Here is a 288,358-nt window from a genome sequence, read left to right as displayed (position 1 = left end):
TTTACATTCCCACCAACAGTGCAAGAGGGTTCCCTTTTCTCCGCACCCTCTCCAGCATTTGCTGTTTGTAGATTTTCTCATGATGCCCATTCTAACTGGTGTGAGGTGATACCTCATTGTAGTTTTGATTTGCATTTTCTCTAATAATTAGTGATGTTGAGCAGCTTTTCATGTGCTTTTCTTGGCCATCTGTATGTCTTCTTTGGACAAATGTCTGTTTAGGTCTTCTGCCCATCTTTGGATTGGGTTGTTTGTTTTTTTAATATTGAGCTGCATGAGCTGTTTATATATTTTGGAGATTAATCGTTTGTCTGATGATTCATTTGCAAATATTTTCTCCCATTCTGAGTGTTGTCTTTTCGTCTTGTTTATGGTTTCCTTTGCTGTGCAAAAGCTTTTAAGCTTCATTAGGTCCCACTTGTTTATTTTTGTTTTTATTTCTATTACTCTAGGAGGTGGATTTAAAAAGATCTTGCTGTGATTTACATCAAAGAGTGTTCTTCCTATGTTTTCCTCTAAGAGTTTTATAGTGTCCAGTCTTACATTTAAGTCTCTAATCCATTTTGAGTTTATTTTTGTGTATGGTGTTAGGGAGTGGTCTAATTTCTTTCTTTTACATGTGGCTGTCCAGTTTTTCCAGCACCACTTACTGAAGAGACTGTCTTTTCTCCATTGTATATCCTTGCCTCCTTTCTCATAGATTAGTTGACCATAGGTGTGTGGGTTTATCTCTGGGCTTTCCATCCTGTTCCATTGATCTATATTTCTGTTTTTGTGCCAGTACCACATTGTCTTGATTACTGTAGCTTTACAGTATAGTCTGAAGTCAGGGAGTCTGATTCCTCCAGCTCCATTTTTTTCCCCAAGACTGCTTTGGCTATTCGGGGTCTTTTGTGTCTCCATACAAATTTTAAGATTTTTTGTTCTAGTTCTGTAAAAGGTGCCACTGGTAATTTGATAGGGATTGAATTGAATCTATAGATTGTTTTGGGTAATAGAGTAATTTTTACAGTATTGTTTCTTCCAATCCAAGAACATGGTATATCTCTCCATCTGTTTCTATTATCTTTAATTTCTTTTATCAGTGTTGTATTGTTTTCTGCATACAGGTCTTTTGTCTCCTTAGGTAGGTTTATTCCTTGGTATTTTATTCTTTTTGTTGCAGTGGTAAATGGGAGTGTTTCTTTAATTTCTCTTTCACATTTTTCATCATTAGCATATAGGAATGGAAGAGATTTCTGTGCATTAATTTTGTATCCTGCAACTTTGCCAAATTCATTGATTAGCTCTAGTAGTTTTCTGGTGGCATCTTTCGGATTCTCTATGTATAGTATCATATCATCTGCAAACAGTGACAGTTTTACTTCTTCTTTTCCAATTTGTATTCATTTTATTTCTTTTTCTCCCCTGATTGCCGTGACTAGGACTTCCAAGACTATGTAGAATAATAGTGGTGAGAGTGGATATCCTTGTCTTTTTCCTGATCTTAGAGGAAATGCTTTCAGTTTTTCACCATTGAGAATGATGTTTGCTGTGGGTTTGTCATATATGGCCTTTATTATGTTGAAGTAGGTTCCCTCTATGCCCACTTTCTGGAGAGTTTTTATCATAAATGGGTGTTGAATTTTGTCAAAAGCTTTTCCTGCATCTATTGAGATGATCATATGGTTTTTCTTCTCCAATTTGTTAATATGGTGTATCACATTGATTGATTTGCGTATATTGAAGAATCCTTGCATCCCTGGGGTAAATCCCACTTGATCATGGTGTATGATCCTTTTAATGTGTTGTTGGATTCTGTTTGCTAGTATTTTGTTGAGGATTTTTGCATCTACATTCATCAGTGATATTGGTCTGTAATTTTCTTTTTTTGTCGTATCTTTGTCTGGTTTTAGTATCAGGGTGATTGTGGCCTCATAGAATGAGTTTGGGAGTGTTCCTTCCTCTAAAATTTTTTGGAAGAGTTTGAGAAGCATGGGTGTTAGCTCTTCTCTAAATGTTTGATCGAATTCACCTGTGAAGCCATCTGGTCCTGGACTTTTGTTTGTTGGAAGATTTTTAATCACAGTTTCAATTTCAGTGCTTGTGATTTGTCTGTTCATATTTTCTATTTCTTCCTGGTTCAGTCTTGGAAGGTTGTACCTTTCTAAGAATTTGTCCATTTCTTCCAGGTTGTCCATTTCATTGGCATAGAGTTGCTTGTAGTAGTCTCTTAGGATGCTTTGTATTTCTGCGGTGTCTGTTGTAACTTCTTCTTTTTCATTTCTAATTTTATTGATTTGAGTCCTCTCCCTCTTTTTCTTGATGAGTCTGGCGAATGGTTTATCAATTTTGTTTATCTTCTCAAAGAACCAGCTTTTAGTTTTATTGATATTTGCTATAGTTTTCTTTGTTTCTATTTCATTTATTTCTGCTCTGATCTTTATGATTTCTTTTCTTCTGCTAACTTTGGGTTTTGTTTGTTCTTCTTTCTCTAGTTCCTTTAGGTGTAACGTTAGATTGTTTATTTAAGATTTTTCTTGTTTCCTGAGTTAGGCTTGTATAGCTCTAAACTTCCCTCTTAGAACTGCTTTTGCTGCATCCCATAGGTTTTGGATTGTTGTGTTTTCATTGTCAATTCTCTCCAGGTATTTTTTTATTTCCTCTTTGATTTCTTCAGTGATCTCTTGATTATTTAATAATGTATTGTTTAGCCTCCATGTGTTTGTGTTTTTTATGTTTCTTTACCTGTAATTGATTTCCAATCTTATAGCGTTGTGGTCAGAAAAGATGCTTGATATGAGTTCAATTTTCTTAAATTTACTGAGGCTTGATTTGTGACCCAAGGTGTGATCTATCCTGGAGAATGTTCCGTGCACACTTCAGAAGAAAGTGTAATCTGCTGTTTTTGGATGGAATGTCCTATAAATACCAATTAAATCTCTGTGCTCTGTTGTGTCATTTAAAGCTTGTGTTTCCTTATTAATTTTCTGTCTGGATGATCTGTCCATTGGTGTCAGTGAGGTATTAAAGTCCCCCACTATTAATGTGTTACTGTCGATTTCCTCTTTTAGAGCTGTTAGCAGTTGCTTTATGTATTGAGGTGCTCCTATGTTGGGTGCATATATATTTATAATTGTTATGTCTTCTTCTTGGATTGATCCCTTGATCATTACGTAGTGTCCTTCCTTGTCTCTTGTAACATTCTTTATTTTAAAGTCTATTTTATCTGATATGAGTATTGCTCCTCTAGCTTTCTTTTGATTTCCATTTGCATGGAATATCTTTTTCCATCCCCTCACTTTCAGTCTGTATGTGTCCCTAGGTCTGGAGTGGGTCTCTTGTAGACAGCATATATATGGGTCTTGTTTTTGTATCCATTCAGTGAGCCTGTGTCTTTTGGTTGGAGCATTAATCCTTTCATGTTTAAGGTAATAATTGATATGTATGTTCCTATTACCATTTCCTTAATTGTTTTGGGTTTGGTTTTGTAGGTTCTTTTCTTCTCTTGTGTTTCCTACTTAGTGAAGTTCCTTTAGTATTTGTTGTAGAGCTGGTTTGGTGGTGGTGAATTCTCTTAGCTTTTGCTTGTCTGTAAAGGTTTTAATTTCTCTGTCAAATCTGAATGAGATTCTTGCTGGGTAGAGTAATCTTGGTTGTAGGTTCTTCTCTTTCATCACTTTAAGTATATCATGCCACTCCCTTATGGCTAGTAGAGTTTCTGCTGAGAAATCAGCTGTTAACCTTATGGTAGTTCCCTTGTATGTTATTTGTCATTTTTCTCTTGCTGCTTTCAATAATTTTTCTTTGTCTTTAAGTTTCATCAGTTTGATTACTATGTGTCTCCGTGTGTTTCTCCTTGGGTTTATCCTGTATTGGCCTCTCTGCACTTCCTGGACTTGGGTGGCTATTTCCTTTCCCATGTTAGGGAAGTTTTCGACTATAATCTCTTCAAATATTTTCTCGGGTCCTTTCTCTCTCTCTTTTCCTTCTGGGACCCCTATAATGCAAATGTTGTTGCACTTAATGTTGTCCCAGAGGTCTCTTACACTGTCTTCATTTATTTTCATTCTTTTTTCTTTATTCTCTTCTGCAGCAGTGAATTCCACCATTCTGTCTTCTGGGTCACTTATCTGTTCTTCTGCCTCAGTTATTCTGCTATTGATTCCTTCTAGTGTAGTTTTCATTTCAGTTATTGTATTGTTCATCTCTGTTTGTTTGTTCTTTAATTCTTCTAGATCTTTGTTGAACATTTCTTGCATCTTCTCGATGTTTGCCTCCATTCTTGTTCCGAGGTCCTGGATCATCTTCACTATTATTATTATGAATTCTTTTTCTGGAAGATTGCCTATCTCCATTTCATTTAGTTGTTTTTCTGGGGTTTTATGTTGTTCCTTCATCTGGTACATAGCCCTCTGCCTTTTCATCTTGTCTGTCTTTCTGTGAATGTCGTTCTGTCAGTTTTTGTAGTCTCAAGAGCCTGGCTTAGGGCTTCACACACATAACAGGTGCTCCCTAATATTTACTGATTGAATGAGTTCATGGGTTCATGCACTGAATGTGCTTACCTAGATATTAGTTGTGGATAAGACCCAGCCATTATTAGTCTTGAAACACCTTAAGGATACTGGATACAGATACCATTAGCGCTCATTTTGGACTCCATTTTATACTTCTATTAGTCCTTATGTAGATGCAAGAACAGTGGTAAGCAAACAGCAAATTCTTGACACAGAGGATCTTGAGCTTCTCATTTCCTGCATAGATACACTCCAATGGCCTCATGGCATCAGGAAGCCTAGATTTTAGACCCTGCTCTGCTGCTTACCAGCCTCTGTGTAACTACAAGCAAAGCACTTAATTTAAAAACTGAAATTAACATTTTTAGGGACACCTTCACATACCTTTCTCATTTAATTCCCCACAACACCCTTGGAGGTACTCATTTATCTATTCACTTTGTTTAGGATGATGAAACTGGGATTGGAGAAGTTAAGTAACTTGCCCAAGATCCCATTCACAGCACACAAAAAAGCCAGAGTACGCGTGCAGCTCTGGTTTCCAAACCTGTGTGTCTTGCGCTTGACAGCTTTATCCTCTTTGAGTCTCAGTTTCCCCATCTGCAACCTCCCAGGACTGTTGGGTGAGCGAGGAAGAAAGGAGGCTGTACAGTGCTCTGCAGGTCGTCCCGGGTCTCCTGATGTGGGGAAAGTTGTTGCTCTGGCCTTTCATCTGGATGATGCTCCCCCTGAACCAGGGCTGGCTGCAGTGGTTGGGCAATGCTCAGCCACTGCTCTTCAGTCCAGGCCATGACCTTGATGTCTCTCTTTATGAGTGTTTACTCTATTTCCAGGCAGCCTCCTAAAGTGCTTCATAGTCATTATCTCAGTTTATGCTTCATAAAAATCCTTTAGGTAAATCTCTCATGGTAAATACCATAATTAGCCCCATTTTATAGGTAAGTAAAACTGAGGCACACAGGATGTAACAGTCATCCCTAAGGTCTTACAGGGAATTAAACCCACGAAGTCTCGGGCCAAACCTCCCTCACCCTGCCCTCCAGCGCTCTTAACCCCCAGGCAGAACTGCCTTCTGTTCCTTCAACCCTCAGAAGCTTCAGGCTTCTGCAAGAACCCAGGTTTTCTCCCTGTGACCCTGGTAGGCTGGTAAGTGGTCTCTGCCACCTCTGCCTGACACTGTGGGAACTTTAGCCCTGAGCCTTCCCAGGACATGGGGACTAGGTTGAACAAAACAGCCCCCGAAGAACCAGGGAGGGAAATAATCCAGTTGAAAGACCAGAGTTCCAATAGTGGCTCCACCAGTTAACCAGGTTGTGCTGGTCCCTCCACCTCTAAGTCAGTTTCCTTTACCTGTAAAATGAGGTAGCAACATCCCTGAGTTGTTCTGGGAAATGACACAGGTAATCAATAAACCCTTGTCTCAGTGAGCTTGGGCTGCCAAAACAAAATACCGTAGCCTGAGCGGCTTAAACAACAGACTTTTATTTTTCACAGTTCTGGAGGCTGAGAGTCCAAGATCAGGGTGCCAGCATGGGTCAGGTTCTGCCGAGAGCCCTCTTCCTGGCTTGCAGACCGCTGCCTTCTCGCTCTGTGTTCCCATGGCCTTTCCTGGGAGCATGCTTCTGTGGAGAGAGAAAACTCTGCCCTCATGATCTCATCTTAACCTAATTACCTCCCAAAGGTTCCACCCCCAAATACCGTCATACTGGAGGTTAGAGCTTCAATATATGAATTCGGGAGGGACACAAACATTCAGTCCTTTGACAGCCCGCAACCTGCAGTAGTCGTCATCATGATGTTAATGAGGAAGTGGAAGATGATTGTAGGACCAGCTGCTGGGACCTCTGAGTTTGGGGGACATATTAAGGTCACCTGCAAAACCCTCACGCCTCAAGTCCATGGGCAGTTCCTAATTTTCTAACAGTGCCTGGGGACATCCAGAGTGGAGCAAAGATAGAATCTCACCTCTCAACAATTGCCACGGAGAATCTGTCCAAATTAATTTTTATTGTTCCTTATCATCCATCACAGTTTCAGTGTGTCCTAAGGGAGCGAGCAACAGATAGTGTTTAAAAAAACTTGCCGAAAAGTTTCCCAGAAACATGACGATGGACAAATCAGCTGCTATCTATGCCCCATTTTTTTCAAGAACAACAACAATAACAACAACAACAACAAAAACCAAATAAAAAACCACACAGAACCCAGAACCACTTTCCAGCCCATAAACGTGATCTCCTCTCTTTCTTGAGCTTTCACTCACAGTAGACAATGCCTCGGATATGGGACTAAAATGCTCCTAGTCACCCTTTATCGTCTGGATAATTGTCTTTTGGAGACATGACTATTTATTTCAGATCCAAAGCCACGGCTCTGCCGAGAGACAGGTAAGCACAGGATCTGACTGTGAGTTGAGAAAACTGGTAAGTCTGCACTCCCAGAGGTCATGCTGCCAATTAACTGACACGATGGTTGTCATCAGGCTCGTGGCTGCCCAGGCTGCTGGGGGTTAAGAGTAGTGAGAAGCCAGCCCTGGCACTGGTGCAGGTGACTCACATGTAGAGGCATGTGCCCTAGGCTCTGGCCCCCATATTCCTTGGTTCATTTGGGGGATTTACATCAGGGCCTCCACCTCTGACTGACAGGTAGAGACTCCCTTGACCCTCCTCTCTCTGATCCTCCACGTGTCTCCTCCCTAACTCCTCCTGCTTTTCTTTTCCTTCCCTTCTTCATGCCCAGGATGGTTGTGTGTTGGCGTGGAAGGAGAGGGGTGGGTGTATTTTGGATGGGATTTGGAGACTGAATTAGTGGAACATATCAGTCAAAGGAGAATAGGTGAAAGAGGGAAATTCTGGTCCCTTTTGGTTCTTCTCTTCTGGACTCCAAAGGCAACATGATGGCAGAGTTAACTGCTCCCATCTCAGCTCTGTCACTGTGGGTGGCCAGTCATGTAACTGCTTTGAGTCCCAGTTCCCCATCTGGATGGGGAGATGTAACCTCACAGCATCACTGTGATAAGCCGGTGAGATAGCCAATGTGAATATGGCTTGAAAGTGCTATTTATGATAACACTTACATTAATTATAACATCAAGAGTCATAGCACTTGCTGTGTGCCAAGTACTGATCAAAGCTTTTTACATATACTGACTCTTTTATATCTCATAATAACTTTTGGAGGTAGGTACTATTATTAACCCCATTTTACAGAATTTGAAACTGAGGCACAGAATTAAGTAATTTGCTCAAGATCACACAGCTAATGGATGGTGGAGCTGGGATTCAAATCAGAGCTCTCTAGCTCCAGGGTCTATGCTCTTAATCACTCTTCTATAAACATTAGCCACAGTCTTACAAGGAGGAAGATGCACGGGTCCTGGTAGAGTAGACAATGCCCCACTCCTGTCTGCACTGTCCCTTGGCTTCCCTTTGGGCAGTGGCCTCATTCCTCTCTATGGGGAGCCACCCATCCTCCGTGCAGCCCGTCTTGTCTGCCGCATTGCTGGGATCTGCTCCATCTCCAGGGTTCTAGACTGTGTCAAGTGAAAATTCACCTCCTTCCTGCTCTGCCAGAAACTCAGCGTAGGCGCCTCTGCGCTGTTGATTTCTTCCATCTCTACCCTCTAACCCTCCGCCCGCTGCCACACATACAAATGTTTCCTGTCCTGAAGTCCTGTTGATTCTTCCTTTCCAGTGTGTCTCTCACTTTGGATTCCTGGTGCCACTGTCCCTGTTCAGGTCTCATTGTGTGCTGCCGTCTGTCATGGTGCCGTCCTGTCTGCTTGCTTCTGTCGGCTACACACCCTGCACCAAGACAGCTTCCGAAGGCTTTGCTCTGTCGTGCGCTGTCCTATTTGGAAAGATTCAGCCACCCATTGCCTGACAACTCAACCTCCTCAGCCTGTCGTTTAAGGTCTCCTGTGATCAGACCTCTCCAGCCTGGCTCCCCCCACTACTTCCCTTCACACATGCTATGACCCAGGAAAACACAACTCCCCACTCTTCCTGAAAGTGCCATGGCATTCCTGCCTCTTTGCCTTTGCTCAAGCTGTCCCGCCTCCTGAAAGGACCTCTCTGCACCAGCCTCCATCTTCATTTGTGCCTAGGAAACCCTGAGGCCTGTGGCAGATGCTTCTTCCTGAGAAACCTTTCGTGATGCATCTGATGGACATGCTGTCTTCCTCCTCTGGGCCCCTCTAGCACTGTTCTCTGTTGCCCTAGGGAAGAGCATGCACTTGGTTTCAGATCAACCTGGATCTGTGTCCCAGATACCTGTGCAGATAGCTTCCTCTCCCTCATGTCCACCTCTCCCAGAGCGATGGAGTCTCAGTGCCCTGTCTGGTCCCCTTTTATTTCTCTTATTACATTTCTCCTTCGTGCCCTTATTTTCTAGTTATTTTAATGTAGAAAGTGGAATGTGCCATTTACCAATAGGAGCTTTAGAACTAGCATTATGTGGGTTTAAATTCTGGCTTTGCCTCCCCTGACTATGTGACTTTGGGCAGATTGTCTAAGCATGTTGTGCTCAGTTTCCTAATCGATAAAATAGGGTTGAGCACCCCTCCTGTGGTTGTTATGAGAACAAAATTCATCAGTACCGTGAAGCTCTCGGAACAGTGCCTGGCGCACAGTAAGTGACTAAATGTCAAGTTGTCCTGGGTCACATCTGTCCTGTGTGTCAACAAGCTGACTGGCACCGTGAAGCCACCTCCTACTTTGCAGAGGCGAGTTTCTCTGGCCAAAGAATAAGAAACCAAACCCTCAGCCAGACCACACAACACTCAGTGGTTACTCAGTGGTCATCGCTGGAATGCGTAGCTGAGACCCACAGCGTTCTTCTGTGGGAACCCTCGACATCCCGACTCCGCGTCCCTGGGCACTGGGCTCGTGTGGTGCTTGGGAGGAGAGTGACTAAGTGTTGCTGTTCAGCTGTGGTGACTGACTCACGAATGAGAGGGTTCAAGGATGGGGACTTGGAAAACCCACACCTCCTTGTGGGTTTCCTGTCAGTCCAGCCCTGCTCTGGGGTCCGGGGCTTCCATGGAGGAGCGATGCCTAAGGGGGCTTCCTGTGACTGCCGAGCACCTGGGTGCCCTGAAGGAAACCACCTGCCTCCACCATCACTCATACTTCCTGTGCCGGCCCGAGGCCCCGGAGAGCAGCTCTCCCCCCCCGATCTCCTCTGTACCCCTTTCGCAGTGGGACAGCTGTTTGTCACAGGGAATTGATGCCAGAAAGAACCTTGGGGACCGGGAGCGCCTCTGATGTGCAGATATGGACACTGATATGGACACTGATGTCGCAGGAGAGTTAGCAGTACAGTCAGGGCTGGAACGCTAAGGACTGATTCCCAAGTCTGTGTTCTTTTCAGGAAACCTTGTTCAAGTGGAAGGATGCATCTGCTTGGCCTTGGTGAGAGGAGTGGGCAGAATCAGGTGCAGGCGGGCGAGTCCCAGGAGCACAGCTGAGCAGAGGCTGCTCTGCCAGGCTCCAGCCAGCTGTCTGCTTTCACTTCCCAGCTCCTCTGTTTACTCAGCGAGCTGTGAGGTTGGTGCAGCAGCCCTCCTGGGAAAGAGGCTCTGCCCAGGCTGCCCACTCATGGTCCCAGCGTCTCTCAAACGTGTCCCTGTTGCAGGTACCCCCATTCACACCGTGACTTCGGCCTCAGGCAGGCCCCTGGGGAGTCCATGGACAAGGTGCTTAGCCCCTTGGAGCCTCTGTTTCTCCTTCTGAAATCTTCTGCACTAAATTAAATGAATTCATGAGAGCCAGCCCTCAGAACAGCATCTGGCATAGCGTAGGCAGGTAACGTGCAGAGCCTATGATTTGTTATTGCCTTTTATCTGTAAGATCTTCTGTCAGATTGTCTTTATTGTGCCAGTGGTTCCAGATGCCTCAGAATCACCTAAGGAGCTCTGTAGATGATACAGCCTGGTTTAGTAGGTTTGGGATGGGGCTGGGGACCTTTTTAAAGTTTACGGAGATGATTCTGATGTGCGCTTGGATGTGGGACCATAGCCCCCTCATTGCCCCCAGTTTTCCTATCCTGAGTCTTGCTCTAGTTCTTTCACATTTTTTCATTCCCTGCAAATTAAAGCCAGTTTTGTATGTGGGCTGCCCCTCGTTTTGGAAAGTTCTGACTCAGTCTCTGATTCGTCTGTCCTTCTTAATGAGCTACATCCCACCAAGACATTGACGTGCAGAGAACAGGGTCTGTTCTCTCCGGAGGCAGGAAGGAGAGCACAGGGATTGAAAACACTGGGCTTCGGAATGGGAAATCCCAGTGTTCAAATCCCAGGTCTGTCTTTTACAGACTGTGAGACCTTTGGCAAGTTGCTTTACCCGCCCCCCCGAAACCAAGCCCCAGGACCACCATTATGCGAACTGGCTGTTAAGCGTTTTGGGCTGCCCAGCACCTGTAACTCAGTACGTAGTATCTTTCCCCCAAACCATCAGTTCTTGGGCATCCTGTTTCCCAGGGCCACAGTGACCTGGGCTCATCCGTGACTCGGCCGGTCCGTCCTCTCCTGCGTCTTGTCCATCCTCCTTTGGAGTGGGGGCGCCCACCAGCACCCTCTAACTGCCTGCAGTCCGTCGCCCCGCCCCGCCCCCTTCCAGGTTCTGGGTGGCCCCAGACCATTGCCCCTCGGGGGCTCCGGATCAACTGTCACTTCCTCCCAAACCCTTTGCCTGCAAACTTGTGCAGCGCTGGACAGGCAGCAACCTGGGCCTGAACAATCCTTCGAAAATCCTGACAGGTCTCCAACAGACTACTCATACGTATTAACAAGGTTATTCACGAAATAACAACAGTTTCTGAGGAGAAATGCTGGAGGTTGGTATTCCGAGAAGATGCCAGCAAGTGTGTTTAATGCAGGCCAAAGGTCTTATTTGATGAAATCTGTTGCATCCTGTTGAGTTTTCTTCACATTTGGACTTGTCTGAGGTAAATACTGCAGGAGGTTTGGTTTTTTACCTAAAATTGTAGTGTTGCTTTTGACTTGGTGCTTAGAATCTTGTGTGTAAAGCACCAAGTCACTGTGTAAACTCTGTAACAAAGAAAAGGCCAGAAACACAGTCCCAGTGGCCTGCTTCCCAGAAACCCAAGGAGAGCACAATCCATGGCATTATGGGGGACACAGGGGAGTCAGTGGGGACAAACCCACTCAGGTGTCCGGCTCAGGCCCCTGGGGTGGGAGGCATTTACAAATGCAAAGTCTGGCTGCATTTGTAAAACACTTCAACCAAGGGCCTTGTGACAGACATCCATACTTACGCTGCTGTGTTCTTTTTCCTTTATTAATAACAGAGGTGAATCCATGCGGCTCAAACCTTTTGTTCATATGCTATTTGCATGGCCTTGAACTCTCTTCGTCAAAGAACTCTTTGGGGAAACCCTGTACAGAAAACAGATCAAAGCAATGAAAGGTTCATCAGGGGATTTAGATCTTTATTGCAAGCCATTGTTTGTGGACCCCGTGAAGTTCCCCGGGTTCTGCAGCTCTGAGGCAAGCACCTGTGTGGATGTTGTTCAGACGCAGTTGCCTCTTCTGCATGCTTCATACTGTCTCATTGTCGTGCTGCAGGTTTAGCAGAATTAAACCTCAGCAGTTCCAATTTAGATTGTTATTCACATCCAGGTTCAATCACAATCCCTCACGCATCAAAGCTGGCTAGGGAGCCTCCTGACAGTGGTGGGTGGGTGGGTGAGAAGCCCAACCAGCAGGGTTATTTATTTATTTATTTATCTATCTATCTATCTATCTATCTATCTATTTATTTATTTATTAGTTTCTGCTTTATAACAAAGTGAATCAGTCATACATGTACGTCTGTTTCCACATCCCTTCCCTCATGCATCTCCCTCCCTCCCACCCTCCCCATCCCACCCCTCCAGGCGGTCACAAAGCACCGAGCTGATCTCCCTGTCCAGCAGGGTAATTTCTGTAAGCTGCCTTCTTAGGTAAGAATGATTGCTTTGCTCAGAACCTCAGACACCCCTGCCCTGTGTCTGACAGGTCCGACAACCCAGGGCACGGCAGATACTCAGGACAGTAAGAATTGACTTTAGGATTGGAGGACAGTGTAGATTGTAGCCAATAGTTTTTTCTAACAGAGAGGAAAACAAAAGCTTTATTTATTTATTTTAACATCTTTGTTGGAGTATAATTGCTTTACAATGGTGTGTCAGTCTCCGCTTTATAACAAAGTGAATCAACTATACGCATACATACATCCCCATATCTCCTCCCTCTTGTGTCTCCCTCCCACCCTCCCTATCCCACCCCCCTAGGTGGTCACAAAGCACCGAGCTGATCACCCTGTACTATGCAGCTGCGTCGCACTAGCTATCTGTTTTACACTTGGTGGTATATATAACTCCATGCCACTCTCTCACTTCGTCCCAGCTTACCTTGCCCCCTCCCCGTGTCCTCAAGTCCATTCTCTATGTCTGCGTCTTTATTCCTGTCCTGCCCCTAGGTTCTTCAGAGCCATTTTTTATTTTTTAGATTCCATATATATGTGTTAGCATACGGTATTTGTTTTTCTATTTCTGATTTACTTCACTCTGTATGACAGACTCTAGGTCCATCCACCTCACTACAAATAACTCAATTTTGTTTCTTTTTATGGCTGATTAATATTCCATTGTATATATGTGCCACATCGTCTTTATCCATTCATCTGTCGATGGACACTTAGGTTGCTTCCATGTCCTGGCTATTGTAAATAAGGCTGCAATGAACATTGTGGTACATGACCCTTTTTCAATTATGGTTTTCTCAGGGTATATGCCCAGTAGTGGGATTGCTGGGTCATATGGTAGTTCTATTTTTAGTTTTTTAAGGAACCTCCATACTGATCTCCATAGTAGCTGTATCAATTTACATTCCCACCAAGAGGGTTCCCTTTTCTCCACACTCACTCCAGCATTCATTGTTTGTAGACTTTTTAATGATGACCATTCTGACTGGTGTGAGGTGATACTTCATTGTAGTTTTGATTTGAATTTCTCTAATGATTAGTGATGTTGAACATTCTTTCATGTGTTGTTGGCCATCTGTATATCTTCTATGGAGAAAAGTCTGTTTATGTCCTCTGCCCACTTTTGGATTGGGTTGTTTGTTTTTTCATTGAGTTGCATGAGCTGTGTGTAAATTTTGGAGGTTAATCCTTTGTCAGTTGCTTCATTTGCAAATATTTTCTCCCATTCTGAGGGTTGTCTTTTCATCTTGTTTATGTTTTCCTTTTCTCTGCAAAAGCTTTTAAGTTTCATTAGGTCCCATTTGTTTATTTTTGCTTTTATTTCCACTTCTCTAGGAGGTGGGTCAAAAAAGATCTTGCTGTGATTTATGTTATAGAGTGTTCTGCCTATGTTTTCCTCCAAGACTTTTATAGTGTCTGGCCTTACATTTAGGTCTTTAATCCATTTTGAGTTTTTTTTTGTGTATGGTGTTAGGGAGTGTTCTAACTTCATTCTTTTATATGTAGCTGTCCAATTTTCCTAGCACCACTTATTGAAGAGGCTGTCTATTCTCCATTGTATATTCTTGCCTCCTTTATCAAAAATAAGGTGACCGTATGTGCGTGGGATGATCTCTGGGATTTCTATCCTGTTCCATTGATCTATATTTCTGTGTTTGTGCCAGTACCATACTGTCTTGATTACTGTAGCTTTGTAGTATAGTCTGAAGTCAGAGAGCCTGATTCCTCCAGCTCCAGCAATCTCAAGATTGCTTTGGCTATTCGAGGTCTTTTGTGTTTCCGTACAAATTGCGAAATTTTTTGTTCTAGTTCTGTGAAAAATGCCATTGGTAGTTTGATAGGGATTGCATTGACTCTGTAGATTGCTTTGGGTAGTAGAGTCATTTTCACAGTGTTGATTCTTCCAATCCAAGAACATGGTATATCTCTCCATCTGTTTCTATCATCTTTAATTTCTTTCATCAGTGTCTTATAGTTTTCTGCATACACGTCTTTTGTCTCCTTAGGTAGGTTTATTCCGAGGTAGTTTATTCTTTTTGTTGCAATGGTAAATGGGAGTGTTTCCTTAATTTCTCTTTCAGATTTTTCATCATTAGTGTATAGGAATGCAAGAGATTTCTGTGCATTAATTTTGTATCCTGCAACTTTACCAAATTCATTGATTAGCTCTAGTAGTTTTCTGGTATAGTCTTTAGGATTCTCTCTGTATAGTATCATGTCATCTGCAAACAGTGACCGCTTTACCTCTTCTCTTCCTATTTGGATTCCTTTTATTTCTTTTTCTTCTCTGATTGCTGTGGCTAAAACTTCCAAAACTATGTTGAATAATAGTGGTGAGAGTGGACAGCCTTGTCTTGCTCCTGATCTTAGAGGAAATGGTTTCAGTTTTTCACCACTGAGAACAATGTTGGCTGTGGGTTTGTCATATATAGCCCTTATTAAGTTGAGGTAAGTTCCCTCTATGCCTACTCTCTGGAGGGCTTTTTATCATAAATGGGTGTTGAATTTTGTCAAAAGTTTTTTCTGCATCTATTGAGATGATCATGGTTTTTATCCTTCAATTTGTTAATATCGTGTATCACATTGATTGATTTGCGTATATTGAAGAATACTTGCCTTCCTGAGATAAGCCCCACTTGATCATGGTGTATGATCCTTTTAATGTACTGTTGGATTCTGTTTGCTTGTATTTTGTTGAGGATTTTGCATGTATGTTTGTCAGTGACATTGGTCTGTTGTTTCCTTTCTTTGTGACACCTTTGTCTGGTTTTGGTATCAGGGTGATGGTGGCCTCATAGAATGAGTTTGGGAGTGTTCCTCCCTCTGCTATATTTTGGAAGAGTTTGAGAAGGATAGGTGTTAGCTCTTGTCTAAATGTTTGATAGAATTCGCCTGTGAAGCCAGCTGGCCCTGGGCTTCTGTTTGTTGGAAGATGTTTAATCACAGTCTCAATTTCAATGCTTGTGATTGGTCTGTTCATATTTTCTATTTCTTCCCGGTTCAGTCTCAGAAAGTTGTGCTTTTGTAAGAATTTGTCCATTTCTTCCAGGTTGTCCATTTTATTGGCATATAGTTGCTTTTAGTAATCTCTCATGATCCTTTGTATTTCTGCAGTTTCAGTTGTTACCTCTCCTTTTTCATTTCTAATTCTATTGATTTGAGTCTTCTCCCTTTCTTTCTTGATGAGTCTGGCTAATGGTTTATCAATTGTTTATTTGAGATGTTTCTTGTTTCTTGAGGTAGGATTGTATTGCTGTAAACTTCCCTCTTAGAACTGCTTTTGCTGCAGCCCATAGGTTTTGGGTCGTTGTGTTTTCATTGTCATTTGTTTCTAGGTATTTTTGATTTCCTCTTTGATTTCTTCATTGATCTCTTGGTTACTGAGTAGTGTATTGTTTAGCCTCCATGTGTTTGTATTTTTTACATATTTTTTCCTGTAATTGATATCTAGTCCCATAGTGTTGTGGTCTGAAAAGATACTTGATACGATTTCAGTTTTCTTAAATTTGCCAAGGCTTGATTTGTGACCGAAGATATGATCTATCCTGAAGAATGTTCCATGAGCACTTGAGAATAAAATGTATTCTGTTGTTTTTGGATAGAATGTTCTATAAATATCAATTAAGTCCATCTTGTTTAATGTAACATTTAAAGCTTGTGTTTCCTTATTTATTTTCATTTTGGATGTTCTGTCCATTGGTGAAAGTGGGATGTTAAAGTCCCCTGCTATGATTGTGTTACTGTCAATTTCCCCTTTTATGGCTGTTAGCATTTGCCTTATGTACTGAGGTGCTCCTATGTTGGGTGCAGAAATATTTACAATTGCTATATCTTCTTCTTGGATTGATCCCTTGATCATTATGTAGTGTCGTTCTTTGTCTCTTGTAATAGTCTTTATTTTAAAGTCTATATTGTCTGATATGAGAATTACTACTCCAGCTTTCTTTTTTTTTTTCTCCTTGTGGTACGAGGGCCTCTCACTGTTGCGGCCTCTCCTGCTGCGGAGCACAGGCTCCGGACGCACAGGCTCCCCGGCCATGGCTCACGGGCCCAGCTGCTCTGCAGCACGTGGGATCCTCGAGGCCGGGGCACGAACCCGTGTCCCCTGCATTGGCAGGCGGACTCTCAACCACTGCGACACCAGGGAAGCCCCTCCAGCTTTCTTTTGATTTCCATTTGCATGGAATATCTTTTTCCATCCCCTCACTTTCAGTCTGTATGTGTCCCTAGATCTGCAGTGGGTCACTTGTAGACAGCATATATATGGGTCTTGTTTTTGTATCCATTCAGCTAGTCTATGTCTTTTGGTTGGAGCATTTAATCCATTTACATGTAAGGTAATTATCGATATGTATGTTCCTATTACCATTTTCTTAATTATTTAGAGTTTGTTATTATAGTTCTTTTCATTCTCTTGTGTTTCCTGCCTAGAGAAGTTCCTTTGGCATTTGTTGTAAAGCTGGTTTGGTGGTGCTGAATTCTCTTAATTTTTGCTTGTCTGTAAAGGTTTTCATTTCTCTGTCGAATCTGAATGAGATCCTTGCTGGGTAGAGTAATCTTGGTTGTAGGTTTTTCCCTTTCATCACTTTAAATGTGTCCTGCCACTCCCTTCTGGCTTGCAGAGTTTCTGCTGAAAGATCAGCTGTTAACCTTATGGGGATTCCCTTGTATGTTATTTTTTCCTTGCTGCTTTTAACATTTTTTCATTGTATTTAATTTTTGATAGCTTGATTAATATGTGTCTTGGTGTGTTTTTCCTTGGATTTATACTCTGTGGGACTCTCTGTGCTTCCTGGACTTGATTAACTATTTCTTTTCCCATATTAGGGAAGTTTTCAACTATAATCTCTTCAAATATTTTCTCAGTCCCTTTCTTTTTTTCTTCTTCTTCTGGGACCCCTATAATTCGAAAGTTGGTGCGTTTAATGTTGTCCCAGAGGTCTCTGAGACTGTCCTCAAGTCTTTTCATTCTTTTTTCTTTATTCTGTTCTGTGGTAGTTATTTCCACTATTTTATCTTCCAGGTCACTTATCAGTTCTTCTGCCTCAGTTATTCTGCTATTGATTCCTTCTAGGGAATTTTTAATTTCATTTATGGTGTTGTTCATCATTGTCTGTTTGCTCTTCAGTTCTTCTAGGTCCTTGTTAAACGTTTCTTGTATTTTCTCCATTGTATTTCCAAGATTTTGGATCATCTTTACTATCATACTCTGAATTCTTTTTCAGGTAGACTGCTTATTTCCTCTTCATTTGTTTGGTATGGTGGGTTTTTACCTTGCTCCTTCATCTGCTCTGTGTTTCTCCGTCTTCTCATTTTGCTTAACATACTGTGTTTGGGGTGTCCTTTTCGCAGGCTGCAGGTTCGTAGTTCCTGTTGTTTTTGGTGTCTGCTCCCAGTAGCTATGGTTGGTTCAGTGGGTTGTGTAGGCTTCCTGGTGGCATGGACTGGTGCCTGTGTTCTGGTGGATGAGGCTGGATCTTGTCTTTCTGGTGGGCGGGACCGTGTCCGGTAGTGCGTTTTGGGGTGTCTGTGACCTTATTATGATTTTAGGCAGCTTCTCTGCTAATGGGTGGTGGTGTGTTCCTGTCTCACCTGCTGTTTGGCATAGGGTGTCCAGCACTGTAGCTTGCTGGTCATTGAGTGGAGCTGTGTCTTAGCATTGAGATGGAGATCTCTGGGAGGGCTTTCGCCGTTTGATATTATGTGGAGCCAGGAGATCTCTGGTGGCCCGATGTTCTGAACTCAGCTCTCCCACCTCAGAGGCACAGGCCTGACACCCGGCTGGAGCACGAAGACCTTGTCAGCCACACGGCTTTTGGGAAGTCGGAGGTCTTCTACCAACATTCAGTAGGTGTTCTGTAGGAGCTGTTCCTAATGTAGATGTATTTCTGATGTATTTGTGGGGAGGAAGGTGATCTCCACGTCTTACTCCTCTGCCATCTTGAAGGTCTCCCAAGAAAAGCTTTAAATGGTTTATCTTCATACAGTGCCTAGGGCTCCAGTTGATGAAGGAAGTTGCAACCAGTCTAAGAATACCAGTTCCACTAGGCTACAGGAAATCAGGAAATCGCGTGTCCTTTATCTATAGGGCGGGGGGTGGGGGTGGGAGGAGGGGAGGAGTCTTATCCAAAGCTTGACATTTGGTCAACCTTCTTTCTTTTTCAGCTTTAGAGAATCTCCCACAGTTTTAAAAAACTATTTTCTAGAGTGAAAGCCTTCTTTAAGAAAACAAATAAATGAGTACAAGCCCTGCATTAAACAAAGCCATGCCTCTGGGAATAGTCCAGCTTCTCTAAATGTTATGACAAAGGAATACAAGTTCAGGGACATGAACTCATGATTCTAGACCTTCTCATGACCCCTGTGAGAAAGATAGTAGGGCTGCGCTTTCCAGGCTTGGGTTTTCTTTCCCCAAAAGACAGATCATCATTCAGGCCCATTGAATTCTCCATATCACCAGTTAGCTCTTGCAGGAGCAAGGGGTATGCATGAGGCTTACTGGTTTCTCTCTACAGAGACTTTTTACTTGGGTGTGTTCATGCAGAACATCAAGGTAGGAAAGTGGACTGGCTCCATGCTTGGGCTAATCAGATGACAACCAGTCACCTGCTTTGTTTGATATTTTTCATCCCATACTTGCCAATGACAAATACTAGATCTAGAAGTTTCTCTCAGGTGAAGTTTCTCCTCTGTCATCATAGAGAGCTTTCTATAAGTAAGACTGTGAAACTGAAGCTCAGGAGCCCATAATTTAGTCTAAGTCCACACAATGGAGGGGTTGGAACACTGTTCTACATAAATACAAAGTCTGTTTTTCCAGCTCCTGTCTTGGTTACCTAACACATTACCTGAAAAGGAGTTGGGATCCTAGGCAGTCAACCAGAACAGAAACATTATTAAAACTTCCAGGCAGGACTGGTCTCTGGATCAAGGAATAAGCACTATTTTCAAATAGTCTACAAGGGCAGGGGCAGACCCACTATAGGACACTGGTTCTCAACCTTGCCTGCATTTTATAATTATTTGGAGAATTTTTTAAAAATACTAATGACAGGTCCCAGAGATTCTGAAAATATTTCTCTGAGGGTATGGCCTAGGCATCAGAATTGTTTAAACCTCCCCAGGTGATTGTAATGTGCAACCAAAATTGAGAACCACTGCTTAGGAAAGACAGAAATGGTATCTTAGAAAGTGAGGCTGGAGCTGCTTGAATGTCTGCTGCACCAGGGGCAGGACCCAGAAGGCATTCTAGTGACCCCAGCAGTACCAGGAAGAGAGATGGACATGGGGAAGGGCAGTAGTGCTCAGCCAAGGCTGGGAGCCAAACCGTCAAGCTGAGCGCCCATGGTAATCATTGTGGGAGCCAAGGGGTTGACTCTTGTGTACTGGCTGGTAATTACTTTATGTACTTAAATCTGAACTCTCCAAATGGATTGTAAGCTCCCTTAGAGCTTCAGATGCCAGTACCCAAAAGAGGTCTACCATCTTCCCCATTAAATGCTATGCTCTGGAGGGCAGGACCTATAGTTATTCTTCTTGACAGTCTCCCAGGCTGCAGAGCACAGCACGTGGTGACTGGACACAGAGGATGGTGTGGCGGGGGACTTTAGTTGGAGGCATGGTCATCCCTGGAAACGGTAATATTTTCACATTGATTCACTGCAGAAGCCGTTCTGCTTTCATGTCTGAAATTGGGGATGTGCTTATGCAGCATGTAACTGAAGCTGCCCTTGCCTGGCAAGTGCGTCGACCTCTTGCCACAAGGTTGGCCTCCTGTGCTTTCCCTTTGGTGCAGGTAAACAGGATTTGCTGCCAGTGAGAGTGGCCTTGGCCAAAAAGCGTGAAGGAGATTCACTGGGTCCTGAGGGTTGTGATTTTGAGGGTGGTAACTAAATCCTTCAGAGTGAGGAGAGGAGGGCAGATTTCACAAGTCAGCAGAAAAGCTGCCAAGAATATGCTTGCCGAATGGCTGTGTACATGATTCTCAGAACCTTGGTAATTTCACTGTGTCTGATTGAAAATTCGTATTTGTGGTCTTGGGCAAGACAAGAATAAAGAAATAATACACTTAATATTTGTATGCATATGGGCAGAGAAACTTTCTTTTTGTTTGTTTTTCAAATATTTATGTATGTATGTATGTATGTATGTATTTATTTAGGCTGCGCCAGGTCTTTAGTTGTGGCATGCGGGCTCTCAGTTGCTGCCTGCATGTGGGATCTAGTTCCCTGACCAGGGATCAAACCCGGGTCCCCTGCATTGGGAGCCCAGAGTCTTACCCACTGGGCGACCAGGAAGGTCCCCAGAGAAACTTTCACAGTTTGAAAAAGTTGTCCTTTCAAAGTTGAAGATCACAAAGGGCAAGCAGATCTGCTCACAGTTTGGTCAGAAAACCAGCAACAGGCCTTGTAACCATGATACAGAAAGGGGATAGAAGTTAGAAATTGAAATTTGCTGAGCATCTATTTGATTTGTACAAGTTGTTTTGTAAAGGGTAGATCATTTGATACTTGCCACACTCTGTGTTACCCAAGAAGATATTTTCAAAATACAAATATGAGACTGTAACCCATCTGCTTAAAGCCATTCAGTGGCTTTCCAGAGCTTTTTGGAATAGAAAACTGGAACCTTGACATGGCCCATAAGGCCTTGCATAGGCTGGTCCCACGCTACCTGTGGTCTGTCTGCTCTGACCATGGCAGCTCTTGAGTGAGTCCAGGCAGGAGACTGAAACCGTACTAGTTATTTGAACCAAGGGGATATAATATAATATATTATAAAATAAGTGCCGAGTTATTAACTAGTTAACAGAAAGGGTGAACTAGATAACAGAAGACGGGTTGGAAACTACAGCGCATGGACCAAATCCAGCTCAGGGTCTATTTTTGTGTGACCAGTGAGCTAAGAATGGTTTTTACATTTGTAAAAGGTTGTTAAAAGAAAAAAAAAAAAGCATGTGGCCCACAAAGTTTGAAATATTTACTATCTGGCCTTTACAGAAGAAGTTTGACAGCCCCTGCTCTTTGGCAGCACAGAGGCAGCAACTGTGGGACGCAGCTACCACCTCTGGGACTGTGGGAACACAAGTTGGAATGATTAAAACTTAGAAGGTTAAAGAAGGGACACAAGGGCCTGCAACCCAGACCTCTGAGGAGGGGGCACCAGCAGCTGGAGCTGCTGTCTCTGAGGTGCCTTGTGATGAAGCCGGTTCCACGAGTGGTAGCAAAACTGCACACAGGAAGGAACCACTGCTGCCCAGGTGAAGAAGCCTTGGCCTTGCACGGGTGCCACCCACGGGTACAGAAAGCCCACAGAAATCACTCAGGAGTAGACAGGAAGGGGCAGGTTCTGTCTCTCCCCTCCAGGCTTTCAGTCCCCTCCATTGGACCCTCTTGGTAGAGCCCAACATAAAGGCAAGTTGCAAAGCAAAAATGCGGTTTGCAGATGCCAGTCCTCCAAATCACAGCACACGCTGTAGAGGAGGAGGTTTGGAGGATGATAATTTTTTCAAAAATTTTATTGGAGTCTAGTTGATTTATAATGTTGTGTTAGTTTCAGGTGTACAGCAAATTGATTCAGTTATACATATACGTATATACATTCTTTTTAATAATTTAATAACTGGCACAGGAAGACTTCCCTGAACTCCATGACGTGCTCAGTGACCTTCATCATATCGTTATTGTGCTATGTGTCTTTTCTCTGTAGCACTTAACACAGCTAATGATGATAATAGCAAGCACTTAGCACTTACTATGTGCCAGCACAGTTCTAAGATTTAACCACAGTTTCAAGATTTAATCCTCACAACAACCTTGTATAGATAGATACTCATATTATTCCCCCTTTACAGATAATGAAACTGAGGCATAGAGAAGTGCACTAACTTACTCAAGGTTACACTTAGCCAGTAGGTAGAAGAACCAGACTTTGAATTTCGACAGTTTTGTTCCAGGGTCTGGGTTCTAAACTACACGGTACTTCTCTGCGGTTTCAGCTTTGTTTGTGAATCTTGATTCAATGTGTGTCTTCCAAATTAGACTGGCTTCATGAGGGCAGGCGTTGGGTCTCTTCCTGATGACCATTGCATCTGCTGTGCCTGTCACGAGAACCGGCACGCAGGAGGCTCTCAATAAATATTTCTTGAATGGATGAATAAATGGATGTGGAACTGGAGTCACAGAAAAGTTAAGCCAACTGGTAACTGTCAGAGCTGGGATTCAAACCCAGGTCTGTTTGACTCTGCAGACCATATTCTTCCCAGTCATGAGCTAGTGGATGAGTGCTTGCCAGCGGGTTGATACACGATGATGGCCTAGAGGCACTATAAATTCATGACTGTTCTCTGTGTTTTGAACAAATGATAGTGTTCCTTGCGGTCTTTGGGTTATCCAGAATGTGTGAATTATGTGTGTGTAATACACCATTCCCTGGTCATGCTGCATGAGAGAAATCACTGTGCTCTGTAAATACAGTCCCCAAACCCAGAGAGCTGGGTCCTCTAGTAAAGCTTTTTCAGATACATACCACATTAACTAACTATAGTTATGTCTGGTGACACATTTAGCAGTGAGGGTAGGGGATTCTTGTACTTTTTATTCCATATACTGTTCAAGGATTTGGATTTTTTTTTTTTTACAACGAGCATATAAAGAAAATATTTTTATTTAAAATACTCAAAAAACAGTGGTTCTTTCAGGAAATTTGAACAAAATTGAATGGTGTTCATGACTTCAGGACAACATTCTTGCCCCTTAGCATGTCATCTTCTTTTTTTTTTTTTTTTTTTTGCGGCACGCGGGCCTCTCACCGTTGTGGCCTCTCCCGTTGTGGAGCACAGGCTCCGGACGCGCAGGCTCAGCGGCCATGGCTCACGGGCCCAGCTGCTCCACGGCATGTGGGATCTTCCCGGACCGGGGCACGAACCCGTGTCCCCTGCATCGGCAGGCGGACTCTCAACCACTGTGCCACCAGGGAAGCCCCCTTTTTTTTTTTTTTAATCTCCTGACCAGGAATTGAACCCACATCCTTGGCAGTGAAAGCGCAGAGAATCCTAACCACTGGACCACCAGGGAACTTCCTCTTTTAGTGGGGGGCGGGGACGTGTCATCTTCTAACTCTTTCTACCCCACCTAGCTCACATACTTACCAGGCTCCACAGGCTGCATTTTCTCTTTTCTCTGTACCTTTGCAATACCGTCCACTCGGAGTAACCCAACATCCCTACAGTAGTATGTGAAGCGCTCTGTGGTGTGCCCTCAGAGCAGCCCATGTGCCCTTTCTCTGGTGCCAGCATGGAAGCTCAGAGGAATTGGAGGGAAATAACAGAGAAAGGCAGAAGGGCAGTAGATTTCACAAACATTCATTTATCCAATTCACCTTTTAACCAATCAATAAAATGTAATCACTCAACATAATCAGCTTAGTTTCCTACGTGGGCGATCTTAGTTTCCTGTACTGGTTGTTTCTCATATTCCCATGAACAGTAGCAGCTCCATATTAAATGTGATCCAGGGCAGTAATCTGGTTAGATGGGGCACTGGGAGGGGGGAAATAGAGGAGTGGTCTCAAAGCTATTTGTATGGTAAGCATATTATTTTTATTCAATACTGGAGTCTATGTTTATTGGGTTGGAGGGATTCATCTGAGAATCTAAAGATTTTACAGCCACTGCTAGTGAAAGTGATGCTAGATCTCTGCTAGTTAAGACAAGCAGAGAAACAAACTTGGTCTAGATGAAGAAAAATAGAGAATCGAAGGTTATGGGAGTGTCAGACAGAGCCAGTCGGTGGAATTCAGGCAGGCCCGAGGGAATACTGGAACCAGAGGCTGGGAGGTCCTCAGAATCCTCTAGCTTCTCTGTTCTCTTATTGCTAATAAGCCAACTTCTTCTACTTCACAGTTTCTCATTGTGGGAAACATGACTGCTCCACAGCTCCCACGTTTATATTAAACTTCCAGCCTCAAAGACATAAAGCCATCTCTTAGTCTCAATACTAAGTTATGAGAGAAAGAATGGATCGGTCCAGCTTGAGTCAGGTGGCCAGTAAGTGACTGGAGGAAAGTATCACACTGTGCATCAGGGCTGCTGGGGAGTGAACAGGCATGTGTTGGTCGGGGGGTAATTTTGAGCTGGGCAAGCATTTCAAAGATATCTACTGTATTAAGAAAAAGGTATGTATAACCCCCAGAGGGAAACATATGTCCATGATACATCTGGATACACAGAATGCTTGATAACTGCCTGCTGTTGAACTTGAAGAGCCCTCAGAGGTACCTGTGAATGATCTATTGATTGAGCTGCGGATTAAGTTGTTATTTCTATAATAATGTCTTGGTTATTTGACCCTTGACTGTCTGGTAGCCTCAAACAGTATGACATTAATAATAATAATAATAGCAAAGACTTACATAGCACTTTAATATATCAGACCCTGTTCTAAGCATTACTTTTTGTTAATTCATTTAAATTAATCCTCACTACAATACCATGAAGTAGATACTATTATTAGTTCCATTTTATAGATCTGGTAACTGAGGCACAGAGAGGTGAAGTCATTTACCCAAAGTCACACTGTCAATAAGAGGTAGAGTCAGGATTTGAATCCCAGGAGTCTACTTCAGTCTGTGCTTCCAGGGAGTAGGGTTGGGAGTCGCTGAAAGGCTCCACAGACAAAGCTGGGAAGACATCCTGGGATGGATCAATTTACCAAGTAAAAAAGAGGCTGATGATGGCAGCTGGAGCCAGGAGCAAGAGTAGCTGCACCAAAAAGTGAGGAGACAAGAAAACATCAAATAATATGGATGGAAGGAGAAATAGACTAGACCAAAGAGGTGGTGGGAAGGACTGTGAAATGGAAAACCATAGAACAGAATTGGCAGAAGGAAAACACCATCTCATTGCTTTTCGGATTGTGGTGTATAGACCTTCTGAGCTCTTGATAAAAATGCAGTTGCCTAGACCCCACTCTGGACTGAATCAGAAATCTACCAGGTCTACCAGAAAGCCACTTGTTTTAACAAACACTGTTAGGCATTCTCAGCTCAGGGGAGCACCAAGTGAGTGGCACACAGCCTTGTGTACCCCTACCACCCTGTAGGCATCACTGGATATGGCATTGTCTTCCTTGAATCTATTATTGACTAAGGCAGGAAAATGTGTAATACATTTTTAATGACTTCCATTGACAGGAGATCTCAAATGAGAACCCAAACTGCTAAGCTTTAATTCTGGCTCTGTCACAAACTAGCAGTTGTGACCATTGGCAGACACTTAATTTCTCTGCAGTCTCAGATTTCTCTTTTGTCAAGGTTGTAGGTTAGACTGGGTCAATGAAAGATATCTGGAATATGTCCTTCCACACATGTCCTTTCATATGTCCTGCAACCTTCCACATCCTCCCCTGGCCGTGGCAGACATTGTTAATCAATCATGACACTCCTGGCTGAACTCAGATGGGACTTCCCAATATTTATCTCAGCACCCCAGGCACCCACTAACCATTGCTTGAAGTTGGCGTCCCGTTAAAACTTACTTGTTATCTCTAGACTAGATGATCTGCAAAGCCCTTGTAAATTCTTAAAATCCATAGCTTTCTTAAAGGAAAAAAGTAATTTCTTTTTTTTTTTGCTTTAAAGTATTCATTGTCATTTGTATAAAAATTCATTCAACAAATATTTTGATTTTTTTTAAGTTTCTTGCAGATCTTCCCTCTCCCAGTTATTCCAATTCTAGATTGTAATTATGATTTGAATGTTGCTTGTCCTGAAACCCTCTAAATCTTCATTATTAAATTATGCTAAGAGGTTGGACTAACTTGACCTTACATGTTTTAGGTCAACTTGAATTTGAATACATCCCTATTCGCAAATACAAGTTTAAAGTTTGGGAATTTGCTATTTTATTTTTTAAAAAATGAATAAATAAGGAAAGAAAGCCCTGAATTTTAAAGTAATTTAGGGAAAAAAACAAGTAAAAACTATCAGAAGTGATAAAACCACACCTGGCCTATTGATTACCCAAGAGAAATTCTCAGGCCAATTGTAAATAATTCAAAGTTCTGCATTTTTGTTTAAGAAATCTGAGAATCTTACAAATTAGCCAAGACTGAGGAGAAATAAAGTTTGAAAATATGATGCAGTTGACCTTTATTGTTCTTAAGTCCCATGAATTCTGTGCCAATAAAACCATTGTTTTTCTTTCCATTGGCACTGGGTTGAAATGATTGAAAATGGTGTTTTCGCTCCTTTTATTAACCTCAGAGAACATTGTGTCAGGATGGGAAATGAATATTTCAAGTAGGCAGACAGTCTTCCCAAAGCGATTATGGAGAAGTTGGGAGTTGGCACAAATAGGTGGGTTTTGATATCCTGAGCTGGACTCAAAACAGAAACATGTTGGTTCTGGACACTTCTCTGTGAGGTCTGGAAGAGTTCCCTTGGCATCCACTGTGCCCTGGATCCTAACCCAGACCTTACTTCCGAGGAGGCCTAGTCAGGAGCTTGGACTGTGTTGCATTATTTAACCAATCACAAGGCCTGAGAAACCTCACACTCTGACGGGAAAATGTACTCAGACAAGTGGCCTTCGGTCAGATGGAGCCCATTATGTAAAACCTCAAGAAATTGGACGAAGGCCCTGGAGAGCAGAGATTGGCTGAATTAGCAAAATGTCTGAATTATAAAATACTTAACCAGGAGAAAGATGTATTATATTAAGGTACACAAGTAGCTGAATCTAACTCCTCAAAGGGCAGTACCTGGTGGAGGTGCCTATAAGGTGACCCCTTCCTTTGTAATCAGCAGCATTAATGTACAAATGAATCATGTGTCAATTTCCTTAAATGATTGTTCACTTACATGTGACCGACATTCTTCCTGCAGCTGTATGGCATGATGGGAAGAGGAGTGTATTTCTAATCCAAAGCTTTGACTTCAGACACTAGCTCTGAAGTCCCTTGCATAAAGCCTGACATATTAGGAAAGAGAAGACCTGTATTCTAACATATTAGAAAAGAGAAGACCCCCAAAGGGAAGCAGTGTGACAACGGCTAACAGTGATCATCGATGCCTTAAATTGATGCTTAAATACCCTGATCTTGTGTTGGTTCATTGTAAAATGGAGCGATGGCCTCTGCCTCATCTGCCTCACCAGGAAAATCCAATGGCCTACAAGACCCTACTTTCTGTCCCTCCACAGGCCAGTCTCTTCTCTTCCTGGTCTTCTTCTTGTCCATGCCACTCTGGTCACACTGACCTCCTTGCTATTCTCTGGCTTTATGGGCTTTTCTCTGCTTTACCCCCTGCCTGGACCCTGGTTCCTCCCAGTAGCTGCTCAGCAAACTCTCTTACCTCTTTCAAGTCTCACCTTCTCAGAGGCCAACCTTGACCAACCTTTTTAATACTGTGACCTGCTCTCCCTGCCATGTCTCTCTCCACATCTTACATATCCCATTTGACTTTTTTTTCTTAGCATTTATTGCTAAGATATCTCTTTGCGAACTTACAATGTTTATTACTTTTTATCTGTCTCCCAAACGGAATATCCTTCAGAGTAAAGACCTTTGTGCCAGTTTTTTAATTTAATGCTGCCCCTAGAACAGTGACTGGCACATAAATAGGCACTTGATACATATTTTTTGATGATTAAATGAAAGCTGAGCCTCCAAGCAACCAGAAGGGCCCATGGAACACAACTTGTGTGGTTTATTCTGAAGGCAGCCCTGGAGTCGCTTGCAGAGAGCTTGTCGACTCTTATTTTTAGATGTCATTCCTATCAAATAGACTATCATTTCCCAGCTCACAACAGATTGGAAAAGAGAAGACCCTGAAAGGTGACAATATGATAACAGCTAGAGTACACCTTGATGAGACAGGAGATGGAAGACTTTAAAACAAGCTGGAAAAATTAAAGATCACATGTCTGCAACCATTTTATGAAGGCAGATAGCCTCAGAGGTCTTGACTCACATGAGATGATGTACAGTTACTGTGTTTAGAATAATGATGGTAGCCATTAAGATAAGGTTGGATCATGTTCATTAAACATACTTAAGAAGGTAGGAATACATGTCATACACTGCAGTTTAGCAATACGTTTCTTGAACCTCTAGAAAATGCCAGGCACTGTGCTTAGTGCTAGAGATTTAAGGGAAGATAGGTGTTTGTAGTCTTGAGTGTGAAGCAGAAAACGTAAATAATTTTATTTTTAATTTTTGTCCAAAAATATTGAATTTTTTAGCACTTAAGGTAGAATTAATTACACTGGAAAATCTACTTACATGGAAGAGCTCATTCCCTGGAGAAATGATTTGTTGCTATGAATTACTGTGAATCTCAAAGTTAGAAGAGGGTTAGTCAGCTAACTAGGCTTCCACCAAAGGGATAAATATGCTGCCCTAATTAATGTATGATATTTAATTCAAACTCTTCCTTCTCTCCACTTCCAAAAGGTATCATGTTGACAAGTAAGGTTGAATTCAGCAGCGAAAAGGAAGCTGATGTTAGTACCATATATATATATTTTTATGGTGCATACTATTTTTTTTAATATATACATTTATTTATTTTTATTTATTTATTTTTGGCTGCGTTGGGTCTTCGTTGCTGCGCGTGGGCTTTCTCTAGTTGCTGTGAGCAGGGGCTGCTCTTCGTTGCCGTGTGCGGGCTTCTCATTGCGGTGGCTTCTCTTGTTGTGCAGCACAGGCTCTATGCGCGTGAGCTTCAGTAGCTGTGGCATGCGGGCTCAGTAGTTGTGGCTCACGGGCTCTAGAGTGCAGGCTCAGTAGTTGTGGTGCATAGGCTTAGTTGCTCTGTGGCATGTGGGATCTTCCGGACCAGGGATTGAACCCATGTCCTCTTCATTGGCAGGCGGATTCTTAACTGCTGCGCCACCAGGGAAGTCCAGTACCATATTTTTAACAATCAGATTAACACTCTGTTAATGCAGTTTCAGTATTATTCTACACTTTTTTGTATGAACAGTTTTTTCACCAACCAGATTGCAGATTCCTTGACATTAGAAACAAGGTCATAAAGGTGTGACCAGGTTAGTACTATGCATGTTAGTTCTATGCATGCCTGATTTAGCTGATATTTATTCATTGTCTCCTATATGTGAGCTCTATGCAAGGCATTTTTCACATGTTAGCTCATTTAATTCTTATATTGTCTCTTAAAGAATCTTGTGATATAGATATTCTTCTCACACTTTTGGGAGTAAGGAAACTGAAGGTAGGTGATTTTTGTTAGGAAATTGATGATTCCACATCTTGTCAGTGGATTTGAATTCAGGTCCTGGACATTAGGTCCAGTTGTGTTGAGTCTTGACTTTTAGCCATGCCCATCCTTAGTCTTCTCCTGAAGTCTAATATCATCTCAGAATATTTTTTATATCTTGGATTATTTATTTTCCTTTTTTCATTTGGACCCTAACTTGTAGATCAAGTTTCACATCTGTTCTGCAGTTTAGCACCCAAAAAAGAAGTTTTATATATGATAGAGCCAGAGTGCATTTTTCTTTATCCTTTGGTTATTTTTCCTTTCTTACTCACATAGCTTGTGGTTAAATTATTTTCCTTAGACTTTCGTACTAAAATAATTTGCCTTTGGGTAGAGGCCAAGCATGGACAATTTTCAATTCTCTACAACACTGTTTTCTTAAGCAGTTCAAGTGAAAGAATTCCTGTGTCTTACAATGGGCATTTGTAAGTTGGTTATTTTGGACAGTCAGTGCTAGAATGTAGTCTCTTTTCATAACCTTGCATCTTCTCACTTCACCTACCCTTAGGAAGCGACCCAATAACTACACAGAAAACAAAAACAATGACCCAAAAGCCCACACCAGTTACCATTTCCAGATTCATGTAACAGTTTGTCTCCTTTGTGTTGAGTTTGCAATTTTAATGAGGCTATTTAATTTTCCACTTTTAACATAACTGTGCATAAAAATTCCTTCTTACCTTAGAGGAAACAAAGAATTGTACAAAGAAGCCCTCAAACTAAATAAAATAATCATATGGCTTACATTTGTCAAGCACTCACCTTGTGTCAGGAATAGCTAAGTGCCTTATCTGCGTTATTTTAGTTAAGACCTATAACCCGCTGTGGTAAATAATTTTCTTCATACAAAATAGATGAACCTCGCTCAAAGAAGTCATTTGTCTAAGGTCACTCAGCTGTAACAAATACCAGATCCAGGACTCAAAAACAAATCAGACTGACTCCAGAACCCTTGCTCTTCATCTTTTTTAAAAAAATAAACTTTTATTTTGAAATATTTTAGATTTACAGAAAAGTACAAAGCTATTACAGAGAGTTCATGTACGCCTTTCACCCAGTCTTTCCTCATGTTGACATCTTACATTTCCATGGTACATTTGTCAAAGCTAAGAAACTGATGATAGTACGTTACTATTAACTAAAGACTCCAGATTTTATTTGGATTTCACCAGGTTTTCCACTAAGGCCCATTTTCTGTTCAGGATCCAATCCAAGGTACCACACTGCATTTGGTTACCATATCCCCGTATTATGTCTGGTCTGTGACAGTTTCTTAGTCGTTCCCTATTTTTCATGACCTTGACATGACCTTGACATGGTCTTGAGAAGTCCTGGTCAGGTATTCTGTAGACTGCCCCCCCAACTGGGTTTCTCTGATGTTTTCTCATGATTAGACTGGGGTTTGAGTTTTTTCTGAAAGAATATCACAGATGTAGAACCCTTTTTCTTAACCACTTTCTGTGTCATTTTCATACGTGCATATATTATAGGTGGGCAGAGTATTTCTATTTGCCATTCTACCAAAGAATGAATTGTAGCTGTAGTGTGCTATTGGGAGAAAAAAGGGGGTGTTCATGTAAGAATATGATATAATTAAAAGTCTCATGATGACTTGCTTATTTCCATATTGACAGTTGACAGCTTGATAATTAATGTTAACACTGAGAAATTCCTAATGAAGTGATGTTTCAGATGAAGAGAAGTTCCAATATTTTCATGTTGGAAATCTTTCCAAGAGAGGTAACACTAAATATGGTAAAAGCTCTATTCAGAAAAATTTCCTTTAGTGCTATTTATGATAAAACATTTAAAAAGAGCCTACATGCCTAACAACAGAGGAATGTTCACATAAATTGTGGCATATCCCCATAATGGTATATTATACAACCTTTTAAAATGATGTTTATAAAAGGTGGTAATAGTATAGACAGTATTTAGTGGGAAAAGCAAGATACAGCACAGCATATTTGTAATAGTCACAGCTAACAATATATGAATTGTCCAAAAATGCCTAGAAGAAAATATACTAATTCACACGGGTTAGAATGGGCATCATCAGAAAATCTACAAACAGCAAATGCTGGAGAGGGTGTGGAGAAAAGGGAACCCTCTTGCACTGTTGGTGGGAATGTAAATTGATACAGCCACTATGGAGAAGAGTATGGAGGTTCCTTAAGAAACTAAAAATAGAATTACCATATGACCCAGCAATCCCACTACTGGGCATATACCCAGAGAAAACCATAATTCAAAAAGACACACGCACCCCAATGTTCATTGCAGCACTATTTACAATAGCCAGGTCAGGGAAGCAACCTAAATGCCCATTGACAGACAAATGGATAAAGAAGATGTGGTACATATATACAATGGAATATTACTCAGCCATAAGAAGGAATGAAATTGGGTCATTTGTAGAGACATGGATGGACCTAGAGACTGTCATACAGAGTGAAGTAAGTCAGAAAGAGAAAAATAAATATCGTATATTAACGCATATGTGTGGAACCTAGAAAAATGGTACAGATGAACTGGTTTGCAGGGCAGAAATTGAGACACAGGTGTAGAGAACAAATGTATGGACACCAAGGGGGGAAAGCAGCAGGGGGTGGTGGTGGTGGTGTGATGAATTGGGAGATTGGAATTGACATGTGTACACTGATGTGTATAAAATGGATGACTAATAAGAACCTGCTGTATAAAAATATATATAAAATAAAATTCAAAAAAAAATAGAGACACAGATGTAGAGAACAAACGTATGGACACCAAGGGGGGAAAGCAGGGGTGGGGTGTGGTGGTGGTGAGATGAATTGGAGATTGGGATTGACATATATACACCAATATGTATAAAATAGAAAACTAATAAGAACCTGCTATGTAAAAAAAGTACATTTAATTTAAAAAATATACTAAAATGTCAACAGTGATTGTCTTTGGGTGGTGGGATTATAAGTTTTACTTTCTTCTACTTCTCTATACATTCCATGCAATTAGGATGTTTACATTTTTTCTGTTTAAAAAATATGTTTTTTCAAAGGAATATACTCTTATACTACTAAAAGAATATTTTGTGACCTCAGAGAGGTGATTACACAGAAGAATCCTTGAGAGCAAGGCATACGAATTAGGCTTCATTCTATCTCTACCCCCCAAGCTATAGCACCCCTGCAGGTCGGAATGCTAACAGTCTCTGAGTATGGGGAGTTGAGAATAGAAAGGAGGTATTCCACCACTACCTACCTGACACTACCAACACCCAACACCCCCATGTACACACTCCCAATTCCTCAACATCCCTCCAAAGGCAAAAGGCATACCTGTAGCAACTTGACCATAGACTGAGACAGAGGTGGACCCTTGCTAGCTCTGTGATCTTGAATCAAGAGATAGTGTAAAGAGGTGGTTAAGGGTAGTCCCATTGTAAAGAGGTGGTTAAGGGTAGTCCCGCTGCCTGGATTTGAACCTTGGACAGGTTATTTAACTATCGTGCCTCTGTTTCCTCATCTATAAAATGAGAATAATAACAGTATCTACTTTATGAGACTTGGGAGAGGACAAAATAAGTTAATACCTGTAAAGTGCTTGGAACAGTGCATGGCTCATAGTAGGTACTCAGTGAATGGTATTTAATATGATGGCTTGTGATTGAACAGTTAATTTTTTTTTCACCATGAATTTGAGAATCCTCTACTAGATGATTTCTCAGGTAACCTCCAGCTCTAAAATGCCATGATTCCAGTTATCCAGAGGCTATATAGCTTCTCAAATTGTGACTCTGAAAAATATGTACGGTCTAAATGTGGCTAAAAGCTCACTAACATCTATTCATGTGGAAGAATAGTGTATAAACTCCTGCTTTGACTTCTAAAAGTCGTAAAAGCACGTCCCAAAAGGACCTCCAGCTGAAGGCCATAGCTCTTGGTTTTTCATGCTGGATCATATAAAAAAAAAAGAATTTGGTTCTGCCAGCGTGGATGAGTTCTTACAGCCAAAAACTCTAAAAGTTCTCCTGTGGCCACAAGTGACATGATTTAACATTTTGGACATTTTATAGAGAAGTAGTTCATTAATTTATTTGAAGTGGTAAGTGCTGTGGAACTAGGAATGCCAAGCTCTCAATATTTAATACAGTATTAAGAATAATATCAGTATAAGGGAAGTGGCTTGACCTGTTCATAGGTTAGTGGATACAGAGAAGCTATCGAAAAGCTTAATCTCCAGAACACTTGATTCAGGGAAGGGTTTGGCAAGTGAAGTGAATATTTGGGTTTGAGGACTTAGCTTTGGGACACTACCAAAAAACATCCTTAGGCACCTGGTTGGTGACCGTTGCCAAGAAGCTGTGAAGACAGAGAGCTGAGGTCCAAGGTGAAAGCCCCACCCTGGAGATTGGGAGATTTGGGTCCCCCAGGGATGGTTGTTCTTGCTTTGGGGAGCCCTTAGTGTCTGACCTGGCCCACTGAGGGCCGAGACAGAAAGGAAAAAGTTCCCCAGTCTGCTCATATGGAACAAAGCGGGTCTTGGACTCACAGCAAGAATGTAATCCAGCCTATGTGTTTTGGATTTAAATTAATCCCAAGTCATTTCAAGAGAGAATGTTTTAACCCAGTTGAGATGAGTTTATAACTTCTACATGAGCAGTGGAAACACATTTGCAAAGCATTTTGCAGCTTCTAGTGCTGTAATAGTCTTTGGAGCCAGGCAGACCTGGGTTTGAATCCCAGATCCACAATTTATGAATTTAACACTGGTGCAGATTACATAAGCTTTCTTCTTAGAGATGCTGGGAAGCTAATGTGAGATTCTGTTTCAAAGCTCTAAGCACAGAGCCGGGCACATGGTGAACATCAATAAATGGTGGCCAGTGGTGTATTGTCTTTGTTCCTCTTTAGGGAATTGTTGCTGTGGCCCCTGTTTTACAGATGAGAAAAGTGCAGCTTAGAGAAGCTGAGTACTTGTCCAAGATCAGACATACAGAAGCAGAGGAAGTGCCAACATCCAAGGCCCATCTTCAGACTTAACTTCTAGGTCTTCCCATTGCAGGACAAGGTGCTTCCTTCCTTTGAATGCAATATCAACCAGATACTCATTTCTGTCAGTCAAACAACAAGTGTCTTTTGAGCAGCTACTTCTTTTTTAAAAAAATAAATTTATTTATTTATTTATTTATTTATTATTTATTCATTTATTTATGGCTGTGTTGGATCTTTGTTGCTGTGTGCGGGCTCTCTCAAGTTGCGGTGAGCGGGGGCTACTCTTCGCTGCGGTGCGCAGGCTTCTCATTGCGGTGGCTTCTCTTGATGTGGAGCACAGGCTCTAGGCGCGCGGTCTTCTGTAGTTGTGGCACATGGGCTCAGTAGTTGTGGCTCGCAGGCTCTAGAGCGCAGACTCAGTAGCTGTGGCGCACAGACTTAGTTGCTCTGCGGCATGTGGGAACTTCCTGGACCAGGGCTCAAACTGGTGTCCCCTGCATTGGCAGGCGGATTCTTAAACACTGGGCCACCAGGGAAGCCCTTGAGCAGCTACTTGTTTTTGAGTGTGTACTTGGGAAACCAGCTATTGCCCCCAGAGGCTCTGGCAAAATGGTCTAAGGCTCTGAGTTATGCCGTCCCAGATTTTCTGATCCAGACCACAAGCAGTTAAAGAGCAGGTGAGAACCAGTCAGCAGTGTGGCCAGTCCCCATAGGCACAGGTGGTAGGGTGAGCAAGAGGCCGAGGCCTAGGTTCAGGATAGTGTCTAGCAAGTCCGCTTGGAGTTTGGGGCTGTCCAGACCCAGTGCCACAGCTGCCTGAAAACTGGACTGTCTGGGGTATTCCAAAGTGCTCTGGTCTTTCTGGCCAACAGTTGGTTCAGTTTTGTTCAGCAAAACACTTTTCCCTTATTGTCAGCCAGTCACTGTCTGGATTTTGAGTTGCAACAAGTTCCCATCATTCCTCCCCAAACTCCAAAGCAGACACTCTGTCGGTCATTATTCATGCTTGTGAACAGACTTCCGCATCCAGCCAATCTGCCTTTGAGAAGCAGGCAAGCATGCCCCCTCCCACGCCATCCAAGAGAGAGCCACAGGATGCCAGCAGATTCAAGCATTTCCAGCCAGCCGGGTCACCCCTGGCAGAGAGGCTGGGGCCTCCCGGTTCCCCAGTTCTACAGCCACAGAAAAAGGCCAAGTAAATTTTGGAACCACCAAATCTGGAGTCTGACTCCCTCAGGCTGGGCCTCCTGGGGGCCTCGGGATGGAAAGTGGAATGTCTTTCTAACAATCTGAATTCTCCTGCACCTCCCACCTTTGTGCTCAGAGTCCTGCACTCTGCACGCGTTCTGATTTCCGCATTTGCTAGTGGTACCCATAATGTTTAGGTCTCATTTAAATGCCCCCTTCTCCAGGAAGTATCAGGAATCATGTTTCTTTCCTTTGAGCCCTCAAGGTATTTAGTTTCTTTTTGTTGATCTCTTTCTTTATTATGAAATAGTTCAGACATTTAAAAAAAGTATAAATATAAAGAGTATCTGTGTAACAATCATCCAGCTTGAGAAATAAAAACATAAATACATTTGATGCTTGCTCTATTCCCCTCCCTGATCGTGGTCCCCTCCCTTTTGCTACCCCTAATGTAATCACTATCATAATCTTGGGATTCCTATGCATGTTTTAATACCTTTATTACATATGGATATATTCTTAGAGTCTTTTGCATATGTTTAAACATCTTAGTGTTATATCAAATGTAGGTATCCTTCAACTTCCTCATTTCTAAGATGGGTTTGGTGATAGTATCTAACGTTAAAGAGTTTTTGTGAGGACTAAATTGAGTTAATACATGCAAAATGTTAAATAAATGTTAGCTATTATTATCATTATTTTTTCATTTATTGTATTTCATGAGTTATCTATATAATACATTTAGCTTTAGCCCATTCATTTTAATTACTATATATAATATTTCATTATATCTGTAAAGTGAAAGTTACTTCTCCATGCCTCTGTTGATGAAAGTTTAGTTCCTCATTTTTACTATCAGAAATAATTTTGCAATCAACGTTCTTATATGTCTCCTTGTACATGGGCAAGTTTTTTTCTGGCTTCTTATAAATGAAGAGTGTGGAATTGCTGGTTTATATCTTTTATATATCTTAACTCACCTCTGGCTAGTATTATAATTATACTGGTGTGTGTGTGTGTTTGTGTGTGTGTGTGCACAGGTTTTATTTCTAGCAGATCATAAGCTCTTAGAAGACAGGCAATGGCATTCCATCATTCATTGATTCATTTAACAAATGTGTACTCAGCACCCATTATAGGCAGCATACAGGTCTAGGTGACAGGATGCAAAGACTAACTGTCATGGACTATCTCCCAGGGGTCTCTGTGCTCTGGGAGACACCGGACACATGAAATCAGATTGGTGATCATTTCAGAAGGGAAGGTTTTCCTGAATATTCACAATGGACCAGACATTGTATGTACAGTCTCTCAATCAAGCCCCTCATTAATGGCACCACTGCTTGTTGGGTGCCTGAGGCTAGTCATTAATCTTGATGAGTTCAGTTTCCTCCAATGAGAAAGCATTATTTTATTGTGTCTAAGAGCACAGACCAGAGTTCCAATCCCAGCATCACCACATATGAACTGCATGAACTTGTACAAAAGATTTAATTCCCATAAGTCCCTGCTTCCTGATCTGTAAATGGTGCCAATAATAGTATCTGTCCAAAGGGGGGCTTGTGAAAATTACATGAGAAAATTCAGGGAAAGTATTTAGCACAGTGCAGTGACACATAAGTTGGTGGCTGTAATGATGATCATCTTGATTACATCACCTGTGAACCAAAAGATACATGTCATTTTAGACATCAGCGTATCTAGGAAATCATTAAAAACTTTTACATTTTTCATTGTTCTGTGAACCATCAGCCTATTACCTAATTTGAACTTTTAGAATATTACCAGTTACTGCCTCTTCTGTATGGATGTATATTCACAATGTATTTGATCTCAGCCTTACTTTTTTTGGAGAATGGAATTTTGTTTTGTTTTCTAATTTGTTTCAATCAATAGATTTGGCTCTAATTAAGAGAAAGGTTCAGTAACTCCTTTTGTCTCTCTTTTTTTTTTTTTTTTTTTTTTTTTTTTTGCGGTACGCGGGCCTCTCACTGTTGCGGCCTCTCCCGTTGCGGAGCACAAGCTCCGGACATGCAGGCTCCGGACGTGCAGGCTCCGGACATGCAGGCTCAGCGGCCATGGCTCACGGGCCATGGCTCACGGGCCCAGCTGCTCCGCGGCATGTGGGATCCTCCCAGACCGGGGCACGAACCCGTGTCCCCTGCATCGACAGGCAGACTCTCAACCACTGTGCCACCAGGGAAGCCCCTTGTGTCTCTCTTGATGCTGCTCTGGGCACTGGGACAGGCTTCCAAACCCAGGAGCTCTGCTGGCAGCTGCACACGTGAACCTCTAGAGGGAGCTTAGAGGGTATTTGAGTCCATTGCTTTGCCTCTGGGCAAAACTGCGTTTAAACCATGCCTGAAAACATCACTCTTGTGAGTGGCTTCTCAGAGAAAAGTTCCAGGATCACTTCCCAAAATAGATTCAGACACTGCCCAGATTGTTTCCATCCCATGCATATTTAATTTTACTAGAATTAGCTTTCATTTCAGAGTGGTCTCCAGCTCCCCGCAGCGGCCCTGCCTAGGAATTTTTTCCAAAGTGAAGCCAGCGTGCGTGGACTCCGAGAGACACATAGCCTTATCTTTTGGCTGCCTCTTTGTTCCTCTGCAAGAAACAGGCATAACTTTTCACAAATAATGAGCTGCAGCTGAACTTCAATCTGCTAGCTCCATTGCAGAATGTTTGGAACTTTTTCTCTCTCTCTAAGAAATACCTTCTGTTATTTTAAATATTTTCTTCATCTGCAACCTTATATTTAAGGGGTGTATTGCTTATGCTTAATCAATTCTGAATACAATGTGTGCAATATTTACATCCGCCCCGGAAAACAAGCTGGTGCCAAGCATTTGGGAAATAACCTGACAGGTACAGTTGACAGGTACAGGGACAGTCAGGGCACGATCCTCATTCTAACATGCAGGGAAAAATGATTTTGGGACCCCAGTCTCTTTCTGAAGGACAGAAGGCAGATGAGAGCCCTCCTCAAATATCTGAAGGGCCATCAAGTACAGTGAGAAGTAGACTTGCTCTGCATCTCCAGAAAGCAGAAGGGCATATGAGCAGGGTTTACTGCGAGATCAACTTTTGCTCAGTGTAAAGAAAAACTTGCCAAAACACACTGACTTCTCCATTTCTGGAAGCACTTGATTGGAAGCTAAAAAAACATCTATCAAGGATACTTCAGAAGGGTTTAGGAAAGACCCTCTTAGGTCCCTTCCAAATCTAAGATTCTGTAAATCTCTATGGGAACAACGGACTTTCCTACTTTGTTTTTTTCTGATGATATTGACTTCACTTTGGGGGAATATTTTTCCCTGTAGTGAGAAAACTATGTCTTATATAACTCTTTGGTGTTAGACAGTGCTATGGAATCAGAGAGGAAGGAATGACTAACAATGTGCATGGTGGGAAAAGGGAGAGGGGAAGGGGTTGGGGAAGGTTTCACAACCTGAGAACATTGAAGGATAAGAAGAATAAGGGAAGGTTGGAGGAGTCAAGGCAAAGCTATGTGAAAATAAGAGATCTTGGTTTATTTAAAGCATGATGTGTTTTCTTTTTCTTTTTTTTTAACATCTTTATTGGAGTATAATTGCTTTACAATGGTGTGTTAGTTTCTGCTTTATAACAAAGTGAATCAGCTATACACATACGTATATCCCCATATCCCCTCCTTCTTGTGTCTCCCTCCCACCCTCCCTATCCCACCCTCCAGGTGGTCACAAAGCACTGAGCTGATCTCCCTGTGCTATGCAGCTGCTTCCCACTGGCTATTTTACATTTGATAGTGTATGCATGATGTGTTTTCTATAATGGCTTGACTTAGTGCTGTAAAGGTAGAAGTAGAGGTTAATAAATAGAAGTAATATTCAAAATATTTAATGACCTGTATGGCATGGATCTAAAAGAGTCAAAACAGAGGCCAGCCATTTCACAGTGCTGCTGGTATACCAGGCAAATATCAGCCTGATCAATAAATCTGAAAAGTAATTTCTGACCAGAATATGCCCCAAAAGGAGTAGCACTGTCATATTTCTAACTTAGAAAGATCACTCTGAGAGGGGGGCGGATTGCTAAAATTCTTAAGGGCTGGGAATGTACATTGAATAGAATTTATTCAGCAAGTTTCAAGAAGCAATGCTATACTAAACTGTAAACCCAGCTATGAAAAATAAGCCTGTCCCTTGGTCCAGAATAACAACAACAAAATCCACAGTGTGCAAAAATGAAAATCAAGCTGCTGGTTTACAAGAAGTGTAACCCTAGCTCCTTCTCTTGTTGTCAGCGCCAGACTGGTTTTCAGGCAAACCCTGGTTTGGCATTGATTACTGAGTGAATTTGCTGAAAACAGCCACCTCGCATGTTTACACTTCTTCCTCCTGGTGACTGACACTTGGGTTAGAAAAAGAAATAGGGATGATTAAAACAGGAAGGGTAAACACCAGATAGTCTAAAGCCAGACAAATGACCTCCAACTCAAAACCAGTCAGCCAACAAAAGTCACTACACCACTCTACCGACATCGCTCCATTTTTCCTTGAGGGAATAGTCATCAGCATCAAGGACTGTCAGTTCCCATTGGGTAATGGTGGATTTTTCCATCATCCCCATGCGAGGATGTGAGGCCTGAGCAGCTTCTGGTGAACATCAGTCACTGGGGTTGTCAGGGATATGTTGGGGGACTGTCAAGCTCATGGAACACAAGGGAAGCCTGTGAGGTGGAATGTGAGAGCACTGAAAGGGCCCTGAAAATAGCCTTACCAAAGACTGCCACTGACTGATTCTTTAGGATCAAAGCCAGGGCTCCATCTGAATGGCACTTGGGTGTGTAGCTATAAGTGGGCAGAGACACCCTCTCCCCTTTTCTGTCCACAAAGAGAACCTGAGGAAGGCATGTCCCTGAGATATTTCCCCAAACTCCAGCTTAGCCCAGGAGGGAAATGGTGTACTGGGAGCTAGGTATGTTACCACGGGCAGATGAACTCTGTGACCCTCAGTCTCCTCATCTGTCAAATCAGTCCTCACTTAACTTATGGAATTGCTGTGGCAGTCTCATAAGATAATCGATAGCAAGGGATAAATTGATCTTTGTTAGGTAAGGGTCACATGATATTGCCATTATTCTTCTTCTCAAATGAGCTCAGATAGCTTTGAGGGGCAGATCTCTGATGCATGGAGTGGACTCCCAGATCCTTCTCTGGGAGGGATGCCTGTGGGCTTTGGAAGCCCTTAGAAAATTGGTAGAGTGGAGAAATAGTCAAATGTTACTGGGCAGTTGTGGGAGGCCCATGAGGTGGGGCAGGGAGGCAAACTCAGAGAAGAGAAAATCATTGAAAGAGTCCTGGAGGAAGGGACTTGACCTGAAAAGACTATGGGCTTTGGAGTCATACTGTCTGGGTTTGAACCCTAGCTAGCTCCTCCCTTTCTGGCTGTATGATTCAGGCAAGTTACTTGTCCATTCCATCTGTAAAACAGGCATGATTTTTTTGTTGTTGTTGTTTTTTGTTTTTGCGGTACGCGGGCCTCTCACTGTTGTGGCCTCTCCCGTTGCGGAGCACAGGCTCCGGACGCGCAGGCTCAGCGGCCATGGCTCACGGGCCCAGCCGCTCCGCGGCATGTGGGATCTTCCCGGACCAGGGCATGAACCCATGTCGCCTGCATCAGCAGGCGGACTCTCAACCACTGCGCCACCAGGGAAGCCCAGGCATGATTTTTATATATCTATTTTTAAAAGGTTGTTACAAAGATATTAAATAATGTAGTTAAATAGGGCCTAAATAGTAAATAGAGCCTAAATAGTAAGTCAGTGAATAATGACTATTATTAAGGCTCACCGACTTCAGTATAATGCAACAGAAAATACTTGTTCATACAAGTACTGCATGGGATCGCTTACACGTGGAATCTTTAAAAAAGTTGAATACATAGAGACAAAGAGTAGAATGGTGGTTGCCAGGGGCTGGGGATGGAGCAAATATGGAGAGGTTGGTAAAGGGTATAAACTTTCAGTTATAAGGATCTGATCTAATGTATAACATGGTGACTGTAGTTGATAATACTGTATTGTATAATTGAAATTTACTAAGAGAATAGTACTAAGTGTTCTCACACATACAAAAGGGTAAATATGTGAGGTGATGGATATATTAATTAATTCAATGCAGAGAATCCTTTCATGATGTGTATGTATATCAAATCATCATATTGTACACTTTAAATATATTATAGTTTTATTTGTCAATTATACCTCAATTAAGCTAAAAAAATTAGTGGTCGTAGAGGAAATGCCAGGTCATAGACTGAAAGGGACTCTGAGCTCACCTAAATTAATGGATATGGAAGCTGAGGCCCCCAGAGGCTGGCCCAGAGTCAAACAGCTATTGGTGGCAGAATTGGGCTCCCAACAAAAGTCTTCAAAGGGTAGAGTCATGTCTTCTCCGTCACACTTCTAAGACACTTCCCAGGACCGACACCTGGTTACAGGTCTCAGATTCCATGACCCAGAGGCATATCCAGCCTTCAAACTGTGTGTTTGTGGAACAGTATGTGCAGATGCTCCAACGGTGGCAGAGGGTGGTGCAGACTGGAAGCCAGGTTGGCACTGCCAGACTTAGGGGCCTGTGTCTCAGAGCCAGAGAAGAGGCCAAAGGGTCAGATCACCAAGTCTTTCTTAGAAGAGGGGGAGACTGTAGGGTTTTAGAAGACAGAACAAGCAACTCGGTCAGAATTGTGTTTTAGAAAACTCACTCCAACAGTACTGTGAGGACACCACCTGGCTTGGCCTGCCCAGGACAACACCCATGCATGGATAACAGTTTATGAAGTACTTTTGTGTGTATGTGTTGGGGGTAGGCAAGGCTGTTCCACTGGAGTCTGATTCCTTGGTTCAGGTTCTCATTCTTCTCATTTGATTCTCACAACGGCCCTCAGAGGGAGGCAAAGAGGATATTATCACCCCCATCCTACAGATAAGGAAAACAGAGGGGCAGAGGTAAAGCAGCTTGTCTGAACTTGACTGGGCATGAAACTGGGTGCTAATTCCAGTACTTTCTTTGTACATTGCACTGGATTATGTATGGTGTAACCGTGTCAGTAGTAAAAGTCTTCCACTCCAAATTAAATCAAAATACGTTGAGGACAAGAGACACAGTAGATGCTTAAATACTTGTTATTTTTTTCTACTACAAACCACAAAGTTTAATAATGAATTTCTATAACCAATTTTAACAAATGTAGTTTCCCATAACAAATATTTATAGTTTCAAGGGTATAAGACAGCTGTACTTAGAAATATGGAAACAAACTTTTTAGTATCATAAGAAGTCTCTGAATAAGCAACAGACACTGAACTTTAAGATAAGAAGATAAGCTACAGAATGGGAGAAAATGTTTACAAGTCATGTACCTGATAATGATTTAGTGTCCAGAATATATAAAGAACTCTTACAAGTCAACAACAAAAAGACAAAAATAAAACAAAACAACAAAAAACATAAACCAAAAAGCTAACTAAAAAAATGAGCAAAGTACTTGAATAGACCTTTCTCCAAAGAAGGTATACAGATGGCCAACAATGCAGGAAAAGATGCTCAACATCATTAATCATTAAGGAAATGAATACCAAAATCGCAATGAGATACCACTTCATACCCATTAAGGATGGTTTGACCCATCCCATCATCATCCAAGACCTAGTTCTGATGGGGGAAATAGAAGACATAAAGAAAAAGGAGAGAAAGTACAGAAAATGAAAGCAGAAGAGAGAGGCAAAATGATATAATAAATAAACATTGCACTCAGAATGAAGTTCAAGTCTAAACTCTGCCACTTCCTACACACATGATCTTGGCCACATCATGGAACCTTTCTGAAACTTCAGTTTCCTCAGCTGTAATGTGAAAGAGGTAGACCAGATGAACGTTGAGGTCCCTTCCATCCCTGGCATCTTACGATTCTACATGTAGGTAAGAAACTTTCTTAAAGTCTCTCAGGCTCTTCTGAGAGTAAGAAAGAAGGGGGTCAGAGCATAAGCATGACTTGGAGGTATTATGGGATGAATTTTGAGTGGGAACTAGTAGGAGTAGCCAGTCCTTCTGGTTAAACGTTTTCCTGGGCTTTACTGAATAAAGTCCGAAACCTGTACTTTCAAAATGGAGAAAAGGGAGACTTGGCTTCAAATATATTTCATTTGACTATGATGAAAGTGTTAAAATTGCACAAGTAGGAAATTTATAGGGCACTTTACATTCTGCTCATTTTTGCACTAGTCAGAAGAGACTGAAATTCAGTATGTTCTCAAATTAGCTGAAGAAACCCCTTGTCAGAGAGCCCTCAATCCATCTGGTTATCATTATTAAAGTATTATAGGGTGTGTATGCTTTTCATAGGAAAAAAATGAATAATCCCTTCAAATATGTAATTTCATAGGTTTTAAAATGTGAAGGCAACCGTTAAGGGAGCTATCAAAGCAGTCTGGGGCACAGAGTGAGTTGTCAGGGGAAACATATAAGAGAGTTTTCAATAACTGAAGGTCCAACCATTTCTAATGCCAAGGCCCAGGATTTTATGAACACTTCTTGGAATTCTAAAGACTGCCGTTTTCATTGCATGGAGGGATCTGAACCAAAAAGATAAATTCTAAACCATCTGGACCATATTAGAATATCTGGGGCCTCAAAGGTATAGAGAGGGGCTCACCCAGATCTGCCTTCGAACATGACTGCCCTCCCAAAGCACAGCACAGCTGAGCTTCTGTTCCTGTAGCTGTGGCATTTTGTTCCAAGAGCACCGTGCCCTGTGCCAGCCTCACTTCTTAGACATCAACCCAAACAAGAAAACATTTTCCCTTAAGCAAGGTGTAGTAGAAACAATGAGGGCCTGGAGTCAGACAGACCTTGAGCCAGATGCAAGCTCCCAGCCCTCAACCAATGCTCGTGAGCTTTGTGACCTTGGGCCAGCACAGTGCGTGGTTCATAGAAGGCATTCAGTAAATCCCTCTTGACCTGAACTGTTGAACCATGCTGATTACTTACTTGATTTGATCATCAGTTTCCTTCTTATAAGATACTGTTTCAGAGCACAAGCTTTAAAGGCAGAACAACTGGGATCTGATCCTTGCTTTACAAGTACTTAATCTCTCTATGCCTCAGTTTCTTCATCTGTCAAATGGAGATGATAGTATCTACATCATAAGCTGATTATGATGACCACAGGAGTCAAAAGTTCTTAAAACAGTGTCTGATACAGAGTAAGCACTATGTATGGATGTATTGTAAAAAGAGAATTCTGAAAATTTCTAACACATGATAAACGCTCCGAAAATATTACGTAGATAATATTTTCACTTTCTTTCTTGATATTTTATTGACTTATTTTTATATATTTCCATACATTTTATAAGACCCTGCCAAAGTCTTCAACATCCTCCAAAGGCCTCCATGAAAAAGAATAAAACTCCTTTCTACTGCTCAGTGCTTTGTAGCTTACCAAGTGCTTTGGTGACAGACTCCCATTTGATCCTGACCCTAACCCCTACCTGTAGGGATCCCACCTGGCTTGTTCTGGCTGATCCCCCAAAGAAGTCTGGCCTTTGGCTGGAGAAACTCACTGCTGACTTTTCTCCCAGACACATCAAGCCCTAACAGAACATGGATTTGTCATCATTATTTCTGGCTACCTTGCAGAGTATAGGAGGTGATTCCACTGTTGTCATCCCTGACTTGGGGCTGGGATTGTTCTCTCACTGGAGGGAAAAAAAACAACTTTGAAACTTACCATTTGGATGGGAATTTAAATGTCTCTTCAGTTTACTTGTGTTTTGTGAGGTGGTGAATAAATGGGGGAGAGAGTGAAGGGGAAATGTCCTTAAGGAATGCGACATAGCCATGAACTGTTATGAAATTGTCAAAAATTTTTGAACCAGAATACTCAGTGCTGGTGATCATGCAGTAAGACAGATACTGATGTACTGCTAGTGGGATTGTAAGTTGCTCCAGCCTTTCAGAAGGTGATTTGGCAATATGCCTAAGGAGACTTAAAAATGTTTAGATTTCTCTAGAACATAAGATTCTTTTTTTTTTTTTTTTTTTTTTAGCGGTACGCAGGCCTCTCACTGTTGTGGCCTCTCCCGTTGCAGAGCACAGGCTCCGGACGCGCAGGCTCAGCGGCCATGGCTCACGGGCCCAGCCGCTCCGCGGCATGTGGGATCTTCCCGGACCAGGGCACGAACCCGTGTCCCCTGCATCAGCAGGCGGGCTCTCAACCACTGCGCCACCAAGGAAGCCCTAGGTGTGACTTTTATTTAATTTTTCTTAACTCCGCAGTGTACAATAAGCATATATTACTTTTAAACTTAAAAAAAAAAAAAGATATGTTACAAAATCCCTATTGAGGTTAGAGTTAGATGGAGACCAGGCTTGTGACCCAGCTCTTCAACCTGCTGGTTGTGTGCTGATGTTCCAAAGACTTTATGTGGTTCATGTGATATATGTAAAAGTGTTATTTTACAAAATGCTAAGCATAAAATTAATGTATGAAATGATAGCTGTTGTTGTTACAACCGTTGTAGCAAAGTAGCATCTTTTGAGAAGGGTGTCCAGAGCGTTGTAATATCCTTTTGTGACCGGTGTTAAAATTCCCAGCAGGTTGGGAAAGGCATCGTCAGTTCCTACAGTGGGGGAGACACCATCTGTTTTGTATATTACGGTGCCTGGCAATTCACGTGCCTGCTGACTTCTACTACGTGAGTAAAGAAAGGTTGAGGGGGCTTCCCTGGCGACACAGTGGTTGAGAGTCCACCTGCCGATGCAGGGGACACGGATTCGTGTCCCGGTCCGGGAAGATCCCACATGCCGCGGAGCGGCTGGGCCCGTGAGCCATGGCCGCTGAGCCTGCGCGTCCGGAGCCTGTGCTCCACAACGGGAGAGGCCACAACAGTGAGAGGCCCATGTACTACAAAAAAAAAAAAAAAGAAAGAAAGGTTGAGGAATTGCTGACCTGCCACGTTAACTTGTCAGGGTAACAGTGACCTGTACTCTTGTGTACACAAGTGAGTCATTTTCCTGGATGTGAGCCTAGCCCACCATCATCACCTCCATGCAGCTTCTTTGTTCTCTTTTCACACACAGTCGTGCTGAATCCTCGTAATAACCGTGTGCAGAGGGGTCTGTATTATGCCAGGTTTATAGATGAGAAAGCTGAGGCCAATGGAAGGGCAAACAGGCTGCCCAAGGTCACAGACTTAGCCACCCATGGAACCAGGATTCAAATGCAGGTCTCTTTGGGTCATAAGTTCTGTAGTCTTCCCCTTCCTGGATTTCCTTCCAGAGGAGTGACTAGAAAGTGTATTCTCCAGGTCGTACTGAACTGGGGAGACTTCCTTGGACATTCCAGACAGCACTGCTCTAACCTTCTCTGTTTTGTTGCTAGCCAGAAATGGAGAGAACCCGACATCTCCAAATCTGGAGAGGAACTGCATAAAATGCTCCTTTGTTACCGGTTTCAGGAGCAACCCTTAGATACATGGCTTACATCAGATGTCGGGGCTGAGCTAGCCACATCCAGCAATTGTCTAGCAAAACCATGTCGCCCCATCAGTCACAATAAAACGCCCTGTGTTTGCCTGCTGAAGGCCACAGGCCTCCCACTTCTCTCTCCTCGGATGTAGTGAGGAAGTCACCACAGTTGGGGAAGTGCTCCTTGACCTTTACCATAGCCTTTACCTCTCGAAGATGGAGTCCGTTTACGTTGTTCTTCCAAGTGGTATTTGTTCGACAAAGCTCAATAGTCATCCTGGTGTAAGTGAAATATTCTCCCTCCTAACGCCTGAGGAGCCAGGTCTGAGAGTATGCTGAGAGCTGGGTTATTGTGAGCTTTGTGATCCAATGGACTGGCTCTTTAGAGAAAAGCAGCAGTCCCCTGCGGGTAATAACCCAGTGCCATTCTTGCTCGAGTGACCGAATTCCCTGGACTCACCTGCCCACCCATTGTCATGGTGACTGTAATAAAGGGATGGGCCAGTGAAGAAGCTGGACTGGCTGGAGAAATAAAAAGAGGGAACGTGGTCGTAGGTCCTGCCCAGGTGGGTTCAGGCAGGCTTGGACCCTGGGTGAGATTTTGTTCACAGGAGGTGTATTAGTTTGCTGGAGCTGCCATAACAAAGTAGCACAGACTGGATGCCTTAAACAACAGAAATTTATTTTCTCACAGTTCTGAAGAGTAGAAGTCCAAGGTCGAGGTGTTGGCAGATTTGATTTCTTCTGAGGTCTCTCTTTTTGGCTTGCATGGGGCCGTCTTCTCCCTGTGTCTGCATATGGACTCTCTCTTCTGAGTCTGTGTCCTAATTGCCTCTTCTTTAAGGACACCAGTCAGAGTGGCTTAAGGTGCACCCAAACTACCCCATTTTAACTTAATTACCTCTTTGAAAACCCTACCTCCAAATACAGCCATATTCTGAAGTACAGGGGTTAGGACTTCAACATATGAATTTTGGAGGACACAACATAACAGGGAGCCTGCAGAAAATCGGAATAGAACAACCAGAACTGAGCAATCACTTAGCACATTCCGAACCACAAGGGCTGATGTCAACAACTCTGATGCTGGAGTGGCTCATCACACCCCAGGAACAGAGCAGCATCGTAAAGACTGTGAGGACCCTGGCCTCATGGATGCCCACGTGACGCTGAGCAACAGCCATGGGCGCTGGCCCCAGTCTCCCAGGCCTGGGGAAGGTCTTCTACCTTTCCCCACATGGCTCCGTACACTGGGAGGCCCCCGTCTTGCGTCCTCTCCTTCTGAAATGTACCTTGAAGCCATCTCTTCTCTTCCACTTCGTTTCCTCCGCTCTGCTTGGTATAGAGCATCTTCCTTCTTCACATGGACCACGGCCACAGCCTATCACTGCCTCGAGCCTCCAGCCTCTGCCCCTCCCCATCCATCCACTCACCTGCCAGAGGGCTCTTCACTGTGAAGGTTGGGTCGGTACGTGCGGGCTTGCCTTCCCCATCGCCTACAGGATCATTAGCGTTCCTTAACAGGGCACATGAGACCGTGCCTGAAAGCCCTCAGTGGCTTCTCACCGCCCGCAGAGTAATACAATTAGCAAAGCCTGCAAACCCCGTTTCAATCTGGTCAACTCTATCCCTCCAGCCTGACTGCCCCTCAGTCCCACCCCCCATGTGGTCCAGCACCCCACATCTGCTCCTCTTCCCTCAGGTGCTCCGTGCCTGCCCTGCTTCCGTCTCCTGCCTCCAGGCTTGAAGAACTGTCCAAAGTCAAGGTCTAATTCAAATGTTGCTTTTCAGTGACGCCTTCCCCACCGCTCCCACAGCCCTCAAGGAGCATTGTTCTCTCCCCACTCTGTACTCCCTTAGCACTTGATACATTTCTGTGTCTGTGCTTGACATCTTGAATTGATTCATTTTCTTTACTTTATCTCCATTATTAGGATGGGAGCTCCTTAACAAAAGGACTTTCTCCTATCCATCCCTATATCCCCACAGCCCCGCACATAGTAGGTGCTCTGTAGACCCTTGCTAGTGAGTAAATAGACGAAGTTGTAGGGTGTGTGTGTGGGGTGTCTCTCTATGACCTTATGATGGGCCGGGCTTGTCAGGTTCTCTGATGATGTCCTTTTCAAACTGGAGTGATGAGCTCTTCCAAGACAGTGTCCATGACCATCCCGTCTGCAGCAGCACTTCTGTCCTCTGGGGGCTGGGTTCCCTCCCCATTTGGGACAGTCAGCAGGAGTGCTATGAAGTGCAGTGTAAGTTATGTTAAAATTAGGCATGAGAAAATGGAGCCGGAGATAGAGATTGCAAACACCACTCACCTCAAGAGCCCCATCACTGCGATGTCATGTGTAAGGAGAACCAGGACGTGTGGGGACCAGGCGGCGGCAGCTTAGCTGTTGGAGCTCTGGCCCAAGTAGAACACAGTGTGAGTACTTGGCAAGTGAATGCCCTCATCCGTGTCGTTCCTCCTGCCTTCCAAGAATAAGATGCAGGAGAATGTTCTACCAGTGGTCAGAAGCAGAAGAGATACAAGTACTTGCCTTGTCACGGAAAAGAGCAAAGCAGGAAGAGATGTAAGGGAGAAAAATTTAGCCCAGTATTCTTTTCAAACAATTTTCTTAGCCACAGAACCTTTTATTCACACAAAATTTCAAATAAGGAAGCTCAATGAATATCATAAAAGCTGAGTTAAGCTGCATGGGAGAAGCAAGACAGACACCTATTCTCACGACACTCCCCACCCAACACCTCTGTGGAACCTCTGAGGACCCACTAGGGTCTTCAAAGTCCAGACTGGCATCTCCTAATCTAGTTGTCCAACCTTGGAGACTAATATTTATTCTTTCATCCATTTGTGTGCTCTCTCTCTCTCTCTCTCTCCCCTTTCTCTCTTTCTCCAAACATTTATTCAGCTCCTACTACAAGCCAAGCACTAAGGTAAAAATAAGTAGGGCACAGTACCTGCCATAAGGAAACCTCGGCATCTAAATGGGGAGACAGACTTGTAAACAAACACTTGCAGCAAATTGACACGTATTTTTAGAGCTCCAGGACGGTGCAGGGGACAGTGAGGTTACCAAGAAAGGAGAGAGCAATTGATCTCCAGTCAGTGCCCAAAATAAGGTTGCCTGAATTACCAAGCCAGTGAGATTTATTCCCTACCCCAGCTGCCACTAACGGAATAAAAGAGGAAGCTTTTCTGTTAAGAGCCTGTGCACTGCCCGGGGCCGCCCAGCTCAGCACCAGCGGTGCAGAGAGCACAGGGCAGGCGCTGGGAGGGGAGGGAGGGCAGGAGGAGGAAATCTCTCTCCAGCCTCAGGACCCACAGCTGCTGCTTCACAATGAGCAGGGCCAGTGCTTGGGCCCTGGTTCTTTTGTCCCAGGCCACTGGGGAGTTAGGAAAGCCATTGTGCCCAGAGATCTATAAATAACATTGTCACTCACGAGTAAACCTTAGGGAAGCCCAGCCTTTCTTTCACCAGAAATGAATTGAGCCCCTTAGTAGAGAAAAGGGCCCTGCCCTCCCCTTCGTATTTTAGTACCTGGACGGGCTGTGGAGAGGGCCAGGCCTTCACACTCAGAGCTGCCATTTTTGCCTGCACACAGCCCGAGTCCCAGGACGATGCTCACCCTGGAGCTTGATGTCTTTGCACTTTCTGTTCTGCTGAGCCACAGGTTTTGAGGATGAGATATGTGACTTCACGCGATCATTTTCTACTGGTCTCCTTTGATTTAGGAGCCTGGAGAGGACACGAACTTAGTCACCTTGGGTTTCCTCGGCAACCCAGCTGTGTTTATGGGGGACTGAGATAGTAACTACTTACAGTGGGAGCCCCTGAAAATTTCGGAAATAATTAGTATACACTAGCAAACAGCACTTGTTATATTATTTTGAGAGAAGTTAAGAAAGGGAGGGAGTTAACGTAATGTGTATGAAGGGTGCATTCTGAGCCAGGCACCGAGCGGCGTGCCAGGCTCCCTAGATTATTATACTAGCAATTATTGAGATATTATTTATGCAATGTTTCTCTCTCACCCTGTGATCTGCAAGCTCCAGGAGGGCAAGGACTGTGCCCCTCTTGTGCACTGCTACAGTCCAGCTCCTAGCACAGTGCCTGGAACACAGTAAGGCACGCAATACATAGGTTGAATGAATATACGAATGATCTTATATGATCTTCTGATCATCTTGTGGAATTGGTATTATTAACCCCTTTTACAGATTAATAAATTGAGAGTCTAAGAAGTTGAGTAACTTGCTTAAGGTCACACAGTCACTAACTCTGAGGGTATTAACCCAGGGCTTTCAAACTGAGCCCTTGTCTATACTTGAACCTGAAAGTACTCACTCTTTTTTTTTTTTTTTTTTGCATAGAAAAACAGAAAAGAGAAGGAATCCTTTTTTCCAGTGCTCTAGGAACGACTCTTGTTCTGCCTTCTTTCTAGAAGAGAGAGACAGGTTACTCTCTCATAATTATAATTTTATGTCTTACCAGGTCTTTCTCTAAATGGGTGAGGAGGACACTTGGTAACACAAATGGTGAATGGTGGCCTTTTCCACTGCCTTTCTTTTGGGGTATGATTCTGACTGTAACAATGAAAACATTTGTGGAAAAGGAGGAAGGTATGGACTGGAGTAGTCATGAAAGGCTTTATTCCAGGGCTAAGACTTGGTTTAGTTCTCAGGGATGAGTAGGATATACCCAGAGGGTTGAGGCTGGACTCTCCATGAATAGTATGAGCCAAAGCATGGAGGGGGCAATGAGGAGAGCAAAGAGACGCACTTGTCTGGAACAGACGTAACCAGGGATCATGCCTTGTCCCCACTTAAAAGCCTGCAGGAGCTCCCTAAGTCACAGGGCCCTCAGCTGGACCCCAAAGCCCTCCATGACCTGGGCCTGCCTGCCCTGTGCCTGCCCAGGTCTCTGGCCTGATCTCCACCACTGCTCTGCCCAGCAGCCCCACTGAAGCAAGCTGCACTGGCCCTGTGCAGCACACCTCCCAGGCCTCTGCGTCTTTGCGCATGCTGATTCTCTTACCTGGAGTACCTCCCCTCCCCTTGCCCATCGGCAGAACTTCTACGTGACCTCAACTAGACATGACCTCCTTTGCAAAGCCCTCCTGTCTACCTCCTTTGTAACCCCAAGCGATTAGCCCCCTTCTCCTCACATTCCCAGCTGCTCCTTTATTTGCGTCTCTTTCTCTGTCAAACTATCATGTCTGTACATCCTTGCCCCTGACCCAGCTTTCCATTCTCCACCCTTCCACTTGGATTTCAGGAATAATGACCTTCTCTTACATCTTCAGTCCCTTCCAGGACGTTATCTCCACCTCCATCTATTAACTTAAACCTACCCCCAACCTGAGTTGACTGTTTCTCCCAAACCCTTCTCATGCTGCTTTCACAGTCCTCAGCCTTCCAAGTCAGCACAAAGGTAGATAGATAGCCTTTTATTCCTCAAGAATAAAAACTTGTAGAACTGCCCTTTCCCATCCTCTTATTTAAACAAATAACTTCCACAGCAACAAAAACCGCTTCTCTGTGCCTTTTCTAAGAGTTGCGCTATTTAGAGAGACTGACCTTTTCTTCTTTTCATCACTGTCGTTTACCACCTTCCATTCATCGAGGACCTTGGCACCAGCTTATAGACTTCTTCCACCCCAATCCTGCCATCATCTTGGATGACTTCAGCATCAAAGGGCTGGTTCCTCCAAAACCCAGGCCTCTCCCAACTGGAATACCTTCCCTCTGCATTTCCCCTCAGCCATTCCCACAGTCATACCCTGGACCTTGGCATCATGTGAAACTCCTCTCTGTGAATCACTGAAATCATAGAATCATAGGTATCAGTGATTCTAACAACACTCTCTGACCAGAGATGTTGCCTGGTCAGCCATGCCCTCTGAACTCACCACAGTCTCCAGGCCACTCAGCCCTCTGCCTATGCCAGTCATCGCTCCTGCCCACGGACCTAGTCCAGTCCTGCTTCAGGTCCATGGTCCATCATTCCTGCTCTTCCTGACAGTACCCTCAGCGTTGTGCCTCTATGTCTTTTCATTGAACTCTTTTGAGAAAAATCACAACCCTCGATAACATAGCATGATGTGGAGAAAGCAAACAATTCAGTTTTGCTTTCTCCATGCCATGCTAGAGGAAAACACGCAGCAGGAAATAGTATACAACTGTATATTTATTGTCACCAACCTCAACTGAGTCCTTTTCAGTGCTCAGAAGTCTCCTGTTTCTCTGACCACCTTGCTCTCACCCTCTCACAACTTTTCTTTCAAAACTTCCCTACTCCGAAATCTCCAACCCTCAATCCCGGCAGATAATTTCCCCATTGAGCCTGTAAGCACACAGCACCTTCACTTGTGCATCCCTCCTTCCCTTCTGCTACAGCTGCTGAGGTGGCCTCCTCTATGGCCAGTCCCCGCCGGCCAGGCTGTGGCTCCCATTCTCTCCCTTCTTGAGGAATCCACCCCCTCAGCATCTAAACATGCTCACGTCTCTCCACCGTAAACCACTCTTCATTAGTAGCTGACCTTCTTGTAAGAATCGTGTGCATTTGCTGATTCCCTTTCCTACCGTCCTGCTCTCTCTTCCAACCACAGAAGTCCAACTGCAGCCGACCTTCACTGGCTTACAGGGAACCTCCACTTGGCTAAATCCAGCAGACAGTTTTCAGCCCTCGTATTACTTGACCTCTCAGAGAAATTCAGCAGAGTTGACCACTCCTGCCTTCCTGAAACACTGTTCTCTTGGGCCATCTTGTGACAGCCCATCTTCTGGTTCTCCTTCTATCTTTCGGCTGCTTCGTCTCAGTCTGCTCCCCTGGCTTATACTCTTTTATCCAGCCTTCAAATGCTGGAGTTTCTTAAAGCTTAGACCTAGGATTCTTTCTCACTCTGAACTCTCTCCGTAGAGGAATATATCCCCGCTGTGGTTTCAGATACCACTGATTCGCTAACAGTTTTCAAATTCATTATCTAGCCCTATATCCAGATTTCCAGACACCCAGCTGACTGCCTGACATTTCCAGGTGGATGTTTCAAAGGTTGTCAAACTCACTGTGTACCAAGTTCAATTTGAGATGCGTTCCTTTCCTTCCAGCCCCTCCTCCACCGCAAAATCCTCATTGCTTAGCGTCTCATCTCCCAGCCACCACAGTCATCCACCCGGTTACCATGGCAGTGATATCGCCCCAGTTCTCTTCGCTGTAGCCATAGTGATCTTCCCCCGACACACACACACACACACACACAGAGCAAATTATGTCTCTTCTGTTTAAAACCTTTCTGTTCTTGAGGCTGAAAACCTAAGTCCTTAGCAAAGTTGCCCACACACTGTACCATCTTGGTCCTGCCGCCCCTTCCTGAGCCTTGAACATGCTGTTTCTTCTCCATTTAGGATGTTTCTCTGCTCAACTCTGTCCTGGCACTTGGCCTAATTAACTCTTTGTTTGTCTTTCATATCACATCTCAAAGGTTGCTTCCTTAGGGAAGGCTCTCCTAGTCACCCTTCCCCCAAAGGAAACTACATCAGGGCTCCCAGTTCCTTCCATGCTTTCATACCATCCTCTGCATCTGCTCTGTAGTGTTTCTTATCATGAAATAATTACGTGGTAGTTATTTATTGACTACTTGTCTTCCCTATGGGGATGGGAACTTCTCTTTCACACAGCTGCATCCCCATGCCTAGCACATTACCTTGCACAAAGTAGCTACTTAACAAATTTTTGTCAAATGAATGGCACCCCCTTGTTTTGTTACTTTGAATGAATGATGAATCACTTTGTCTTGTGTCATCTGTGTTAATTTTCCTTACTGGAAGGTGAGCTGGGCTTTGCCATCTCTCACCTGTGCCTAGAATTATGTACGTCACACAGTACCTGCTAGTTGAATGCGTGAATGAGTGGATGATGGTTCGGTTGAGTAAGAAGGGTGGACCAGGTGGCGGACAGCTCAGCAGAGGCAGCAGTGAGAAAAGCTTCCTAAGGTCCTTATCTGCAAGCCTCAGGTTATCTGGTTTGCATTAACTTTCATCCATAAAAATGCTTCAGAGAGATTTGTTCCCTATAAAAGCCAGTCACTGGTTTTGATTTCTCACCAATGTTTAATGATCTTGATTTCTCACCAATGTTTAACTACCCAGAATGCCCAGATACTTAACTTGAAGCTTCTGTTCTCTCTCTCTCCCTTTCTTTCTTTCTCTTTTTTTTTTTCTGGCAAAATAACAGAGAAATCCCTTTGATTCAGACCCAGTGGAAAGAACTCGGCTCCTGTCTTCTGCATAGGGGTGGCAGCCGATTTTCTCTCTGTTATAAACTTACCCAGTGCCAGGACTCTCGTCGGGGTTTTCCACTAGGGACAAAGAGAGACCTTGCTAGACAACGGTGTGTGAGGATTAGTGCCATCGTTGTGCTTTGGCCGTATGCAATCTTCGTATTTTCAGGCAATAGCATTAACAGATAATTATATTAAAGAGCAGCATTTTCCTTCTTGTCATTCCTGCTCATCCCGAAAGAGAAATCTTTACTAATAAGTCAGCTTCCACCCACCTCACCCCCACCTCCTTCAGAAATTCTCCTGATTGCGTGTCTATTGAGATATTTCCCCAGGACAATATACTCACCTATACTCCTGAATTTGTGTGCAGTGGAGAGAATGAGAATGAGAATTTGGGCAAAACTTTTGTCTCCTCTTCTGGGGCAGTTCCTCATTATCACCGGGGGTGCAGGTGAAAAGCCCCGACTCTGCAGGAATCAGCATTCACAGGTACAGGCCTAGGACTTGAATTTTAAACCAGCAACCCAGGTGCTCCCCAGGTACACTGAATTTTGAGAATTTTAAGTTTAGATCAATAACCTTTCATCCTTCTATGCACTAGAGTGATTAGTGGACAGGCATAGAAGAGCATGCTCAGCAGAGGCACCAGCACGCGTACACACACACAGGCATGAAAATGCCCACTTCCTCTGGGAATGGTAAAGGAGTTTGCTATGTTGAGGGCTTCTCATGGAGGTTGGCAGGAGATGAAGCCAAGAATGATGCACAGCTTATGAAAAGCGCTGCAGGCTTTGATAAAGATTTTTTATTGAATTATAGTTATTTACAGTATTTCAGGTGTGCAGCAAAGTGATTCAGTTACACACACACACACATAACAGACACATATATTCTTTCTCAGATTCTTTTCCCTTATAGGTTATTTTCTTTTATATATAATTTTTATTTATTTATTTATTTTTTTTTTTTTCTGTGTTGGGTCTTTGTTGCTGCAAGCGGGCTTTCTCTAGTTGTGGTGAGTGGGAGCTACTGTTTGTTGCAGTGTGTGGGCTTCTCATTGTGGTGGCTTCCCTTATTGTAGAGCACTGGCTCTAGGCGCGCGGGCTTCAGTAGTTGTGGCACGCGGGGTCAGTAGTTGTGGCTCACGGGTTCTAGAGCACAGGCTCAGTAGTTGTGGCGCACGGGCTTTGTTGCTCCACAACATGTGGGATCTTCCCGGACCAGGGCTCGAATCCTCATTGGCAGGCGGATTCTTAACCACTGCATCACCAGGGAAGTCCCTCCCTTATAGGTTATTATGATATATTGAATATAGTTCCCTATGCTATGCAGTAGGTTCTTGTTGTTTATCTATTTTATATATAGTATTGTGTTACCTGTTAATCCCAGATTCCTAATTTATCCCACCCCCCTTTCCCTTTTGGTAACCATAAGTTTGTTTTCTATGTCTGTGAGTCTATTTCTGTTTTTTAAATAAGTTCACATCATTTTTTTAGATTCCACATATAAATCATATCATATATTTGTCTTTGTTTTACTTATGTCACTTAGTATTGAATATGATAATCTCTAGGTCAGATAAAGATGTTTTAAGTTAGAGAGTGAAATTATCAAATTTGGTTTTTGGAAAATGTCAGTCTGGCAAGTTCTGAAAGGTGTATTCCAGGGGTGGGACGATGAGAGCGAGGAATGGGAGGGGTTGAGACTGGAGGCCAGGACTTGCAGAACCATTCGTTTATGAGCAGATCGGGGATGATGTCGATCTTAAATAAAGGAGGATGAGAATGAGGAAGGTGGATAAAAGAGGAATCTCAAACTCTGTCTCAAACTATTCAGAAGATAGAACATCACCTAGATTTGGTAATGACTGCAAATTTGGGCTGAGTTGTGAGGAATCCAGGATGATTCAAAGTTCTAATGAGCTACCGGGTGATACCATTGGTGAGTAGAGAGTGTGGGAGGGAGGTTTGGCCTGGAAGATGAGTTTGATTTGCAACATGTGGTGTTTGACAGGCCTATGAGACATGTAGGTCGGGATGCCCAGGAAGCAGATGGATGTCTGTGTCTGGAATTGAAATGATTCTGGAGACATAATACAAAGCATTGCTTTTGCCAACAAATTATCACCCAACCTGCTTTGTTTGAAATAACGATAGCTGACATTTACTTAGTGAGTCCTTACTAAGCATCAGATGCACTGCTACATGTGACACACATTATGAAGTGCATACCGTTATCAGCTCGGTTTTACAGAGGAGGAACCTGAAACCTGAAAAGTTCGGTAATGTACCCAGGTGCATCTAGTAAGGGTCAGAGCTGGCATTCAGTCTTTTGCAGTCAGACTCCATCACTCGTAATCATTATCCTGTGCTACGGTGTTTCTCAAACCGTTTAAACCACAACCTTCAGTTAAAAATACACTTTACGGGCTTCCCTAGTGGCGCAGTGGTTGAGAGTCCGCCTGCCAATGCAGGGGACACGGGTTCGTGCCCTGGTCCGGGAAGATCCCATATGCCGAGCGGCTGGGCCCGTGAGCCATGGCCGCTGAGCCTGCGCATCCGGAACCTGTGCTCCGCAACGGGAGAGGCAAAAAAAATATACACTTCACATCACAAGCCAGTACACAGATACACAATATACACGCACACATACGTGCACACACATACACTTGAAATTAAGCAAAACGACACTTGTCCATGCTAAGTGTGATACAACCTGGTATTTTCTGCTCAAGTCTACATCATTTTTTAAATATTGGTTGCTCCCTATTAAATTGATTTCAGAGCTGGTTTGATAAACTTAGCCATATTTATTTCTCCTGGGGTGAATATTTCCCTTCTATTCCCAGCCCTTGTCATTCTCCCACCTTTGGGGAACGAACACTAAATGTTGCTGAATGCTTTTCCCCTTTCCCTCTAGAGAAGGTGTTAAATGTAATAGGCTGGGGTCTAGTGGCATAAGGCGAGCCAAGAAAGTCTCACTTTAGTAGACTGATCAAACTGTCTTTAATGTGGCTGACAAACGTTATTGCAAAATGTTCAAATCACAACAAAGGATGCAAAATGATGTGTGCAAAATAGTGATTACAAATATGGACTTCAGTGGCACACAGACCTGAGTCTGTATTCCAGCTCCACAGCTTATTAACTATACAACCTTGGGCAGATATTTTACTTCATATGGATATTGTAGAAGGATAAAATTCAAAGAGTGCCTTGGTTCATTCAGTATCTACACAGCCTGTCCTTTAGTAGGTACCAAAAAATGGTACTAAAATCTTGATTAATTTAATAGAAGTTATAAAATATAAACCAACCCACAAACTGAATATTCATCTATAAAAGCAAATTAAATTTCCAGACTATTCAACAATGACCCAATCAGTCATTCAGTGGTGTATTTAGTCAATCAGAATAAATTTAGAATAAGCTGTTCGTTTGTCCTTTAAAGGAGCCTTTAAATATTGACTGTACTTATCACAGGATAGAGGTTTTACAAGAGCTTAGTAGCTAATGACACTATATATAGTCTTGGGCATAGAGCTGTTTATTTTGAGACATTTGGAGGAGAGATCACCCTGCAGTTCTCTGTGAATGTCAACATCGCTTCCTTCAGAGGACATAATGTCACTCTAGAATAGCCGAGCCACAATTGTAGGAATTCTAGTGACCTTTTAGGAAATCACCAATAGAAAAGAACGATTTGATTAACTAAGTACCTGTGGACCCTAACCACAGAGGTCCCAGAGCTGATCATGTTTCTGAGCTGAGAAATTTTTTAAGAGATTCTCAAATTCATTAAGTGCAAGGATTAGACTCTATCTCAGGAGGAAATAATGAAACCATTTAATGTTGATGATGTAAACTAAGCACTGGTAAGAAAAACTCACGTGGTTTGAGGTTCTACATTTCTCCTTTCCCTTTCTTTTAATATAAATCTAATTTAAAAGTGGAAATACAGTTCCGAAAGCATTCCCAGTACTTCAGCTTTTAACTTTCAGCCCCGCCTCCTGCTGTCACCACAGAGAAGGAGACTGGTTACCCTGATCCCCTGTATGCACATCGGTCATCTGTCTCCTGGGCAGAATGACCTCCTCCCTAGTTCACCTGATGGGGGGGCGGAGTTGAGGTCAAGGCCCAGGAGGAGGAGGATTTGGTTAACATCAGGGCTGGAACAGGTTAACAACAACCTGCTGGATAGTTGCCCTGTAAGATGAACTTGTCCTTGGTCGGCCTCACGTCCAGCGCTGGCACCCCTACCCACTTGACGGCACGCACCAGGCATGCACGCACAATGCCTGTTCAGTGTCTGTTTGCTTTATTCCTCCTGGTCATAGTTCACTTTTTGACCCAGTCCTCCCAGGCTGGGCCCGTCAAGGAGCCGTGTAGCTGTTGGAGGAAGGAAGCGGTACTCCCCTGTCCTCAGCGGCTCCCCTGCCCATCGCCTTCCTGTGCCATTACCCTGTGGAGGTTCAGCTGAGTTAGAGGGCCATCAGGGTGCCAAGAATAATATTATTTAAGTTTTAAATCATAGCCTCTTGGGAAGAGAGGGTCATGAAGCATTCAAACCGCCGCAGGGAGTTTTGCCAACAGAATGATTCATAAGCCTTCCAACTAGCCACCTCTGTTCCCTTGTTCAGTTAGGACAAAATCCTAGAGTCACCAAGGATTTCAGAAGTAGACTCCTCCATTTCTCTTCCACGTTGGTCCTTATCCAACAACTTCGTGTAAACTAGTCTTCCAATGGCAAGACAATTGAAAGAGCCATTATTGTCACATGCTTTTGACTGGCTTGTACTAGCCACACGCCCTCAGCATGACATTGACCCACCTGGGCCTCAATTGCCTCTTCTATAAATGGGGATAATAACACCTGCCCTGTTTGGGGTCAAATGACATAAACCACATGAGACCATTTTAGAAACAATAAAGCAGTAAAAATATGCAAGACGTGCTCGGCAGAGGGGCACACAATTCATTAGACATCGTCACTGCCCGCAAAAATCTTATTGTCTTGCAGGGAAAACAGACAAGAAAGGAAATAAATACCATAAAGTGCAATTGCTAAATTGCTTAGTCGCAGCCTTTTTAAAATCTTTTTGCCACATCTTTGAATTTACAAAGAGATGCCGGCATCTCAGTGTTCTTATTCGACTGACACAACCACCCAGTGAATGCAGCAAACTCAGAGAGGTGCAGCCACTTTCTCCAGAATCACACAGCCAGAAAGTAGAGGGACTGAATGTAGAGCTTTTTTCTTATGGTTCCCTTCCCCCATACGGGCTGTGTGAGGGCAGCACCTCTGCATCCTGCTTGTTATCCCATGGAAGGAAAATGGAAGTGTAATCCCACTAGAACAAGAACTGTGCACATCATAGGTGGAACGGTTACAGGCAGCCTCCATACATTTGCAGCACCAAAGCCCAGTCTCTGAGCCCAAAACTTGTTTCGGGTTGGTTCTGGGCAGTAAGGAGTAGCGTATCGTCCACTCTCCTTTCGGGAATTTACACTGTGTTTCTGGATCTGTAATTTTGCACCTGATCACAGAAGTATGTCTGGGAGGAAGGCCATTCTCCGGGCTGTGTCTGCTAAGACTTCCCGATGCCTGTGTTTCTAAGACCCCCCCTATATCCATCCCAGACGTGTGCTCAGGGGCCCTCATAAACCTGGGGTTCAGTCAGAGAACAGCAGCCTCAGTAATCCCACTTCCTGTCTCCAACTGGAGTCCACGTCCCCCTAACTCATAAAAGTCCCAAACATTGAGTCCTGAATTACTAGGGCAGAAGGAGGAGGAGATGCCTTCCGGTCCCCTAACAGCTGGTCAGCTTCCACTGTACAGTTTCGGAGCTGACTGCCCCCAGCTCTGTCCCGGCAGCGGCTCCTCTCTGCCGTTGACTGATGGAGGAAGCTGGCCAGCTGTAGCATAAGCAGTCAGCCCAGAGCATGACGTAATGCTGCTGGAACAGAAACCCTTACTGGTACACGTGTGCCTGCTAATCCTTCCTTCCAGTAACGACGCTGCTCTGAGGAAACGTGGCTACATGTATGTCATGAGCCAAGTACATAATCGCACATGTACAAACACTCCTGTTTGCAGATAGGCTGACCAGCCTGGTGCTAATACAGAGGAGCACTTAGCAGTGGCGGAACCATTAAGGTAACTGGCTCCATTTGCAGAAGCAGAATTATTCTATCTCCAGTCAAATCAAAGCCAACTCAGTCAACAACCTGTTTAATCTGTCCAGTCTCAGGAGCAGCTGATAAGCACAGAGGAATGAGTGTGAACTTTGGAAGCGTATGGATCTGGGTTCTACTCCTGGTTTTTCCATCGACCTACTGTGTGGCCTTGGGCAAGTTACCCCTCTGGCCTCAGTTTCCTAGTCCATAAAATGGGGATAATAATCCTCGGATTGTTAACTCAGGGTTGCCATGAGGGTTAAATGAGATGGCCAGTATCAAGTGCCTGTCTCAGTGCCTGACCCAACCCAGTGGATGTTCAGTGAAAGCTAACGGTTGCTCTTGTTATTGGTGATGATATTTTTGTGCTACAGCCTGTTGTTAGCTGCTTCAGAGTGTCTGCTTCCCATTACCTCAAGTTTATTATCTGGTCATTAACGGTCAAGAAATCAAACAGGAAATGCCCTTCATGTGCTAAATTGTATGACACTGACTCTGAGAGAAGATGGAGAGCTGCATGAGATGGGGCATCAGGGAAGGCCTCCTGGAGGGACAGCCTCTACTGGGGATTGGAAGATGGATGGATGGGGGGAAGCGGTCAGAGCAAGGTGGACAGGGGTCCTGACGTGAGTCAGAGCATGGCAGCCAGAGTGAGTGTGCCTGTTGGGTGGGGTGGAGGACGGGGCAAGTGCATGGAGCCTTGCCTGGGCCATCAGACAAGCGGTTACGCTGGATGTGGTGACGGCACTTCAGCCCCTGTTCCTCCATCTGCCTTCTGCAGGATGAGCCCCTGACCACCCTTCAGGGCTTATCTCATGCATTGCTAATGAGCTCTCTCGTGTCACCCCGCCCCATGAACAAATAGTAATGGTAATAAGGAGAACAGTTGGCGTTCACTGAGCACCTCCTGTGTGCCAGTACCCGTGCTGAGCATTTCACTCACGTCATTTCATTTAATCCCACAGATACGAAACAGGCAGCATTCCTTTTCATAGGTTGGAAAAGTGGCCTGCCCGAGGCGGAGGCCCAGGATCACCAGTACGTGTTAATCCGGTAGATTAATCCAGTAGACAGTTAATCTACTGTCTTTGCCAGTAGACTCAGGAGCATAGTCACCGGCTCTTATTCCTTTCAGGACTCCCTAGTGCCTAACAGGGTACACCTAGCACAAAGTAGGAACTCATAAATGTTTGAAGAATGAATGAGAAGAGATTGTCAAGCGTCCAGCAAGGCTCTGGATCCAGAGGCAATAGGCAGATCACCAAGAGGGGCTTGGGAGACCTCAGGTTGGGAAAGGTCAGTTTTTGAGGAGCACTGGGAAGCCTGGGTCTCTGGACAGCAGGAGGCTGATGGGCTCACTGCCTTTGATGGTGGGATCTATTCAAATATCTTCTCTCTGATGCCAGTAAGTTTGTCCTGGGTTGAGCCCACGGGTGGAATTTACTGGCTGAGCCAGAGATGCTCATTCAGGGAAGATGATAAAATAGGTTGATGGTTAAAAGATTAACACTGGTACAGCGTAGGCACTGACCAATCAAAACAGCAGGATCTTGAAGCCACCTGCTTTGCCAAACATTAACCCATTGGTTGCTGGATCTTGGGGAGGTTCCAAAGGTTCCCTGGGAGAAGCCAGAGCAGGTTGGGAGGGGCACCTGACTGGGGGAAGTAGTCAGAGCAGTGGCTCTGTAGCGATTCAAATATTTCAAAAGAGTCATAAATAGTAGGTCCTTACTGGTGTGTCCTGGCTGAACACCACAAGGTTGCTCTCTGCTAAGAAAGTCAGCCATTTTTTAAAAGCCATTTGTCCTATTTTGAGGACTTTGTTAAAACTAGATAATATGACCCCAAGCTCTATTTAACTAGGCATACAGAAACTGTAGATTCTCAATGTAGTAAGAATGAATAAGGACCCCCACTATCAACTCCTCCAAGTTGTACAAACCCTACTCTTACCTTAGGACTTCTGGTATACCTTATGGGAATTGTGACTTTTTGACGTAGAGACCAAGAGCCTGAGTGCCAATTAGTAAAGTTTATTTCTTTTGTAGAGAAATGTAAGTTCTAATACTTTTCCCTTACACCCTAGTGAATCGTCTTGTGCCTATCCTATTTTGGAAGCCATGGTAAAGCTAAAGTGCCTGCATTTCTGCTTTGCAAACTTGTAAATCTGAAGTTGCCTTAACATTAGCTTCAGGATGAAAAGCTTCTAGAAGTATTTTTTTTAATCCCTGAGATTACCAGTTGCTAAACAGTCATACTTTTTCCTGAAATACAAAAGAAGTTGGTGACAGTCAGACAAGAGAAACACTTAGCCTTGTAGAAAGAAGCTGACTCTTATTAAAAGCCACAGTGGTCATTAACAAAGGTGATGTCATAATTACATGACCGGGCCTGCCTGGGATCCTACAGCCAAGGAGAGACAAACCCAGTCTTTAGTAAGCCAGTGAAGACTCACCTGCTTGATGGTGTTTAGTGAGAGTGCCCAGTCTCCAGGGCAAGCTGCTTCCTGCAAAAGGATCAAGGACCTAGGTGTCATACCATGCTTGCAAAGCTGGTAGCCAGCACAGGGAATTTATGAACTGGTGACTTTGGGCTTTGGTGAAGAAAACGTTGGGAATTTTATGTGCAGAGATACTTTGCAGAGGCTCCATGAGTCATACTTTCAAACAGAGTCGAGCGTAACCTGATAGGTCTTTCTAGCAGTTCCAGCAGTTCTTCTGAGAGGAGGAACAATTCCTCAGGATTTTCATAAGCTGAGTAATCGTTATTAGTTTATAAAAGCATAATAGGAGCCAGAATTCATAGTTTTGGGTATTCCGAGGTTACAAAACAAAAACGAAGAGGAAATAGGGAATAGCCAATATTTGCTTTTTTCACTCTATTTCTCTTTTTTTCCACTCCTCTTTCACCCCTCACCATCCCAACTCACATTTTCTGAGGTCCATCTCACCAAGGTCCTCTCAGGGTGTACACTATGTAAGTGGCAAAAATAGAGCCTGTGATCAAATGTTGACTGTCACTTACCTCTAGTCAAAGAAATCATGAGGAAAAAGATTATCACACCGAACGGACTTACTGATTATAAGATGCATCCTGGTTTAGCAGGCAATAAAATATGGGGTAATAACTATGCAACTTCAGGAGCATCATATAACCTCTCATGCTCAGCCATCTTATCTGTACAGTAGAGGCTGCAAAACTTCCTTACAAGGTGATTGTTAGGGATGGGGTGAGATTGGGTATTTATTAGTCCTTTTCTTAGAGCTGATGATAGCAACAGCTAGGTGGGGATGATCAATATATGGGCTTGAATCGCCCTGTCATTATTAAACTCCCTGTAAAAGCACTTGTAATAACTGTAGATGAGGTATTTTTCAGCTGGTGGAGGAATGAGTGGAGCTGATGCTCCCTACCTTTTCAAGCTTCCCCTCCCCATAGGAGTCTGGGGAAGCTAGACAGCCATCAGCGTCATTTAGTTCTCACTTATCTCCCACACAGCCTTCACGTCTAGGAGGAACCTTGCGTTACTTGGGGCTTATTATGAATGGGGAGCTTAAACAGGGTTGCCCCAGGTATCATCAGCCTTGACTACAATGAGGGTCATAATAACAGTATTAATGAATGAATTAGTTAATTAAAAACTGTTCTCGGGCTTCCCTGGTGGCGCAGTGGTTGAGAATCTGCCTGCTAATGCAGGGGACACAGGTTCGAGCCCTGGTCTGGGAGGATCCCACATGCCGCAGAGCAACTAGGCCCATGAGCCACAACTACTGAGCCTGCGCGTCTGGAGCCTGTGCTCCGCAACAAGAGAGGCCGCCATAGTGAGAGGCCCGTGCACTGTGATGAAGAGTGGCCCCCGCTTGCCACAACTAGAGAAAGCCCTCGCACAGAAACAAAGACCCAACACAGCAAAAATAAATTAATTAATTAATAAACTCCTACCCCCAACATCTTCTTTAAAAATAAAAAATAAAAAAATAAAAACTGTTCTCAGCCCCCTACACAATCCCTCCATGGGGATTCTGGTCCCTTCCTTGTTGATGTGTGCCACCCATGGAGCCACTCTGGGGCTTGCCACTGTGGCCATTGCCACAGTGAGAAGGTTGGGGAAGCTGAGGAAGCCTCGACCAGGAGCTTCTAGGCAGGGCTAGGGCAGCCCTCATTCAGCAGAGCCACCCAGAGTTCTACGCGGAAAAGGTGTCTCTTTTTCACGGTGTGTTGCACATTGTCATTTCAGGATAAAGGCAGGGCAGCTGGGGTCCCCATGTCCCTCAGTATCCCTTATGAGAACAGGTCCTGCAACTTCTGGCAACAGACACTGTCTCCAGAGGGCTTAACTGGGCCAGGGAGCAGATTCCATGGCGTCCTACTTGTCCCCCATCTCTCCCTGCCAGTGCCCAAACCAGAAAATGCTGTTCAGTGAAAGACACCAGTCAAGAGAATGAAAAGACAAGCCACGTACTGGAAGAAATATTTACAAAACACATGTCTGATATAGGACTTGTATCCAAAATATGCAAAGAATTCTTTTAAAACAGCTTTATAGAGTTATAATTCACATACCACACAATTCACTCATTTAAAGTATACAATTCAGTGGTTTTGGAGATAATCCATTATTAGCTTAAGTTGTGATAAAGTATATGTATATATTTACAGCAAAATTTGGTTAAACCATTTGTACAATTAAGTGTCATTAAGTACATTCATAATGTTGTGCAACCATCACTACTGTCCATTTCTGAAACTTTTTCATTGCCCTAAATAGAAACTCTGTAACCATTAAGTAATAACTCACCCACCACTTCCCCACCGCCCAGCCTTTAGTAATCCTAATCTACTTTCTGCCTCCATGAATTTGCCTATTCTAGATATTTCATGTAAGTGGAATCATACAATATTTTGCCTTTTGTATCTGTCCTTCTGTATCATAATATTTTCAGTGTTCATCCATGAAGTAGCATGTATCAGAATTCATTCTCTTTTATGTTTGAATAAATTTTATTGTACGTATATACATTTTGTTTATCCGTTCACATGGTGGTCACCTGGGTTGATTCCACCTTTTGGCTATAGTGAATAATACTGCAATGAACGTTGGGGTACAAGTAACTGTTCAAGTCCTTGCTTTCAGTTCCTTTGGGCATATACTAGGAGTAGAATTGCTGGGGTCATATGGTAATTCTGTGTTTAGCTTTTTGAGGAAATGCTAAACCATTTTTCCATAGGGGCTGCCACACTTTACATTCCTACCAGCAATGTACAAAGGTTTCAGTTTCTCCACATCTTCACCAGCACTTGTTATTTACTGGGGTTTTTTTTTTTGGGTTTTGGGGGGGTTTTTTGTTGTTGTTTTTTGGGTTTTTTTGGTTTTTGGGTTTATAGTTACAGCCATCCTAGTGGGTGTGGAATGGTATCTCACTGTAGTTTTGATTTGACTTTCCCTAATGACTAATGATGCTGAATATTTTTTCATATGCTATTGGCCATTTGTATATCTTCTTTGGAGAAATGTCTGTTCAGGTTATTTGCCCATTTTTTACTTGGGTTGTTTTTGTTGTGTCCTAGCAGTTACTTAGAGACTGGATATTAAACTGTTATCAGACCTACGATTACCAAATATTTTCTCTCATTTTGTATGTTGGCTTTTTTATATATAAATTTAATTAATTAATTAATTGATTGATTTTATTTTTGCCTGCGTTGGGTCTTCGTTGCTGCGTGTGGGCTTTCTCTAGTTGCGGCGAGCGGGGGCTACTCTTCGTTGCAGAGAACGAAGCCATCTCATTGTGGTGGCTTCTCTTGTTGTGGAGCATGGGCTCTAGGTGCACAGGCTTCAGTAGTTGTGACTCGCTCTGTGGCATGTGGGATTTTCCCGAACCGGGGCTCGAACCCGTGTCCCCTGCATTGACAGGAGGATTCTTAACCACTGAGCCCCCAGGGAAGCCCCTGTACATTGTCTTTTCACTTTCTTGACAGTGTCCCTTTATGCACAGAAGTTTTTAGATGAAGTTGATTTATCTAATTTTTTCTTTGCTGCTGGTGCTGTTGGTGTCATATCTAAGAATCCATAGTCATACCCAGGGTCATGAAGACTTACCCCTATGTTTTCTTCTAAGAGTTTTATGATTTTAGCTCTTATATTTAGGCTATTGATCTGTTTTGAGTTAATTAGGAGTCCAGCTTCATTCTTTTGCATGTGGAAATCCAGTTGGCCCAGCTGCATCTCTTGAAGAAACTATCCTTTCCCCACTGAATGGAATTGGCATCCTTGTCAAGAATCAACTTGCCACAGATGTATGGGCTTATTTCTGCACTCTTATTTCTGATTCTATTCAGTTGATCTATAAGTACTTATGCCAGTACCACACTTTTTTTTTCCTTTTTTTAAAGCACCACACTATTTTGATTGCCACAGTTTAATGTTAAGCTTTGAAATCTTTTTTTTAAAAAAATGGTTTAGGTTGTTCAAAGCCCCTTGCTATTCCGTATGAATTTGAGGATTGGCTTTCCTATTTCTGCAAAAGAGGGCATTCAAATTTTGATAGGGATTGCATTAAAACTGTAGATCAAAGGACTATTAAAACTCAACAATAAGAAAAAAACAATTAAAAAATAGGTGAAAGATCTGAACAGTACCTTACCAAGAAGATATACAGGTGAAAAATAAGCATATAAAAAATGCTCAACATAATATGTCAATAGAGAGTTACAAATTAAAACAATAATAACATGCCACTACATATCTGTTACAATGACTGAAATTTTTTAAACTGATAATACCAATTACTAGAGAGAATGTGGAGCAAGAGAAACTCATTCACTGCTGGTGGGAATGCAAAGTGATACAGCCACTTTGGAAAACAGTTTGGTAGTTTCTTAAAAAGCTAAATGTAATCTTACCATATGATCCAGCAGTTGCACTTCTGTGTATTTACTCAACTGTTTTGAAAATTTATGTTCACATGAAAACCTGCACATGAATGTTTATAGTAACTTTATGTATATTCACCAAAAACTGAAAGCAACCAAGGTGTCCTTTAGGTAAATGGAGAAACAAGCTGTGGTACAACCAAACAATGGAACGCCATTCAATGATTTAAGAAAATGAGTGATCAAGCCGCAAAAATACATGGATGAAACTTATGTGCTTATTGCCAAGTGAAAGGAAGCCAGTTTGAAAAGGCTACATAATGTATGATTCCAATTGTATGATGTTCTGGAAAAGGCAAAACTGTAGAGACAGTAAAAGAAAAAATCAGTACTTGCCAAAATTCAGGGAGTGGAAGGAGGGATGAATAGGTAAAACATGGGATTTTAGAGCACTGAAACTGTATAGTATTGTACTATAGTACAGTACTGTCGTGATGGATACATGATATGCCTTTGTCAAAACTCATGGAACTTTACAGTACAAACAATGGACCTTAATGTATTCAGATTTTTAAAAAAATATTTAATAGGTTGGAGGATCCCAGGAAGGAATGCAGATTGTGATAAGAGATCTAACTGTATTACAAATATGTGATACCTCAGTGAAGGGGGTTCAAGGAAAAGTGCTGATTTAAGTGACTTTGGAAATGAGCGGAGTTTATAAGAGTAAAGGCAAAAACAATGGCACATAAGCAATATACTCTGGCTCATAAAGTTGTTTCCCACTGTAGTACAGGTTAACAGTGTTGATACTACTATATGTCAATAGGGATTTGCAAATTAAAACAATAATAACATACCCGGGCCTCCCTGGTGGCGCAGTGGTTGAGAGTCCGCCTGCCGATGCAGGGGATACGGGTTCGTGCCCCGGTCCGGGAGGATCCCATATGCCGCGGAGCGGCTGGGCCCATGAGCCATGGCCGCTGAGCCTGCGCGTCCGGAGCCTGTGCTCCGCAATGGGAGAGGCCACAACAGTGAGAGGCCCGTGTACCGCAAAAAAAAAAAAAAAATAATAATAATAATAATAACATACCACTACATATATATTACAGTACTGAGTAATTAAGCATATAGATGGCAGATGATGGGAGCTAAGTCTCTCACTGTTGGAATCAGAGTTCGCAGACCAGCAAGGTGATGAGGCTAGAAAGATCCATGTGGTAATGGGTTAGAGTTAGAGACATTAGTATGAACTGATATTTAGCTTAGTATAGATTCATTTCCTTACTCTGTCAGCTGAGAGGGACTGAAAACAAAGAAACTCCAGTAGCAAGGAGCACAAGGAATAAGTAGAACCCAGATTGTGGTTTCTAATACCATGCCCCAGAAAGGAATCCAGCCTCTTTGAAAAAAATGGCTGATTCTAGGACTTGGGCAGGCACCGTGCAAGATGAGCCTGGAGCATCTTGTAGTGCCAGAAAATAAGAAGTACTAATGAAAAAGAGAAAGGAAAGGAAAGGAAAGGGAAGGGGAGGGGAGGGGAGGGAAGGGAAGGAAAGGAAAAAGCAAAATTATAGGAGTTAAAGGGACACAGAGCCAACTGAAAGAGTTTCCAATGGCCAAAACTAGAACAATTTGAGCAAAAAAAATACATAAGACAGTATTGGATTATAACCCAGAGTATAAATCAAATACCCATGAGTTCATTCTAATATAAATTAATGATTGAACAAACAAATGAGACAAATATCCCATGCAGAATTCCAAGTAACTTTACAGTGGAGAGACCTGACAAGCACTACTTCAGCCAAGTGATCATGGTCAACATCGACAGTGGTGAATCATGTTGCTAGTATGTGCCTTGATCTGATGTGGTGAAAATGGCACTTCACCTCTGTGGTCTTCCTCCTCAAAACCCATTACCACACTGCAGTCATGAGAGAAACATCAGACAAATTCCAGTAGAGGCATAGTGTACAAAATACCTGACCAGTCCTCTTCAAAATGCTCCCTGGTCATCAAAACCAAGGAAAGTCAGAGCCAAGAGGAGCCTAAGGAGACATGATGACTCCATGTATTGTGGGATCCTGGATGGGATCCTGGAATAAAAGAAAGGGCATTAGGTGAAAACTAAGGAAATCTGAATAAACTGTGGACTTTATTTAATAATAATGTATCACTGTTGATTCATTAACTCTAACGAATGTACCATACTGATGGACGATATTAATAATAGGGGAAACTGGGTGAGGAGATATGTGGGAGCTCTCTGTACTATCTTCTCAATTCTTCTGTAAATCTAAAACTGCTCCAAAAATAAAATACATTTTAAAAAAATAAACAAAAATAAACCAAAAGAACCCCTGACGATATAGCTATTTTCCATGTTTTTCTAAGAGGAAGCTGGAACCCAGAAGAGTCAAGATAACTGGCACAGATTGCCCAGCTACTTAAATGGCAGAGTTGGGATTTGAGTCCAGGGTCCTTGCTGTTGAGTCACAGTGACTTTGGCCTGTCTGTGAATGGAACTCTTCTGTTCCTTGGTTTCCTGCTTATCCATTTATGTGTGTGTGTTTCTTTCTTGTTCTCCCCAGGGCATGGCCTTTACCCTTGAGGAAAGGCTGCAGCTTGGGATCCATGGCCTAATACCCCCCTGCTTCCTGAGTCAGGACGTCCAGCTCCTCCGGATTATGAGATACTACGAGCGGCAGCAGAGTGACCTGGACAAGTTAGTACCTAAAGTCTCTTCTCTCTCCCCAGAGCCCCAGGCTTAGCTGTCTGTTTGCTGTGGTCCACAGAGGGTTTTCTGGATACTCTCTAGCCAGGAAAGGCTGAGAGCCCTGAGAGATCCCAGATCCAGCCCTGCCTTCCATAGGGTGATGGTCTCCTTGAGGACCAGGGCTTGTTATGATCAAGGCACAGTCAATGTGTCCTGGGAAGACTGGGAAGGGAGCCTGAATTCCAACCAATGGAATCTGGTTGGGCCCCCAGGAAGTGGTGGAATCAGAGTCAGCCCAGGAAGCACCAATAGGACTTCAGCATTCAGCAGTGGGGTTCATGGAAGGCATTTTACTCAGCGGGAAGAAGTGGGGCAAAAATGTAGGGAGAGGTATGTTAAGGAAGTGGTACGTGGCCCAGGTTCCTGGAATAGAGGGAACGTGGTGGAGAGGAGGGGAAATGGACAGGGGCACCTTGGGAAGGACCTGCGATGTCGTAGGTTGGAGGTTTAGGGGGAGTAGTTAACAGCCCTACTGCCCCTCTGGTCCCTCCCCAGTGGGGATGTAGACCTGAAGAGCCAATGGGGGATCACAGGGTCAGCTTTATCAGTCTTACTAAAGAAGGTAGTGACCTCACAGGTCACATGGCTATGAATTGGCACAGCCAGGATTTGAACACAGATAATTAGCTCCAGAGTCCGTGCTTTCAACCTCTCTGCTACAGCGTAGCTAAGAGGCGTTGAAGCTTAGTGGCTACAGGACTAGACTAGTACTAGACTGAGTTCAAATCCTCATTTTACCACTTAACAGCAAAAGTTCTTTAGCTTCTCTGGGTCATTCCCCATCTGTACATTGAGTATATCAGTGGTGTCTAACTCATAGGGTTATGATGAGGATTAAATACATTAGTATTTGTGAAGTGCTTAGAACAGTGCCTGGCCCATAGGCGGCACTATGTGAGAGCTTGTTAAATAAATGTGTCATCTTGCCATGGGCTCCAGCAGAAATGTAGGGAGAAGATAAGTGTTCCTCTTACATATCCATAGAGCTTAATGGCCAAGACTTTGGGTCCTTGAGGGTGTGGCTGTCCCCCTAGGGGCTGAGTGCAGCAGCTTGTCAGGATCTTCCCATGTCTCCCCAATACCATCCTTCACTTCTGAGCGGTAGTGGGTAAGGAAGCCTCTGCCCCCTCCCCCCTCCCCCTCCCCTGCAGCACTAACCTCTATGGTCATTACTCACATTAACTCCAAGGCCATACTGCAGCCCAAGCCAAACATTCTCTCCCTCTTGTTTATTCCACTCAGATTGGGTCTAGCCTCGTCACCCTGAAGAGCAAACCAGAAAGTACACATTGATTCCAGCTAACAATATTAGACGTGCCCTAACTTTGAACAATCCGAACTTCTCTCGTTTGTTAAATTTGCAAAGAAGAATTAAAGTCCAAGGTGAAATCCTCTTTCTTAAAGATATTAAGCCCTAAAAATCAGAATCCAAAATCTTTCCCTTTCCAGTTCTTTCCAGCTAGATGGGCCTCACTCATATGCCTGGAAAGATGTGCCAGGCTCAGGGGGCAGAGGCCTGATGCTGGGAGCGCTAGGGGGTTTGCTACTGACACTTGCCCTGTTGACTACTCTGACCCACTCATTCCTGGAGTCCCTCATTTCAGCAGGTGCTTAGGGGGAAATGCTAAGGACGCTCCCCAGCTTCTTACGGGTAAGGACAGTGGAGTGCTGGTAAATGTTTAAGAACTGGCTTTGGGGCCGTTGGGTGGGGATTTAGAGCACTTGCCAGTTTCCATGGTGTAAATACTCCCACCATGGCCAGTTTCAACTTACCAACTTGACATCACTGAATGCAGAATTGAGAAGTGATGTGTACAAATAGCTACTGAGTAAGGGAATCCTTACAGTAGTGCTGAGCTGAGATCCTGGCTATTCTAAGCATAAATCCTCCCTTCCGAAAAGTGCCTCCTAAAACACGTTTTTTAGTTCTGAACCAGTGTCTTTGGTGAAGAAGAAGAGGCTGACGCCCCAAGAAGTCACAAGACTTCCTCACAGTGACACAGCTAGTGAAGAGCAGAGCTGCAATTCACACCCAGGACCCTGACACAACACCCAGGGATCATTCCCCTGTCAGAGCATCTCTGTCACCCCACTCCATGCCAGGACCTCACGTGCCTTCGTTATCTCTCCCAAACTGTTGTCCCAAAAGGTTGCAATATCAGCAGTCACTTACACCTCATTGGGAATTTCAATCCCTTGCTTTTTTCTCCCAGACTTTTTTTGCATTTTTAGGAGTGTGAATGAAAGGCTCTTTTCCTGGCTTAGTGATTTCAGGCTTCAGGAACTAAGTAAGAGAGAGATTTTTTTGGGAACATGCTTCCTGAGATCACTTGGTACTCAACCACTGGTGAACACTGCTTGTGACAGGAGCCAGCCCTGTGTGGTAGAAAAGGCCAGTTCATATATCACTGGTCCGTCCAGTATTTTCCTTGACCCTCCCCCATCCCCAGAATGCCGTTATTCTGTTGTCATTCATTAATGTCCACATAATAATAGTATAACTAACCACCTTGCATCATGGTTGAGAGTGCAGATTCTGGAGATTGCTTAGGTTCAGATCCCTTGGGTGAATTATTTCATTTCTCTGTGTCCTGATCTCCTTGTCTCTAAAATAGTCAGAATTATAGTACCCACCTTCCAAGTCATTGGGAGGCGTGTTCCCCATGTTAAATGAGTTAATGAAGAATATTTAGAATAGCACCACGTGTAGTAATAGCACCATAAGGCAGGTACTATTCTCCACATTTCATAGATGGTGAGACACATGCTTAGAGGAGATGGTGACTTGCCCATGAAGGTGCCATTGAAAGTATCTGAGTGGGAGCCCTGGGTCTTTGCATCAGGGGCCTTCCGTGCTGCCACAGATGGTGCTCATGTGATCAGCTTGGTTCTTGCCTCACCTCCCCAGGTACATCATCCTCATGACACTCCAAGACCGGAATGAGAAGCTCTTCTACCGAGTGCTGACGTCAGACGTGGAGAAATTCATGCCCATCGTGTACACGCCCACCGTGGGGCTGGCCTGTCAGCAGTACGGCCTGACCTTCCGCAGGCCCCGGTGAGTGGTCCTGGGACAAGGGCTCAGGGAGGGGCTGTCTCATGGAGGGGAATCAATCTTCCTGCTGGCCCTGCTTGTTGGGACTCCGGAGGCGCTTTCTGATTGGGGCAGCGGCCCAATGTTTTTAAGCAGTTGCTCAGTGAAATGACCCCATGTGCAGAGAAATGAGCTGAGAGAGTATCTAGCAAGGGGATAGTGGAACTTCTTCACCTTGGAATAATAAGTGCCCGACATGTTGTTCAGAGTTGGCCTGAGAGGAAGATTTGTTTTTCTCTCCTTATCTTCCTCCAACTTCCTCCCTCCCTCTCTCCCTCCAAACCCTGCTTTCCTGGTCATCTCCAATGTGCCAACAGCTCTCCTGCCAATTCAGGCCCATGAATAATGGAGTGTTGGATGCCAGAGACTGAATTCTTTTGCTGATTCAAAGAACCAGTATTCCTTCATTTGGGTTTGACTCAGATTCCACTCAAATCATCATTTTATTAGGCAAAAATTTGGCACTGCATTTTCTTTCAGAGCCAAAGAGTTTGGGAGCAGTTTTCTAAAGAGATCACCTGGTTTTTTCACAGTGAGTTCAGCATATACATTTTTTAAAAATTAAAAAGGAAAAAATGGGAGGATTTTCAAGTCTTCAGTGCAAGGTAATTGTCAACACATAGTTCTATCACTGATGATTAAAGAGCTCCTGGGTTTATTATATGTCATGGAACGTTGTTTCAGTCTGTGTTAAAATACGTAAATTTACAACATACTGTGCACAGATGTGTAATTTATGTTTACATAGAATTTATGAATCTGTGTTTATAAATCATGCGCTATGTGGGGAACATGTAATCATGGATCCAGAACATCTTTTGTTAATTTGGAAAAACAGTCTTCCGGTTCTGAAGGCAGCATTTGGGATGAGCATTGCAGGCTGAGCCCAGGGAGTCCCCAGTGTTACCCTTGGCAGAGGGCAGCGTGTCACACCTCGTCTGGGGGAGGGTGTCCGGCTGTTGTAGCAGACTCGCCCTCATCACTCAGAGCAGCCACGCTTCTGCCATTCTGGGGCACGGGGTAGGGGTGATGTGTGGGGAGCGAGGCAGTGCACCAAGGCCCCATAGCAGTTCTGGTCTTTGACCTGCGTCTTTCAACAGGAAAGAGACTCCTGTTCCCTTATTCTCATCCCTAAAACCAACACTGGCAGAGACCTTGGAAGCTGATGGTACATATCTGAAGGATGCAGGACCCTATTTACCTCCCAGTTCCTACTCAGAGATGGTCCTTGCAGGTCCTTCCTCTTGCACAGTGCAGCTCAGCTCATGTCATTTCCCTCCTCTGAGGCTGTCAGCAGCCACCTGGGGCTTAAAGAAACAAGTCGAACACTTTGACAAAACTAAGCCTGGCACAGCCCAGATCGTCCTCAAAAATCCCATGTTCTGGCTCCCCTGATCTAGTCTTCTTGTCCAAGTATGCCTGGCATTCTCTGCATGCCTTTGCACATGTAGTCCCCTCTGCCTCAGACTCCTGCATTCTCTCCTTTCCTCATTCTCCACCCGTCAAGATTCAAGTTATCCTGCACACACACCCCTTCCAAGAGTCTCTGTGGAGCCCTCCCTGATCCACGCAGGCCTGAACTGATCACTCTGCTCTCAGCCTCCCACACAATCCATTACACATATTTCTATTCCATAGTTTTATTGTTGGTGCTTTATGTTTTTAATTATTTGTGTATCAGCCTCCTCTACTCGAATACAAATTTCTGGAGGGGGCAGGAAATGCATCAGATCCATTTCTCGAGTAATCGACCCTCAGATGGGAAGGTAGCATTGTGTACTGAGTGAGAAGAAAGAGCTAGGTGTTCGCAGTTAGCCCCATGGTTTAGTCTCCTTGACCTTGGGCAAGTTTCTTAACCTCTCTCAGCCTTAATATACACATTTATCAAATGGAGGTAATAGCGCTACCTACCTTAAATAATCATTGTGAGGGTACAGTGTGATAGTGTAGTCAGGTACCTGGCATAAATGTTAGGGTCTGTTTCCTTCAGTAACTACTGGGAGGAAGGAAGGACTGATAAATATAGAGTTCTACTATATATCTGCATTTTAAAATTTTTGCAAAGAAAATTGAGTCATTGAACATGTAATGAACAAACGTGTAACTACAGATGTGATTTGCCTCTTCCAGACTCATTGTTTCCTGAAGAGGTCCTTTAATCCTAAAGGCATGGCTCACTGCTGTCACTGGCTTGCAGCTGAGATCACATGGAAATACACGGCCATCCCACTCCCCTCTCCCACTCCCAGGCTGTGTGGGAGCCCTTCTCCACAGGCGCTATGGACTAGATTGTTAATTAAGCTGTTGGCTTCAGATAAACTAGTATCAGGCTGGTGATGGTAGAGTTTGCCTCCAGGGTCCACTCCAGAATCCAGGAAATATGCAAGACTGAATTTGAGTTAATGAGCAATTCTGGAGCTGTTACTAGGTGCTGAGCATCATGTTACACACTGTGAAGTTACCCCCAAAGAACAAAATACAGTTCTTGACCTCAAGCAATAATAATGTAAGTTGAATACAATAAAAGTTAAAAGGAAATAAGAGATTTAATAGGGACAAAGGATTACAGGAGCACAAGGGAGAGGAATATTTCTTTTCCCTGAGGGCAGCAGGAATGCTTCACCTGGAAGGCTGAATAGGAATTCCATGGGTGGAGAAGGAGGGAAAGGCCATTCCAGGAAAGGGCTTGGTTTTATCGGCTTTGTAGACAGCCTGGCAGTCAGCTACCTTGGGTATCTCCCCACCTCCTCTGCCTGGCAAGGAGGGCAATGTGAGGGGACCTAAGCCTTTACATCCATTGGCTTATAATGGATCTTCCCAAAGCCCTGGAAGGTTAGTTTGTAAACAGTGTCATTCATTTCACAAATGAGGAAACTGGGGTGGCCAAAGGAAAGGAGCTGGTCTGAGATCACATTTGGCAAGCAATTTATAAAGTGAAAATTCTGACAGTGGGAATCAGGGGAAAGCCACACCAAGAAAATGACATTTGATCTGGGCCATGAAAGATGAGTGCAAAGAATTGAGACAAAAAGTCTTTGTTGCTCTTAGATAGCCTCATCCACTAGAGGGCAGACAGCAGAAGCAAGAACTACAATTCTGCAGCCTGTGGAGGAAGACCACATTCACAGAAAGACAAACAAAATGAAAAGGCAGAGGACTTTGAACCAGATGGAGGAACAAGATAAAACCCCAGAAAAACAACTAAGTGAAGTGGAGATAGGCAACCTTCCAGAAAAAGAATTCAGAATAATGATAGTGAAGATGATCCAGGGCCTCGGAAAAAGAATAGAGGCAAAGATCAAGAAGATACAAGAAATGTTTAACAAAGACCTAGAAGAATTAAAGAACAAACAAAGAGATAAACAGTACAATAACTGAAATGTAAAATACACTAGAAGGAATCAATAGCAGAATAACTGAGGCAGAAGAACAGATAAGTGACCTGGAAGACAGAATGGTGGAATTCACTGCTGTGGAAGAGAGTAAAGCAAAAAGAATGAAAAGAAATGAAGACAGCCTAAGAGACCCCTGAAACAACCTTAAACAAAACAACATTCGCATTATAGGGGTCCCAGAAGGGGAAGAGAGAGAGAAAGGACCCGAGAAAATATGTGAAGACATTATAGTCGAAAACTTCCCTAACATGGGAGAGGAAATAGCCACCCAAGTCCAGGAAGCACAGAGAGTCCCAGGCAGGATAAACCCAAGGAGAAAGACGCCAAGACACATAGTAATCAAATTGACAAAAGTTAAAGACAAAGAAAATTATTGAAATCAACAAGGAAAAAATGACAAATAACATACAAGGGAACTCCCATAAGGTTAACAGCTGATTTCTCAGCAGAAACTTTACAAGCCAGAAGGGAGTGGCACAATATATTTAAAGTGATGAAAGGGAAGAACCTACAACCAAGATTACTCTACCCAGCAAGATTCTCATTCAGATTCAACGAGAAATCAAAAGCTTTACAGACAAGCAAAAGCTAAAGAGAATTCAGCACCACCAAACCAGCTCTACGACAAATGCTAAAGGAACTTCTCTAAGTGGGAAACATGACAGAAGAAAAGGACTTACAAAAACAAACCCAAAACAATTAAGAAAATGATAATAGGAACATACATATTGATAATTACCTTAAACCTGATTGGATTAACTGCTCCAACCAAAAGACACAGGCTGCCTGAATGGATACAAAAACAAGATCCATATATATGCTGTCTACAAGAGACCCACTGCAGACCTAGGGACACATACAGACTGAAAGTGAGGGGATGGAAAAAGATATTCCATGCAAATGGAAATCAAAAGAAAGCTGGAGTAGCAATACTCATATCAGATAAAATACACTTTAAAATAAAGAATGTTACAAGAGACAAGGAAGGACACTATGTAATGATCAAGGGATCAATCCAAGAAGAAGACATAACAATTATGAATATATATGCACCCAACATAGGAGCACCTCAATACATAAGGCAAATGCTAACAGCTATAAAAGAGGAAATCGACAGTAACACAAAAATAGTGGGGGACTTTAACACCTCACTTACACCAATGGACAGATCATCCAGACAGAAAATTAATAAGGAAACACAAGCTTTAAATGACACAATAGACCAGATAGATTTAATTGATATTTATAGGACATTCCATCCAAAAACAGCAGACTACACTTTCTTGTCAAGTGCACACAGAACATTCTCCAGGACTGATCACTTGAGTCACAAATCAAGCCTTGGTAAATTTAAGAAAATTGAAATCATATCAAGCATCTTTTCCGACCACAATGCTACGAGATTAGAAACTAATTACAGGGAAAAAAACCATAAAAAACACAAACACATGGAGGCTAAACAATACATTACTAAATAACCAAGAGGCCACTGAAGAAATCAAAGAGGAAATCAAAAAATACCTTGAGATAAATTACAATGAAAACATGACAATCCAAAACCTATGGGATGCAGCAAAAGCAGTTCTAAGAGGGAAGTTTATAGCAATACAAGCCTACCTCAAGAAACAAGAAAAAATCTCAAATAAACAATCTAACCTTACACCTAAAGGAACTAGAGAAAGAAGAATAAACAAACCCAAAGTTAGTAGAAGGAAAGAAATCGTAAAGATCAGAGCAGAAATAAACGAAATAGAAACAAAGAAAACAATAGCAAAGATCAGTAAAACTAAAATCTGGTTCTTTGAGAAGATAAACAAAATTGATAAATCTTTAGCCAGACTCATCAAGAAAAAGAGGGAGAGGACTCAATCAATAAAATTAGAAATGAAAAAAGAGAAGTTAAAACGGACACCACAGAAATACAGAGCATCATAAGAGACTACTATAAGCAACTCTATGCCAATAAAATGGACAACCTGGAAGAAACAGACAAATTAGAAAGGTATAACCTTCCAAGACTGAACCAGGAAGAAATACAAAATATGAACAGACCAATCACAAGCACTGAAATTGAAACTGTGATTAAAAATCTTCCAACAAACAAAAGTCCAGGACCAGATGGCTTCACAGGTGAATTCTATCAAACATTTAGAGAAGAGCTAACACCCATGCTTCTCAAACTCTTCCAAAAAATTTGAGAGGAAGGAACACTGCCAAACTCATTCTATGAGGCCACCATCACTCTGATACCAAAACCAGACAAAGATACTACAAAAAAAGAAAATTACAGACCAGTATCACTGATGAATATAGATGCAAAAATCCTCAACAAAATACTAGCAAACAGAATCCAACAGCACATTAAAAGGATCATACACCATGGGGCTTCCCTGGTGGCGCAGTGGTTGAGAGTCCGCCTGCCAAGGCAGGGGACACGGGTTCATGCCCCGGTCTGGGAGGATCCCACATGCCGCGGAGTGGCTGGGCCCGTGAGCCATGGCCGCTGAGCCTGCGCGTCCGGAGCCTGTGCTCCGCAATGGGAGAGGGCACAACAGTGAGAGGCCCGCATACCACCAAAAAAAAAAAAAAAAAAAAGGATCATACACCATGATCAAGTGGGATTTATCCCAGGGATGCAAGGATTCTTCAATATACACACATCAATCAATGTGATACACCATATTAACAAATTGGAGAAGAAAAACCATATGATTATCTCAATAGATGCAGAAAAAGCTTTTGACAAAATTCAACACCCACTTATGATAAAAACCTCCCCAGAAAGTGGGCATAGAGGGAACCTACCTCAACATAATAAAGGCCATATACAACAAACCCACAGCAAACATCATTCTCAATGGTGAAAAACTGAAAACATTTCCTCTAAGATCAGGAACAAGACAAGGATGTCCACTCTCACCACTATTATTCAACATAGTTTTGGAAGTCCTTGCCATGGCAATCAGAGAAGAAAAAGAAATACAATTTTGAAAAGAAGAAGTAAAACTGTCACTGTTTGCAGATGCCATGATGACTGTACATAGAGAATCCTCAAGATGCCACCAGAGAACAACTAGAGCTAATCACTGAATCTGATAAAGTTGCAGGATACAAAATTAATGCACAGAAATCTCTTGCATTCCTATACACTAACAATGAAAGATCAGAAAGAGAAATTAAGGAAACAGTCCTATTCACCATTGCAACAACAAGAATAAAATACCTAGGAATAAACCTACCTAAGGAGGTAAAACACCTGTACTCAGAAAACTGTAAGACACTGATGAAATAAATCAAAGATGACACAAAGAGATGGAGAGATACACCATGTTCTTGGATTGGAAGAATCAATATTGTGAAAATGACTATACTACCCAAAGCAATCTACAGATTCAATGCAATCCCTATCAAATTACCAGTGGCATTTTTTACAGAACTAGAACAAAAAAACCTTAAAATTTGTATGGAGACACAAAAGACCCCGAATAGCCAAAGGAGTCTTGAGGGAAAAAGTGGAGCTGGAGGAATCAGACTCCCTGACTTCAGACTATACTACAAAGCTACAGTAATCAAGACAATATGGTACTGGCACAAAAACAGAAATATAGATCCATGGAATAGGATGGAAAACCCAGAGATAAACCCACACACCTCTGGTCAACTAATCTATGACAAAGGAGTCAAGGATATACAATGGAGAAAAGACAGTCTCTTCGGTAAGTGGTGCTGGGAAAACTGGACAGCTACATGTAAAAGAATGAAATTAGAACACTCCCTAACACCATACAGAAAAGATAAACTCAAAATGGATTAGAGACCTAAATGTAAGACCAGACACTATAAAACTCTTAGAGGAAAACATAAGAAGAACACTTTTTGACATAAATCACAGCAAGATCTTTTTAGATCCACCTCCTAGAGTAATGGAAATAAAAACAAAAATCATCAAGTGGGACCTAATGAAACTTAAAAGCTTTTGCACAGCAAAGGAAACTACAAACAAGACAAAAAGAGAACCCTCAGAATGGGAGAAAATATTTGCCAACGAATCAACGGACAAAGGATTAATCTCCAAAATATATAAACAGCTCATACAGCTCAATATTAAAAAAACAACCCAATCAAAAAATGGGCCGAAGACCTATATAAACATTTCTCCAAAAAAGACATAAAGATGGCCAAGAAGTACATGAAAAGCTGCTGAACATCACTAATTATTAGAGAAATGCAAATCAAAACCACAATGAGGTATCACCTCACACCAGTTAGAATGGGCGTTGTCAGAAAATCTACAAACAACAAATGCTGGAGAGGGTGTGGAGAAAAGGGAACCCTCTTGCACTGTTGGTGGGAATGTAAATTGATACAGCCACTATGGAGAACAGTATGGAGGTTCCTTAAAAAACTAAAAATAGAATTACCATATGACCCAGCAATCCCACTACTGCGTATATACCCAGAGAAAACCATAATTCAAAAAGACACATGCACCCCAATGTTCATTGCAGCACTATTTACAATAGCCAGGTCAGGGAAGCAACCTAAATGTCCATCGACAGACAAATGGATAAAGAAGATGTGGTACATATATACAATGGAATATTACTCAGCCATAAAAGGGAACGAAATTGGGCCATTTGTAGAGACATGGATGGAGCTAGAGACTGTCATGCAGAGTGAAGTAAGTCAGAAAAAGAAAAATAAATATCGTATATTAACGCATGTATGTGGAACCTGGAAATATGGTACAGATGAACTGGTTTGCAGGGTAGAAATAGAGACACAGGTGTAGAGAACAAACATATGGACACCAAGGGGGGACAGTGGCGGTGGGGGGAAGGGGGATGAATTGTGAGATTGGGATTGACATATATACACTAAAATGCATAAAATAGATAACTAATAAGAACCTGCTGTATAAAGAAATAAATAAAATTCAAAAAAAAAGTCTTTGTCTACAGTGACCCAAGCACACCCACCTCCCCCTTGCTAGAATGCAAGGCCTCTGGGACCTTATGGAGGGTGGAACAGCAGACTAGAGGGGCTGGGTAGGAGAACTGACCAGTGGTTCTGCCCAATACTTGGTCTCCTCCCCACTGCCCAAGGGGGCTGGATTAATGGGGAGCTGTTTCACACTCCCATCCTGGACTCACTGGTGGTTCTCCAGTGGGTCAGCAACGGAGAGGGTCTTGACAGCAGAGTGGAGGTCCATGTGGGTGGAAACAGGGCCCTGCCAACCACCTGATCCCAGAGAGCCAGGTCGACCCTGAGTGGGTGTAGAGAGGGTGCTGCAGAAGCTGGACACGTAGCATGGAAAACAGATGTGTGATGGTCCCGGCAGGAGACCTGCAGTTGTACTAGAACCAGGAGAAAAGCATCATCATAATAACTGCTTGCTAAAGGCCAGGTGCTATCCTAAAATCTTTATATAAATTACCCCTTTAATTATCACAGACCCCCTAAGAAATAGGTACTATGATCATCGTATTTGTAGATGGGAAAACTGAGGCACAAAGAAAACTTGCCCAGAGTCACACAGCTCATAACCAGCAAAGCCAGGACCTAAACCCACGCAGTCTGAACCAGAGTGTGGACAGATAACCTCCACACCATGCTGCTTGCTAGAGTTTGGGGCTGTGCACATTTGGTGGGTATTCAGGATGGGGTGCCCTTGCAGCTCCTGGAATTTGATTGCCCAGGGGTCTGAGGTGAGGGTTGCTATCTATATACTGTTTCCAGAGCCTCTCCTGGGAGGGAATGAACCCCACTATCAGGACCACTGGGTGGGGCTGAGGCAGGCACTGGCAGACTGAACCGTCCTCTTGGATTCATCCCTCATGCTCTTGGTACAGACTTCAGTTCTTCAGATGATTACCCAATTAAATTATCTGACACGTGACATTCTGAGCTGTTGCTCCAGGTGTCCACTTGGCTGCTTTCCTGGTATTGACTGCATACCTGCATTGCTCCTTAGGGAAAGGAGAGTTTGGGATCCACCCCAGCCCTGAGCTTCATCTGAGGCCTGGCTGGGAATGGATTTGTGGATTAAGATCCGAAGGGAGGGCAGCCCCAGGGCCAAGAGGGAGAGGGCCAGGTACTTCTCAGTTTCTGAAATGATAAACATTCCTGCCAGGTTCTTGGGAACAATGGAGTCCTCTGTGAAAGGGCTTGGCCCCCAACCTAAGCTAATTAGATCTAGCTGAGGCTAAAATTGACCCTTCAACACCCCTGGGGCTCTGCATCGCCTCACAACCCTGAGGGAGATGCCAGAGTGTCTCAAGGACACCTGAATACCCCTGGGCAGACACAGCAGAAGGTTCTGGGCTCTGGAGCCCTCCTCTGCCCCTTCCTGCGCCTGCCCTGACACACCCCCTGCGTGTGCCTCCATGGGCCATGGGTCCTGGCTAGCCTAGCTTAAAGGAATGCACCCAAGGTCATTAGTGTATGACTCAGAAGAGGTGGAAGCCAGAGGAGAGGCCAGGCGAGAGGAATACAGTTCAACCACAGAGCAGGTGTGGAGAGGAAGCCAGTATGGTGTAGTTTGCTGTCCAGTGTGAGCGAATGTTCTCCCTTCAGGAGGCCACCTCCCGTGGACCAGCCCGGTCCTCACCCTCCGCGTCCTCTCGAGCTCCAAGCGCTCTGCACACACATACCTGTACGCCTAACACTTCCCGGCCCCCCTTTTTGAACTGCCACACGTAAAGGGCGCTTGTCAGTGCTCGGCAGCTGTGATCCGCCTGACCCATCTCCGCTAGGATCTGTCATCTGACACAGTCACCCCACCCAAGAGTCTCAACTGCAGGCCTCGAAATGCCAGCCACTCTGTTGTTTGATTCAGACCTGCGTGATCTGTACTTGTGCTTAACTGGCACATCCACCAGCAAGTACTTGTGCAGAATTACGGGGCCATGATGAGTTAGAAAGGTGAGGGTAGGACGTGGGACTTGGTTTCCCCAGTCGAGGTTCTGTGGCAGATACCTGAGGACAAATTCGCATTTGGACAAAGCCAGCAGCCCCTGGCCCTACGCCAGGCTCTTGTCTCTCTTATCTGCAGGTAGATGGGCTTCTGTACACAGGCCAGTACCAGGTACACAGGATATTAACAGCTACTGTTGATTGAATTTTACCAGGCTCCTTGAGAGCCCAAGTTAGGTTCTTTGTGTACTTGATCTCTGAGCCCTACCACAACCCTGCAAGGTGCTTGTTACTTTACCCAGATGAAAACTAAGTTGTCTAAGACATCACAGTGGACCCAGAGCCAATTCCCTGTATTTATCCTGTGTTCATAGTCCAGCTTCTTGTGGCCCTGGTAAACATGACGCCTCACAGACAAACACTTGCATTCTTTTCTTTTTTTTTTTTAAAGGGCTTCAAATGCTTGGCTTTTTATTTATTTGTTTGTTTATTTATTTATGGCTGTGTTGGGTCTTCGTTTCTGTGCGAGGGCTCTCTCGAGTTGTGGCAAGCGGGGGCCACTCTTCATCGCGGTGCACGGGCCTCTCACTATCGCAGCCACTCTTGTTGCGGAGCACAGGCTCCAGACGCGCAGGCTCAGTAGTTGTGGCTCACGGGCCTAGTTGCTCCGCGGCATGTGGGATCTTCCCAGACCAGGGCTCGAACCCGTGTCCCCTGCATTGGCAGGCAGATTCTCAACCACTGCGCCACCAGTGAAGCCCAACACTTGCATTCTTGAGGGACACACGTGAGGTACAGACACACACACCCAGAGGGCAGGATACCATGGTGGTCAGAGCACCGGAGCTGGAGTCTAGAAAGAGGGGGTCAGCTCCCCCAGTAACAACCATGTGGCCTTGAAGCCTGGCTGCTCCCGGCCCTTGAGCCTGGATCACAGGCACTGTGCACCTCGTGGGGACGTTGTGCAGGTCCGATGAGCTAAATGTGTATGAATGTGCTTTATCAATTGTAAAGGTCCTCAAAAGCTTGAAGGGGGTTTACTTTTTCATCTCTTCCTCTCCCTCCCCAATCCCCATAAAAGGATGTGATTAAAGCTCACACTCACCCCCTTGGGGTTTCCTGCCTGCCACTGTCAATGTCTGGCGAGCCCTTGCCTCATTTTTTACACTGGGACCCTTTTATCTTCAACCACCTCTACCATCTCCACACACACACACACACACACACCCCTCTCTGCTTCTTAAATGCCTACTAAAGCCATTTTCTAGCCACGTACAAGACTGATGTTGCCAACACCTTGACCAAAGCTACTCTGGAAAACAAAGACAACTTTATCTCAGCAAAAGTCAGAAGACCGCTGACACCCAGGACACCGTCTTTGATCACACTGCAATCTGGACTGCAGCCCATCTGTCAGTTCATCAGGAACACACACACACACACACTCCCAGCGTAAATGGGAGGCAGGCAGAAAGCAAGGATTAGCCTCATCAGACCAGCTGTCTCCTCCCCGTCCTTAGGGCCCCCAGTGCTGATTCCTTTGCCAGAGCCTGCTCCACGTCCAGTTATGCCCAGGTTCCTCTGCCAGACTCTTCCAGCTGTGATGCTGGAAAGGCTCCCTGGAGCAGAGCGAGCACAGGGCTGCAGCTGGGTCTGCTTCACTTCCTGTCTTCACTTCCACGTCTGGCCCTTTTAGTCCCCCAGCCTTGGTGTTCTGAGCAGAGCACGGGGTTAGGAGTCAGGACACCTGGGTTCTAGCCCTTGCTACTCTCTTTCTGGCCATGACTCCTTAGGCAAGCCACGTAGCTCCTTAGGCTCAAGCAAAGGTGGTGGCGTTGGGTGGTATGGCTTCTGTGATCTCTTCCAATTCTAACCATGTAGGATCTAGTAACTCAAGCTCTATAACCAAGTTACAAGTAGGATCTTCAAGTGAGCCATGGTCGCCTTATGGAGCTGAGCTGAAGTTTCTCCACCTGTAAAATTAAAAGGTCAAGTTAGGGCTTCCCTGGTGGCGCAGTGGTTGAGAGTCCGCCTACCGAGGCAGGGGACATGGGTTCATGCCCCGGTCCGGGAGGATCCCACATGCTGTGGAGCGGCTGGGCCCGTGAGCCATGGCCGCTGAGCCTGTGCATCCAGAGCCTGTGCTCCGCAACAGGAGAGGCCACAACAGTGAGAGGCCCGCGTACTGCAAAAAAAAAAAAAGGTCAAGTTAGAGCAGGAGTTCTCAGTGGCAGCTGTGACAAAAAGCATCTGCAGTAGTTTAAATCTGAATCCCAGAGGTGGGGCCCTGGCAGCTTTAGTTTTCAGGAGCACCCCAGGGATTCTCTTGGGCAGTTGCTGAGTAGGGTAACCTCCAGCTTGGATCTTCTCTGACTTGTCAGGAGTTGGTAACCTGCAGCCCATATCTTCCAGGCCACCCCAGGCTGGCAGTGTACTGACAGTTAGGGTCATGATAATGTAACAGAAACTTTATCTCCAGCTCAACCGTCAGCAACCAAACTGTTGAACCTCACTGCCAAGTTCCCTCATGTCTCATTCACGTGGTTAGTGGAGGGGCGGGTAGTCTCATATGTGTTTCCCCCGCCCCCCAATTTCCTCCTGAAGCCTCTGTCACTGCACAGAAGTCACCTGTCTCCCAAGCTGCAATTCATCCTATGTCAATAGTTCATTAGACGGGAAAAAGCATCAGACCAAAGGTGACTGATTATTTGGAAGAGGGCGTGATTCAGGGTACCCTGGCTCAAAAGAGGAAATGGGCCAATTGGAGTCCTTTCCAGGAATTTGAACTGACAAAAGGGAAAAATTATATGGAGAGAATTTTCCAGTTAGGAAGGGAAATTAGGGCAAAAAGGTTGCTATGGTTTAGATTTTAGAGTTGGATCATGGTAGGCCAAAGGCAAATGCCAGCTATGATGGGGCAGAAAAAAAAAGAATAGGGAATAAAGGATCGGATCTGTGGAGAGAGAACAGGGCAGATGGGAAAGAAAGAGGGGAAAACAAGCAGAGCGAGTGACGGTCCCCAGAACTGCCTCAGTTCATGATCATTTTCCACTCCAGTTCCTGTTCACAGATTTACAGTGAACTCTGTTCCTCCAGAGGGAACTTAAGTGAGCCTCTGCTTTAGGTCCCTGGAAGAGCCAGACAGAAGAAGAGCTGTGAAATTAGATGGTTCTGATTAGTGCCCCAATCCCCTTGTTAATTGGGTGGATGGAGCTAACAGATTAAAGTAGGGTGTCTCAAACTTTAGGGTGCACTAAAATAACCTGGAGGGCTTGTGAAAACAGACTCAGAGAGTTGACTGAGCCACCAAGTTCCAGGCGCTACTAGTGCTGCTGGTGCAGGGACCACACTTTGAAAACCACTTAATTAAAGGCTGGTGAAAAGTCACTCACGCACTGTGGCTGTAAATTTGCCTCTAAAATTCCTGGCATTTAAGGCAGATAAATGCAAAAGGAGATGAAAACACATGGCTTTCATTTTCTGACAAGAAAAAGCTTGCAGGCTTATCTGCAGAAGTGTCATTTTGCTGAGAGTTCTGACTCACATGTGGGCATCTTCCCAGACAGACCAGCTGGGCAGTCCAGGGTCTGTCATGGATCGTTTGGCGCCAGTGATTGGGAATTGATGCTGGAATGGATCTGAGGAAGGTGGCACGGGAGTCCTTCCAGAGCGTGAGGTTGTTCAGCTGTCATTTGACATGAATGTCATGTGGTGTAAGTTAAATTGTATCTGGATCCCACATTGCAGAAACACTTTGAGACAGAGAGATGGAGGAGAGAAGGACCTTTTTTTTTTAATTTTTTTTTTTTTTTTTTTAGTAAAGACTTTGTGGGGTTTTGGGGGTTTTTTTGTTTTTTTTTTTTTTTTCGGTACGCGGGCCTCTCACTGTTGTGGCCTCTCCTGTTGCGGAGCACGGGCTCCGGACGCACAGGCTCAGCGGCCATGGCTCACGGGCCCAGCCGCTCCGCGGCATGTGGGATCTTCCCAGACCGGAGCACTAACCCATGTCCCCTGCATCGGCAGGTGGACTCTCAACCACTGCGCCACCAAGGAAGCCCAACTTTGTTTTTTTAGGAGCAGTTTTAGGTTCACAGCAAAATTGAAGGGAAGGTACAGAGACTTCTCATAGACCCCCTGCTCCCACACATGCACAGCCTCCCCATAAACAACATCCCTCACCAGAGTGCTACATCTGTCGCAACTGATGAACCTACAGTGACACATCATTATCACCCAGAGTCCATAGTTTACATGAGACTTCATTCTTGGTGCTGTACATTCTATGGGTTTGGACAAATGTATAATATAGTATCATACAGAGTGTATTCACTGCCCTAAAAACCCTGTGCTCTGCCTGTTCATCTCTCCCTCCCCTACTCCACTCCTGGAAACCACTGAGGGTCGTTTATTTTTGTGTCTGAATTACATGGGTTTCAATCACTGAGGGAAATGGCTTCTTTTTTAGAGGAAGTTTAAAGATTTACAGACGAAAAAGTGAGTTTGTACTTCATTGCATGTGACCTGCCTTCATTCAGGAGCAGCTTGCTGTGTGCGGAGGATACAGAACCCTCACCCGCAACCGGCACCCATGAGTCTGGGTGTAGGGGGCTCAGAGTGAAGGTAGAAAAGGTTGAGTGGCCTCACACAGATGCAAAGATTTTATTTTTCTGTTCAAGCTGGAAGCAGATGAGCTTTATTAACTAGAACAGGATGTTCTGAGTTTGACTTCCTTTAGCCGAAGGCAGATTTCCCTGGCAATTTAAACAAACTGATTTTTGTTTCTTTTTTATCTGACTCTGTACTTTTCCTCCTTTGTCTCTGGCAATCCCAACCATGGTGATCAAAAGAATAGGTGTGGGAGAATTTCCTTACTGAGAAGGAAATCCGTACATACAGTCAGGAGTTGAGTAGACCTTTCCGTAAATAACCTTGATCTCTCATTAACCTGTAAAATGCACTAAAGCTTGTGTTTGCTCACAGAAACAGACTCACAGATACAGAGAACAAACTAGTGGTTACCAGTAGGGAGAAGGAAGGGGGAAGGGATGAGATAGGGGTGTAGGATTAAGAGATATGAACTACTATGTATAAAATAGATAAGCAACAGGGATATCTTGTACAGCACAGGTAAATGTAGCCATTATTTTTAATAACTTTAAACGGAATATAATCTATAAAAATATTGTATCACTATGCTGTACACCTGAAACTAATGTAATATTGTAAATCAACTATATACTTCAATAAAAATAAAAGCTTGTGCCTGCTCAAGCTATGTTTAGTCCCCAAAGAGCAGTTTCTTAAGAGATGCTGCAAATAGTGCAAATATTTTGAAAGGTTCCAGACTAGAGGAAGAGTAAAAGATCATTGCTGTAGAATTTCTTGAAGAAAAGTGAAGGCTGTCTTGCCGGAAAAGAACCCACCACCAGCTGGCCAACCCCCAAAATCCAGTATTATATGCCCCTGCACCCACAGGAATCCCCCAAATTCCTCACGTAACCTGGATAGGTAACATTGAGAATTTGAAAACTTGATCTATAAACTAGTTTTTTAGAGACTAATATCAAACCAACATTCCCCTAGATCATAGGGACTGGGACTTAGGAAGGAGAGGTTTTGTGTGAATGGGACGAGAAGGAACAGATCAGGAAGAGTGTGTCTGGGGTGCTGGAGATGGGAACAAGGCTCAGGCAGGGTGCCCCGGTGTGGCATCAGCAGTGTCCAGAAGGTTACTGGAGGGGCGCAAGTGAAAAAGCTAAAAGGACAAAAAGTAAAGTGAATGGTAGAAGATGGACCTCTCCAACTTCACACAATTTCTCATATGAGTTCCTCTCCTGTACCACAAGCTTCAGGGGGGAGATTAACTGTGTTTTGTTCTGCCCTGTGTCTCCCAGGGTGCCAAGCATGGTACCTTTGGGCACCTACCAGAGAGAGGACTTAAAGACCATCTTTTGATTTGGTTCCATTCAACAAGCATTGATTAAGTGCCATCTTTATGGTTGGCCACCATAAGTACCTGGGAGATCCAAATGGAATAAGACAGTTTACTCATGGTCCCTAACCTTGAGGAGTTTACAGCCCACGTGAGGTGAGGTGCAGCCCTAAGGTGATACAAGCCAGTTACTAAAGTGTGATCTGGATTGTCTAGTTTATTTTGAAAGTATGGAGGTAATTCATTATGGTAAGAAATCGCTCCGCTGAGTTGTTGGCTCTTGATCTAAACCTTGAGAACAGGATTTTGATTCATGGTGGGAAGGTGGCCCAGCACAGTCGCTGACATACAAAGATTTATTGCGTGAGTTCCAAGCAGGAGGAATTGCATAAGCAAGAGGTGTGGCTAGAACAAGCAAGAATCACAGACTCTCAGGACTGGGAATGTAGGAGACACTTCTTGCTTCTTAACAAGAACCCCAGGTTTCTTTCCAGTTCTTTCTTCCCCCAGAGGGCCATGTGCTTTGACAAGCCTTGGCCCTTCCCAACACCAAGCAGTGGGTCCTAATTAATCCCAGCCAGTCACAGAGAAGTTCCCTTACCAGTGACAATTCTGGTTGAAGAGCTGTGAGGGCTCTGCCCAAGGATTCCAGGAAAGGTTTTCTCATCACAGGAGAGCACCTTGTTTCCCGGATGTTCTCATGTCTGCCTGGGAACTGTGACGATCATCCTACAGTTGTGAGGAAGACAGTGCAGGGACACAGCTGTAACACCAAGGATGGTCATGGAGGGAGCCTGCATCCTTGGTGACGTTTTGAGCCAGTAAATAAACAAATCCCAAGTTGCCTTCCCCTGGATTTCTTGTTATGTGAAATAAATTTCCTCTTTCCAGCCAGTTGAGTCAGACTTTTCTATTACCTACAGCTGCCAGCAGTGCCCCTTCCTGATGGGATGTTTGAATCACTTCTGTCATATAACAGTGGCTCCTATTTATTTATTCAGAGCTTTCAATGCACGAGGCACTCTCCTAGGTGCTTGACTCAGGCCCACAACATCTCTTTCAGTTTTGTGATGTTAGGCCCATTTTCATGAAGAGGAAACTGAGGCCCTGAGATTTAAATAACCTGAAAACAGTTACATATCTAGTACACAGTCAAGCTGCGATTTGAACCCAGGCTCCAAAGCACACACCCTTGGCTACTGCCCATCATGTCCTTCTGAGCCTCTTCTCCCTGGTGATGGAGCTTCTCCAGGACAGAGGACTCACCACCACCGTGTGCACAGCATGTGTGAGGAGATCACTCCATCAAGTGGGTGGGGAAGGAAAGGCCAATGTGAGGCCAAGTGAGGACTTTGGATTTGCTCATCAGGGATCACAGTACACTTCTGAGAGGGGGGCTACACCGAAAGCATTTTCCAAGGAGGATAGTTCTCGGAGGACTAAAGAGGAGCGTCCACAGAGCACTGCTGTGTCAGCTGAGGGACAATGAGACAAGAGCCTGACAGAGCCTGAGATGCAGAAATGAAGGGTGAAAATGCAGGACATTGAGAAAGAGAAGCCTGCAGGATGTGAAGACTAGTTGGATGTGAAGGTGAAAGAGAGAAGAAGAAACGTCAGATGTGAACTGCATCGCAGTGCAGTGACAGGCATGGAAAGTTGAGCTTGGGCTCCAGAACTGGAACAGTGAGCTGGATCAGAACAACGGCTGCCACTGCCTTCTGTTGAGGGGTCAGGACCACGATAGTCGCGTGACCTTTATTCTTTGAGTCTCACAACAGCCCTGAGAAATCAGAATATGTTACTGTCCCCATGTCACAGAGGAGAGGTTCAGAGGTGATGGGACACTTGCCTGGAGCCAAAGGGCTAGTAAGTGGCAGGATTCAAACCCGAGTCTGTTCTGTTCCAGGGCCTTTCCCTCCTTCCACACTGGAACTCCCTCTAGTCCTGCATTGCTCAGCATTTCTTAGTCATGTGTCCCACACATATGTCCTCCTCAAACTGACAGCTACAGGGCTTCCCTGGTGGCGCAGTGGTTAAGCATCTACCTGCCAATGCAGGGGACACGGGTTCAAGCCCTGGTCCAGGAAGATCCCACATGCAGCGGAGCAGCTAAGCCCATGCGCCACAACTACTGAGCCCGTGAGCCACAACTACTGAGCCCACGTGCCACAACTACTGAAGCCCGTGGGCCTAGAGCCCACTCTCCACAACAAGAGAAGCCACTGCAGTGAGAAGCCCGCACACCACAATGAAGAGTAGCCCCGGCTCGCCGCAACTAGAGAAAGCCCGCGCTCAGCAACGAAGACCCAACGCAGCCAAAAATAAATAAGTAAATTTATAAAAGAAAAAGAATGACAGCTAAGCAAACACATTCCTTAGACTGAATGAAATTAGCCACAGGGATCTGCAGGAGCCCGCGTGCATCAGTCTCGGCTGGAGTCCCCTGCGGGGAGACGGGGGCCGTGTCAGGGTGCCCGGTTAGGGAGCCACGGGGAGAGAGCCAGGGTTTGCACCTTGGCAGGATCTTCACACCCGCACAGGCAGAGCCCTTCAGGCACATAGCAAGGACACACCAAGCACTTCATGGATCCTGCTCCCATGATACGTCCTTGAGTTGGTATCAGGTTATTCAATGGCTCCACATTTAAGCGCACCCCCTGCACAGCCAACACAGATGCTACCTGTGTGCCCCCGACAGCTCCCTCCCCACAGCTCCCAGACAACTCCCCGCTCCATGTTCCAAGACAGGCTGAGACGTTTGCCTCCTAAGAGGACTTTGAGAAGAGTCACATCTTTCCAGGAAGTCTTAGGTGAGGCCTTGTCTGTAAGGAGATGGAATAGATTCCCTCTTAAGAGACCCTTGAACTCAGCATTTCTGTCAGTTTGCCTCTCTTTGCATCCTACAGTGACAGGATCACGGAGCTCAAACCGAGGCCAAGAGGGGACATGACACCCTCCCCACCGGGGGTACAAATCAGTGGAAACAGTAGGACTAGAACTCAGGTCTCCTGACTCTTTATTCCCTTACTGCCGTGCAGAGAGATAGGTAGGTGTTCCCCCGCCATTTGAATCAAACTTAATTCGTAATTATTATTTACATTTATATAACACTTTGAAGTTTGAAGGTGAATTTAAATACAATCCTGCCAACTGCTCTGTGAAACACAGGGCAGCCCCTTTCGCGTGACGAAATGGGGGATCCAGAGGTTGACTCCCCCAGGCTCTCTACAAATAGTAAGAGAGAGAACTGCACCTGGAGTTGGCAGCTTTCTATTTGTCATTCAGGACTCTTTCCACGACTGGACTGACTGTAAGCTTCCGACTGGCAGGAACCATATTTGTTTAGCTCATCGTTGGATACCCAGCACCCAGCACCCAGCACAGAGCCTGGGTACACTCCTTGTTAGATGGAAGGAAGGATGGATGGAAGGACCAATGGATAGAAGCATAGGATCAATGGATAGAAGAAAGAGTCTTATTTTCCTGATGACTTCTAATAGATCTTTGGGGAGTGAGCTTCTATTATTAATGGCTCCTTAAAAACAAAGAGCTTTACCTCTGTAATTTGGTTTAAAATTCATTATGTCCTAATTTTTTAAAATGTTAATGTAAATTACATTTGGTTCCTTTAAGAATCTTCAGCAGGAAGACTTGCCCAGGACTTGGGACATAGTAGCCATTCGATAACTGTTTCTGGAATTTAACTGAATTTAAAAGCAAGGCTGGAGAGGTAAAAGTAATTGCAAAAAGTCTCTATGTTACTGGTATAATTAAAGAACAGACTATCTATTACTTGCAAAATAACTTTATCTCCAAATCCAGGCCTATCCATTGGGAAGAAATCAACAGCGAGAATGGAATGAGATCATGACCTGCATTTCCAGAATCTTTGGTTCCAAAAGATTAATAACGATGTCCAATCCTCACCACAAATAGGTGCAATAGATTGCCCTTGCCTGCAGGTGCAGGATGGACCCTGCGTGAGCCAGCTGTGCTTCTTGTGTGCAACCAAGTGGAGGGACGTGGATGTGAGGTTGTCATGGTAACTTTTTCACTGATTGGAAGAATAGATGTAGCTGGAGTGAACCTCCTTGGCTCATATGGGGGTGGGAGTGGGGTAACGAGTAGTAAGGGGCAGAGAGACTTTTGTCTCTCTCTCTCTAGACAAAGACGGTGCAGGAAATTTGAATTCAAGTAATAGAGCAAAATCAGGTAAAGTGCTGGCTAGAATTAGGGTAGATAGGTAATTAAATGATTTTGATGATCAAACCAGAAATGGGGGGGTGGTGTTTGAGAGTAAACCTCTACCCAGGCCAGTGGTTTTAAACTTTTGTAAGAGTCCACTTTAAAAAATTACAGACTGTAGCTCCCTTTCCCAAGATTCTGTTTCATTGTGTCAGGAGTGGGGCACAAGAATCTCCATTTTAAAACTACTACTACAAACTTGGGGCTTCCCTCGTGGCGCAGTGGTTGAGAATCCGCCTGCCGATGCAGGGGACACGGGTTCGTGCCCCGGTCTGGGAAGATCCCACATGCCGCGGAGCAGCTGGGCCCGTGAGCCATGGCCGCTGAGCCTGCGCGTCCGGAGCCTGTGCTCCGCAACGGGAGAGGCCACAACAGTGAGAGGCCCGCGTACCACAAAAAATAAACTAAACTAAACTACCCAAACTCATTATCCTACAGGAAATGTATGGACTATATTGGTAGCACGTGGACCATAATTTCATAAACTCTCCTCTGGGTAAGCAGAGCATCAGAAATCAAACTCAAGCTGGAGCTGACAGCTGTTCTCATCTGATGGGAAAACTTAGGGGAAAATAACAGCTGTTTTCTACTTAGTCCTAGTTTTAAAACAAAACAAAAACCAGAGTTTAATTATTCCATGATTGATAACAGTTGAGTTTCTGAAATAAGCTACTTTAGTTTATACATTATACTTTCTTTTAAACTTACATTCTACCAAATGCTTCCCTCACTGACAGAAACCAGCAGATGTTCACTTTGCCCGATGGCCTTTCCCCATCTTACCCAATGACAAATTCCCACGTACCCTTTAAAATCATCCCAAATGTCTTCATCTCTTGCCACCTCCTTAGTCTCTGTACCCACACTCTTGCTTGCAGAATATTTTGATCCTTCTTCTATGTCTGTCCACAGTGGCCTCTGCTAATACTCTACTAGTGAACTTACTACATTGTTATCCAGTAGTTATTTACAGACCTGCTCCATCACTCTCTCCTCTATCTGACGGAGCTTAGCAGACAGTGTGTCTCATTCATCTTTGTAACTTTGCCCTTCCCTTTCTTTAACTCCTAGCATGGCAGTTCCCATATACTAGAATGAATGAATGAATGAATATATGTTCCATAAGGGCAGAGACCTTTGTCTGTTTTGTTAACTGACGTGAATATTCCAAATGCCTAGAACAGGTCTTGTCACAAAGAGGGGTCTAATAAGTAATTGTTGAAATAATTCATGAATGAGTGCTTAGCTTACACAGCCAATAGAAAAGAAAGACCGGACCTGCTGTGTTTCTCAGCATAACAGTAAACATTTTTCATAGTGGCACAGTCTCATGAACAGGTCATGATTGAGCTTCCCATTTTATATTTCTGGCATCTAATAGTTTGGGGTTTAGCTATATAGACCCAAGGTATTCTAATAGAGAAACAGAAGTAATATTGCAAGCATATAGTTCATACCTACCTAATCGGATCAAGTCGACTTTTTTCAGCCTTCCTCATCACATTCTGCTACTAATGGTAAGCCTCGGATACCAATGATTCTCTAGGAGAGTTTACATGGAGTAATAGTAAAAATAGCTTCTATTTATTGAGCACTTACTAAATGTACCAGGCATTGTACTAACTGCTTTCCATATATTATCTCTTTTCATCGTTTTCAGGCAACTTGATTAGAAATGTTTTATTATCCTTATTTAACAGATGAAGAAACTGAGGCTTAGATGTAATCATTTGCCAAGGTCACTCAGCTACTAACCAGAATACATGAGATTTGAGCCTAAGTCTGAGCTTCTGCTCTTGAGCTTCACAATAACTCTATAGTGTTTTGAATTCAGTGGGTCCAATTGGAACACACGTCGTTTCCCAGTCATCTCAGAGTAAATACTTTCTTGGCCTTCACCTTCCTGATCTTGAGTTTTCTGAGACTTCTTCCTTTAAAAAGATTTATAGTTTGGAGGCTAAACTCAGTCAAAATGACAAATTACATCAAATGCCCCGCACCCACCTCACCCCAGCTTAATTATACCTGATGAGTAGCCCTTTCATACATTTGGTTCCAGGCACTTAGCTGTCTCTTGCATTCGCTTCCAGTGATCAGGGTCCCTGAGGTTTGCACATATGTTTTCCCAGTGAACTTTTGTCCTCTCTGAAAACTGCATTCTGTTCTCTTTTATTAAATTCCAGCTTTCATGACTAATATACGGTGATAGCTCCAGAAATGTTTATACGATAAATTAAAGTGGGCAGAATCTTCCGCTTACAAGTTGCTTCAAGATAGGGCTCAGATGTCTACCAATAGAATTGTCTCATAAATGCTAGCATAAAATTGATCCGAGCTTTTACAACTTCAGCTTGCCCTTGGCTTAGGGGCCTATTGTTTCAGTGGGTTTCGACAGGGTCCTGTGCTCGTAGCCTGTTTCTCAAGCTGAGGCTACAGAGATTTATGACTCAGTTGGAAAAAGTATGTGGGACTACTTCTCAAACCTGCTTCAGAAAAACAGGATGTTTCTCTCTCCCAATCTTGCACATACCTGTAAACAAATGACTCATTGGCAGGGCCTCTGAGTCAGAGGTAGGGAATTTTCAGTCTCTCAGGTTTATTTGCTTGGATAAATCAGAAGTTCATGTTAGAACAGAGCCACGTTCCAAAAACTTATTGCCCAGAGACCCAGATTAACTAGAGACCTTCTAGACGGTAGGAAGGTGTGTGTTTGTTTTATAAAGTGGAGGCATGTGTGGGTCTGTGCCATGTTCACAGCCATAAAAGAAAGTGAAGAGTGTTAAGTGTGGCTTCTCAGAGAAAACGGGGCCTGAAACCTCTGTGATTATTATTGTTGGAAGAGTAAATATTTCAGTAGAACAAGAAACTCCTTTGTACCATCTCTGCCTGAGTTTTCTTGGCCTGTTTTAATATTTTCAAGTAGCAGCTGAAACCACACTCACCTTCCTTGTTCTAATTGGAAGCATCTGTGAGTTGCAAAATTAGAATTTTCAGATTCTTAAGTGATTTGCTATTTGGACAGGGGTGTCAGTTTCAGCGGAAATTTTCATCTATGCAGCCTTTTTTTTCCCTCCCAATTATAAATTGTCCAGTCAGCTAATGATGTGATGGTAACCAGGGCACTCTTCACCAGCTTTCCACGTGCGGACGCTTTCTTAGAAATGAAAACCACACTTTCTTCTACAGCTGCTTGTACACCTTCTCAGGCTCCTTCTTATTCGAGGAGAACAGAGGGAAAAATTCCCCCAACCCTTGGAATTCGACTCGAACAATTTTCTCCTGCCAAAAGGCATCTGATAATCAAAAACACTAGAGCAACAAGTGATAGTTGCCAATTCCAGGCAGAAAAAAAATTGTTGAAACCATTAGAAACCTCTTCCAGGGTTTCTCTATGTTAGTAGGAGCCTGTCTTCTGAAGGACTTTAGTGTTTCACAAGTATCTCCCGAAACTTCAACAAGAGAGACATGAAGGTTCGGTGGCTTCTTACCTGCTTGCCTGTACTTGCTACTTACACTACTTCCTGTCTCAGCACTGCGACCTCATGGAGCCTCAGTTCTCCCGGGTGTAAATGAGAATTTCCTAGCTTCCTAGACTCATGGTGATGAGTAAATGGTGTAGCATTTGTAACATGCTCCCGGTGGGAGCTGTCTTAGTCCATTCTGGCTGCTATAACAAAATACCACAGACTGGGTGGCTTATAAACAACAGAAATTTATTTCTCCAGTTCTGGAAGCTGGAAGTCCGAGATCAGGGCAGTGGCATGGTGGGATGAGGGCTCAGTTTTGGTGGCAGACTTGTCCTCATACCCTCACATGGCAGAAGGGATTAGGGAACTCTCCAGGGCCTCTTTTATAAGGGCAGTAATCCCATTCATGAGGGCTCCACCCAAATGCCCCTCCCAGAGACCCCACCTCCTAATACCATCACATTGGACATTAGGATTTCAACATAAGAATTTTGGAGGGGCACATTCAGACCATAGCAGGAGCTAAACAAACGCTGTCTTCTCTTTCTCTCTTTCCTACATTTTACTTGTCGCAACTGAGGTAAAAATGACATGACTTACTTGAGGCCAAAGATCAGGCAGGCCCTCCAGGAGCCAAGACAAGCCTGAAATTTACAGGTCTAGAAACTTCAAGTCTCCATCCGCTGTCTGCGTTCAACACCAGCTCTACAGAATTTGGCACAGGGTACGTTGTAGACTGTTCCATAAAGTCATAGAGAGCAAAAGACTGTGGGTGCTACAAGCCACTTCACAGATACTTTATGTGGCGAGTAGGATTAAAATTAATGACTGCACAGGGGAAGGGTTCAAAATGACGCCACCAAAAAGCTGACCCTGACTTTCCATACTAGGCTCCCAATAAGCGTTTGCAGTATTAAATTTAATAGGCTGGACCTGCAGATCAGTAAGTTTTTGAGAGTGAAAAAGAAAAACAAATAATAGTTGTCTCAAGACACAGGCAAACCAGAATATGTAGTCGCCCTACCTGGGAACCACAGCATGAATTTCTGTGTCTCTTGGAGGGAAACCGCCATTCATTCCTTTGAGAAATACATCGTATGTTCCAACTTAAGATTTTTCAAAAGGCTACTTGTGACCAACATCGTGTTGTTTTACTTAACGCTCGCACCAGCTTAGTGAGATGGATTTAATTATTAAATCAGCTATTAATTAGCGCCCCATTTTAGTAATGAGCAACTGACACTCAGTGAGGTTAGTAATTTGTTAAGGTTGCACAGCAAATAAGGGTAAGATTTGGGATTTGAGCCCAGGTCTGTCTAACTGTAAATTCATGCTCTTGCAACTGTTCTAGGTCTAGTCTGCAGGTCTTGCTAGGTTATGTCATAGGATCATAGATTTTTAGAGGTTATCCGATCTACCTTCTACATTTTTCAGATGGGGAAACAAGCTCAGAGAGGTCTGATAGCTTTTTCAAACTCACATAGCTGGCTATAGTAGCAGAAATTTTCTAGTGCCCTTTTCCCAGCCACTCCATTCCCACACAGGGAAGGAGAGAAAGGAATCTATTCAAAGATTCCCTTCTGAAGTGGACACAATGTTTATAGGGCTGTACTAGGGACCCATGGAACTCATTGGAGGTGGAGCTGCTCTTAAGATGCTTCAGGTCTTCTTGGGGAAAACTGTCCAACAGCAGCAAGAGGAGGGAGGGTGAGAGGGAAGGGCCAAAGTGCCCTAGCGTGGAGGCTCCAGGCCCAGCTCTGCTGCTCTTTCACTGTGATTTAGCCATCCTTGTTAACTCCTTGTTCCATGGTTCTCCCCATCCTCCAATCATGTCTCCATTATACCGTTTTTTTTTTTTTCTAGTCTGCCTAGAACAAAAAACTCCACTGGATCAGAGGTAAAGCCCTACGATTCCTTGTTTCCCATGTGCCCGGCACAGTGCTGGATGCCTAAAGCAGGATGCAAGAAGCCTGAGCAGGGGACAAGGCAGTCAGTACTCTCAAGGAAGTCCCGCCCACTCCGAGGCCCCGCTGCGGGAGTCACGTGGGCGGAACCACCGTCCTCACCTTTACATCTCACTCCAAAGACAGGCACGCTCCACCTCAGTGTCATCTGGGAGGGTCGGAAGGAAAGGGGGCCTCCTCGGGGTGGGAGGGGCCACGTGCCCACCTAAGAGGAGACAGAATGGGAAACAGGAGGGGCCGTCCGAGGTCCAGGAAATTAGCTATGGTTCAGTGGGTTAAAAATAATCAAAATGTCCCTCAAGATAGAAACTAAAACCAAAGAAGGATGGTGAGTGACCTACCACTAACAGGTGCCCGCCCCGCTTTATTCACATGCCCCCAGGGACATTTCACAGAACCAGGGGAGAACGTGATTCCTAATTTCTCCCAGGCACGATGGCTACCTCACTGTATCCTCAGGCTCTGCCTTACCAGGTGCTGGGCAGCCAGGCACTGGGACTTCTCAGACCTACTTTCTCCTGCTGTGCTGTTGAGTCCGGGAGGCTGTTGCTGGGTTTTAAAAATAGCCTCTTGCCTGTTTTCAGAGGACAGGTTCCCTGGCTGCCAAAAATGTGCAGAATGGTGGTTCCGTGGCAACAGCGAGCCTTTGTTCCAAAGTTGAAAGTTCACGTCCCTCCTCCTGAGCCCGGCCTCGGTGGTTTGCCTGATGTCGCTGACCCTGTTTTAATTAAGTCCTCCTTTTTTGTTCGACTTGGTGCCAAGAAGCTTGAATGAATCTTGTGTTGTTGAGTGGGTTTTGTTGGGGGTTTTTTCTCACTTCTATTCTGGAAACTTCTAAGGGTCCCTCCTCAGCAGGCGGAGATAAGGGTTAAGAGTCTTTTTCTCAAGAAATAACATTCTCCTAAGTGAACATTATCTTTGTTTTTCTTTCTCTCTCGTGTAACTGAATTCTAAAATTCAAGGGGGTTTTCTGGCTCCTGATGGAAACTGGAGATAGTATGTAATTTACAGGCCTCTGTGGGAGGGAGGACACTTCACCAGGGCTTGCCCTTCTGAAATTCCAACAGACTGAGTTTTAAGACAGGTTCAGGGAAGGAATCGTGATCACCACTGCTCATGGCCACTGCACACAAATTGGATGTTGGTGTACTAGCTTCCTAGTGTTGCTGTAACAAAATACCGCAAACAGGGTGGCTTAGAACAGCAGAAGTTTATTGTCTTACAGTTCTGGAGGCTGCAAGTCTGAAATCCAGGTGTCGACAGAGTTGAGGTCTCTCCGAGATCTGTAGGGGAGAACCCTTCCTCGCCTCTTGTAGCTCCTGTTGTTTGGCAGTGGTCCTTGACATTCCTTGCCGTATAGATGCCTCACTCCAGTCTCTGCCTCCATCACCTCGTGGCCATCTTCTCACTGTGTCTCCCTCTGTCTTCACCTCTTCTCATAAAGACACCAGTCATTTTGGATGAAAGTCCTCCCTGATGACCTCACCTTAATGACATCTGCAAAGACCCATTTCCAAAGAAGGTCACAGGTAGCAGGGGTTAAGATTTCGGTGTATCTTTTGAGGGGGACACAATTCAATTCACAGTTGTTTCATTTTCTTGGCTTGGAATTTTCTGTCACCCAGAAAATATTTGGATATGTTATTGCTCTCTAGCATAAGTAACCAATATCAGCTACCACTTATGGAGCATTTACCACACGCCAAGCACTATGCCAGGTACCTGATCTATTATTTCATTGAATCCTCACAGAAGCACGTTGAGGTAGGTGTTATTATATGCCCAGTTTATAACTGAAAACATAAAGGCTCAGCTGTGTCTCATTTCAGCACCCACTTCTGCACCACTCAGCATACCCAACATGCATGTTGCTTCTAGAGCACCTGTTGTGTGCTTGGTGCTATGCTGGGCCCCAAGGTTACAGCAGTGAACAAGACAGATGTCGTCCTGCCCTCATAGGACATATAGTCTAGTAGGAGGACCTATGCATTAAAGATATACTTTTCTAAGTAACAGTCACTAACCTGCAGTGCTGTAGCACCGTCTCCAATCGGGAATTCTTTTCCTCTGCTGTCATTGCCTGAGGTCCGTTGTAGGAACAGTGACTACTGAGATGAAGAGTAGTGAGAAGACCTTCCAAGAAGGAAGGCTCTCACCTCTGCTTTAACCAGAATGCCAATATCTCGTTTAACAAAATGGGCATCTCTGAAAGGTTTTGTGGAACAGAGTTTACCATGGCTACATGATGCTATGGAACAAACATCCCTTAAAGCTTATTCTGTGCTTCTGCATCATGTCCCGTGGGTCAGCTGGGGGCTGTGCTCAGCGTCTTCCTCACTTCAGAGCCAGGTCCTGAGGTAGCCTCGTCTGGAACAGTACAGATGGTGGCAACAAAGGAAAAAGAGAAGATGGTGAATCATATACTGGCCTTTAAACGCTTCCAGCCCAATGTGTCAGGTCAGCCCTGTTGCAGGATGAACAGCCTGTAACAAATATGTCTTTTAGGCCAAATGAGTTACGTATGTGAAAGAATAAGTAGGTGTTTACTTTTTGTTAAGCATGAATCCATTCCCTTCCCTGGTCACACATTTACCCCAAAACTCCATGTGAGAGGGGGCTGCCCCCTTCTCTGGTCCCTCCTTCTCAGGCCCTGATGTCCAAGCATCAGCTGAGAAAGAACCTGGGTTCTGTTTCTAGAAACCAAAATAGGAAAGTCCAAATTTGTGAAAGCCATAAATCAGGGGACAGTAATTTATGTTCCTGAACAATTTTCTGCAGCTTCCCTTTAAACAGCAACCTCCCGAGTACACATACGGTATTATTTTAGGTATATTTTATTAACTCACAACTTTTCAGGAATGTTCTGTAAAGCAGGGAATACATTCATTTAAGCCCTGATTCCATAGGTTGGCAGCTTGTCATATTTACTATATATATTTTTTCTTCCCTCAAGTTCCAAAATTGCTTCCCTGAAGTAAACTGGAAAAGCTTGGGGGAAGGTATCAGTAGCTACAGTTATTTCTGGTTTTTTGTTTTTTGTTTTTTCCTGTTCCAGTTAACGGCTATTAACAATGAGAGATTCCCACGACAGCCTCTCACCCAGAGGCCCATCTTCACAGCAGCAGGAGCGCCAAGGGCGTTCCGTTCTAATTACTCAGAGGATCCATTAGCCTGGATGAGTGCTCAGGTTATGTTAGCTCACCGCAGGATGCTCAGTGCCTCGGGATCCCCGGGGCAGCGTATAATTCAGTGGGAAGCTGGAAATGCTTCCACCTCGGTGCAAAGCCAGGCCCAGCACTTCCTGGAGCTTCCCACCTTCCTGCCTTCTTTTGTGCCTCAGGACGGGGTGGTAGAACATGACACCAGCTGTCAGAGCCAATGTCTCACAGAGCAGCCTTCATTTTGGGGGTGGGGGGAAGGGTCTGACTCCTTCTCATGGAGAAAAGATTAAAACAGATCCAACTGTGGAATACAGAGAGCTCCTCAGCACCCAAATTACTACCCCATTCACCCAGAAAGGGCCGTCAGGAAACCAGAGAGATTGGCACACTTAACAGCCCCTCTCAGACTTACCATATTGGTCAAGGTCAGATAGATATGAAGAGTCACATGTCTACAGGGCTTTACAGTGTGCAGAGTGTGTGTGAACTTGCCTTGCTTCATCCTCACAGCCACTCCGTAATGGAGAAGCCATTGTGCCCATTTTACTGAAGAGAAGACTAAGACACCGAGAATTGAAGAGACTTGTCCCAAATCCCACACCTAAAGGAGCCACATTTCCATGCTCCAAGAGATGTGTGTTTAAATCTCACCTCTACCTTCACACCTCTTCCATCTTAATCTCATCTATAGAATGGGGATGATGCCTGTCTGAGAGTGTTGCATGAGAATTAAGATAATGTGCATAAAGGGACAGACAGGGTTCCTGAGATATTCAAAAGCCCAATGGATGGATGGATGGATGGATGAGTGAGTGAGCGAGTGAATATTGCCCTTTTGCGACTTGTATTCCCTTTCAGGCTGCCCTTGATCTCACCCTATTGAATACGAGCTCTTGCAGGGAACGTGGGAAACTGCTAGCTCCAACTGTGCATCACCAAAGAACTCTATTTTGCCCTCACTCAGTGACCCTCATACTGCAAGATTTTCTACCAAACTTTGACTGCCTTCCCGTTTCACCAAAAGCACATATAACTGTAAATCCTAGTTCCTGGCAAACATGCATATTAACTTGGTATAAGTCTTGATATAAAATACAAATTAATAATTAGCTACTAGTGTTTACTGAGCACTTACTATAAGCCAGGTTCCTCCCTGGACATTTTGCTAGCATTTGGACCCAGGCGGTCTGACTGCCGGGCCTGCACTCCTAACCATGAACTACACTAACTCAGCAACGCTACGAGCTGCCATTTTTTGGGAACTAACTACATGCCAGCAGGCACCACAGTGAACTCTTTAAATATGCATTGTCTTAGTTGATCCTTAGAGCGAAGGCATGAAGCAACTGGTGTCAAGTTCTCCATTTTACAGATGAGGAACTGAAGCTTGAAGAAGGGGTAACCTATCCACAGCCACACAGCCAGCAAGGAGCTAAGGCAGGATTTGAACCCAGTGCTGTGGCTGCAAAGCACGTACATTTAACCCCCCGTCTATGCTACCTTCCCTCTGCCACTTCTCTAAAACTTCACTTGAGTCACTTGCAGCTTTATCACTTTCAGTGATCTGTTTTATTGGAAGTAGTCCCTGAAAATCCCCACGCCAGCCTCAGGGACTCCTGTGGGCCTGAGGTCTCTGGTGAGACTAAGCAGGTGTGGGTAGCTGCGCCTCCCATGGCACCTAGATATGCTTCCTGAAGCCGCTAAGAAGGAATGCCGAGGAGTGAGTGTCTGCATTTCTCACTTGAGAAATGAGAAAGTGAGATAAGAACCAACCATAGCAGCAGAACCAACCCCATCACCATGTGTTGCTGGAGAAAATAGTGCCCCACTCTTCGAGTGGAAGTGGTTAAACCTGAAAGTAGATTGCTGAGGACATCTAAGAAGTTTTCTTCCCCGGAAGTATCTTCTTCTTGAGCTGGTCTAGATACAGTTCCACCAGGAAATTTGGCAAGCAACCCCCTAGGATCCTACTGGAACCTGCAGTCCATTTGTTTATCATCATAATCCCTCACTCTGCACATTTTACTTCCTCACCAACATGCATCAGAGAAAAATATTTCATTAGTGGCCCCAGTGTGCATCTCTGGTACATTTCAGTCCATATCCCTGGCTGTCTGTTGGGAACTAGATCCATGGAGAGAACAGGCAATCTGGGTCAGTAGAGAGAGCCCTGGACTCAGGACCTTGGTTCAAGCAGGTTCTGCTGCTTATGAGCTGTGTGACCTCAAACAAGTCACTTCACCTCTCTGGACTTCAATGTCCTCGTTTATAAAGTGAGGTCTTTGGACTAGATATCTCAGAATCCTCATCCAGGGTGATCCTTTGGGGATGATTTGTAGCTGCAAGTTATGTGATAGACGGAAGTGCACTTTGAGAAGTGATTAAAATCTGTTAATACATTTCAAAAGGTTTTATTTTTGCAGTATGATCTCTTCTGAGAATAAAATTATATATGCAAAAAGAAAGGAGTCTTTTGAAATTTTAATAGCTCAAATTTAACTGTAAAAGTATTCATTTGAAGTGTCCCTCTGCCCTCTTCTTATCTTCAACAAAGAGAGCCTATTTTAATGTACCAGATTATTTCCACAATCACACTTTTCCTGTGTTTAGAATTAACTGCATCAGAGCTTTGCTAAGGTCTAAAATGGCGCCTGTGTCTTACCCCTTAAACATGTGAGCTTTTTGCTGGATGTAATTACTAAGCCTCTATCTGGTAAAGGCAAAGTTGAGAACAGGAGTTGTTCGGCTGAGTTACTTTTCCAAAACAGATCAGGGTCAAGAGCTGCTAAAGGCCAGGAATGCGTCATTGGGATTAATTAATGTGGGTAAATGACTTCCCCAAGGTCACTCGATGAGTCATCATTGAGCCTTGGGCTGAGACCTGGTTTTTCCAGCGGGAAAGAATTGGCCTCTTTGTTAGCATTGTTGTTCCATGTGACTAGCTCTGGATGACCTGAGGAGAAGCTGCTTATGAATATGAGAGCAGCAGCTGTGGAAAAACAGAAGCTGGTGAAGAGTAACAGCCCTAACAAGACCTCCTCAGGCCACACCTTAGAGCAGCAGCTGGTTTGGAGGTACAGGGGGTGGTTCTTTGAAAGCGTCCAGATGTATAGGCTCACCTTGGCCCACTTACCCTTCTACCGACACCAAGACAGGTACCACTATTTAAACTTCAGGATGGCTTGAAGCATCCTGAACTTCAGTCCTTGGAGTTCATTATTATCAACACAGTGTGATTTTTCCAAACTCAAACTGCCTGGAGATGATCCTTAGCGACAAGTTCCAAAAGGCCAATCCGATACTTGGTTTTGTCTTGACTGATACAACTGAGTGCCCCATGATCATTTCAGAATGGCACAACAAACTCCTGGAACTTTTTCTCAAACCTAATGAATAAGTTAATTCAAAGACCCACATCGCCCCCAGTCAACATGCTGGAAAGAGCCCTGCAACTCCCAAGTCTTAGGCTCTGGGGTTTTCCTCCCCACTGGCCTGTCCACTGCCTTCCTACATGCATTTCCCCACTCTAAACCACAGGCACAGCCCAGCACCACCCAGCCCAGCACACTGATCCCTGGAGCATGATACAACATAACACACATTAAAGTTTCCTTCACTCCAACTTTATTCAGCACCTTTCATCTTCAGCCCTCAACCTTCAACCATCCTCATAGTTCACTTACTCCTCCACTTATTCAGAAACTATGTATGAGCATCCATTATGGACTAAGTCTGGGCATACGGTGGTCAACAACAACAGAATAAATGTTCATCTTACCCTGATGAAGCTTACAGACTAACGGGGGAAAGATATTAACCAAATAGCCACACAAATAACTGTAATAGGTTTGTGTATGTAGGTATGGGGTACTTTGAGAATATATAACGAGGAGCCCCAGCTTTGACTTGGAAGTCATCAGAAGAATAAGTAGAAATTAACTAAACATAGAGTGAAGAGAGGCAGGGGGTACCAGGCAGAGGGAACAGTATGTGAACTTGCCCTAGAGTAAGAAAATCATGGCACATGGAGGAATGGAAAGAAGGCCAGTGCAGCCGATGACTGGAGAATGAAATAAGGATGAAGAGGTTGACAAATGCCAGGCCACGCTGGGCTTTGCCGGTAGACCATGCTAAGGACTTGGGTCTTCATTCCAAGAACCATGGAAAGACATGAAGGATATTTATCACAAGGGGTAACACAGTAAGGTTTTGGAGTTCCCTGGTGGTCCAGTGGTTGCGACTCAGCGCTTTCACTGCTGTAGCGCGGGTTCAATCCCTGGTCAGGGAACTAAGATCCCACAAGCCACGGCCAAAAAAATCACACGGTAAGGCTTTGATTTCAAGAACATCACTCTTTCTACTGTGTAGAAAATAGGTTAGATAGAGACAAGAGAGGACGTTACAAAGTTATTTTGGTGCTTTAAGGAAGAGCTATTGGGAGCCTGGACCAGGTAGGTGGTGTCATGGATGAAATAAAATGTATGAACCAGGAGCTAATTACAGAGTAGAAAGGAAGGACTTGGCAAGGGCTTGTATAAAAGGGGAGAGGACAGTGTCAAGGATGCTTCCAGGGGTCTGGGGTTGTTAAACTAGATGTATGGGGGTAATAGTCACTGAGAAAGGGAGCAAGAGAAAAGAATCAGGTTTGTCTTGGATTTTCATTTTGTCTTGTCTTTGAGTCATAGTGATGCAAGTTTAGATCATAAATTTGGTTTTGGACAGGTTAAGTTTGAGGTGCCTTTGAGACATACAAATGGAGATGTCAAGCAAGCAGTTAAAGATAAGGATCTAGAACAATGGCTCTAAAGCCAGGGTCACATTTGCTCCCCAGGAGACATTTACCAATGTCTGGAGACATTTTTGGTTGTCACAACAGGGCGTGGGGTGCAACTGGCATCGAGTGGGTAGAGACCAGGATGCTGCCAAACATTCTGCAGCACACAGGACATCCCCACCCCTTGCAGCAAAGGGTTATCCAACCCAAAATACCAACAGTGCCCAAGGTGAGAATCTCTGGTCTACAGATATTTGAGAGTCACTGGCCAAAAGCCTTGGGCACCGATGAGATTATACAGAGAAAGAATAAGAGTGAGGAGGAGAATGGGATAGTGCAAGTTTTTGAGGAACTGTAACACCTGATAGGAGGATGACCCAGCATAAGGGACTAAGAAGAAACGGCCTGAGAGGCAGAAGAAAACTCACAGAGAGGGGAGTCGCAGAAGCCAAAGGTTGGGTGGGGAGTGGTTTACAAAGTGTCCGATGCTGCTGAGAAGCCAAAGGACATGGGGACTAGAAAGCTGCTGCCATTTAGGGATGTGGACGTCATCGGTGGCCTTGGCAAGAGCAGTGCTGGCAGCACAATATTAACAAAAGACATGTTTCAGGGGAAGACGAAAAATGGAGGCGGCTAGTGTAGACAATACTTTCAAGAAGTTTGGCTATGGAAGGAAGGAGAGAGAAAGAACAGTCTCAACAAGGAGCGTGAAAGTCAAGAGTAGTTTGGGCTTTGGTGGTATTTTTCTTGTTTTGTTTAAACTTTTTATTATGGAAAATGTCTAACATGTATAAAGTAAGCAGACTGTTATAATGGACCTCTGTGTACCCTACATTCTGTGAACTCTGGATTATTTTGTTCCTCAGGAGGGTAAGTTTTGTTCTAGGAAGGACTTAACTTAGCCAGACTCAAATTCCAAACTCTGTCCCTACTGGTCTGCAGACATGGAAATCTCTGCTGGGTTCTTTCAGCGTTCAGCTGCAGCTCTTTTTTTCTGTTTTTTTTTTTTTTTTTTTTGCCAGGCCCTTGGGTATGCATACCTGAGTGGTCAGCCAGTGATTTGGGCAGGTTTTACACACAGACTTGGAAGTTCATCCTCTCTGCATCTCCTTCCCTTGCAGAACTTTCCCCTTCACTTCCTGACTGCTCTTCCAGCTCCAACTCACTTCTCTGACACCTCATGCTAGTAAGACTCTGGCTTTCTGCTGCCCCAAGTTGCTTGCAGATTAGACCGCTCTCAGGCCAAAGCTGCAAATTTGCAGATCTCAAAGGATATAATTCCTGCTTTCGAAGGTAGATTCCTGTCCAGTGTCTGCCTGTTTTTGGCCAACTTCCATTGCCTTAACTTAAAATAATTTTGTAACATAACAATAACATAAATTGTTTAACAATTAACCATCTCATCATTGTTATCTGCAGAAATGTTATTCTGTCCAAGTGACTCTGTCACTACCAGGAGCCAGAAGTTTTTAAGATGATGGACTTGGGCATATTTTAGAGCTAATGGAAAATCTAGTAGAGTGAGAGATTGAGAGAGACAGAGAGAGGGAGGAGGGATAATCAACAGTGTGAGGCTCTGTCATTTTCACTGGAACAAGAGGAATGAAGAGGTTGGCTGTGGATGCAGAAGTTTGTAGATTCACTGGTAGGAAACTGACAGAGATGCTTCCTGTGACATCAGAGACAAGGTCACTAGGGCAGTGGGGTGGGGGGAAGATGAGGCAGTTGGAGGTTTGAGGACAGAGGATTTTGAAACAGTCTTTGCAAAGAGTGGAAAGAGTGAATTTTGACCAGAGAAACTCTGTAGGCACAGAGGCTGGTCAGTACTGAGAGTCTATGCGGGTTGACAAGGATGAGTGAGTGGATGGTGGCACCGATCAGTCTGCCCTGTAGTAGGATTGTTTCCATCTGCCTTCGGCTGCCTGGCTGGAGATGCCCAGGGAGCAGAAAGTGGGTTTCCTCAAGGGGTGAGAGTTTTATAAGACTGGTGAGACCAAAGAGCAGGGCCATGGGTGTTTACAGTATTGACGAGGGCATGACTTAAATAATGGGTCACAAAATTCAGTAACTGTTAATAACTGTTAACTGCTAATAAACTGTTGAGTAAAATATGTCTCATCCTCCTACCCTTACAAATATACCTTCATGATTGTCTGGAAGGCCAAGTTTGAATTTAGAACTCTCAGACTCTAAAACTGGCTCAAGGCTGGCAGCCCACCCCTCTTCCTATCCCCAGCTCCATCCCCCACTGCAAGAGGCCATGTGTATGAGTGTCTGGACATCACAACCCACACTCCCAAGTACCAGTCATAGCCCCAGGCTTAGGGATCCACCCACTGCAGTGTAGTCTGTACTTGGAAGGAGGGACCCAGAGAAAAGACTCACAGAGTCCCTAAAAGCAGCCTTGAGACCACTCAATCAGAGAATTCTGGGGTCCTGTGTGCCTGATCTAGAGAGAGGAAGGAAGGTACAGGCTCTGTGAACACAGGCTCCAGGTGGGTACATCCCTCGGCCCCATGGACCTCTTTGCCCTCTGGAGGGGAAGAGTTGGAGGAAAACCAGAGCAGGGCTCTCTACATTGCTGGGGCTTTGGGCAGGGACCCCTTTTGCCCAGGTCTATGGTGAAAATTAACTGATGCAATGATACACAGTACTTGTAGTCTTTGCTCTGTTCCTAGTCTGACTGGTTTCTCTGTGTGTATGTGTTTTTCTTTTCCCAGTGGGCTGTTTATCACCATTCATGACAAGGGCCATCTTGCAACAATGCTGAACTCTTGGCCAGAAGATAATATTAAGGTATGGCCCTGTTTTCTTTGATATTGCTCTATTGTTGGATGAATCCTTTCAGCCTGGACTAGAGTCGTTCTCAGCTATGAAATGGGCCATTACAACACTGAAGGCAAGACACTGCATCCCTTCCCCAGGCCCAGACCATAGACCAGTTACAGCCAAGCACAAATGCACCACGGAGTAAAGGCTTGCATTAACCAGGCATCCGTGTGAAAATGTCTATTAGTAGTAGTAGTAGTAGTAGTGCATGTATTGAGTACCTGCTGAATATACACTGCCAGTTTCCATGGTGGATTCAGGGAAAAATCCAACATAGACCCTCTTCTCAAGTGGCTGACTTTTCATGAGGAAAATAAGACAGAGACACAAAAGATTAACAGGTGGAAGCTGATCAGAGATAAACAAGGCACCTGAAGAGCTGGGGGTGTTCAAGGAGGCCGAGATTACTTTCAGCCTGAAGGGGATCTGGGAAGACTTCCTGGAAGAGGTGACATTGGAGCAAGGCCTTGAGTTGAGGGGTAGAGTTTGGATGGTCAGGCGTTGGAAGGACTAAGATGGAGGGCAGGGACATTCTGCACCAAGAGAAAAGGTTTATGATGAGAGACGTCTTCACACCTGGCTGTACACTGCAGTGTATGTGTTGGGCGGGGGCGGGGGGAAGGGACGCATATGCAGAGTGACAAAATGAACCTGGCACTGTTTCCTGGAGCATCAATTTTACTTGAAACATTTAAGGAAACTTTTTTATATGTAACAAACAGGATATAATATAGAATGCAAAATTGGTGAAGCTTTGTAGAAACATGTTAGCCTCTGGCTGTGTCCCCACATCTCCTCCTGTCATGGGGACTTCTGTGGAAGAGTTTCAGGGACTCTGGATTCTAAGATCATTATCACTTCTGCAAACAAACGGGTGAAGCAAAATTACAGAACATCTGCTGGCTGCTTGGTGAGGGCATTTCTGGCACTCGAGCAGGGGAGGGGTTGGACCTGACCAAGCCCAATATATGTACCTCTCGGGGCAATGCTGGAAGGCTGAGAGTTGTTTGCTCTCAGGCCCTCCTTCCCTCCATCCCTGCCAGTTCCCTGGGCCACCTCTATCCACCAGGCACTGAGTACAGCTTCTCTCTACCTACCTCTCCTTGTGTCCCACCCACTTCTGGCCCTCTCGGGGGTGTGGCAACATTCAGAACCAGAGCCAGTAGGGCAAGACCTTGGCTCTCAGCAGCCAGGCCTGAGCCACAGCTGAGGCCCTTGGACTCCAGTCCTGGCCTCGGTGAAGAACTCAATTCGTACATCTCTGTCTGGGTGTGATGTGCCCTGTGCTCTTCTTTCCTGCCTATCTGCTTAGACTCTGGTTACATGCAGGCCTTGGCCCTGCACGTTTTGGTCCCAGTCCCAGAAGAAGCAAGTTTCCAAGGTATGTCTAGGATGAATCTATAATAAAATCTTGAGCACATTAAGGGAAACCAGCTCACTCGATGGGAAGTTAACTCCGGCCTTCCCTGCGGGGACATGCTCTGAGGTCCTACAGACTAATCTTTCCTCCTTCCTGGACGGTTCAGCCGTGGTGAAACTTGTCCACAGTACGCACTCAGTAGATGCTTGCTGAGTTGAATGAACTCAGTAGATGGAGACGATGAACATCTTCCAGGTGCCAGGCCCTGTGCCAGGAGCAGGGAGATGGGGTCTGCACTAACATCTATGGTGCCTCTGTGCAAGCTATGAGGAGTTAAAAAATAAGATGAAAAGACACCCCATTTTCACCAGTAAGAGAAAAGCACTGCTTCCTCTAGGCTGGCACAGGGCCTTGGTGAGGGGCTCATGGGCTGGGTTTCAGGTCCCCATCACTCCTCTTGTCAGGGCGTAACTTTATAAAACTGCACCCAGGGCTCTGCTTTGAGGAGTGTAGAATGAGAAGAACACAGACCCCGACCCCACATTGCTTCACTCTGACTGAAATCAAGATATGAATTCAAAATAGAACCTCGGCTGCTAAGTATCCATGGACTTCAACCAACATATTCTGAGAACCTTCTGAGTGTCTCCAGAGAGATGGAGATGCACCTGTTGTGATTTTAGAGAAAGAGAAATGAGGGCTTTCGGGTCACCCTGGGAGAGGTGGAACTCGGCAGGCCTCAAACAAGGAGAAGCATCCAGAGCCTCTAGGAAAAGCATAAGTTACATGAGTAGATATCTGGGCCAGTGCATCTAATTCAGTTGCATTCAACAGCCATTTAGTAACATCTGTGTGTAAGAGTTCCCTGGGGGTTCAGGGATAAAGAAGGTGCACAGGCCCCACCTCAAGGAGCTTGCAGGCTAGTTAGAGGGACTGACCTGGAAACAATTACAGTAGACTGTCTGTGCTGCCGAAGACAGGAGCCCGAGGATGAGGAGCAAACAGGGTGACTTGTTGGCCACTCACCCTGCAGTACCCCGGAGTAGACAGGTGAATGCCTGAGGCCACCTCTCCCCCTCCACCCTATACTTGGGTTTCACTTTGGAGGAGGCCAGAGGTCAGTCTCAGAAACTACGTAGAAGAGTCAGCTCTGGCTTTGCAACCAGGCAGGCCTGAGTTCTAGTCTTGAATCTTCCATTTACCTGCTGTGTGTGCGGATAACCTCTCTGATCTCACAACAGGAGATTGTGAGGATTAACTATGATAAAGTCTGTACAACACTGAAGGTCACTTGAATGGCCACTGTCATTGCTGGAGGTGGACAAGGCGGCTGTAGCACACACAGCAGTGCAGGGAAGAGACTGCAGATGCCTAAGGGTGGCCGAGGCGGGGGTCCCCTTACCAGGGAACCACAGACCACAAAAGGGCAGCCAGCCGATTTGGTCCCTAGAGATGTTTGATTTAAAGTGACTTTTGAAAATTTTGAATTCGTGGACAACATTTTAAAATTAAGAGACTTCATTTGAAAAAAAAACTTTTTTTTAAACCCTGGATTTCTGACTTCTCTAGAAAAACCAGGAGCTCTGAATATTGGCGCATAGTTTGGCATGTGTACAAGTCAAAGAGGACTGATCAGGTCGCCCCTAGTCCCTACCCTGCCCCATCACCGGCCTTTTTCTGGACAGACCTTCTCTCTCACTCCAGGACTGCCCTTTCAAAGGTTCAGAATGTTCTAAGCCACAGTTTTTCTTGTTTATTGGTGTGTTTTCTCCAGTTACCTTTAAAAGAGGAGATGAAGAACTCCTTCCCTAAGTAGGGAATCTCTGCTCATTATCCCTTTCATGGTACTTTGGTGCTAATGGAGTCTCCCTTTCAGTATTTCATTTGATTTTCACACTGTGATCAGAGTGGAGTAAAGATACACTACCAAACGTAAAATAGATAGATAGTGGGAAGCAGCCACATAGCACAGGGAGATCAGCTCGGTGCTTTGTGACCACCTAGAGGGGTGGGATGGGGAGGGTGGGAGGGAGGGAGATGCAAGAGGGAATAGACATGGGGACATATGTATATGTATAACTGATTCACTTTGTTATAAAGCAGAAACTAACACACCATTGTGTGTTAAAGATGTAAAAAAAAAAAAAAAAAAAAGAGTGCTTCTGAAACCCCCCAGGTGGGTCTTGGAGAAGCGGTAGGGTAGGGGCGTGACTTTTCTCAGATGAGCAAGCTGGTGTTAAGTGGTACCCACAGTCATCCACAAGTAACTGATGATGCCACCCAGAGCCCTGCTGCTGAGCCATCGCTTCCCCAGCTTCTGAATAGGGCAGGCAGGCAGAGTTTTTCAAGGCACAGGTATCTCTGGACTCTGATGTTGTTGGCTGGAGGGGAGGGGTAGTTCAGAGAAGCTTCTGAAACAACTCAGAAGATAAAAGCTGAGTTTCTGTGGCTTCCCAGCCAGAAAGCGGAACTGCAAACTGAGATGTAATAGGAGTAGGCTGTGAGGGAAGTGAGGCCAAAGCTCAGGTCTTGGGGACCATGAAGTTTTGTGGTCCCCTCTTGCTCCGGGAGGACGGGCCAGCCTGACCCACCCAGAGCTTTCCAGCATAAATCACAAAGGGGAGTGAGAACTGCTTTTCTGACTCTTTCCCACAGAGACCATTTCCCGGAGCCAGGAGGAATGATCAGCTCAGAAAAGCCCTCCCAAGCTTTCCCAAGTTCCTAAATCTCTTCTTCATCCCAGTCCCAGCAGCTTTGGGGAGGAGGTGCTGGGAGGTGGCCGAGTACTGGAGCCAAAGGAGCATCCCCTGCCTCTGGGCACCAGCCACTTAGGCCTTTAAACTTGGACCAGATGTTAGTGCTAATTGCCTGCCTGTCATGCACACACCCACCATGGGTTAAACCCCACTCGGTGTTAGCAGTTGGATTTCCTGGGAAACATTCTCTGAGATGGAGGTTTGCATATTAGGCAGTGCTCTTGGGATCAACACCTCTAGAAGGAAAGGAAGCAGGACAGGGAAAAGGGAGAGAGGGTGGGCTAAGTGGGAGCCATCGGAAGAACCAGCTGAGTGCACTAGGAGGCTCCTGAGCAGGGATGGTCCTTCAGAGCCATCCTGAGTTGGGCCAAGGGATCTGGGCCTTGGTACCCCTGCGTCCATCATTCATTGGTTGTGGGCTGCTGCCCTGGGAACGGGGTGTGACTTTGGTCAAGGTGGATCTCTTCAGTTGAGGAAAGTCCCAGAATAGGCTCATAGCTGAGGGTACCACTGGGGGAATAACCCCTTCGTTCCTAAAAGGGGAATCTGGGCGGCACAGCACCCTGTCCACCTCACCAGCATTCTGCTAAGTGCTCAACACAGACTAACTCACTGACTTCTCCCAGTGACCCTCCAAGAGGCAGGGGTTGTTATCATCCCCATTTTATAGACAAGGAAGCTGAGAGGTTAGCTCAGCTTTGCTCATGAGGGATGGAACCAAGATGTGAGACCACGGACTGTGCATTACTTATGTTGTGGAGAGAGAGACAAAAGGAGGAGGCAAGGGATGGATAAGCAGGAAGGAAGGAACAGCAGGAGGAAGGAGAGGGCCTCAATCCAAGGAAACCAGAGCCAGAGCAAGCAAGGAAGCGTGATCCTCCGATCAGTCCTGGGTCAGCCCCGTTGGGTCCACCTAGGCTGAGGGAGGTGGCAGTAAGTCAGAAGCTAGGCAGACAGAGAAGGAATGGGCCGCACCATCCCTCAGTCGTCTGAATCTCCTCCTCGCCATCTGAAGTACTACAGAGGGGTTATGAGTTGTAAAAGCCATCCTAACAAGGCAACTGTGATCCAGTCCACTGGTAGCTATTGCTGGGCTCTAAAACCCCAGGATGCTGCTCAAGTTTGCCCTCAGCCTCTTGACCCCGACTTCTCCAGTGACCCACAGCTCTAGCTCCACTGACGTCACAAAACAGGAGGCAGCGTCTTCTCTCTGAACTTGCCCATCTGCTCCAGTTCTGAATTCAGTCCCATGGAGAAGAGCCTTTGCTCTCTGTGTTGGATCTACGACATTGTCCATCGTTTCCTGAGTTCATATCACATTGCAGGCCCCAGGCTAAGTGCTAACGAATCAAAGAGGACGAGACCCTTTACTTGCCCTTAAAGAGTTGCTACGAAAGACAAGGAAATATATATAACTATAATACAAGGAAGAAAGGGATAGGTGCTGTGGGAGAGGAAAATGCTATAGGAATGCAGAGTTGGGAGTGATAACTTCCAGAAGGGAAGCTTCATGGACGGAAGTGCCTTTTGAATTGTTCCTTGAAACATGCAAGGATGGTAGGGTTTGGATCAAGGAGGTATAGGGACTGAGGTGTAAAATGGCGTGTAGTCAAGAAAACACACACTTTATAAAGATTAACAGCATTTCAGTTTGGATGCAGCATGGAGTGGATAAAGGGGAAATTCAAAGAGCAGATTGGGCGTAGACCACGGAAGGCCTCAAATGTCAGTCGGGGTTGTTTGAGCTTTATTTTATAGGCATCAGGAGCCATTGGAGGTTTGGAAGCAAGAACGTGACAAATCTGGGTGTGCTTTGGAAAAATGAAATGGAGTAGGGAGACTCCAAGAATAGAAAGACCAAGCAGGGGACCACTAAAGTGGTCAAGTGAGACGCAGATGGGCTGGTCTAAGGTTAGCAATAGAGATGAAGATCATGAAACAAGTGAGAAAAATTGAAGCAGGTCAAATCAGCAGAACTTGGTGACCAGTTGACTGTGGTTGACTGATGACAGAAGAAGTCAAAGTAGATTGGACAGTTTTGAGCCTGGGAGATAGGAGGTAACAGAGCGAGGGAGGACAGCAGAAGTGGAAAGTTGAAAAGGAGAAAAAGGGAAAAGCAGATTCATTTGGTAAAGGACTTGGAGGATTGGAGAGGGCTATTGGACATCCAAGTGGCGATCTCTGGCAGATGGTGAGCTGTAAGTGTTTGCTTAGAGATGACAGTATTTGCCATTGGAATGAATGACAATGTCAAGGTTAGAATGCTGTTGAGTTTCTCATGGCCAGACTTTCTTAAAAGCTGCCAAGGTCTCCCCTTGGTTTCCTTTTCATTCACTCATTTAACAGATATAATTGTTCCATGGCCTTTCTATGGTGAGGCTGAACTAAAGAGAGATGAAACAATGAAAAATTCTACTATGTAATCTTTGCCCCAAATAATAACCATCAATATAATCATACAAGCAGTGACCATTTGCCAATCACTTACAAGGCACAAGGCACCTGGTTAAAATGAGACACTTATTATTTCATTTCATCTTTACAACAAGCTGAGGAGTTGAACATTATTATTGTTCCCATTTTATGGAAAATTAAAACTCAGAAAAGTTATCTGATGACCCAAGATAACATATTGGTGGGTTATCAAGGAACCTAGATCCAAATACTGGTTATCAGACGCCAAAACCCCTGCCATTAACCTTTAGGCTATTTGGTGAGATTAAATGGACATTTTTTTAAATGTTAAATAAAGGGCTTCCCTAGTGGCGCAGTGGTTGAGAGTCTGCCTGCCGATGCAGGGGACACGGGTTCGTGCCCCGGTCCGGGAAGATCCCACATGCTGCGGAACGGCTGGGCTCGTGAGCCATGGCCGCTGAGCCTGCACGTCCAGAGCCTGTGCTCCACAACGGGAGAGGCCACAACAGTGAGAGGCCCACGTACCACAAAAAAAAAAAAAAGTTAAATAAGAACCCAAATGCTATCACCATCAGATTTTTAAATTGCACCTATGCAGGGCTTGGCAAGCAGTAGGTACTTAATAAATGTTTGCAGAAGGCAGGCAGGCAGACAGGAAGGTTGAGCAGGCCAGGTGTGTGGTAGATACAGCAAGTGCCAGGAGAAATCACATTGGGTTGTAACGGGCAGGATTTGCACTGCTGGAGAAAGAGCAGAAAGAGACAGGAATATAGAGGCTGAGAGGCTAGAGACTACTGGTGAATTCAGAGTGTGTCTGATGGGAGTGAGGCGAGTTCTGCTAGAGGGGGCAATTGTGTGTAGAGTTTCAGAAGGTATGTTGGGTTCCTGTCATTAAAGAGATAAGCCTTTTGGACTCTATTTTATGGAGTTAGAAGTAACTAAAGGCCTTTGAGCCTGGTTGTGAAGCTGTTGCAATAATCCAGCCATTAGCACTACAGGATGGAGAGTGGATGACAGATGGAGGTGAGACATGCCCTCAGAGGAGTCAGGCATGTAGTCAGGCACCTTTGGACATCCCCAGGCTGGGAGGGTGGCCCTGCAGAGCCCCGCTACCATCTTTTTTTTTGGCCACACTGCGCGGCATGCGGGATCTTAGTTCCCCAGCCAGGGGTCGAACCCATGCCCCCTGCGTTGGGAGCGTGGAGTCTTAACCACCAAACTGCCAGGGAAGTCCCCCTGCTACCATCTTGAAAGGCCTCAGAGTTATAAGGAGAACACCCTGGAGTCGTAGCTGATTTCCTCTGTTGAACTCTGTGTCACGCACTGCCCCTCAGCAGAGAGAAATCTAAGAGAATGGGAACCAGAATAAGGAGGCTTTGATTAGGAGAGATGGTAGAGAAATGCCCAGAGTTTGGGCACTGAGGGGTAGCATGAAGGCACAGGCTTCACTAGGGAGAGCTGCCAGCAGGGGGTCAGAGGCTGCGGAGAGGGTGGCACCAAGGTGGGACAGGACTTTGCCAAGAGCACAGGTGCTTTTTCCCAGCCCAGTGGGGTTGTAGAAAGAGCCCTGAACCAGGTACCCGAAGCCTGATTAGAATCTCGATTTGCCACATACACAAGCAAGGTGCCCTTGGTAAGTCATCTAATATTTCTAAGATAACCGATGTGGAAACATCCAGCGCAGTACCTGGCGGTTGGCTGATACTTAACAAATATGTACAGAGCGTGAAGGTCCAGGAGCTTCAGTTTGCTCACCTGTGAAACACAGATAACTATCCCAGACGGGCTTCCCTGCCAGGGCGGGGGAGGAGCAAGTGAGATGCAGGACGGGGACACTCGCCCTAGAGGCAGGAGACCAATCTAAGGGGGACAGCACGACCTTCCTGGGTCCGCTGCACTCTCCAGAGCCCCCTTTCCAGCAGTGGAGGTGTGGTTTTACGAGCCTCTACACCTGTTTCTACCAAAAGGCAGCACAGCCCTGTGTGCTCTCACCCTGGGAGAGAGAAGATTCCATGGAGCCTGTGGGTGCTGGATCATAAACCCTCCCCAGTAGGAGTGGGTCTTCGTCTCTTTATCGCCGGTGCCCACCACTGCACCTGCGTGGAGTAAACTGACCTCTACGGTGCCCATGGCACCACGCTTGGGGCCAACCAGGACAGCCACAGCTCAGAGCTGATCCTAAGTCCTGACCCAAAGCTGGTTCCAGTGGAGGGCTGGGTGACCCCATAAACTCCACTCATTTAGAGATGGAGGGAACCAGTGCTGGAGAGCCAGTTGAGGTGACCTATAAACAACTTCACCATCACCCTGGTGGGTTCTTCTTAGACTGACATTCAGGGCCCCTTGCAATCTGACTTTCCATTCTCTCCTTTCGTGGGGCCTGAACCCACACACACAGCCTACCTTCCCCCCACTTCTACCCTGAACCTTTTTCCTTTTGCATCAAGTACCTTTCTCCCCAGCTGTACCCCTAATGGATAATCTCCACCTGTCCAAGATGTGGCACATGTGTCCCCTCATCTAAGAAAGGTTGTCCTACAGGAGGTACCTCTCCCTTCTCTCAATCTCTGCTGCCCTTGAGCTGTTCCGCTGCCCTCACACTTTCCCCCCAGAGTCAGTATAACTATACATGTTCCATCTCTCTTTTGCCCGCTAGTCCTTTAGAGGGCTGGGTCCACGCATTCTTGTTTTTATAGATGAGCAAACTGATCCTCCTTCCCCCAGGATTTGGCACACTGTCTTTTGCAAAGTAGGTGTTTCATAAAGATGTATTAAATGAACGAATGAGGGAATGAATAGCTGTCATTATCATATGATTATTTCTGTCATCACTATCAGCTCCATCAGCATCTGTTAATTCACAGTAGGTAAGCCTGGAACTAGTACTATGTCTAGTACCTACTATGCCTTCGGTGAGTTTTTGCCAAAACACAAAGATAATCCCAGGACAGCTTGAGAACCCTCCTGGTTTCACGTGGAATAGTGACCCTAGCAGATGTCACAAGGAGCTCTGTTTTTTGCAGATTGGATTTATTACACATAAATTGGATTTATTACCCTGTTCCTGCTCCTCCGGAACAGGGCGGAGAGCACATATATGGGTCTCTAAACCCTGGGGCTGTAGTAGCAGCATAAACACTTGTTTTATTATCTCCTTTCATTCTGCCTTCCCACCCTGTCCCCAGCCCCAGATCTCAAGCTGAGAGAGTCTGCTTAATTTCTTTGAGGGAGAATGACTCGGTGTGGGTTCCCTCCGGCTGTTCCTGCAGGAACAGAACCTCGGAATGCAGGCCGGTGTCTTTCCATCCTCTCACCTCGGCGGGGTTTCTCTCCAGCCCTGCCAGAAAGGGAAGGGGATGGGGGAAGGGCTCACCGCCTGCAGTTGAAAGAATCCTTTGGCCTTATCCCAGACAAGCTGTTTCATCCCGCAGCAGAGGCGGTGGGCGTCCAGTCGGCAGGCCTGACATGCTGTACAAACGAGCACTTTGTCACAGGAGGTGCTGTCCCTGATTGATGGCGTCCTGCTTTGTCTTTCAGGCTGTGGTGGTGACTGATGGGGAGCGCATCCTGGGCCTGGGAGACCTGGGCTGCTACGGCATGGGTATCCCCGTGGGCAAGCTGGCCCTGTACACGGCGTGTGGAGGCGTCAACCCGCAGCAGTGCCTCCCTGTCCTGCTGGATGTGGGCACCAACAACGAGGTAATGCGCTGCCTGGGCCGGGAGCCAGAGGGTGGCAGCTGGGATGGCGTGGGGAGCACCTCTGTGTGGTGGTTCTGTTTACAAAGCATCGGGCCATTTCATTCTGGGGTCCCCGCTGCCAAGACACTTCCCCTACATGCCTGTGATGCCAGGACCTCTCTCCTCCCTGGTTGCCCATCGCACTCTCCCAGTCCCATCCTCTCCCCCCAGCCACTGCTGGGTCTTCTTGCTCCCCTACCTCCTGCCAAGGTACCCCCTGCACGGGCTTTCTGTGCTTCCTTGTCCCGTGTCCCTAGGCAGCTTCCATTGCCCTCATGGCCTCTGTCTGATCCACGAGTGAAGAAAGCCGCTGAGGCGAGAGTGGCTGCTGGGCTGTGTTTTTCAGCATTTTAGAGGCCAGCTACCCCTGTAAAAGGATTAAAACTCAAAGCACCAGGACCAAGGGCTGAAATGTCTGGATCAGGCAGATGAGCATCCTGCAAACCCAGGGAGAGAAACTGACCCGAGCTGTGGCTGAGAGCCACCTGCAGGCTTCCAGGAGGTTTAGGATTTAAGTAGCTCAAACCCCAGCCAAGAGTTTGTCTGCTCTGGGTACCACCACGCTGGGTCACAGTGTTTGTGCATGTCTGCAGTTCTCAGCTCTGTGTCTCTGTATCATGAACATAAAAGAATTTCTTCTTGGTGATATTTATCTCTGGGTTTAAAATCAGTGCATGTCCATCTGACAAAAACGTTTTCTCATGTTCATTGAGAAAACTCCAGAGAAGCATTAAAAATAAAATATTAGTCACACAGCCAGTAATAATCATTGTTTACAATTTGGGATATTTCTTTCCAGCCTTATCCCTCTGAAACGTTTATAAAAACAAAATTAAGTTTATATTGCATATACAGTTTTGTATCCTGCTTTTTTAAGTGTAATGTATGTCATGAGTTTTCTCCCAGGTCACTAGCCATTATTCCACAATGTCATTTTCATAGCTGCCTGGCGTATCACAATTCACGTAAGAAACCCTCCACTCTTGGACATTTAGGTTGTTTCTAGTCTTCTTGCAAATATAATTGTGCTCTGATACCCGTTTTTGCAGATCAGTCTTTCCATCTCTGATGATTTCCCAAGGATAAATTCCTAGAAAAGGAAATATTGAAGCAAAGGGAATGGTCGTTTTTTAGATTCTCGATTCATATTGTCAAAAAGCTTACACTTATTTGCATTCTGAGTTGATCCTTCTCTAGAAAACTTGTTGTGACTCTGCACGGCCTCCTTCCTCCCTGGATGCCACACAACATCCTCATTGCTAAACAAGAACAAGCACTGTAGCCTCTAATGAGAAGCGATGCTTATTCAGGCTTCATCCACAGATACGGTCAAATGAAGGAGCAGCAGACAGACCTGGCTTCAGAGCTGAGAACTCACGGGGGTGGGAGGGGGATGAGGGAGGACAAGAAGAGCACGAGAAGTGCTGGCCCAGGAAGCAGGGACCCTGGTCCCGGTACCCCTGACAGCCGGGTGAGTCCCTGTACCTGTCTAGATACCATCCCCTCTGGTACAATTAGGGCCTGGACCAGAAAGTTACTAGGTATTCTCCCAGCGCTAAATCTCTTCTCCATATGCCTCCCCACCAGCCTAGGAGAAGGGAGGCTGCATGGTGGCACAGCCTTATAGCTGCTCATTAAGACCCATCTTCAAGGTCTGCTCTGCACTGTGGTTCCCCTCCTCAGCCACACGCCTGGGTTTTGCTGAAATTGTCCCTCAGCCACAAAGGACATGTGTGGAACCGCACAAACGTGGATGAGTATAGCAAACTTTAGGTTAAGTTATTATTTCCATCCATCACTTCCTGCCATGTTCCAACTGGATTTGTTTGAGACCGTCTCTCTCTCTCTCTCTCTCTCTCTCTCTCTCTCTCCCTCTCTCTCTCTCTCTCCCCCCAGAAAGCTGGCTCTAGGCAAGAAGTGGAACGGCTTGAGACTGATTCTTAGGCCATTGCATCCCTTGGAAGGGTGTTGGTTGCCTCTAGCAGATGCCTTAGATCCTTTATCACTGAAGGTCCAGCACTCGGCAATGATGTGCTAAAGTTTAGAGTTAGTGCCAACTTGTAGCAAACCCACCAGAGAAGATGGTGAGAAACTATGAGTAATCAGGGCCGGGCCCTTTTCACAGACCACCCTGTTTCAGCCTGACAATAACCCTGTGAGTGGAGCTCAGTTATTACCCTCTTTTTACAGCTGAGGAAACTGAGGCCCAGAGAGATTAATTGGCCCAAGAAGATCTGCTGAAGTGGCAGGAGTGGGTCCTAATCCACATGAGCGCTCCTCTCCCCACACCATACCACACTGCCTGCCCGGGTTTTTGTTGCTTTATGAGTAAAGATTATGTCTTGACTTTTAGAATTCTTATTACTAAAGTAACTTTAAAACATTATTCAAAATTTTAAAAGGAGAAGGAAATGGTATTTCTCCCACTATGCTACGTTTGTGCTCCTGTCCGATGTTTCTCTGTGCGTATACATAGATGTAGTTACAATATTACCTAATTAATCCTACTGTGCCCCTAATTTTGTTCTGATTTCTTCAATGAGGATTATTTTGTGGGCACTTTTCTCTTTACTTATTTTTTTTAAGTTTATGAAGTGTTTAGTAGGTGGCAGGCATTCTGCTAGGCTGAGGGAGATAAATGAGAGCCAGGCGTGGGTGGAATCTTTCAGTTGTCAGTGTTTCAACACTGTCACCTAATTGATCATTTTAATGGCTCATGTGTTACGTCTCCTCAAAGCGTCTGCTTCTCCCCCCCGAGGCTTTCCGCCTCTGCCTCAGTTCTCCCTCCTGGGTGTGGAAGGGAGAGAGTTTTGGAAGGACCAGAGGATTCCCCAGCTGAGGGGACAGGGCACAGCCTGACCCGCCATGCAACACCACAGGCGCGAGAGAAAGCAGTGTTCTGCACGCCCAGTAAGACCTATGCCAGCACCTGCAGTGGCCAGGCATAGTTCTGGGCCCTTGTACATTTCAATCTCATTTCATTCTTTCTTTTTTTAAAAAATATTTATTTATTTAATTTATTTATTTAATTTATTTTTTTGGCTGCGTCAGATCTTAGTTGGGGCACGCAGGATCTTCGTTAAGGCATGCAGGATCTTTATTGTTGAGGTGCATGGGCTCTTTGTTGCGGTGCTCAGGCTTCTCTCCAGTTGTGGCGTGCGTGTTTTCTTTCTCTAGTTGTGGCACGTGGGCTTAGTTGCCCCGTGGCATGTGGGATCTTAGTTCCCCGACCAGGGATCGTACCCGCCTCCCCTGCATTGGAAGATGGATTCTTTACCACTGGACCACTGGGGAAGTCCCTCAATCTCATTTTGTTCTCACACCAGCTGTATGAGATATTGTTCTCCCCTTTTTACAGATGAGGGAACTGAGATTGACACACATTAACTACTTACTTCAGGTCACATAGCTCGAGATTGACACACGTTAACTACTTACTTCAGGTCACACAGCTCGAAGTGTTGGAGCTGGGATTTGAACACAGGTCTCTCTGGCACCAGAGTGGCCTTGTCTACTGTGGCACACCGCTCCAAGATGTCAAGTATTTGTGTCACAGACTGGGTAATGAAGACTGAGAAAGTACGTGTTTCACACAGTCTGTGTTCCATGGACACTCAGGATCAAACTAGGGCACACTGATGCCATTTTCACAGCCCTCCCCCACAAAGAAAGGTGAACTCCCGCCAGACCTTCTTCAAGAAAGTTACAAAGAGGCCAACATTGGGAAGACGGAAGACAATGATTTCTCTCTTTTCAAATGCATTGACTGGTGCTCTTCCACATTTTTTTTTTTTTTTTTTTTTTTTTTATGGTACGCCGGCCTCTCACTGTTGTGGCCTCTCCCGTTGTGGAGCACGGGCTCTGGATGCACAGGCTCCGCGGCCATGGCCCACGGGCCCAGCCACTCTGCAGCATGTGGGATCTTCCCGGACCGGGGCATGAACCCATGTCCCCTGCATCGGCAGGCGGACTCTCAACCACTGAGCCAGCAGGGAAGCCCTAGAGTTCTTTTTTAAAAATAATCAGTTTGCAAGATTTTTCCCTTAGAAGTCTGGGGGGGCACATCTCTCACCCAGAGCAAGCCACAGCAGCAGGAGAGGGAGGCTCTGCCTTGCATCTTCCGTCTTATGTGGCAGTGCAGGGAGGGTGCTGCTGTGAAGGCTTTAGTTTCAGAACAACTAGACCATCTGTGTGTATGTCTCTATAAAAAAACTCCTGAGGCAAAAGGAGCTTTAATCAGAGTCAAAGAAAACACCCCTCCAGGTTTCCTGTTGAAGGAAAACATCTGCTATCTACAGCCCTGAAACTCTGAGTCACTTTTACCTGCTGACACCAAAGAGGTTTGGAAAAATAAATATGTGAGACGTGATCCCAGGAAGGAGGGACATCCCGTGATGAAGTTCCAAAGGGCCAGGGGAGGGAGCCCCGCCCAGTTAGACAGGGCACCTGCTCTGGCCCTCCCTCCCTTGTGTCTGTGTGTGGATTGGTTTGTACATCTTGTTTCATACACACACAGCAGAGTCACAGACTGTTCACATTAGATATCATACTTACTAGATATTACATACAAATACTTCTCACTCAACCCCCTTGTTTCACATGGGAAAAGGGGCCCCAGGGCAGAAACGGCTTCCGCCAGGTTTGAGTCCAAGCCCGGTGCTTGTCCCATTCTGTGCTAAAGGTTCTGTGGGACAACCCAGGGCTTGGCTTCTCCTGCGGAAGTCTTGAGCCTCAGTGGATTTTCCTCTCAAGGAGATGCTGTGAAAGTCTCTGTGGACATGAGTAAAGAGGGGGATGGAGGGGACAGATTATCAGCAGAGCCTGGTAGACTGTGCCTTGGGTGTTACTGGTTGCTGAGGCAGCGTGGGATCGCCCACAGAGCTGGGTATGGAAGGGTTCCTTCCACCTGGCCAGATTGTCTTTATTGCAGCTCATAAATAGTCAGCATTCACCCGGGTTACCATCGGGTGCAGGCTCTCTGTGCACATGCGACCAGTGAAGGGGCCCTTCCTGGGATCTTTGTAGCTTACCCTTGGGCTTAACTGAGCTTCCAGAGAAATACATGGTGGGCTTAACTGTCACCCAGAGGGGGAAAGTGCACCGTGTCCACACCATGAACCCAATCCCATGACCTCCCCAGACCCCCAGATGCTCTCTGAGTAACATCTTCATGTGCCCGTTGCTCTGCAAGATAAATATTTTTCCAGACCAAGAGGTTCGTCTCTCTTCCAGCTTAAACCCAGTGCTCAATGATATGGCAAGTGAAGACGAGCCAGCCATTTTGCTTTCCATGACGTTTAGTCTGCAAGATTTTTCACCTTAGAAAGAGCCAGGCACACAGCCATGGAGGGTCTATTCAACTCCCACAGCAGAGGAGGAAGCTCTGGTTCATCTGCTTTGGATAGAGCCTTAACCTGAAGGCTTACTTAGTGCCAACGGGAACTTGGCAACTACCTAGCAGAGGGGAAGCAGCAGGCTCAGAGGTGAGGAAGCTGATCCCACCTGGGAAGACCCCTGCTCTAGAAGCTGTCATTTCCACCCTGTGGCTTCCACCAAATTCGTTTTGTGACCTTAGGCAGTTCATTTAACCTTTCTGGGTCTCGAAAACTCATTTGGAGGAAGCCGAACCAAGTGATTTCTAAGACTTTCCTAGTTCTTAATTCAGCATCTCCTTAGCCCAGTCCTAGAATAAATGCAACTCACATCAGTAAACACTTTTTGATGGCCTGCAATGCGCCAGTACTGTAAACATCACTAGGGAGATGCACATGAATAAGGACCCTTTCCTCAAAGAGCTTGCATTATGCAGTAGAGATCATTACTATCCCTATCGGACAGAGAAGTGAAATGAAGCAGGGACAAGCACCCAAAGTCGCAGAGCCAGTTAAGTGGCAGAGCCTGAATTCAAACCCAGGTGTGTCCAATTCCAAAGCCCAGAGCCCCTTCTGATTCTAAAACCACACTGTCCTGAGGGTGCTCCGGGAGAGCATCTGACCAGGGCCACTGGGCCTGGCAGTGCCCTCTCCTCTGTGGCACACTGCCTCCCAGCCTCAAGATTCCTTCTGCCTCTCTTGATGGGGTTACCAGATTTAGCAAAGAAAAATACAGGATGCAAGTTACATTTAAATTTCGGATAAATAGCTAATCATTTTTTAACGTAAGTATGTTCCATGCAAAACTTGGGACATACTTATACTAATATATATATATATATATATATATATATATATATATATATATATATATATATATATATATATATATATATCTCCTATCTGAAATTCACATTTAACTGGGTGTCCTGTATTTTATCTGGCAATACTGCCTTCTGAAAACTTCTCTTTTTAACATTTATGTGAGGAAGTCCAGGATAGAGGAGAATGCCAGGGGAGGGTCCAGGCCAGTTCATAGTCCCACGTCTTGGTGGCAGTCATTCTTATAATCAATCACTCGGTGGGACACAGGGCAGAATGTGGACTTCTTGTTCCATGTGGTACCAAGACAGTGTGGAAGCTCCACCCTCTGCTGTTTTTGAGAAGTCATTTTCCCTCCTGACTAAGGAAAGCCAGCTGGCTGGAGATGTGGACACGGTCTTTCCCCAGACCCCATTCAGGCTGTCACTGCTCCCCAGCCTGGTTTACAGGACCAGCTGCACCTTCCAGCCACGATCGGACTCTTCCAGGAGGACCAGGGAGGGAGGGGGTCAGGAGCTGAACCCACATTCCCTGGTCCCCACAATGTCAAATGATGGCGTGGAAAGGGCGCGGTCATGAGACCCAGTGAAAGCAAGGCTCAGTTTCAGCTTAGATATTTTCTGGCTGTGTGAGTTTGGGCAATTTATTTAAACCCTTGAACTCTACCTTCCTCATCTGTAAAATGGGCATGAGAGTATGTAAGACAGAAGGATCAAACTACTTTTGATTCAGAAGGAGTGAATTACCTGAAAGTTCTGTACAAGTATAAGAAGCTATATTTTCGTGTCATCTCCATATAGAAACTTTCTTCCCAATTTTTTGGAGTGCTTAGTTTTGAAGTATTTCAGACATAAAACATTTTTTATAAATAAAATAAATATTATAAAATATCAGGACTTTTTTTTAAAGCTTCTTATGGTCACCTTTATATTTCAGTAGTACCTCATTAGTGTTGACCTTTCATCTTAAGTGCAGATATACTGAGACATTTTTGGAAAATCCTAAAATTCTTCAGTACCACTGGAGAATTGGACCTGCCCCAGAAACCGTGTATGCAGCACTGAGAAATCCACTCTTGGCAGCCTAATGCACTACTGAACCAATCTGTAACTTGGAAACATTACAGATTATAATTTACCGTGGACCCTTTCACCTCTATAAGAACTAAAAAGTGAATATTTTCTGCAAATGCCAAGAGTTAGACTATTTTTATCATTTGTGTGTATGCCCTTTGCAGGCTGTTCGTATGTTTCAGACAGTTGAAATTGTGATATCTGTGCAATTTTGTATCCTGCTTTTTTCATTTTGAATAATCTCATACACATTTGTCCAGGTGGCTGCATAGTCTTAAAAGCCACCAATTTCAATGACTGCCTAGTTGTCCATCTAGTTGTTACATCATCATTTACTTCCTTGATCCCCCTTGGCTGGATGTTTGCTGCCTCTAAGTGACTTTTAGATGATCACTTTGAAAGTGGCCTGTGGAAGGGTAGGCACCATATATGTCCCACTCTCATCCTTTGGTCACACACACACGCTCACACGCACACACCCAACTGGCAGGGCAGGGTCGTAAACAATCTCAAGGATGCATAACCCAGGAGGCAAAGAGATTGAGAAAAGAAGTTTAGACCTTACTGTCTTTCTGATGTAGCCGTGTGGTTCCTTGGAGAAAGCGCTAAGCCCACCTCAGATGCTGTGGACCCATAACTGGGGGTGAGGGGTTGAGAAGGCAGGTATTTCCTGGTCTTTTCTGTCCACTGTACCTTTGCCCTGTCACCTCCTACAAGACAATATGGAGCTAGAATGGTGTCCTAAGCAAGACTAAGCCACCTAAGCAGCCTGGCTCGGTGGTTAAGACCATGGGCTCTGGAGCTGGCAGCTGTGAGCTTGAATCCGGATTCTTCCACTTACTAGCCCAAGAAAGAGGCGGCTGTTTAACCTCGCTGTGGCTTCCCCTCCCTCAGCAGTATCTGACACATTAGCAAACACTGTGAAAGTCAAAGCTGCTGCCATTACTTTACAGCATATGTTATGATTCACAAAGCTCTTTCACGTGTAGTATTTCATTTCCTCATCACGATCACCCTGTGCAGGTGGTATTTTATCTCCATTTGACAGATGAGAAGAAGGCTCTGAGAGGTCGCGTAATTTGCCTGAGGTCACACAGCTTGTCAGTGGTGGAGGTGAGACTTGACTCTGAGCCCCTTGAGGGCAGGACCCATGACATCCTTGCCTCTGAATCCTGCAGGAGCAGTCCAGATGGAGATGACGATAACACAAAACCTTGACCCCAAGGAGCTCATATTTGTGGCGGCGGGGACACAAAAATAGATCATTTCCAAATACCCGAAAACTTAAAATTACTTCCTATTCCTTAAACACACCAGGTCACCAGGTACCTCTTCCTCCTTTCTACCTCCAGCCCCCAACCTTTCTTTCTGCTGATTTCTAAGCCTGGAGAGCCCAGCCCACCTGGCAACATCTGCCCATCTTTTAAAGCCTGACCATTTCTTCCGTGTCACCATCCCCACCCGTTCCCCGGAGGGAATTACTCCACTCCTTCTCTGTGCTGCCAGGTGCTATGCTTTGTGCCGAAGAAATGTCTCTACTCTGTAATAGAGTTTGCTTACTCATCAGCCACCTGCATTAGGCCGTGAGCACCTTAGAGGCAGTGACCGTCCCTTACCTACAAATTCCCCGACAGGCCTGATGGCAGCAGGCATAGAGGGTCAGTAAATGTGTCGTGCACGAATGAGCCCGCTGATTTCTGCATAGGGGTGTGTGTGAGGGGTACAGAAGAGGCGGGAGTGGTCATCAGACCAGGGCAGACAGAGAGGATGACCAGACAGCGTGTGAAAGCGGTGACAGAAGAGCTGCAGGAGGTGGCGTGGAGGGGGCACCTAACACAGGCCGGCGTTAAGGTGGGCCTCTCTCTTGAATGGAAAGTTCTGGTTGTATCAGGCTATCCTTGTATCCCCAGGGACCAACACAGCGCCAGGCACATGGTAGGTATTCAGTAAGCTTTCACGGAAGGAAGGGAGGGAGGGAGGGAATGTTTTCTAATTTGAGTCCAGGTCAGTGACTTTGGACAAGACCCAGTACCTCAATCCAGATGTTGCCTGGGGCGATTCTCAGCATGGGCCATTTTATCCCCCAGGGAGACATTTGGCAGAGTCTACAGATCTTTTTGACTGTCACAACTGGGGGTGCTACTGACTTCAAGTGGGAAGAACCCAGAGACACTGCTAAGTATTCTGTCAATACAATATGCGGGTCAGCCTTCACATCAAAGAACTGTCCAGGCCAAAATGTCCATAGTATCACTGTTGAGAAACCCTGAAACGAACCCAGAGCTGCAGCCAGAGGTTGGAAGACTGTATCAGAGAGTTTTGCTTGTTCAAAGCATCCTTGATTCATTCCTAAAGTGTGGACCCCTGGGGGTCTACCCTCCATCAGTGGCTTGGCTTCCAGAACCTTCCAGAGACAGCACCTGGGGAGTGGGGAGCAGCCTCCTCCTTCCCCCCCTCCCCCCCTCCTTCCCGCTAACCCAGGACACGTGATGGGACGGATGCTGTCTGTTGCAGGAGCTGCTCAGGGACCCTCTGTACATTGGCCTGAAGCACCGGCGCGTGCGTGGGCAGGAGTACGACGACCTTCTGGACGAGTTCATGCAGGCCGTGACAGACAAGTAAGTGGGTCAGCCTGTCCCTTGTGAAAGAGGACTGTTAAGAGATAGCATGACTAAGTCAACACGGGTTTTGGCAGAGATGCATGCTTTTCCGGATGGTCCGAAAATTCCAACTTGACGCCGTGTACTCGCAAATCTCAAAGCCAGATGGGCTCATTCTCTGGGAGAGTCTTTGGGAGCAGAGAAGGGAGGGGAGGGGATGACGGCTAGTTAAGTATCTGCTGTCCCGGGAGGAAAACCCCCTGGGCCGAGCTCTTCTGGGTTCCTGGCAGGAATAGGGATGCTGTTAGCAGTGGGGGAGAGAAGTGTGCCCTTCTGACGGAAGGGCTTGGAAGGCAGCTGGCCACCTTAGTTGTCATTTTCCAGCTCCAAGGACCAGGCAGTATCAATGGGCCACCACCGCAGGCCACACGGGCTGGGCCTGCGAGATTTATGAGGTGTCGTCTCTGCACGGGGGTGCGCCACACTGGCAGCTCCTGCCCCCCTGGCCTGCCCCATCTGTTTGCCATCATTGCCCCCCGCTTCCCCCGCTGAGGCTGGGGTGACATGCTGGCTCTTCTCAAAACAGCCCCCCGCTCTCCCACGCTGAGTCTGACAGGCAAGTCAGTCAAGACTGTCTCAGCAGCTCGGCAGGCCCCCTGCAGAACCAGCAGGTCCCCTTCTCGCTTGAAAACCTCCAGCCTTTCTTGCTGTCCCAAGAGTGCCCAGGTAGGCAGAGCTGGTCTGGACGTCCTTGGCAAAGTACTTCCTTGTCTGAGTTCAGCCCCTTGAACCAGAGCGGTGGGCCGGAGAGAGAGCTGCTGTGGCCTCTGCAGCCCAGGAAGCCTCATCTGGGTGGGCTTTGGGGGTGGGCAAACCAACCCCACACTTCCAGGTCATTGACCTTGGGCAGGTTACTAAACTTTAAAGTCTCCTTACCTGGATTCCTTATCTGGGGATAAGAAGAAAGCATCCGATTGTTGTCGTGTTTTTTGCTTTCATTTGTCAGGATGAGGGAAAGCAATACTGAAGTTATATGGGATGGGGATGATCCTAGAGGAAGGATGAAATTGGTAATGGAGTGTGGGGTGTGGAGGTAGGCATGCTGATAAGCAAGTGGCCAAGAGTCCAGTGCACACCTGGGAGCTTTGTCTTAGGTGGGAGCACAGAGCCCATCCACACAGAGGGAAGGCCGCACCCTGGGCACAGATGCCAGCAGGTGGGTAGATGTTGAGGGGGTGTGCGTGAGAACCCCCTTGGAGGACAAGGTCATCTGCTGAGGGCGAGGATGGGGACAGAGGTTGTGGAGGTTTCAGGTGCAGGAGGTAAGAACTGGCACATCCAAACTAGGGAACTAGAGGCTGGTTGCTGGCCTCCTGGAGGTTACTGATCATGAATTTAACTTAGGTCAGTTAAACCTTCTGTGATTTTCTCTAGCCAGTTTCCACTGTCTGGATGCAGGGCAGGAAGAGACAGAGAGTGGGATTTAATCCGGGCTGGGATTTTGCCAGGCAAGAGAGAAAAAGAGAGAGAAAGGAATTGAGAATGTATTCAAGGGGATGATTATAAAGATGCATCATGAGGCCTAGGCCGGGTAAGAAGGGACAGCTAAGGCCCTGCTGCAGAGGAGGGGTGAGGAACAGTGGTATGAGCAATGGACAGTAGGTCCTGATGAGGCCTGAGAATTATTGAGTTGGGTACCAGAGGGAATAAGCTGGAAAGAAAAGAGGTAATCAGAAAGTCAGGGGTTGGAAGCTGAGACTGTGAAGGAAGGGCTGCTATTGAGACATGACCACCAAAACAGCCAATTCAAGGGTCGGCTACGTACACAGAAGCGTACCATCTAGAACACGAGAGGTGACTGTCCTGCTTAATTCTCCCCCTTTCAGATCATCCTGAATATGACATTCAGTTCCAGACAAGATACTTTGAGGCTGGTAAATTACCTAAAGTGCCTTTGGAGAACAATAGCCACGGCAGTGACAGGAGCCAAAGGCTCAGCCTAGTGAGGAGAAGACATAGGGACTGCTCTGTGGGTACCGGGGATGCAGTCCTCCCTCCAGAAGTCTGAAAGCTGTTCTTCCAGAGGAGGGACTGGACTTGTTTCTGTATACCCAGCCGGAGAAGAACCCATTGATAGAATGCTAAAGGAGGAGGCTTTCCGCTCAAAGTAAATCCGAGCTATCCCACAGTGCAGGGGACTCTGTGAGAACAAGTTCAAGTTCAGGTTGAGTGGCTTCTGGGGGGCACTGTCACAGGAGAAAACGTAAGCATCCGTTGTCCTTTAAGATGGCTCCCTGCCCCAGTGCTCTCTTCAGACCTCTTAAGATCCCTGCGTGGCTGGCAGGATAGGTTTTATTATTCCCATTTTGTAGAAGAGGAATCTGAGGCTCTGAGAAGCCAAGGAACCTGTCCCAGGTCCCGCAGCTTCCGACAGGACTGCAAATTGACCCTGAGTCTGCTGACTCCGAGGCCAGACTGCTTTCTACAATTACCTGTGGATGACAAGAGAGGGGAATGAATTTGGCTTTGAGAGCCGGTTTTTCCTTCCTGTTTCCAGGGCTCGTTGCGTATCTAGTGAGTCAGTAGTCATTCCGTGATTCCCCACAGAGAAGTCTTGCTATTCGTGTGAGAAGGTTAAATAAACTAGGATGTAAGAGGTTCTTCAAATCATCATTAAAATCAGTTCACAGTCTCACAGACACGCTCATAGAGTCCAGGGGTGAACCCTTGGTCAGAAGTGTGCGTCAGCCAAGAGGAATGTGTCCTTAGGTGGAAAAGACAGGGATTGACACTTGGTTGTTTTAACTTTCTAATAAGCTAAAGCAGATGTTTCTGTGGATACTGTAGTTAGGGAGTGAGCCAGTCTCCCAGGCTCTCTTGGGAATATAGTAGCCCCATGATGGAATGCCCAGCCTGGGCAGCGCTGGGTGAGTCAGCAACCCTGAGGCCAAACACGATATGCTTTAAGAAAGAACCTTGGGAAACGTTGACTCCTGCCTTCAACATCCTGTCTCTTTCCAAATGTCCTGCAAATAAAAGCTCTGCCGTCTTGCCCCTGCCTGCTAATCGGGTGTTATCTTAAGATTTTGGGGGCCTGAAAAAAAGAGTCACTGTAGCTCAGTTACTACCCTGGAGTTTGGCCACTGGGGAGAACCCACCGAGGCAAAAGGAATCTCCACGTGCACCTGTGAACCACAGCAGTAAGTGTGTGTGTCCAGCTCAAAGCTAAGACACAGCCTGATGTTCCCGTGGCAACGACCAGTCATTCTGTGCTTCCTGCTCTTTCCCTGCCATGCAATGGGACCTGGAGCGTTGCACCTGAGGGACAAGTTTTCCCTGATGGTTTCCACTTATATTTTTCATTTCTATTACTTACAGCAGAATGGATGGGAATGGTTCTTTTTTTTTTTTTTTGCGGTACGCGGGCCTCTCACTGCTGTGGCCTCTCCCGTTGCGGAGCACAGGCTCCGGATGCACAGGCTCAGCGGCCATGGCTCACGGGCCCAGCCGCTGCACGGCATGTGGGATCTTCCCGGACCAGAGCACGATCCCATGTCCCCTGCATCGGCAGGCGGACTCTCGACCGCTGAGCCACCAGGGAAGCCCTAGGGAATGGTTCATTTTAAGTTTGCACCTGGAGCCCCAGCTCTGTCTGATGCTTGGCCTGGGCTGGACAGGAGTTTGACGTCAGCAAACTTTAGGCAGGCCATGAGAGGAAGCCACCCCCTTTCTCTAGTTCACCAAACCCTGAATCTAGAGATTGCTAAGCTCCTGAGATAAGAGTGATAAACAAGAAGGGAGATAATAGGTTTTTTTTTAAAACCTGACTTTTAAAAAAAGCATCTGCATTTTAGCTCCAGGAAAATTTCTTTTTGAGTCTCTCCATCTTTCTCTCTGATTTTCTTTCTCTCTCTCTCTCTCTCTCTCTCTCTCTCTCACACACACACACACACACACACACGCACGCACACACACGCACCATCCTACACCAGATACCTGAGGTTTATGCCATAGTGGAACTGGCATAGTACAATTTCATCACATTCTGGTGGTTAAGGCAAATCAGAGGTGCATACCAGATTCCAAGAGAGAAGATAACACAAGGGTCGAAACACCAGGAGGCATGGTTCATTGGGGAGCCACCAAGGTAACAGACTACCACACACCATCCAGCCTGGGAGGGGTAAGGAATGGGGCAGCCAGCATTACAGGAGGAGGATGTGCTCTGAAAATGCAAGAAGGGCGGAGAAAACAATAGCACCATTACACATGGAAACAGGAAGATGCATCAAATACAACTGATAGTCAGTTATTGAGTATCTGCTGGTATATATGACGCTGTGTCAAATGTAGGTGGCAATCCACAGAGAAATTAACAGTACAGCTTTCAAGGAGCTGTTCATTCAGAGACATTTTTTATCTACCTACTGGAGTTCAGACCCGACCTCTAAGCTTTCTTGGCCTCGGAGTCTCTTTAAGAAGAATTCTAGGGAGAAAACATAAAGTTGGGAGTTACCAGTTCATAGATGGTAGGTAAGGTCAAGGGCATGGTGGGGTCCACCTAGGGAAAGAGAGTAGAGAAAGAAGAGAGAATGGCTTCCCACCGTTTTTGGAACCATGCCCTGTGAATAACTGCAACTTAAAGTGCTCAACAAAATTTTAGATTAGACTAGGATATTGTTGGTAGAAATGACAAGGAGGGTAAAAGGTTTCATTCCTCGTACCAGCTCTGATTGCTAGGATCCTAAGGCCTCTCTAGGTGCAACAGGAAATGATGATTGATTAGCAATGTCTGTCCTGCAGGGGAGTGAATTGTGGCAGCATATGTGCCATGCTTTAGCCATCCTGGATCTATGAAGAGCCTATGGCCTAAGCATCTGCAACTTCATGAGCCCTCACACTCACCGGTCCTTCTGCAACTCCTACAGTCAGCAGAAACTCAGAGGCCAAAGGAACCTGAAGGCTGAAGATTTCTCATAGCTAGGTGTTCAGGATATTTCAAGAGCTACACCAAGCCTGTCTGTTGGGTCCACATGAAACTGCATCTCCTTCTTCTGAGTTACAGAAACATGCAGGAATATGCTCCCATGGGCACACTCCACCCTCACGCCCACCCCAGTCCACTCTGGAACAAAGCAGTGGATCAAATAAACATAAGCATATGAATACTGACCTGTGGTTCCCAAACATGGCTTGGTATTGGACTCATCCGGGGAGTTATCAAGAATATAGACTCCAGCCTCCTATGCCATAGTAGGCCCGGGCTAAGGCCTGGGCATCTCTGTTTTTGAAGCTTTCTTGATGCTTCTCTTAGAGCCACACAAAGGTTGAGATCTAAAAAGCTCAGATGGACTACATTCCCTGTAGAGGCATGTTTTGAGCAGCCCCAGCTCCCCCTACCTTCAGAGTCAGACTGGAGCCTGAGGCAAGGGTTAAGGACCAATACACATCATATACAATTGATAGTCAGTATTGAGAGGCTTTCCACACATCTTCCCACCAGGGACCTGCATGAAGAAAGGCCCAGCACCTTCTCTGGGCTCACCCTCCCAGGCAGTCTATCTTGACAACACACCTGCAGCTCTAACAGTTTCCTTCTGCTCTGAAAACCCCCCAAGCCGGGCTGTGCCTGCTGCTTCTGCTGGTATCCCCTTCGCCCTGGAGGAACTTGAGCTGCTTTCAGGCCTGACATGATTGCATTTCCACATATGGGGAAAGCACACACACACACATCTGGGCACCCCTTCCCAGAAGACTCGTCATGGGGAGGAATCAGGCCCGCCTTTCCCCACCAACTAGGTGCAAGCTCAAGCCTGATCCCCCGGCCTCAAGCCTTGACTCTGTGAGGGCTGATGAGCATGGAAGAGGGAGATGGCAAATGCATTGGTAAGGTAAAGGCAGTCATGACTGCCTCATTCAGGGGATTTCTTACAAAATGCTTCCCATGGAAATACAGAAAGTCACATCACCCTCCCAACAATTATGTCTATTTTTTTTTTGGAATTTGACTTTTCAAACTCGTTCCATGAGGGAATATATTTTTCTGGCAAAGAGATAGGAGCAGCAGGTACTGCATGGAGTGCTCCTGGGAACTGAGCTTTATTTTACCACTGAGGTGAGAAAACTCATTCTAGAAGCTCCAAGAAAGCTAAGAGCAGCACAAACAAACAATGTATCTAGTCATGCTTTTCCAGGGCTTTTGAGTAAGGACTACATGCCCAGCACTCTACTAAGCCCTGTAATGAGATTCAAAAGAAATAAAAGACATGCACTGTGTCCTCATGAATCTTACAGACCTTCCAAAAAGACAACATTTTGAACAGGAACTAATTAGAGAAGTGTTAAGTACTCAACTGTTTGGTGTTGACTTTCAGTTCAGTGGAAATTCAGAGAAAGAAGCAATCAGGGATCACTGGGAAGAGATGGAAAGTAAACAGATTCAGGGCCAAATGTGATTAAGCAACAGGAGAAAGAGCACATTCCATATGGATGATACATCATGAGAAAAGCAAGGACACAGCAAAGGCAAGGACAAGGCAAGGAGTACTCAGAAGACTCTGGAAGACTGGCCCCACTAGAGGTGAATGTTTATTGGTTCCAAAAAAGGTTAAGTAGCAGTAGAGCAGGCTATGTGATAGGCCTCAAAACCCAGGCAGAAGGTTGCAATTATTAGAGCTCAAAAGTGGAAAGGACTTCAGTTATCTAATCCAGTGGTTTTAAACCAAGTTTCCCCAAACCCCAGGCATTTACAGAGGTGCATCAGGAGTGCTAGAAATGAACATTTTCCACCAACCATACAAGATTGAAACCACTTGAAGAAAAACATCATTGTTTTTCATCGCTTTCTGTGTCAGGGTTCTGCTCAAGATTTCATTAATTAAAAAATTCTTCTACTAAAAATGTTTGAAAACTATCAATCCACACAAAACCTTACTTGGGACTTGATTCAGAGAACAATAGGGAGCCATGGTAGGTTCTTGAACAACAAAGTATTGAAATTGACAGGACGTGGGAGAAGATTAGAACAGCAACCATAGCAACGCCCCAACTCAAATTCTGCCCTCCCCACAGAGGTCTGCCCTGACAAGCCTGGCCTGAAACTCTTTTGCTGTTTGTAGTCATAGCATAACTTATTGGCTGTATAATTCATTTGCTAATTAATCATGCACTGCATCATGGTCTTTTCTATAATAGTCTAGAGTTTTTCTTTAAAGCTTTTTTGGTCTTTTAACTTTTCATCATCAGAGCAGAGACTGGGCAAAGATGTGTCTGGACTATTGTAGAGAGGTTCAAGTATCAGCCTGGCCCAGACTAGATGGACTTTGAAGAACATTCCTTCCTCAGGTCCTGTAACTCTGTAACATCTCTACCAGACTGGTAGTTCCTGGGGGGCAGGGAGCATGATTTTACTCATGGTGGACCCACTGTAAATAGTAAGGGTGGGAGTTGGACGGTTGGTTGGTTGGTTGGGTTGGTTGGCTGAGGGATTGAAAGCCTTCACCGGGCTAGCTATCAGTTAGAATGGACTGAAGGTTATGAATTTGATGGTATCTGAGGAAGCTCAGAGGAAGGAATGTTGGGACCCATTCTAGCTTGTCTGGCCTCTGAAAAAACAGATCAGTTTCCCAGTCTCAGCCTGACGTGGCTAATTGTTGACAGTCCAGCTCCGACATGTTCCCATCAGAATAGGAGCCAGATGCTGCAAAATGACAGTCTCTCGTGCCTGTGAAGACTCTATCTTGGGTCACAGAAAGGGCTGGAAGGCTGTAGAAAAACACAAACCAGCACCCAACTCTCTAGGATCTATTTGTTTCCATCGTGACCAAGCAGACTGAATAATTGAGAGGCCAAAATGTGATGGAGGAAGTTCACTAACTGGGAAGATGGATTCAGTGATGCCAGCTGGCTATTTCCATTTCATTTTTCCCCAAGAGGCAGATTTTATCACCTGGTATCCGAGTAGGAACAAAATCATGCCCAGACCTGAAAGTTTAATATTATAGCAGAGGAGAGGGAGGAATAAAAGGGTTTTTTCACCCTGATTTTTCTCAATGGATTAATAATAATAATAATAACAAGAACTCTTTTTTACTTAATTGCCTGCTATGCACAGACTCTAATATAAGCGCTTCATACAGTATTAATTCACTGAGTTCTCACAGCAGCCCTCTGGGGTGGGTACTATTTTTTTTTTTTTTAACAATTTACTTAGCATCTCCTGTTTATTTATTTTTTTAATTAATTTATTTATTTATCCTTGGCTGTGTTGGGTCTTCGTTTCTGTGCAAGGGCTTTCTCTAGTTGCGGTGAGTGGGGGCCACTCTTCATCGCAGTGCGCGGGCCTCTCACTGTCGCGGCCTCTTTTGTGGTGGAGCACAGGCTCCAGATACGCAGGCTCGGTAGCTGTGGCTCATGGGCCTAGTTGCTCCGTGGCATGTGGGATCTTCCCAGACCAGGGCTCCAACCCGCGTCCCCTGCATCGGCAGGCAGATTCTCAACCACTGCGCCACCAGGGAAGCCCGGGGGTGGGTACTATTATTAGCTTCATTTTAAGGGATGAGGAAACTGAAGCTTATAAGGTGTAAGTAACCTCCCTAAGAACAAGAACCCTGTTAAGACCCCACCCACTAACAACAGTTGTTAAAAGCACAAACTCTAGAGCTATACTGCCTGAGTTTGAACCTCTCACCTGCCACTTATTAACAAGCTATTTAATTTTCTGTGCCTCGGTGTCCTCATTTCCAAGATGCGTTTTTAATATTTAACTTGTAGAACGCTTCTGCTGAATAAATGAGACAATCCATATAAAATGCTTACCATTATACCTGGGTAATAGTAAACATGAATGTTTGCTATTATTAAAAATAATAATAACTTAGGCAGTTTCCAAAGCCACTGTCCTTTAAGCAGTGCTTTAGTACTGCCTCCATTCATGCGATCAGTTAAATTAGTCATTAATATATTCATCTTTTCCTTCCATAGTCCCCCACTCATCCATCCCTGCCATTCCAATAATAGCTTCCTTCTCTTACGCAATTCTTCTTCCCTGGTGCTAATCTGAAGAAATAAAAAGAACAGTTCTGGAAGCACTGGGTGTGATCCATCTCCATGTTCAGATCCTGGGTTTGTACAATTAGTAAATGTTTGGTCCTTGCCCTCTACACCTATTCAGTTAAATTCTGCCCACCACCTCCCTCCCCCAAGTGGAGAGGCATTGTGTGTATCCATGTATACATGTGGGGGTGAGAACTCATATTTTCTGTAGTTGTTTCAGATGAGCGTTATTTGGGCCTTACAGACCCGCTGTTCTGAGAGCTAAGAAGCTAATTTCCCAAGTGAAGAAATGAGTATAAAAGTGTCCCCTACCAGTGACATGGCTGGAGAACCTGGCAGAGGGAAAACTAAAACTCCTCTATAGGGTCACTCCCACAACCCATGCCGTGTGGAATTCCTTGAAGGGAAAAGCAATTCCCCAGTGAAAATAAATTCATGATTCACAGTAACCCACACAGAAACAGTCCACAATGTGGGAAAATCAGAAACTGATAGAAGAATTAGAACCCCAAGGAAAAGGAATATTCTGAGAGAGACTATAAAGCAGTTATACTTAGAGGTATTAAAGAGCTATTTTTTATAAGAATGAAGTAATAAGGAAAGTACCTAACACTTAAAAAAAAAGTAGCAGGCAGATTTGAAAAAGAAACAGATAAAACTTCTGAAAATGAAAAACAGAGTCATGGACATTCAGCAGAGTATACTAATGTTAGCTCAAGACACCGTCAGAAAACCCAAATCCTTAAAAATCACTGCCTGCAGGCATTTCAGAGACCCTCCAGTCCTACTGCTGATGATCCAGAAAGAACTGAGACACCAGGTGTTTTAATCAGGAAAGATTTCTCTGAGCTGCTTGTGAAAAAGAGCATTTCTCTCAAGGGGAAGAAAGGATGGATAAGACCGCAGCCCCCAAATCCAAGCCTCATCATTCCATGCCAGAGAGGATGTAGCAATTCCAGGCAACCCCATGGTACATTTACTCTCATTTTCTCTTTGCCTCTCTTTCTGTGTCTCACTCATTCATACACACATATTAGGCAGTCTCTTCTTATTCTACTGCATTCATTTTATTAGGCTCAAGCACATTGTTTTTTAATGTGCTTGAGCCTAATAAAATGGAATCCTAAAAGCAAATGATTCTGTCAAGATAAGTTATGTAAAGAAAAAATGTCTGGATGTATACATACCACGCTGTTAACAGTGATTAGAGTTAAGGCATGAGATTGCTGGGGTTTTTGCTTTCCAAGCCAGTCATTCCTATATTGTTTGTGTGCAGGCATTTCTTTTGTAATTAGAAAAAAACAATGGATTTTTTAAAATAATGAGTTAGGCAGCGGGTTCTTTCCCAGAGACAGTTCCTTGCATTTTTTTTTAAACCCACTAAACATACAAAGAAGCAAGCAAGCATCCCAGGCTTCACCCTCTGGTGAATTGAGTACTGGTCTAACCTAGGCTCCTAAAGACAATAAAGTAATTCACATCCATCAACTCATGTAATACTCACAATAATCCTATTAAGGAGATACAGTTATTGTCCCATCCCACTAAAATATAAGTTCCAGGGAGAGATCTTTGTCTCTTCTGTTCACTGCTGTATCTCAAGTGCTCAGAACAATGCCTAATGACAGCATGGATTCTCAATAAACATTTATTGAATGTATGCACACTTTACAGATGAAACTGAGGCACAGAGAGCTTAGGGATCTTGTCCCAGGTCACACCATTAGCAATGGTGGAGCCAGGCTTTGAACTCAGGTGGTCTAACTCCAGAACCCACCTTCTAACTTGAATACTCTCTATTTCTTTTCTTCTACATGAAAGAAAAGACAGTCCAACATACTCCAGACACCTTTTTGATGCAGCAGGCAAGGAGAACAAATGGGAGGAAGTTCTTATGGAGACTATTCTACTTCACATACTCATGTCTCCTCTCTCCAGCTTGTTCTAGGGCAGGGTTAGTGACCCACCAGTCCTCACCATTAGGGAGGCTATGGAGGGACCAGACATCAACTCCCATTTTCAAAACTCTCTAGCCTTTCTCAGCGAGGGATGCATCCTCTTTTTTATTTTTATTGAAGTGTAATTGACATGTATCATTGTGTAAGTTTAAGGTGTACAACATGTCGATTTGACACATTAATTTTTTTAATAGATCTTTATTGGTGTATAATCGCTTCACAATACCGTGTTGGTTTCTGTTGCACAACAAAGCGAATCAGCCATATTCATACACATGTCCCCATATGCCCTCTTTCTTGAGCCTCCCTCCCACCCTCCCTATCCCACCCCTCTAGGTCATCGCAAAGCACCGAGCCGATCCCCCTGTGCTATGCTGCTACTTCCCACCAGCCAGCTGTTTTACATCCGGTCGTGTATATATGTCGACGCTACTCTCACTTTGCCCCAGCTTCGCCCTCCCACCCCATGTCCTCAAGTCCCTTCTCTATGTCTACCTCTTTATTCCTGCCCTGCAAATAGGTTCCTCAGTACCATTTTTTTTTCGATTCCATAGACATGCGTTAGCGTATGGCACACATTACTATCGTGCAATATGATCACCACCACCGCGTTAGCTAAGCCTTCTATCACATCACATAGTTATCATTTCCTTTTTTCGTGGTGGGAAAATTCCCCAGCCCCTGAGTCAGTTGGCACTTGCTTCTTCCTTCCTAACTACCTAACAGTGGTCCAGGCGCCCCATCATTCACCAGGGCTGGGCGCCCCCTGCAGGCCTCTCCACAAACTGCAAACCCAGCCAGTGTTACCGAGCCCCAGGGGAAAAGCTGAGGCTCATTGGCTCCAAGCTTCTCCTGGTGGTTTTAAACAATACAAACAAAGGAAAAGCCCTAAGCTTATGGCATCCAGACTACAAGGCAAGTTTCAAGATTTTATTTTGATTTTGAAAGATTGTAAAGAGTGTGACCATTAGCTCTGAATCTTGATTGTAATGTTTCACAGGAGCGTTCACACGCTGAGTCCCTCTCAGCAGAGACAGTCACTGCTCAGTATTTTCATATACACTGAATTTTAGGAATGCCTTTTGCAGTTCAACCTGTGTCTTACTTTATTTTCCCACCTGGCCCTCCTTAGGACTGTAACCACACAATCTTAGAATACCTGAACAAGAAACAACCTGCTCATTGATCCAACTCCATCACTTTGTAGGTGGGGAAACTGAGACCAAGAAAGAAAGTTATTTCCCCAGAGTCAGATAATGATAAAAAGCAGTGGGAAATTAAGGGGAACTTATCTAGTTGTTTGCTCCCATTCACATAATTCATGAAATCTCTTCCAAGTTTCCATTTAGCCTGTATTTATCATATGCTTTCTCTGGGCCCCAGAGTGTGGCCAATACAAAAAGACCTAGAGTTCAGTTGAGTTCTGACCTAGAGTTCAACTGTCCTAGAGTTCAGTTTTCCCTTGAGCTTGTAATATGGACACATGAAATAATCAGAAAATAGTTCAAGGCAGCATTCAATTATTCTTTTATCTATTTATTCTTGTATTCACCCATACTTTAATTCATTCAATGGACAGATATTTATTGAACATAGCAATAAGTCAGAAATAGACTTTGCTCTCAAGAAGCTTATAATTGACTGGGAAAAATTAAAATATGCTTAACTAATTACTGCTGAGTTTGTGTAGATTTAATGTCTACTTAGTTAATGGCCCTGCCTGCAGTGTCAGTCAAGGCTGATGGGGGAATACAGTGGTCACAGCCCTGGGGCATTTAGTTGGAGTTCAAAGTCATGGCCTTCTTCCCAGGAAAGAGCTAGAAATTCACTTTTACAAAGAACCTACTCTGTGCTGGGTGCTTTACTTTTAATTATCACAGCAACCCTTAGGGATAAATAAACTGAGGTTCAGGAAGGTTAAGTAACTTGTCCAAGATCACCCAGTTAGAAATGGAAGAGTCTGGGCTCACCCCAAATCCATCTGACTTCAAAATCAGAGGTGCTTTCCTACAGCCTCTGCTGCCTGCTCTCCCAGCCTAGCTGGAAACCCTTCGCTGCTTGCGGCCTCATTTGTGTTGATTCCTCGGGGTAAAGGAAAGGGACTGAAAAGGAAAGGGGGTCAGCTATTGTGATACAAAGATACTTTGCAGCAGTGGCCTCTAGAAGAGGACAGTGGGGCTTCCAGGGGACTGGGAGTCACGTGGGCTGTGTGTGACTGGTCACCCCTGTAGAAGGACTGTGCTCTGGCAGGCATTCATTCATGCTTCCATTTGTTCACCAATGCTGGTTGAGCTGGGCAAGCACAGGGCCTTGGGCATACAGCAGCAGGTTTGTTTGGTCTTCTAACTTGGGTGTCTGAAGCTGATTTGTCCAGAGCAGGGGGCAGGAGAGGGGGTCAGTTAAAACTCCTTCTTCAGCTGTCGTGCCCCACATGGTGAGTGAGACACCTCCCCTGCCCTCAAGGACCCTGCCTAGTGCCTGCTTTGACCTAGTCTGTCCCATAACCTGGCTTAGTCTTTCCTTTCTTCCCCTCCCTGACTTTGACTCACTTTGGTCCTGAAAGGCCACAAACACAGACTGCGGTTTCCAGCCTTATTGACTTTCACCTGAATGTCAACATTCAAGGTGGAATTTAGCCAGTTGCACGAGAGAGGGACAGTTTAGATGTTTAGGAAGTCCAAGGTACAATTGTATGACAGACTGTATGGTACAAATACTACAGTAGTACACCTGAATAGAGAGATCAGAATAAGCCAAACTAATCAGAGAACATCAGTCACCTCATGACAACTAAAATGTGCAGTCTGTGGGCAAATCAGAGCTGGTGTAAATGCCAGTGCCCCAAGTCAGCCAGTGGGTTGGAGGCTAGGAAGAGTGCCGAGGCTTTAAGAGCAGAAGGTTGGGGTGTGAGCTGCTGTGACCTAGAGGAAAAACTCAATACTGGCCTCTGACCTTTGAGACGTCGAGAGGTCAACAGATCAGCCACCATCCTCTTCCCAGCACTGGGATTTCTGGCGCCATTTGCGTGTTTGCCCAGGAAGTCAGACAAACGGGGAAATTGAGGAGGAAATACAAACTGTTCCCGGAGTGTTTTCTGTCTGGCCTGGGATTGCCATCAGAGCAGTGACTGAGGAATGGCCACATTATTCTGGTACTTTTGCTTAGAAGTTCCTACTTCCTTTGACTGTCTTTTTACACGATGGGACTTTTCCCCCTTTAGGCCGGAATGGCAGCCACAGGAGCCCGCCAGTCTGGCTGCCCGCCCGGCACACCAGGGGAATCTCCCAGTGTGGGACCTGGGAAGGGAAGGGCCTCAGAGGTCCATACACCACGTCCACCGTGGCTGGAATCCTTTCCACAACTTCAATGCCAAGTGAAGTTCTGGGGGCCCTGGCATCACCTCCAGTGACAGCCTCTTCCATCTAGCGTTTGAGATCTCTGCTTTATGTGGCACAGAAATCCCTGTCCTTCTGACTTCCACCTGTTGGCTCTGCTTTTCTCTTAAGGCCACATAAGATCAGTCTACCCTAATTCCCTGTCCTCAGAACGGTCCTTCGTGTCTCTGAAGATAATCATTATGCCTCGTTCCACTGAGATTTCTTTTTCAGACACAACATTCCCGCTTTCCCCAATCCATGGTTTCCAGTTTGCTCACCTACAGAAGAGTTTCCCTGTCATCCTTGTGAGTCCCTTCCCAAGCACCCCTCCCGCCCCCCTGCAGAGTGAGTCACTCCCTCTACATGTGTGGTGTGAAGGCTGCACATCTGTCCCTCCACTAGGCTGGGACGTCCCAGAAGGAGGAACCATGTCTCCTTCACATTCCAACTGGACTTTGGCTCCTGTCTGCTCCCATCTCCCTAGGACCTCGATCCCCCATCATCACTCCTCGCATCTCCCCTCCTCACTGGCTTCTCTATCTCATACACACACCTCCCATCCAAAACGCATCCATCCTTCAGTCCCACATCCACCACCAGCTGTCTCCCTACCCTTGTTTCATAGCCAAGCCTCTTCTTTAACCCCCCGCAGAACGGTTCCCTCCCCACGACTCCACCAAGAGTGCTCTGGCAAAGTTCACAAATGATCTTCTGACCGTCACTTCCCCGCCCCCCTTCAACACTTCCAGATCCCTGTGTCCGTTGACCTCTCCGCAGCATCTGACACTGCCCACAGCCTGTCATGCGGCTCCCGTGGCAGCTGCCACCGTCCACCTCGCCGGTCCCCCTGCTGACTTTCTTTCTCTAGACTCTCTTGCTCCGCCCCCTGCTGCTCCCCGGACACAGGTGTGCGCGAGGTCTGTCCTCGGCCTTGCTCCCTGCTCGGTGCGCACGCTCTGCCTGAGACCCTCACAACACCCTGAACTCCCTGTTCCTCTCTGCTGAGTCTCATGTAGCGTCTGCTTTTCATGAACACGTCCACTTGGACATGCCAGCACCTCAGACTCAGCACGGGCCAAGCCTGTCTTGCGGAGTGAGTGTATCTGTCCCTCCCTGTCCCCAGCCTTGGCGACCAACAGATGCCTCCACCCCCATCCCGGGCTCCTCCTCTTTCAGCTTCCACATCCTGCCCTTGATTAAATCCTGCCCTTAAGAACAATCGCCTCCATGGACTCAGTGCCTACGACGTGCCAGGCTTTTTATTTACATTATCTCATTTAATTCTCAGAGCAGGACTGCAAGAGAGGTATTATCATCCCGCTCTCTTATCGGCAAAGACTGAAATTTGGATTAAATAACTTGCCTGGGGTCACACGTTTAGTAGGTGATGGCTCCAGACCTGCGCAGCCCCAAAGCTCCCTCCGCTGCCCACCCTCTGCCTTCATGTCTGTCACCCCGCCCTCCTCTCACTCGAGGTCCCTGTTGCCTCGCCCCAGCACTTCACGGTCCGGTCTCTCACCGGGGCTCCGTGCCTCCAGGATGTCCTCCCAGCTAGTCCATCCCATCACCCACCCTGCTGCAGAATGGACGTCCTAAAACACAGGCCACTTTCCTGCCCGAAGCCCCTCGGTGGGTCCCCATCATCCCCCGACTGTGTAGGCTCTTTTACACAGGCATGTAAAGGGGGGGCCCCTGGAATCCGCCTAGCCTCAGCTCTCCCCACATCTCCCCTTCTTCACGCCTCTCCCAGCTCTGGTTATTTTCCTGCAGCTCCAGGAAGGCCCCCCCCTACCATTCTCATTCCAGACGCATGTGCTGTTCCCTCTGCCTGAGGCACCCTTCTCCCTCCCCTGCCACCCCACCCCCGCCTGCACAGTCTGCCCCTGAACCTCTGCTCTCCCTCAGGCCGAGCCCCGGTCTCCTGCTCTGTGGAGCCCTCAGTGCCTCTCCCAGAAGAGCTGATTGCCCCCGTGGAGGCCTCCCACATGCCTAGGACATACCTTCATTATTACCCTTGTCACAGTATGTTGCAACTGCTTTTTTTATTTTCCTGTGTCCCCATCAGACTTGAAATTCTTGAACTTGCCTTTGTAATCTAGCAGGGAAGACAGTCCCTTGTTCACAGTGGACACTTAGAAATGTTTGCTGAATTGAACATTTATATCATACCTAGGAGAGTTCCTGGCACAAAGGGGATACCCTGCCCGATACACTTCTTTAATAATTAAAACAGAAATGTCAATAAATAATTGTGATGCAATGTGATGTATCCTAACAGAGATACGCCCAGAGTAGCAAGGCAGCCCAGGGAAGAGAAGAACTACTGTTACCCTGGGTAAGGAAATCGATGGGTCAGGGAAGCCTTCCTAGAAGACATGACATTTCAGCAGGGCCTTACCGTTTAAGTAGGAGTTGGCCAGGGTAAAATGAGGCCCTCTGGGCACCTGAGCAAAGACATGGAGCAGTGCAAGGGCGCACAGTGGTTGGGAAGCAGCAAGAGATGCCCAGGGCGACGGAAGACATGAGAAGGGGGTGAGCATTAAGGTTGGGGCCAAAGTGAACGCCATCTAAGGAGTCTGAACACAACCCCAAAGGCAGTAGGAGTGCTGTAAGGATTTTAAGAAAAGACATTGCACAGATTTGTGTTTAGAAAGATACAGTGGAGGGATTGGGGGAAGGGAAATAAAGCTGGAGGTGGTGAGATCTGTTATTATAGGATCCTGGCCAGAAGTAACAATTGCAGGAATCCCAGGGAGAGATGGCCTTGCCCTGAGTCCACCCAGCCCCTGCAAAGTTCTTTCTGCAGAGAGCTGTGTCTGTCATACTGTGCTCTATCATATAAACAGAGGGTGGGACACAGAAGGGTGAGGTCTCTAGTCAAATAAGTTTAGAAAATGCTGAGTTAAACAGGCTTCTTAATGCAGGACTTTTCAGAATCTTTCATATACATTGTGTATGTTATATGAACATTCAGAGTTTCCCAAATGGTTTGAGCCATGGAACCTCTTTCTGAGAGCATCTCAAGGGACTAGAGTTTAATGGAATGTGTAAAATAAAAACAAAGACCTAGAGCTTTCGGGATTCTGTCAGCTCTAATTTCTGGAAGGACAAAATAAACAAAAGAAATAGCTTTCCACTGGATGTAACTGATGTCCTCACAATGCACTCTGCTGGGGAGTCTTGTGTGTGTGTGTGTTTTGTTGGGGGCATGGAGTGGGCTGCCATGGAAATATGAGTGGTAGGTTTTAGTCATTCTGTTTGGAGGCAGGCTGAGCAAATTCACCTGCTCTTCCCAGGTGCCCTGTGTTTGTTCAGGCCTGAAAGAGGTCAGACCCAAGTGTTTGAAAAAATGGCAGGTCCTGACCTTCAGAACAAAGAAACCAGGTCTGCAGCCCATGGAATGTTCTGGTCTCACCACATCTCTCACGCAGCCTTTGGTCAGCTTGCTGGGGGGAAGGGCAGAGCAACCATCTCAGAATCTCTTTACCCTGGGTAGGCTGCATCCCAGGTGACAGGTACCTGGGTCCTGGCTTAGTCTCCTCACATTGTCACACACAGCTCCCTAGGGCTCCCAGGCACAAGTCGCCATTTTCAGGCTTCCTCTTGCCTGAGGGCTGGAGGAAAAAAACCTTTTAACATCCACCCATCGGCCTTGTGTCTTTAAGTGAGCCCTGCCTTAGAATGCCTTCTATGGCAGCGCCAAGGCCATTTCCCAGCGGAGTCCCCAGGGTGGAGGAGTCTGGGCAGCTCCGTGTGCGGCCTGGGAAGGCGCCTCTTTCTCCATTGCAGGAATTCTCCCCTGAGAAGCAGCAGATATTCCTCAGCCCCTGCCAGGAGTTCAGGATGAAGAGTTCAAAAGTGCAGAAGGAGACAAGCAAACAGGACCCGCCCCGGTGAGGGGCAGCTTCTGGCAGGATGGAAGGTCAGCGATGAACTGGCGGCACTGAAATCAGGAAACTGCCCAGAGCCCTGAGTAGGGGGCCTGAGCGGGGCCCCTCTGGAGGGGCTGCTGCTCCAGCTGTACCACCTGGACAGGGGCCGCCTCCGCCCTGCTCGCTCAGCCGGTCTGCTCTGGGTCAGCTCAAAGAGGACTCGAAAATACTGATGTTCCTGTCCTATGTTGCTCTTACCAGGAATGGTCAGACCTCCCTACTTTGGACTTACATCTCAGTGAAGCTCCTAGTGTATCTATTCCAACCCTACGTTAAGGAGCTCCTGCTTCCCCCGCAAGGCTCTCAGATCAGGAACTAAGACCCAGAGAGAAAGGGGACTCACCCAAGGCTCAGAGCTTATATCAGAGACAGAAGGAGAATATGATTTTCCTGTCCCCCAGTTCAGCGTTTTCTTCACCACATGGCACTGTTTTTCTCGTTGGAGAAAGAAACCTAACTTTAACATCTACTTCACTTTATGTTTTACAAAATCATATTGCTGTTAAAACTAAACGAAGTTCTGGTGTCAGATAGAGCTGGATTCAGATTCCAGCTCCACCACTTTCCAACTGCAGGAGAATAAATAACCCCGGGGGCAAATAACTGAACGTCCTGTAGCTCAGGATTCCTTCTCTGAAATGGCACCTACCTACTTCATAAGGTCATGGGAAGATTAGTTGAGATAATTCATGCAAAGAACTCAGCCTGATGTCCAGCACCATCGATAACCATTAGCTGTTTTTGTTACTGTTATCATTAGTAGAAGTATTTTCATGAATATGTAAGGCAGTTAAAATTAACATTTAAATTGGTGTTATGATGAAGGTCCAACATCCTGTATTTGGATATACATGGATGAATTGAGAAAAGGTTTTTTGTAACCTAAGCTTTTAAAATTTTCATTCTGAAATTTTTTTTGTTCTTAATTGGCTTTTAATTAGTTTAACAAGTTGGCAGGAAAACTCACACTAAATTTCCACCAACTCTTTCATGTACCCAGCTCTTCCTAAAACATTTACTGAACAACAACTACAGTATTGGTTTATCATAGGTGCTCAGTAGATGCTTTTGGATGGATGGGTGGACAGGCAGATGGATGGGCAGAGGGAATGGATGGGTGATGCAAATAGAGCAATTGAAGTAACCACCATTGGTTCAGACTGGATAGTTAGTGGTGTGGTTTCGTGAAAAGCCATAAGTCAGGAGCCAAGGGACCAGGAAAAAATGGTAAAGGGCCCAAAGGTCTCACTGGAGATGAAGAAGAGATATAGTGGAAGTAAGGGAGGTGGAAGGAGAGGCTGTGGTCAGAGACTGAAATGCACAGTGTGGAATTTTATTAGGAGCGGCTCCTGGTGACGAAAGGTCCAGGGAGCAGCCATGGGGGAGGGCATCCAAGGTGGGTAGGGGTCCTGCAGGTCATTAAATACAAGAAGGTCAAGAAACTCTGAGTCTAGGTTATTGGATGGGAGATTCACATAGCCTTTTATCCAATTCCAAGTTAGGATTAAAGTGACTTGAATGAACGAGATTTTACTCTGTATCTCATCAAATTCCTCCCTGGGAAGGTTCTCTTAAGTGAAACTGAATTTGCCATGGAAGAATAATAGTGCACTGAACAAAGGTATTTATTTATAATCCCTGCCTTATTTTTTAACCTAAGAGTGGTGTTACTTAAAGGTCAAGTGTGTGTGTGTGTGTGTGTGTGTGTGTGTGTGTAAGAGATAGAGAGTGAGAGAAAGGAGAAACAATGTGCATCACATTGTTTTGTCGTCTGACCTTTCCAGCATTTTAGCTCCAGGCCAGTGCGGGAGCAACACTGGGAGTCTTGTGAGGATTCTGTGTATCAAAAGGTCACCAACAACCAAAGACATTCTGTTCCTGCCTCCCCATCCAAATACTTGAAATTCACACCCTGAACAAAAATTCACAGTAAATGTTGGTTTGGTGAACATAGCATTATAATTGTGCACTGAAGGTTTTTTTTTTTTTTTTTAACCATTTCTATTCATTGTACAAGGAGAAGAGAGCTGGATGGTGGATCAGGAGACACTGCAAGCTCCCTACAGCTACCCCCACCAGCACTTGCTCTGTGACTGGGAATAAGAATTGTGGCCAGGATGACACGTGTTTAGCACTTTACAATTTAAAAATCACCCCCAGCTTTTAATCCTCACCACAGCCGCAAAGTTGACCAGGCAAATATTATACCATTGACAGATGGAAAACTGAGGCAGAATAGAGAAGTGAAGTGACACTCGGTTGCAGTGGCAGGGCCAGGTCAGGCCCACGAGCCTCCTGACCCAAGCCCAGAGCTCAACACTGGACTGAGGCAAGTTGCTGCCTCTCCATTTGGCCCCTGTGACATGAACCTGTCTCCAAATCCCCCCACCAACAGCTCCAACTGGAAGGATCATGGTAGGAGCAAATATTTGCCTGCCCACTGGCATTTCTACTGTACTTTTTTGGCTTCCTCCCTTTTCTGGTGGTGCGCTTCCTTTTACAACAAACCTCTATAAACAGTTTCTGAGAATTACTGAGCTATGTTTGTGATGCAGATGTACTCAGGGAGTATGTAAAGTAATCATTTTAACAAAAGGAATAGATATTTAAAATTTAATACTAACTATGGGAAAAGTGTCCATTGTGTAAAACAGAGTTTATCTTTGGATTCAATGTTTGTCTTTGGTTTCACAAAGTAGTTTGTACTTTCAGTATTTTCCACATAATATAGTCAAATGCAGAGCAGTTGCAATGCATCCAAAAAATGGGTAAATTTTCTGAAAAGAAAAAAAGGATATGCCATGCACAAAATTCAGAGGTTGGAAAAAATGTGTTCTGGGCCACTTCAGTGCTACTCAACCCCTCACAGCCACCAATCTCATCAGACAGATGTCCCGACAGCACAGGAAGCCCAACACATGTGGGCCCCAGCCACCTTTTCCAACAAGGTCGTACATCTTTCTTTCCACAGCTGGTCCCAAGCTGGTCCCAGGCCTCCAGTTCACACAGTTGGGAATGGCAGGCACTTCTCCCTACCACATGCCCAGGCGCTCTGTGCCGATCAATCAGGGCATTTTTTTCTCAATGAACGTGACCGCAGATACTGTGGGTCACAAATTGGTCCATGAGATGAAATCCTTTTTCTGCCCATGGATTAAGTAATTTTTAATAATTCACATCACACTTGCTTCCAGAAAGACTCCAATAAGAGACACAGTACAGGGCTTCCCTGGTGACGCAGTGGTTGAGAGTCCACCTGCCGACGCAGGGGATATGGGTTTGTGCCCTGGTCCGGGAAGATCCCACATGCTGTGGAGCGGCTGGGCTCGTGAGCCATGGCCGCTGAGCCTGTGCTTCCGGAGCCTGTGCTCCGCAACGGGAGAGGCCACAACAGTGAGAGGCCCACGTACCGCAAAAAAAAAAAAAAAAAAAAAAAGAGACACAGTACAACCGAAAAAAGCAGGATCAAAGAGCCAGAATCGAGTCAGGGGAGGGTGTGTGCAGAGAGCCTCGGCTGAGGGAACCTACCGTTAAAGGGCAGAAGACAGCTCTTGGCTTCCTGACGCCCAGTGTTAACAGGAAACACAGGTTACCAATCCAGTCATTTTTTAGGAAACACAAACTTTTTCCTGACTTTGAAATCTAGAAGGCAATTCTAGTGTAGATATTAAATAAGACAACTCAAGCTGCTTAATGGGTCTTGTCTTTACCCACCAAGGCAGTGTTTCTGAGTTCTCCAGACAGGATCAGAACGATCTGAGGTGCTCACTGAAAATGCATTGTACAGCATGGTGACCAAAGTTCATAATTACTACTGTATCATGTACTTGAAGTTTGCTAAGACAGTAGATCTTAAATGTCCTCACCACTCAAAAAAAAAATGATAACAATGTGAGGTGACGTATGTGTTAATTAGCTTGATATTTGTGGTAATCATTTCAAATGTATACGTGTATCAAAGCATCCTGTTGTGCTCCTTAAATACGTACAATTTTTATAAGCCAGACATAGAAGGACAAATATTGTACCTTCCACTTACACGAGGTACCTAGAATAGACAAATTCATAGAGACAGAAAAAGAATAGAGGTTACTAAGGGCTGGTGGGAGGGAAAATAGGGTTGTTACTGTTTGACGGTTACAGAGTTTTTGTTGAGGATGATGCAAAAGTTTTGGTTATAGACAGTGGTGATGGTTACACAACACTGTGGCTGTATTTAATGCCACTGAACTGCATATTTACAAATGGTTAAAATAAATATGATTTATGTATATTTTACCACAATAAAAAAAAAGAGGAATAACTGAAAAAAATACATACAATTTTTATTTGTCAATTATACCTCAGTAAAGATGGAGGAAAAAATACAGATTCCTGAGCCCCAGCCCTAAACTCACTGAGTGAGTCTTTGGGAGATGGGCCTGGTGCTCTGCACTTTGAACCAGCTTACCACCTGATCCTGCTCTACCTGTACACGGAGAACACCCTCACCAAGGTGTTAGTGGATGACAGTGGCTTCATGCAGTGGCCTTTCCCAACCTTCCCTGTATCTTATCAGGGAATAATGCCTGAACCCAGAAGAGTCTCTGGTGGAGGGACTCGAGACTTCAGGATCCACCAAGGGAGATGTTTGGAGGCTGCAGAGGCTCCCCAAGCCTGAGTGGCAGAGGAGCCGGGCTCTCTGCACGCACTTGGGTTTGGAGTGAGCTTTCTGCTGGGATTTCAGATGGCCACAGGCCACAGAGAGGCAGGGCCCCATCTCAGCCCTTCCAGCACCCCTGGGGTCTGCCATCCAGAGCCCATGAGAGTCACCAGCCCACATTAGAGACAATGATATGGGCTTGACTGACCACCAGGCTCTGTACTCCTACTCTCTGCCCCATCCTCATCCATAATGGGGCAGGCAATTTGCAGCAATGTGGATGCAACTGGAGATTATCATACTAAGATAAGTCAGGAAGAGAAAGACAAATACCATACTATTCCACTTTTATGTGGAATCTAAAATATGGCACAAATGAACCTATGTATGAAACAGAAACAGACTCACAGACATAGAGAACAGACTTGCCAAGGGGGAGAGGGTTGGGAGAGGGATGGACTGGGAGTTTGGGGTTAGTAGATGCAAACTATTACAGTTAGAATGGGTAAACAACAGGGTCTTACTGTATAGCACAGGGAGCTATATCCAATCTCCTAGGATAAACCTTAATGGAAAAGAATATAAAAAAGAATGTATGGGACTTCCCTGGTGGTGCAGAGGTTAAGAATCCACCTGCCAATGCAGGGGACACGGGTTCGAGCCCTGGTCCTGGAAGATCCCACACGCCACAGAGCAACTGAGCCTGTGCTCTAGAGCCCGTGAACCACAACTACTGAGCCCGCGTGCCACAGCTACTGAAGCCGGCATGCCTAGAGCCCGTGCTCTGCAACAAGAGAAGCCAGCGCAATGAGAAGCCCGTGCACCAAAACGAAGAGTAGCCCCTGCTCGCCGCCACTAGAGAAAGCCCTCGTGTAGCAACGAAGACCCAAACGCAGCCAAAAAAAAAAATATATATATATATATATTTTTTTTTAATTACATAGGAAGTATTGTCAAATGAGTAATAAATCTTCAAAAAAAAGAACGTATGTATGTGTCACTGAGTCACTCTGCTGTACAGCAGAAATTGACACAACATTGTAAATCAACTCTACTTCAATTAAAAATAAATAACTAAATCATAATGGAGCAGGCAGAGCCAGGAGTCCAGGAGCCAGCCAGGTGGCATAAACCCCAGTGAATGAGCCATGCCACACCCACACCCACCCCTGGCCTGCACCTCCCTGCTCCCCAGTGCAGGCTGGGACCTGCCAGGCATCAGCTTGGGGAGGCAATCACATGCTCTTTCCTCTCCCTCTCCACAGGTTTGGAATAAATTGCCTCATCCAGTTTGAAGACTTTGCCAATGCCAATGCCTTCCGCCTTCTCAACAAATACCGCAACAAGTACTGCATGTTCAACGATGACATCCAAGGTAAGTTTCCACCCCTCCTGACAAAGCCCCTGAGGACTAATGCCTTCTCACAAAGGCTCACCTGGGTGCCGAGGTGGGGAGGGACCACCTCATAGCCGGTTTGCTGCCAGCAGCTGTTGAAGAAAGAGCAGTAAATCCAGATTCACTTTGCTAATTCTCAGCTCTGTAACCTTGGACATGTCCCATAACTTTGCTAAGTCTCAGTTTCTTCACCTATAAGATGGAGATGATTACTGCTTCAGAGAAAAGTAAGAATTTGGTGATTAGACATATGAAAGAAATTTTAAACAATGCTGTGATTTACTAGCTGGTTGAACGTGGGCAGATCACCTCTCTAAGCCACAGTTTCATCATCTATTCATTGGGAATGATAGTAACTACCTTGGAAGATTATTGTGAAAATTTAAAGAGCTAATATATGGAAAGTACCAGCGCATAGGACTCATCAGACCAAAGCATCAATCACCATAAAAGTGGCCTTCACCAGCCACAATAGCTCGCTCTTGGATTTTCCAAACACAAGGCATGTGACTGTCAGGGAATCAGGATAAGGCCTTCTCTTCACTTGGCTGGAATGAGTGCTTCTCACAATGATAACCGAGGCCCCAGAACATTCCAAAAGTCAATGGGAAGCATATTCTAGTTCAGGGTCAGCTTGGCTCCCTGTTCTGTGGACCAGAACTATCTGAAGGCACTTGCTTCTTGCTGTGGAGATGCCAGCATGTGACACTGGAGTAGGAAGGGTGGCTTCTCAGCGATTATCTCACCTGATCCAGGAGTCCTCAGGAAGGAGCATTGCCAGTTATTCCTAGTATTTTATAAAGCCCAAGGGAAACCTTGATGACATGTAGGTTATTATTTAACAAATGAAGTTTGGCAAGCAAGATCTTTTCAAATCAAGGAACCATGTCATGTAAAAAAGAACAGGTTGGTAGGGGACAGGTATGGGTCCCTGGGAGTTAAAGATGGGCCAACATTTTGCAGATGCGGCCCAAAGAGGTCACAGTTTTCATCAAGTGAGTAAGATAGACCTAGGAGGATTCAAGCCCAGGTTAAAAATAGCTAAGGTTTAGAGCTGAATACTTGTTATTCATCAGGCACGGTTCTAAGCACTTCACAGCTTAATCCTACCAGATATTACCAACCCCGTCTTATTTGTACTCCTGTGACCTCCCTCTGGGTCAGTTCCCTCTGCACGTGAAAGCTCTGCTTCTCAGCTTGGGACAATCTTCCCCATCATCTTTGGCTCGGTAACTCCTACTCACCCTTCAAGGCTCAGCTCCAGGGTCTCCTGTCCCAGGGCAGGGACAGCCTGATTTGGATGCACACCGGGTGCCTCCACAGCCTCCTGTGCCCCGCTCTGTCAACTTTCTTACCACACGCTACCCCACATGCCTGCACTGAGTTGTCTGTCTCCCCAGGAGACAATAGACTCCCAGAGGCAGGAACCACATCTTTTCTCTTCTCACTTCCCAGTCCCAGCACAAGTGCCTGGCACACTGTAGATGCTTCATTAATGTTGGAAGAATGAATGAACGAGGTCCACTTGCACAAATTGAGATTCTCATAAGCACCCACCTGTTCATGTGGGTGTGTCTACACTGGACACCTGCCCCCGAAGCCTCTCTCTTGTCCAGGTCGTCATACATATACTCACCCAGAAATGCACCCCACATGTGCTCACACGCAGACATATATACATCTTCACATGTATACACCCTCATGTATACACACACAAAAGTTCTTAAATTAAATCAGTTTGTTACTTTTTAGTTCCTGCTGATACCCAGTTCCAGTAGAGCCTATTTCACTCCCAGGCAAAGCCAGATGGAATGGTTTTCTGGGTCCCACGGCAAACAGAGGAGGAATTTCCCATTCTTTTCTCAGAAATGAGAGACTAAAGTCATTAAACTAAAATGCATGAGGAGAGCTGGCAAATCGTACTAGAATGGCAGGAGCCCTATAATATCGAGTCTTTGATCGGGACAACCTGACCATTAGGCGTGGCCATGTGATTAACAGCACCGCCCAGATCTTCCTTCAAGAAAGGACTTGTTGCCCCAGCTGGCGGCAAGGCTGGCTGGAGCATCAAGCAGACCACGGTCCTGCCCTGCCAGGACGGCATCACCAGGTGATCAGGGAATATAGAAGCTCAACCATTTTGGCCCAGTGCAGGACAACTCTGAGGGGACATTTAACTCCAGAGCTCCCCACGGGGTTGGCTGAGGCCCTGGGGACCGCGTCGCAGCTCAGCTTCTCCTGCTTCCCCATCCTCGACCCCATCCTGCTTCCACTCCCTCCCTAGCACAGGTGTGCTGGTCCCAAGGGCACTTCTTGATAACATCCTGAACACTTCACATCTCTCTGAATCTGCTTCCCAGGGAACCCAAACTGTGCCAAGGAATCCAGTTGGCATGAACACAGAGCTTTAGGCTAGAAAAGTGTTTTCCATCCACACTATTTCACAGCTTCCTTGCCTCACCCCCTCCGCCTGTGGGGAGGACGGACGTTGCTGTTCGTGTCACTGATGAGGCAACTGAAGTTCAAGGCTTAAGTTTTGCTCCACGTCGCACAGCCTAACAGGCATAAAGCTGGGGCTAGAACCTAGTCATTTCTAACTCGGAATTCACTGTCTGTCCGTGACGTCGGGCTGCCTGTGCTCCCTCGTAGGTGAGGCAATGCCGTGAGTCTCCTTGGTGAGGATTAAATTCCGGACCCCACGGAAGTGTGGGTGTCACCGCTCTCCTCACCCCTCCCATCCTCTCCTCTAACTCCCACAGTTCACAGACCCCCCGATGAGGCCTGGGGACGGGGAGGGGCTGGCCCACAGTCACCAGCTGGTTAGTGATGGGTCCAGAACCAGAAGCCTATGATGTGTACTCTCTGTGCTGGGTGGGCAATTAGCAGACTGGTGAGGAATTACGGGGTTAATGGGGCAATGTGGAAGATTAAGCTCATGCTAGAATTGACCCCCTTACCTCCAAATACAAGGTAAAGAGCAGAGGAAAAAGAAACATGAAACTACATAGCCATGCTCAAAAATAGAAAGGAACGCCTGCATGCACAGAATTGGAGAGAGCTGGGAGAAGGGGGAGGGTGGGAGGAATCACAGTGGTAAACAGACACCAAAACCAAACCGCACGTGGTTGCTGGGCACAGGCCCGATCCCCCCCAGCAGGACTCGTGGTCAGAATCTTCTGGAACACCCCAGAATGGCGGGGGATGGGACCAGGCTGCCCACATGAAATGAACACCAGCGCAGCCTCACGTCCTCAGTGGAATAAGGAAAGATACAACTAAAGGCCTCAGGGTCCCCACCAGACTAAGCTCCATGAGGGCAGGGCCGTGCCTGGTGCTGAGCAGAAGCTGGGGCACAAGATTTGAACTCTTTCCCAGCCAGTCCTGCTGTTTCACACTCCTGGGAATCACCAACCCCACGTGGCCGACCACAGGGTTGGGCCTCTGAAGCCCCAGCACTGGCAGGGTAAAGAGCTCCCCAGGGCTGCCATGGTCTCCTCCGCACGCCCCCTGCCCCGGCCCTGGCCCTACTCCCAGCTCAGATGGGTGGAAAGCCTCAGCCTCCCCAGGCTGGTTCTGGGTGAGCAGGGCTGCCCGTGCACTGACTCATCACTGGAAGCCTCTTCAGGAGTTTTGGAAAAGGCAGAGGCTCAGGTGACTTTTGTTGTTTCAACTGGGATCACAGAAGCATCCCAGCTCTTAGCAGAAGAGAGAGAGACCTGGAAGGGGAACAGCACCAGGAATGGTCACGCTGGAGGACTGGCCAGCTGTGTCCTTCCCAAGAAGCCAGGTCCAGGATACTGCTGTCCTGGTGAGCACAGGCCCCCGGCCTCCATGGCTAGCTGCCCACAGTGTGGCTGGGGACAGCAAAGCCCAGCTGGCCTGTCAGCTCCAGAGCATCTTCCCACCCCACCAGGCCTCCCTGGACCTGCACTGCCCTCAAGTCCCGCCACATTCCTGAGAGCAGACGGCCAGTCAGGTTGCCTGTGTGGTATGTCAGGCCATGGTCACCCCTCATACTTTCAAGTTTTCATCTGTGAGCCAGAGTGCTTAACAGTCAGATGTTGGACTGAGACAAGCCTAGGTCTGAATCCCCACTTTTATGCTTTGGGGCTTTGGCCAAGTGGCTTAAATCCTCCCAGTCTTCTTTTCCTGCTCTGTAAAATGGACATGGTAGTATTCACAGCCATGAGAGATCCTCAGCCAGTACTGTCAGAAAGATCAGGATGCCTTTCTAAGGCCAGCGTTGATCCTGGCTGGATGGGCACTATGCTAACTCATTGTAAAGTGTTTTCATCATCACCCTTGCTTATGGCCCCAGGTAGTTGTAAGGGCTGCAGTGATGTAAGCGAAGGAACAGGCATGTAACCGTACTCAGTTCTGGTACCGGGTACTGATACCTCTGGTGCACAGGAGGCTCCCAACACAAGTACCAGAGGGAAGGAGGAAGTGTTGAGACCCCAAACAGAGAGGCTTTGGTGGAGGTGAGGAGAGGGACCAGTGTGAGCGCAGGCCTGGGAAAGCCTGAGAAGGGAGGCAGGGGCCCACCTCACCTGTTTCCTCTTTCCACATCCAGCCTATTCTTCCAGCCCATTGAATTAGTTCTGTGAGTTTCCTGCCGATTCTGATTCTGAATGTGCTGGTCCCTCTGCCTAGAACTCTCTTCTGCTCTCGGCTAATTTTTCTTTGTCCTTAACGGCTCAAACCTCACCTCCCCCAGGATACCGCACCCAGGGCCAAACCTGTTCCGAGGGCCCCAGGATGATCCCATCCTTCCCCAGGGCCTGGGAGTGACACTGGGCAGTGGTCACCCACTTTGCAGAATATTTCAAAATACCCCGGGGCTCAGGTGCCACGGTAGGAAAGGGGCAGATGGGGAGGAATGGCCCAGTTCTGAAGTCTGTCCAGCTGGTTTGTCCTGTTTTCAAGACACCAGGGGTTACTTCCAGCTGTCAGCGGTCTGCTGCTCCTTTCTTACCACACACACTAAGCAGCAGTTCCTGGCCTTCCCCGTGTCTCTCCCACAGTGAAACCTCCCCCGGCCGCTTCAACCTCATCTCTCCCCAGTCCCCAGAACCTTCCTTTTCACTAAGTCCTATGTTCTGAGGCTGTTCTTCCCGTACAGGGCTTTCCCAGCCCTGAGATTCTCGTGGGTCTCTTCGCATGTCTAATCCTGGCTGCTCTGAGACCTCCCCCTTAGCCTGTTGCATCAGTTAAATCCCCAAAGAAGCCAAGAAGATGGTAATTATTCCCTCCGGTGGCAGCATAGTCTAACCCTGCCTCCTTCATGGACCGGGAACTGCCTTCTTGAGAGTCCAAGGGCTCCAGAAAATTCCCTTCATGACACAGGAACAGGGTCGAAGTCATCTAGAAGGCCTTTGCTTGGTTTCCAATAAGGGGAACTTGAATTTTCTGAACAGTTATTCTGCTAACCCTTGTGCTCAAGACTGTTGTATTCATCTTCATAAATCTAAGGCTTCATATACCCATATACCCAGTGGAGCCCCAGAACAGGCTCTCACTACACGCTCATGAACAAATGAAAGGCGGCCGCTGGCTGCTGTGGGAAGGTAATTCTGCGGATCATGAAAGTGGGCCAACCTAATCCTAGAGGATGCCCAATCCCCCGTGGCCCCAGGCCTCCAAAGCCACCTTGGCCGGGCCCTGCCGAGCCTAACTCCCTGTCCTTCCCGCTGCCTAAGACAGCAGCCTTGTCTCACCTGAGAAGCAGCTAGTTCTTTCCCTTTTCTCTGATAATGTGTGGTTTAGAATGGAAACTTCTTTAACTTTGTCAAATGTGACTATAAAAAGCAGAATAGAAACTGCATTTTCAGTCCTTTTGTGCTATTTCCTGAACCTACAACCTCCAGTACTCAGTTTGCAGGAAATGCAATTATGGAAAGCTCCCTCTGAAAAGGAAAATTTGTTTTTCTTTCATCATGAATGAGGAACAAATAGTCATGCTTTCAGCTGCCCTCAGCATTTACGGGCACATGTTCTAACACATCCCTAGACCCCCGGGCTTCTCCAGGTGGCTGCCTCCAGAAACCTCTGCAGCTTCCTTCCTCTCTATTTTTAAATCCCTAATACATTAGGGCTTCCCTGGTGGCGCAGTGGTTGAGAGTCCGCCTGCCGATGCAGGGGACACGGGTTCGTGCCCCGGTCCGGGAAGATCCCACATGCCGCGGAGTGGCTGGGCCCGTGAGCCATGGCCACTGAGCCTGCGCGTCCGGAGCCTGTGCTCCTCAACGGGAGAGGCCACAACAGTGAGAGGCCCGCGTACCGAGGAAAAAAAAAAAAAAAAAAAGGGTGGGAATGACATAGGGTCAAGAGGAGGCTTTTTAAGGATGGGAACTCGATGACATATTTGTATGCTGATGGCAGTGATTCACTAGAGAGGGAGCAGTTGAGGATGCAGGGGAAAAAAAGGGAGAGAATTACAAAACAACTTTCTTGAGTAGGTAAACATGGTGGGATCCAGCACACAGCTAGAGGTGGCTTTAGCTAAGAGCAGGGACCATTCATCCACATAACAGGAGAAACGGCAAAGTATATGGACAGGAGGCAGAGGTTTTATAGAGTTGGTGGTGAGAGGATTCACTTCTCTCCTGGTTGTTTCTACTTTCTTTGAACTTCACTTTCCACTTCTGAAAGGGGAAAAAATGGGAGCTCAGTAGTACCTATTTCCTAGAGTTGCTGTAAAGATTAAATGAGCAAATAAATGCAGGCAAGCGCATACATAGCACAGGGCCAAGGTCACGGGGAGAGCAATCAATAAGTGGCAGTTATTGTATCCTTTTGAAATTTTCAACTCTTTTCTACCAGATTTCCCAATGCTTTGTGTTTTCCACCCCGTCCAGAGTCACAACTGAACAATTACATCCACCACCTAAGTTCACTTCCCTCCACCTCCACTACCACCTGCTCCTCAGGTCTCCCCCAGGGAAACCCCATAAGGCCACTCCTGCTGCCTTCGACTCCAGAGTCAGGAAAGGCTGTGTGAGCTGCATAGACCAGGAAGGGGTGGAAGCAGCAACCCAGGTTTACCTGCTTTACTTCTAACTTGGTGACTGACAGGCGGAAGCCACTGCCTCTCTCTGGCCTCAGTTTCCTCATCTGTACAGTTGTTGGATGTCACGCTCTCCATCCAGCACTGAATTTCTGCAGGTAAGCTGTTATTCAGCCTGTGGGTTCTAACCACAAAAGATACTTGACCTCCAAGAAGGAACAGACCCATCAAGAATGCAGTGTCTTTGGGAGGTTCTCTGATGAAATATCTTTGGCGCCACCTGGTGTCGTATGCTTTGTACAGCTCCTTTCAGGAGGCAGAAGGCTGTGGTGAAATATAATAGAATCAGATGAGGGGAAAAGGTGCTCTCTGTCCAATGGAAAACTGGAAACAGAAAACGGAAAGTTCACTCCTGCTCCCACCCTGCAACCATTAGTATTTTGTAGCTCCTTTTGGATTTTGTGTGTATATTTTGTTACAATTAGAATCATAGTATGTAGACTGTTGAATGTTCTCTTCCTTCCAATTAACTCAGTGAAGCATGATTTAGGGGTTAAGAGCACATGCCCTAGAGCCCGATTCCCTGAGTTCAAAGCCTCACTCTGTTGTGTGATCTTGGACGACTCAGCAAACTGCTCCGTACCTCATTTTCCCAATCTGTAAAATGGGGATGATGATAGGATTAAATAAATGTCTTTTCCCAATCTGTAAAATGGGGATGATGATAGGATTAAATAAATGTCTTTACATTAAGACATATAAAGCACTTAGAACAATATGTGATGTTAGTTACTAACTTCATAGCATTTTCTGTGTTGCTACACCATCTTCATAATGAATACTTTTAATAGCTTCAATATCCTGCTAGTGCCTACACTAGCTAATTTACTTAGCCATTGCTCTTTTGTTAGGTGTTTGTTATTTCCAGTCATTCTACATTATAAATAACACTGTCATAAATATCCTACCACATACCTTTTGGATTTTTTCATACATAGATTCCCAGAAATAGAAGCATGAGGTCAAAGGGCAAAAACATTTTATGCCTTTGGTCTATATTGGGAAATAGTTTTCCAGAAAGGGTTGTAGCTCTTTAACATGGAATGTGTGCTGAACTTTGCCCTTTTCGTTGCTCCCTCACCAGCCATAGATAACATCAGTTTCTTTGATTTGCACAATTTTAATGACCATAAACAGTCACACTTTAATTTCCTTTTCTTTGACCATCATAGAGGCTTAGCGTTGCCAGTTGCGATTACTCTATTGTGACTCTGTCAGGGTCCACACCAGTCGTTTTAACAGAGAAAACGCGACATAAAGAATTGTGAATTCTGCATTAAAGAACTGAAAAGCCGGAAAGAAACACTAAGGATCTGCTACCACCCCTGAGGCTGGGGGAACACGGGGAAGACGAGGTGACAGCTGGCTAGCGTTCATGCCTCTGAGGGGCACGAGCTACGAGGCTAGTTCTGTAGGTGACGGACAGACAGCAAACTGGATTCAACTGCTGCTTGTGGAACAAACGGCTGCCGTAAGATTAAAAAACCAAGGCTATGGAGTTGCCAGATTTAGCAAAAACAAAATGCAGATGATCAGCTAAATTTGAATTTCAGACAAATAACAGTTTTTAGAATATTTATGCTAATATTGCATGGAACACACACTAGAAAATTATTTCGTGTTTATCTAAAATTCGAATTTAACTGAATGTCCTACATTTTACCCAGCAATCTTACAAAGTAGGAATGCTGCTGGAAAAGCTGTTCTTTCCCTGCCCATCTAGTCTTTCAGTCGCCCTCTGGCACCCCCTATTGGCAGAGCCCACCATAGAGCCAATTGGTAAAGCTGAAAAGTGGTTTGCAGACAAAGGAGAAACGATTACCCAGTAATCGTCGGCACAGTCCACCCTTCTGGCTGTTCAGCATCCATACATACCGTCCTGCACATTGGTACTTCCAGACAACAACAGCAAACTCTAACAAAATGCCTAATAAGATGCAACTATCTTTCCAACAACTGAAGACATTCTCACCTTCTCCCTGAAATGGGGAGAGGCAAAGTGTCTACAGTTATTTGCCAGCTAAAGAATGTCGCTCATCATCTGGTTCTACAAGAGTGAAGTCACTAGCCACTGCAGTCACCGACCTTCAACACACCCTGAAAGGAGTTCAAGGCAGAAATCAGGCATGAGGCACTCTGTGCTCTGGGAAAAACTGGCAGAACAGGCCTTCAGATACTTAGATATTTTCAGAAGATTTTATGAGCCCAGTTTCTTGCATCTTCTCATATCTAGGAAAACACTAAAACCATTAACGGAGACATCCACTCCTCGTGACGAGCAACAAGCTTCTTGTAACCAGCAGCAACCTTCTGCCAAAATGTGTGCTTGATTGCACGTACGCCCCCTTCACCAAAATCACATACACTGACACCCACACCCCTCTTCAGAGCTATCTGAGGGGCTGTCTCCTGGGCTATAGTTCTCATTGCGCCCCCAATAAAACTTAACTCACAACTGTCACACTGTGCATTTTTTTGACCTATTTATCTCTGGAATAGAGTCACACCACCCATCTCTGGGCAGGACTAACTACTCTTGTATTTGGCTCCCCTTGTATTTGGCTCCCCTTGTATTTGTCCTTGTTGTTTCATTTATGAATGATGGTGGTAGCAGCACCTGACCCTCTGATCCTCTCTCCCAGGGTAACAATCCAGGAGCTATTTCTCCAACTAACAGTTATCTGCAAAAGAGTGCATGGAGAGTATCATGCAAAAGAGAGTTGCTCGACAACCTGCGTGCCTACAGGGCTGACCTCTGTAAGGGCGAGGGAAAGTCGCTTGTTCCATCACAGGTTCTAGGTGTGGGGAACTCTGCCAAGGGTCTTGGGGGTGGGACCCGGTGGCCAGAGGGTGATCTCCGTCCACTCTGTTGCAGGCACAGCCTCCGTCGCCGTGGCAGGGATCCTGGCTGCTCTGCGAATCACCAAGAACAAGCTCTCCAATCACGTGTTTGTTTTCCAAGGTGCTGGTGAAGTAAGTGCCATCGGGGGCTCTCTGCTGTTGTTCCAGTAGGAGAATAAGAATGGGTGGAGGGGCTTCCCTGGTGGCGCAGTAGTTGAGAGTCCGCCTGCCAATGCAGGGGACACGGGTTCGTGCCCCGGTCTGGGAAGATCCCACATGCCGCGGAGCGGCTGGGCCCACGAGCCATGGCCGCTGAGCCTGCGCGTCTGGAGCCTGTGCTCCGCAACGGGAGAGGCCACAACAGTGAGAGGCCCGCGTACCGCAAAAAAAAAAAAAAAAAAAAAAAGAATGGGTGGAGTAGCCGCGAGGAGCGGTGTTCTGGGCTTCTGAGGAGAGGAAACAGCACAGATGAGTTGTGATCATTGCAGCTGCCTGGGCCCCAACATTTGGGTGTCTCAAGGCAGAGACTTAACTGGGCCTCCTGGGAGTAGTGAGGGAAGAAGCGAGGATCTTGGTGAAGCATCTGATAAAATCCTGAGCAGCTTTTGCCTTTTGTCTAAACACCCACCTCGCAGGCAGCCATGGGCATCGCCCACCTCCTTGTCATGGCCCTAGAGAAAGAAGGTGTACCCAAGGCAGAGGCCACAAGGAAGATCTGGATGGTGGACTCCAAGGGGCTCATTGTCAAGGTACTGTCGGTCTGGAGACCTGGAGGTTACCTGATATCTACAGCTATTGGAACTGGACTGGAAGAGATCTCAAGGGGTAAACTGCTCAGACAGAAGAGAGAGCAGAAGGAGGGCAGTGTCCTAATCCCCAAAGCAAAAGATTCATCCCAAAGTAGCCTTAATTGCTCTTGTCCAAAAGCTTTGAATGTGCATGCAAATGTGTACACGTGTGCTCTTTCCAGTCTCATGTCCCCCCACGTCCTGCCTTGTACTCACCTCTAGCCATGTTGAATCATAGTTGTCCAAAAGTAACATGCTCTCTCTCTTCTACATCTTTGCATATTTTGTTCCTCTGCCTGGAATGCCCTTCTCTTTTTCCACACACCCACTCACAGCCCTCAACTCCATCTGTTTCCTCCCTGTCTTCTGTACCTCCTTCAAGCAGCTTCCCTGAGTATCTGGGTCTCAATTAGTTCCCTGTGTTTATGCTCATGTAGCCTTCCACCCTTCATATATTACACTTATCCCATGTTAGGGCTGTTGCCCCTTTCCTTGCCTCCCTCCCCGTGAGGCTGTATAGTCTTGATGTCAAGGTCCTGCATGTGATAAGTACATAACTGATGTTTGAGGTATGAAGGAAGGAATGAATGAGAGAGACAGTCCAGCTTCTGACTGCAGTGTGGTGAGGGGCACAGTTGGATGACCTCCTCCCTCAGGACTTCCCTCAGAGCTCCATGTTTTAATCCTGAGATTTCACTAACATAGACTGTGACAGTGAGAGCCTAAAAAAAGACAGAGGTAGGAACACGAGGCTCTCAACCAAGAATAGTGGAGACCCCCCTCAGAAGCAACAGACCTTCCTATTGTTCCCTATAAGGGCAGGTTCCCACCAGAAAGAACTGGGATCATTCCAGAACATGGTCCAGGCACAGGTGGAGGCTGCCCCACTTGCCTCTTTCCCACATTTCAACATCACCTTTGCTCACCCCATTGAGCTCACCCCTCCTCAAAGATCTCTCAAAGCTGGTGTTTTCACTCTGGTTCTCATGAGGCCAGCTGACCCAAAGGAGTCATCAGAAACGTTGACCAGCCTGTCACCCACTGACTCCTATTTGAAGAAATGGAAGGAATCTGGACCCCATTGGGAGCAGCCAGCCATTACAAGCCTGTCCTGGATCTCAGCTTATTATTATTTATTGGGAGGTTAATGGCTCTTGTCAAAAACATTCAGATTAGCGCCCTGACCCTGGGTGACTCAGGCCCCCATCCCTCAGCTGGGCCTCTGTGCTATATGTCTTGGGGCCAAGAGTCTTGGTCCAGACTCAGGCATTTCCTCAGAGCCTTTCTGTCCTGGCCCAGGAAGCCACGACCCCAGCAGCTCAAAGAAAGGCCTTACGGGTTCTCCATATGTGATTTGGATTAAAGAAAGAAATACACACACACACATTTAAAATTCTTAGGTTGCATCGTAGATTTTGATCAAAAGGACAGGGCCCGAGGTTCTGACAGCTCAGACCAAAGCACAGGGCTCTGCAGGGAATGCTCTTAGAGTACACAGATGCATCCAGGCACTGCCCAGCGGTTCTCACCACCACAGCTGTATCATGTTCTTCCTTTCCCTGCAGGGGAGGAGCCACCTGAACCGTGAGAAAGAGATGTTTGCCCAGGACCACCCTGAAGTGAACTCCCTGGAGGAGGTGGTGAGGCTGGTGAAGCCCACGGCCATCATAGGTAGGAGGAGGAGCGACCCACTGCCCAGCCCCGCTAATCCTCTTGACTTGCAGGTGAAGACTGAGGCTCAGCGAGGAGGCATAAGCAACCCTTGGAAACACAGCTCTTTCCCCTCATTTCCAATTCAATGCTACAAACTTTTATTGAGGTATTACTGTATAAGAACCGTAGAACTAAGGCACCAAGCTGGGCCACGTGATGCAGAATTATACAGTAAAGTGGAAAAGCACAGGCTGGTCTCTCTAACCAGGATGACATGAGCACTCCTCCCCCAAGGAGGGGACCCTGGCATCACTCTCTGCCCTGCGGGAGCAGCCCACTCTAAAGGACAGTGGCCAGGCACGCTTCACAGGTGCATCTGAACTGGGCTGGGGCCTGAAGTGGACCAGTGGAATTAACAGGGGGTCTCAGCCAACTCAAGCAGGGAGACCCTTTTCTCCCGTCCTCCCTCATCCCCATGGCAGATGCCATCCTCAAGACTCCTGAGTCTTCTGTGTTGTACCTAGTTCCACCACCACCACCAGGAGAGGAATGGGGTGTATATAAAGAGTAGGCACCCCACTACCTCCCCCTTCTCCCCGTAGGCGTTGCCGCCATCGCAGGAGCCTTCACGGAGCAGATTCTGAGGGACATGGCCTCCTTCCACGAGCGCCCCATCATCTTTGCCCTGAGCAACCCCACCAGCAAGGCCGAGTGCACGGCTGAGGAGTGCTACCAGGTCACCGAGGTCAGCGGGGAGTCCTTCCTTCCCCGGGCTGAGAGGACATAGTAACAGTAACCACGAGCAACCCTACGAGGGTGAAAAAAACCCCCACATCGCTGATAAGCAAACTGAGTTTCAGAAAGATGAAGTAACTTGCCCAAGGTCGCAGAGCTAAAAGGGAGTGGAGCTGGCCCTCAAACCCAGGGCCGGCTCCAAAGCCCAGGCTCTTACCAGTAGGCTTTACTGCTCAGGGTTCCCCTAACATAGAGCTCTGACCAGAACTCAAGGCGCTTGTGGACTCTAGGCCATTTGTGTACCTGGCTTGCCCCTCCGGGGAGGTGACAGGTTAAAAGCCACACCTTCCCCGTTCTGTGGTTTTGTGGCTGCCAGGTAACTCAGTGGGAGCTCAGCTTTCTGGTCAGATGAACAGGTGTGCTTTCAGCGCCTGCAATGTCCTCAGCACAATGCTGAGCATTTAGCAGATGATGAGGATGGGGTCAACTTTTGGGAGATAAAACTAGGCCACCATGACCCCTGAAACCTAGCTCCAAGCTCCGTCTCTGGTTTTCTTCCTGCCCCCAGGGCCGAGGGATCTTTGCCAGTGGAAGTCCCTTTAAAGGCGTGACTCTGGAAGATGGCAGGACCTTCATTCCCGGGCAGGGAAACAACGCCTACGTGTTCCCTGGAGTGGCTCTGGGAGTCATCGCAGGCGGGGTCCGGCACATCCCGGACGGGCTCTTCCTCCTGACAGCAGAGGTATTGCAGTCCCCACTGCCCCGAATGCACCCCAGAGGGCCTGTGAGCTCCACGAGCTCCTACACCGGGTCCCCAAAGGTTCCTTCTCTTGTTTCGTCTACCTACCTGCCCCAGTCCTTCAGTGGTTCCCCAGAGTGCTTGAATGTCAAGCTTCTCTCAAAGTCGCCTGGAGGCTTGAGCTTCTCTGAAAACACACACAGGCTTTTTAAGGCAGGGGCGGTGGGGCAAGGAATAGTCAGTGGGAGGGGTGCTGGCAGGAGGCGCTGGCAGTGAGGGCACATACCTCGTACTGCACCCTGCCTCCCAGCAGAACCCGTATGTATGTCAAGAACGGAGATGCCATCAAAACCACCTGAAACCGTGGGCTCACCGACCGTGACAAGCAATAGATTTTTCCAGCCATGGGTCTTGGCCATGTTACTGGGTAACTGGTAGCAAAATAAGCCGCACTAGGGCAGATTTCTGTAAGGAAGGGGATGGGTTGCACGTCAGGTTTGCCTGCTCTGAGTACCCATGTCTTGAGCACAGATGGGGGATGTGGGTGTGCACCTGCTCCAGGCATCTTATCAGAAAAGCTCCCACAAGCGTTCTTTACTGGGCATGGTGAATTGAAAACAAGGAAAGGATTTGTTAAGGCTGACAGCCCACATTCATAATAATGGTTGTTAATCATAACAGTTACAGTGGCTGCCATTTAACAAGCGCTTACCAAGTGCCAGGCACTTCACATTTATCTTCACTCGGAGGAACCAAGGCGTAGAAATGTTTCTGTTGAGAAGTTAAGCTAATCAAAACTATAAACAAATATTAAACGTATTTATCCCCAGTGGGCTCCAAAGGCTCTACTGTGATTTCTGACATGTGTCTGCATTTCCCCCTCACCACGGCACTGGTGAGAGCCCCAAACCAGCAAGCCACAAGAAGGGCTTCCACGCAGCGCTACCCAGCCCTGCTTCTGTGAGTCCCACAAGAAACTAACTGCCTCATGCACCAAGTTCCTTCCTCCTATATCTGCTGAATTTTTATCAGCCTCCCCCAAGCCTTGTGCACACGAGCTCTGGCTTCATGCTGTAGTTCTCTGTCCCTCTTGCTTGAGTATTTTGCGTTTGATTGGTGGTGGTGTTGTCCTGTGGCCATGGGCGGAGCTGTCTGAAACCCCCATTGGATGGGAAGAGTCACTTCCTGCTTGGAGTTGACCCGAAAGCAAATTCCCCTGTTGTGCAGAAACAAGGTTGCTAAAGCCTTCCTATGCAACCCCCAGAAACATCTGCACAACCCACAGCCTCTGCTGTGGGACATTTCAGCTCCATCTTTTCATGAACCGTGTCCGTGAATTCAACAAACAGGACCCTCTCCTCAGTCTACTTCTCAGTCACTTGCTCTGAGCAGCATAAGGCCCCTCCCCTCCGGGAGACAGTCTGGTCTTCAAAGGCCTGGCAGGTTATATTTCTGAACAGGTGTTTGGTTTGGTATGGTTTGGCTGTTTTTTGTTTTTTTATTTATTTTTGGCTGCGTCGGGTCTTAGCTGCGGCACGCGGGCTCTGCATCGTGGTGCACGGGCTTCTCTCTAGTTGTGGCGTGCAGGTTTTCTCTCTCTAGTTGTGGCACACGGGCTCTAGTCGAGGCACGCGAGCTCAGTAGTTGTGGCACGCGGGCTTAGTTGCCCCGGGGCATGTGGGATCTTAGGTCCCTGACCAGGAATTGAACCTGCATCCCCTACATTGGAGGCGGATTCTTTACCACTGGACCACCAGGGAAGTCCCTGAAAAGGGTGTTTTTAAATTAAGATAATTTAAGTTGAAACTGATTTTCCTATGGAAAAGGTAGTACACGTTTTAGGAGATGTACATGCAGTATCTCATTTCACCTTGACAACCCTGTAAATTATAGTGATCACCCCTGTGTTACGGACAAGGAAACTGAGGCACAGAGAGTTTAAGTTACTTGCCCAAGGTCACCCGGCTTGTGAGGGATGCGCCAGGATGGCCCCAGGCAATTTCACTCGGAGACACAGCAGAGCATTAGCAGTGCCCAGCATCTCAGAAGTGGCCACACATACCGTAATGTAACTTGTCACTCTGCAGGAGAGCCTTTCTAGCTGCAGATCTAGCCATGGAAATTCTGCTTCCCTCTAGTCAATTCACCTTACCTCCGCAAAGAGAATCCCTTAAAGCCCAGAACAGGCCATCTCTCTCCTAATTTCAGACCTTTTATGGCTCATTGGTGCTCCAGGAAAGGCCAAACTCCTTCACATGGTTTCCATATAAGGCACTTCATCCAGGGCCCTCCTTCCTCTCCAGCCTTTTAGCCTCCCCCTGCCGTCAACCTACCCCGCCTTCTTATTTATTTATTTATTTATTTATTATTATTATTTTTTTATTAGTTTCTGCTTTATAACAAAGTGAATCAGTCATACATATACATCTGTCCCCACATCCCTTCCCTCATGCTTCTTTTACAGTCGTTCTCTCTCTTCCCTCTAAGAATTTGCATGTGCTATTCCTTCTCCTCTCTCCAAGTAACTCACACTTTGTCCTTCAGGTCTTAGCTTCTGTCTTTTCTTCTGGGAAGGCTTTCCTGTACATGGCAGACTGGGCCCTGCCTTCCTCTGTGCCCATATGTCCCCTCTCCTCGAAATCACTATAATCGTTACTATTGTTTGTTCATTGTCCACTGATACCAGTCTCCGGGAAGCAAAAGACTGTGGCTTCTCCACCATGGCTCTTCAGCACCTAGCACAGAGCCCGGCATATCATAGAGCTCAGTGGATGTTTGACTGAATGAACAGAAAGGACAGAGAGTAATTTAAGAACGAGGTAGCAGAGCGGGGAGCCCAGGTTCCTAATGTCTGCGAAACTCTGAGGCAAGACCAGCTCCTTTCCCTGTCCGTCCCGGGACACAGAGTTCTGAGAGAGCCCTGTGGCTTTTCCCAGATTTCAATTTGACACGAGAAGATTGGGTGGGAGTGCATTCCAAGCCCCGTTAAAGAGGCGGTTCTGCAAGGCTGGCTGAGCACCAGTGCCTGAGGCTGGAGGACAAGGCTGGCTGCGGAGAGCTGGCCCTTAGAGACGAGCTCTGAAGCAGGAAGGGAAGCTGTAGGAGAGGCTGTTCCCGGGCTGAAAGTGCTTTTAGGGCATTTATTCAGGTACCGCATTAGGCCCATTCGTGGTGTCACTGGAGAAGCAGCCTTTCTTCCCTCACTGGGGCCAGGGCCAGAAAGGAGAGGAGAGCCCAAGGAGGCCTGAATACAGAGACACAAGATGGCCTAGGGGGACAGCCCGGATGCGTGGGAGAGGCTGGAACCCGGGAAGCGAGGGACTCAGGGATCCCTGTACAACAGGCTAGGTCAGCCGGGGCCGGGGAGACCCCAGAGTCTGCTTTGCAAGTCGCAGGTTTATTCATCTTGGCCTTAGTGATTTTCCTTTAGAATTCAGACAGCTTCATGTTTTTTAAGCCTCGGCCAGTCTCACGGGACAGAAAGGATGTGTCCTTGCTTAAGCCCAAGCATTAAGCGCCCCTGGGGCCACAAGGTGGCAGAGACAGGAGTAGAAACTGCACTTATAGGCCACGTATGAGGGGCGAGGTGAGTTTCTGGTGTACTGGGTGGGGTTTGTTCTGGGAAGATGGAAACTCAGCTTGTTCCTCTCTGTTCTCTCTCCCCAGCAAATCGCCCAAGAGGTCTCTGAGCAGCATCTGTCACAGGGGAGACTGTACCCCCCACTCAGCACCATCCGAGATGTGTCTCTGAGAATCGCCATCAAAGTAAGGGACGTCTTACCCCCTTACTATGGGGAGTGCGGCTCATCAGCTTCCTCTCTGTGTGACTTTAGGAGGACGAAGGGGGTGGCAGCTACGGAGACAGGCTGAGCTCCCTGGGCTGCACTGCATGCACCCCAGAGGCTGGGTGACACACTCTTGCCTGTAGCTCCAGCCCCACCTCAACCCCACTCAGGGCAGTTCTGGGAAAGCTCCTGGATTTCCCCTCAAACACCAGGCAGAAAGGTCACCAAAGGCCCTAGTTTTGTGGACCAGAATGCGGGTGGAATTTAAAAATGAATCATAAGTGCCCATTTACACAGAAAAGTCAACTCGTATAGCATCATGGAAAGAGCTCAGGCTGCAGGGTCTTAGCTCTACCAATCAGTGGCAGAGTCTCCTGAGCCCAATCACTTCACTTCCCTGGGCCTCAGCAGTTTCCTTCTTCTACAAAGAAGCCAGTAATTCCTCTCTCCCAGAGTTTTGGAGGACATTAAAAGAGAACAGTGGGAAAGCTCTACACTCGGCACCTTTCTGGCCAGAGGAGATGCTCATGCCTCCCCTTTCGCTCAGAATGGCTGGGCCATGGGTGAATCAAGTTCAGGGGATATTCTACATAAAAATGTCACCCAATAGACGATGCAGAGATGATGGGTTTTCAAACAACCAGAACATGGGGCAGTAAAGACTGGCCTGACACTGATAATTGTTAATCTGGATGATGAATTCATGAGGGTTTATTATATTGTTATTTCTATTAATATATATTTTACATTTTCTATAAGTTTGAAGAATAATTTCAGAAAACGCATTGCACAACAGCATGCACTCCCCATGAGCTGTCCAGCGCAAGATCCAGAATCAGCCCTCAAGACCAATAGTGCAGCTTATAGTCCACGTCCACCCTGTCCAGTTCCTTCCTTTTGGGGATATTTAGATTCATCCTCTTCTGAAGCCGAATCTAATACCCAGAGAACAATGTCCAATTCAAGCCACGTTTAAGACAGAAGAAAATATCAGATACTGAACACTTATACCAGCTACCTAATTTTATCCTCACACCATGCCAGAGAAAGCTCTCATGACCCCCACTTTACAGATAAGGAAACTGAGGCTCAGCAAGGATGATGTCACTGCTGAGGACCCACAGGCAGTTGGAAGCAGAGGCAGACTTTGAGGCCTCTTGACCCTGGCCCAGTGTCTATTCCATGGTGTCACAGCTTCCTTACTAGGCAGAAAGCTCAAGATCCTTCCTCTCCAGTGGCTTCCTGGGCCTCAACTCATGAGAGGAACACATCTGCTGCTTCAGGGTATATTCCCCTTCCACAAGCTCCCAAGCAAGGGCCTTTAGACAGGGTCCTCCTTAGATCCAGTTCCTCAGTCAAACGTGTTTTTCCCTAGGTCCTCGACTTCGCCTACAAACACAACCTGGCCTCCTACTACCCAGAGCCCAAGGACAAGGAGGCTTTTGTAAGATCCCTGGTCTATACTCCAGACTATGACTCCTTTACGCTGGACAGCTACACTTGGCCCAAGGAAGCCATGAATGTTCAGAATGTCTGACGCAATCTCAGAGGCTGGTGTGGGGCTGAACGAAGCCGAGAGTAACACTGACAATATAAACGGGTTCCAAAATGGCCATCCTTGTCATTGTGTTTTTCCTTTGAACTTTCTGGTGTGAGGGGAGATGCCCAGGCATATGGTGAATGAGAGCCTTGTCCCTGAAGGCCTTGAGTTCACTTTTCTGTAACCCTCCTCAGGCTTCCTTCCCAAGAATTTCTTCATCTGTGAATTGCCAACTATTGGCTAGACTTTGTGGAAATCTAGGGTCCTGCCTGGAACTCTGCCTTTACAGAGTCCGGGGTCTAGTAGAGGAGATGAGATATGCACACAATTCATTTTGCCACAAGGGAGAAAGTAGTAAGTCCATGGAAGAACTGCAGAAAAAGGTCAAGGGTACTCAGAGAAGGGAGAGGGTACTTCCTATGAGGACATAAAAGAAGGCTTCTTGGGGGGCAGTGTTTGCAGTGAGTCCAAGAGTGAAGGATGGGTAAGGTTAATGGAGAAATGAGGAATGTAAGGGCAGCCACTGGCCAGAAAGCATGGCCCACCCATCAAGGAGTTCAGTCCCTGTTGGAGGAATACACACCCTTTAAGACTCAGATGGGCATGGGGGCTGAGTGGCTGGAGGCAACTCACAAGCCAGAAAGGGTCGCTGCCCTGTGGGCTGTTGAGTGTTAGGCATTCCTTTGTGGTCATTACTAAAAGGAAAACCAGAGAAGTGTGGGTGGAGAGTGTCAGCAAACCCAGAGGAAAGAGAAAGAGAGGCTGTGAGGGGAAGAGCACCCTGGGGAGTTCTAGGGAAGACTTGATTTCATGTTCCTGGCTCTAGAACATTCTCTCTCTTCCACCCTTCACTCTCTGAAGTAATTTAGCAAACTGGAGCAGTTTTCTTACAGAATGATGTCAGTCTGTCCTGAGTGTTTCTTAGACCAAGTTCAGTCATAGCCTTCACCTCCCTCATGTCCAGCGAGCCCACACCATGGGGCTGGGGAGCGGGGAGACGAGCCTGCAGCCCTCACAACCAAAGACCCTGTTAAATTGCTAACATCTGTTGGCATGGCAGCATCCAGCCTCTAATTTCATTGTATAACACAGGAAGCAACAATGCATGCCCAGAGACCTACCACTGCCCACCCCTGCTGCCAGCTCCGCCTCAGGTTCCGCACTGCCCACAGTGAATAGGTCCTCTACGACCACCTCCGTGACAGGCTAGGTGGATGAATGGGATCCTAGAAGAGTAATTAGCAGAGACATCAGTCACCCCTTGCCTAGGTCTTATTCTTCCAACATCTGCTTCCTTGGTGCTGGTGCTCAGCCAAGAATATCCTGAGGAAGCATCCCTGTTCTGTAAATCCGTGGACTCACGGATAATGAGAAACTCTTCAGAAGAGGGCTTGAAGAGTGAAGCTGGAATCTGAACACCAGGGTGCCTTTTACATGATCTTTTCTACGTCCTGTCCCACAACTTCCTCTGTACCCCAACGATACCTCCTGTATACTCAATGTAACAGAAAAGAAAAATAGTAGAGAAAATTTATGAAACCATAACAGGTTGATGAGATCAACTGAATTAACAAGCTTTAGCTATACTGATAAAGACAAAAAGAAAGAAGATAAAAATTACATTTCCTTTGTTTGAAGCTCAATGAACATCTTGCTGGCACTTACACAGGCCCTTACACGTGCTTGGTCTCTACCTGGAAAGCCCTTCCCTCTGCTTCTCTGCTCTTTCCCAATTAAATTTCAGTTCACCCCAGCTTTCTGCCTGGAGACATCATTCATCATTGGAGTTCAGATGTACTTGGCTCCAGGAAGTCTTCTTGGACAGAGTTAATAATTAAATTAGAAATCAACAACAGTAAAAAAGAAAATGGGAAATTTCCAATTCTTTGGAAATTAAACAATATATTTCTAAGTAAGTCACGGTTCAAAGAAGAAATCACAAGATAAATTATATATGTTGAGCTGAATAAAGGAAAATCAAAATTAATGAGTTGTAGCTAAAGTAGTGCTTAGAGGGAAATTTTATAGCTTTAAATGCCAATATCTGGGGGGAGAAAAGAATAAAAGGTCTCAAAGCAATAACATAAACTTTCTCTTTAAGAAACTAGTAAAGAAAACTAAAAATAGAATTACCATATGACCCAGAAATCCCACTACTGGGCATACACCCAGAGAAAAACCATAATTCAAAAAGACACATGCACTCCAATGTTCACTGCAGCACTATTTACAACAGCCAGGTCATGGAAGCAACCTAAATGCCCATTGACTGATGAATGGATAAAGAAGATGTGGTACATATATACAATGGAATATTACTCAGCCATAAAAAAGGAACGAAACTGGGTCATTTGTAGAGATGTGGATGGATGCAGAGACTGTCATACAGAGTGAAGTAAGTCAGAAAGAGCAAAACAAATATTGTATATTAATGCATATATGTGGAATCTAGAAAAATGGTACAGATAAACTGGTTTGCAAGGCAGAAATAGAGACACAGATGTAGAGAACGAACGTATGGACACCAAGGGGGGAAAGCAGGGGGTGGAGGGTGGTGGGATGAATTGGGAGCTTGGGATTGACATATACACACTAATATGTATAAAATAGATAACTAGTAAGAGCCTGCTGTATAAAAAAATAATAAAATTCAAAAAAAAAGAAACTAGAAAAGGAAAAGCAAAATTCAAAGTAAGCAAAGATTAGAGTAGAATTCAATAGACCTATAACAAATAAAGAAATTGAATTAGTAATTAAAAATCTTCCCACCAAGAAAAGCCCAGGCCCAGAATTCTTCATGGGTGAATTTTATCAAATAGTTAAAGTATAAATAATACCAATCCTTCACAAACTCTTTCAGAAAATAGAGGAGGGAACACTTCCAAAATCATTCCATGATACTGGTATTACCCTGATATCAAAACCAGATTAAAAAAACAACACAAGAAAACTATAGACCAATATCCTTCATGAATATAGATGCAAAATTCAAAACAAAATATTAGCGAGCCAAATCCATCAATATAAAAGAATTAAACACGATGAACAAGTGGAATTTATCCCAGGAATGCAAGGTTGTTTCAACATTTAAAAATTGACCAACATAGTACATGATATTACTAGAATGAAGGACACAAACCACAGAAACATGTCAATGGATGTGGGAAAAGCATTTTAAAATACCCAACACCCATTTGAAATAAAACTTTCAACAAACTAAGAATAGAAGAGAATGTCCTTAACCTGATGAAGAACCAACAGCTAACATACTTAATGGTGAAAGAATGAATACTTTCTCCCTAAGATCTGGAAGTTGTTTTCACCACTCCTGGTCAACATGGAGGGTCTAGCCAGTTCAATAAAGAAAGAAAAGTAAAGGCATCCAGACTGGGGGGGAAAAAAAAAGTAAAACTGCCTTTATTCACAGATGACATAATCCTGTAAGCAGAAAATGCCAAAGAATAGAATAGCACTTGCATTGCTCTCGCTCTCACCCTCCCTCCCTATCTCTCTTTCTCTCTCTCCTAACAAATGAGTTTAGAAAGGTCATAGAAAGCAAGGTCAATATACAAAAATCAATTGCATTTCTATAGACTAGCAGCAAACAATCTAGAAATAAAATTAAGAAAACCTTCCATTCACAATAGCATCAAAAAGAAAAAATACTCAAGCAATTCAAGAGGTGCAAGTCTTGTACAATGAAAACTGCAAATCATTGATGATAGAAACTAAAGATTTAAACACATGGAGAAATGTTCCATGGTAGGACAGGGCAGGGAGAGGAAAGACAAAGGGTGAAGGCAAATGGAGCAAGTTGTGGTTGAGAACACATATACCTGAACTGAAAACCAGTCCCTCAACAGGAAGCTATTTCTCTTCCACCGCACATACAGCTTAAGAATGGATGCAAGGGAAGCAATGAGAGAAGAAGATGGACCCTGGCAAGGCAGCCAGGCTCCCCTCACAGGACACAACAAACCTACAATCGATCGTGGTGCAGAAATGCCTGGATGGTGGAATGGTTGGCCAGAAGATCACCAAGGGAAAAATACCCCCTGAGGTCCCAACAAGCCCCGGGTGCGTTATCAGCTAGAAAATTCAAGAAGCATTGCACTGGCCACTGAAGGCAAATGGCCTAACCTACCTTTGGGAGGGTCACACATCCCCGAGGGCTGGGGGAGGGGTGGTAAAATTCACCACTATGGGGCTTCCCTGGTGGCGCAGTGGTTGAGAGTCCGCCTGCCGATGCAGGGGACACAGGTTCATGCCCCGGTCTGGGAAGATCCCACATGCCGCGGAGTGGCTGGGCCCGTGAGCCATGGCTGCTGAGCCTGCGCGTCCAGAGCCTGCGCTCCACAATGGGAGAGGCCACAGCAGTGAGAGGCCCGGGTACCGCAAAAAAAAAAAAAAAAAAAATTCACCACTATGAATCGTTATGCCCAAACACATAGAAAGTATTTATTACAACACTTCATTATAGGTGAGGAAAAGATGAAGTTTCTTAGACAAAGTCACAGAGGGAGGGGCAGGGCTGGGTCAGCAACACCCCCTCAGCCAGAATGGAGCTGAGTGCGCCTCCCAGGCCTGACTGAGGCAGAGTTGTCTGGGGCAGGACGGGAGGAGGACAGGTGGGGGGAACCTGTCTATAGGAATTCCCTCTACCCCTGAAAGCACCAAAATGGCACAGTAATTTTTTCTTCTCTAAAGTACAAATATGTAGTTTCACCATCACCCCTGCACGTTTAAAAAAGCAGGCCCAGATGTTGGGTTTTATACAAACAGCAGGGAGCCATGCATGTGCTTGTTCAGGGGAAACAGGTTGCTCTTGCCCACATTGGAGGGTCGCCTCTGGCACTGCTTGCACCGCTGATACTTCTCACACTGGTCCAGGAGGAAGAGCTTGTTGGAGGCCCTGTGGAGAGGCACAAAAAGGGGTCATTCGCCGGCGTCCCCGAGTCCTTACTGGGCACCTCGCCTGGAAGCCGGTGCAATGGAAGGGATACAAAAGAAAAGTCACACCTGGTCCCTGCCCTCCAGGAGCTTACGGCCCACCTGTGATTTCCCACCTGCAGTCTCTCCCCTCTACGCTGCTACCTGCTGCTCGCCCCAGGCCGGGCATCTCCTGCTTCTCCTCCTTCCCTAGTGAATAAAAGGCTCTGCGTGGTGCCTTCACAACAGTCTGACCCTAGCCCTCCCCTCAACACCCACATAAACCCTCAGAGAACACAGGACTTGCCCAAGGTCACTCAGCCAGCGTGAATGGGATGGTGACTCCAAAGCCTCAGTATTTGCAGCTTTGTCCCATGGATGCGCCTTTACCTGTCAGGCTTCCCCGGGAGACAGCATTTGAGAGGGAGATCAAGCCATTAAGCTGCTGGTTAAGTTTAACACCCCAGCAGACAATGAAGCGTAGACTTCAATGGAAAGTCCCAGGGGGCCAGAGGCCTCTGGAGAGTTAAGGGCAGGAGAGGAAGTGAAGACGTAGAAAAAGAGGATGAAAGCAGCTAGAAGCAGAGGTGAAGGGATGACAGTGACTGGTTTTCCACTTCAACAGTTTTTCTTGATTGTGCAGGATGTGCACAATCCCTGATGTGTTCCCCTGTGTTACCAAAATTTCTACACAGTGGGATTCTGTAAAAAGAAGCATCAATGACAGCCTTCAAAGGGAAAAGGACGATCTTGGGAGATTGGGATTGACATATATACACTAATATGTATAAAATAGATCACTAATAAGAACGTGCTGTATAAAGAAAATAAAAATAAAATTCAAAAAATCAAAAGAAAGAAAAAGGACAACCTTGGCAGTAGGCAGGGGAAGACCTACCCGGCTTGCCTTGGCGATGGGACCGAGTATCATGAGCTAACTGCATACATGTGAACCTTGTTTTTGCTTCTGCTATGTTTTCTTTTTAATGCCAACCAATTCCTCCTTCCTACGTGCTGTCCACTTGAGTCCCTGCCTACAACTTGGCCTAGGTCTTCAGGTGAGAGGTCTGGTCTGCCGTGTCCGTGGAACAGCTGGGCTATCCTGCCACTCAAGGTTATGTCATGTCTCCTCTACCCTTTATCACCATGTTAGCCAAGCCTTCTTCCAAAATCCAACTAAAATTTCCCTCCCTGACACTAATCTCATTGCCTTCTACCTTCTTTCCCACAACATTGAGAAAATGGCTTGAAATACCCAAATCCCCTTTCCCTTCCTCTTCCCTAGGCCAAACAACCTCACTTCTCCTTTGGAACTTATTTTCCACATCATCTGTCATACTTTCATTGTCACAAAATATGGGTTCTACCCATTAGAAAGACAGGCGAGAAATGCCTTAAAATCTAAAAGGAAAAGGAGAGTTTCAGATCAAGATCCACTATAACAATTTTTTCTATGATAAAAATTCATTGATAATTGGCATATTAAATATTATTTTGGTATATTCAGGTTTTAATAACATTTGATTGCCTAGACTTTGTTTCTTCAAGTTTTCAACCTTCTATGAAATCATACCTTCCATTTGTAAAGTATTTTAATTTTTTAAAGTGTAATAATTTTCCAACTCTTTATTTGATCCCCCAAACTCCTGTGTTAGCCAAGCCAGGCAAATGTTTACTTTCCCCATCTTAGAAATAAGAAAAGTAAGGCAAAAAGATTAGCTGCCTCTCCAAAGTTAGTGTTAATTCTCCAAAACATCTGGATTCCCCAACTCTAGATTGTAAATAGATAGCTGGGGAAAGTGAACATGGATATAATACATTTCAGGAAGACGTTCTTGGTTGGGCATCTCACTTTTCCAATTGCCAATCTTACCTACAACCCCTTGACTCTGCTCTTACGAGAGCATCCCATAAGCCTTAGATGTGTTCAGACAGAAACACTTTCTTCCTATTTCCAACTAATTATCTCCAAAGAGAATTCCCACCCTCCTCCCCCCACACCCCCAGGCCTCCCTAGCCTCCACAAAGCGAAAATAAAGCTACTACACAGAGGCAAAGATTAGGGCAGAGATGGCAAATATATAACATGCAACACAGCATTCTCCATCCCATGTCCACAACAGACATTTCTAACATACCATAGCAGTATTTCCCACTGAACCCAGAACTCTTTTCTCACAAAGGTCTCTAGGCAGCCACTCCTAATAAACTGAAGCTGACACTTAAAACCTATCTGCCATCCCAGGATTAGAGGAAATTAACAAGATGCAGAGGGGATTTTCTCTGCGAATGAAACTTCAGGTACAATCAGCTACTACCGCTCGAAAGCCTTCTCCTCCAGGTCCCGCTGCTTCTTCATGGCAGCACTCCTTTCCCAGTCATCCTGTAAGTTTTGGTAGATTCTGCTCACTCGCTCTTGCTCAGCCTTTCTTTCTGCCAAGTGCCTAGAGAGAACAGAAGAGTCTGAGATTCCATTCATAATACTGGGAAGGGCGTGCACCAACCTTAGGAGCCCCATTCCTTTCATGCTAAGTTAAACAGAAAACCTTCTGGTTTTGTTCGCCACTCTTTGAAATAGACTAAGGGGCATGAACACTGTAAAAACATAGCGAAACTCCTAACAAATAATTTGTGGGTCTAGGACCTTTCATCTTCAATCCTGGTTTAAATTAGCAGGATTAAAACCTTTTTCCAATTAACACATTCAGCCTTTAAAGCCATCCATTTCCTTTGAGGCTAATTTAACTGATCTGAAGATTCATCTCAAATGGATTTCCTATACTTTGTTTCCTTCCTTTCAGTCGAGCCTCTCAGCTGTCAGTAGTCCGCCCACCAGTTCTGCCAGATGTTTTACAAGACAAAGTAGACAGGTGTATGAATGAATGGTTAGAAAGAGGGAAAGAAACAGAAATGACTAAGCAAAAGAAAATGAAATCGAGAAAATATCTAACATTGTGAAGAAGGGTTAAAAAAAAAAAAACGTTTGGTGAAGGTCACATCATCAAAGAAATGACTACAGTATAATATCTCTCTTCAAGCACAGTGTTCTAGCATTCCCAATGTTAAGTGTTTCTATTACTGGTCTCTAAACATGTAGTCACTGCTGTGTGAATCACCTTAGACCTGGTTCAATATAAATGTGTCTATTTCTTGCCAAACTGAAACTCTGTTACAGTCAGTTCTCATTAAATTCTGGAAGGGACTTCACTAAATGTGACCCTTGATTTAGCCTGCCTACGCTGAAGGGTCTTGTGTTACCAACCGCCACTAGGTGTCAGGACCCGCCGATAAAATACTGTAATGTGCTCTGTGCTGGTTCACTTATTCTAAAATAGCATGGCCCCATTATCCTCTAACAAGCATTGATTCAATAGCTATTGTGCAGTCATTATAAGGATTAAGTAGGATAATATACAGAAAGCGCCAATGCCTGTCACACAATGGGAGTTCAGTGACGGAACGGTACCTATTATATATATTTTTTCATAACCTTTTTTATCTTTTCACGGTTTTGTTTAATTGTAGTTAAAAAAAATGCATAGGGGCTTCCCTGGTGGTGCAGTGGTTAAGAATTGTCCGCCAATGCAGGGGACACAGGGTCGAGCCCTGGTCCAGGAAGATCCCACATGCCGTGGAGCAACTAAGCCCCTGCGCCACAACTACTGAGCCTACTTTCTAGAGCCTGTGAGCCAAAACTACTGAGCCCGCATGCCACAACTACTGAAGCCCAGGCACCTAGAGCCCGTGCTCCGCAACAAGAGAAGCCACCGCAATGAGAAGCCCACACGCCGCCATGAAGAGCAGCTCCTGCTCACAGCAACTAGAGAAAGCCCATGCGCAGCAAAAGACTCAATGCAGCCAAAAATAAATAAATTAAATTAAAAGAAAAAAAAAACGCATAACATAATATTGACTATCTTAACCATTTCTAAACATGCAGATATATAGTGTTAACTATATTCCCACTGTTGTGCAATCAATATCTAGAACTCTTTTCACCTTGCAAAACTGAAACTCTAAACCCATTAAACAACAACTCCCTATTTCTCCCTCCCCCAACCCCTGTCAACTACCATTCTACTTTGTTTCCATGAATTAGACTACTCTAATTACCTTCTATAAACAGAGTCATACAGTGTTTGTCTTCTTTTTGTGGCAGGCTTATTTCACTTAACATAATGTCCTCAAGGTTCATCCACATTGTAACATGTGTCAGAACTTTCTTTTTAAGGCTGAGTAATATTCCATTGTGTGTGTATACTGCATTTTGGTTATCCTTTCATCTGTGGTTGGACATTTGAGTTGCTGCTATTTCTTAACTATCATGAATTACGCTGCTATGAACATAAGTGTGCAAATACCTCTGAAAGATCATGCTTTCAAATCTTTTGGATATATACCCAGAAGTGGAATTATTGAATCACATGGTAATTCCACTTTTAATGTTTTGAGGAACCACCACTGTTTTCCATAGTGGTTATACCAATTTACATTCCCACCAACAGCATACAGGGCTCCTATTTCTCCGCATCCTTTCCAATGCTTACTATTTTCTGTTTGTTTTTTTTTTATAATAGCCATCCTAACACCTGTGAGGTAGTCTCCCTCTCTCTCTCTCTCCCTTTCTTTCTCTCTCTCTCTCTCTCTCTTTCCTTGCCAGTTCTAGTTTCCTTTATCTTTCCTCTTTACATCATATATATTCACATCTTAATGGTTTTATCTAATACTGAATAGACAATTTTCTTCCTTCCTAATCTTTTGAATGGTCTAAAAGAAGTACTTGTTAAATGTTTCATGGTGTATGTGGTGTAAGAAAAATATATAATTGTTCTTGTTTTGGACATTTCACAAGGCAATTAAACCACAGATATTATAATCCAAGATAAATGATAACACATTTTATCTTTGCATTTACGAAATCTTATTACACTATTCTGCAAATGTATAAATGTTTTCTTTTCGGAAAAAAACACAGAAGAAAAAGATAGCCATCTTATCCATGTATGTCACACTGATATATATATATCCTAAATAGTGAAAGACATTTTCTTACATCTACATGGGTGTTTTGCAGGGGAAAACATGAACAATTTGCTGACTGCTTACTCCATTCGGACTTCCATAGAGTTGGCATTCCAGCATTCTATATTATTGGAATTAAATTATTAAATTGTGTAATATAAAGCACAGCCGTATTTTAAATCTCACATTCCTACCTTGCCACCTTTATTCACTGGAGTAGGGAATCCCTGTGTCACAGGTTCACATAAGTAAATGTTCAATAAAACATGGAATACCTCTTATCTTGGAGAGGCACACATAGAGTTAAATGTTAAATGACCTCTAGTTCCAACAGTGCAATCAATGACAGCTGACAGTTGAATAAGGGTCACCCCCACACTCTCACAGAGCATGGAAACCATTTGTTAATGAGCAGCTACCTCCTAGTGGTTTTGATTTGTATTTCCCCAGTGATTACTGATGTTGAGCATCCTTTCATATGCTTTTTGGCCATTGTTATACAATTCTTTAAAGGATAGGTTTAAAAGTCAGTTTAACTTTAAATGCCTAGAAAGTAAGAACATGAAGTAAGATTAGAGGGGAAGTAACTAGGATTCTCCCAAGACTGCTGGTGGAAGCAAATTGCTGTACCTTTTTAGAAAGCAAAGTGTCAGTATCTGGTAGTATTTAAAATGTGCCATACACTTGATCCAGCAACCCCACTTTTAGGAATTTATCCAGTAGAAACAAAACAACCAGTATAAGGAAAAATAAGAAAAATGCTTAATGCAGAATTGTTGTAATAGCAAAATACCTGGAAAGAAAGTGATTGTTCATCAATGGTGCAAAAGTTAAACTATATAATCCATATTATAGATAGTATGCTGTTATTAAAGAAAAATGAATTTCATATATAGGTACTGACCTAAATACAAATTAATGACACATTATTAGGTTAAAGAAAGGTTGGGTTGCAGAGTAATATGTAAGATCTTACAGGCCTCATTTTCATTTACAAAAATGGAAGGAAAAATATATGTGTGTATATTGTTTGAATATATTTATAAAGAACAGGAAAGGGCTTCCCTGGTGGCGCAGTGGTTGAGAGTCCGCCTGCCGATGCAGGGGACACGGGTTCGTGCCCCGGTCTGGGAAGATCCCACATGCCGCGGAGCAGCTGGGCCCGTGAGCCATGGCTGTTGAGCCTGTGCGTCCGGAGCCTGTGCTCCGCAACGGGAGAGGCCACAACAGTGAGAGGCCCATGTAACGAAAAAAAAAAAAAAAAAAAAAAAAAAAGAACAGGAAAAAGTGTAGAAGGCTAAACTTAACACTGACTACTTGGTAGGGGAGATTATTAGCCTTTTTTTTTTAATCTCTCCACTAACTCACTTAATGAGCATGAATTGTTATTTTTTTTAAACAAAAGCAGAAAAGTTTAAAGCAAAAAAAGTAAAACAAGTAAAAATACTTGCACAGGCCTGTTTGGATCACACAGACTAAGTCATTCCCTCTGAAAGAAAGTGACCTTCTAGTTGCCACAGGAAGACCTAAGATCACATCTTGAGATGGACGGAGGATGGGGAAGTTGGAAAAGAAAAGAGAAGAGAATATGGAATAATCAGTAAAGGATATAGAAACAAAAGACAAGGATCTAATCCATATTAAAACGGGGGTTTACGACCAGAGCTCCAACAAAAGAGATAACCAGATAACGACCATAGTTTGTATTTGATCAGAGCTCTGAAGTTTCCAGAAATGCTCTCACATACATAATCTCATTTAGTCATCATAGTGAGGATAGGCAGGGCGGGTGTGATATCCTTATTTTTCATATGAGGAAAAGAGAGCTCAAAGACCCCATGTGCGGTATGGTCCAGGTCACACAGTCTGGAAGTGACAGAGTTTAAACCCTCCTAACTCCATGTTCAGGAGAACAGCCAGCGAAGCTAAGGAGCAGAAGAGGAAACTGCAGTAATCTCCGCAACACACGCAAAGGGTCCCAGATCTGGCTATGGCAGCATGCACGGAAAGGCAGAGCCACTGCGGGGCAAGGGGCAGCTGCTTGCTATGAAACAAGCTCCTTAAAAGAACTTCTTCATTTGACCCTTAACCACCTTGGAGGTAGATATTAGTATTCTCCCTAATAACTGATAAGGAAACCAATGCCCTCAGGGGGCTGTAACCTACCCAATCCCACACAACTAGTAAAATGGCAGAACCGCATATCAATCAATCAGAATGGAGACCGGAAGTGGTCTTGGAGACCCCAGGTATTCATCCATTCGGTGAAAGATCATGGAGAGGTGGGATGGGGGATCCCAGGGAGAGGCAGGAGCAGCCTGGGCAGCAGGGGTGCACTTGTGGGGCTTGGGGCAACAGCTGTTAATCAAGAAGTATGGAAATATTTCAGTATTTTAGCAAAGAGTACAGACATACAAGTATACATTGCCCTGGGCTGATGCAAGACTCAGTCCGCCATCTGATTTGACTCCAAAAGCCATGCTTTTAACTACTCTCACCTCTCTACCCCAATCCAACCCCACCCTTATCACAATACCCTCCCACCTTCACCCAATTACTCTACTCATATATTCCTGTCTGAACCTACTTGCTATAGAACATAACAGATCTTTGCACCATCCCACTGACCATTTATAAAATTTTAATATAATAACTTTTTTTCTTTTCGTAAGTACAACTGCCTTTTTAAAAGAGGAGATTTCCTGGGCTTCCCTGGTGGCGCAGTGGTTGAGGGTCCGCCTGCCGATGCAGGGGACGCGGGTTCGTGTCCCGGTCTGGGAAGATCCCACATGCCGCGGAGCGGCTGGGCCCGTGAGCCATGGCCGTTGAGCCTGCGCGTCCAGAGCCTGTGCTCCGCAACGGGAGAGGCCACAACAGTGAGAGACCCGCGGACCGCAAAAAAATAAAATAAATAAATAAATAGGAGATTCCTTTGAAGAGAAGCCCTCTTGGAACTCCTGAGAACTTTGATCAAGTGTCTGAAAATTGCTGAACATCTACAAAGAAGAAACTGTAGTTCTCTGTGGCAATCAGAGGGTGGAAGCGGGAGAGTAGGAAACATGGGAAATGGGAAGACAAGAGGAGCCAAGGAGATGTTACAAGGCTGAGGGCTGGTCAGGATCTTAAAAAATTCTCCATTTGTGGGGTAACCAATGGGTACTTTAAAACAGTGGGTGTCTGATGTTTGAGTTTAACGGTATTGTGCATTGCTATGGCATAAAGTCCTCCTCTGCCTACCCTGACCCCTTCAGCACCCCTGCACAAGCAAACATCAGCACAGCTTACTACATGTGCGGTTCTCTGAAGAAGGGGTTTAGTGGAGGTTGAGAAAGGGCCTCAGTTTCATGTTTGTGTCCACTTGAGCAGGACAGCACATTTGTGGCTCACATCGTATTTCCAGGTGACAGTGCTGGGGTGGACAACTCTTTTCAGATATTGTCCTGTAAAGGGAAAGAAAACTATGGAAAGGTAAGTGGAGGGAGAAGTAGGATCGAGAGAGTTTGTTTGTAACTTATGGTTAGCAAAGGGGAAGGGGGGTGGGGGAGGGATAAATTAGGAGTTGGGGATTAGCAGATACAAACTGCTATAAAGAAAATAGATAAACAACAAGAGAGCTATATTCAACATCTTATAATAAACCATAATGGAAAAGAATATGAAAAAAGATAAGGCATTTGGAATTAACTATTGTTTATCTTACATTATATATGTGTATAAATAGGTTTATATACACATGAATACATAATATTCTTTTAAAAATGAGTTTGTTTTTAATTTAATAACTTTTTTGTGGGGGGCCTCTCACTGTTGTGGCCTCTCCCGTTGCGGAGCACAGGCTCCGGACGCACAGGCTCAGCGGCCATGGCTTACGGGCCCAGCCGCTCCACGGCATGTGGGGTCCTGCCAGACCGGGGCACGAACGTGTGTCCCCTGCATTGGCAGGTAGATTCTTAACCACTGCGCCACCAGGCAAGCCCCTCATTGTATATTCTTGACTTGTTTGTCATAAGTTAATTGATCATATATGCATGGGTTTATTTCTGGTCTCTCTATTCTGTTTCATTGATCTATGTGTCTATTTTTATGCCAGTACCATATTGTTTTTTGTTTTTTTTTTTGTTTTTCTTTTTTTTTGTGGTACACGGGCCTCTCACTGTTGAGGCCTCTTCCGCTGTGGAGCACAGGCTCCGGACGCGCAGGCTCAGCGGCCATGGCTTACGGGCCCAGCCGCTCCGCGGCATGTGGGATCTTCCCGGACCGGGGCACGAACCCATGTCCCCTGCATCGGCAGGCGGACTCTCAACCACTGCACCACCAGGGAAGCCCTAATTTAATAACTTTTCTTCATAGGGTGAATTGTGGGGATGAAGCTAGATAAAGCACATAATAAGCTTAGAATAATATTTTTCACATAGTAAGTCCTCAATGTGTTCATTATCACGATTGCTTCTCTAGAGGAGAGGAGGAGGAGGAGGAAAGATCCAGGGTGTCTTACTCTTTGTGCGTCCTCTGAAGCATCATCAAATCCCACTTTTGGTCCACCAGCTGGTGCAACATGGCTGTCCTCTTGTGGTTAGCAGCTGCCTCCATCTGGTCCTTCCTGTAATTCTGTTCTCTCTTTCGATTTTCCACCATCAGCTCACCCTCCTCCTTAGCAAAGATAGCCCCAGAAGAGTCTGGCTCAAACATGGGCAGCTGGGGGTGTTTGTTCTTTATCTGAAGCAGGGACACACATAATGCAGATGATAATTATACCAGGGAATAGACATAATGCACAAGGCCGTAGCATAGTAAAAACCAGCACCTCAGAGGAAAGAACAAGGGCCTCAGAACAACCAAATGGATAACACATAAGAGTATTCGTAACAGTACAGGATTTATACATATTTTTAGAATGCTATTGAAACCCTGCAAAAGTTTAAAGGAATAATTGGCCCCTTACCTGTGCATCCAAAGCTCTCTTGTAACACTGTGTTTCTTCCATCTTATCTTTTATATATTTGGCCCTTTGCGCAGCAAGTCTGGCAGTTATGAATAAGAGAAGGTGGGACCACAGTTTGTTATAGAGTCTTTAGTAATACAGATTAACATCAACAAAACATGTTTAATAAATATTAATAGGAATAAGAGCCTGATGAAAAGTGATATTTCCTTCTAGGAACTTTCATTTTAAGAAAGAAAAGAGTAATTCAAATCCATAGGCTAGTGGACAATGTGTTGGACAGGGATGGATGGGCAGGTATAAGCAAGTGACCAACCATATAGTCCAAATGCACTACCATTAAGACAGGCACCCCTCCTCCCCCCATGCTTAAAAAAATCTAGATAGGAAAGCAGGAAGTGTCTATGCATGCAATACAATGACTCATCATAAGATTCCTTTCTAAGAAGAGTGGTCTTTCCTATTATAAAATGAATCTATTATATGCAAACTCCACATGATCTGTAAAGTGAATATAATGGAACATATGCATTTTATGGAAATAGTTTTTTGGTCACAGAAACTAGATTCTTATTTGTTTTAGGAGTTTCTCTCACACCACAGTAGCCTCCTTAATTGCTCTCCTGACCTCAGTAGTAGAAGTATGGCCCACTTAGGCATGTTTGAACTCTGTGGCCCTGACCCTATCCCGGGCCTCAGATAACCCAAGCAGGACCAATCAGATTCTCTTTCCTGAAAATTTTGACTTGAGACTGAAATTCATCCAACTGTGAGCTGGAATACAGACAATGTCAGCTAAGGAGCTGGGGTGTGAGCAGACGGAAAGCTTTTTTTACATGGGTTTTAGTGCCTGGTTCCAGTCTTCCTGGGTCCCCCATACATTCCTGCCCTCAGGTTCCATAGGACACCCTTCATACTTATAATACAACTCAGCTTTGCCTTGAGGTTACCTGGGAATAGCTGGGAATGAAGCCTGCTCAAGACAAGTCCCTTCCTCCATCTACCAAGATTAGTGATCACAAAACAATACAAAATGATACTCTGTAATTAAAATGATGATAGACAGCAATCATTACTCTAATGATAGTTATAATAATGCTGGCTTTTCCATGTTTCTAACGAAGTATTAGGCTATGGTACTGGCTGCTAGCTGGGTTAGTTTGCTCAGTTGGTTACAGTTGTGCTAATGAAACTACCAACGCTGATCCAATCCCACATGGAAAGAAGCATGATGTGAACATTCCGAATCCATTTTTCAGAGCATGTCTGGCTAGACTCACTCCTCTGTCAGCTGCACTTGTTCCAGGCGGTCCATCAACTCGCTGTTTTGTCTTTGCTTTATGTCCTTTTCCCGTCTGTGACCTATTTGTTTCAGGAGACTTTGGTAATGTTTCTCTTGCTTAAAAGCATTAATCTCAGGACTGAGTGGCCGTTTATCAAAAAAGAAGGATTTCTAGAATGAAAGAGAAGCAACTCATTTATTCTAGAATACTAAAAAGCAACAAAGAATAAGGGTAATCATTCAGAAGACTAAAATCAATCAGAAAGCCTTGATTAATTTATAATGTGTGCCCAGACCTCAACACATTGACCAGCTAGTGACCCACAGAATCATATGAGTACACTCAGGGATGAATCTGAGCAGAACTGACCAAAGCCCCATAACTGAGAGGGAGATGAAAAAGGACTTCACGGGGTAGGCCCTCCGCTAGTACTTACAACTTGCATACTGAAAGGAGGAGGAATTCTGAGTGAGTGCAGAAGCATGAGCAGGGACTGTGAGGAAGTGGAAGAGGGAAAATTGAGCTCCTACTCTGGGCCTAGCCACGCTAGACACTGGGAACCCAGTGATCAAGAACAGAGATCCACAGAGAGCCTCAAGCTCATTGAGCCTGCGTGCTGATGCAAGAGACAGACAGCCAACAAGCAAACCACACACAGATAATTTAAGGTGGTGATAGGTACTATGAAGCCCTTCTCATAGCAAGTGTCCAGGTGGGAATGGGGCTAAACTGGTTATTAGGGAAGACTTTTATTAGGGAGGTGACTGAATCACCTCCACTGCAAATATCAGGGGACCGGTGTCCTATACAGAAGGATCAGCAAGTGCAAAGACACTAGATGGAAACAAGCAGAAAGAAGGTCTATGTGGCTGAGGCATAGTGAGCAAGGGGAGAGTAGAGCAGGTGAGCTCAAAGAGGGAGACAGGCCAAACCAGGAGGACTTGATAAGTCAAGGTAAGGCGTCTGGATTTTATTTTAATTCAGTGGAAGGCCATTAGAGGCTTTAAACCAGAGAATGATCTGTTCTGGTGAACAGTTTTAAAAGATCACCTTGGCTGCTGTGTGGAGAACAGATTGTAGGAGGGCAAGCAGCGAGCCTGACTAGGGAAGTAGTGCAAAAGTTGGGCCTTCTGGGACTTCCCTGGTGGCAAAGTGGTTAAGACTCCACGTTCCCATTGCAGGGGCCCTGGGTTAGACCCCTGGTTGGGGAACTAGATCCCACATGCATGCCGCAACTAAGAGTTCACGTGACACAACTAAGGAACCCACCTGTCACAACTAAGACCCAACGCAACAAAATAAATAAATAAATAAATAATATTTTTTAAAAACAAGTTGGGCCTTCTAATGTGGCTTGGATTAGGGTGGTGACATTGAAGATGAAGAGACATAGAGTGATATTGTATACCTTTTGGAGGTGAAGGCAAGTGGGCTCGCAGATGGTTGGATGTGGATGACTAAGGAGGACTAGTCTAGGATCACTTTTAGGTATGGGGTTCATGCAACTGTCTGGCTGGTGATACCACTTGCTAAAACGGGAAGGCTTGGAGAAGAACAGTTTGAGAAGGGGAATCAAAACTTCTGTTTTGGTCTTTTTCACTTTAAGGTATCTACGGTTATAACAAAGAGGAGATACAAAGTAGGCAGTGATAAATATATAATGTGGACCTTATATCTAATTAAGAGGAGAGAGAGAGAGTACCTAAAGCTCAAAAGCATGGTGCTCCCTCTTCTTCCTTCCCTATTGCCCCTGCCTGGAAGGTTTTGCCTCCATTCACTTCTTTACCTAACTCCTGTATGCCAGGAAATCTTCTCAGATCTCTGGTCTGGGTGAAGTGACTTTCCTCTTTGCTCTGTTCAAAGATTTATCATAGCATTTAGTATATCACAGTCTTGTCTCTTTAAATCTCTTTCCCCCACTATCCTGAGACTTTAGAGAGGGACCTTGTGTTATTCATCTTTGTATTCCTAACCACTAGCAGAGTGGCCAGCACAAAGGAATTCAATGAATGCTTGATGATGACTAAAGAAAATCTATTTTATTAGGTGTATGTCCAGAGTGTCACACTGCCTAGATAGTGAGGTGAAAGAAGGAAGATTCAGGCAGAAATAAAGGTAGGCACATCATGATTGGAAACATTAAATGGCAAAACAGGTGGCTCACGTCCCTCTGAAGCTGGGGTTCTCAAACTTTAAGGAAACTACAAATCATCTAAGTATCTTGTTCAAACGTAAATTCTCATTCTGGAGGTCTGAGGTGGCACCCTAGATTCTGAATTTCCAGCAAGCTCCCAGGGGATGCTGGTTTTCTCCTTAGATCATCTGATCCTGGGGCAGGAATTTAATATACTATCCCTATCCCCACCTCTCCCAGGTCCTGGTTGAAAATTACTATCATTAACAAGTGCTGTCATGACTAGTAGGAACTGTATTATGAATGTGAATGGTGTGGAGGCAGATCCTGGACCACTCCTGCCCTGGAAGGAAGCTTCAGCCTTGCACAAGCCTCTTTTTACCTCTACCACTTTAAAAAATTGGCGCAATACGGAGAGTGGATCCAAATGCTCACAAGGAGGGCAGGTATCAGCCCTAGAAACTTCAAAAAGACTCTTACATGAAATTCAGGTTTCTCATTCTTGTGGATTCTTATGGCTTCAGCAACTCCAAGATTATAGGCAGCATTTTTTTTATTCTGTTCTCTACTAGCCAGACTTTGCATCTGTGAGGAAAAAAAATCACATATTGACATAGAGCTTTTAAAAATTTAATTCTACTGTATTAAAGTAACCCAACCAAGGTAGAAACCTGCCTTTTGGAGGCAATGGTAAATACTTTCTGATGTGTTCATAGATTTTTTTTTTTTAAGTGGGCTTTTGTTTCCCATTCTTGGGCTCCAGGCACCACCTCTACAGGTATCGTAAGAAGGAATGGAATATTTCATGAGTGGTTACCTCTGATATCACAAATGCAGGAGAGGACAGTAAGGCCAGTTATTGGAGATCAGAAATCGGGATAAAGCAAATGCAAAGGTGCCATTCTGTCTTTACTTGAGATAGGCCATGAATTTGAAGGGAAAAGCCCTGACTGGGATTATATTTTATGAGAAATAAAAAATAAAGCTATATAATCCAGGAATTCCACCTTTAAAACTCAGTCTTGGGAATTCCCTGGTGGTCCAGCGGTTAGGACTTGGCCTTCTCACTGCTAGGGGCCTGGGTTCAATCCCTAGTTGGGGAACGAAGATCCCACAAGCTGCACGGTCTGGCCAATAAATAAATAATAAAACGCAGTCTTCATGGGGTGGTGGTGGGGTGGAATCAGTGACACGTACAAACATCAGCTGCATGGATATTCATCCCAGGACTGTTTACTATTAGTGAAAACTTGGACACAACCTAAGCTTTAGTTCAGCAATAAGTAAGTAAATGGTTCACTATGTTACAGTACAGACACACGATGGAACTTTTTAAATGGTGTTTTATAATCACGTTCTCCTGTCCCATGTTAAACACTCCTTAACCGAGGTGTTGATCTACCTGCTCTTTGAAGACAGCCTCTTGATCTTTCATCATCTGATACTGCTGTAGGAGTCGCTCATCTTCCACCTCTCTCCTCTTCCTCTCCTCACCGTAGTACAACGGGGAATTCCGCTGTGCTCGTTGCAAGCATACATAACACATTTCCTGTAACACCAAGTTTTAAGGCAAATTGATTTTTACCTTTTACCTTTTTGCCTATGCATTCCCTTCCCAAGCTCTCCAAAGGCTAGGTGTATCAAGAAGTACACTTCATAAAAGGAAGTATTAAAGATATTAGCCAAGTGAGATTTTCAGAGAAGACCCCACAAATATTCCAGAGGATTTAATAAACTCTTGCCTGAACAGATGTGTTTATAGCAACTGGAAAGTGGAGATTTCCCAACCCTATTTCTGTGAACTGGTAGATTTTGACTAGTAGATAGATTTATCACAGTCCAATTATGGGTCCTGAGTACCTGAGCCATACCTATATATTAAAGAAAGAGCAATTCCCAGAATTCTCTCTGAGAAACAGAAGTCAGAGGAAGATTCTGACTGATTTTTGTTTCTTTGAAGACACTGTACCTGTCCTGCCCTATTATGATCCTGGCAAGAAGTGGCTGGAGAAATTTTAGGCTTCATTTCATTGTCATTTTTCAGACCACCCAGAGATCGTAACCTATAAAAAACAATGTAACATTAATTAATGTTAATGTAGTCTGACATCAATTATCATCAATTATTAATGATAATTTTAGAAACAAGTATAAATATAAGAAAATGAAAAATATCTCAGTGGTTTTCTTTAGAGCATCTACATGTATAGAGGGTAAGAACCCAGGCTTTATACCAGATAAACCTGAGTGGGTTCAAAGCCCAGCTTTCTTTATTAGAAGCTGACTGGCATTAGACAAGCTGGGTAATCTTACAAAGTCTCAGTTACCAATTCAGTGAAATTGGGGTAAAATTTATTCATTCTCCAAAAATTTATTGAGTGTTTACTATATGTACTGCTCTAAGCATGGGAGAGGTAGTAAAGAACAAAATACACATAAAAAAAGCTCTGTCCTCATGGAAGTGACATGCTGATGGGGGTAGACAGCCAATAAACAAGGTAAATGAGTGAATTCTATAGTCTGTTCAGTGATAATAAATGCCATGCAATGCTGGAGGAATGGGGTATTAAATCACGAATAGAATGTCTAGGGAAGTTGTCACCAAAAAGGTGAAATTTGAGCAGATACCTGAAGGCAGTAAAGCAATAATAATAATCAGATATCTGATGGAAAAGGACCTAGCAGAGCAAATGAGCACTAAGGCCTTGAAGTGGGAGCATGCCTGTGTTCAGTATGGCTTGAGGAAAACGAGTTAGTGGGCGAAAAGTAGGAGAGAGGTCAGAGATCAGGCAGGACCTTGACGCCACAGTAATGACTTTAGCTTTTACCCTGGGTGCGTGGAGGGTACAGTGTCCAGTATAAGCAAAGCTGTAGAGAACACAGCAGTCCCTCACATTACTGCTACTGGGGAGATAATTTGGTACAATCTTCCTGAGGATAACTGGTAATGTGTATCAAAAGCGTGAAAAATAGGCTCATCCCTTATCTCTGAAATTTCACTTCAAAGTTTTTACCCTACAGAATACGCAGGTGTGTTCAGAGAATTATCTGTGATTATATTTGTTACAACATTATTCATAATATAAAAAACTAAAAACCATCTAAGTATCCCACAGGAGATGCGCTAAACAAAAGGTTTAATCAATGAGATGATGAGCAACCATTTGTTCATATTTTAGAATATTTAAAGCCATAGGGAAATTTTCACCACTTTTTGTTGTGTAGCAAAAGTTCATATGATATGATCTCAGTTTTGTTTAAAATGTATCTATATGTTTCAAGTATAAATATATGTACATATTATAAATGCATTGAAATGAAGGATGTACACCCATAACGTTACAGAAGGTTTCCTGTATTTAGTGGGGTTATGGGTGATTGTTTTGTATCTCTTGCTTTTCTCATTTCTTCCAAAATTTCTGTGATAAAGATGTATTACTTTAGTAATCAGAAAAACCCAAAAACCAAAAAAAAAACATTGTTTGGTCAACTTCTATAGGAAGCCTTTACTAGGAATCCCTAATAATTACTCCCTCCTCTTTGCAGCCTCTGTACTCTCTTTTGTTATCTTCATCACGTGCATTATTTCTTTAGCCTCAATCTCTCTACAAGTCTAAGTTTATGAAAGTTGGTTTATATGTCTTTTATGTCACATAGCTTTATAGCTTCAGTGTCCAAATAGTGCCTGGCACACAGTGGTGCTCAATGTTTGTTGGACTGAGCTAAATTCCAAAGTACTAGACATTTAATTCTCAATTATCTTTCATAACGGGATTACTCAAAAGAAGCATGCCTAGGGTTTTGAACATGACTTTAGGAATCCACAAAGCACCTAAATTACACATATGATAGCTGATATATTGTGACATTAATAACTTGAAAGTTGACAGCACAGTGAAAGATATATAGTAGATGCTCAATAGATACTTATCAGAACCTTAAGTTCTGATCTGAGGTCTTAAAAAGTATCCTACACAAAGGGAGAGAAAATAGAACTCTTCTGATATAAGAAGAAAACAGGACCATCATAAATTGTAATACATTCATTTGCTCAAAGAACATTTATTGAGTGCCAGCCACGTTTGGCAAAAATGCTTTCCAGTTTGATCTAAATATGAACCTGTGTCACATCTTAATATCCACACACTCAGAAAACAACACAGGTTTTCCCAAAACCACAAGGAAAGTTAGATGTTTCCTCCTCTCTGCTATTTTGTTTCCACCTCTGTCATAGCATTTATCCTACTGAATCATAATTTATCACTCTGGCTTTCCCACAGATTGTGAGCCCTGGTCGTCTTGATTATCCCCAGCACCTAGAATGTAGCATCAAGAATAGTGGATGAAGGAATGAATCAATGAACACTTATTTAAAATTCCCTGTATCAGGATAGGACTTGAAAATACACTTAGTAAAGTGCAACACAAAAAATACCCAGGGACTTCCCTGGTGGTCCAGTGGTTAAGAATCCACATTCCAATGCAGGGGATATGGGTTCGATCCCTGGTCGGGGAACTAAAATCCCACATGCCATGGGGCAACTAAGGCCATGCGCCACAAATACTGAGCCCGAGCACTCCGGAGCCCACGTGCCACAGTTAGCACTAGAGAAGCCCACACACCGCAAGAAAGAAGAACCCACGTGCCACAATGAAGACCCAGTGCAGGAAAGAGAAAGAGAGAGAGAAGGGAAGAAAGAAAGAAAGGAAGGAAGGAAGAAGAAGGAGAGAGAGAGAGAGAGAGGGAGAGAGGGATAGAGGGAGGGAGGGAGGGAGGAAGAAAGAAAAAGAAAATACCCAATGCATTACCTTTCAACGTTCATATTCTTCCCACTACTCCCATTCTGCTCCAATTTCTGCGGGAAACAGACATTTCTTGCTTTGGCGGGGGAGATAGCTTGTCTATATTGAATTACCTTGGGTGATAAGATCTCTGTAGAATGAATGAAAGTGAGTTTCCTTTCAACTCTACATAGGCGATTTGTACTTAACACAGATTTTTTAAAACTCATAATTTTACTAGGGAAATTGTTCACATAAGATACACTTTCTTATCTTTAAAATATTGTCCCGGGCTTCCCTGGTGGCGCAGTGGTTGAGAGTCCACCTGCCGATGCAGGGGACACAGGTTCGTGTCCCGGTCCGGGAAGATCCCACATGCCGCGGAGCGGCTGGGCCCGTGAGCCATGACCGCTAAGCCTGCGCGTCCAGAGCCTGTGCTCCGCAACGGGAGAGGCCACAACAGTGAGAGGCCCACGTAACGCAATATATAAATAAATAAATAAATAAATAAATAAATAAATAAATAAAATATTGTCCCTTGCCCTAGTGTGGTTAAAATATATATATATATATTTTTGCTGTATACTTATTACATGCAAAGCTCTGGCTGGGCACTTTAGAAAATACAAAGAGGCAAGTCTGTGCCCTTAAAGATCTTTCAATAAATACAGTTGAAGAGGAAAAATAAGATATAAACAGAAAACATGAGAGCTGTCATTTGTGGAGGTCTTACCACCTGCCAACAGTACTAAGTGATTTACACACATTATATAAATAGCAACTCAGGACAATGATGCAGAATGTCTAAATCTCAAATAAATGGTGCAATCTCTAATGTTCAGAGAAGAGAGAAGCCACTTCAGAATCCACTGATGAGAGGAGTTTTCATGGAGGAAGTGAGATGTGAAAAGGGTACAAAGAGGAGAGTAGGATTGGGATAGACTGTAAAAAAAGGAAGGGAATTCCAGGCAGGAGAAAAACAGTGAACAGAAGCATGAAGTTGAGGAAGGGCAAGGCATGTTAGAAGAGCATAAACAGACAATTTTGCTCAAAGAAAGAGTCTGTAAGGAACAGTGACAAATGAAACTAAAGAATGAAAGCATGTGAGTATTAAGCTAAAAGTCTGTATGTAGGGCTTTCCTGGTGGCGCAGTGGTTGAGAGTCTGCCTGCCGATGCAGGGGACATGGGTTCGTGCCCCGGTCTGGGAAGATCCCACATGCCGCGAAGCGGCCGGGCCCATGAGCCATGGCCGCTGAGCCTGCGCGTCCGGAGCCTGTGCTCCGCAACGGGAGAGGCCACAACAGTGAGAGGCCCGTGTACCGCAAAAAAAAAAAAAAAAAGTTTGTATGTAATCCTGTAGGCCACATGTCACAAAACCAACATTCACAAGCCAATGTTTACCCATTGATATATATTTTGTTTGGCCCAGTTAATATTTTTGTTTCAATGTAAATTGGTTGCCAAAATCTAACAGTCAATAGATTTCATATGTCAGGATATCTGCTTCTCTTGAAGAATCAGAAAATTTGCTACCACTTGGCCCACAATTCCACAAATCAATAATCTGCTAGACTACTTTATCAAAGGGTAGTTTGGCAACCCCTGGGGATCCCTAGGACCCTTTCAAAAAGTCTTTGAAGTCCTAAGATTTTCTTCACATGCTTCAACCAAAACAACATATCACACCAGATTATATGAAGACGCAGATATAAGAATCCACTATCTTCTATAAAGCCAGATATCAAAGATATAAAACTACCTCTCTTCATTTTTCATAAAAATTATTATTTATGCTAACATGTCTCCCTATCATGTGACATCCAGCCCAGTTCATGCATTTATGTTAGCTGCCTGGACCTCATAGGCAGCTGAGTTTTGAGCCGTGCAGAGCCAGCAAAGAGATCACAGTTTAAGAGTCTGAGAGTCATAAAGTGGTTAAGGTGAGATACAAGATTCCAGGAATAGAAGATGTTTGTTAGAGAGAAGAATACAGTGATTATTCATGAAACTAACTTTATTCACTTTGGCCATAGGAGTTGCTAAGCAGTACGGCTTGGCTCATAAGTAGTAAAGAGTGACAGATTATACCCAGAAATCATCGACCTACCTCGGACACCTTCTTTGTCTGACTGGTCTTTTAACTTCTTCCTTTGTCCATTCTGTCCACCTTCGACAGTGGTCACCATAGGCAGTTTTTTCTCCATCTCCTTGGGCTCAATCCTAGGAATGAACCAAGATATTTGTCCATAGGTGACTGTGTAAACTGTCAGTTCTGAGAAGCAGCCAAGCTTGCTCACTGATTCTGAATGAAATAAGCCTACTTCTCTCAAGGAGGCAAGTGCTTTTATTTAATAAGTACAAATCATGGACTCATTATCTTTGGGAGCCAACCATGACCCTCCCCCTTCTTATATAGATAAATTGCTTTGAAGGCCTGGATTTAAGTTTTGTTTTTTATATCAGCTTGAATTTGTCTTTTCCAGTTCTGTAACCAGATGCCATAGGCCTGAAACAGTGAAAGGTAGTCATTGGATAGCTTGAAGGCAAGGATTCATAGCCTGGTAGGCAGGGTACGCCCAGAAATAACCACTCCTCTCCTCCCTCTTTCTCCTCCCCACTTCTCCATCCTCTCCCCAGGCAAAAGTGAGGGACTTGCAAAGGCAAGGGAGGAAGGGGTTTGTTTAGTTGGTGTGTGTAGTTGTAGATTTTCTTTGGTCTCAGGAACGGAGTGCTGGGTTAGAGTTGGGAAGGAAGGGTGGGGCAGAGGTGGTACTTGCAATAAATTCAAGGGCCAAACTTCAAATAAATGAAACACCTACAGTTGTTTTGAATATTTGAGTCCTCATGTCCATTTCTAGGCTCTCTATTTGACAGGAACTTCCATCTCTGTTCCTTAACTAACTGCAATTATTTCCCTCCTGGATTGCTTAAGCCAAACTATGTCCAAGAGGACAGCCAAATTTGCCTTCCAAAATATAATCAAAATAAAACTATTTGGAAACCACTGATTTATATTTAATGAGTAAGGCAACATGCTACAATGGAAACAACACTGAAACAGTCAGGAGCCATGGTTTTATTTCTGGATTGGCCCCTCAGTTTTGTAACCATTTCATCTGTAAGATGAGGGGATTGGACTCATTAATCTTTAAGCCTTATTCTCCCCCTTACACTGATTTTGCTGAGGTCTGTGGCATACAGTTTTTCCAGGAGGGACTTGTTCCAAACCAACAAACACAAGAGGATGTCACAGACTCAAAAACATGAGAAAGAAAAAAAGAGAGAGAGAGAGAAAATAATACTTTGGGAAGCTGGTTACTATTTCCTAAACTTCCTTTACCCAAAATGTGTAGTAGTTAATGGCACAGCAATTAAGATTAAAAACATGATTAAGAGCTAATAATGGGTAAGTAATGAACAAACGGGAAATAAAACCCAAGTCTCCTGACTCCTATTCCAGTGCTTTTAATACTGCATCCTGTCACTTTACTTGTTAAAAAAAAAAAAAAAAGAATTAAAATTACATGCTGTACACCTAAAACTAACACAACACTGTAAATCAACTATACTCCAATAAAATTTTTTAATTAAAAATTTAAAAAAGAATTACAATTAATTTTGCTCCTCTATAAAATGAATAAAATTATAATATGTATCTCAAATGTTTGTAGTAAAGATTAAATACAAGACTACTGAGAAAGTTCTTAACAATGCCTAGCATCTAGTAAGTGCTCCATAGATGATAACTATTACTGTTATTATTACCATTATTGTTATCATTATCATTATTGTAATCATTGTCAGCAGCAGCCGCTGGTAATGCCCACTATGCTCTTGGAGTGAAGCTGTACCTTGTCTTTCTAGCTGCTTCAGTGGTAAAAAACAGAGCTCAGAGAGGAGGTAGTCTAGACTGCAGGACAAGGAAGAAGCTAGGTCAGAGAAGGGGTGAAAGGTAGAGCAAAGCCTAGCAGGTGAGAAGAATTTTACTAATACTGCAAGGACTAAGGTTGGTGGGAGGTAGTATGAAAATTTCCAGGGAACCAAGAGTAGTTTAAAAAAAGAGTATCCTAAGTGCCGTTGTTTTTTAACTTAACTACAGAAAGTGTATGCAATAAACTCTTATTTGTTGGAGCACTGAGAGAGCAACAGAGAGAGATAAAGAGGGAGAGAGAGAGAGCATGAGCTAGAAAACTCAAGTGTGACACATTGTCCAGTTCCATCAATAGGTCCCCAAGGATTGCTGTGCCTGGAGGAACCTGTGGAGGAAAGCACTGACCTTGGAAATGAAAGCATGCTGTTGGGCCGCTTCCCCAAGGATTCTCTGCTAGACAACACTGAGTCCACAGTGTCAGGCCTCTGAAGACAGGGACAGAGACAGGTTATACTTGGGCTGTGGTCTAGGACACAGAAAAATCAGAGCCACAGGGTGCTCAGAAGCCTCAGACTACCATGATACTCTCTACTGTTATTTTTGTTTAGTGCTCAAAGCCTAGAGCTTAAAATGCAATGAGGAGTGATCTCATTTGTCAAAGTAGTCACCCTGCATGGTCGCATACCAATTCCATTGATGCTGCCTTTTCTCGAAACATTTCCTCCTTGGAAACTGCCCTCAGAGTTGACAGCTCCTTTCAGACATCTTTAAGAGGACAGCCGACTTACTAAAACTCTTAGGAAAATGAGCAAGTTGGCTAATTCCACTCCTGACCCAAATCACTCAAGAGAAGGGCTTTGGAGTCAGGCATCTTCATGTTTAAGTCCTCACACTGCTAACAGCCCCATAGCCTTAGGCCCTAGGTACATGGGGATCATAATAGGATCAGATTCACAGGATTTTTATGAGGTACTGTATATAAGTGGCTAGCACATATAAGCATTCCACAAATAGTGGCTATTATAATTATTATATATAATAATATTTTAATATATAATATTATATATGATTTAAATTATAATTATATAATTATAATATATAAGTTATAAAATATATAATAACAGATAATAATCACATTATTAAATTATACTAGTATGGAATGATATATAAAATTATTCTTTTTGGATTAATGATATGGTTTATAAAAGGCTTTGAAGGGGATTCCAAAAGTAGAAGTTTTAAAAATATTTCGAGGAAAAGCAGCATCAGTGAAGTTAGCACACAGCTTCCCAAGAGAGCTCTTCTGCAGGACAGCACTCAGGTTTACGTTATGGAACATCTGGGAGAAAAACAGTCACTCTCACAACTTTATAGCAGTTTCCCAAAATGTGTTTTATAGACGTTAATGAATATTGACTCAACCTAAAGTTCCATGATTAAATACATTCGGGCAGTTAAAGCAGCTTCTTTCCAGCCAGACCTCTTAGATCCTTTAACATGCCCATGTGCTTTGGCCTCCAGACCGTTTTTTCATAGAATATCTCCCAAGACTAGTTCTTTTGGAAAATGCTCCTTAAAAGGTACGTCTTAGAGTGCAGCAGTCCAATTAAAACATTATCCTCTCTTTTAAACACATATTGAAGCTTACAAATTTCTGTAGAATCCCTGAGGGTGAGAGATGAAGCAGCACTTTGGCCTTGCTTCTGGTTTTGCAAATCTTGCCTATGTTTTTATGAAAAAGAGAGGGTGATACTTGTGTGTGTGTTTCCACTTTTCACACACAGGTTTGGCATCCCTCTTAGCAATCCTGTATGAAGCCAGGGTGTGGAGAAAACACCAAGAGCTTCATTGTGCACAACTCCGTCTCCTAAATACTCATCCCAGAGCACCACGAAAGGAGAAATTAGAGGGTAGAATTAAACCATATTTATAACCTTTCCTTTCATAGCTTTTTCATTTAAAAGTCTGGCTTTTGCTCTGTGGGACACAAGATTATATAACATTCATGATAATCCAGTTCGCTCATACAAACTTAGTACATTAAGATTCAGTTAGTCCTGTTGATTGACTGTTTAACTGCCTTCTTAAAGTCTGCTATGTCCAACTTAGCATGAAGGTCACACCAGCTACATAACGGTTAACAGTGATGGGTCAATTATGAAGTTTCTTCTACAACAATGCAAACTAAAAACTAAAGATACATTTACATGACTTGAATGCGATTTTTCATTGAAATAAAATAGTGTAATCAGCACAAAAAGAGTAATTACGAAGTCTGGGCTTGAATTTCAGTTCTACGGCAGGGCACCCTGACTTCAGGTTGCCACATAACCTCTCTGAGTCCCCATTTTTCTCATTGGTAAAATCAGGATAATAATTCTGGTTTTACAATGTTTTGAGTCTCAAATGAAATAATATATGTGGAAGAATTTTTTAAACCATAAGGTATTATAAAATGTTCAGAATTATAAGAGTTTCTATCACTATATTTTTCAGGTGGCATTGACTTAAAACTTAAAGTTCCTTAGCCCCTCTAACTTTTTTGTCAGAGAGTTAATCATCTATAAACAAGTACTTCTTTGACTTGGGGTAACTGCGATTTAATATATGTCGACCTTAGTTTTTCTTAAAGATGACCCATTTACAGATGATTCAGAGCTACAATCAGGAAAGGGGTTAGGAGTAGGAAAATATTAATTTACATTTGCTAGGGTTCTCGCCAAAGCCCCACTTCCATCAATTGTAAAAAGGAAGTTCTTATGAAATCTCATCTTCACTTTGCCACCTCTGATCATGAGGACCCCAATTCCTTTGAATGTAAACTCCACGTTTTGTTTGGTAGAAATGGATCGTGATAAAAAAAGCAACGTCTCCTTCACACATCTTTCCACCATATCTCTGTTAAATGGACTCTTTAGGGATATCATGACAAAATTAAGTGGAACAACTGGGATGTCACCTAGAGGAGAAAAAGACAGTTGGGGTGAGGGGAAAGAAGTGGAAATTACAACAAGGACATATACACACTCACAAATAATTATCTGATTCTCACTTAATACTCAAAAATAGAACTATCCATGTGAAGCCTTTAGTTGTACCCTATTAATAGATATTAATCAATACAATTTTCTCTAAGAGCAGAATGTTTTTTGCTCAAAATAAGAACAAATAGCTTCCTAAGCAATACTCCAGACAAGATTTTTATTTTCTCTTGGAGACATATTTATAACTAACTGTTCCTCTTCATCAGGGGGTTTTCTGAAGTTTTCAGTCCCCTTTCAGGACACGCTGCAGCAATATTTGCCTCTCTCCTCCAGTTATCATAACATTTTAAAATGATTATAAATATCTACAAACATTAAGTGTTTTGAAAAGATAGTTATCTCCACTAGAAGTCACCTTTCAAACAAAAGTGGGTCTTATCAGAGGGTATCAGTCTGAGTGACTTGCAGACAGCTTTTCCTCTCTAAGGAGTCCATAAATGGCAGTGCGGGGGAATATGGTTATATCTAGCATGAAAGTAAGCACAGGGTCTATTCAACTAGAACAGATATAGGAGCTATGCACGGTCCACAAGTCAGAAAAGAGGGAAAATAGGAAAGATGATCAAGATGATAAATTGAAAGAGAGACAGTAGACAAGGTCCACTGATAGAGGACCAGGACAGAGAGAAGATAGGGGCATTCTAAACATTCACTCGGCAAAACATTAATTTAGAGCCTTTCCAATGTCTACTACTGCTCGATGATGAGACTTACCAGCTCTACAATACACAAGCTTCCCTATATCAGCCCACAGCCTCCTGCACAATTTAATGGTGATTCTATACCATCTCCCCCCAGATTCTCCCCTCCCATTTGCCCAACGCCTATCTGCAATCTGTCTTCCAGCCCATTTATATAAGGATGCTGTCATGATGGACAAGCCAGCAGAGACATTGCAAATCTCATTCTCATGACTTCTCTGTAACTTCTGTGGGCTATACCCTCGCTTTTCTCTTGTATCCATGGCACCACTCTTGGCTTTCCAATTTCTTCCTCCTTGGTCTCTTTTGCTGGCTTCCTTCCCCTTCTGCTTCTTATAAGATGGTGTTTGTTTTAACACCATCTTAGGATTTTGTCTTTGTCGGTCTCCTCTTCTTACTTTATATTGTCTCCTGGGTAAATTTATCTTAATCCTGACCTCTGAAATTATCTATACCTAAACATCCTGACAGGAATCTCAAATTCAACATGTCCAAAAGCAGACTCATTATTTTATCTGCCACCACAGCCTGCCTTTCCCCTTCATTCTCTATGGCAGTTAATGGCATGAGTATCCATCTATTCTCTGAGAAATCTGAGTCATCCTAAATACCTTCCTTCCTCTTGTACCCACCGTTCTCCACTGGTAACCAAATCCCACCAGTTCTACATCTGAAATATCTCATGAGTAGATTCCCTCATCTTCCTCCTGATTGCCACTGCCTTCATTCAGGCTTTCACATATTTTACCAAACTACTTTACTTAAAAGAGCTACCTTCCTGAACTAAAAACTGGACCAATACAGATAATCCCCTGCTCAAAAAATGTCAGTGGCTCCTAAGTGCCTAGAGGATGAATTCCATAGTCCTTATCAAACCATATAAGGCTCCTCACAATTTCACACTTACAAACGTCTTACTTCCCTTTACTTGCCTCCACAGTCAAATGCCCTGGCCACACAGAAGCACCTGTTATTCCCTTAACAGGCTTCACTCTTTCCCTGATGCTTGAATTGTTTATACTGTTCCTGAAATGCCTTCCACTGCCAGCAAAATCTTATCATCCTTTAAGACCTCCTGGCATGTCATCCTCCTAAATCTCCCCAAGCAGAGTTAGGCATCCTCCCCTCTGGGCTCCCGTGGCATTGATCCAGTTCTGCTCAATGATCCAGTCCTGATCAATGTTGCTTTTACAGGACTTAATCATGTTGCATCATTTTCTTATATATTTATCTACCATGCTACATTCTGAGCTCTTCAAAGCAAGGACCATGTCTTAATAATCTTTAAGAATCACTGTACAATGTTTGATTAGTTACCTAATTAATGATGAAGAATTGTCACCCCGGGCTTCCCTGGTGGCCTAGTGGTTGAGAGTCCGCCTGCCGATGCAGGGGACACAGGTTCGTGCCCCGGTCCGGGAAGATCCTACATGCCGCGGAGGGGCTGGGCCCGTGAACCATGGCCGCTGAGCCTACGCGTCCGGAGTCTGTGCTCCGCAATGGGAGAGGCCACAACAGTGAGAGGCCCACGTACCGCAAAAAAAAAAGAATTGTCACCCCAAAGCTAAACTGTCGGGAATTCCCTGGCGGTCCAGTGGTTAGGACTACGTACTTTCACTGCCAAGGGCCCGGGTTCGATCCCTGGTTGGGGAACTAAGATCCCACAAGCCGTGCAGCATGGCCAGAAAAAAAGCTAAACTGTCTTTGTTCTTATGAATGAGTTCAATCATACATGTTTAATTCTGAAATTTCCTCCACCTCCTAAAAAAATTAATTATAAATCTAAAGTACTTTTTTGGACCACACTACAAAATCCAAGATGCAAAATAAGCCCTGTTCTAAGGCACTAATGTTTTTGCAAAAAAAATTGGCTTTATTTTCACTTCATTTGGTAGGTTTTTGATGAATTCGGATATTATATTTCTTCTGTCATAAAATTCTAGGTTAAAAAATAGGCTGGAAAATCCGTCAAACTCACCATACAGAATATATGCATAATGAATTCTAAGTAGAGTTTATTGGTGTTTGTTTGTTTTTCCAATAGATCATTTTTAGGTGGAAAGTTACTCTGAAAATTAACCTTCAGGGTTGTTAACATAAAGGAAAGTTTCAGCCTTTTCACCTGTTGGTATTGGGGGTAGACGATCTCTCTTCATCCATATATGAGTCTGATGCACGAGGGCATGATAAGGAAGATCAAAAGGAACACAACCAGAAATTAAGAAGGAAGCCCCCAAAGGCCTCTAAGTAACCAGGGCAGGTGTCACAAAGACACACATTAAAGCTGGAATTCAAGCGTCCTGTGGCAGGCATCACGTCTCCCACTATGTCCCTAGCACCTGGAACAAGGCCTGGCACATAGTTGGCTCTCAGTAAATATTTGTGGAAGGAAGGAAGGAAGGAGGGAAGGGAGGGAGGAAGGAAGGAAGGAAAAGAGGGAGGAAGGGAGGGAGGGAACAAGGAAGGGAAGAAAGAAGGAAGATTTTAGGGTGTGAAAGGTGTATACAGTGTTAAGTCTTTACGGAATTATTAAGCTTCTAATAACTTTTAAATTTTAATAATTTAGATTATATACAATAGAAACACAGTAATCTTTTCCTAGCTGATATTAACTGCGATTCTTCCAACCTGTGACCCTAACTAACTTTCTCTTCTTTATAACCACTTTTAATTTCTTAGCATCTGAAATATGAATAAAAATCTGTATGACTTGGTGACGTGGCTTTTATATAAATCTGCCTTGATGTCACATCAGGTTTTAAGCTACTGAGGTTTAAAATGGCCCGCAGGAAGACTGTATATAATTTCCTACCTTGGCCGCTCCCTCTACCAAATGTATCACGTGAAAAGAGAGCTCCTCAAATCAGAAACCAATAAAGCAGCAACTGGGCAAGCTTTGCCCTTTCATTTTTATCCCCAGGCTGGTCACCTTCTGGGAAAGTCTTAAAAATGAAATATATTTACCGGGAGTATGTACTTTGTTTTGTATGAGTCCATGGGTCTTTACTAACTTCTCTGCCATGATAAATATGGGCCTCTGAATTAGAATAAACTTGTTGTTTCCCACCTCCAGTTTTTGTCTCGTGAAAGTGAAAGTTCCAAGTCCTGGAATCTGAACTCCCTGAGCGGACAAAGAAGGGGAAAAAAAACAACAAAGAGAATTCACTGTAAATGTAAAGAAAAATAATCCTTAGCACTGTTATCCCAAAAAACATGAAGAAAATTTTAAGGCTGGGCCTTAAAATTCAATGATCTTTATGATTCCTTACAGCTTTAGTATTTTATGACTCTAAGTTTTCAAATAAGTATAAAATATATCAGTCCACAATGCTTTTCTGATCCTTCATCTCCATATCATTCAAAGGCTATGAGGACTAAGAAAACTTGTATGGATGCCATAGCTGCTTTTAATCTATATCTAAGATTACAATTGTCCTAAATTGTGTGACATTTTAAATTTTAATCCCTTGCCATCAGAGGGGGATTTAAGGGGTCATGGGAATCTCTGCTTTCTCATTCTTTTAGTTTTTTTGTCCCTCACTTAAAATCAGACAACACAAAACATCCAAGACACATGCTGCAGTGTGGTGATCTTGGCTGAGGGTAGAAGCAAACACTCCTGGCTCTCACACTGGGTGTCTGTCTTCCTGGAAATATCATACATCAAGGGTTACAAACTTAAATGCCTACAGGAGCAAAGAAAGAATGCAACAGAGTAAAGGTATCAAGCCAGAGAATGTGATGGCTAAGGAGTGCATGTCCCGTCTAAGGGGAAAGCCCCTTGTCAGCTCCAGCCAAGTGTCACATGTAGGGAAGGAAAACTGGTATCGTTAATCTGCTGATTTTTTTGAGAAAATAAATACAAAACTTTGTATAAACTCTTCCAATTTTAAGTGCCCATGACTAATTCAAATTATCGGACCAAATAAAACAGGTTTCAAGGATGACTTCAGCTCAAGAGCTGTCATATTGGGACCTCTGAGCAGGGTATAAAACTTTCACAACATCCCAGTTCCCTCCAAACTCCCCAAATCTCCGATCAGTTCTTTGGCCTCCAAACTGAAGACCTGATGGGAGGAAATAGCCCAGCCCTGGGCAAAGTTTCTCACTTTTGGCAAGTTGAGTTCAGTTCCTGACTGCCTTCTTATATTTCAATTAAAATCCATCCCCCGCAAAGAGGCAAAACAAAAAGCGTCATATCCTTCTACAGCCACGCCAGGACTATCAGATCACAGGTGAACAGAATTCACCTACTTTGTCTACAGGCACCCGGGCTGACCAGCGATACATTTCCTATCACCAGGGGAGCAGAACTTTCAAAGTCATTACCTAAGGGTGAAATCCGTGTTTGTTAAATCTACTACCCACAAGTCCTAAGTGTGAGCATCATAAAATCCCAAAACCGCAAGTTAAACTGAGTGGCTCTAAAGTCTGCTATCCTGCTCCCAGCAAAACTACATGAGACAAAGGCGGAAAGATTCTTTGACCTCCTACATTAAAACTAAAGTATAAATCCTACCTTGTGTAGGGATAGCTGCCGTTCCACGAATTCTGACACATTCCCCCAAATAGTAGAGACTTCTGAAATTCAAAGGAAACAAAAAATAATTTATGAGAGCACCCCTGTGATAGTATCTTAGTGTTAATAAATTAAAATGTACGGGGCTTCCCTGGTGGCGCAGTGGTTAAGAGTCCTCCTGCCGATGCAGGGGACACAGGTTCGTGCCCCGGTCTGGGAAGATCCCACATGCCACGGAGCGGCTGGGGCCATGAGCCATGGCCGCTGAGCCTGCGCGTCCGGAGCCTGTGCTCCGCAACGGGAGAGGCCACAACAGTGAGAGGCCTGCGTACCGCAGGAAAAAAGAAAAAAAAAAATTAAAAATTAAAAAATAAAATGTAAATGCAGAATACAATAACAGTAATTTCTAATTAATTTAGAATTAACAGAAAATAAGGTAATTCTCCAAAGTTAATTTTCCTGGTAAGTAAAGCTACCCCTTTAAGTTCCCAAAATGTGAAGGAGGAGGAGGAAGAGGATGGGAGAAAGGGAGGAAGGGAGGAGGGGGAGGGGAAGAAGAAGAAATTTCTGAAGAAAATCTTCCTAGAATAAAGGGAAATCTGTCACTCCTTTCCCTTTATTCTATAAATAGAGTTAACCAAGTATAATATAGCCTTTTATTAATGACCCATTCAACAAACCTCTAAGGGTCTACTCTAGTATCTGATTAACATGAACATTCATTCTTGCACCATTCTATAACACAGGAAGATGACCAGGGGCCACTAAGGCGTGAAAGGCTGCTGTCTGTACACTAACTGTTTCTGTACTTCTATTTTGGCTAAATTCTTGACTCTGCTTTTCACTCTCATTTGTCACTGGTGGCCTCCAGCTGTTGCTTCTCTCTGCCACTAGTACTTTGCACTTTCTGCTTTTGAATGGTCAAAGGGAGGCCTTCTAGGCTTATTTTCTTGTTCTGAGCTGTGTTCCCAAAAAACTGTGGTAGAAAAATAAGTAGTTGCCAATAACTCAAGTGTTAATGTATGATATGAAGGTATACTCTAGTTATAACTAATATTCATAAATATAGAAAACTATGTCTGTGTTGACATTTCCATTCCAAACCTAGTCAGGAGTTTATTACAGATACGTTTCACTGATGAACTCTTGACAAATGAAAAGAGTGTTATGTTTTAATTCTCAAAATAAAGGATCAAGAACAGTGGCATTTACCAGGTTGCCACCTCAGATCATAGATGCAGTTGGGGACAAAAACGGATTCTTTCCCCATTTTAGAAACTGCTTGATTTATTGGTATAACTGATTTTCCTAATGGTTTAAACCACTACCTACAGCAGAAAATTGCAATCTTTTAATCCAGTATATCAGGGTTATAAATATTTTTAATATACCAGGGAAAGAGCAGGTTAGGCAACAAGAAGTAGCAGTGACTCTTATGAGCATCTAGGAAAAAGTCGGGTGATGGAAACGTACTCAGTCACCATGCTACAGTGAGCCAAATGCCAAGATTCTGCCCTGCACTCCAAACCACGGATATACAGTTTACGATAATCAGGTATTTCTTCTATTCTATCCCATCCTACTGCATTTCCCACTGCTCCTCCCCCCGCAGACAAAAGGATTCTACTGCTGGCTGCTAAGAACTAAGAAGGGCTTTCAAACAGTCCAAACTGTTTTCTGAGTTCAAATTTTCATCATGACTAAAAATATTATTAATTCACTAATGATACAGAATCTCAATATCCAGACTTACATGGAGACTTTTCAAAGCAAAACTGTGAAGCCTTTCACCTAGACTCATGATATGAAGCTCAAATTTCAGGAAAACAATCTAACCAAAGGAAATGATTTAATTAGGGCCAGGAGAAACTAGATAGCTTGCAACCAAACCCTAGTGGAAAGACTTGACTGAGCTTAATTAGAAATTTGAAGATTGTCTTTCCTCATTTGAATGATACATTCAAGTCCCCTGTGTCCTTTTACTCTATAAAATCTAATAGGCAAAGTCATATAAGAGCAGAGTTATTATTCTAAACTGAAATTTGATATTTTTCACTGAAGGAAAAGGAAAACATGTACAAGATTTCCTTTAGAAAGTTTTAGACTCCTGCAATTCAAATGGAATAGATTTGGAAATCTTACAGACTGTGATTTCTAACTTTGATGTTTTCTATATCCCAAAGTGTCAGAAAAGGTATCACTAAATCTCAAAAGAAAAATAATTTTAATCCAGTCTAAAAAGCAAATTAAAGAATATGCTACTTTTATATTTTTAGGAAATCTAAGGTTATTATTTATTTTAATCAAATATTGAAATACCAAGAATCACAAGAAATGATCCCTGAACATACCTTCTATATTCAAATCAACCTTCATCTGACTTCAAATTCTAAACATTTTGTGCATTCAAAACCATATGTTTAAACACAGTGCCAAATGTATTCCAAGCAGGAATACTCTATATATAATCATTATTAAAAAAAGGGCCAAGTGCCCATTATGTAAATTATAGAATAATGTATACTTGAAATAGATATTAATATCAAAAGACAAGCCCCCTGACTTTATAAAACATCTTCTAAAATTAAAATACTGATATACAAGCACAGCAAATTATTACAGAGTGATTTGGACAAGGAAACATATTCCCAGAGCACAGTACAGTGGAAACACCAGTGTGCTGTGTGTCTGAAGACCTACAGCCTTCCTGCCTTCATGGATTGCTGGCTGTGTAGTCTTCAATAGTTTCAACCAGTTCACATCTGTAAAATGATGATGGTACCCTCTAAGTACTATAACTACATAATATTAAACTTTGGTGAAACATATGAAAGCAGCAGGCCTCAACACACACAATGATGAAAAATTAATTTGTGTGTTTTGCTGATACTGGGAGTTTATCTTCATCTCCTTTACAGTGGGTCATTTGTGAAAGTTAAGTAAATAGTCATTTGACTTCTGCTTCTGTCATTCAATCAATAAAGCTCTTGCTGAAATCACCAATGGTCTCCTTGTCAATAAATTCAATGGACTTGTTTAATTGTTCACCTCTCTGACCACTCCCTCCTCCTTTAAGCCCCTGTCCTTTTGGCTTTTGTGACACTACCCTCTCCTGGGTTTTCTTTTTGCCTCTCTAGGTATTTCTTCTCAGTCTCCTTTGCAAGCTTACCTTCCTCAACCCAGCCATTAAATGTTGCAGTTTCTCAAGACACAACCCCAAGCTGCCTTCCCTTTTCACTCTATACTTTCTGCCTAAGCAGTCACATCTATGCCCAGGGCTTTAATGACCACCAATATGCAGATGACCCCAAATGTTTACTTAGAAGCCCAGACACCCTCTGGTCTTTTGAGGTTGCAGACCTGTGTACCCAACTGCCTTCTTGGATATCTCACGAAGGCACTTTAACTTGGATTTTCCTTCCCTTAAATGTTGTCCTTTTCCCAGGGTTTCAATCTCAACAAATGGCCCCATCATTTACTCAGTTATATAAGCTGGGGACTCAGAAGGCATCCTTGAAACTCCCCTTCTCTGTCACCTCTATATCCAGTCCATTGCTATAATTTGTAGAGTTTTTCTCCAAATAGCCTTTCAGTCTGTCCACTTCTCTCCATTTTTACTGTTACCAACTCAAACCAAGAGTGAATTCAGATGACTCATTCCCACTTAGGTTACTGTTATAGGCATTCTTGACCCTCCAATTCATTCTCCACATTGCCACCAGACCAGTCTTCTCAAAATGCAAATTTGACCATGTTATTCAGCTCCTCCTTTAGCTCCACTCAAAACACGTAGCAGCTTTCCCTCAGGCTGAACATAAAAGCCAACATCCTTAATGTGACTTATGAGGTCACGCCTAACCTGACCCCTCCATTTCCCTCCAGACTCTTTATGAACACATTCCTTAGTGCAGCTATAGCGCTACAGAGCATGTTGACCTTCTTTCAGCTCCTCAATCACACCAGGCTCCCTCCCTCCAGAGCTTTTGATCTTGCTATTCTCTCTGCCAAGAACACTCTCACCTCCCCTCCACTCCCTATTCAACTGATCCATTTCACCTACTAAATTCTGAAACCTAGCAGGATGCTGTGGGGCCTTTGCAGGGACAAACCCCCCACCCTCTGTGTCCCCTGCCTATTGCTTGTAGGAAAGCTTTATCCTCCTAGGCCTCCCCTGAGTTCCAAAGAGCAAATTTAATCAGAGAAGTGAGAAAATGCAAAAACGAAGGAAAACAGTCAAGCAAGACAAAATAATAAGAGTTTAACCATAGGGCTTCCCTGGTGGCGCAGTGGTTAAGAATCCGCCTGCCAATGCAAGGGGCACGGTTAGAGCCCTGGTCCAGGAAGATCCCACATGCCACGGAGCAACTAAGCCCGTGCGCCACAACTACTGAGCCTGCGCTCTAGAGCCTGTGCTCCGCAAGAAAAGCCACCGCAATGAGAAGCCCACGCACGGCAAGGAAGAGTAGCCCCACTCACCACAACTAAAGAAAGCCCGCTGTCAGCAACGAAGACCCAAGGCAGCCAAAAGTGAAATAAATAAATGTATAAAAACCCTCAGCTGGCCCCTTTCTCTCATTAAAGAAGTCAATAAAGAAAGTGTATTTGGACGTCCAGCGTGAGGCTGCCAAGGCAACACGGCCACTCAAGGCCCGCCAGAGACAAGGGATAGGGAAGAAGGTCTCCGCCTTGACCCCCAAGCAGATAAAGTTTCATTCCCAGGGCCCCCTGCCCCATGTCGCTTACCCTCCTTGCTCAGCGAGGGCGGCGTGTGCCGCTTGTGCCGGCCTAGGTCCTGCGGGGAAGGGACGATGGTGTCCAACATCTCCAGTCCCCAGTAGGCTGGGTCTTCAAAGGGTGTCTTTTCTTCCCTCTTTATATGGAGTTTACACAAACGTGATTTTCCCACTCTCCTGGGAAATTTGGATGTGTCTTAAAAATAAAAATTACCAAATCTTAATTTTTTTTTTTCTTAAACGTTTTTTTCTCGCCGTCCTTCCCCCATCTGGCTCTCCCGGAAAGGCTCCCAGTACAGAAACTCAGAGATCTGTCTGGCGCTTGAATCAGAAAGTGCAAATCCAAGCCCTCAGGACCACCAAGTGGCCCAGTGAGAGTGTATTCGGGAGCGGTGAGCAAGGTAGGGGACAGAGGGAGGGAATTCCAGCCAAGGGGAGGGAGGAGCCTGTTGCTAGGACACAACAAAGGCTTGCTCCGTTGCCAGGGAGTCAGAGTAGGGCCTCGGCCCCGCCCCCTTAGGTGGATCGGGTCGGGTCCCAGGTGGCCTGGGTGATGCCGGGAAGAGATTGGTAAGTAACTTAATGTTTTTTTAACTTTCTTTTTTCCTTACCCTCTTACCCTGAGCAGCGAAGATACTTGGTCGCTTTTGTAATCACCTTGGACAAAATCTGGGAATAACCTTTTGCCCCGAGTGATGGACTTTTGAGTCTCTGGGTCTGTTTGAGGGTTTGAGTGTGAGCCGGAATTTGTTTCTCGGGTTTGATTTTTTCTAGGCTCCCGTCATAGGAAATGGAGGGCAGGAGGTTTGGGGAGGTAGTTGACTTTTTTTTTTTTTCATTACAGTCATTTTTCCCCCTTCCTTTTACACTTAACCAATCTCATCCTGTAGAATTGTTTTCATACTCTCTCCTCTGCTGATAATGAATTATCACAAAGCAAATACACCCATGTAAACCCCATCCAGATCAAGAAATAGAACTCCATCAGTACCACAGAAACGCACTTCATTCCCCCACCAGGCATTATTCCAACAAATACTATAAATTAGTTTTACCTGTTTTTGAACTTTTGGAATCATACAGTATGTATTCTGTGTGTGGCTCTGTCACTAAACGTTGTGAGATTTCTCCGTGATTTCTGCAGTAGCAATTTGTTCATTTTCAATGTTGCATGTTATTCCTTTGTGTGACTATGGCACTATTTATCCATTCCTCTGTTGAGGGGATGTGAGTTGTTTCCATTTGGAGCCATTAGGAATAATGTTGCTGCAAACATTCTTGAACACAATTTTTGATGCACATATGTACTCATTTCTGATATGTATATAACTAGGAGTAGATGACTGGGTCATGAGAAATGCAGATTTTAACAAATAATGCCAAGCGGATTTCTAAAGTGGTTGTCCCAATGGTGGGAGGGAAGAAGTTCTGGCACGTAGTGTGGGCAGAGACCAGAGATGCTCTGCAGCCTGCAATGCACAGGGCAGTCCTGCACAGTGAAAACTGTTCCACATTCTGCACCATTTTTCATATCTCATCAGACTTCCATGTAAGAAGGAAAAAAAAAAAAAAGGCTGCTTATGAGCCTAGAAAAAAATCCACTTTACATGTAAATACAAAGAAATTTTTGTTCAATTTCAATATCACTTAATTTCCTAAGAATTTAAAACCCAAGTAAATTGGGGGGAGACTGTGCTCTTTTTCAGGATTTAAGAAGAATTCTTCACCAGTTAGGAAAATTATATCATCACCACCAATTAGGCTGGTGGTAGCTGAGTAGCCAACACACCTGAACTAAGCTGCATTTGTAGCTGTTGCATTCAAAGTGATTCTTCCTATAGATAAAGCATGTGGTAACTTTATTTGCCTTCCAGCATAGTCATGCCTGGACATATACGTGTTAAAATATGTATTATTTTACTATACAGTACTTACCTTTAATTTCTCTGATATACTAGAGTTATGACTTTATATTCATTTTAAATGTTATGCTGTCTTATATGGTGTATTATCCATAAACCTCATTTCAGGATAATAAGAAGGCATTGCAAAATATTTGTTATAAAAAAAGAGGGCCTCCCTGGTGGCGCAGTGGTTAAGAATCTGCCTGCCAATGCAAGGGACACGGGTTCGAGCCCTGGTCCGGGAAGATCCCACATGCCTTGGAGCAACTAAGCCCGTGCGCCACAACTACTGACCCTGCGCTCTAGAGCCCACGAGCCACAAGTACTGAGCCCGCGAGCCTAGAGCCCATGGTCCACAACAAGAGAAGCCACAACAATGAGAAGCCAGCGCAACACAGCGAAGAGTAGCCCCAACTAGAGAAAGCCTGCACACAGCAATGAAAACCCAATGCAGCCAAAAAAAAATAAATTAAATAAATAAATTTAAAAAAAATTTTTTAATTAATAAAAAGAAGAATTGTTCTATCTAATACAACTGAGAACATCTGTGCTAGAAAATGGCAAGCTCTATAACTCAGCCTCTTTCTCTCGCTACCTAGTTTACTAAGAAGCTCAGAACTAAGTTCTGGGCCTTTCTTAAGCTAATTTCTTGGAAAAATAAGTTCCCCCCACCCTCCCTTTTACCGTCTGCCTTTTGTCCTTTAGTTTACTGATGGTGTTGTGTCTTGAAGCACTTGTCCTTGCAGCATAGATGTCTCAAATCTTTTGGGGAAATAAGCAGAGAAGATTGCTAAATGGATCAGCAGCAAGCAAAGGGCAAACTCTTCTGTGACATTTGTCTGAACAGTTGCCCAGCCAGCTATTTTTAGTGGCAATATCAGCATTATTGTTCTATCTTAAGATAATAATGGAATTGTAAAAATATATTAGTTTCCTAGAATAATAGATTAGATTTTGAGTGAATTATGGTGATGAAAATTTTAGTCTCTAGAAAAGCTGTCTTCAGTTTTAGAAGACAGTTATGAATGACTGCTAATTATTAGTGAATTGTAGATGGCCAAAGGAGGATCTACAAAAGATAAAGACAAAGACCTTTCTTTCAAGGTCATCTTTTCCTTTTGTCAAAGGTCTCTTGACAAAAGAGGCTGTGGAAACACACACGACCTTGTGTTTACTAGCAACTTCCAATGAGCTGTTCATATCCTGAAACTACATACACTTCAGCTGAAAATAAAGCCTGAGCAAACTGTGCAATTCCACTGCTAATAATTCACTCTTTGGATATACCTGCATGATACATTAAAAAAAATGTGTATGCAACATTGTTTGTAATGCTAAATCTTAGAATTAACCTAAGATAACCAGCATAGGGAACTAGTAAAATTATAAATCTGTACTTTGAAATACACTTTTAAGAGTTTGCTTAAAAGAAAGATTACATTTATGTGCTGATATTTTAAGTTTCAAGATTATTAAGTAAAAGCCTGTTGCAGAATAGTATTTATAATATGATCCTATTTGTTCCAAAAACACATATATATGTAATTATACATGCATATTGATATATATGTTAGTAAACACATAGAATATTTGAGAAAAGATACACAAAAAATATTAACAATGGTTGTTTTTGGATACCGTGAAATTGTGTGTAGAAGTACAAGAGTTCAGAGAACCTTCCACTTTTCTCCTTTATTTACTGTTTACCAAGAACATGGATTACTTTAATAATATTTTAGAGATAATTTACCAAAGAAAGAGAGACAGAGAGAGGTACAGGCAGAGTGCAGAGATTCATGTAAACACTGAAACAAACAAACTGGGCCAAAGTTTTCCAAAGTACTTCAATGTACATATACTTTTCTGCAAGATCCAACTTGCCTTGCAAAACCCACATTGAATTAGCAGTTGCTTTTACCCAGGTCCCAAAGCATACACAATATTCAGTGGCTCATATTCAGGGCAACTTAGAAACCTATTGAAAAAGAAAACATTTACAATACAATTTAAAAAACTGACACCACCAAATGCTGGCAAGGATGTAAAACAACATACATTGCTTGTGGAGGTTAAAAAGGTACAACCACCTCTGAAAATTAGCAGTGTCTTAGGAATTTAAACATACATTTACCCCATGACCCAGCAACTCCACTTTTAGACATTTACCCAAGAGAAAAGAAATTTATGTCCACACAAAACTTGTCCACAAATGTACATAGCATCTTTATTCATAATAGCCAAAAGCTAAGTACAACCCCATATGTTCATCAACAGAAGAATGGATAAACCGTTTATGCAATGTAATACAATGGAATACTAATCCACTGACACATACAGTAACATGGATGAATCTCAAAAACATGTTGAACGAAAGATGCCAGATACAGAAAAGTACATTCTATATCATTTCATTTTTTTGAAGTTCAAGACAGATCAAACTACTCTACAGTAATAGAAATCAGAGCAGTAGTTGGTTATGAATAGTAAGGATTCACTGCAATGTGACACAGGAAACTTTCTGGAGTGATGGAAATGTTCCATATCTTGACTGCGGTGTCGGTTCCAGGTGTATATTTTTGCCAAAACTTACAGAATTGTACACTTAAAACGTGCATTTTACTGAGTGCAAGTCTTACCCCAATTTTTGAAAATGTAAATACACTACTTTCACTGAAAAAAAAAACCATACTCTTGTTTTGATATTACACAGCACCAGAATAAAAATCTGCAATAAATAATTTAATCCATATCTATTGAATATCTAATTTGTATCAAGCATTTTGCTATTTTCTAAAAGAAATACAGCAGTAGAAAATCCCTACTGCAATTCATTCACAATTTATATACAATTCATTCACATTTAATAAATATTTATTGAAGATGGTTCTAAAACCAGGATTTGGTTCCAAAGACAAAGCATAAATTGAAAATTGAATATGGGCAAAATTACTCTAGAAATACCTTTTTAGGAAAGTACCATGTTGGAGACCCATATACCACCTCTTGGTTCATAAACCCAATACAGCCAGTCTGTCTCTCCAGCGTTGGATCAGATCACTTTCTTCAGGTGAGCATGTAATGAAGCAGTTGGCTGGTGATTAGGAAAGCAGTCTTCTTTGAAAAATTCAACCAAGTAGTAGAATTGAACTCAGCATGGTGAGATGCTTATACTATGAGAGGTACTTGGGAACTGAGACAGATTGGAAGTTACCAGATGTGGGACTTCACTGGTGGCACAGTGGTTAAGAATCTGCCTGCCAATGCAGGGGACACAGGTTCTAGCCCTGGTCTGGGAAGATCCCACATGCCGCGGAGCAATGAAGCCCGTGCACCATAACTACTGAGTCTGCGCTCTAGAGCCCGCAAGCCACAACTACTGAGTCCACATGCCACAGCTACTGAAGCCCGCATGCCTAGAGACCATGCTCTGCAACAAAAGAAGCCACTGCAATGAGAAGCCTGTGCACCACAATGAAGAGTAGCCCCCACTCACCACAACTAGAGAAAGCCCGCATTCAGCAATGAAGACCCAACACAGCCAAAAATAAAAATTAATAAATAAGTTTATATTTATAAAAATAGAATGAATGTCCTTATACATTAAAAAAAAAAGAAAGAAAGAAAGAAAGAAAATTACCAGATGTATATCTTCAACCCCTTGCTAACTCAAGGGTTTATGGTGACTTTGTAGTATGTCAAGTTAGCTAAGATGGAACTGCATTTCTCAAAATCCCCTTCCCTGTATGACTCTAGGTTAGGCTTAGTTAAAAGAGAAATTTATGTGAGATTTGGAAGGCAGAAGTAAAGCAGAAGACTTTTTTTGCTCTGAAAATCACTTTAGGGCCAGGCACTAATCATGGCGGCTCACCATGTTGGCATGGGCAAGCAGCCTGTCCTGCAGCTCTCCAGCTCCCACCAGGTCTCTCCTTCAGCTTTTCTGAATCCTCAACTAGGTGCATGTTCAACAGTGTGGCCAAAGGTACCATGTTATCCTACAGGTAATTCATATCACTGAAGTTGGATGCAATGAGAGACACATGCAGATTCCACTTTGTCCTTGCGGTTCCAGCTTGTCCTCACCAGTTCCAATCTTTCCTTACTCTATCCCATTTTATGACCACTTTCCTTCCTGACTGCTGCCCTGCTGACTTTAGGCCCAACACCAGACACAGTCTGCTTAACCAGCTCTTACATAATTGTAAGAGCTAATGCCCATGATAAATCCCATATTTTCTATCATTTATAGAGGTTCTGTTTCTTTGATTTAACCCTAACTGATAAAGGACTGGTGGTTAAAACTGAAATATTTAAATAGAATTATTCTCTTTCAGCTTTACATAGACTTGAATTCACATAAATTAAGCGCTTATGCACTGCAACTCTATTGTAAAGCTATGTTTAACTCTCATGTTAGAGGTATAAAGACAATGTAATAGGAGTACAAGGGGAGGGAGGTTACTTCTGAGATGATCGGTCTGAATGCTTAGTAAAGAGGTTTGGGATTTACTTGGAAGGTGTAGTTGGTTCCTGAAGTCTCTGGAATAAGAGGATGACCTGATCACTCACACAGACTATTATATTCTTCAGTATTGTATTAAAATGGAGTTGGTATTTCATTACATGGCATAAAGAATCCATATGTCAGAAGGCAACTAAACAGTTGATCCTAAAACAGCACGAGTTTGAACTGCCCGGGTCCACTTGCATGCAGATTTTTTTCACTAAACATATCTTATAGTACTACAGATCCCGGGATAGTTGAATCCACAGATGCAGAAAAGCAGATATGGGGGCGGGGGGTGGGGTGGGGGCTGAGAGCCAACTGTAAAGTTATAGGGGGATTTTCCACTGCAGGGAGCGTTGGCACTCCAAACCTCACCCTCTCCCCATTGTTCAAGGGTCAACTGCAATCAGAGAAATTTCTGAGAGAGATGAGGGGAAGCCACCAAACAACTAAAGGATAAGTGCTAGTCTTGGGAAGACTGGCCCCAGAATGATTAATGTCATTGGGAGTGACTGCTATTTATAAACTTTTGACAGACAAAATGGCAAAGATGTAACACAACTCACCAAAGATAAATTAGATAATATGACAAATGAGAATACTTTAAGACTAAGCTATAGAATGATATCCCAAGGGAGAAATGTAGGAAAATTCATCAAGTCAGACTATTTAAAAAGAAAATATTTCAAGTAATAGATAGCACACTGTAACCATTCTACCTGGCCTATCTGCAGGATAAAAGTCATACAATAGGACTTTCCCATGTTTAATAGATGTGACCTCAATGAATAATAAATATGATAATGATACCCATGTATATAATATTATCTATTTATAAATACTAAGTTAATATTTATGCTATACTCATCTGACCTGTCATTCTTATAAACATTTTGCACCTTTTTTTCCATTTCACATAAGCTAAAATAAAAAATTTTGAAATTGAAGACCTGAGTTTACACCTGATGTTAGCATAAATAACTGTATGACTGAAAAAAATGTTAATACTTCAGAGCTTCAGTTTTTCATTCATAAAATAGGAATAATGATGATAAATGCTAATAGAGGAAATTCCAGTATGCTTAAAGAAACAATGGGAAAAGTTAAATAAGAAAAAAATTTTGGCTTCCAAAAATACTAAACTCACAGTTACTCACCCGCTTTTACTATATTGTACACTTCTGCATACCAAAACAAAATGTAATTTCTATAGACAAAAGAATACTTCATGACTGTTTTTTAAATGGAGACTACTGATAAATGAACATACTCTGAAAAGAACTGAAATGTAGTTGATTTTGGCATTGTGTGATAAATTGGTCAGCCAACTCACTTCACACAATACACAAAGATTAACTGAAAATGGATCATAGACCTAAATCTAAAAGTAAAAACTATAAAACTTCTAGAATAAAATGTAAGAGAAAATCTTGCAATCTTGGGGTTTAGCAAATTTCTTAGAACACAAAAAGCATTAATAATAAAAGTTTAAAATTTCATAAATGGCACTTATTAAAATTAAAAACTTTTGCTCTTCAAAAGACACCATTATGAAATGAAAAGGAAAGACATAACAGGAAAAAAATATTCACAATGCAAATATCTGACAACTGGTATACAGAATATATATTTTTTAAATATTCCTAAAACTCAACAATAAGAAGACAGCTCAATTTTTTAAATAGGCAAAATGTTTGAACATATATTTTACAAAAGTAGATATACAAATGGCCAATAAGCACATGAAAAGATTCTCAACATAACTGGTTATTAGGGAAACACATATTAAAACCACAATGAGATACCACTGCAACATTAGAATGGGTACAATTAAAAAGGCTGATAACACAAGTGTTGATGAAGATATGGAGTAATTAGAACTTATATTCTGCAGGTAAGAATGTCATGTGGTTCAATGTACTTTGAAAAACTGGCCCTTTCTTACAAAGTTAAATATACATCTACCATATGACTTATCCGCTCTGGTTCTAAGCATTCAACAGGAAAAAATAAAAACATATGTTCACACAAACTGTTATACATAAATATTCACAGCAGCTTTATTCACAATAGCCAAAACTGTGCAATGACCCATATGTCCATTAAATGGTAAATAAATAAACAACAGGTAGTATATCCATACAATGTAACACTATTCAGTAATAGAAAGGAATGAACTACTGGTATAGGCAACAACATTGATGAACCTCAAAATCATTATATTGATTGATAGAAACCAGATACAAAGAGTACATACTGTGTGACTCCATTTGTATAAAATTCTAGAAAATGCAAACTAATTTAGAGGAATCAAGCAATTCAGTAACTGGCTGGGGCCAGGATCAGAAGCAGAGATGAATTGCAAATGGGCATGAGAAATCTTTTGGGGGTAATGAAGATATTCAGTATCTTGAGTATGGTAATACTTTCACAGTAGTATACAACTGTCAAAACTCATCAAAATGTACTCTTTAGGGCTTCCCTGGTGGCGCAGTGGTTGAGAGTCCACCTGCCGATGCAGGGGACATGGGTTCGTGCCCTGGTCTGGGATGATCCCACATGCCGCGGAGCAGCTGGGCCCGTGAGCCATGGCCACTGAGCCTGTGCGTCCGGAGCCTGTGCTCGGCAACGGGAGAGGCCACAACAGTGAGAGGCCCGCGTACCGCAAAAAAAAAAAAAAAAAGACATATCTATAGCTTATTATTTTTATATAAACTTTTAATTCATCACTTAAGATATAATAACATTTATCTTGAAAAAGGAAATTACCCATGATTAAAATCTGATGCGTTGACCCAAAACAAATTACTTCCAGATTAAAAAAAAACTTTTCCACACAAAAAAAATTGCAGACCCATATGGCTTTAATGGTGAATTCTTCCAAATATTTAAGGGCAAAATAATACCAAGTTTACAAAAACTCTTCCAAAGAAGAGAAAAAGAGGGAATACTTTCGATCTCACTTTTTTAAGACCAGTAAAACATTAATATCAAACCTAAAAAGGACATTACAAAAAAGAAAAATTACAGGCCAGTGTCTCCTTTGAATGTAGATGTAAAAATCTTAATAAAATATTAATAAATAGGATTCCAGGGATATAAAAAAAGTACATAATGCATCATAACCAAGAGGGGTTTATTCCAGGAATAAAAGGACAGTTTAACATTTTAAAATTCCATCAGTGTAATTCACAACAGTAATAGAATTTTAAAAATAGGGGGAAAGCACAATCATTTCAATAGATAAAGAAAGCACATTTGATAAAACTAAACATGCATTCACGACTTCAGGGGGAAAAATCCTCAAAAAGTAGAAATGAAAGGAAAAATCTTTTATTTTTTAAAGGTTATCTAGTAATAAAACACTACAGCTAAATCATTTTCAGTGGTGCAATAGTCAAAGCTTTCTCCCCAACAAGATGAGGATGTCCACTACCACAGCTTTTATTCACCATTGTGCTAGAGGTCCTAGACAGTGCTATAAGACTAGAAAGAAGTAAAAGGTACACTATTGGAAACAAAAAGTACAATTTTCATTTACATATTACATGATTGTAAAAAAAGAAAAACTGAAAATATATCAACTGTTAAAATCAATAGTGAATTTAGCAACAAGCTCTCTAGGTATAAGGTTAACATATTAAAATATATATATTTCTATATACTATCAAGAAACTATCAGAAAATGAAAATTTTAAAAATACCACTTATAGTAGAATGAAAAACATCAAATATCTAGAAACAAGTTTAAGAAAAGTTCCCTAAAGCTAATATTGAAAACTACAAAATATTGCAAGTTTGTACTATAGAAAGAAATTAAAGATGACCTAAATAAATGGAGAGCTACATCATGTTTATGAATCAAAAGGCTGAATATTGATTTCAGTTTCCCCCAATTTGATGTGTGGATTCAATGTAAATGCAATCAAAAGCCCAGCATGAATAGTTGGTGCATATTGACAAGCTGAATCTTAAATTTATATGGAAATACAAAGAACCTAAAATAGCCAAGATAATCTTAAAGATGAATAAAATTGGAGAACTTATACTATCAGAGTTTCAAAACTTATTATAAAGCTGCAGTAATTAAGACAGTGGGGTATTAGTGCAAGGATAGAGAAATAGACCAATGTAACAAAACAGAGTTCAGAAATACACCTATACCTATAGAGTCACTTGGTTTATGACAAAAGCATCACTGCAATTCAGCAGGGAAATGATAGTCTTCTTCATTAAAAGGCATTTCAACAATTTCATATTCATATAGGAAAAGCAATAAACCCTACCTCACATCAAACCCCAAAATTAATTCAAGGTAGATCATAGATTTACACATGAAAGCTAAAAAAATAAAGCTCTAGAAGAAAATGCAGGAGAGTAACTTGACAATTTTGGGGTAGGTAAAGATTTCTTAAACATGACAGAAAAAGTACAGACCTTTAAAGACAAAATTGATAAATTTGACTTCATTAAAATTGAGAACTTCTATCATCAGAACACATCAGCAGAAAGTTGAATAGGCAAATCACAAACTGAGAGAATATATTTGCAATACATATATCTGATATATCTGATAAAGGATTATATCCATAATATTTATATAAAGAACTCTACAGATCAATAAGAAAGCTTTTAAATTTGGCAAAACACTTGAAAATGCACTTCTTAAAAAAGGAAGCTAAACATACATCTACCTTATGATGCAGCAGTTTCACTCTTAAGTATATCCTTTCCCAAATAACATATTGAGTGCAAATGTCTGTAAAAACTTGTATAAGAACGTTTATAGCAGCTTTACTCCTAATAGCCAAAAACTAGCAGCAACCTAAACATCCGTTAATGGGTTAATGGATGGATAAACAAATTGTGGTATCTTCATACAAAGGAATATGATAACAATAAATAAAGAAGAAACCACTGACATGAACAACATAGATAAATCTTCAAAATATTATGGTGAGCAAAAAAAGAAGAATGCAAGAATACCAACTATAGATTACATTTATATGAAGCTGAAGAACCAGCAAACTAATTTATGTGATTGAATTCAGAAAACCTACCTCTGGGAGATGGGGTATCAACCAGAAGGTAGCACGGAGAGTTTCCTTGGGGGCTGAAAATGTTCTGTATCTTGATCTGGGTGGTGATTACACAGGTATATACACCTGTAAAAACATATACATGCTTAATATTTATTTTACTATAGGCAAATTAAAATCTAATTTAAAAAAAACTATGGACCAGCAATGCACATATTATTTGGCACCTTGCACGCACAGCTTTTGCACAGCATGTTCTTTGGTATCAGGGAATTTAAAAGTTAAATCTTCTTAATCCCATCTAGGGACACAATATAGCATAGTGGTTAAGAGTTTGGGATTGACCTAGTGGTGCAGTGGTTAAGAATCTGTCTGCCAGATGAATGGATAAAGATGTGGCACATATATAAAATGGAATATTACTTAGCCATAAAAAGAAATGAAACTGAGTTATTTGTAGTGAGTGGGTGGACCTAGAGTCTGTCATACAGAGTGAAGTAAGTCAGAAAGAGAAAAACAAATACCATATGCTAACACATATATATGGAATCGAAAAAAAAAAAAAGGTTTGGAAGAACCTAGGTGCAGGACAGGAATAAAGACGCAGACGCAGAGAATGGACTTGAGGACACAGGGAGGGTCAGGGGGAGCTGGGACGAAGTGAGAGAGTGGCACGGACATATATATACACTACCAAATGTAAAATAGATAGTTTGGAAAGCAGCCGCATAGCACAGGGAGATCAGCTTGGTGCTTTGTGACCACCTAGAGGGGTGGAATAGGGAGGGTGGGAGGGAGATGCAAGAGGGAGGGGATGTGGGGATATATGTATACATATAGCTGATTCACTTTGTGATACAGCAGAAACTAACACACCATTGTAAAGCAATTATACTCCAGTAAAGATGTTAAAACATAAAAAATAATAAAATTTAAAAAAAGAATCCGTCTGCCAATGCAGGGGACACAGGTTCGATCCCTGGTCTGGGAAGATCCCACATGCCACAGAGCAACTAAGCCCATGTGCCACAACTACTGAGCCTGCAATCTAGAGCCCGCGAGCCACAACTACTGAGCGCATGAGACACAACTACTGAGCCCACACACTGCAACTACTGAAGCCCACATGATCTAGGGCCTGCATGCTGCAACTACTGAGCCCATGTACTGCAACTACTGGAGCCCACGCACCTAGAGACTGTGCTCTGCAACAAGTGAAGCCACTACAATAAGAAGCCCGTGCACCACAACAAAGAGTAATCTCTGCTCGCTGCAACTGGAGAAAGCCCGCGCACAGCAACAAAGACCCAAAGCAGCCAAAAAATAAATAAAATAAATTAAAAGAAAAAAAAGTTTGGGAATGAGTGTCAGTCTTTAAACAAAAATTTGTTGAGCTTCTTATTACGTGCTACATTTGAACAGAGACCTGAATTATATAAAGAAGTCAGCCATGGGAATATTTAGTGGAAAACTAAGCCTGGGGCCCTTAATTTTCTATTCTGGAAAACTTGGGCAAGCTACTTTATTTCTGTGAGTCTTAGTTTCATCATCAGTAAAATGGGGATCATAATCATTCTAAACTGTATTAGATTTAATGAGATAACAGGTAAAATGTTAACACAGTATCTGATGTATCATAACACAATAAATAATAATTGCTTAAATCATGGGATAAATTACAAATGGAATGAATGCATCACTAACACAGCATGGGCTTTTTCTTAGTCTTCTATATATACAGTGTAGATGTTCCATAAACATTTGGGGTCTGGTGTATCTTAATGTAACACCTGTTTTGCAATGAGTCTGCTCCAATCCAGCTCTAGCACAGAAAAAGAGAGGATGAGAAAATGGGGAAGCTGGAGAAAAATAACTGGCTAAGGAAAGCAGTGGAAATTCCGGGGGGATAGAATCAGAATACTTATTTTAAACAGACAGCTAATTTTTCCAAGTTCAGGTCATAGGACACAGAATTGAGATGAGCCAGATAACAAACTAAACAAATAGCCATAGTTGAATCTAAACTTATGTGTACATATTTCACAGCTTTATGCTTTCTCAAGCCTCCCTACCTCTTTGGTGGTTCTCTCTTAAGTTAGAATTTCCCTCCAAACTTCTATCATGTCCTTGTGCCCAAGCCTCAGCTGTTATTGGGAAACCTTGCCATCCCAATCTGTTCAGGTAGGTTTGGTGTCCCTCATCTGGACTTAAATTTCTCATCTTCAATAGGAGCTCAATATTTCTTGAATGACTGTTACACGAAAGCACTTTGTAAACAGCAGGTGCTTGGAAACTTCCCAGGACCCATGTTACACTATTTATATGTAAAGCACCATCTGGTGGTGAAAGAAGGTGACCATACTTCTAAGTCACCAAGATGTGTTTTACATACTCTGAGCTTTCAGAGAGCTTTAAATATCATGTTAGACAAAAAGCCATGATTACTTGTATGTAGACGTATCTATTGTCAAAAATTATTTTTTCTTGAGTGAATGTTTCCTGCTCTTTCACCTCCTCCCTATTTCCTCCCATCCTTAGTTCTCAATCCCTTTCTACTACATTACAACTGGTTCATTGAAACACAGTTTCGGTTGGCATTTGTTTTGTTTTGGCTGCCTCAAGAACACCCAGATTTCCTTTTGGAATTCATACATCCAGACTGTGGGCAATCTTGATGGGGCAGTAATTCCTGGGGAGCACATTCCGTTACCGGAGCTGACAGAAACAGATCCTTGCCCTCCTTCACTCAGCAGGACCAGGGCCCAGGCATGTGACCCAAGCTCAGTTATCAGATGCTCTTCCTTAGACTCAGACTGTTGAGCCAATGACATAGAGACAATAGAAAATTCTGGAAGATATGCACTATAGGGATGGCATGCTCTCCTCACTATCTTACTTTACAAAGATGGCCAGGGTTCCTAGTGCCCAGCCCTCCACAGTATGATTCCTGCCCATTTCCAAGTGTGATTCTCCCAGCTCCCATTACTCTGTGAGCTTCTTAATAGTCTTCCAATAACTCCTTTCTCTTTAAGTTAGCTCAAGTTAATATCTGTAGTCTTGTCTGCGTACAAGTTTGTAAAACAACTAAATATAACTAGGGTGGTGGTGTAAAATGGTACCACCCATCCTCTCATCCCTTTATCAGGGAATAAATTTGAGGATTGAAGAGAAACACTTAAATCCTAGCTTTAATTAGTCAGGGGGCTTAAACAGAGCCATGTGCAGGCAATGTGAGGGTCCTTTGAAATGAAAACCAGAAAATGAAAGGGGCAAATATCAATAGGAAGATTAGACACTTCTATTGCAGATTAGATCAGAGTGTCCTGGAATAAAAATTAATCCTCATAATAGCACACTAATGCAAGTTATTTTAGGAGAAGACGAGTTGCAGCTGGGTAGCACTCAATGGACACACCCTGTAATCCACCACTTAACAGAACCTCTCTCCCTGAAAAGATAAATGGAGGGAAAAGCAGAAAGAACACATGTATACATTCATTGAGTATATCATGCAAGAGAATTTATGAGACACAAAAGAAACTAGGGGCTAAAACATCTTTATTCTGTGGGCTGAAGAGTGGCTTGCCCAAGAGAGGAAGAAATATGGTGAATCTCTCCTGAGTTATTTTATCACCTGATGACTTACGCAATGAGGTCCTTCTCTGGTCTCATGCAGGGCAGGGGAGAGTTAACTAGACCGAAAGCTGGATGCCTGCTCCCTGCCTATGGACTCCATATAATTTTGGAAGACTCATTTGACTAGTTAGTAAAGAACAGCTTAACATTCTATAAACGTCTAGTGTGTACACAAAAAACCTATTTGGAACAGAGAAATAGAACCCTGCTCCATGGCTGCTGACAGTTTATCAAGTCTTTCTTTCATGGATCATGCCTTTGGTATACATAAAAAGTCATTGCCACACCCAAAGTCATCAAGATTTTCTCTTTTGTTCAAATAGTTATTGGTCATTTCATCATTCATAAGAAGTCCCAAAGGTATATAACTATTTGATTGTTCTTTGAAGCTGGTATGTAATGGTAGGTCACTTCATCAACGTGTGACCCTGGCTGATATCCCACCTGATAGATTTTAATAATGTGATTTGTAATACTTAGTGAACACATAGGATATACCAGGTACTAGTCTATGAGTTTTGTGTAAATCAACTCATTTGTACCTTATAATGAGCCTCTAAGGCAGATACTACTCTCACTCTGTTTTACAGATTAAGGAAACTAAGATAGAGAGGCTAAGTAACTTGATAAGTTCACACCAGTAAGTTAATGGTAAAGCCAGGTTTTGAACCCCAGCTATCTGGCTCTAGAGGCCATTACCTTGATCTTTTTTTTTTTTTTTTTTTTTGCCGTACGCGGGCCTCTCAATGTTGTGGCCTCTCCCGTTGCGGAGGACGCGCAGGCTCAGCGGCCATGGTTCACGGGCCCAGCCGCTCCGCGGCATGTGGGATCTTCCCGGACCAGGGCACGAACCCGTGTCCCCTGCATTGGCAGGCGGACTCTCAACCACTGCGCCACCAGGGAAGCTGTACCTTGATCTTTATATAATAAAATTATATAATGCAGCTTTATTGTTCTCTAAGCACCTTTGCAAAAAGAAAAACAAACCTTTGTTTTTTTTGGGGAAAAAGCTATTTGCTAGTGCTACTGAGATCTAAGATAACTGTTAGAAAGTATTAGTTTTTGATCAATTAAATACAGAAAAGTTGAATTTGTTGATGGCTCAGATCTCTGATACATATTTGGTCCACAACAGGTTCTAAATGGAAAAAAAAAAGGGAACAGCAGGCCATGAAACTGTTTCAGTAAATGTTTAAGCCAGAACATGTTTAGATGATTTCACCATATTTAGACTTATTAAGTGTCTGACAGTAACCATTAAATTTCCCTTACATCACTGCACTTGCCAAAGAGAAACTAAAATGGAATTCTATAGTCCAATAAGCTAGAAGAACACTAAGTTAAACAAACTTCAACAGGTTTCTTTACTGAGGATTTTGAAAAGCCTTTATTATGCAAGTATGTAGTGCTATGAATTTTAAGAAGGGGGAGGTTATGCTGTTTCTTAAACTATTTGACCACAGAAACTTTTTTTTCACAGTACCTAGCAGATTAGTACTTTATGAAATGCATTTTAAATAATATATTATGCCATATTCAAGAAATTAATGTTCATATTACATATGATATTCACATAGCATATTCAAGAAATGGGATAAATTAACTTATCTTGAGAAATATCACTCTTGAGAAATATCATTCCATACTGAAAAACAAAATCCAAAATACCTCTCACTCCTCAATTTCTTCCTTTGCAGATCCTTCTGAAATCCTCAAGTTGGAAGCCACTAGGGATATAAGGCCATTTTAATGAGGGGAGCACTTACTTCTCCACAAAGCATACTGCCCTCGTATCTTGTTCAGCCTTTCAAAAAAATCTACTGAGCATCGACTATTTGTCAACAATTAAAAAGACAGGATAGTTCCTGACCTGAAGAAGATAAAAATGACAAGTAAATAGGTAGTAATAATGCAGTGTGATTAGGTGTCACAAGATCCTATAGGAAGGGGAAAAAAAAGACTATCTAGTTTTGGGGAGTCAGAGAAAGCTTCTCAGGGGAAGTGAAATCTAAGTTAAGACTTAAGGAAGGATTACCAAAGCAAAGGGAATGGAAGAAGAACATACCAAGCAGAGCAGAAAAACATGTACAAAGGCCTCTAGCTATATACACATGGTGGAACATGTGCAAGTTGAAGTGGGGGGGCGAGAGGGGATGAGTATTAAGGGATAAAGCTGAATAGGTTAAGGAGGATCAGTAATAATTCCCTACTTCCTACTTCTTTCTGAAATCAATGAGAAATTATCGAAGGATATGAAGCTAGGGACTGAGATGATGAGATTTATACATTATAAAGATCACTATGGCAGCAGTGCCGCAAATAGATTAGAGGAAGGAAGGATTAAAAGTAGCAAAGAGGGGCTTCCCTGGTGGCGCAGTGGTTGAGAGTCCGCCTGCCGATGCAGGGGACACGGGTTCGTGCCCCGGTCCGGGAAGATCCCACATGCCGCGGAGCAGATGGGCCCGTGAGCCATGACCGCTGAGCCTGCGAGTCCGGAGCCTGTGCTCCGCAACAGGAGAGGCAACAACAGTGAGAGGCCCGTGTACTGCAAAAAAAAAAAAAGTAGCAAAGAGATTCTTGAAGAGAGTCTTTCAAGGACAGCCTAAACATTTCCCATTCAAAATATGGTTAATGGAGAAGCAGGAGCAATGGCAGTACCACCTGGAACCTTGCTGGAAGTACAGACCCACCCCAGACCTACTGAACCAGAATCTACATTTACAAGCTCCCCAAATGATTAGTTGGTACAGTAGAGTTTGAGAAACACTGGCCTAAACTGCCTAGTAGATGCAGAAGTAGACTAGTGAACGAATTTAAGAACTATTTGGAGGGAGATGTGATTGTACTTAGCATAATCATTGAAGGGATAAGGTGGGAAGGAAGGAGAAATCAATAGTGCTATTTAAGCTGTGGGCAACTAGCTTGATAGAAATTAATGCCATTTCCGTTTTTTTGTTTTTTGGCTGCACCACCCGGCTTGTGGGATCTTAGTTCCCTGACCAGGGATTGAACCCAGGCCCTCCGCGGTGAAATCACGGAGTCCTAACCACTGGACCACCAGGGAATTCCTTAATGTCATTTCCTGAGATAAGGGACATGGGAAGAGGTAGAAGAGATGAGTTATGTTTTGTATATATTGATTTTGAAGTTCTTATAGGACATGAGGCTCTTCAGGAGTTCAGAAAAGAGATCTGGAATCATCAAAATGTGTTGGAATAGATTAGATCACTATAGAACTGTACTTTCCAATATGGTAGCCTCTAGCACATTGAGCACATGAAATGGGATTAGTGTGACTGAGGAACTGAATTTTTAAATTTTGGTTTTAATGAATTTAAATTTAAAAGTTAAAGCAGAGTAAAATGTTTTCCCATAAATACAACTTCATTGTTTTGGTAATACTACATTTCACTTTAGCCTTTGAAAATTTGGAATCGAAACTGAGATGAGCTGTAAATATAAAATACACACCAGATTTTGAAAAGTTAGTACAAAAAAAGTGAAATATTTCATTAATTTTTTAATTGATTACATGTTGAAATGGTAATTTTTTGCATATATTGGATTAAAAATATATTATTAAAGTTAACTTCACTTATTTTTTAATGTGGCTGCTAGAAAGTTTTAAGTTATATGCATGGCTCACATTATATTTATATTGGAAAGCACAGCTTTAGAAGTATACAGTGTGAAACACAGAGGGACTAGGATAGAATTCCATGGGTTTCCAAGGGATGCCATAAGTAGACAGCCAAACCAAAGCTCAACCATTTTAAGAAGGACATGATTAAACATGTAATGCTAAGTAAAATTAAGATGGAAGTGTCCAAAGAGGCCAATAATGACTTTGTGGATTAATTTAATTTAAGTGTGCAGACTAAAGTCAGATTGCAAGAGGTTGAGGAGTCACTGAGCTGTGAAGAAGTAGAGATAGCAACTCCACTGAAAAATCTGTCTATGAAGAAGAGTGGACCAAGAAAGGGTACAGATGTGTCATAGAGGGCTTTTTGTTTGAGAGGAGAGACTTGAATCTGTTTAAATGTGGTTGGAAAGGTGCCAAGAGAGGGATAAGATATACAAGAGAAAGGGAATACTGATAAAGGGAGATCCCTGAGAAATTAACTCAGTATGGCCTTTAGAACAGAGATGAGCCTTGGATACATGGAACTAATACCTCATCCACAGTGACAGACAGAAGAATGGAGAAGAGGATAGGTATAGATGTTGGGCTGCAGGAAGTGGAAAGCATTCCCATCTGATAGTGTCTACTTTCTCAGAAAGTGACCAACTGCCAGCTGATGAGAGGGATGTAGTGTGAAGGAATTTTATAAAAAGAGAACAAGGGGATTTTTTAAACTGTTGTGGGACTTTTGGTCTCTTTTTAGGGATGAAGAAAGCTGGATAAACAGATGCAGTCAAACTTACAATGCACAAAGAGCAAGTTCACAACTTTCTTGAATCCATCCAAGTGTTGAGGTTGTAGGGCAACCAACCAAGAAAACAGGTGTGACAGTGGCTTACATAGACAAGGCATAGGTGTACAAAGAAAAGAGTTCAGCTAGGGTGACTGGCAAAAAGGGTGAAGTCTCCGCTACTGAAAAAAGGAGAGTCTCCACCCTGGTGCAGGCTTTTTCCTCATGAATCCCACCGAGTGCTCACATAAAAGATTTTGAGAGTACTGGAAAAGTCCTCATTGTGCAAAACTTGGGGACAGAAACAACAGTCTTTGCTGGAGGTAGAAAATACTTTGCTGGGACTCTTCACTCCTACCTGCCTAGGGAAAAAAAGCCTTAATCTGTGGCAGACAAAAGCTGTCACTGTTAGGGCACTGGTGGAAACTCACTGTGGCTGAGAGAATAAAAATCTGTTCCCAAGGGCAGAGGTAGAAATATGTGTTGGGCTCAGAACTATGTTGGCAGAGGTAATAGCACTAAGACCACATCCCCAAGACCCAGGAACGTGATGACTGCTTAAGATTGAGGCTTCATTAAAACAGAGAACATCTCCACCCCTCAACCCCCAATCCCTACTGCCAGTTAACTAGCATCAAGCAATAAGCAACTTGCAAGAGAGACTCTCTCTAAGGTGCAACACAAAAGGAAAATCTAAAGGTGAGGGTGGAGAAACATTAAAAAGAAAACCTCTGCAAACTATCCCCACCTAAAACATAAGGTATAGCTAGGGAAATTTTAAGCCTGTGGTGCAGTGACAGTAATCTCAAAGCCTCAAACCCAGGCCAACTACTAACCCTGGAATAAAGGCCTAGCAGAAGAGAAGGTATGCCTACTGCCAGGCACAAAAACTATTTACCTCAGACTCTAGACCTAAAGATGTCTGGCTTTCAATAATAAAATGACAAAGAATGGGAAAAGGCAAGAAAAAAAGCAACATATTCCTAAGAGACAAAGGAATCATCAGAACTAGACTCAGATATGACATATATATGTTGGAACTGATAGAGGACTTTTTTTTTTTTTGACTGTGTTGGGTCTTCGTTGCTGCGTGCAGGCTTTTCTCTAGTTGCGGCGAGTGGGGGCTACTCTTCATTGCGGTGTGTGGGCTTCTCATTGCGGTGGCTTCTCTTGTTGCGGAGCAGAGACTCTAGGCATGCAGGCTTCAGTAGTTGTGACACACAGGCTCAGCGGTTGTGGCTCGCGGGCTCTAGAGCACAGGCTCAGTAGCTGTGGCACACGGGCTTAGTTGCTCCACGGCATGTGGGATCTTCCCAGACCAGGGCTCGAACCCACGTCTCCTGCATTGGCAGGCGGATTCTTAACCACTGAGCCACCAGGGAAGCCCATGATAGAGGATTTTAAATAACTATGATTAATATGTTAAAGGCACTAATGGAAAAGATGGACAACATGTAAGCTCAGATAGGTAATTTCAGCAGAGAGATGGAAACTATAAGATAAAAAATCAAATGAAAATACTAGAAATTTTAAAATTCAGTAGGAGAGATGAAGAATGCTTTCACCAACTTATCAGTAGACTTGACGCAACCAAAGAAAAATTTAGTGAACTTGAATATAGGTCTGTTGAAAATAATCAAACTGAAACACAAAGAGGGAAAAATGTGAAGAAGAAAAAAAAAATAAAAGAGCTGTGGCACAATATCAGTGGTCAAGCATACATGTAATTAGAATTAAAGAAAGATAAGACAGAAAGAATGAAACAGAAAAAAACTGGAAGAAAATAACCACCAAGAATTTTCCAAAATTAATGATAGACATCAAATCACAGATCCAAGCAGCTCAGAAAACACCAAGCAAGATTAAAAAACAAAAACCACTTAAGGCAAATCATTTTCAAACTGCTGAAAATAAAAGACAAAGGGAAAATCTTAAAGGCACCCAGAGGGTAAAAACAACAGTTGTGGTGAATGAGATGCAAGAGTTTATCAAAAAACGTAAGATTGCTGAGCAGCACTGACAACCAAGGTGAAGTTAGAGACTGTGGTTACAGGATTTTTTTAATGCAATACTCAGTGGCCTTTTACCAAAAAAAAAAAAAAAGTACACGTGGTTGAACTTATTCAGAACTCAGGTTTTTCTGGTCAAGGTGATAGAAAAGGAATGGGACAAGGGGACTGAATATCAGTCTGGAATATATGCTAAATAATCAATGGAAGTAAAAAATGCCTGAGAACATCTAACTCTACAGGCTACAATATAATGCAAAATGATATCACAATATACTTTCAAGAAACAATGTTTTTAGTGTATTTTTTATTTTTACACTGATTCCTTCTAATGCTGAGCAAGAAAGGAGGCAATACACTGTACAATGGTGGAGGATAACTTTTTGAGGTTTTCCCAATAACTAATTAAAGAGATTAGACTGGTTTCAATATATAAGTATTTTAAAAATCTTTTAAATCAAATAAAAATTGGCAAGAAGCAGACACTACAATTCTGCCAGCTTACTTTTATAAGCCTATTTTAAACACAGTCACTGTTGAATAGTAGTCCTTCTCTCAATTTCCATTAATGTGGGCCAGAAATCAAGATGAATAAAGTGCATGAGCCCAAACAATTTCACATGCTTTCAGTCTAGATTTAACATGTGACCACTATTGTAATGATCAAAGGAAAAACTAATATTGAAATTGGTATGAGCTAGCTTCAGTAACAGAAACTCAGTTAAGGGGACTTCCCTGGAGATCCAGTGGTTAAGAACCCACCCTTCCACTGCAGGGGCCATGGGTTCAATCCCTGGTCATGGAACTAAACCCATGTGCCATGTGGTGAGGCCAAAAAACGAACAAACAAACAAAAACTCAGTTAAGAAAAATAGAACCTGTTAAGGGAAAAGTGTGCTTAATAAAAACCAAATGAACCTCAATTAAAAAAAAAAACCCTCTGTCAGCTCTATGCAATCTCCAGTAAATTATATATGACTTATGAAAAATTTTAATAGGGACTTCCCGGGGGGTCCAGTGGTTAAGAATCCACCTGCCAATGCAGGGGACATGGGTTCAATCCCTGGTCTGGGAAGATCCCACAGGCCATGGAGAAACTAAGCCTGTGAGCCACAATTACTGAGCCAGTGCGTAACTACTGAAGCCTGCATGCTCTAGGGCCCGTAGGCCACAACTACTGCGGCCCATGCCTAGAGCCTGAGCTCCACAAGAGAAGCCACCGCAATGAGAAGCCCGTGCCCTGCAATGAAGAGTAGCCCCGGCTCACCGCAACTAGAGAAAGCCCGTGCACAGCAACAAAGACCCAACGCAGCTAAAAAAAAAAAAAAAAATTTTTAACAATAAATAAAGTGAAAGGAGATATCCTCAAATGTCACAAACAGCTGCTCCTAATTCCATGACCTGATGTATTATTAAGAGCCAACGAAAAAACTAAGATTAAACTAAGTCAACAAAAAAACAAAATATAGAAACTAAAGACCACCACTCTTAGGCAATAAATGTATTAGTTTATAAAGATTTTCTTTTTAAACTATAGATATGTTCTTAAAGTAATAAGAATTGAAACAGAAACTCCAACTTGCATGTGACTTGCAGAGGTAAACTGTATCAAACCTTAACATGCAAGACAAACCATCTTAAATACATGCAGACCCATATATTCTAAGATAAGACCCCAAACAAACTGATCTAACATTAACTGTACTCAGGCTCATGTGTTCTAGAGATCACTGACTTCCAACAACACGTCCCTGCCAAGATGCTCCAAGACTAACTCGTTCCCTTAGTTTACGGTCTCCCTTGCTGCAGCATAACTTTGTTTTAATAAGGGTTTGTTCCTGGTGGTCTTTGTATTGCAGAGCTTAACAAGTTTAGATCCCACTGAGCTCCTTGCTACTCTAGCCTGGACCCTCAACTGGATGGTAATGTGAACATCTGAAATCCCTTTGGTTTCCCCCTTAGAGTCACCCTTGTGCTGAAATTGAATCCATTATTCAATTTCAATGAGTTCTTCAGAGATGTGTTTTTGGGTTTTGTCCTGGGAATAAATTCCCCTGGGACTCTTTGCCTATCTGATTAAATATGTACTCATTTTCCTTGGTGAAGGTCTGCCAAATCTTTGATTTACCATTAGTCATCCTGCCTATTGTCTACAGTACTGCTACATACATGTCTAAAGAAGTTCACAGAAGACAGTTATAGACCCATTAAACCTGTCCTCCAGGCTTGCCTTCCAAGGACTGATAAGTTCACAAGGTCTTAATAACCCGGCATCATTTGGGCAAACTTTTAAAAGTTTGAACTTTTTAAGACAATACAGCAATGTTCTTCAGTCTTGTCCGTGTGTGAAAAATTGGCTTCAGGCAAGATATTCTCTGTATATTCTCTCTGCCAGGAGACTGCTGATTAATGACCAGAGACTCACACAAGCAATAATTTCCCTTTTAACCTAAACAGCCTGTTTGTCCTACGGTTCATCTCAAAAGATTTGGGGTATCTCCAAACAGAACTCTGACTTCTATTTTCTCTATTTTGCATATACCTTTCTCCATGACAACTTCACCAAAGGCAATTTAGAATTACAAGTGGTCACTTAGGGAAACTTTTGCTCATTTGAGCGGTATATTAAAATCAAAAGAGGAATGAATCAGAAGATAAGGGCTCTTAAACTCTACAGGAGCTCCTGTTCTAATTGGCCTACATGAAATGTTCATATAAATTTCAAGAAATAATTCAAGAAACTCCAGAAGGGGGGAAAACCTCCTAATGCTTTACACTTCGGCTCTTCTAAGGAAAACACTTCTGCTTCAACTGTAGCTTGAAAAAATTTTAACTGCTATTAGTTAAGAAAATAGGTACAGGAAGAAAAGCAAGGCATTCAGAGCTTTTAAATGTAAAGTCTTTTAAATTTGATTTATGTACACAGGTTAATAAATTGTATTCAAGAAAAAGTTCATTAAATACTCCTGAAATACAGATGATTCTACACAAATTAGAGTTAATAATATCACTTTACTCCCTTATCACAATGTAAAAATATTCTAGTTTGTACAAGACTAGGTTTGTTTTTTTTCCCACAATTTAAAGTCTCTAAATTTCTTGTATACGTTTTATGGGTTAACACTGTTTCCACAAATCATTTATTACTACAAAAAAACTAAAATTGTGCTTAACAAAATGGAATGGTTATAAGTCTTTTGAGAGGTTTTAAATTTGTGGAATTCTTATGCTTCCATAAGACTGCCATAAGGACTTCCTGTGTCAGCCTAATTTGTAACTTCCAGAGCCTTAGTTATCTTTAAGAATATTAATGAACATCAATTTAATTGAAACATAATCTTGGATAAATAGACAATATAATTTTACTATACATGTGCTCTTATTTAATAACTGGAGTAGCTCTTAGCTACCAGGTTCAAAAGACATTCAGATGCCCTTATATTATGTTGGTATGCATTTACATTTTGAAAGAATATAAAAGAAGTTGTGTAGGTAAGGGGATGTCCATGCAGAGTAATAAACACTTTTTCTACATAGATTAAAAAAAATTTTTTTTTGTCTTAAAACAAAAAGTGTCTGGTTGTACTAGAATACAAGAGTACTTTTTATAAAGACAAATTTAAGAGTATACAGAAAATGTAGAAGGCTTGAGGGGTGAACTTTGTCTGGGTTCATAATGAGCTACAAATAATAGGTTGGAAATGATTAATAAATATGTTAAAACTGTTGACAAAGTTGGTTAAGTATGATGAATGTATTCACAATGACAGGCTCATGAAACCATTACTAGATGTTGTTACATAGAAGATAAACAGAAAGAGTAAAACTATAATTTAGATTTTTTTTTTCTGGTAAAACAGCAAAGCTATCTCTGTGCTCAGCTGAGAGTTGTCTTCTCTCATTATTAAAGAGTTATTAGAGTATTTTGATATACTCAAATCATTTTTGAAAAATGTTCCCCACTTTTGAAAATATTAAAGTTCCTAATAATCTCAGTCACATACTCTTTCATCTTTTATGCTTATGCATCAAAATTAACAAAAGTAGACTATGTTTCAACAAATGGTATTGGGACAGCTGGATATCCACATGCAAAAGAATGAAGTGGAGCCCTACCTCACAGCATTCACAAAAATTAACTCAAAATAAGTCAAAGACCTAAGTGTAAGAGCTAAAACTATACAACTCTTAAAAGAAAACATAGGAATAAACCTTTACAGATGGATAGAAAAAATCTTTTCTTAGATATGACACCAAAAGCATCAGTGACAAAAGAAAAAAGATAAATTAGACTACACCAAAATTAAAAACTTTTATGCAACTATTACTCTCATCAAGAAAATGAAGACAATTCACAGAATGGGAAAAATATTTGCAAAATCATATATATGATAAGGGACTTGTATCCAGAATATATAATGAACTGTTAGAACTCAACAATAAAAAGACAAATAACCAAACAATGGGCAAAGGATTTGAATAGACATTTTTCCAAAGAACATAAACAGATGGCCAATAAGCACACAAAAAGATACTCAATATCATTAGTTATTAGACAACTGCAAATCAAAACCAGCAGATTACCACTTCACACTCACTGGAATGGCTACAATCAAAAGAAAAAAACTAGTGTTGACAAGGACGTGGAGCTATTGAAACTCTCATACACCACTCATGGGAAAGTAAAAGCTTTGAAAAATAGTTTAGCAATTCTTCAAAAAGTTAAACATAGTTACCATGTAACCCAGTAATTCCACTTTTAGGTATATACCCAAGAGAGATGAAAGCATATACCCACATAAGAACTGATACATGAATATTCATATGGGCATGACTCATAATAGCCAAAAACTAGAAATAACCCAAATGCCCACCAATTGATATATGGATAAAATGTGGTATAATCATACAATGTAATATTATCAGCAATAAGAAGGAATGAAGTTCTGACACATGCTATAACATGGATGAATCCTGAAAAATTATGCTAAGTAAAGGAAGTGAGTCACTAAAGACCACTATACTATAGTGGTCTTATAGTAGACCACTATACCACTATACTATATGATTCCATTTATACAAAATACTCAGAAAAGACAAATCCATGGAGACAGAGTAGATTCATAGTTGCTTAGAGCAGATGGGGGTTCTGGAGGCTGGGGATTAAATACTAATGGGTATGGAGTTTCTTTTGAGGGGATAAAAATGTTCTAAAATTAGATCATGATGGTTGCACCATCCTGTGACTATACTAAAAAACACTGAATTGTACACTTTGAGTGAATTTGATGTTATGTGAATTATATCTTAATAAGATTTTTAAGCAGGCAAATGCTGAAAGCAGGTATATATAGAAAAGTTATGGAAATAGATGTGGAAATAAAAAATTATTTGATCATTCCCATAAATCCATAAATCTAAAATCTAAAAATGAAAATGGCTTACAACTATTGACCTAAGAAGACAGCTATCCTCTCTTCAACAAAATTATTGGCTGTCAGTTTTCAATCTATTCTTCATGTATTGCATTTTGACAATACAAGAACCAAAACGTAACGATAAGGTAGAACCTATTAGACATGTATTTGAAATCTATAATCAGCATTTACAAGATGGATATGTTCCCAGTTCATACATGACAACTCAAGTTAAATTCAGAAGACAATGCCCTTATCAGGTAGAAATATCATGAAACTATGAAAATATGAAACACATGTTGCTATTTTCTCATTATTTAAAATTCTAATAAAGTCCCTTACAATCCTTTTATTTTGTTCAGTAAATTATTCAAAAAGTGACTTAGAAGCATTTTTAAAAGTGGACCCATTGGGCACAGATGGTAAATGGTGTTACTATTTTTCCCAGTATACTAAATATAGATATCGGCTGAGACTATTTCTTGCCTTTGGATATTTTTGACTCATGTTCAAATCTTGTCTCCTCTGACCACTATGATTTTGCCTTTCCCATATTGAGGCATAATAAAACTGTTAAGATGTCTTTTTTGCCTAAACTCTCTTGAGTTTCCTTCACTTTATGGAAAAAATGATAATAGGAAAAATTAAGTTCGTTTGGCATTCTCCAAATTTTAATAAATTCAAAACTATTCTAAAGGCCCTTTTTAAAAATCAAACTTAAAAGAAAAAGAAATTGACAAATCCAGAGTTCAGCCTTCCTAGGTTAAACTATGTGCAAGTAAAATTTGTTAATAAAATGCTTCAATGTGTCTTTGTCCCTTCAAGCTGCTATAACGAAATACCACAGACTCACATAATCAACCAAAAGTTGTTTCTTACAGTTCTGGAGGCTGGAAGTCCAAGATCAAGGTGTCAGCATGGTCAGCTGAGGGCCCTCTTCCAGGTCACAGAGGTCTCCATATATCCTCACATGGCAGAAGGGACAGACCTTTAGGAGGAAATTGGTCTCCTCAGGCGTTTAAAAGAATAGGTATCAAATCTTTTACGGTGAAATTTGACTCTGAAACTGCTAAATTCCACTGCCGAAGATTTAATAGTTGTTCCTTTAAACTCCTGAGACCAATTTCCTCCCAAAGGCTCCTTCTGATATTTGAGCTTTCCTCATACCATTAGCCCCAGTCTTCATTATTGTAAAAACTGGAACTTTACTCCAGGTAACAAAATACTTCTGCTATAATCATTATAGCACTGTCAGCAGAACCAACATCACCAAGGGAGGAACAAATGCTGGAGTTATTCTCACTGCACTGGTCATTTTCTCCAAGATTTTCCAGACGTCTATGAAGGAACTAAGCTCCAGTGAGAGTGTGCCCACCACAAGGAAACAATTATTGGCTTACTCCTGTTGTGATAAAATATAGATAAAAATCTATATTTCTGATATTATCTGTAACTCACCAGGAATTACAACATCAATACCAGGCTTTTGCCCACCTCCTACACCCAAACCTATCTTGGGTGTATGGAATAATTAAGAGGCTTTCTGATATTTAAAGCCCTTTTCTCTCCAGTGTAGCATATATCCTTTAGAAGGGTAACAAGAAACTTCCAAAATGAAGCAGGTATTGGCTGCTTGGGAGAGCTCTCAGAAGTGATAACTGAACCTCTTTATGCATACTGTGCAAGACTACTACTCCAGCAGCAAAAATAATACAATTAGAAAAGTGGTCCAAATTTTGCCTCATCCTCTGCTGTGAAAGCCCAACAAACCAGTTTAAATACACTACCCAGGGGGCTTCCCTGGTGGCACAGTGGTTAAAAATCCACCTGCCAATGCAGGGGACATGGGTTCGAGCCCTGGTCTGGGAAGATCTCACATGCCGCAGAGCAACTAAGCCCGTGCGCCACGACTACTGAGCCTGCGCTCTAGAGCCCACGAGCCACAACTACTGAAGCCTGCATGCCTAGAGCCCGTGCTCTGCAACAAGAGAAGGCACTACAATGAGAAGCCCGTGCACCACAACTAGAGAAAGTCCGTGTGCGGCAACAAAGACCTAATGCAGCCATAATTAATTAATTAATAATTTAAAAAACACTACCCAGGACTGTCACGGACAATCACACTCTCTTTATAGCCTCTTGGCAAGCCAAGGGACACTTTGTTTTTAGTTAATACTTCCTGTTGTATCTCTATAAAGATCATTGGACAGGTGAGATCCTGGTGGTTTCTGGTCAATGGGCATCACCAGTAAAAGTCAAAGGGTTCCCTTTGAATGAGACACAAAGGCTTTACCTTCATACAAAGAAGCAATGAATCCTATAGTCTATACACAAATGTGTAACACTACCTATATTAAACAAAATCTGATCAGTATTATGGCAATTTTGTTAATCAAAAACGTATGAATTTGCAGATATAAAAAGTGACAACCAATCTGTTAATTGAAAAAACTTTTTTTTTTTTTTTTTTGACCGCACCATGCAGCCTGTGGGATCTTAGTTCCCCAACCAGGGATAGAGCCCAGGCTACGGCAGTGAAAGCGCCTAGTCCTACCACTGGCCTGCCAGGGAATTCCTCTGAAAAATCTTTTAATCTAAAGAAATACTAACTGAAAATAATTTCTCCATATGTAAAAATGTATATTTGATATGTTTTTCCAAAAGTCCCCAAATTTTGATATAGTTGATTTTAAGTTAACTATTCTAGCAAACCACTGTGAATATAAATGAAAGATTATAAATGCAATGCATTTGGCACAATATTGTGACTATGCTTTATTTTTAAGTAAAAAATGAATCATAGCCAAAACAAAATGTTTTGCCTCTGAATATTTTCAGCTTAAGGGAAAAAAGTCATTAATGATGAACATATTTTCATTTTTCAATGTTTTTAATTTTTTATAAAGATTTTAAATAAGCTTCATAGTCACTAAGCAGTTTTTAAACTTAGGCTTCATGATCCTTTTGACTTCATGCTTTCAAATAGAATGATTATCTTCAAAACATGACAAATTTCAAAATCCATTAAAAATTATTTTATTCAAATTATGTTTTCCAAAAGAGAGGGTTCTGTGCTAGTCGTCTTTGAAAGTTTTCATACCTACAAAAGAAAAACATATTTATAAGAAATTTAATTAGAATCTTTCATAATCTGACAAATGATTCATCAAAAAGCAAATAACTTTACATGTTATTTCTAAAATGCTAAGATTAAAAACTTAGAAAGTTAAAAGTTAATCTGGGAGTTTAATTATTAATTTATAAAAGACAGCAAGCATAGTGATTTAACTGGCTGTATCAGAAAGCACAAATCATAATAAATTTTATTAATTTTTTTATCTTTTGCAAATCTGGGAGCTAGAAGGGACCTAAGAAAAAATGAAATCTAACTCCTTCTCCCTCATTTCATAGATGAGAATAATTTGCTCAAGGTCACACAGCTACATTATTACAAAGCTCAAACCTAATACATTCTAGTACAGTCCATGCTATATACCATGCTACCACTTCTCAACAAACTCTCCTTATGTATCTCCCCAACACTGGGATATTCAAAGTGAAAAGAAATATCTACAAAACAGAAACACAGAAAAGCTGAAGAAATAGATTCATGTACAGGGTGCAGTATAAACCACTCTGATGTTTTATACATGTTTATTTTATTCAAGACTTTCTACTTATGAAAAAAAAAGTTCATTAATATTTCAAGCCTCATATACAGTACTTACAGTTCAAAATATAAAAAAATGTACAGCCCTTAATTGTGGTCCCTAAAACATAAGCAATTTTATTTTCCTGTCTTTATAAAGCCAAAATGGCTAGTATATAACAAAATATTATTTGGGGTAAAAATTATTCCTAATGTGAACTCTAAAGTACATACTTTTTAATTGCATGCAAATGTTAATGTATTCTGATGTCCACAATAAAAGACTATGTTTAAATGTCAAAGAAGAAATACATTCACAAGCAAAAAATACCCATTTTTTGTAGGTTACTAGAAGCCTTAATATGAGAGCTACAAAATGCCCCATACCATTTCAGAACCACATTTGCCGGAATGAACATTTCAGATGGACTTGGTGTCATCTGGGCCTGAGAGACAGCAAACGATGAAGCAAAATTGTAGAAGTTGTCTAACATCTTTTGTGTGAACTAAAAGTTAATAATAAATAGATTAATGGATTATACTAAATACTCCATTTAGACCTTAATATTTTTAATTAAAAATGTTGTCATATTAACTTGGTTTAAGGACTGTGAGTTCTGAGACAGTCTAATGCTGAACATTAAGGCAAGTCATAAAATGACATTATGCCACAAAATCATAACAATTTGCCTTTAGTACTTTCTTTATATCTCAAAGAATTTCTATGATTATCAAATATTTTTAAGTTTATAACATATTCATTTTTGGAAAAAAAAGAAAAAATGTTTTTTCATTCAAAATATCTTCTTTTATCTCCACCTTTGGAGATGACCCTCTCCTCAAATACGACCCTCATCAAATCAACCTATTTTCTCATATAAAATAGTAACCATATCCAAGAAGTCTTTTTCTTACCAGAAAGATAAAAACTTAAGTATAAAAAACGAACAACTTGTTACTTGCCATCAATTACAAAGAAGAGAAAGGTAACACTATTCCATTTCTATTTCCTGGTCTGTTTGTTCTCACTGACCCTCAAATGGGCAAATCCACTAACATCCTCCAAGACTCCTTCATAGAAGCAAGAAGTAAACTGATTGACATTTCTTGAGAATCAAATGGGTTTATGCACTAAACCCCAAAATTAATGAACTACTAACGATAATACTACCTTTTATTCACTCAAAAATAATCTTCCTAACATCACTTTCTCCGAAACACAAAACTAGCCATGAAGGTTCTTGCTGTCTCTTTTCTACATGGAAGAAACATCTTATTAGGGTTTTTGTTTGTTTAATAATATCGAGGTAGTTTAGTCCAAGAGACTCTACTGTTAAGGTACTTGAACCAATATCAGAGTTGAACCAATAAGATCACTAACTAAAAGATCAGTATCAGGAGAAAAAAAATTCAACAGCAACCCTCCATACAAGCAAGAAAAAATTTTAAATGTAACTTTAAGAAGATCCAATTCATGACAGAAACAAAGTCTGTAAGATACCTAGGGGAAATGCTAAGACAAGCTAATAGTAAGACTTTTGTGGAAAATACTTTAAGACTGTCTTGAGAGATAAGAAAGATAACAAGTGAAAGGACTTATATACCATGTCTAGAGGAAAGATACAATATATTCATGGATGGGAATACTTAATGTGATAAAGGCATATTAAACCTATAAATCCAATGTTATTTTCAACTAAATTCCAACAAGATTTTTCATGGCACTTGACAAGCTGATACTAAAATTATTATGAAAAATACCTAAGCCTATTTTGATGACTAGGAGGAGGGACTTGGCCTTCCAGATACTAAGATTTTTCCTGGCAAAGGGACGGGCAAATAAACTAACTGGAATAAAAGAGAGAGCCCAGAAACAAACCTAAGCATATGTGACACATGATATATAACAAAGATGCTATTATTCAGAATTTTTAAAAATGTGGACTAACTATTCATTTAATGGGACTAGAACAACTAGCTTTCCGTAGGGGGGTGGGGAATGAGTTTAGATCCCTTCCCATACCACACACAAACACAATTCAAAAAGTACGTTAAAAGCCTTAAGAACTATAAGAGAACATAACATCTTTACATATCAGCATAGGGAAGAATTTCTCAAATACAAAAAGCCCACAAATCATAAAGGAAACAACTGATAAAACTTGTCTACAGAAAAATATATTATGTCTGTATGCAAAAGACACCATAAACAATACTAAAAGACAAGGTAGGAGAAAAAATTTACAACACATACAACAAAGGATTATTATCCAGAACACATAAAGGCCTTTTCCCAAAAAGCTAAAATTAAAAAGTGCCAAAAATAACACAATAGAAAATTGGGTAAAATTATATAAACAGTCAATTCCTATAAAAGAAAATACAAATGCAGGCCAAAAATCTGAAAAGATGCTCAACTTCACCAACAGTCCAAAAAACAAAACAATAGTAATATTCTAATTTCATCTATCAAGTTTGGCAAAAATTTAAGGTCTGATAAATAATACTAAGAATGTATAAAAACATCTACCAATATGGAAATGGAAAAACAAACTGCAGCTCATTTGTACATATGACATATGACAAACTAAATCGATTCCATGTATCAACACAGATAAATCTTTAAAAATAATGCTGAGTGGGGCTTCCCTGGTGGTGCAGTGGTTGAGAATCTGCCTGCCAGTGCAGGGGACACGGGTTCGAGCCTTGGTCTGGGAAGATCCCACATGCCGCGGAGCAACTAGGCCCGTGAGCCACAACTACTGAGCCTGCACGTCTGGAGCCTGTGCTCCATAACAAGAGAGGCCGCGACAGTGAGAGGCCCGCACACCGCGATGAAGAGTGGCCCCCGCTCGCTGCAACTAGAGAAAGCCCATGCAGAGAAATGAAGACCCAACACAGCCAAAAATAAATAAATAAATTTAAAAATAATGCTGAGTGAACAACAGTAAGTTGTAGAAGTTTGTGCAGTATGATACAAAACATTTATATCCATTTTAAAAACATACGAAAGGGTAAATAACAAGAAGGAAAAACAGAAGAACCAGAAAAAAAGGGATTCAACACAGAAGAGAAACAAAAGGAATTTCTGGAGTAATGGTGAAAGAAAACAATACCTTAACAACAGCTATGCAACAGACCCAGAGAATAATCAGTCCACAGTGGAACAAAAAAGAGAGTTCCAAGAGGAATGTTTCCAAGACAAATTTTATTTTTTATTTTTTTAATTTTTTTTGTGGTATGCGGGCCTCTCACTGTTGTGGCCTCTCCCGTTGCGGAGCACAGACTCCACACACGCAGGCTCAGCAGCCATGGCTCACGGGCCCAGCTGCTCCACAGCATGTGGGATCTTCCCAGACCGGGGCACGAACCCGTGTTCCCTGCATTGGCAGGCGGACTCTCAACCACTGCGCCACCAGGGAAGCCCAAGACAAATTTTAAATTGCTATATTTAAATATATTGAATGGGAATTTACAATTGGCAGAGTTTGGGCATAAATTATTAGAAATGGAAATACAGAAATCCATGCAAAGGAAAAAAATGAGAAATTTATTAACCAGGATAAATGAAAAGTTATACAGAACAAGAAATATAATCATAGCACTACACATGGCTCAGTTTTGAAAAACATTTACCAGGTCATAATACCAAAAACTTTGAATACTAACTTAATGAAAATCTGTATTGGAAAGGTGGGGAGAAAAGATATCTGTGTATTTTGGAGAACAGAGGATTAAGAGAGCTAAATCATGTTATGTATCGGTAAGTCAATGGAAAATAGCTATAACAAATAAATAAAGAAAGATTAATCAAGTTTCTTCTAACACATGGAAATAAATACAAGAAGAAAGAGGGAAAAATATGAGGGGGAGGTTGAAAGTGACTGCTGCTGAGAGGCAGAATAAAGCAGAATATGAAAGGTATAATAGAGGACAGCTGTTTTACACATAAAACTACTTGACTTTCTAAACCATGTACTACTGATAAAAACTAAAGTGAAGTAAGAATAACTAATAGCATAAATTAGAAACATGTTTAAACACACATACAAATAGTACTATACACGTTTTGTGAACAAATATAAAAATTGTTTTTTAAGTACTGAAATACAGATAGGAAAGATATATAAAGTTAGAAGAGTAGCTACCTGGAGAGGAAAGGGAAGAAGAGAAGCAGAGAGCAGTGGGCTGTATCTGTAACACTTTATTTAATTAGTAGCAAATATAGCAAAATGTAACAGTTAAATCTAGGTGGAAGACACGTGGAAGTTTTCAAATATACCCCACTATAAAGAGAGCTCTGTAAGGATGGGTATTATTTTACTTTGTCTACCTATTTTTATCTGTTTGTTCTTAAAAAATGCCTCGCACACAATAGGTATACAACAAATATTTGTGGAATGCACTTTTCTACATATTAAAATATTTCATAATAAAACATTTAATAAAAAATACATATGCTTCATTAAAAAGCTCAAATAACTTATAATTATAGAATAAAAAGTCTTCTTGCCCCTCCCCAGGGATAACATCACTTTGTCATGTATTTTCCAGACATTTTTCAAATACAATCTATATGGCACACTATAAGTATTGTTTTACAACTTGCTTTTTTCAGCATAGTTTATTTTTTAAATTACTGACAAAATTTTTAAGACTCAGACTCTGCCATTCTTTAATTTGGCCCACTCTCAAGAGATCATATGACAAGTTGGCGCTTAAATTCATGGCCACAATCCTCAAAAATGTGCTGCCCAGCAAGCCCAGAAGGTTTCCCTAGTCCATTCACCCTCCTCCTCTCCTAGAGGACTTGTTTAATAATCCTTTTGGTTTAGATTTCCAATACTTCTTTTCTCCTCAATCTTAGCTGATGACCTTGCTTCCTATTTCACTGAGCAAAGAGAAGGAATTGAGAGAGAACTTGCACAACTTCTCATCAGCACATTTACCAACCTCCTGTGTCTGTCTGTGTCCATATATCCATTACTATAAACACTGTCCATTATCCTATCGAAAACCTCCCAATACGGTCTTATTTCCTACTCAAGGACACTACTTTCACAAGCCTCCCCACTCTCCGGCATCATCAATTTTTCTCTCACTAATGCTTCATTCCTGTCAAACATGATATAATATCTCCGATTAAAAACAGAAAGAAGAAGAAAATTCCTTGTCCCCATAGCCCTCTCAAGCAACCAGACAATTCATCTGCTGTCCTTTATGACAACACTCGTCAAGAGTCATCTATATTCACTGTTTCCATTTCCTCCTCTCCAATTCACTCAACCTTGCTGCAAACTCCCTTTCCACCTCTATGAACTCTTGTCAAAATCTTTAATGACTTCAACCTTGCTGAATCCAATGGTTAATTCTTAGCCTTCATCTTACTTGACCGATCAGCAGTGAATACTATTGATCACTTCTTCCTTCTTAAAATCCAGTCTTGGCTTGGCTTCCAAAACAGCACTTTTGGGGTCTCCTCCTACTTCAGGCTGCTCCTTTCATTTCTCCTTATCTCTTAAGCCTCTCAACTTTGAAATGGCCCCAAGCTCTGTCACTGGCCAATTTTTCTATTTACAGTTGCTTCTCAGTGATCACACCCCCTTCCCAACTTTAAATACCACCTCTACACTGATGACTCCCAAATTTTTACTTCTCTTGAACTCTAAACTTGTCTTCTCCAGCTGGGTATCTAACAGGCATCCCAAACATAGTACAATCAAAATTCAACTCCTGATTCCACTCTCAGCCCATACTTGTTCTTTTTACGATATTCCTGTGTTCTTGTTCCTGGATCCAACACCCTTGGAGTCACAGTTGATGTCTCTATCTCAGACCTCACATGTGATCCACACCATGAAACACTATTGGTCCCATCTTCAAATTATCTCCAGAAATCAACTACTTTTCATCACCTCCATTTCTACTTCCCCATACTTCCTGGTTCAAGTCATTAAAAATCTCTCCCCTAGATTTTCACAAGAGCCTCCTAACTGATCTTCCTCCTTCCCTCTTTGTCTCACTACAGTTTCTCTACAAAGATGCAGAAGTGATCCTTTAAAAATGTAAGTTAGATCATCTTACTCTCCTGCTCAAAACTCTCTTATGTTTTCTCTTCCAAACAGAATATAAGCCAAAGTTTTTACAAAGGCCAATGAGGTCGCATATGATTTATCCTGCAGCCACCTCCCCCATAATCTCCAACCTCATCTCCCATCTCTCACCCTTGTTCACTCTACTCCAGACACAAAGTTTCACTTTATTCTTCAAACGTAACAGGGCCTTTGTAATAGCTATAACTCTGCCTAGATCATTCTCCCCTTCAGGCCTCTGCCAGACAGGTTAAAAGTCAACCCTTATGGAATTGTGTCACTTTAAGCTCCACGAGGACAAGGATCTTGCTTATCAGGTTTACAACTGTATACTCACAGCCTAGCATACTAATTGTGGGAGGAAAAGAGGAAAAGTTAATATTTAAACCCATTTTAAAAAATCACTTTGAGCTATTTTATCACTTTAAAAACTTAAGTCTCATCAAAGCATTTATAAACTTTAAAATAACTACAGAGGGGGAGACAAACTGAAAATATTCATGGAAGCCAATAACTTATGTCATATGTGTTTACCTTCATTTTTACATGAATTCTACCACCAGGCTAATTTCTAGAGTACAGAATGTGATTTTTAAATTATTTTAGAAAATAATGAAATGTACATTCCATTACCTGAGTAAATGAGTCAACTGAAGACACAGCAGCATTACCTACAGGAGTCTGCTGAGCCAGACTGTCCAATAATTCCACTGAAATTCCAATCTGAGCAACAGATGGAGTTCGGACAATATTCATGGCTCCGAAAGGGTGCTGGCTTCCTTCTCCTGAAAAAAATTAACATGTGCCACATATTTTAAATTTAACTTGTATACACACAAATTCCTTTATAAACATGTGAAGAACCTCTGATCTATATGCACTAAAAAGTTCTGTTACATGCAAGTTTGTCTCTTCTCAGATAAATGTAAAAGGATGCCTAGCTTTTACCGTATTAACAAATAATTAAGAAAACTGAAATTTTCCTCACCAGAAAAATAGCTGTTACTTTTCTAAAACTTACAAAACTATTGCAGCTAGAAATGGAAATTAAGAGAATAAGAGAAAAATAAATAAATGAGCATTAATTAGATAAAAGATTCTCAATGCTAACTCTGAGGGAAGGATATTTTTAAAGATTTTTAGAACTAGTTTTTTTTTTTTTTTTTGCAGTACGCGGGCCTCTCACTGTTGTGGCCTCTCCCGCTGCGGAGCACAGGCTCCGGACGCACAGGCCCAGCGGCCATGGCTCATGGGCCCAGCCGCGCCGCGGCACGCGGGATCCCCCCGGACCGGGGCACGAACCCGCGTCCCCTGCATTGGCAGGCGGACTCTCAACCACTGCACCACCAGGGAAGCCCTAGAACTAGTTTTAATATTTTCTGATTATTCCACTAAAGAAAGAGATTTCATTGCCATTAATACTGATAACGACATGGCATATTTCACTAAATGTCATAAATCACCCCACTCAACACCTGATGATCTGTTATCAAATAGGCAATAAAGAAATTTGCAGCTTATTCGGGAAATAGTAATTTTAGCCTTTACAGTATATTTATTTACAAGTAATATATAATACATCATAAATATATAAAATATATCAAATGTATATTTGATATATCTGAGCCTCTAAGTGTCAGCTAACTTATACATGAAAAAATAGACCAATTTTATTAATCCACATAAGACATAATCAGAAAAGTTAGTCTAAGAAAAAAAATCATACAATGAATAGATTTTTGGTTTATCTGCTCTTTTTATATGACTATGTCTAAACAAATACTACAGAACAAAACTCTAGGACAACACACATTCCTAATAACTAGAACACTTACTGCAAGTATCAAAACTCATTAAAATTTCAAGCATATGAATACAAACATAACTGTATTTTTCTGTGCTTTAAAAATACACACACTTCACTAAACATAACTGGTTTAAGATATTTTGGGTATTTTGAAATTATTTGTTTTACTTAATTTCCACATATTTGTGAATTTTCCAGGTTTACTTCTGTTACTTCTAATTCCTATCAATGTGGTCAGAGAACATACTTTGCATGATTTCAATCTTTTAATATATACTAAGACTTGTTTTGTGGCCTAACATACATATTCAAGGAAATGTTCCATAGGCACTTGAGAAAAATGTATATTCTGCTTTGTTGCATAGAATGTTCTATATAAGTCTATTAGGTCTAGCTGGTTTATAGTGTTTTTCAAGTCTTCTGTTTCCTTGATGATCCTCTGTCTAGTTGTTCTATCCATATTGAAAGTAAGGTATTGATGTTTCCAACTATTATTGTTGAACTGATTATTTCTCCTTTCAACTCTGTCTATTTCTGCTTCATGAGGCTCTAATAGGTACACAAAAGTTTGTAATTGCATCTTTTTGATAGAGTGACCCTTTGGTTTCGGTTTGCATAATTTTTTTCATCCTTTACTTTCAACCAATTTATATCTTTGAATCAATAGCTGTATCATGTTTTTTTAATCCATTCTGAAAATCTCTACCTTTTAACTGAAGGGCTGAATTTCATGTTAAATAGATACTTGCCAGTGTACCATTTTAATTCCCTTATCATTTCCTTTACTATATATATTTTTTTATTATAGTCTTTAAATGGTTGCACTGGGGATTACAACTAATATCTTAACATAGAACAACTCTAGTTTGGATTAATACTAATTTAATTTCAATAGTATATAAAAACTTTGCTCCTATGTAACTGCTTCTCTCCCTTATATTGTTATTGTCACATCTTTATACCTAGTATGCCCATAAGCAGACTTTTATAAGTTTTTGTTTTATGCCATTGTCTTTTATATCAGATAGGAAAAAAAGCAAAGTTACAAAGTATGTATTAAGGCTTTTATAATTACCTGTATAGTTACCTTTAGCTGTGTTCTTTTTTACTTAACATGAATTCGAATTACTATCCCAGGTCCTCTCATTTCAGCCTGAAGGACTCCCTTTAGCATTTCCTACAGGGTAAGTCCTCTAGCCACTATTCCAATTTCTGTTTATCTGGGAACGTCTTCATTTCTCCATTTCTGATGGCTAGATAATTCTTGATTGACCTTTTTTCTTTCAGTACTTTAAATATGTCATCCCACCGCCTCTGGTCTAAATGTTTCTGATTAAGAAATCAGCCATAATCTAGTAAGGACCCTTGTATGTGATGAGCTGCTTCTCCTGCCACTTTCAAGATGCTCTGCCATTGGCAGTTTATCATGTCTTGGAGTGAAGTTTATCCTACTTGAGTTTGTTGAGCTACTTAAGTGTGTAGATTAATGTTTTTCATCAAATTTAGAGTTTTAGGGCAATTATTTCTTCAAATATTCTTTCTACCCCTTCTCTCCTCTTCTTCTGGGACTCCCATTATGCATATGTTGGCATGCCTGATGGTGTCTCACAGGTCTCTAAGGCTCTGTTCATTCTTTTTCTTTCTGCTCTTCAAATTAGATATTTTACCTATCTTCACATTCACTGATTCTTTTTTGCACCTACTCAAATCTGCTTCTGAAACCCTCTAGTCAAATTTTCATTGCAGTTACTGTACTTTTCCACTCCATAACTTATTTCCTTAAAAATTTTTTTCTATTGGTATCTTCTATTTGATGATACATCATTCTCCTGATTTCCTTTAGCTCTTCAAGAATATTTGAGACAGCTTCCTTAAAGTCTTTGACTATTAAGTCCAATGTCTATACTTCCTAGGAACAGTTTCTATTCATTTCTTCTGTGAAAGGGCCTTGTTCCTTGCATGCTTCATAGCATTTTGTTGAAAACTGGATATTGAATAATGTGGCAACTACAGCAATCAGATGTTTCACCTCTCCTTAGGGTTTACTGCTACTGTTTGTTGTGGCTGTTTCCTTGTTTACTTATTTTTCTGAACTAATACTATAAAGTCTGTATTTTTTGCCATTTGTGACCACTGAAGTTTCTATTAGGTTAGTGATTAGCTAGTGAATGGAAAGAGATTTCCTTAGAAGCCTGGAACCAAAAAATTCTCCCAGTGTTTGCAGGTGGGCTTTGTGTGTTGAGACATGCCTTCAATGTTCATGCCTTCGGGCTTCCCTTGTGGTGCAGTGGTTAAGAATCCGCCTGCCAGTGCAGGGGACACGGGTTCGAGCCCTGGTCCGGGAAGATCCCGCATGCCGCAGAGCAACTAAGCCCGCATGCCACAACTACTGAAGGCTGTGTGCCTAGAGCCTGTGCTCTGCAACAAGAGAAGTCACTGCAATGAGAAGCCCGCGCACCACTACAAGGAGTAGCCCCTGCTCGCCACAACTAGAGAAAGCCCCTGTGCAGCAACAAAGACCCAATGCAGCCATAAATAAATACATAAATAAATAAATAAATAAACAAATAAATAAATTAATTAATTTAAAAAAATACTCATGCCTTCAAGGTCAGCCAGCAGGAAGAGCTTAGGACCTTCTTAGGTCTTTCCCAAGCACGTGCACAGCCCTGGACACCCATGTGGTCTTTTAGATTCCCAGGAATCCCCAGGAGAATTTCAAAACCCTTGTTCCCCAAAGTATCTTATTCCCAGCCTTTCCTTCCAAGCTTTTTGGTTAGTCTGTTATTTGCCCCAACTGTTGTCACTGCCTCAGGCAGCAGTGATTAACACATTTACCTGTAAACATTTTTGACAAACATATGCAGAAAGTCATTTTAGCAGTGGAAGAGTTCCAAGTTAAAAGAGATAAAGGTGAGCCTTTAAAATCAGTCTTCCAGGGAACCACAGAACAAAACAAGTTAATTACAATTAATTGTGAATAAGGTCCATTCTGCTCCCTCTGGTATCAGTACCAGTACCAAGAACAGGGTCTGTTATTTTCAAGGCTACCACTGAGCCGAGGAACAAGGGTTGGGATCAGGGTAGATTAACTGCCACAAAGCTCACTGTTCTTACAGAGATACAGTGTTTTTTCTTGATTAAATGTCCCTCTGGTTGTGACAAGCCTTTGGTTAGTTTCCAGAGTCCTGAAAATGTTGATTCTGAGAGCTTTTGCCAGTTTTTGTTGTTGCTGCTTTTATGGAGGGATGAACTTTTGGAGTTCCTTACTCCATCATTTTAATTGTTTTAAGCCTAGAATCATGCTAAGTCCAGAAAATGTACTGCTATTTGCCTGTATAACAGGCTCCAACGATCTCAATCAAGGAAAGTAGTTCAATACAACCTACTACTGCCTTAGTTATAACTACCCAGAGAGTGATCGGCCCAAGCAGAAAGCCCTGTCATCTCTAACCTCCATCCTTTATCACACACAGGCTCTTGGCAAATAAGTGAAGCCCTAAGGAAAACTCTCTAAGATCTGTTGTAAAAATTGGGGCTAAGGAAATATTCTGATTCTTTCATTTTAAAGCTCTCTGGGACTAAGACGACTTAAGATGGGAAAAACAAAAAAACCCTCAGTCTTCAGTAATCTTTAATCTGTATTTTCAAAGAAATCCACTGTGCAGTTAAACCATTCCTTTAGTCAATCTTATTCTCTCAAAACGGGCTTAACACAGTAATTGATACCCTCCGAGTACAAAGGTTCTTGTTTGCAAACCATAAAATATTAGAAAGAAACACTGGAACATAATGTACAAACTTACAGTGAGTGTTTAATTTTGGATATGAATTCTTGACAGCCAAAGTAAAAAGAAAAACATGATCAGTTACACTGTGTCTTATAACCAAAAAATTAAAAAAACAAAAACAGCAGGGAAAGTAAAACATCTGACCTGGTCTTTAAAAAAAAAACATACATTACAAAAAGTTCTCAGTAACATTCCAATAGTAAAAGAAGCAGCAGATGTTTTAAGGTTGTTTCTCAAAGTATCCCTCTTCACTAGCCTAACACAAGGCACAACTCAGAGGAGAAAATCCTATAGGAAACTAGTGCTTCACTGTCAGTATACAAAGAAAAGCAGTCATCATCATTTACTATCTGGGTGTGACTCTTTTTAAAACTATATACACTTCATTTCACAAAAAATGTTCAAAAGAATGAAGAGGTGTTAAAAAACTTTATTAAAATTTTAATAAGTACTAAAGTACAGCAAACTCAAACATCCATTCCAGACTTCCCACATTTGCCTGGTTTTTAAGTTATAAATAGCCAAAATGGGCCACGTTCTCTGAATACAACTGTTCCTCAAGTGTCACTAATAAATGTGGAACATATCCATTTTATAACTCTGACTCCTGATTTTAAACACATCTCTAATAGATTCGAGCTTATCATCACTTCTGGTCTTTCTTCTGGCAATTGCATTGTCAAAAAGTGCAATACTTGAAACCTTGAAATTTTGAAACTTTTAATGGCTCATAATTTATTGAAGAAAGAATGGCCATCTTCTGTGATCTGTAATTTGCAAAACAGTCATTTTTAGACTTATAAACATTATTTAGAATAATCAATCCAATTAGTTTCATTCATTTCTACATTATCTTCTCATCACCTTTGTATACACACCCACTTTCAGCAATGTCCACTTACAAACTGTATCCAGTCAAATTTGGAGACCAAACATAAGAGATGAAAGAATACCAGCACACATTCTTTTACCACATGTCCAAGATTTTGTCATGAAGTACTACGTGATTAATTCCTCCTTGCTGAATGACTAAATGGATAAGAATACCATATTTTCTTTTGGTCCTTAGAAATATACTGTTCAATCATCCATTTTTTTATTTGAGAAAATTCACCTAAGAGACCATCATCTGAAGATTCAATCTTGAGATTTTGCTTATATGATCAACTTCACCACCATCATGAATCTAGAATGCTGCTATTTGCCTCATTGTATTCATTTTCTTTTTTTTAAAAAATAAATTTATTTATTTTTGGCTGCATTGGGTCTTCATTGCTGCGCACGGGCTTTCTCTAGTTGCGGTGAGTGGGTACTACTCTTCGTTGTGGTGTGCAGGTTTCTCACTGCAGTGGCTTCTCTTCTTGCAGAGCATAGGCTCTAGGCATGCAGGCTTCAGTACTTGTGGCACACGGGCTCAGTAGTTGTGGCTCGCAGGCTCTAGAACACAGGCTCAGTAGTTGTGGCTCACGGGCTTAGTTGCTCCGCAGCATGTGGGATCTTCCCAGACCAGGGCTCCAACCCATGTCCCCTGAATTGGCAGGCAGATTCTTAACCACTGCGCCACCAGGGAAGTCCCTGTATTCATTTTCTGATTCACACAAAATTGTGAAACTTGTTTCCCTGTCAATTTTCTTCTCTTTGCCATCATGAACAAAATCTGAAAAATTATTAATTCCTAATTCTGTACAATAAAAGCAAAAAGCAGACAATGAAAATGGTGTCTCCAGTCTCCTTTTATACTTCCTGAAACATGACATAATCCTTTGGACAATGAAATATGAAAACCGTAGGATAAGGCAATAGCAAACTAAGCTGCACATGCTTTAAATCTGGCCCATAACCTTTTTTTTTTTTTTTTCCGGTACGCAGGCCTCTCACTGTTGTGGCCTCTCCCGTTGCGGAGCACAGGCTCTGGACGCGCAGGCTCAGCAGCCATGGCCCACAGGCCCAGCCGCTCTGCAGCATGTGGGATCTTCCCGAACTGGGGCACGAACCCGTGTCCCCTGCATCGGCAGGCGGACTCCCAACCACTGCGCCACCAGGGAAGCCCATATAACCTATTTTTGTATGACCTAGGATAGGTCATAAAATAGTTTTTACATTTTTAAGGTTGTTTAAAGAAGAATATGTCACAGAGACCATATGTAGTACACAAAGCCTAGAATATTTACTATCATAAGCTTTACAAAAATGTTTGCCAACCTCTGCTTCAAGTAATTCCATCATTTTTCCTTTTTCTTATTGTTTCAGCCTTTCTTTTCTTCCATAGTTGAGAATTAATGAGAAATGATGAAATAATTCCTTGGATGAAGCAGCAAAATGTTTCAAGATATAGACAAAATAAGATCACTAATATCCTCAAATGCACATTAAATTTATAAAATGGTCCACTGGACCCATATGGTAACTGCAAGATAGAATGAGTTTAAAAAATATATAAGTAAATGTTTTCTCTGGAAGACCTCTACAGAAGAATAAAACTCATGAAATATCAATCTTTCTAAGAGTTATAAGTGCCCCCAAAAGGAAACCAAAAAACTAAAAGTGAGTCCACTGGTTAAGATACTTTTGGTGTGCACAGCAGCAGGGATGAAGACTAAAAAAAACTGTTATGCCAAAAATAAGCAATTCACTATGAAGTGGCATTTGAACATGACATATGCTAAAAAGCTACAGGAAAACAACTTAATTATGCCTGCTGAAAATCCTCTTAGTATTGAATATAAATACTTAGAAATCATATATGTGTATATATATATCCTTAAAACCTCTGCTTTATTTCTATTGATAGCCTGCAAGCCTGAAATTACATTTTTTACTCATGCATATTCTAAGAGCTATGTGACTTCCAAAGGTCTATCAATAATAAGTATTTTAAACCAGACAAAAATAACTTACCTGACATTGTAATATGTCTAGAATTTGGATGTCTGAAATGTATTTAAACTACCAATATTTACCAAGTATCTAAAGTCCATCACTGTGCTCTATACACTCTGAAGAACACAAGGTAAAAGATACAAACAGTCCCTACTCTCAAGGAGCTTACACTCTAATAAGTCAGTAACAATTACTTAACCTTTCTGAATAGGTTTCATTATCTGGGTGATTTTTAAGATCCCTCCTAGAGCTGTCTTTCTATGATTTTATAAAAACGTAATAACCATTCCTTGAGCACCAACTATGTGCCAGGCACTATCATGCATTTTGCATTATCTCTAATGCTCCGCAAAACACATGCACTGTAGGTATTATTATCCCCGTTTTACCTGGATTCTCCTCTAAGGCTTAAAGAACTTGGTCAAGACTACCTAGCTAGTCATGAGTATCACTGGGATTCAAACGAGTCTAGCAAACTCCAAGGTTGATGCTCATTCCCGTCCATTATCCTACCTGTTTACACCAAATTCTGTAGTATGAACTCTTAACTGCTCATTACTTACTTCACAATAAGCCATTCAAGAAAGGAAATCAAGAAACGTCAGGAAGCAAAAGGTTCCCATTCTGGCTCTAGTTCCACCGCATGCAAACAGACTAATAATAGTATCTTGAGGTGTTGTTTTGTCCTTTCTAATTCCCTTGACAAGCTCAACCCAATCTTAAAATGAAAACTAGAATAAGTTTAAAAGTTTCTTCTTGGCAACTGAGCTAGATGAAATGAGAGACTGTATATGTCATGTGTAGAAGCCAAAGCAATGACATTAAAATATGGCAGCAAACCCAAAAAGAAAAGAGCAGAACTATAAAGAAGAAAGTTAAGTGATGATTTATAACAAACTCTAATTTTAACATTTCTTAAAAATTCCTTTTTGGTGCTAAGCCTTCTTTTCATAGATATTTTTAATGTCACTGCCATGAAAGACAAAGAAAGGCTGAGCAATGTGTCTGATTAAAGACTAAAGAAGTGTGACAATTAAATGCAATGTACAGTACTGACTGAACCCTAGATGGAGGGAGCAGGAAACTGCTATAAAAGGCATTATTGGGAAAACTGGCAAAACTTTAATGCAGAATGTATATCAGACAAGGTATTGTATTAATGTTAAATTTGTTGAATTTGATCATTATACTGTGATTATAAAAGAATATCCTTGTTCTAGGAAATGTATGCTGATGTATTTAGGAGTAAGGGGGTATCATTCCAAACTAACACTACCTCACAGTAGGGCCCTGGCCAAAAAAACAAAAAACAAAAAACATAAAAAAGGTAAAACCCCACCATAAGGTGCATAGTTCAGGAGTAAGGGGGTATGATAAAACACAAAAGGTCATCCTTTTCTTGTAACAAGAGTATTCTACAAAGCTCTACCACATTCATTACTCTATTTTATTCATATAAATATATAATCCCTCTTTATACCACAGGTAATTTAATCAACTATTTCTTATTCTTCTATTAAGTACAATGACATATTAAAGTGCTAAAGACACAATAAAAAGTATTTAAGTTCCACATAAGTGTTTTTATTATATCTGACCTAATGTCCTACTCCCCCACCTGCTCTTCCAATCTTGGCCTCTTCCGTTTCCCATTCTCCACATAATTCTCCACTGTAGTGACATACTGGAATTCTCCCTGACTGAGGCATTGAGCCAGTTCCTCATTGTATCTTGAAACACTTTAAAATAGTTAACCTATAGAGAAAAGGAAGGTTTTAAGTTGAACTTAAGTATGTGTATGAAAGAATATGTGGATGTGGCTTAAACAAACTCTTCAAATAGGATATGAACTCTACAAATAATTACCTTTGACGGACATATGCACATAAACATGTATAAATATGAATAATATAAATTCTTCCAGTTACATGTTTTTGGTAAAAGAAACTGCTTCCACCTTCCAAGTTCAGAATTAAAAATTTAAACCTTAATTTAAAAGATACTGTGCTCATGTTAACATTACCTGGCATCTCATTATTCATATATAACAGGTTTTAACACATGTTTAAGTTGTTATAAGTGAACACCAGCACTCAGCTGACCTACTATATGAATGCTGAGTTTTTTTGTGCATCTTACAGTTTAATAATGCTACTAAGGCTAGATATCAACTTCAGAACTATCAGCTTCAGATATCTTCAGATATCAACTTCAGAACTCAGGTAAGACATTTTAAGAAAAACTTTCCAAAATTACAGTGAAAAAAATTCAAAAAGTACTGTGAGACCTGATAATACTTAATATCATAGAACTAGAAACAATACTAAAATTATGTGGAAAATGAGTTTCTAATTCTAATTACAGATATATTTTGTGCTAATGAGATGGACATACATCAAAAATGGACATACAACAAAAAAGCAGCCTATCTCCCAAAAGACTTCATTAAGAAAATTAAAGATGCAGTCCACTGAGAAAATTCCCAGTACAAACCATGAAATGTTTCTCTGGATGAGATTAAGTCAAAGCAAAGGTGAGCAAATAATCCTTTTGCCTCTGCTATTCAACTCTGAAGGATGTGAAAATTCTGAACTTTGGGGAAAAAATGTAGAGTATTTATAACAGATCTTTTGGCTTCCTATTATACATATCTGATTCTCTCACACGCTACTAAGAGATGCAATGTTTAACTTCAGTATGAAGATGATGAGAATGGAGATAAATATTTTTAATTCAAAATAAATTACCAAAATGTGATTTTTCCCCTAAAGTTTTCCTTGTCATATTCAGAATTTCACTAAGTGGGCTGACATAGCAAGGAAAAGTGGAGATGACATGCTATAAAAATGACCAAATCCAGGTTCATAGTTGTCAAATACAGATGTTTATTTTGTTCATATTAATTCATGGTACAGTGTAAAAAGTTAATGATTCATATAATAATCCATAGAGGAACCACTAAAAAAAATGCAAAGGTAAAAGTAAAAACCCAATAGAAGAAATATGGATTTAAAAAATAGTCGATCCAAAAGAAGGCAGAAAAAAAAAACCCAAGATAAAAACTTAAACCTAACCATATCAGTAACATTAAATATTAATGGTCTAACCACCTCATTTAAAAGGCAGAGACAGAGGTCAAAAAAAAAGGCAGCACCTAACTATACACTGTTTACAAGAGATACATAGATTTATCTCAAAGGAAAAATATGGGAAAAATATAGCATGTGAACACTGGAGAGAAAGAACGCTGGAGAAGCTATATAAATTTTAGACAAAGTAGACTTTAAGACAGAAGCATTACCATAATAAAGCGTATTTCATATTGATGAAAGGGGCAATTCATTTTCAATCTTAGACACTCATAAAACAGAGGAAGAGAGAACAACTGTTATGTTTCTTTTCTTTTTCTTGCCTCACTGCACCCTTACTACTTCTATTCAACATGATGCTCAAAGGTCTGGGCAATGCAATAAGGCAATAAGAAGAAATAAAAGGCATAAAATTTGGCAAAAAAATTGGAAAGAAAGTCTTTCCAATCTATGAAAGTCTTTTTCATAGATGTTATAATCATCTATATAGAAAATTCTAGGATGCAACTAGAACTATTAATAAGGGAGTTTAGCAAGATGTTCAATGTGTTACCCTTTCCTTCATCCTCCAGGATACAAAGTCAATATACAAAAATCAATTGTATGACAACACCAAATGCTAGCAAAATATTTAATTTCTCTGACATCCAGTGTCTTGAAAACCAGAAGCTAATAATAAAGATTAAATAGATAATACACATGAAAGCCTAGTACAATGCATTGTATGAGCAGATATTCAATGTTACCCTTTCCTTCATCCTTCAAACATTATAAAATCTTTCTAATTGGCTGCTCTGGCTCTAATCTCAACAAGATTCTCCAACCCATCCTAGACAATGATTTTACTAAAACATCATTTTTTAAAATATCATTCTTTTGCTCAAACACTTGTCTACCAGAAAAAAATGTAAACCCCCCATAGCATAACCAGCACACAACAGCTCCACTTTACCTTTAAACCTCACCCCTCGCCCCACCCGTCCCAAATAGAAGTCTATCAAGCTACCTTTAAAAGTCTCCTTCTCACAGTCACTTGAAGGTGCAGTGTATACTACTACTTTCATGACTGATGATTTCCAAATGCAATTCCCATCCTCCCACTTCCATCCCATCCAAACCTATTCATACTTCAGGTTCATGCTCCAGTCTAATCTTCTATAGAGCCACTTTCAATTACCTCAGCTCAGTAACCTGCTTCCTTTGAATACTGTCTTGGAGTGATCTTAATATTCACACACAGATATGGGGACCCTAAATTGAAGCAGTCATCAATTTGAAATGTATGTGCTAAGAATGAAGTTGATATACAACAAAGTCTTTATATCAGCAAGTACTCTTTTCTTCTGTAACTTGTTTAATGGAAATGTCTACAGTAATTTCTAGTATATTTCCCAAGCATTCACAATGTAAACAGACAACTTAAAAATCACGATATAGCAAAAGACATATAGATACCCACTTTTTAAAATATAAGTTCCATACAAATTTTAATTTTGTTAATATTCCCTTTTATGTGCTAATTTGAGTTTGCATACAATTTCTGTAAAGCAAAGAATCTCTTTATATAATACTCCCAGTATTTCATGATTTTTACTAAGTTTTTGATTAAATGTCTCTTCCGCACTAAACACCAAGCACAGCATCTAAAGATAAAACTAGCAAGAGACTCACTTAAACTTCCCTAAGTCTCTAACCACCAAACTGTATCTAAGCTTGTGCCTTTTATTTATCTACTTTTTTTTAGGATTTCTAGATCCCATGGAGGGAGGAAGGAAGAAGGGAAGTTTCTTCGTTTCTTAACATCAAACCCTCCCTTCTATATTTTCAAGTTTAGTCCTATCCTAATTCTCAACCATCACCCCGGATTGTTCCATCATCAGCCGAAAAGTATATTCATCGTATAACTCTTTTTCAGAACCCAAGAGCTACAAAGAATCTTCTCTCAAACAAGATAAAACTCACAGTAACTTGTTTTAAGATGTCCTACCAACTGCAATTCTCTCAACAGAGCAGTCCTGACCTTCTCTGACCAAAACCTTTCTGTGCAAAATTAAGAAATCTGTTCATCAACCAGCAGAGAACCAAACACTGCCAAAGTTTAACATGAAATCTGCTTCACTTCAACTAACCTTCTACTCTCCCTACTCCCATAAAATTCTTCTAGATTTCTTACTTAATAAATTCTCAGTTCAATCACAACTGCCTAAAGTTACTTCAGCAAGTCTCTCTTCCAACCTGATGTGGTAGTTAGCTAGGTTTGCTCAATGTAATAAAATTTATAAAGGGCATCTCAAAGGTTCAAAAATATAAATCCATTACAAGTCCACCTATTCTTATATTTCAATAATACAGAATTCCCTAATATGAAAAAAAAGTCTAATCTTTTCTGTATAAATTAAGAATTCTAATACTTTAAACATCCAAAAAGCACATTTTCCAAACACACTAAGAAAGAACCACCCAAAACATTTTAACAGCATTTTATCATTTGTTTAATGTTGATAATCAATAAGTCTCTAAATATTTTAAGCTGTTTTTCCTTTAATAAAGCATTGTGCTTTACTCATTAAAAATACTGCCTTGAAATTTCATTTTGTTTTCATAGATAAAGCTATCAAAAGCCATGTTACAATGGAAATGATAAGAAATAATTTATTTTTTAAAAGGCAGGAGGATAAAAGAATTACTTTTATCATAATGGAAATAAATCCATTTTCCCATAATGGATTATTACTCTGGGACTGGATTTTGGACTGTTTTAGCTAACTCCACAGAAAATATGTTAAAGTTTTGGTTAGAGCAACTGTATTAACTCATTTTTGATTGCTGAATTTTCTCCAGATTGGATGAGATAACACAATAAGGAAATGTCTGGGTTTTTATGATCTCAGAATGTTATGCCCACTACTCCCAACCTTTTGGGTGTCACAAGAGAAAAGGGAAAAGACAGCCAAAGGCAGTGCAAAAATGACAGAAGAAAGCACTTTTCACTATTTCCAAGGCGTCTCCTTCACGGAATATAGATGATCATAAATGAAAAAGAGATGTTGCACCCCTTTCCCAACTCAAAATGTTGACAATTTCCAACTATGTCCTGCACTTTCCAACTATGCAAAGGTTAATAGTTGGCTGGCTACTAGCCTATTGCTATACAAACAAAACCCACCACTTTATGTTTAAGGCATTGCTATCATGTTCCAAAGGTTCCTCACACCCAAACCAAAAATCTCTCTCTCTTGTCCCAAGTTAGTTGCTCCTCCTCCTGTATCGCTTATTACTATTAATATCTATCAGTATCCATTTAATTTTCTAGCATGCTTTCCAACTAGTAATTGATTAAAAAACTGTATAACAGTATCTATTTCCATTTCTCTTTCCTTTTTAAATCAATACATATTTATATAAACATCTATATAAATATTCATTTATGTACTTATGTTTTACTTTAAAATGGAGTACTTTGAGAGCTCCCAAGTGAGTATCAAGTGAATATATTTGATGATGAAGGCAGAAAAATATGTCATTACTTTCTCTTTTCAACAAATGGTGTTGGAACAGTTTGATATCCACTTGCAAAAAAAAAAATCAAACTTCAATCCATACCTTGCACTAAATATGAAAATTCATTCAAATTGGATCCCAGATACAAATGTAAAATCTAAAACTAAAAACATCTAGGAGAACACTTTTGTAACCTTGGGTTAGGCAAAGATTTCTTAGATGCAACACTAAAAGCACAATCCAGAGAAGAACAAACTGAAAAACTGAACTTCACTGAAATTAAAAACATGCTCTGGGCTTCCCTGGTGGTGCAGTGGTTGGGAGTCTGCCTGCCAATGCAGAGGACATGGGTTCGAGCCCTGGTCTGGGAGGATCCCACATGCCGCGGAGCGGCTGGCCCCGTGAGCCACAATTACTGAGCCTGCGCGTCTGGAGCCTGTGCTCCGCAACAAGAGAGGCCACGATAATGAGAGGCCCGCGCACCGTGATGAGGAGTGGCCCCCACTTGCCGCAACTAGAGAAAGCCCTCACACAGAAACGAAGACCCAACACAGCCATAAATAAATAAATAAAATTAAAAAAAAAAAAAAAAAAGCAAAAGAAATCTGAATGAAGTATGGTCTAAAAAAAAAAAAAAAAAAAAAAGAAAGTAACAGCCCCCCGTTTGCATACTAGCTAGGTGCCTTCACTGCCTTGTCTCACTAAATCCTAGCGATAGCTCCTGAGGCAGGTGCTATAATTATAAAAAAAAAAAAAAAAAAAAAAAAAAAAAAAAAAAACCATGCTCTAAGTAAATCAACTATATTTCAATAAAATAATTTTTAAAAAGATGCAAGGGAACAAATCAATAAACAAGATGTCTGCAAAAAAACAAAACAAAAAAACACACAAAAACATATGCTCTATAAAACACACCATAAAGAGAAAAGACAATCCAAAAACCAGAAAAACATGTCAAATCACATATCTTATAAATAACTTGTATCAAGAATACATAGAGAACTCTCAAAACTCAGTAAGAGGGGACTTTCCTGGTGGCACAGTGGTTAAGAATCTGCCTGCTAATGCAGGAAACACGGGTTCGATCCCTGGTCCAGGAAGATCCCACATGCTGTGGAGCAACTGAGCCCATGCGCCACAACTACCGAGCCTGTGCTCTAGAACCCGCGAGCTACAACTACTAAAGCCCGTGTGCCCTGGAGCCCATGTGCTGCAACTACTGAAGCCCACGTGCTCTAGGGCCTGTGTGCCATAACTACTGGGCCCACACACTGCAACTACTGAAGCCCGCATGCTCTAGGGCCCACATGCCACAACTACTGAGCCCGCAGCCCTAGAGCCCATGCTCCACAATGAGAAGCCACCGCAATGAGAAGCTCGTGCACCACAACAAAGAGTAGCCCCGGCCTGCAGCAACTAGACAAAGCCCGCGAGCAGCAACAAAGACCCAGCGCAGCCAAAAATATAAAATAAAATAAAATAAACTCAATAAGAAAACGCAATTTTAAAAAACGGCAGAAGATTTGAATAAACACTTCACCAAGGAAGATACAGAGAGAACAAATAAGCATTTCAAAAAATAAAATGCTCAGTATCGTTAGTCATTAGGGAAATGCAAATTTAAAACCTAATGGGATACCACTATACATCTATTAGAACACGTAAAACTGACCATGCGTTGACAAGGACAGGGAGGAAGTGGAACTTTCATATACTGCAGACTGAAATGTAAAATGGAGCCACCATGTTGCAAAATAGTTTAGCAGTTTCTTAAAAAGTTTAACACAGAAGTACCATTATGATCCAGCCATTCCACTCTCAAATATTTATCTAAGAGAAATGAAACCATATGTCCATACAGACTTATACACAAATGTTCATAGCGGCTTTATTTTTATGAGTCAAAAACTGAAACAGTCCAAATGTCCATCAACAGGTGAATGGATACACAAATGGTGGTATACCACACAACTACCCAGCAATAAATAGGAATGAATTACTATTGTAGTGAGCCATACTATAACATGGATGACTGTAAAAGTAAACATGCTGAGTGAAAGAAAACCCTAGAAAATGCCAACTATTTTATAGTGACAGAAAGCAGATCAGTAGTTTCCTGGGGTGGAGGAGGAGATAGGAGAGGGGATTACAAAGGAGCAGTAGGAAACTTTTAGGGATGATGGATATGTTCATTATCTTGATTGCGGTAATGGTTTTACAGATGTATACATATACCAAAAATTACCAAATTGTATACTTTAAATATATGCAGATTACTGTATGTAAATCATAACTCAATAAAGCTATTAAAATTGTTAGTCACAAAAAAACTTAATTTTCTCTGTTCTTTGGGGGATTTCTTTAGAAAGAATAAAAGTCATGAAATATCAACATCTGCCTAAAAGAGAAACTGAAAAATTAAAATTAGGTCCAATGGATCCTGATGATACACAAATGGTTAGAACACATCAAATATAAATAAATACACACACACACATCAATGATATAATTCTTTAAAAAAAAGCTTATTACTTCCAGAGTACGTTAGGGTATCAACTCATTTTTTGAACAATGATATATTAATAATCAAGCATTTATCCTGCCTTATAATGACGCTACCCATAGCAAGTATCTCTTTACAGCTAATAAATGACAATTAGAATATTATCATTTTGAATTAGTGAATCTAAGCATTGCATATAAGTGGCTGCTAATTTCCCAAAGAGATAACTATATATGTGTGTGTATGTGTGTGTTTACATATATATAAAATACACTTCCTGATCAAAGAACACACCATTGCCTATAATAAACTTGCCAAAAATTTTTTTAAATGCATTTGAATGAAATCTGATCAAACCTCTAAATCCAGATAATTTACTGGAAATAGAGACAGAATACATTAAATCTTTGATTTTTATAAAAGATACTTGAGAGACTTATCAACCAATTAATTGCAATGTAGGGACTTTACTATTCAGATGCTGACTGAAAATATTTTAAAACTTTAAAATATATAAACATAAGACTTCTGAGACCATTGGAAATCTGAACACTGATTAAATGTTCAATCCGATATTAAGAAATTATTTAAGTGTTCAGGTGTACAACAAAGTGATTCAGTTATGAGTTGGTCATTTTTGAAGCTGCGTGATGACTAGAGAAGGATTCAATATTCCATTTGGTCTGCTTTTGTACATCCTGAATTTTCTATAATGAAGTTTTTAAAAATAAAGATATCTTATTAAATTCACTTTGTAACTTGTACATGTACAAAGATATAAAAATCCAAAATAAATAAAACTGGCTTAGGCCAAATTTCCTCTTTCATATTGTCCTTGTCCTTTTTGATGAGGATATATTAGCTTCAAAATCTAAACTTAGGGTAACTTTGCCTATTTTCCTATTCTCTGACACTTTATATGAGATATGAACAATCTGTTTCATAAAGGTATAGTGGAACTTTGTAAACCATCTGGGTCTAATAGTTGTATGTGAAAGGGAGAGGTTTTTTTTTTTAATTGGAGTAAAACTGCTTTACAATGTTGTGTTTGTTTCTGCTGTACAATGAAGTGAATCAGCTATATGTATATGTATACCCCTTCCCTCTTGGACCTCCCTCCCAACCCCCCCAATCCCACCCATCTAGGTCGTCACAGAGCACCACGCTGAGCTCCCTGTGCTATATAGCAGGTTCCCACTAGCTATTTTACACATGGTAGCATATTTATGTCAAACCTAATCTCCCAATTCGTCCCACTCTCCCCTTCCCCCACTGTGTCCACATGTCCGTTCTCTACGTCTACTTCTCTATTCCTGCCCTACAAATAGTTTCATCTGTACTGTTTTTCTAGATTTCACATATATGCATTAATATATATTTGTTTTTCTCTTTCCAGCTTACCTCACTCTATATGACAGACCCTAGGTCCATTCACATCAGGAGAGGTATATTTTTAATTACTCATTTTAATTTCTTTATTGATATTGTATCTATTCATGATTTAAATTTATTTGAGTCAGTTTTCTTTAGTATATTTTTCTAGAAAATAGCCAATTTCATCAGTTCCTTTGTTGTTCTCAAATGTATTGGCATAAAATTTCTTATAAATTTTACTTAGTCTCTACTACAGTTATAGTTATATCTCCATTTTCACATTTTCAATAACACTGTGTCTTCTCTTTTTCCTAAATATATCTTTTCAGTAGCTCATCATTTTATCAGTCTTTTCAAAGAATCAGATTTTTATTTCATTAAGGCCCTCTATTATTTCTTTGCTTTCTGTCACTAATTTCTATTCTTAGCATTACCATTTTTTCATCTACTCTCTTTGCGTTGCTATGTTCAATACTCAGCCCACTCATTTCAATCTCTTTTCATATACACACATTTAAGCCTAAGAGTTAATCTCTTTAGTACTACCTTACCTGCATTCAAAAGGTTTGATATGTGATGTTTTATTTTGCTTTAGTTTCTGTGGAAGTTTAATTTCCACAGTCATTTCTTCTATGACCCATTAGTTAAAATATTTTTGAATTTCTAAACATGGCAATGTTTTATCTTTTGATTTGTAATTACACTGCATTGTGGGTTGCATACTGATAGTCTGCCATTTGCTACAGCTTGCTTCATGACTTGGCATGTGGTCAAATTTCATAAATGTTCTGTGTACTTAAAAAGTGTGTATGATCTAATTATTAGTTTCAGGGTTCTATAGTGTCCATTAGCTCAAGCTTGTTAATTCTTTATTCAAATTTTCCTTCTTTACTAGTATTTTATTTACTTGATGTATTAATTATCAAGAGGTATATTAAAATATTGATTGTAAGGTTGTCCACTTATCATTGTAAAGTCAATTTTTTTAAATATTTGAAGTTATGTTTTATATACACACAAATTCATGACATTTACTTTTTCCTAGAAATATTTAAATCTTCCTAGTGAATTATTTCATTCCTAGTGAATGAACCTCTTAATCCTTGATAATGCTTTTGCCTTAGTCCCATTTTTCTAAAACGCACCTATGATAGCTTTTTTGGGGGGTCCTTGTGTTAGACATGTTACTGATAAACATCACTATAATTATTAGTTTGCTGCCTTTAAAAAAAAAAAAATCCCATCCTGGAGTCTCCATGCTTTCTCTGGTAAGTTTAGTCTGTTTAGATTTATTTTGATAACTGATATATGTGAAATTATTTCTACCATCTCATTTTGTTTTTCACATACCATGTATTTTTCCCTCTTTTTTTTTTAAGTTTTCCTTAAAATTTTAACAGAATTACTTGAAAGTAGAATCAATTTTATTACTCTTTCTAAACCACAGGACCTCAGAAAGCTTACTCAGATCACTACCCCTCCTGTCATATGCACTGTTTTCCAGTACAGTATTTAATTCTTGTGCATTTATTTGTTGAATTGTTTTACGTAATCAGGTTGTCCTGATTTGTCTGTATGTTTACCAATTTCTTTGCTAACTTTGAGTCTTGCATACCCTTCTACATTCAGGGATTCAGTTCCTTCCTATTAAAGTACAACTACCTTCAGTAGTTCTTTCAGTAATGGTCTATTAGTAGTAAACGCTACATCTCCACATGAAAACACATTTATTTCTCCTTCACTTTACAATGATAGCTTTGAGGGTTATTTTATTTTTCCTTGGCACTTTGAAGATACTCATCTATTGACTTTTGACCTCTATTCATGCTGTTGATAAATCTGCTAAACTGACTCATTGCTGTTCAGTTATTAATGACTTGTCTTCTCTCTGGTGTCTTTATTACTTTCTATTTAACTTCACTAAAGTGTATTGAGTTGTCCACATTTTTTTCTACTTATTTTTTCTATTTATTTTTAGGTGCAGCTACAGAAGAGAGAAAAAGTGATTTGATAATGACTATTTTCTTAATTCTCCCGAAGACTATTCAGAACTAATACCATGCTATATGTACAAGAAGTATTAATTCATTACATACGGTGGATGCCCTAGGACAATGATTCTCAAACTTCAGAAGGCAACAAAAACACCTAGGGAACCTATTTAAATACTTGGACTCCATCCAAGTTTTCTGATTCAGTAGGTCTGGGGTCCTACCACAAATTTGCATTTCTAACAAGTTTCCAGGTAATGCTGATGCTGCTGGTCAGGGACTCGTGCTTTAAGAACCACTGCCTTAGGGATTAGGGATAATTATCTCAGGGAACCCCCACTGAGAAGGACTGTAAGAATCTGTCCTGGTTCTTAAATCTAGAGATTAGTATTTATCATCAATCTCAACAATTTTTAGCTTTAAATATTACTCTTTCCCATTTCTTCTTGTAGAATTCCAACTACATAAATAACAGCAGCTAACAGTTCATCATCTGGCCAGAACTGCTCCAGTTCATTCTTCACAGTCCTCAGGATAAAAATTAAATTTGATCATATCATTCCCTTACTTGAAATTGTTCACTGGCTCCTCTATACCTACAGGGACAGTTCTTTGTTGGGAGGGACACATGGATGGGCTTCAGAGTACATGCAAATTTTTTAGTATTTACACTATGTTATATTATATTACACATACTTTTTATGACACTATCAAATACGTCTGTGATCTAAGCATGTTAATAATTGCTAGCCTATTAAATTCAAATGAGTCAGTGTGATACATAAGCTTTTCAGCTTTTCATGATCCATGCCTGCCTATCCTATACACCATACCTTGTGCCGTTCTGAGCATACCACGATTTCAAACTTTCATCATTATATCCATATTACCTCTACTTAGAAAAGAATGCCCAATAGGCCTCTCACAGGCCTGACAAACTCCTACTTATCTTCTCAAAAGGTCCAATATCATCTCCTCCCAGAAATTTTCCCCAACCTACTTAAGAGTTAATTGTCCCTTACCTATTCTCTCTCAGCACTTTGTACAAACATCCGCAATTACTTTTCACCCTTCTAAATATTGGTCCATAGAACTATCTTCCTTTGTAATATGAGTGACCTCAGGCAAGAACTTAATCATTATAGTAGATAGCAAAATGTTTGTTAAATATATAAACATGTTACCTAAATATAACTTTGCCTTGGACTTGACAGACTTTTTCCAGGAGAACAAATATTTATAATCTAAGACTCTTCATGTCTGTTTTTATCTAGACTTTCAAAGGAACCAGATATTCAATGGGAGTAAATGCTAGTATCATTCTCAATTTCTAAACAAAATACCTCAAGCATCAAAGCAAGGACTGTCCCTGTAATATCTAACACCTGCAATGTCAATACAACCAACAGAAGAACACTGAAGGGGTAATCAAATCTAAGAGCTCAAAAAATCTTCGTAGAAAAAAAGGACTCTCGTTGTATTTCCTATACAAGTCTACTTGGTTTATCTGTTTATTTAAACACTGATGTGCATATTACAAATTATGAGAAGATTCCTCTCATTTTATTAAAACACCGACTATTCAGAAAAAATCCCTTTACAAAGGTATATAGCATACAAAGAAAACCACAGTGAGTGGTTCTCTCCAGAGGCAGAGGATGGATGGGGAGTATGAGTGTAAGGTCTCTTCACTTACCATTTTTCAAATGTGTCAGTACCATCTGATTTTTTTTTTCCCGGCTGTGCCATGCTCACAGCATGCAGGATCTTAGTTCCCTGACCAGGGATGGAACCTGTGCCCTCTGCAGTGGAAGCATGGAGTCTTAACTACTGGACTGCCAGGGAAGTCCCTGATTTTTTTTTTTTTTTAATAATGTTACATATTACTTCAGCAATCAGAAAAATATAATGAAAAGTAAAAAAAGCCACATTCTATGTTATGCTATTTAAGAAAAACGTTTAATTATGAAACTATTTTAATATATTATTCTTACCAGATTTAAGACCTGAAATTTTGAAGATGGCACTTGGTTTCCCATTTGTGACAAATCCTAGGAGTTGCCATACTGGCATTCCATTTGAATCAGGATAGGAAAAGTAGACAGATCCTCCCATTCCCTCAGGAAATGGGACTGTTCCCAGCATAAAAACCACAACATGGTTGATATTTTCATAATCAGGCAAGTCAAAAACAAACTTATCCTCTGCCACTTGCTGTGCAGCTGTTTGCACCTAGAATATAAGAAACTCGCCTTAGTTCAATAGTTTGATAAGTTTCTATAGCCCTTTTAGTATTGCTGTAAGCTCTGTTACCAAATATAGTCAATTATAGTCATTATATCAAGTATAACATTGGGTCAATCTGATACTCTAATTATGGAATTACCAAATACACCAAAAAGAGTGCTTATTTTAATAGAAAAATCTAAAAATACACATTTAGCCTTAAAATGACTTAATGAATGGAATCTTTCAAAAACATTACTAAATTATTTCAGAAGTGCCCTGAAAGGATTTTACTTACATAAATAAATCACTACAGCTTCAGAATGTTATAAAAATGAAAGGTTGTTCAAAACACCATGCCACCAAAGCTTTATCTTCTAGTTTGAAGGTAAAGAATCTCGGGCAATTAAAATGGGTAAGCAATTCAGAAGTTATTACAGTCAATCCTCATTATTTGCAGATTCATTATTTGTCATTTTGCCTACTCACTGAAATATATTTGTAACCCCCAAATTATTAAACCCTCCGGTTTAAATACAAAGAATAAAACAAAGGAAGAAAGAACATAAATATAAACCAAAATGCCTATATTAGTATTAAATTCAATTTTACCAGCTTTTGGCATGCATAATCTTAAAAGGCACATAAAATCATGGTATCTACAAGTCTTGAAATAATCATTAGGTAAAATAAATATTTCTTAAATATTTGTCAACTCTGTCAAAGGCACCAGACATTCTGTTAATCTGTATTATGACATTCTAATCCTCAACCTTAGGAAAAAGGGTACATCTTTTACTGAGTCCATAACTTTAGATTAGGTGAATTTTTCTAGTAAAAAAATAATGTAGTTAAACGTTGAGGCATCGCTAGGTCTATTTGCCCTTCATTTTGATTAACATGTTCAAATACTCCAGAACTAAAAAGTCAAACACCGTCAAAGAAAATCTTGTCACGAAGGAACCCCTACTGGATATCCATTACGTAGGTTAGGTGTTAGGTAAATAGACACAGGCACCGCTATAACTAAATTCCTTCCAAATTAGCTGACAACACGGATTCCACAGGGTCTTTCTATTCTTTAGAAAAACACACACATTTTAAATGTTATTCGTTAACGAAATTCGTCCCACACTCAATCACAGGCTGGTCCTTTCATTCTTCCTATCCGGAGCAGAAGCAATACAAAGTTATCCCACCAGTATTATCAATTACCACCATCACCAAAAGGGGCCTCCCAGTCATTCAAGGGGCAGACAATAAATCTTCTGAGGATAGCCATCTCCAATTTATCTCTGTGGTTCCTTAGAACTGTGTACACACTACATTATCAAAACTTGATGAAAAAATTCAACAAAGGGGCTGCAACATTTAATAAAGCAGGGAGAAATAATAAAGAGAAAGAATTCTAGGTGAAAGGAATCAGGTCTGAAATGGATTTCTGAGTGGCTTCTACGGAGGCAAGCAAGATTCACCCTCCAGATTCTTCCGGAACAATCCCAGGTACTTAACTCTACCTAACAATTCATCAAGGAGGGTAATCTCTTTTTACCAATAAGGAAATTCGCTGCTCATCTCCTTCTGGGGTCATCACAGATATCGCTCACGCTTTAAGTTTCAGGCGTTTCTATCAGCCCATTTCCAATTACGTTAAGCATATTTTTATTAAGGCCCTTCCAAAAGGACCCAGCAGTTATACTTTGCCCGAGTACCTTCATCTTCGACAAACAGGACGCTACAGACTAGATTCAAACACCACATTTACCTCGAACTCACTTTATGAGCTCAGGCGAGTATTTATACTGCCAACTGCGCTTAAGTTCCTCAACTGCAAAATGAGAATGAGAACCACCATCTCACGAGTTACGGTTAAGTTTGCAGTGCCAAATAAACGCTACATAGATGGCTGAGATGACTAAGAATAGACAAAAGGCGTGCACTGCCTAAGATAATGCACACTCGATAAATGGCAGCTAATGGTGTGACTGCTACTCTGAAAAGCGCTGGGGGGAAGGAGAGCGAACATCCCAGCGTCCCACTGCCCACCCTCACACTCTCAGCAGTGAACTAGACGTGAGGGGGCTTCCCCGCATCCCGCGCACCGACGCACCCTCCCCTTCCCGGGGCCTCGCCCTCGGCGTCCTGCCCCCTCCCTGAGACCACCCGGCCCCATCCTCACCAGCCTCCCCGCCACCAAGCAGCCAAACATGACGGCGGCGGCTCCGCTCAGCCAGCAAGGACCCGAAGCCGGGTACTAGAAGACCTGGGGCTACTGCCCTAGTCGAACCCAAGAACCTTCCGGAACGATGCGGGGGGTGCCTACCCCTCCGCTACATAGCGACTAGGCCAGCGGCAGGAACGCCTGCTGCCCCCGCGACCTGTGACCTCTCCTTCCTAACCAGAACGCCTCTCAGGCGACGAGTACTTCCGGGGCTCACACCGCACCGCCCTTACTAAACGGGAAAGGTGGGCCAGATCCCGTATAAAACTACAAGTCCCAGAAGGGCCTGCGCCGGTTTCCGGGAAGGGAGCGCGGAGGATTTGCCTATTGGGATTGGTAGTCCGTATCCCAAATTTGCGAATCCAGAGCCGGGAGGGAAAGTTTCTAACGTTTGTCTAACATTTTAGAGATTACAGTGCGCTTTTACAGTCATTTCGCTAGATCCTTACAAAAACCCTAGGAGGTAGGTATTATTATCTGCATTTTGTAGTCGAGAAAATTGCCCAGAGTGACCAGCCCCAAATCTTTACACAGCACTCACGGATGGGGCTTGAATCCAAATCCTGATTCAAATCCAGGGTTCTTTCTGCTACACAGTAGCTGAAAAGTACTGATTTTTAATCAGCTGTTTTGTACTTAATGACAACTTTATTGTAGTTCTTTCCAGCCTCACTCCCCCCTTTATTTGCCGAAAACAAACAACACTAATAAGCAAGTTATAATATCTTTGTGCTTTAATGACGCCATTTGTAAAATAAGAATAATAATTGTGCCTGTCCCCTAGGGTTGCTGTGAGGGTCAGATGAATTTATAAACAACCACTTAGAACCTGGCAATACTTAACTAATGGCTGTTTAATTGTAAAATGTCTTTTTTTTCCTCTACGCATTTGCAGAAAAGAACAACTGGCATCAAGTACTGACTGCCAACAGTACTCATTCTCCCTTTCACAGCTTCAGTTCCCTTTCCTCTTGGATAGGAAGGTAAGATATCTCCTCCCTGAAGGTCTCTGCCCAGCTTGAAATATCTGAGCTTAGTCCACCAGCCACCAGCAAGTCTGTCCTCTTAACCGCAGGTTATATGTGGAAGATCAGAATGTTGGAACAGTCCTCTGGTCTCCACTCTGGCTCCATAAACTTGGACCACCTATCTTGTCTCAGATACTCCTTTGAGAAAGCCAAAGATGAATAGATAGAAGAGGATCTTCCTACCAATGTCTCCAACTTTCTACCTAAGAAGTCCCAGAATCTTCAAAATAAAAAGGCCGCTCATTATGAGACAGACATGAGGGGCAGACAAACTGCCTGGATTCAGAGCCCATCTCCGTCATTTATTAGCTGTATAATATTAGGCCAGTTACCCTAACACTACCATGTCTCCCTTTCCCCCTCTGTAAAACAGGATAATAATAAGGTTGTAATGAAGGTTATTACATGTAAAGTACTAAGTAGTAGCCAGAATATAGCTTAATAAACTGTTAGCATTTAGCATTATTACTTTTCCTGACTAACTTTCATGTCTTCATACCCACCTTACTATGAAATAGTAAATAAATATATTGGTCTCTGCCTCATGTACCTGACACAGGCTCCTGAAACCCCTGTAAATTCCCAAGTGATAAGAGCACTAAGAGCATCTTTTGTTCTAATGAGGGGACTCTGGTGGGCTTCTGGGTGGCTCCTAGATGGGAGCTGGTCACCAGAAAGATGAAGTCTGATTAGAAGCTTGGAATTTTCAGCCCCTCCCCACATTCTATAGAGAGGGGAGAGGGGCTGGAGATGGAGTTAATTGATCACGACTACATGAGGAAGCATCCATAAAATCCCAAGAGTATGAGGTCTGGAGAGCTTCCAGGTTGATGAATACATCCACCTGCCAGAAGGATGATGCACCCCAACTCCACCAGGAGAGAAGCTCCTGCACTCCCAGACCTTGCCTATGTATCTGTTCATCTGGTTGTTCATCTGTATCCTTTATCATATCCTTTAATAAATTGGTAAACATGTTTCCCTGAGTTCTGTGAGTTGTTCTAGCCAATAATCAAATCCAAGGGGGGGAGGTCATGGGAACCTCCAATTATAGCCGTGTTGGACAGAAGTTGTAGGTAACCTGGGCACTTAACTACTTGCAATTGGCATCTGAAGTAGGGGCAGTCTTGTGGGATTGAGCCCTTAACCTGTGGGATCTGATGCTATCTCCAGGTGCTGTCTCCAGGTTGACAGTGTCAGGATTGAGTTAAATTGTAGGACACCAAGCTGGTGTCACACAATTGCTCAGTGTAGGGAAAACCCACACATATCTGGTTTTAGAAGTATTGTGAGTACGGTAGTAGTGTGAGAGTAAAGGAGAAACATGGGAAGAAGACAGGGTTTTTTTCCTTTACATACTGTAACTATGTATTTGTATTCTCTGTATTTTTCAACCTTTCTGTGCTTATGCAACTTGTTTTATCTGCCTGTCATATTCACTTGGAAATTTCTTACATCCTCCCAACTGGCTCAAATATTTTCTTTAGGTTGGACAAAGAATTAGAGGCAGTGAGTTTAGTATCCTTTCTCCAGACTATGAAAGCCAGCCTTCTATTCACCAAACTATATTATTATTAAATACAAAAGTTCTTTGTAACTAAAGAGAGCAGAAATAGATACAATGTATGGAAGTGAAGAAAGGCGTTTCAGAGGAAAATATGTCTCCAATAATCAGAGCTCTCTGAAATAAGAATAGGTAGATATAGAATAATGAATTCTCCCATTCACATTGATATTTTAACCAAAGCTGAAATCCACTTATATTGTTAAGGAGATTCATGGAAAACTTGGGAAAATTTACCTCGGACCTCACTGGTACCTACCAGCTCTCAGACTACATTTGCTTCTGTGGAGAAAGAACAAATCATAGTTCAGTTTTGGCCAGGGAATCACGAGCTGAATTCTGGTTTTAGCTCTTCCATTAACTAGCCTAGGGATGAAGTAATTTATTTTATCCTTTTAGGCATTAGGTTTTCACACTTCTAGAATGAGGGCATTGAATTCTGATTTCAAGAGCAAAAATATTATTTCTCTTCATCTAAGGAAAGTTTCCTCTCCAAAACAAGGAGAACAAGAAATAAAAGCACAGGGACTTCCCTGGTGGTGCAGTGGTTAAGAATCCACCTGCCAATGCAGGGGACACAGGTTCTATCCCTGGTCCAGGAAGATCCCACATGCCTCACAGCAACTAAGCCTGTGAGCCACAACAACTGAGCCTGCGCTCTAGAGCCCGTGCGCTACAACTACTGAAGCCTGCGTGCCCAGAGCCCATGCTCAGCAACAAGAGAAACCACTGCAATGAGAAGCCCGCGCACCATGACAAAGAGTAGCCCCCACTCTCCTCAACTAGCAAAAAGCCCACATACAGCAACGAAGATCCAACACAGCCAAAACAATAATAATAAATAAATAAATAAATACTTTTTTAAAAAGATGAGACAAATACAATTAAAAAGATATCAAAACCAGACAAAGATACTACAAAAAAAGTTACAGACCAATATCACTCATGAATACACATGCAAAAATCCTCAACAAAATACTAGCAAACAGAATCCAACAACACATTAAAAGGATCATACATTATGATCAAGTGGGATTTATCCCAGGGATGCAAGGATTCTTCAATATATGCAAATCAATCAATGTGATACACCATATTAACAAATTGAAGGAGAAAAACCATATGATCACCTCAATAGATGCAGAAAAAGCTTTTGACAAAATTCAACACCATTTATGATAAAAACTCTCCAGAAAGTGGGTATAGAGGGAACCTACCTCAACATAATAAAGGCCATGTAAAACAAACCCACAGCGAACATCATTCTCAATGGTGAAAAACTGAAACCATTTCCTCTAAGATCAGGAACAAGACAAGGATGTCCACTCTCACCACTATTATTCAACATAGTTTTGGAAGTCCTAGTCACGGCAATCAGAGAAGAAAAAGAAATAAAAGGAATACAAATTGGAAAAGAAGAAGAAAAACTGTCACTGTTTGCAGGTGACATGATGCTATACGTAGAGAATCCTAAAGATGCCACCAGAAAACTACTAGAGCTAATCAATGAATTTGGTAAAGTTGCAGGATACAAAATTAATGCACAGAAATCTCTTGCATTCCTATACACTAATGATGAAAAATCTGAAAGAGAAATTAAGGAAACACTCCCATTTACCACTGCAACAAAAAGAATAAAATACCTAGGAATAAATCTACCTAAGGAGACAAAAGACCTGTATGCAGAAAACTATAAGACACTGATGAAAGAAGTTAAAGATGATACCAACAGGGCTTCCCTAGTGGCTCAGTGGTTGAGAGTCCGCCTGCCGATGCAGGGGACACGGGTTCGTGCCCCAGTCCAGGAAGATCCCACATGCCGTGGAGCAGCTCAGCCCATGAGCCATGGCTGCTGAGCCTGCGTGTCCGGAGCCTGTGCTCCTGTGGGAGAGGCCACAACAGTGAGAGGCCCATGTATCGCAAAAAAAAAAAAAAAAAAAAAAAAAGATGATACCAACAGATGGAGAGATATGCCATGTTCTCGGATTTAAAGAATCAATATTGTGAAAATGACTATACTACCCAAAGCAATCTACAGATTCAATGCAATCCCTGTCAAATTACCAATGGCATTTTGTACAGAATTAGAACAAAAAATCTTACAATTTGTATGGAGACACAAAAGACCCCGAATAGCAAAAGCAGTCTTGAGGGAAAAAAACGGAGCAGGAGGAATCAGACTCCCTGACTTCAGACTATACTACAAAGCCACAGTAATCAAGACAATAAGGTATTGGCACAAAAACAGAAACATAGATCAATGGAACAAGATAGAAAGCCCACAGATAAACCCATGCACCTATGATCAACTAATCTATGACAAAGTAGGCAAGGATATACAATGGAGAAAAGACAGTCTCTTCAGTAAGTGGTGCTGGGAAAAATGGACAGCTACATGTAAAAGAATGAAATTAGAACACTCCCTAACATCATACACAAAAATAAACTCAAAATGGATTAGGGACCTAAATGTAAGACCAGACACTATAAAACTTTTAGAGGAAAACATAGGAAGAACATTCTTTGACATAAATCATAGCAAGATCTTTTTTGATCCACCTCCTAGAGTAATGGAAATAAAAACAAAATAAACAAATGGGACCTAATGAAACTTAAAAGCTTTTGCACAGCAAAGGAAACCATAAACAAGACGAAAAGACAGCCCTCAGAATGGGAGAGGATATTTGCAAACGAATCAACAGACAAAGGATTAATCTCCAAAATATAAAAACAGCTCATGTAGCTCAATATTAATAAAACGAACAACCCAATCCAAAAATGGGCAGAAGACCTAAATAGACATTTCTCCAAAGAAGACATACAGATGGCCAAGAAGTACATGAAAAACTGCTCAACATCACTAATTATTAGAGAAATGCAAATCAAAACTACAATGAGGGGCCTCCCTGGTGGCGCAGTGGTTGAGAGTCCGCCTGCCGATGCAGGGGATACGGGTTCGTGCCCCGGTCTGGGAGGATCCCATATGCCACGGAGTGGCTGGGCCCGTGAGCCATGGCCGCTGGGCCTGCGCGTCCGGAGCCTGTGCTCCGCAACGGGAGAGGCCACAGCAGTGAGAGGCCCACATACGCAAAAAAGAAAAAAAAAAAAAAAAAAAAAAAAAAAACTACAATGAGGTATCACTTCACACCAGTTAGAATGGGCATCATCAGAAAATCTACAAACAACAAATGCTGGAGAGGGTGCGAAGAAAAGGGAACCCTCTTGCACTGTTGGTGGGAATTTAAATTGATACAGCCACTATGGAGAACAGTATGGAGGTTCCTTAAAAAACTACAAATAGAATTACCATATGACCCAGCAATCCCACTACTGGGCATATACCCGGAGAAAACCATAATTCAAAAAGACACATGCACCCCAATGTTCATTGCAGCACTATTTACAATAGCCAGGTCAGGGAAGCAACCTAAATGCCCATTGACAGACAAATGGATAAAGAAGATGTGTTACATATATACAATGGAATATTACTCAGCCATAAAAGGAACGAAATTGGGTCATTTGTTGAGACGTGGATGGATCTAGAGACTGTCATACAGAGTGAAGTAAGTCAGAAAGAGAAAAACAAATATCGTATATTAACAAATGTATGTGGAACCTAGAAAAATGGTACAGCTGAACTGGTTTGCAGGGCAGAAATTGAAACACAGATGTAGAGAACAAACATATGGACACCAAGGGGGAAAGCTGTTGTGGGGGGGTGGTGGTGTGATGAATTGGGCAATTGGGGTTGACATGTATACACTGATGTGTATAAAATTGATAACTAATAAGAACCTGCTGTATAAGATTAAATTTTAAAAAATACAATTAAAAAAAGAAGAAAGAAATAAGAGCACAAACTCTATCTTCTTTGACCTAAGCGATATCTATAACTCAAAATCACAATGATATCAGTGGAAAGTGGACAGAAGAAAGACAAGTGACTTAGCAGAGCAGAGGAAGGTCAAACTCAAGTACCTATAGAGAAAGATAATAAGTACCAGAGAAGTTCAGGAATTGGAGATACCAGGGGCCACAGAAGGCAGGGGTAAGGCAGTAGACTGAAACATGTAGATTGCTTAAAACTGATGTAAGATTTTGTGTCTGACTCTCATCTACTCCTCAGCCATTGGTATGAAATCTGGAAACCAGATACTGAAAAAAAAAATGGTTTTGGGGCAAGGTCACCTTGTACAGATTAGGTCCTGAATAAGAGTGCCCGGGTGAGAGAGGAGCACTTGGCTCACCAACTCAAACACACTAACGTAGTAGTGTGCCACCCAAAGTCGGGGTGGCTTTTCTAAAACATCCACTTGGAGGATGGAGGTGCCTTTTTCTATATCATCCTTGCAGAGAGGGATATCTCTTATTAAGTCATCCATAAGGGATGAGGGTCACTTTTTAAAAACTCATGTAATAATACAAAACCCTTTCATGATTAAAAAAAATTCAATTAACCAAGAATAGAAGGGAACTTCCTCAACCTGATAAAGAGCATCTATAAAAATCCCACAGCTAACATCATACTTAATGGTGAAAGTTGTATGCTTTCCTCCTAAGATCAGTAACAAAACAAAGATGTCTTCTCCAGGCACTTCTATTCAACATTGTACTGGAGATTCCAGCCAAAGCAACGAGGCAAGAAAAAGAAAAGGCATCCAGACTGGAAATTAAGAAATAAAACTATCTCTATTTGTGACATGAGCTTGCATATAGAAAATCCTAAGGAATCCACTAAAAACTATTAGAAGTAATAAACAAGTTCAGCAAGGTTGTAAGATACCAGATCAACATACAAAATTCAGTTGTATTTCTAAACACTTAGAATGAACAATCCAAAAATAAAAATATGAAGACAATTCCATTAATAATAGCACCAAAAAAATAAAATACTTAGGAATAAATTTAAGAAGGAAAGCATAAAAAATAAGAAATTAAAGATCTGCGTAAATGGAAAAACATCCCATGTTCATGGGTCTGCAGACTTAACATTGTTAAGATGGCAGTATTCCCTAAATTGGTCTATCAATTCAGTGCACTATCAGAATCTCAGCTGACTTTTTTGTAGAAATTGACAACTTGATTCTAAAATGTATAAGAAGGGAGACCCAGAATAGCCAAAACAATCTTGGGGAAAAAAAAAAAAAAGAAAAGAACAAACTAGGATGATTAACACTTCTCAATTTCAAAAGTTATTGCAAAGCAATGATAATGAAGACAGTGTAGTACTGAGACAGAAATAAATATGTAAATCAATGGAATAGAATTGAGAGTCCAGAAATAAATTATATGGTCTACGGTCCACTGATTTTTCAACAAGGGTGCCAAGAACATTCAATGGGGGAAAGAAAAGTCTTTTCAACAAAGATTCCGAGACAACTGGATAGCCACATGCAAAAGAAAAGCCTCATGCCATTTATAAAAATTAACTCAAAATTGATCAAAGGTCTAAATGTAAAAAACTAAAACTGGGCTTCCCTGGTGGCGCAGTGGTTGAGAATCTGCCTGCCAATGCAGGGGACACGGGTTCGAGCCCTGTTCTGGGAAGATCCCACATGCCGCAGAGCAACTGGGCCCGTGAGCCACAACTACTGAGCCTGCGCATCTGGAGCCTGTGCTCCGCAACAAGAGAGGCCATGACAGTGAGAGGCCCGCGCACTGCGATGAAGAGTGGCCCCCACTTGCCACAACTAGAGAAAGCCCTCGCACAGAAACGAAGACCCAACACAGCCAAAAATAAATAAATAAATAAATAAATTTATTTAAAAAAAAAAAAAAAAAAAAAAAAAAAAAAAACTAAAACTATAAAACTCTTTGAAGAAAACATAGGGGTAAATCTTCATGACTTTGGATTTGGCAAAGGATTTTTAGATATGACACCAAAAACATAAGCAAAAAAGAGAAAAAAATAGATCATCTGAACTTCATAAAAATTTAAAACTCTAGTGCTTCCAAGGAAACCATCAAAAAAGCGAAAAGACAACCACAGAATGGGAGAAAATATTTGCAAATCATAGATCTGATAAGGGACTTGTATCCAGGATAGATAAAGAACTTTTACAGCTTAAAAACACAACCCAGGGCTTCCCTGGTGGCGCAGTGGTTGAGAGTCTGCCTGCTGATGCAGGGGACACGGGTTCATGCCCTGGTCTGGGAAGATCCCACATGCCACGGAGCGGCTAGGCCCGTGAGCCATGGCTGCTGAGCCTGCGCGTCCGGAGCCTGTACTCCACAACGGGAGAGGCCACAACAGTGAGAGGCCCGTGTACCACAAAACAAACAAACAAACAAACAAAAAACACAACCCAATTTTTAAATGGACAAAGGATCTTGTATTAATTTCCTAAAGCTGTCATAACAAACTACCAAAAACTGGGTAACTTAAAACAACAGAAATTTATTCTCTTACAATTCTGGAGGCTAAAAGTCAAGATAGGTGTTGGGAGGGCCATGTGCCCTGTGGAAACTCTGAGGAAGAATCTATTCCATGCCTCTCTTCTAACTTCTAGGGGTTGCCATTAGTCCTTGGCATTCCTTGATTTAAGACTCATCATTCCAAACTCCGCCTCTATTTCATATTGTGTTCCTCCCTCTGTGTATATGTGTCTCTTCTTTTACAGACCTCAGTCATTATATTTAGGATTCACCCTAATCCAGTATGCCTCAACTTAAATTGATTACGTCTGCAAAGACCCTATTTCTAAAAAGATCACATTCACTGGTACCAGACTGACATGAATTTGGGGGGGGGACACTATTCAACCCACTGTAAACATCTGAATAGACAATTCTCCAAGGAAGATATATAAATGGCCAATAAGCATATGAAAAGATGCTGGACATCACTAGGCCTCAGGGAAATGCAAATCAAAACCACAATGAGTACACTTCACATTCACTCCAATGGCTAGAATCATAAAGTCAGAAGCAAGAATACTGGAACCTTCATACACTGCTTGTGGGAATGTAAAATGGTGCAGCTGCTTTGGAAAACAGACTGACAGTTCCTCAAATGATAAACATAGATATACTACCAGATGTAAAACAGATAGCTAGCGGGAAGCAGTAGCATAGCACAGGGAGATCAGCTCGGTGCTTTGCGAAGACCTAGAGGAGTGGGATAGGGAGGGTGGGAGGGAGATGCAAGAGGGAGAGGATATGGGGATATACGTATGCATATGGCTGATTCACTTTGTTGTACAACAGAAACTACCACAGCATTGTGAAGCAATTATACTCCAATAAAGATTATAAAAAAATAAATAAACATAGAGCCACCATATGACCCTGTGATTCTACTCCTAGGTATATACTGAAGAGAAATGAAAACAGATGTTCACACAAAAACTTGTATATGAATGATTATAGCAACATTATTCATAAAACCAAAAGGTGGAGACAAATGTCCATCAATGGATGAATGGATAAACAAAATGTGGTATATCGTACAATGGAAAATTATTCATATGTTATTATATATGATTCCACCCATACGAAATATTTAGAATAGAGAAATCTATAGAGACGGAAAGTAGATTAGTGATTGCTTAGGGCTGGGGTAGGTGAGGATGTGGAGATGGGGGTGATAGATAGCTAAAGAGCATGGTTTGTTGTTTTTTTTAACCATCTTAACTACTTTTTAAGTGTACAGTACAGTAGTATTAACTATATAACCTTGTTGTGCAGCAGATCTCCAGGATTTTCTCATCTTGTAAAATTGAAACTCTATGCCTATTGAAAAATTGCCCTATTCCCCCTCCCCTAGACTTTTTGAGGTGATGAAAATGATCTGAAATTGACACTAGTGATGTTTGCACATATCTGTGAATATACTAAAAACCATTGAATTATACATCTTGAATGAATTGTATGGTATGTGAATTATATTTCAAGAAAACTATTTTTTAAATCAGTGCCATTTGGCCTCTCACCTTCTGAGATGGCCCACACTCTGTCTGTGGAGTATGTATCTCCCTGAATAAACCTTCTTTCACTTTAAAAGAAATTAATTAATTAATTAATTAATTAAAATCAGTACCATTTACAATAGTATCAAAAAAAAAAAACCTCATGCAAAAGTACCTATGAGCAGGTGGGTAGTGCTGGAGTGGGGACAGGGCGATTACATGAAAGTCTTCCCCCTCCTCCACAACATTGACATCAAGGCTCATATTTGCCAGGTAGGAGACTAAAGCATCCTTCTCAGGAAAAAGTGAACACCCCAGAGCTAAAGATATCTTGAAATCTCCAGTCACAAAACTGACAGGCTGCCTAATAATAGTGAAACATGCTATTCACAAATAACAGCCTCCTCACAGTTTTTTGCTTTTTTTTTGGCCGTGCTGTGCAGCTTATGGGATCTTAGTTCCCCACCCAGGGATTGAACCCGTGCCCCCTGCAATGGGGGTGCAGAGTCCTAACCACTGGACCATCATGGAATTCCCCACATTTGTTGCTTGTAAATGGAACATGCCACTAAGGATCAACACACATTTGAGGAAAATCGCTATCATGAAAGAGAAAGACCAAGGTAAATAAATAATTGGGGCAGCAGGGGCAGGGGAATAAATTCAGTAGAAACAAAACAATACAAGGAGCAAAAAAAATAAAACGCTGTAGGTATTATCCAGAGAGAGAAATAGAGTGTGTCATTGAAACAAAAATTGAATGCTATAAAAGGAAAATCAGAGAACAAGGAAGAACCCATGGAACTTGAAAATATGAGGGCTGAAAAGACAGTTTTTAGAGTTTAGAAGTGTTGTAAGATAAGGCCAAGGAACT

The 288,358-nt window shown here is 42.7% G+C and overlaps 3 protein-coding genes across 4 annotated transcripts; 1 reads left to right on the top strand and 2 right to left on the bottom strand.

The window, feature by feature from the left end:
• Positions 1 to 71,376: 71,376 nt before the first annotated feature.
• Positions 71,377 to 175,155, top strand: ME3 (malic enzyme 3; the record flags this gene model as incomplete). Its single annotated transcript, XM_081239252.1, has 13 exons — positions 71,377 to 71,507; positions 74,467 to 74,616; positions 111,226 to 111,301; positions 121,403 to 121,564; positions 131,385 to 131,488; positions 155,699 to 155,808; positions 165,771 to 165,868; positions 166,372 to 166,485; positions 168,090 to 168,195; positions 168,780 to 168,922; positions 169,481 to 169,654; positions 173,318 to 173,416; positions 174,812 to 175,155. 13 exons carry the CDS (start codon positions 71,377 to 71,379, stop codon positions 174,971 to 174,973), a joined length of 1,629 nt encoding a protein of 542 aa, XP_081095378.1. The 3' UTR covers positions 174,974 to 175,155.
• A 3,691-nt stretch (positions 175,156 to 178,846) lies between these two features.
• On the bottom strand, positions 178,847 to 215,061 carry CCDC81 (coiled-coil domain containing 81). Its single transcript, XM_081240872.1, has 15 exons — positions 214,948 to 215,061; positions 210,205 to 210,266; positions 208,650 to 208,806; positions 204,643 to 204,899; positions 202,346 to 202,425; positions 200,177 to 200,289; positions 198,096 to 198,219; positions 195,256 to 195,349; positions 194,689 to 194,835; positions 193,767 to 193,871; positions 191,150 to 191,322; positions 189,870 to 189,948; positions 189,423 to 189,643; positions 182,224 to 182,349; positions 178,847 to 179,888 (listed from the first exon to the last, which is right to left on the bottom strand). The coding sequence occupies exons 1-15, from the start codon at positions 215,024 to 215,026 to the stop codon at positions 179,747 to 179,749; spliced, it is 1,959 nt and encodes a 652-aa protein (XP_081096998.1). The 5' UTR covers positions 215,027 to 215,061; the 3' UTR covers positions 178,847 to 179,746.
• Positions 215,062 to 244,878: 29,817 nt separating this feature from the next.
• Positions 244,879 to 277,170, bottom strand: HIKESHI (heat shock protein nuclear import factor hikeshi). 2 transcript variants are annotated; one of them, XM_081238528.1, is made up of 5 exons: positions 276,941 to 277,170; positions 274,530 to 274,767; positions 252,233 to 252,384; positions 245,895 to 246,013; positions 244,879 to 244,958 (listed from the first exon to the last, which is right to left on the bottom strand). In XM_081238528.1, exons 1-5 carry the CDS (start codon positions 276,968 to 276,970, stop codon positions 244,904 to 244,906), a joined length of 594 nt encoding a protein of 197 aa, XP_081094654.1. In that variant the 5' UTR covers positions 276,971 to 277,170; the 3' UTR covers positions 244,879 to 244,903. The 2 variants fall into 2 exon arrangements, with proteins under 2 accessions (XP_081094654.1, XP_081094655.1); XM_081238529.1 differs by lacking the exon at positions 274,530 to 274,767.
• Between the last annotated feature and the right edge of the window lie 11,188 nt (positions 277,171 to 288,358).

Source organism: Mesoplodon bidens (genome assembly GCF_964165515.1).
Source record: "Mesoplodon bidens genome assembly, chromosome: 7".
Classification (NCBI taxonomy): Eukaryota; Metazoa; Chordata; class Mammalia; order Artiodactyla; family Ziphiidae; genus Mesoplodon; species Mesoplodon bidens.
This window is presented reverse-complemented; position numbering and strand designations above follow the sequence as displayed.

Excerpts from the sequence above, each read along its gene's own strand:
- CCDC81 (XM_081240872.1), bottom strand. The coding sequence starts at position 215,026 with ATGTTGGACACCATCGTCCCTTCCCCGCAGGACCTAGGCCGGCACAAG. Across the intron at positions 198,220-200,176 it reads AGACAAAGAAGGTGTCCGAG|AGATCTTATCACCCAAGGTA; the intron begins GTAGGTCGATGA and ends TTCATTCTACAG. Across the intron at positions 195,350-198,095 it reads AAGAATATGAACGTTGAAAG|GTTACGATCTCTGGGTGGTC; the intron begins GTAATGCATTGG and ends TGTTTTTTATAG.
- HIKESHI (XM_081238528.1), bottom strand. The coding sequence starts at position 276,970 with ATGTTTGGCTGCTTGGTGGCGGGGAGGCTG. Across the intron at positions 274,768-276,940 it reads GCTTGGTGGCGGGGAGGCTG|GTGCAAACAGCTGCACAGCA; the intron begins GTGAGGATGGGG and ends CTTATATTCTAG. Across the intron at positions 252,385-274,529 it reads AATTTCAGGTCTTAAATCTG|GAGAAGGAAGCCAGCACCCT; the intron begins GTAAGAATAATA and ends AATTTTTTTCAG.